Source organism: Chroicocephalus ridibundus, chromosome 1, assembly GCF_963924245.1.
Source record: "Chroicocephalus ridibundus chromosome 1, bChrRid1.1, whole genome shotgun sequence".
In the NCBI taxonomy this organism is placed as follows: domain Eukaryota; kingdom Metazoa; phylum Chordata; class Aves; order Charadriiformes; family Laridae; genus Chroicocephalus; species Chroicocephalus ridibundus.
This window is the reverse complement of record NC_086284.1, coordinates 179,068,383-179,356,740: the sequence shown is the minus strand read 5'-3', so window position 1 is coordinate 179,356,740 and position 288,358 is coordinate 179,068,383. Positions and strand designations below refer to the sequence as shown.

General features: G+C 40.1%; 5 protein-coding genes across 24 annotated transcripts in view; 2 read left to right on the top strand and 3 right to left on the bottom strand.

The window, feature by feature from the left end:
* Positions 1-109,963: 109,963 nt before the first annotated feature.
* Positions 109,964-214,868, bottom strand: KCNC2 (potassium voltage-gated channel subfamily C member 2). 7 transcript variants are annotated; one of them, XM_063322928.1, is made up of 6 exons: positions 214,416-214,865; positions 212,918-213,673; positions 119,611-120,541; positions 117,035-117,202; positions 112,155-112,249; positions 110,976-111,109 (listed from the first exon to the last, which is right to left on the bottom strand). In XM_063322928.1, the coding sequence occupies exons 2-5, from the start codon at positions 213,551-213,553 to the stop codon at positions 112,188-112,190; spliced, it is 1,797 nt and encodes a 598-aa protein (XP_063178998.1). In that variant the 5' UTR covers positions 213,554-213,673; positions 214,416-214,865; the 3' UTR covers positions 110,976-111,109; positions 112,155-112,187. The 7 variants fall into 7 exon arrangements, with proteins under 7 accessions (XP_063178994.1, XP_063178996.1, XP_063178997.1 ...); XM_063322924.1 differs by having other exon boundaries at positions 109,964-113,089; positions 214,416-214,866; XM_063322926.1 differs by having other exon boundaries at positions 109,964-113,089; positions 212,918-213,669; positions 214,416-214,866.
* Positions 214,869-231,635: 16,767 nt separating this feature from the next.
* CAPS2 (calcyphosine 2) lies at positions 231,636-262,961 on the bottom strand. Of its 14 annotated transcripts, none has more exons than XM_063322910.1 (19): positions 261,636-261,816; positions 260,614-260,974; positions 260,290-260,396; positions 257,903-257,949; positions 256,630-256,675; positions 256,368-256,487; positions 253,073-253,228; positions 250,608-250,730; positions 246,930-246,997; positions 245,781-245,900; positions 244,578-244,652; positions 243,605-243,700; positions 243,404-243,497; positions 241,388-241,503; positions 238,510-238,586; positions 236,756-236,910; positions 236,106-236,225; positions 234,939-235,035; positions 231,636-233,647 (listed from the first exon to the last, which is right to left on the bottom strand). In XM_063322910.1, the coding sequence occupies exons 3-19, from the start codon at positions 260,365-260,367 to the stop codon at positions 233,472-233,474; spliced, it is 1,764 nt and encodes a 587-aa protein (XP_063178980.1). In that variant the 5' UTR covers positions 260,368-260,396; positions 260,614-260,974; positions 261,636-261,816; the 3' UTR covers positions 231,636-233,471. The 14 variants fall into 14 exon arrangements, with proteins under 14 accessions (XP_063178980.1, XP_063178981.1, XP_063178986.1 ...); XM_063322911.1 differs by having other exon boundaries at positions 261,516-261,656; XM_063322916.1 differs by lacking the exons at positions 260,614-260,974; positions 261,636-261,816 and adding an exon at positions 262,941-262,961.
* Positions 262,962-263,054: 93 nt separating this feature from the next.
* Positions 263,055-272,435, bottom strand: CCDC107 (coiled-coil domain containing 107). Its single transcript, XM_063322923.1, has 6 exons — positions 272,199-272,435; positions 269,071-269,276; positions 267,765-267,831; positions 266,344-266,434; positions 265,072-265,181; positions 263,055-264,473 (listed from the first exon to the last, which is right to left on the bottom strand). Exons 1-6 carry the CDS (start codon positions 272,386-272,388, stop codon positions 264,199-264,201), a joined length of 939 nt encoding a protein of 312 aa, XP_063178993.1. The 5' UTR covers positions 272,389-272,435; the 3' UTR covers positions 263,055-264,198.
* A 144-nt stretch (positions 272,436-272,579) lies between these two features.
* Positions 272,580-280,278, top strand: LOC134511649 (GLIPR1-like protein 2). The gene is given in 6 exon segments (XM_063325978.1): positions 272,580-272,742; positions 272,924-272,931; positions 274,607-274,759; positions 275,008-275,111; positions 278,332-278,417; positions 279,588-280,278. Coding segments are annotated over 6 exon segments (669 nt in total). The 3' UTR covers positions 279,743-280,278.
* Positions 280,279-286,055: 5,777 nt separating this feature from the next.
* LOC134510764 (glioma pathogenesis-related protein 1-like) overlaps positions 286,056-288,358 on the top strand; it is a 6,716-nt gene continuing 4,413 nt past the window's right edge. Inside the window, exon 1 of the mRNA XM_063324003.1 lies at positions 286,056-286,332. Within this exon, the coding sequence (XP_063180073.1) occupies positions 286,153-286,332 (180 nt within the window). The 5' untranslated portion in view covers positions 286,056-286,152. The remainder of the gene's footprint in view (positions 286,333-288,358) is intronic.

The following is a 288,358-nucleotide window of genomic DNA, read 5'->3' as shown; positions in this document are numbered from 1 at the left end:
ATTTTCCCAGAGCTTTCTAATGGCTCCAGTGGGCATGCCTAAATTGTCCCTTTGAGGCATTTCTCAAGATCAGCTTTTTTTTTTTTTTGAACAGACAGCAAATCTGAAAACAAGTCCCAGTTGGGGAACTCCAGGGCACCATCTGGAAGAGAAGGGTCCCCAAGTGCTCAAGTGTTTAATGGGGTGTTTATATACCAGTAGGCATATCTGGACCAGTCATAGGCTCCCAAGGCTCTCCTTGGGCTGCCTGCAGCAGCTCCGTGAGTCCCAGTCTGGGTAAAGGGTTGGTGGATGCAGGAGCATGCTGTGCTCCTCCCTGTTCCTGACATTATTTTACAGAAGCAGTGTTGGCAGAGGTAAGACTTACCCACCTGTCCTGGTTCATGACTTAGTGAGAGTTGTCTCCAATTGGGCTGGATTCATGACTTTCCTGAAGCCTGAGCAGCAGCTGCAGCCCTGGCGGTGACCCCTGCCCAAGCATATCCTGGCCAGTCTGAAGGGTGTTCCTTTATGGCTGACATGAACCTGTAAGAAATTGCCAGGTACCTGGAGCAAAGGACAAGCTTTGTTTTTGTGTAAGGCAAGACAAAAGGTGCTCTGCAACCAACACACCACGGGCTGCTGAAAAACATGAGGCTTTAGCTCAGAGTGAATATGTAATGCTGACTGAATCTATCACAAGGCAAAAAAGCGTTTTCCTTACTTAAATTTTGCTAGGTCGAAAGACTCAGAGAGAGTCAGCTACAAAACAACAACAGCTGGGCAGGTCTTACTTTTAATAGGAGGAAAACTAGCCACTCCAAAAATGCAGTGATGAAGGCCAGGCTGACATCTGTATCAGCTTCCTCTGTAATTAATTAATTGCTTTTTGTCTTAATCAAAATTGTGATGGATACATTGCACTGTAAATGTATTTCATATCATTCCTATCCTAAAGTACATCCAATGTAATTACAATCCCAATTAGTTCATCAAAATAGATCATCACACTATATGTGAAAAAAGCCATCTTTGTCCGTATTGTACTCGTAGCTCTAGTTCACCTTATTCCTGGGAAAAGCAAGATTTTTTTTAAATAGTGGAGTTGAGTATCTGTGCAAAAGTAGCTGAGAATTCTCAGATATTTGAAGAGCTGAAATTGCTAACTCAAATATTCTGAGTGCAAATATTAACTATAATTCTCCAGTGAATTCTCTGATTTTGTTAGCTGCACAAAACAGATGTGTGAACAGATACAGTATCCAGATAATCCTTTTATTAAGGAGTAGAAAATATTTCACTTTTTATCTCAGATTTTTTTCTATCTCATTACCAAAACTTCTGCCCCATACGAAGCATATTTAACATCCCCAAATCCAATTTGCCTTTTTCCGAATTCAATCCCATAAAATGTATTTTGCATAGGATTTAGCTAATTTGCTAACAATTAATCAACTTGACTGAAAAATCAGAACCACTTTGCATGTCTGGCTGTGATATATTTGTTTGGAGCCCTTTCAAATATGTAAATCACTGAACTTTTAATCAAGGCTTAGAGAATTAAACGTGTTTCTCAAGCATTTTATTTCTCTGTGTTTGCCACATACACACACACAAGCACAGACTCACATAATGCACATTCTTATTCTTTCTATTTACAGCTCCCTTTTGTATGTCCTTTTCTTCTCTTCTGTCATGATTACTAGTGGCCTCGTTGAAATGAAGGTCTATCATTGCGTGTATCAGTCAATATGCTACCTGACATCATTTACATCCACAGCGCTTTGTTGGAGAGCAGAAACCTTCATAACGGTACTTTAAAATAAAAATTGCAACATTTTCGTGAATTACACATATGAAGAAATATGCAGCTGAATGGTCCCATCAGCAAATTGGAAAGAGATTGAGTCATAAGTCACTGTCTGCCTCCGGGTTTCTCTTACACTCAGCATGTGTGGATGCAGTACATATTTCCCAGTTATCCTCCAACACTTTGTAGAAAAAAAGATTTCCTGGGACAGCGGATTGCCTCAATTCTAGACCCCCTGCACAAGGAACAGGATGGTTGTATGGGTTTGCCTTTAGCCAATTGCTCATGGGTTGATAAGATACATGTGCCCTTCACAGGCACCCAGAATCTCTCTCCCAGGTTTCCCTTAGAAAAACATAAAGGATCCGCTTTGTTGTCTTTAGCAAATATTTCCTCCTGTGCACAAAGCTACGTGGCAGGGGCTGCTGTTCAAGAAGAGGCAGAACTTAGATATATAATTTATGAAGCACTTTTGGCACAGAGATTATAAATATTTAGTGGTTTGGGTGCACGCTGTATGTTATGTGACCTGCATCCACATGAGGAAAAGCAGCCCAGCCTTTGGACTTCAGGAGCTGAAAGTCTCAGCGCCTTCTGGGCTGAACTACTGTCAGAAAGACTTTGTGCAAGGTACCTTCCTTTCTCAACTTGACTCCCTAAACTATTAGGCGTTTAATTTATCTTTTTATTCATTCATTTATTTATTTATTTATTAAGCACTTTGAGACCCAGGAATGAGACGATTCACTAACCAGTAGATAATATCATCCCTATGAGATAAAGAATCCAGGATTGCAAAGTAATCTTATGCGCTATTTATTTATTTATTTATACTCCGTAGAGCTGAATCTGCCTGATAGAGTTAATTACTGCACTCTCCGCTGTGACATCTTCCTCATCTGTGTCTTGCCGGCCTGATGTGGATGAGCTCAGAAATCCAAGCAATGACCTGAAACACCCTGACCAACAAGCTGCTGGTGCTAAAATACGGAAACGTGTTCTGGCACACACTCAGGCTATTGCAACAAACAGGACAATGGCCACTGCCGCAGGAGAAAGGGCTGGAAACCGGCTTTCCAGAAGATACTTTGAAATCACCCATTTATGCCGCAAGTTCAAACACCTTGAGGAACATCACATGTTACAGGGGGAGTGAATGCCCTGGTAGGTATGGGGGTACCTTGCTACAAAAGCACCCTGCATCTTCCCTCCCCACATCAGCATGTGGCAAAGCAGAAAGAGGCCACCTGGTTCTTTGTAATGGTGATGCTTTAAGAGGAGCAGCTGATGTAGAAGAAAAGCAAACACAACACAGGAGATCCAATGGAAGAGGGATCAAAGCTTTCCAGGGCTTTGATCGGCTTCCTGCTGCTGGCCTTCTGAGTATCAGGTTGATCCTTTCACAATTCCACCTTCCCAAAAGGCCTCAGCAAATGCATTAGTAACAATTTTATGTAACTCACAGGAAGATCGTGCAAGTTATATACATGCATGAATTTTATATACCTTGATAGCTCTGTAAATAACTTATCATTCCCATTTGAAAAGTGTGGCATCTGGTAACAGTCTTAAGTAAAAAATAAACCGTTTGTTGACAAAATATGAAAACACTCTACACGGTATTTCGTGCTCTGAAGTGAATTTATTCTTCGGGAGAAAGTCATTGATGGTTTTCAAAGCTGGGAATGCCAGGGCAGGCTGTTGTTTTTTAAACACAAAAAGAAGGTGTAACACTGCATTCATAATTCACACTCCCACTGCAGCAGCCCTACAAAAACAACAGCATTCTTCCTTCACCATCAGCACAAGTGAATGAAGATGTTTGACAACTTGTTTGGCAAGCATTTGGACGGTAAGGCTGCTCAAAACTAGTGAGAGGTCTGACTCATTTATTTCTGTACTTTTCCAATTTGCTTCTTTTTCAAAAGACAACAAAAGCAATAAAAGCACAAACTACTTTACTGTAAATAAATGGTTCCTTGTGGTGCATTCCTGAAATATTCTTTTCAAAAAGTCTTTGCCACCCCCAGGAAATCTTGTGCTGGCTCCCTTGTGCCAGAAAGGCAGATGTCTCATGAAGGACGTCAGGACTAAGATTTCAGTGCAGCAGTTCATTTACATATCAGTCCCTGAAATATTAATACGGGAGCTTTTCTACAGAATTGCTCCCCAGCAACACTGTGAAAGCTTGTTCATTAAGCCCACCTTCTCTGTCACAGTGAGGTGTTTTAGTCAAGATGCTTTTCAATAAAGCAGACATTTGTTTCCCTCTGAAACGGGAGTATCATCAGGAGTAAACTGAGAGTATTGATCAGCAGTACTATAAGGTGAGGACAAAAAAATACTTCTGATTTCTTATATAAATGTTATTTCTAAGATATCACCTGTAGACATTGTCTCTCACACTGGAGAGCAATTCACTTCTTACCAATATAAGCAAGGACTGAAGGCAAAGGCTCAACCTTGAGGAGGATCCTAGCAATAGAAAATAATAACGATCTGATAAGGGCTTCCTCTCAGATGATTTTGACACCTGGTTTTTCTGCAAGTGATCCTTGTTTTCTTTTTTGGGCATTTAGTTTTGAAAGCCATGGTCAACTGCTGTTTTAAATTCTGATCCAACTCTCATGAAAATGAAACTGAAGTCTTGCTTTCAGACTACTGGTTTAGGGTTCATTAAGTGTTGAAGTTGGAATGCATAATCTTCATTTTACAGAGAGTACCAGTATGTTAAGAATGCTCAGGTCCTGACTTTATGAACTACTGTTTTCCATAAATGACATTTTAAATAACTGACATGTGAAATATTCATATACTTAATTTATAATAATAATCCTTTACAAGTTATTGTGATTGAAATCTGGTTTATGATAATCCCATCATATAACAACAATACACAAGTGTTTCATTCATGTGGTTGTTCTAATAATAATACAAAACAGGGTGAAACAACATAAAATGGAGGACAGAGAAGTATTAACATTCATTTCATTTATAAATGCATTTCAAAAATGAAATAATACGTTAAATATTGAAATCACTAGAATGACTAAAGTATACAAAATGCTGCATACTGATTTGATAAAACCTGGTCTACACAGCCAATTCATACTCATTTTGAATAGTTTTAGTAATCTAAATAATAACACTGTAAATGTTGGCAGGAATCTACTCTTGGACTGGAGCTTCTCAGTAGTTCTCTTTCCATGTAGGAAACTACTACAGTAGTTCTCTTTCCATGTAGGTTGCCCCCACAGTCTTAAATGGCTTTGCTTCAATTTGTGAATTAAAACCAACCTGCCCCCATGATGAATCCAAACTAAGCTGTGTATCAATGGGTATTTCTAGTTTGTTCCTCTTTATTTTTCTCCTCTTGTTGCTGCCTCTAAATATACAGGGGGATATTTGGAGTACTTAGTGCTTCTTTGCTGACACAACCACACAACACTAGCAAAAGGAATAGTAGAGGAGAGCATTAACTATCAGGAACGGGATCATAGAAAAAATGCAAGGAGGCCAAGACTTTGCCTCGCCCTTCCCCAGATGTTTTTTTTTGCACGGAGAGTATAATAATCGTCAACTTTCCATGACCCAGTAGCCGTAAGCTTTTCCAAACATGTGTCTGTTGCGGTTGTTTTAATTTGTTGTATCTGTCAGGGAGCTGATGTCACTGACATCATTTTATGAAACTAAGAGAAATATGTAACTGTTCTGCTTAAAAGTTACTGACAACGCATGACCTTGGCATGGAGCTAGGTTTATGTTGTTGATTTACTGTAACGAGTTCCTTCTGTGTTTGGTAATTAATATCTCCTGAGTTAAGTGCCTCATGGCATTGCACTAATAAATCTCATCTGTGCAGAAACAAGTTGAATTTTCAGAGGTGAGCATGCTACTGAATTTATATGTACAAAAAGCAATACCCCTCTATTCCCTTCAGGTAATTAAATCATTCAGTGACATATTCTGTCTTTTCTAAGGCTTATGTGACAGCTCTCTTTAGATTGCCAGGATCTGGTTTAAATTCCATGGGGCCAAAACCTGCATGTTTTCATGGAAATACATTCTTCCTCTGTCACTTAAATCCAAATATGAAATGCTTTCCAGACATTTTAAGCATTTTGACTCTTGATATCAGTCTTATTTGAAATCCAGTCTGTTTTCAAACATCACCTGACAATACATTATCTGAGAACACAGACGGTTGCTGTGTATACATAACCACTAGAAATTTGGAAGTAATTTCTAAAGGGAAACTGCTAATTCTGCCCTCTCACTCCATGGCTGTGGAATTATATTGTTACCATCGATTACCGCATCAACAACATGGCAATTTGCAGTAGGTCAAAAGGCTGCTAAAAATAGCTTCCTGCCGCTCTCGGTGGGAAGGACTTGGAAATTCTGCAGTAGCATTGCTCTTGCTCTTGCTCCAGCAGGATGAGGATGAGGATGAGGATGAGGATGACTGTCTTCTCCACTCTTTCACACACGTGGCTTCACACTCTGCTCTTTTAGCTCAGTGAAGCAGCAGTGGTGCAAGGCACCATTGGTTTGCATTGCTTTGTAAAAACACACATGGCTGAAGGATAACCTAAAGCCTTCTGAAACTTTTTCATTCTTTCTTTCTTTTCCTTCCTATGTTCATCAGTCTTATATTGTAAGTGGTAATCCTTGTTTATTTTTTGTTATTTACTTCCTCCTATTTGATATCATACACTTTGAATATTTAAAAAGTTGTACCATGAATATCCTTTATTTGTCCACAGCAAAGTAGCTATACAAATCAGCGTAACTATATAAATCAGGATAAACATAATTATGATCAGTATAAGGGGAAAAAGGGTCTTGCAGGACCCAGTGGCACTGCAGCTGCCATATATGCAGTAGGGCATATATACATCCATAGGTGAAGTAGGGTTTATGTGATGCCAAAAGGCACTAATCATAGAATCATAGAATCTTCATGGTTGGAAAAGACCTTTGAGATCATCAAGTCCAACCATACACACACAAAAACCACCCCTACAATCTCTGCCACTAGAGCATCCCCTGAAGTGCCAAATCTAGGCGTTTCTTAAATACCTCTAGCGATGGTGACTCAACCACCTCCCTGGGCAAGCCGTTCCAGTGCCTGACCACTCTTTCAGTAAAGTAATTCTTCCTAATATCCAATCTGAACCTCCCCTGTCGCAACTTCAGACCATTTCCTCTGGTCCTGTCATTGTTCACTTGGGAGAAGAGGCCAACACCCACCTCTCTCCAACCTCCTTTCAGGTAGCTGTAGAGGGCAATGAGGTCTCCCCTCAGCCTCCTCTTCTCCAAGCTAAACATGCCCAGCTCCCTCAGCCTCTCCACATATGACCTGGTCTCCAGACCCCTCACCAGCCTGGTAGCTCTCCTCTGGACATGCTCCAGCGCTTCAATGTCCTTCTTGTGATGGGTAAGAAGAGCCAGGGAGTTTTGCTCAGTGCCCTTAACTGTCTCATCCATAGCCCCACTTCAAGGAATATCTGCTCTATATGAGGACCTGAATATTCAGATGAGGTCCTTTGCTGCTTCTGCTTTGTGTACCCCCACCGACCACAGCACGGTGTACTGGGGAAGCAAAGCCCCTGTATGGGAGCATCAGGAGGATTTCAAAGGTTTGGTCTGCTTTCTTAGAGACATGAGCACTTAACTATTTTCCTGAAACCATAAACATACAGTATTTATATTAAATGTTATTATTTAACGTCCTCCAGTTTAGATGTCAAACTACTTTCCTTTTGCATATGTGTCTAAAAGCTAGAATCCAGAGCAAAGGGAGATATTTTAATCTTTGGAAAACAATGTTCAAGTTTTTTTTCATTAATCTTCTTTTAAAAATGTATTTAATTCAATCAAAATTTGCCAACAAAGCTTTTCCATTCAAAAACATTGATCAGTTCTACCTACAATAAAATATTGAAAAGCAACTAGATTACCAAATTTAATTTCAGTTAAAAACAGGAGCGGCTGAAAGTCTTTTCCTGCCAGTGCTAAAATGCCCTTGATATGTCAAGAAATCTTTTTGACAATTTTCAGATCTAACTTGAGGGAGTCCTATGTTACGTCTCGTCTCACTAGCTAAAGAGGACCTGATCACAGAATGAAGCTATCCTTTCTGAGCTAAGTGATCATGATTTTATTATACTTGTCATCTGCAAGCAGAATGAACCCTCAGCAAGAAATTTTTGTGCTTCAGAGGACTCAGTTTCACCAAACTGGAAGTAATCATAAGCAAAGTCAGTTGGGAAAGATAATTTTAATAGGAAAACAAAACCAGTGATAATTGGAATGAGGTTAAAAATGCTTAATAAATGTTTAAAATCTCACAAGGAGACAAGGCTACGGCATTTAATAATCCAGCCTCATCTAGCAAGAGAGTAAAAATAATAAAGGTTAAGAAGCACATCAGATGGTGAAAATAAATAATAGAAGTTAAGTGGAATCAGGAAAAACAGATAGAGGAAGAAAAGAGCAGGTCAAAGCCTATAGAATGTTGAGAAACAAGGAGTTTAGGAGCCAGGAGCAGAAGGAGCCTGATCGCCAGCTGTGGTCAACTCTTGGACAGAAATGACAGAAGGTCAATAATGCAGAAAGACGATGTTGGACAAATGTTCTTGATCTGCAGGTGAGGGAACTGTTGTGTGATACAGCCCCCACCAACAACAACCAAGAATGTAAAACAGAAGGCAATATTGTTAAACATTTTAAAATTAAGCATGCCTGAAAAACTTTTGTGCATGAGTCTTAAAAGAACAGGCCCAGGAGATGTGTCAACATCAGTGCTGAATTTTAATACTCTTAGATAACAGGAAATTTATGACTGATACAAAAAACCCCCACTGTTAACAATTTTTAGAGTATTTGTAGTTTAATCATCTTGGTATAAGCCCAGACAAATAACGAAGAGCTGATATAGCATTCTGTTAATGCAGAATTAAGGAAATGAACAAATCAAATTAGCTTTGATTTAAGGAAAAAATCTCTAAGTATATTGATGTGGGTTCTTTTTTTCTGAGAACCTAAGGCTTAGCTGAGAATGACATTGTTGTTAATTTAATACAGTTAGTGTCTTTTTAATGCTGTTCAGAAAGGTTTTGGCTTTGCTCCATACGGTGTTTTCACTGAAATGAAAAGACAAAAAAATCAACATTGCTTACTTTCGAAGGATTCAAAACTAGTTAACTGAATTTGTATCAGAGTAATTGTAAACAGTTTTCACCATCATCGAACAGATGTGCTTCTAATAAGGACCCTCGGGGATCATTTGTATTGAACATTTTTTCACAATGAGCTTGAAAAAAATGTAAAATGTAAAAAGGAAAAGGCTAGAAGCTGAAGCCAGCTGAATTCATACTGATTCCCCTGGCCTAAAACATGAACTCACATTTAAGCTTTAACGAGCCAAACTGGAATCATAAAACATTGAAAACCTTCACTATAAGCAGGGAGTGCTAGTTTTAATCAGTTTATCCTGGTTTAAATCACATAAAGAAACAAGACTACGTGTTATTTTTACTTTGATCAAAATTATTAGAATCCCTTTAGTTCATCCAGTGAAAATTCTGTGTCAGAGCAGCTTCTGCTTAGCTCTGCCCCTTACGTATCCCAGTCACGGTGTCTAAACAAGAGGAAATATTATGTCCAACTTCTCATTTACAACTATCAGATATGGGCATGATTTTGCATCAATGCTTGCATTTTGTAGTGATGGCTCTGCTTTCTGAGCAAGATTTAATGTTAGCCACACTTTACAGAACTGAGTGAAGTTGACCACACTCCTCCAGCCCAACATTTGTTCATGCTGATCAAAAGCCGAAGAGGGGAGACTTTGTGTTCTCTCATGAACCTAATCCAATGCTTATATAAAAGAAAAGAAAAAAATAAAAAAATCATACCTGTTTTGTGACAGATTTCTGATAGTCATACTGAAAAAAAAACGCAAATAGGTTATGAAAATTATCACACTTTGCTCTGTTTGCATTAGGCAGGATACGTTTTCTATTAAATTGAGAATCCTTAAATGTCACTATGGCTCATGGATACTAACAAAAGCAGAAGAAAGAATCAAAATAACACAGAGGTATTAATTCCTGTTTTGTCATGAAAAACAAACAGTCAGCTACGAATTTCCCAGGAAAAATCTAGGTGACTTTATTCTGTCTCTTAAATCTATCTTTTTCCTTCATGAATGCCATTTCTTTTTCTGTTCTAGCCTTTGGCCTATAACCATCTGCAGGGTGTACAGTGATGCTATTAGACAGCTCAGCAGGAACTGGTCACACCTTCTGTGGGGGCATCTCCTGCGAAGTATCAATTCGTTCCACCAACAAAATGGTTCATTTCTTGCTGTGTCCTATTTTTACCTTGTTTTGTCTTTCTCTGTTGTCATTTATTTCCTGATGGGTTTAGAGGTTTTAGAAAGCCACTGACTCTTACTAAAATGTAATATATAATGTACATATGCTAGCAATGTTTGCATCAACACAGTATATCTCCAGATGTATTTGATGTATTTACCCCTTCCATTTGAGGATGAAAGCTCGAACAGTGATTGTTATGCCTCTGGGAAGTTCTGTATGTCGTCTTCTTCTAACAACAATAGTTTATTCAGGTGCAATGCATACATATTGCTTATTTAGCAGTCATCTATAATTCCATGTGAGACAGGTCAGGTTTTGGATAAATAGGCCAGTCATAAAAATAAACAGCTGAGATTTTCTTTTCTACCACTTGTTGTCAGCAATAACAAATTTACAACAACAATATCCGTGCTGTGCCATGCAACATATTCATTTGGAACATTTTAACACTGAGTGCTGTCATACTTTCCTCTCTTCCTATTCCTCAACAAAAACAACTTCATAAAAGCCCTGGCCCAGATCCAGAGAAACTCAGACCCAGCTTTGAGTGTGCTTCATTTTTAAGCTCCTATGTTTGGGAAAAGAAGAGGACTGAATGAGTTTTCTAAACTGTTTTCTATTGTGTCCTTTAAAGTGGAGAGAGGTGGGTGCTTCTAAAGGACTCCGGGAAGTCCAATCTGCTTTTAGGGCCTGCTGGTACTTTATTGCTTTGTAAACTATCCCACTAGTACAAGAAAAAAGAACCAGTAGAAGTACCCGTGTGTTCACAGCATCACAGTAGTCTGAGCACCGGTCTTCTGAAGCTGGCTTTCCTTGGTTTTATACAATGTTAAAAAAAATACAGAAAATACAGCAAATACAATTATGCAGTCTAACCACTTCTGTAGAGAACGCACTGGGAGGTGTGAAAGGGAAGGTAAAGATAGCCTTTCCAGAAAACACTCTTTCTAAGAGGTCTGGCACTAAACCAAAGCTCTAAGAGGAGACAAATAAATAATTACACTTCGTCTAATGGATCTGGAACAGGGACCCCTTTGAAATTGGAATGAAATTTTGGATGATACGCTGACATTTTGCTTACTTTACTTGAATAAGCATCACCAACTTCAAAATTATATAAATTTGACTCTTCAGACTCTACTTTATGTATAGAAATCTTTATCTTCTAGGCCACAAATAGTAAGTCCCTGGCATGCCCCATACATACAGTTTTTAAATACTTTATCCAATAAAGTTGAACACATGTCTACAGGTGAATTATGAAGTACAGAAAAGGTAACTTCAAGCAAAACAGGAAAAAGAGGAAGAGGTTAACGAAGAAATTAAAAACGTTAAGTTATTCTCACTGTGAACCACTCATTGCCTCTGAAGAATGCAAACATATCCTCATGTTATTTATAAATCACACCAGCCCAGAGAGCTCTGTCTGATCTAGATCAAATCAATCTGCCTTTTCTTTAGCCACAAGGATAACCATTTACAGACTAGTTAAAACCTGTGTTACTGGAGATTTTTGTGACTGTTAGCGATTAGTCGTTAGAATAAAAGTTCTCAGCAGGGTCTGTGGTTCTCACAGAACAGCCACACTGACTCAGGCAATATACTCCTCCACCGGTAGCCATAAATCATAGAATTATAGAACAGTTGGGGTTAGAAGGGACCATTAAAGTTCATCTAGTTCAACCTCCCCTGCAATAAGCAGGAACATCTTCAACCAGATCAGACATGCTTACAGACGAATAAAGAACAAGGCAAGTGTGTATGCTGATTCTCCCTAGCAGTCTTCCAGCCTCTTCCAAATATTGTTAGCCTGTTGGGTTTTTTTTCCTGTATGTAGTCATTCTGAATGGATTTCTCTTCTAGTAACTTCTGTCTTCTCAAACTCCCATCCCCTTTTCTTTTATCAACCATAGCACCCTTCAAGAGGGGTCTGTTTGCTTGCAAGGACCCTGGTCATTCTTCTGAGGACTGTGTCACTAAAATCATACCTCTCCTTATCCATTTTCAAGCTAGCAATTATTTCCTCAGAAGGCACACACCCATGTATGGCAATATTGTCCTTAAGCAGACAGTAATCTCTGACTGTTCATTCTGCACTCATTTGTCACTTTAATACATATCTGTGTTGTCTGCCTTACACTTTTTAAGTCAAGGTGTTGTTTGTCAGTCGTCAGTGAGACCCCAGTAATAAGGCTTTTAGCATCTGGTTGTGTCTGACAGTGACTACTGTTAGCTGGAGGCACTCTACTCTGGAGCAGTAAAAATGCATTTTTTGCAAAGGGAATTTTTAAAGCTGCTTCCAAATTACTAATGTAAGAAAAGCAACACCACTACTTACGAAACCAGTGAGGAATTTAACACATGGAAATCTGTATGAAGAAGAAGAAAAAATTAAAAAGACAGAGAGTTCCAGAGCCTTAATTGTATACAGGATATATATATAGATATATATATATTCTTTATATATTCTTGCTTATATATAGGAGCCTGCCTATAATACAGTCATATTGTCCAATTTGAGAATGGCCAGCCCTGTGTATAACAGTCAAAGGAGGGAGATTCAAGAGAAAGCCAATGTGATAAAAAACTGTCCTTGATCCATCTCTGTATCTGTATTTCTCAATAAATCTTCCCGTGAAAGCTGCTGGGCGTTGAACAGGTCCTTAATGCCAGTCAGGACACAGTGGGACAAGTTATTTTGGTATCTAAAGTGTGATAAAGAATTGCCTAGTAGATTAAGACATTTAAATTCAAAGAATTATACAGGAGCTAAAGCCAAAACAAATAGACTCAGTTTTTGGTAAGTCTTACTTTAACTGCCTTTGTCCAAAATTATGCTCCTGAAACCTTCCGCTTGTTCCTGAAGAGGTTTAATTCTTTAAGTATTCTCTGAGCAGGTTCAGCACTGCCTGAGTGGATTATGGCTCTCGGCAAAGGTCGCTGCCGCCCCTGCTGCTCATATTCCGTCCTGGCAGCAGCTGGCTCAGTCACGATTTGAGAAAGCCAGGTTCATTTTCCTCCTTTGCCTGAGAATTTTCAGACCCACATCCCCTGCATCCCGGCAAAGTACCCTAACCTTCCAGTTCACCTAACTGAGAACTGGGAGTTTAACAGAGTCTGTGCCACTGCTAATCAGGGTATGAAAGGAAATGTGTCTTCTGTGTCCATTTTTTAGGGTATTCCCCTGGGTGGGAGGAGACCTCAGGTGCAATCTCTTCTCCAAGGACTGTTTACGCACTGCAGCTTATGACTGGTGCATGTGAAATGCATAAACAGACCGTGGAAGAACGTCAAGAGCCTGGGTCTTTGCTTGTCCCCAGGGAGTGCTCTAACTGCATAATCATGCTCACAGGTAAACTCTTTCCAGGATTTTCATGCTTTCGTGCATAAAGCAGCAGGCACCATGGGGAATGTCCCTGAGGAGCCCAGTGTTTTTTCAGAGCAGGTACAAATCTCTGACTGATAGAGGTGATCCCTGTTCTCTTACACCACGGATAAACAAGCTAAGAATTAGCCTATTGCAAGGAGAGAAATGGTACTAACATTATTATGCCTATGTTAATTAAAAAAAATAAATAGGTGTGAGCCATGCTCATCTTTAAAAGAATGCAGTGGGGACTCAATGAGAGGAGGAGGAGAGAGGGCTGGGCTGCTGCAGAGCTGCCCCTGAGGCAGTCCCGAGGACAGGGTTAGGCTGGAGACATCCCTGACCTACCTCCCTCTCCTTTACTAGCTCTCGACAGCAGCTCCCAGACCCACTGCTCTGGGGCAGCATCCCGTTTACCAGGGAAGGATCCTGGGTCATCAACCTGCACCAGACCCAGAAGCTGTCCTACAAGCCAGATGTGTGCAGGTGACAGCTGAAATACCCCTCATGGCTGCACCACAGACATGGTATCCACGTAGCAGGCTGGCTTACACCACTGCTCTGATGAGCACTTCTCCAGAGTACTTCAGATACGGAATTCAGCGGGGCTTTTACCCACAGAGGTCAGTGCCTTTAACACAGGTCATTTCTGGTGTTACAGCTGGATGTCTCATAAGAGTATGACATGCTATATTACAAAACGTAGCATGATATTTGTTCTTTTTTTCTCCCTAAGAAATAAAAGTCATTCTAACTGCAAAGGGACAGCATGTAGCTGCTATCGAAAACAGCTGTAAGCCTTCTGGGTTTGATTCGTGGTGGTAGAATCTGCAATTTATAAAGGCATGGGTGAAATGAAAGGATCTCCATATTAAAATAATATGCTGTCATTGTTCTTAAAATGGATCAGGATGACAGGACTATTAAATAGTATATAATGTACAACACAGACAAAAGTATTGCATGATGCAAATCAGCTACTACTTTCTCATTATGTAAGGTCCTGAATTTTACATTCCTTTCAGTGTCTTCAAATGTGCGGTCCTTGATGAACCCTCCCAGAGGAAAAGTTACTACTAAGCAGCACAGAAGCAAAAACTTTTGAAGAAGAATTAGTTATTTGATTCCCAGTAGGGCTCAAAGGTGTCAGAATTTGTACAACAAACAAGGATGAAATTACGGAAATTTCCTGTAGTATCATTAAGCTGATATTGTATTTATCTAAAATACCATACAGATTAGTGAGCGGCAGCTGTGGAGTTCATGCATGTATGGTAGGCAGATGGAAATGATCAACTGTAACATCTCCAAAGGGGCTTTTGCGGTGCATCAGACCAGTGAGTCATGAAATGAGAAATGTTTGCGTGACAGAACCCAGGAGCTCCATACGAGCTGAAAGCAAACATCATCAAGTGAGTATTCTCCAGCCTAAGACACAGTGAGAGACATGCTGTAGTCACTTGACTGATAGTTTTTTAAAAGGTAGTTCCAAAGTGCTTGGTAGCTTATTTATCCACAGCCTACAATTTTCCATGCAAAACTGTCTCCAAGGAGTTTCAATTACTGCAGGGGCAATATTAGATCTAAGTGAAAATACTGAAATGTTATGGCTGTTATTACATATAATATAAACAAATTCATGCAGGGTTTTTTTGCCATTTGCTTTTGAGCTGCAAAAAGATTCTATATAATAGGCTCAAAGTGAATGTTAGTCTGAGAACCATCAGACATATATATTCTGGTTTTGAACAAAACAGGGCATGAGAGTTACATCTTGTTTCGCTCTTAAAAGTAAGTCTTTTCTGCGCATTTATTTTGTACTTTAAATGTTACTGATTTTGTATTGTAGATCTAAATATCTAAGTATCTCTCTCTCATTTAATATCTCCCGAGGTCTTCAAGTCCCTCCTTTACTTGGAAAGCACTTTGCTGCGGTACTGATATTGCAACAAACTGTTAGCTCACCAGGCGCAGAATAAACACAAGGTCTCAGAACCGCTTTCCCTTTTTGTCAGCTAGTGGCCACAAACATACCCGTTTTAGTGTATTTTTTTAATTGTTACAGCATTATTTTCGTTCTCCAAGAGGGGGTGACCAATTCATGGTGGTCATGAGCCGTTTTTAATTTTCAGGTTAAACTCTGACGATTACTGGTTTGAGTTTTGCTTACTTGCTTGGTTATGTACATGGTGAGCAACAGCTGGGCTGGCACTGGGGTAGAGCCCATTTTTGGCTGTCTAGAGGAAGATCTTATGAGCCACGCTGAGCTAATTTGACTTACCCATAGCAAAGTGTTCTTGATTCATTGGGTTGAAATGGGCAGAAACTAACACTGGGATGCATGCATGTGGGATGCACACCCTCACTGCATGGATAGCTTTGACATCTGTTGTCTCCTGAGGTAGCATGTGTTGGGTCAATGAAGTAGTGCAACTTTAGTAGTTAGCCCTTGTGCTTGGCTGAGGCATGCTTCACCATCGGCAGGACGACTGTGAATAAATCTGCAGAGCAGCTGGTCCCCAGTGATGGTTTTTCTGCTGAAGGAAACTTACAGATCAGTGGTCATGAACCTACGCTATCAATTAAGCATTTCTAAGGTCTAAAAGGTAAGCAGAGAGGAACTGTGCTTCGCTCCACATCCTTTAATGAAGGTCACTTAGCAACAGAAATACATGAAACAGTCATCTGGGTATCAGTCTTTAAATTCAGAGATTAGGGGATTTTTGCATCATGAAGAGTTAGTGTTTTGATGTTCTACCTATACAGAGACAATGTTTCTACTCAAACCCACAAGTTTTAGCGATGCTAAAATGAGAAAGATTATGGATGAATGCTTGTTTTCTCGTAAGCCATGAAAAACCAGGAAGCCCTTAATTTTTCACATCCACTGTCATTGTAATTGTTAATATGTTGTGCTCTCAAGCAAATACCAAAGTGGTAATGGGACTTTGTTATAGATCTAAAAACCCTGTTACAGGCAAAGGAACATACCTTATATGCAAAGCCAAGAATCTCTTGTTAATGTCATTCAAATTTTGTCTATCAACAATTCATAAAATTTATATAATTACTACCCAAAGAGAGAAAGAACACTATTACAGAAAAAGTCTCTATAATAGTGCAATGACAAGCGTTATACACACTTCCTAGTACCTACACTTTTCTCTGCTTTTACACTCAACCTCCACTGCCCCCCAGGTCCCAAGGCCCCCAGGTGCTATGGTGAGTCATCAGTGTCCCCAGTCCTTTGACATGAGTACGATGTTGATGGTGTCTTCCTCTTCAGTCCTGAGGCCACTCGGTGCTTCTTTTATATGCTTTCTAACAAAATATGCACGTTGCTTTTTCTTCATTGATCTGTAATTCCACATTATATCTGCATTTGCTATCTACGTTGTGTTTTACATATGTTAGCTGCCTGGTTCTGGTTGTTAGCTCTGAAACTGCTTTTACCAGTGTGCCCCCTCCATTATCATCCCCTTCTTCTCTGCTCCTCTACACAGCATCCCGTGTCCCCAGTTTCAAGGTCGCAGCTACCACCCCATTGCTGTACTCCTCCACACCACACCATTATGCTGGGGTCATAAATGCTTCATTCTACACAGCACACTTACTTGTCACTAATTCTATATTAAGAATAATGGTTATACCACATAACAGTACAAGGCTACGTAAAAGTAAAACAAACCAGACACAGTCACGTGGCTATTAGAAAATTGCTTGTTTAACTAAAACAAAGCGCAAGGCATTCATGGCAAGTTCAGAAATAGTCATTCTGATGAAGTAAGCCTCCGTCCTGAGCACCTGCAGGGGCAGTACAAAGTCCACGGCTGTTACTAGTAAAGTCAATGTTATTTACACTGGGCTACCAGTCTGCAGTAGACAGAACAGAATAGAAAACCCTCCACAAGGTAGGATGAAAGACATAGGCTAAATATTGAAGAGGCTTTAGAAAGCTGACATGTCTGTAACGACCTTTTGGAAAAGTATTGATTTATGAAACTTATGCCATGTTATATGCCAAAACAGGATAATCCTTTCTGTAGGGCTCCTTAATGTTGGAAGCAGGTAAGCTAAGGTCTGGAGTTGTGCATCATCCCGCATGTCAAGCTGAGTGTCAGGTCTCCAGCCACAGTGTTAGTTAGGAGGTCAGAGGATACAGACTGGTCTGACTGCACATCCCTACCAACCTCAGAGCAAACTAAGTCCCCAGGATTTGTTACGAATTTCAATAAAAGTTTTCTGCTTTATACCACTCATATTTTATTTTTGCTAACCCTTTAGGTTAAGTTTGTCAGAACAATTTGTAGGTGTCATAGACCTTAAGTTTTATGTTATCTTTCATACTATGCCCCTGTATCCCAAATCAAGATAATGCTTGTTCAAGCAGTTTGTGGCAATTCAGTCATTTCAGTTTTCTTTAATATTTTTTTTTCTATTTGAGATTTTTTTGTTTAAATTCCATTTCATAAGAAAAGAAACAATGGGATTTCTTACTAAATTGTAAACTGTAATTTTCAGTCTCAACTAAGTAGAAGAAGAGTAAGATAAGGGTTCACCAGCTGCTTCTGTCGATGATGATGGTAAGACTGCTCTTGGGGAAAAGACACATTCATATCAAAAAGGAAAATTAAAGCCTTGATATGAGAGATAAGAGTTTTCCTCTTGCCAGCACTAATTCTTACATTTTACTTGAATCTTTGCACAACAGTTAGAGATGGTTTTTTGTTGGTCCAGCAGTGACTTGTGTGTGTTCTGTAGACAGAAGAAATCCATGTCAGACTCAAATACCTTCCCACTAAGAGAACAATTTGTCATAAACTGATATCACTGGAAGAAACTGCTTGGGTTTGGATGACAAAATGTTATCTAAAAAACAGATCAAAATTTTGTAGGAAATCAAGTACAATTGGCAAGAAGTACTTGCCAAGTACTTGCCAATTACAACTATGCAAGAAATTTATAGACCATATAATTTTCTTCTATAATCTAGTTCTTTCTGTCCTTTCATAAGCTTTATTTCTCCTCTTTCTCTTTCCTTCATTGTTCAGGGCGTAGACAGGAGTAATCTGCTTCCCTTCTTTCTTCTGGATGTTTCCACTAGATAGTTAATGTTCATGCCACCTAATCTACATTTTTGATATCTAAAGAACTCTCCCAGTCTCTCACAGCAGAAAAGAAAGAGGTAATCTTCCCATCTGCAGCAATGCAACTGGGAGAGGCTCTACTGAAGTCACTACTTTTTTACAGCTGAGCACTTTCAACCCTTACATTACGCTGAGTTCCCTTGATGTCAAGAAATTCAGGATTTGTAGGGGAGCTTGATATAAGATCAGCTTTATTACGTTTTTGAGATCCAAGGTAATAGGTGAGCTGATTGTGTATTTTACAAAACTGCCATTTTGTAGATGTCCAAAATATTTCCTAACTTCTCGCTTCTAATCTTGGTATTTCAGAAACATAATTGAGGAAGCCACTGTACAGGGGGGAAAAGATTCAAATTAACCAGTGCAAAGAGCAGATTAGCACCATCTGCAATTGATTCCTGTCTGTTCAGTACAGCTTCTGCACTGTGACTGGATGCCCTTACTTGAGCCCTCCAGAAGATGTAACTCACTGTCGTGCTTATTTGAAACCTAATTAATCATAATAGTCTTGGGGCAGTTGCCAGTCAGTTGATGGTTGTTTGAGTTCAGTTTGGATATTTTTCCCTGTGAATTTGCAAAAACAACAGAATCTTTCAGAACTCTGATACTTTGGTGCCTCAAGCAGCAATCACAGGCACAGTAAAATTCATTTCCTCTAATCCAGCTGGTTACTTCATTTTGCTTAGAGAAAGGCCTTTTGCGAGCACTCATCATTTTCTTTCGGTGTAATACCCATTATTATTGTTTCACTGTTATTGGAAGCAAGATACCACAAGCTATCGAGTTATGGGTGTTCGAGGCTTACCCTTTTTATCTCCAAAGAAATGTAGGATCGTTTCTCCATTTGATAAAAGCACGTAACTCCTATTACAGTAATGGATGGTTCTAAGTATGCATATTATTAACCCCTTCATTTTATGTGTCAGCTAATATTCTTTAAGTGAAAAGTGTTCCATTACTTAAAATCCCCAAACTATTTTTCATCCGTTGTCACATTTGTGGACTCCATTTGCCTGCTCATCACTCTTCACACAGTATCATATCTAATTTGTTCCAACACTACTCTTAATAAGAAAAATGAAGCCAAAGTTATTTAAGTTGATACAATAAAAGATTTTGCTAAAGGCCAACTGCTTCATGAACAAATCCTTTTGTAGTAAGAAGAAAAAAAAAGCCAACAGCTTACATCAAGCTTCTTGGATTATGCTATTTGGAATTTGTCGGCCTACATTTTTATACAAGCATCTTTGAAAATCTTCTCCTTCTGTCACGGTGTTCTAAAGATAGATGCATTAGTAATAAAACCTTATTTGATTAAATAATTAAGTTCTTGTCAGCCATAATTAAACACTAGTGCTTAACAGAACTCTAATTATTTCTGCTTAGATTTCTCAGGTCACATAAACTACTCTTGCTTCTAAAAAATGCAAGGAGTATTAATCTAATTTAGTCTTGTGTTTTGTTTACTCCATTTATTCTAAACCAATTCTTCATAGTCAGTGGAGCTGAGGACCGTAAATGCCAAGCGTCCCATTCCTGCATCATTTTGGGGCCCTTCCCTCCCACCACAGAAATCTCACAGAACAATGGCACAGATTCAAAACACATGTCCCCCTGCTTTTTAACAGGTGCAGTGTCCATGACAGAAGATAAGTTTAGTCTCCCAATACCATCCCAACTTCTTTCCTTCATAATATTTTTCATGCAGATATTTTACAGTGAGTATTCATCAGATTCTGAGCCCAATTAAAGGTGAAAACTTTGAACAACATTTTGTTTATGACAACGCAGAAGAATACCAGTTCAATCCACAGAACCTGTGTAAAAGAGTAGAAATCTATATTTCAGTTCAGCTAAGCAGAAAATATTTAAAATAAAATTGAACTTACAACAAAGCTTCACCAAGAAATCAGAGATTGGCTGATAATTTATCTTCATAGCTCTGGGTTCTCCATGCCTACAAACTTTCTTAATGTCGACGAAATAGAATCATAGAAATAACCCTATAAATGCGATGGGTAGGATTCACTGTTGCAATCCAGGTTTAGGCTTAGGCAAGCCAGCTTCTGCCATTTTGTGCAGCACTTTCAGACAGAGCCTTTAGCCAGAAGTCAGGAGATGAGCTTGGATTTTCCATAGAAGTTTTTCTACCTGTAACGGGATCTCGTGGGTGAGGACATCTTTCCAAGGGAAACCTGGCAGCTGCAAAGCCGCCCGTGAAGGAGGGTCATGGGCTGATAAGAGGGAGACTGTTTCCTGCCTTGTGGATTTGGCATTCAGCCAAGCTGGGCAGAATGTGTTCCCCATACCCAGTCATATGGAATCTATAGCTATCAGCTATCAGCTATAGCTATCATCAGCTTCAGGGGGTAAGAACAGAGACCAGGCTTTCTCTCCTCACATTCTTAAGTCTTTTGGGCAGTATGATATATGTAAATTAGGTGGCTTTATGTTCACACATGTAATAGACTCATTTCTGTCTCCCTGCTTTCAGACTCTCTGATAATGTCAGACACGGGTGTAAATCTGAAAAAAAAAAAGATAAGGAAATTACTAACATTTCATCTACCATTTGGAAAAAAAAAAACCCATATTTTTTTTTTCCCCCAGAGACAGTTTGGAACATAATCTCTAAAGAAACCAAAGAACACCTCCAAAATGAAACCAAGGTCCTGTTTCATCTTAGCCCGGAAATTACTCAGATCCAAAATGACGCCAAAAGTAATCATTGGTCACTGAAAGAAAATTTGTCTTTGGGTAAAAATTGTGTCTTAATTAATGAAGATTGTACAGCCTGTATAATGTCCTAAAGCCTACAAAGTGAATCTAATGTGTTTTTCCACTTCTGTGTCTTATTCATGTATCCCATCAAAAAGGACCATCACAAGACAGAAAGCGGTTTTATGTTATTTATTTTGGACAGCCTTTCATGGCTCAAAGGAGGACTTCGGGAACTTTCAAGACCATAGAAAATCAAAGCAATGTAATGTTACTCATGATTGCATGGCCTTTTATTTAAATAATGACATAGCAGTGGCTTACTTCATCAGATTTCTTCTGTTCATCCTTCAATATAAAAAAAAGAAATGAATGTAAGAAAGTTGAAAGGAAAAGTTTTTATGCAAGCTACACTGTTTATTTCTGCACAGCATTGCCCTGATAAACTATTTCAAGAAGTTCTTTCAATCAGTTTTAAAAGTCAAATAGGATAAAGTGCACAGTTTCATGGATCATACCCCCAGATAAAAAGAAGTACATAGAGGCTAGTATCTCTATCTGATCACATTTTATCAGCTTGAACAGCAAGGAGATTTTGGATGTAAAGGGACCTTGATAAAGGTGACTGACTAATTCATACTTTTAAAACAAGACTCTTTTCCAAGCATGAGTCTTTTAGTACACAACCAATATTCCAACAAACTGTTGTTATAATAACTCTTCTCCGGGAAAAGCCAGATTCCTTGAGATTTTCAACATCGCAAGAAATATTGGCTTAAATGGATTAAATAGATGGAATATAAAACCAGGAAGCAGAAGCAGAAAGAATCCTATAGTTAAAGCACAGATAATGATTTATGGGTAGAGGTGCCAAAATGCTGTTCCCTCAACTATGAAACCTCTGTTTTCTTGACTGTGTTAAAATTACAATGAATCATGACACAATCCCAGGAAGCAAGTTGAGCACACATGGGTTTAAAGTTGGATTTCAAACTCTCCTGTAGCTAAAAAGGTGCACGTTGCAAATCTTCACACTCTTCCTGCTGCATTTTATTCTGACTGGCTTGTGAACCTGTCGGCCAGGAGCATCTACATCTTGGAGACATCTGTCCATCCAAGACTGGGCATTTTTCTTGACAGGGTGCTATTGTGAGCTAAACAGCAAGTAAAACAGATGACCATAATAACAAGACCAGATTCATTCCATGTGCTATTTCCTCAGCTGCACTCATAAGCTTAATAAATCATGGTGTTTTTTACTTACGAACATTAAATGAATATTACACTAGAAATACAGTTCAGGCTGCTGAATATCCATCTTCAGCATGTAACAAAGGAATTTAAAGCCCAATATGCTTAGACTTTCAGTCCAGATGGCACAGATTAAATCACCTGCTCTTACATGACACATTAATCACAGGACCATGATATACAGAGTATATGGCGAAAATCTAGTCTCTAGGGGTAAGAAATGGCCATCAAAGAGATGACAAAGAAATGAGGACAAAATTCCCTAAGATAAAGTGATGGGCTTCTCCTAAAGTTTGACTTACAAGAAGATAATTTCTTTTTGTACAGTATGATTTTACAGTAGTTATTCTTCTAATTTGAGCATGAATGCTGATCCAGCCATTAAGAAAGAAGTGTAGAAATAATTACTTAATTCAGTAAGTATTTGTCTCCCATCACGTACAGGTGGCTAGGACTGAAGCTTTGCTGAGCTCCTCTTGCAGGCTCTAATGCTCGCTGGCATGACCCTGAGAGCTCCTGAATGGCAGGACAGTGAGTCAGGTGAGCTCCTACCCACCATGAGCTAGACCCGCGATGAAAAAACCTGGCACAAGACCAGCGAGCAGCCGATGTGTCGCAAAAGTTTCAGAAAAGCTTGATTAGCTGGACCAGAGCACGCACTTACCTTTATGAAAGAAAACTAGCATTTTAATTCATGTGTACAGGCTTGGGAGGACTTTGCTTGTATTGATTGAATCAGATAAGCAAAATAAGATTTAGACAAGAACCACCATTTATATTTCGAAGACATTGATTTGCTGACTTCAATTGCCTTTGCTCCCCCTTTCCTCTCCCACTCTTTATAAATGTTGAGTGATTTTCCATCCATTTTGCTAAGATTAAGATGTGTCTGGTTAGGTTGCCAAGTTTTTCATTATTCTCCTCTGTCTTCTTTTTATCTGAATATATCTAAACATGACACTTGACTACAGGAAGAATTGTCATTTGGGGAGAGAAAGCTCATACAGTGGATAGAAGAAAATACACTCTGTTCTATTTTATTTTGTCCTTCCCCTTCATTTTTATCTTTTTTCTCTCTTCTTTTCCTGTGGAGATACAAGCAAAGTTTCAGGGGCCACATCCAGCCCAGCAGTCAGGGCTTGCCCAGCACCAGGAGGCAGAGAAAGATGTGAAGGACGCCAGAGGGCAGAGCCAAGGCAGGAGCCACTCAGGAAGAGAAAGGTCCAAGTTTCTGTCAGAACCATAGCCTGGATCATGGATTCATCTTGCTGGAGAAACACCTGGTAGGCTTGGTTATTCTTTGTGGAAGAGCATGCCTGTGTCAAAAATGAAAATGAAAAGGGCATGGGTGGAGGCTTTTCACTAAATTGATCGAAGGCCAAAGCCTCCATTAGACAGTCAAGGGAAGAGTGCTCGCATCCTTTCTGCTTGCTTCTTAGTTTACTCATCCTACCAGTTTTGCGACAGCTACATCATGTGGAAATAGCTGCTGTTTCCTATCCAGAGGGGTCCTTTGGAGCTCTGCCAATGTTATATACTGTGTTGTAATGGAATTTGAGACAGTTAAAGCTGACTGAGGGGAATTTTCCACTAATTCATAACATCCTACAAATAATTTGGTGAAATCTGCTGAGTTTTGCTAACAGTAGTAATTTCGATGTGTGATGTTTTTTTGTTTTTTTTTTTAAATAAGAGGTATTGTCTGATCCCTGCCATTTTAAATGATTAGGTATTGAGGGGAAACAGGAATAATTACTTGAAAAATGAAATATAGATATACGTATGCAGCTACAATTTCTTAAATGATACCACTGTAAATGCTTTTATTTTAAACACTCTCATTTGAGTTGGTTTCCTGCAAGCCAATAGCAAAAGATTCCAGCTTTCATTGCTTAATAAAAATGAAAATATGCAAGTCAATGCCAGTAGTGAATATGTTACTGAAAATACTAAAGGCAGGTGGAAGCAAATTGATAATATAAAACCAAGACAATAACAACAAGAAAGCACTTCCAAGCCCTACAAAAAATTCATGCACTTGTGCCTTCATTATCTAAAGGAGTCCCACCGAAATATGCAGGGTCCAGTGACGTCACCAATGACATAAGGGTAAGGCAGCTCAATACTTCGGAGGACTGGATCAAGGATTTTTGTATTGTCAGATTTCTGTGATGCTAGTTAGCACTCTGACAAAAGGACTGTTTTGGAGAATTGATGCTTAAACTCCTGCTAGTTTCTTATTTTGCATCCAAGATTACAGAGCTGATAAATATTAAAGAGCTTCTTAACAATGTTTTGTTCCAGCCCTAATTTTCTGCACCCCTTTTTTCCTGTCAGGATGTCACATACACAAGGCAGCGCGTGATCAGTGAAAGGGAAGGGTTAGTTCTGTGAATCTCTAAACAACTTCTGAAAAAAATTATACTTCTGGAAAGGGTCATTAGGTCATATGTACACTAAATTCAAACACTGTTTGTATCTTCAAGCACAAACTCAACTCCTTTCCATCCTGCTTCAGCACAAGAACTTCTCACAGGCAGGATTTGGATAAGTCATGTCGTCTCTCATCAGTGCAGCATGGCACGCCGACTTGCAGCAGGGATATTGATTTACCCATTTAGCCTGGCCAGCCCAGCATTGCCTTTTGTCTCGGTGCATGGCATGGCCAGCTTCAGTCAGACTGATTTACTGGGCTCCCAGCAATGCCAGGTTCAGCAACTCAAGCTCAGGGATGCTTACAGCAGAAAAACCCAAAGGGTCTGAGCTGAGAAATGCTGGGCTCCTGCAGTGCCAGCAGGAGCTAGTTCCCATGCCACTACCAGATAAATGGCAGTAAAGTTTCTCCTTCCGTGGCACATCTCAGTCTCCTGAGAGATGTGGCTTATCCCTAGGTTCATTTCAACGACATTGCTGAAGCGTTCAAAACCTCTCTCAGGAATGACTTGGTTCAGGTTTTTTTTCTTCACAGAGGCGGCTTGTTTACAAATACAATACACAGCATAGCAGAAATCAGAAACAATTCCCTGTAACTCCTGTATCCATTCCTTCAACAATGAGTTTTCAATCCTGGCGTAACTCTAACACATACATTTCTTTCTCCTGCCTCCAGTCCCTAGTCCAGTTAAAAGACAGACTTTGTGCAGTCTGCTTAGCAGTTTTTCTTTGCTCTAGAGTCCGGTTTGTATTATTTGAGGGAACTGACCAACAGCAATACCCTGAACACTCTGGGATCTCCAGATTCTCAGGGACTATCAATGCTTTGAGTTCACAGACCTTCCTGTAAAACGTAAAGTTTTAAATTTTCTCTTGGATGTTAGCTATGCATCTTCTCTTTTTCATTCCTTCTTTTTGTCTCTGAAAAGCGAATACACTGGAAAACATCTTATCTCATTTTAGTCCTTTAATCTGGATGCTCAGGTTAAGGTTTTTGTTGTCACAGGCTTCCATGTACAGATCATGGGGAGGGACAAGCCTTTCTAGAGGGAGAGTCAGTGGCTCATCACTGGGCTAAATTGCCTAATTGCTCCACTGTCTATCAAGGAAGTAGCATCACCAAGGCATCAGTGATGAACCCATTTCTAAAGGACTTCAAGCAGTGCAACTGAAAACTGTGATGTTTGGTTGGAATTTATAAGAGGGGGGATTATAACTTCTACGTCATTTTCATCAGTCATATGGGCAAGGTAACACTTACCTGCCAAAACATCTTTTTAGACAACTGCCATTGAAAATACACTGGGAAGACACATCTTCCCAAGGGTATCATACAGGCATAATGTCTTCGGCTCTCAGAGGCACCAACTCCACACTTGCATGTCTACCACAGAGACTGTGTTGTCCCGTATCCCTTCAGCATTTGCCCAGTTCAGATGATATTCAAAAGGGGAATGTCATAACAGGAACTGCTAGTTATAAATTTTTTCACCCCTGCCTCCTAATCAGTAGAGATTTAGGTCAATAAATGCATCAATAAATGGATCTATGATTTTCAAGCATGTCTATCTGTCAGGTTTTGACCAGGAAATATACTGCAGCCACTGCAACATTTCAGCTTTGACGAGCCTGCTCTGCTTATGGAAAGATTAAATGGTCGACCAGACAGGCCTGGAAAAGAATGGACTGAAATCTTTGCCTTAGAGCACCAAAGTACATGCATGCAGTTGACAAGTTTTCCTGATGTTTTAAAACTGCCATACGAGTCCCTGCCTCATTAGATGGTGTGGCAAGAACAGCCCTGGGAGTGTTTGCACATGGTCTCTGATGAGTTCAGCTGTGCTTCCCCAGTGCCACATTATTTTTCTGTTCCTAGGGAAAAACTGTGTTCTAGGAGAAAAATTTCCAGACAAGATGCCTAAATTGACAGAAGAGAAAATGGGTGCATTGAAGGTGCTTTTGAGCACTGGGATGCTACCAGGACTGAAGGACTATAAGGACACAATACGGTAGGACTTAATGTTTGAGTGACTAGACTGCAAAAAGGGGTGCGCAGCACCTAGAGCTGTGTGAGATGAACGCCATGATCACAGGCTACTCCCTGTCCAAACCAACAGAGATTCATGGGACAGACAGCTGTCACTCAACCTGGGGACAGCACTGAACAACTCACTGCAGCAGCGCCAAAGCTGTTTAGAGACTATCTTCTCAAAGGAACTCAAGGGATAGCTGCACAAATTTCTTGTTGGTGGTATCATCAGGAACCAAGGAGGTTGTCAAAGTCCAAGAAACTCTCCTCCCATTCCTCTTCCACAGGCTTTTTGGTCAGATGTCATGGCAGAGGAGATACCTTGGAAAGGCACGGTGGGCATAAATATCCTTTCCTGACCAATTGACCCAGCCTTGTGGTACAAAGCTGTGGCATGTATTTGCGCTGACAAATATGCCATATGAATTATTTTATGAACAGTTTCCTGGACAAGAGTAGCTTAGAATGTAATAAACAACTTTTCTGTGAGTTACACAGAAAAAAAAGGCACTAGCAATTTATTTTTTTCATAGATATATATTTCTCCCAGGCAACACAGCTCCCCAGCCATTCCCCAGCTATCTACTTGGTATCCCTGTAAGTGTTATATCACCAAAATAAGAGAAAGCAAAGACATCAGTATCACGTACTTAGAAGCCGCAATCTATTTTTGGTGTTACATTGAGGTAAATTAGGAGTCAACCCAGTGAAGAAAATTGCTCTCAGATACACCGGTATTAACCTGAAAGCACAGTCCTTGAAATGCAGTTATATAACGTCTGGAGAGGAGATGCTGGTGGAACAGATGATCTCTGAAATGCCACCAGATAATTAAGCTGAAGTCAAAGCCCAAACCTAGATCTCATTGCTGCATATTAATTTAGTAAAACAGATTATTCATGCTTCAGTCGTTACCTTTTCGTTTGGGAAAAGCAGGTATGTCCTTAAGGAAATGTTGACTGGATTTCACTTGCTTATTTTAAATTTAAAATCCTCATAATGCTGATAAACATTTGAGGGAAGGGGAAAACATAGCAACGTATCACCAATATTTTTAGTTCCCCATGAATGATTTACATTCCCCTCCACTATCAAATATCTTCAAAAGAACATGTCAAAAGAAGAGAGCAGTGCACTTGGTTCATGTAAAGTTAAATTTGCTGTGAAAAGTCCTAAGAATTCAAAGCTCTGAGCCCCAGTTCTCATCTCTGATTTTGGGCACACACTTGCAGCCAGGTTTTAAAAAGTTTCTGGGGTTTTGGGGAGTTTTCAAGGCTCTGCGATGGCATGCCTCTGGGAAAGTCCCCATTGAGCTGTCTTGTAGAGCACAAAGACAGAGCCCAGGTCTCTGGGGGGGACACTGACACAAATGTCTGTTGTTCTTAAATCCCCTTGACCTTAGCTCAGGGCAGCTCATCCGCTGGCATCGGAGGGCTGGCGCACTACCCCAAACCTAAAGGACGGTTAGCACCCAAAGGAAGCTGGGACCATATGTTTCCAGGTCAGTCTGGGCAATCTCTGTTACTGAATTTTACAAGCAATAGTAATAGGGTTATACGTTTTTTTTCCTTTTGGTTTTTTTTGGTGTAACTTTCCGTACTGGAGCAAACTAAGAATACTGAGTGGCAAAGTTTTATCTTTTTATAGCCAAATCTATTCTTAGCTGTTCAGTGAGAGGACAATTGAGATTCAATAATATGCCCAAAATCACCGGGTATGTTGCAGAGATTCAGTCCAAGGAAGATCTCAGTAAACAGCACACTGATGCCTTGCCCTTGACATGTCCTTCCTCATTGCAGTGCAGCCTGGGACAAGGCTATTTTCACCAGTGAATTGTCATTCCTCATTATAGTCACTGCAAAGTTGTAGATCTGCAACCCACCAGGGAATATTCAAATACACCAGGAATACGTAGTGAAGAAGGCGTGAGCGTGCTATGTTTTACAGAAACCATGCAGCAAGAGCACTTGAATACAAAAGTGTTTTGACATTACGTAGTATTTAAGGGGTTTTTTTTTGTTTGTGTTCTCCTTTTACCCAGTCTTGATTCAATTACTGAAGAGCTGCAGGTAACTTATCATTGTGCATTTAAATTAAAAAAATAACAGGCACCATCATCTTTTCTGTCCTCCTGTGAGCTCAGAGATCTCCTGCTTCCACAGATGGCCCGCCAGGGGTGAGTGAGTTCTCTCAGCCCAGGTCTGGAAGTAAGAGCTTTCCTTCTGCCCACTACGGTGGGTCTATGGAACATTTTCTGTGTTTGTACGTACCTATCTGTGTGTGTACGTAAAATACCCAATGTAAGTAGCACAATACCTTATAAACCTCAGCCCTTGCCCATTGTTGCAGGAATTTAGCAAATAACTGGTGAAAATGGAAGGAAAATGTGACAATCATCTGAAAGCAAATAAAATATTTATTATTTAAAAATGTAGTGAAAAATAGTTTTAATATTCAGCACAGCTCAATGAATTGAAGACACTTTTCTTTTCAGTTCTTACCAAGATGGATCAGTTTTTTTCTTTGCAGTAAAATGAAAGTCCTTCATTCTCTTTAGAAAGCTGTTGCATAAAATGACAAGACAACATCAATATGAGTTATGGTGACTTTTGTCATAGTCTGGCTCTCATTCCAGAAGGCCTTAGTTTCTGTGACATTTAACATGTTAAATTTACTGTCTATAGAAAGAATTCTGGTTAGAGCATATTCAGCAAGGAAGAACTCACAAATGATGCCCCTTTTAATTAAAAGGTAAAATGTTGCCAGGTCAGACTGATCTTAACGTTGCTGTGTCACTAGAGAAAATCACTCCGGTTATTTTTAAAGAGACTCATGGAGATATTTTCTTCCTATTTACGTCTGTTTCAGGAAATTTTTAAGAAAGAAAATATTTTCAGAAAATTCAGGAAATACGATTAATAGACCTAGGGATTTTTCTCTGGTTCTTATCTCCTCTTACAGCTATAACTACTGCTGCAACAGCACACTGTTCTGCATCGCACTCCACCATTAGGTTTAACCTTCACTGGAGTTACCAGTGAAAGTGACACCAGGACCAGGACTGCAGATCTGGATCACCATCCCAAGATTCAACTTTCAGCCTCTTTGTGGTGACTATCAATAAAAGGCAGGAACTGACCCAAGTCTACAGCAGCAGTTTAGATGATGCAAATCCCTCAGTACAGGCATATCCTGAACACACCAGCATGACCACTCGGTTATGGAAACAAGTAAAAGACATTTAGATTAGTGACACTAGTGGGTTTTTTTAAATAAATGATGAATGTTATTTTTTTTCTCTCAGTGTTTGGCCAATTTCTCATGATGCAATTCAAGGCTGATGCACCTTCTAAATTAATCTATGTCATGACGTATTACATTGCCTTAACAAAAGATCTCACTGCTTTTGGGAAAGAGGGTAATTTGTCTCCCTGATGTTCCAGAGCCGCAGTCAGGCAGCAAACTCTGAATCTTGCTGTAAGCCCGAGACTTACTTTTATGAATGCTCTTGAGGAAATCTACAGTATGCTTTTATTAAACTGCAATCCCTTCCAGAATTTGGCATTTGCTCCAGCTAGGGCTTGCCACCGTGTTCCATCAGGTACTTTCTGCTCCTGTAAAAAATGAATTCCTACATGTTCACTTATCTTCAATCGCTATAAATTGGTCATATACTTAATTGGTTCTACAAACTTAGATCTCTTGCCGAAAAATAAACTACCATCCAGAAGGACAGTATCAACAATACACCAAGGAATTTGCAAACTACGGCTCTCAACTGTTTTGTTAAGGGCATAAATTCTTAGCATGGGAAGAGAGAAAATTGACTAGAACTATAAAATGATGTTTGCTTCTATTAATGCAATTGGAAAAGCAAACAAGGTCTTTACATCGGTAAGTTAGGGTTGAGACTTCCTAGCATAACAAGTTCAGTCCAGTTTTTCTTAATGGTGGTTGCAGAATTTTGTTTCAGAAACAACACTGAGACATGATATTTCTCTAAGCCTTTAATTTTGCCAGATTCTGACTGGGCAAACAATAATCCCTGTCAACTGCAAAGTAAGAAAGTAATGTTGAATTTCCAGTTGACTGATTCAGTACTGTGCAGAGAGTGGAGACCACAGTAATGTCACACATTAACACCTACAGGGAACTTGACTACAGTAATTTGTTTCACTTTTTTGCCAAGGACAGTTTGGGACAGTTAGATTTATGAAGCCATAATAACATATTGACCATATCGGCAATAGAATTACATTCATTTCACTCGCTTGCTCTTTCTCCCTTACTTGTTTTTAGAGCTGTTCAAAATGCCTTCCAATGTATTTGCGCACAGCTGTAAAAGAAACATATTGACTTAAATGGATGATTTATAATGTAATTTATAATACAAAATTTGAAATTATAATTTCAAATTATAATAACACGTCTCCTCGGAGACTTTACTCAAATCTCCGGATAAATAAAAATTACATTATATTTTCCCTCTCCTTCCAGAAATTTTTAAGTATCTCACTTCCAAAAGCCCAGCTTTGGCATCCTGTGAAATGTTCATACCATAGTGGTCCCTTCCCTCCCTGGATTCCTTTCCCTGTTGTTTTGCTTCTCTGTTTGTTGCAATGCCCACCACAAGCAGAGCAATGCAGTGGTCTTTCTGCAGGAAGGTGTTGTCCCTGCCAGCGCCCTACAAAAATGGCAGTCCTGACTTCTGCATTAAAGAGCTGCACGCGCTTCCAATTCTCTTCCACGACGGAAGGGAAAAGATTGGCTGTGCCCCACAGCAATGGATGAAGTGTGTATCCTGATGTGGAATAGCTGTTTCCTGACTGTCTGCTTTCTGTACCGTACAACCTGTGGTGGCAGATCCACCCGACACTAATATAAACCTCAAGGGTAATAAGTGTTTTAACTTGCTGACCTCGGTGCCTGACCATGAGCTCTCCTCCAAACAGAGGAGCAGCAATGATGCATGGCCCGATCAAAGTGAAGGGACCCCTTTGGCCCACAGCTGTGCTGCTGTGTATACCACCTCCACCCGAGGGTGAAGAAATTGTCCCTGCTTCTTCTCACCTGGTGCCGAGTCCTGTGTGCCTCTTTATTCAGGCTCTTGACCTCTCCCATGCCGTGGGGCATTGGCCGGCTGCAGGGCTGACTCATTTGCCCCACAGGTACCATTGTCTTCTCTCCTGGGCTGTGAGAAAAGCTGGAGATGATGGAGGTGGCTCTTCTAGCCATGGGGTGCACCTGACTGGAAGAAATCTCAGATGCATGTGAATATCTGAGCCTGATATTAGAGGTGCAAGAGCGGGTAATTTTCACATGATGGGAGCTCATGACACACAGTGAAATCCACTGCTCCGGGGGCTGTCCTGGTGCATCCTCCTAACCAACCTGTCAGCAAGCCGTATTTTTTGTCACATTCAGGATGGGAAAGGATGCTCCAGCCCCAAATACAGAAGTATTTGTTTCATAAAAGAAGAAAGGCTGAAGGGGTTCGTCATGGAAGACAGAAGCCTGACTTGTTTCTGGTGAGACAGAAGACATTTTTTGCACAAAGAAAAATTGAACGGGTCTGTCTGTGTTCAGAATGAATTAGAAGAGAGATACAAGAACGCAGAGAATTTCTCAAATGTCTTCAGTAGTTTAGAAGACAAATGCACAGTTTGCCCATGTTGTCTCAGGCTATTAGTCCAGCCCTGCTGGTGGACTGTGGTTAGAGAAATGTATAAGCACTACTTTACAAAGTGCAAATATCAAGAAAATGAGGTTATCTGCTTTCTATTTCTGCTGTGTAAGAGAGTGACATTTTTTGTATCTCTGTAATAATATAACTAGTTTCATTCATCTTTTCAATTTATGCCAGTTGCTTATCAGATATGTTTGGGGAGACATTATTCGCTTCATCATCGTCATCCTGGATAGCAATTTCTTAGTTGCTTCTGAATATCTTTCTTTGGAGGAGAGAGAAGACTCCTGTTTGTTCTGTGCAAACCCTTCAGTTTGAAGAAGAGCAGTCTCGGCCTGCATCACTTTGTATTTATTCGATCTGTCTGTGAACCAATCACAGCATATCCTAATTTTGTTCATATCTTTTAACTTTTCTGTGACTATTTGCTTTCACTGTACTTTTTGTCACTTTGCCTCACAACATGCATGTCAAGTTCAAACCTGTGGAGCAGTCTGAGGGGCCAAGACAGCCACGGACACTCACGCATCTCCTCAGCTGAAGGAAGTTTCAGTTCTGCTCACCAGAAGCCTTTCTCACCTTATTGAAATATCTATCGCAGCAGAGTTGAGCAATGAAGAGAGTTCAGGAGAAAAAAAGTGGTGTCAAGGCTTTATAGAATTGCTGGGATGAGAAATATCCATCACCGTTAACAAACCAGCTGGGAACGACACAGCCTTGGGCTTCTGCCATGTCCCGTCCCTGCTCTTGAGAGACCCTTGCCCTCAGCTGTGGGGGACACACAGAGCAGGGCAACTTGCTGGGGACTCCCCCGTCACTGGACTGCTATGAGTCTGCCCCTCTCCTTAGAGCTGGTCCACACTTTGAAACAAACAAATCCCATGTGTTACCTCTTGAAATGCTTCACATGCTGTTAGGTAAGTTCCTCTAAAAATATAGAGATGAATCCTGGCCGTGAGGCGAAGATTTGATCGAGTAGGAATACATTGCTTCATCTAACCGCAAAAATTATATATCAAATTTTAAATGCAAGATACAGAAAATCAATTTGTCACAGAAACAGGAAAGCCAGAAAGGAACGGCAAATGTCGTGAGCTACAATCTCACCCACAAAGCGAGGTTTGGCTTTCTTCGAAATCAAGTGTCCTGCTCTGGAAAACCATATCCAGGCAGCATGCATGCTTAGACATGAAGCTATTTTATTTTGTGGTATTTCTGGGCATAATTCTCTTTACACATATGTCACCTGAATTTTCACTATTTTCATCTCTGATCAGCTTTTAGAAATATCTATCATGATGTCATGTTCTGAAGGCTTGAAAAGGTCTCTTCAAATTACACCTGACAGGTTTTAGGCATCCAAGTAAGGACACTCCAATCCTGTGGATTCAGAGAGCTGCACAGCCCTGTCCCTCCAGGCAGGTGTTTCTGTTCTTTCCAGCTGAACTGCAGACAGATGGAATTTGACAGTGTTTCCCCTTCAGTTGCACCCTAAGGAAAATTAGCTAGCTTTGTCTTTTAGTTGATGCAGGCACAAATGACAAACAATTGACAGCCAGGGGTATTTTCCCACGCTAAATCCACAGATCTGACAGCAAACACTTCTGAAACAACGGCAATAATACAGAAGTAAATTCTCCTAAGCCTGTGAAATTAGAATGTTTTGTGAGAATGCCTGCATTTTTTATCTGTGTTATTAATGGCAGTTGCAAAGTTAATCATGGTATTGGTACAAAAGATGAAGTTAATAACAGGGAGCCCATAGGGCCTTTTTGCTAATATTGCTGTGCCTCAGCTACATTTGAGCTAGACAAGAGAAGAGCTTAATTGCAACTGTACAAACGGTGAGTTCACAAAGCTGTAGCATGTGGATGAAATGAGAGAGTTATTCAAAGACCTTCATAGAGGAGTCCAGCTTTCTTAAGGATTCTGTGGATTTAGAGTAAGAAGGCCACAGGGGAAGAAAATGGGACAGAAACGAATCTGGCAAACCGAGGGAACAAAGGTTGTCAGTAATACTTCTGTGCCTAAAAAATCCACTACTTGGAATACCTATATTAAATAGTCTTAGCATATAGTAGTGTACTGTAATGGAGAATGAATATTCAGACTGGCTTAAGAGACCGTGAATATAACCCTCATGCCAGCCCTTTCTCTGCCAAGGTACCCACTAGTACCATTTCTGCCATCTGCACTTATGAAATAACATACCTCCTGCAAAGTTTCTCTCCTGACCTGCAAGAGTGGAGAAAGGAAAGTTTACATTCTCTTGAGTTGGGGAGCATTTGTCTCATATCTATTTGCTTTTACTGTCATCTCAATGTATTTCTCTCTCTTGCTCCGATTTCTTTAGCCCACGTCAACGGAAGATAGCAGTTCAGCCTTACAATCACAAGTGTCTATTGATATAAGGTCCTTAGGGACAAGCTTTGCAAGCACAATGATGCTACCTCTTAGAATTTTGTTTTCTGACACCTAAGGGTAGATCTCAGATTCAGGATAGCATGCAGCTTTCCAAAAGTATTTCAATGTGAGAGTACCTCACCACTATTAAGAAGAAAAGAGTCTAAAAATTACACCCAAGAAAATAAAAGCGCTTAAGGCTATCTGGTTTTTTTGCCAGTCCAACTTGACATATATTTTTCTTTAAGTTTGAAACAGGTACATTTCTGAAGCGCAGTTTATGATGTGCTAATCAGTACCTCAGAAGGTATACATTAAAAAATCGACTTGGAACAGGACTGATAGTTCATTGTTTGTGTCACTTCATGGGTTTCAGAAACTCCACTGAATCTCCTGAAGTCATAGCAGCTTTTCCAAGCCTTCAGCAAAGAAAACTAACCCACACCCACAGTTGCACAGGTCTTCCCCTTCGTTAGAAACTGAAGGGTTAATAAGCTGCAAGTTAATAAGGTGCAAGATCAGCTTTCTGCAGATGTAAATTTCATTAGAAATCCATTGGATGGATGGTTTCTTGATGGATTGCATAAAAATCATTCTTTTAAGAAAGACTTTCCACTTGCCCTCCCCTTCCATACACTTTCAGTGCAATACGTACTGGAGCCATTGGTTATGGAGTAAGATCATTACAAAGGTAATTTCTTTCTGCAGCATGACTCAAAGCTATAATAAAACTTTTATTGGATCGATATCTGTTCAAGTATTGAAAGTAGTTGTAAATTTTCATGGCATTAACAGAATTCAGTAATTTGTCACTCAAATCGGTCCAGATGAACAGGGTCTGTGAAACTCTGTTTGACAGTTCCTAAAGCTACTGAAATAATGCAGGTAATTTGGAAAAAATGGCTGGGTAGTTATGTCTTGAACTATAATTTGTACATCAATAAGATCAGAGGATAACTTTCTGCAAAGGACTGACAGGCTTGGTTCCTGGCTGCCACATTGCCCTGTGGCATTTTCCTCTGTGAGCTGAGTTCTGGCAAATATGCTCCACTACTGAACGAGATACAATTTCTCTGCTTCCTTTGAAACACTGATGTTCCTTAGCCTTGCAAAAACTGACCATCAAGTAGATTAGCGCTCTTTCTCGGGAAAAAGCTAAGGGAGAGAAAATAAAATACCCAGCAGTTTTTCCCTCATATTGCTTCATGAGTGTTATTGCGGGTTACCCATTAACTTAGCCATTTTTGTCTTAGGCTTTTAAATGGATTAATGATTTACCAACTAACCGTGAAACAGTGTAAGACCAGGTATGTTTTATTTATTTTAAATCACTTACCTTTAGCCCCACAACATTTTCCGTTAAGGTGCTTTGTTCCTTTTTTTTTCGGTTGTTTTTTTTTTTTTGTTGTTTTTTTTTTTTTTGTAATAAGAAAATCTGTATGCTGACATGGAAGGAAGAACAGCTGAAAAAAAAAACCACCAGAATCTAATTAAGTTTTTTAAGTAAAATTTGTTGTTTGTTTTGTTGGTTTTTTTCTCTACCTAATTGAAAATATTTCTTTGGTAGAAGACAATTATAACATTTGCTTATCTTTAAAAAAGCAGCTAATTATTTACGGATTATTTGTTATCATTTTTGTTAAGATTTTGGAAACAGTCCTATTTTTTAAAATGATGATAGCCCTTCAGGCCTCTGCTGCACTTAAAGCCTTTTGTTTCTCTGACGGAAAAGACACCAGAAGGAAACATGACTGAACACATAATCTGTTACCGGGAGGTTTCATGATACCGTCATTTGTCTTCATGTCACAGCAGGGAGACCAGTGCCAGACCCCATTTTGGATTCTATTAGCATCGTTGGTGTCAGTGCGACCAAGAACCAAATTTGTCCCTGAACACACACAAACAAAAAAGAAGACAATTTGACCTTGGGTGTCCATCTTAACAAGCCTGATCCATACTAGCCCTTCAGAGCATTACATTGAAATCATGCATCACATCACACAAGCTCCTACGTGAGCTCACGCATCCCCTGATGCTGGTCTGTCACCAATTCTCCTCACCCTCGGTATCCACAGAGCAGGGGGTTAATCAAGGCATGTCTCTGTCCTGGTCACCCCATCCGCCAAAACAGCCCTGGAAGCCGTCGATCCATCTTTTTGCGCTGGACCAATGTCCATTTGGCACAGCACTGCCGAGCTCTATAGAGAGTTTATGCCACCGTGACATGACTCTTATGCCTCAGGCGTGTGTATGAAGGCCAGGCTCCAGTGCTGTCCCACAGAAAGCACAAAGGCTTTCAGTCCTCGTGACAGAAGTATAATGTGCCAACTTCATCACGTTGCCTTTCTAATCATTTTCTACTGTAAAACACATGCAGATGAAAACAAAATTTGGAAACGCATGCTTCGAAATGTCAGGAAGACACTGACATGATCAGCATAAGCTTTGTCCTGTTACTTACACACTGATATCAGAACTACAAAGCAAAGGATGTTCTCTAATTTTGTATCAGGTTATCTGAGCCCAAAGCCTCCTGGTTGATCTCAAAGGTCTTTCTGTACAGATTAGATTGAAACGATAGGCTAAATCTTACACATGACATCAGATGAATGTGAAATTAGCAGTGAAAGGCAATCCATTTACTCTAGTATCTCTTGCTATTTATAGAAATAAAAAGTCATAGAAGAATCAGTTTTCTTGATTTACTAAGCAGCTCTGCATGAACTAAAGTTACTCTGCGGGTAATATTGAGTAAAGAAGTTCAGTTAAAAAGAATGACCACCTTTCCTCCACTGGCATAAGAAATAACCTCCAGAATATAAGGGACAAAGTTTTGTCTCGTCTTTTCAGAAAACCATTTTCCTTTGAATTTTTATCCCTCTATTCTCAAAAGTACATTGCTACTGCTGTTGAAAGTGTAACTCAATTACCATGAATCAATTTACTTGTTGAAACGATACTTGTGTAAGGTTTTGTGTATTTCACTACATCTCATGTTTTTAAGCATCAATTTATTAAACTGGTTACTTCTACAGATAAAATTAAATTGAAAGCGTGGAAAATCAATATTTAAAAAGCTTCTGAAATCCATTCTAATCTGTGTACTGAGGTAAAATATTCTTCTCAGCTGCATCTGAGTGGGGTATCTTTAAATCGTTCCAATATATTTCATGATTTTTAATTAATTGCGAAGACACTAATTTAAAGACAGAACATTAGGCTAATTCCTAATACAATGCACTGAAGCATATGAAAAGAAATATGCTGTACTGAATCTTGCATTACATAACATACCTCATACAAAAAGTCATGTCTAGCCCTTTGTGAAGTTCAGTAATACTCGTTATTTTCTGAAACTCAGAGAAATGGCTGAGTCAGGTTAAAATCATTTTCTTCATTGAAGTCAAATGTAAAGCCATATATAGGAGACTTAAATGTCAAGTAATGAATGAGATGCCTTCCCACTTTTTCTGTTTTATTATGATGCTTTCTCTAGACAAGCACTAAATTTATTATAAAAAAGGTATTTTTATATAGTTTATCATTTAACCAATGCATTCTGTTAGAAGCTTCAGCACAGATTGCTCTAATCTTAAGAAAGCAATATAAAAGAACAGCTCTTGGCAAATAGGAATATAAGCAATATTCAGTCACTAAGAGTATCTCTCCTTCATCCCCATTTCTGCTATCTTTAAAAGAACAACAAAAGAGATATTTATGGAGCACCAGGAGTTTAACTGAGATTGGGAAACTTATATGCCATAAAACCTGTATCCCTATTAATCCCATGACACCCAGGATCCAACAGAGTTGCTAATTCTGTTTCCCAGGAATAACTTTTGAAGGTGTTTTGTATCTCTTCGCTATCAGGAGTCAGAGGACAATGACCTTTTTGTGGAAATTGTTTCCCCATTTGGCCAGCTATTCTGTCCTGTGTAAGCTCACATGTTTCTGTGCTGGTGGTTTGGTCCCCTTCACATCATCTCTGAGGTGGTCCCTAACACACAACCTCTTCCTCAGCCAGATACGGAAAGATATATTACAAATAATATGCACTACTAAGTCTGCAGTAGAAATCTAAGACAGATCAAACACCTCCATCTTCCACAGCATTATCCCAATGATTTCCACCACAGATGTGGCAACCACCACTCCTCCATCAGACTATCTCTACTACCCCACCATTGCTCAGCCAGTTACCAACAGTATCATAAAAAATACACCTTCAAACAACCATATACAGATCCATATAGATACAGAACCATATAGATAAACACAAGTCTCAGTAAAATTAGCAATTATTTAATGTGTGAGAAGAACCAGAATCCTGCATGTCATGTCATTTCCCATGAGAACAAAGAAGATACCAAAACAGTATCTCCAAGTTACCATAATATTTCTCTAGCAAAAAGAGATCAGATTCTCAAATTAATCTCTTCATTCCTCATATTCAAAGGAGACACAAAGTATCTTCCAAAGATAAGTCTAGGAGCTAAGATTCCCAGCAATTGTGCTCTAAGAATCAATGACAAGGGAGGGGGGGAAGGGGGGGAAGGAAATATTACAATTATTTTCTTTTTCTCCATATTCCCAGCTTTAAAACACACAATATGTAGCATGCCTACAAGATCACTCACATGTATAGGGGATTGTACTATAAAAAACAGGAGTGGTTCCCTGCCTCCAGGCTAACACCTGCTCTTCAGAAGTAGAAGATAGTGCATCAGTGAAGTATAAAGGGATATTTCTGGGCATTGTGTATGATTTATAACTTGTCCTGAATGATTTTAGTACTGTTTCAGTTCCATAGCAAGCTGTCAAGGAAAAGTAGTTATTCATGTGTGTGTTTGTTTTCCTTTTCACAGATGGTGATTGCTCAATGTGATCAACTTCCTCCCAACGCAAAGTGTTTTTGTAACAGATTCTTATCCTGAACATTCACTGAAAGGTGCATAAATGCTGCTGAAGAGGTCCCTGTAGCTTTTGGTTTTGAGAAGGCTTACATTTAATCTTTGTTTTCTTGCAGTGAAATAAATTAGACCCACGGGACTGTGACTATCAGGGCGCTGCCTAGCAGGGTATCAGCCCCTGAAGGCAGAACTTACTCCACAGCTCTCCCCCAAGCACAGGATCCTCCTCCATATCCCCGTGGGCTGCCATCCCGCGGGCTGTGCCAGACACCGGCTAGCTGAGAATGCTTTGTCACAGTCCAAAACCATTTCAGGGAGCATGATAACTATTAAACAGTACGGACAAACGTGGGCCAGTGCTGGTCCATGTTTTATCTGTTTCATTACAATAGAAGTAGCCTATGAATCATCCAAACCCACAGAAGAAAACCAGCTGTCTGTACTGGTTAATAATCTTTCCCATCTACCAAATGATGGTGCACAGAGCTGCTTTACTTCCTACAGACCAGTACAAGAATTTCCTTCTAATTGCAGGATGTTTGGAGGACTGGGTGACAAGATGCAGCAAGGCTGTGGAGACACACAACGACTTGGTTAGAAGTGAGCAGATTATGACTGACAAGCAAAAGAAGGAAGAAAGTGGGACAGTGCCTGAGAGGAAGGGTTGAGATGAGTGTGAAAAAAGCAAAAGGTCAAAGCGAGGAAAGGAATAAAGTGAAAAAGAAAGCAAAGAAAACCAATAAGAATAAAAAACACAGGGGAGAAGGCAGCTCAAGGGGAATGAGTTATAAACAAGGCAAGCCTTGAAGCAGGACAGGATGAAAACATTGCATTCAAAAGAGCCGGACCTGCAGAACTTCACTGAGCTGAATTTAGTCCTTCCAGTCCCTGAGGTAGGAATATCCCAGGTTAAGAAGGGAAGGCAGCCATGGCGAGTTTGTCTGTGCTGCTATTCAGATAGCTACTGCTGGAAACATCACTCTATCCTCCATTTTAGAATTATTCCTGAGCCCTTCATTCATAGAATCATAGAATCATAAAATCATTTACGTTGGGTAAGACCCTTAAGATGATTGAGTCCAACCATATTCAGTCCCATCCTTTTCATCAATAGCCATAAAAGGCCAACAGCAATGTAAGCAGTATGCATTGCTGCATGCAGGCACCATCCAAAAATAGTGGTCCTGTGCTTAGTGGGGAGACATTACAGCATGACCACATAAAAGGTCCAGTCCTCTTCAATATATTCATCAATGACCTGGATGAGGGGATAGAGTGCACCCTCAGCAAGTTTGCCAATGACACAAAGCTGGGGGGGGTGGCCGACACACCGGAAGGCTGTGCCGCCATACAGAGAGACCTGGAGAGGCTGGAGAGTTGGGCTGAGAGCAACCTTATGAAATTCAATAAGGGCAAGTGTAGGGTGCTGCACCTGGGGAGGAATAACCCCATGCACCAGTACAGGTTGGGGGCTGACCTGCTGGAGAACAGCTCAGCTGAAAGAGACCTGGGAGTCCTGGTGGACAACAGGATGGCCATGAGCCAGCAATGTGCCCTCATGGCCAAGAAGGCCAGTGGCATCCTGGGGTGCATCAAGAAGAGTGTGGCCAGCAGGTCGAGGGAGGTCATCCTCCCCCTCTACTCTGCCTTGGTGAGGCCGCACCTGGAGTACCGTGTCCAGCTCTGGGCTCCCCGGTTCAAGAAGGACAGGGAACTGCTGGAGAGAGTGCAGCAAAGGGCTACCAAGATGATCAGGGGACTCAAACACCTCTCTTATGAAGAAAGGCTGAGGGATTTGGGTCTCTTCAGTCTGGGAAAAAGGACGGCTGAGGGGGGACCTTATCAATACTTATAAATACTTAAAGGGTGGGTGTGAGGAGGATGGGGCCAGGCTCTTTTCAGTGGTGCCCGGGGACAGGACAAGAGGTAATGGGCACAAACTTGAGCATAGGAAGTTCCACGTAAACATGAGGAGGAATTTCTTTACTTTGAGGGTGGCAGAGCACTGGAACAGGCTGCCCAGAAAGGTGGTGGAGTCTCCAACTCTGGAGACATTCAAAACCTACCTGGATACGTTCCTGTGTAACCTGCTCTAGGTGACCCTGCTGTGGCAGGGGGGTTGGACTAGATGATCTCCAGAGGTCCCTTCCAACCCTATGATTCTATGATTCTATGAAAAGCTACTTAGGAGCAGGATTTAACATCTGTACTTCTTCCCTGGCCAACCTCATCCTTCCAGAGTGGTGTCCCTGGTGCACAAACTGCAAGGACTGTGGCCCCCCAGTTCTCATAGGACCACATAATCTCTACATGAAATTATGTATTACTTACTCTTTCCTGAACTGCAAGAAGTAGGTGGTGATGCAAGGTGAGGCTTTCCTTCTGCCTCACCACACGCAGAGTTTCAGTCCATGCAAACTCACAGGTAAATCTTACATATTAGGACTAAAACAAGGATTCATTGCTGTTATGCCCTTATCTGGTGCTTTCCCTTCCTGCATTGCTCACTTGAGTTTCTGACTAATTATGAAAATTGGCTGCAGGCATGAGTCATGTGCTTTAACACAACCTGATTAACCAGTCAAAAAGGATATAGTGATTTTTCAATAAAGCAAATTTTTTCTAATTGGGTCATAGTCTTTTTTCTCTACAAGATGTGTCATGAAAAAATGTCCAATCAGTTTAAAACCCTCCATCCTTGAAAAGTGGTCTACCTCCTACACCGATTTTCATACAGGAAAAAAAAAAGCAAATCACAGTGATGATACAGAAATTTTTTGCATAAGTTTGTCTTAAATGCAGATGTGCTTTTCGGCACTCCTGCATGTGGCGTCACCTTTAAGCCTCACATAGGCCCTTGCCATTGTGTAACATGGTCTGTAGTCCTGACCTCCTATGAAGAGCAGCTTCTCTTAATTCTTTGCTTTTTGAATAACTTACATATTATATTACGACATATACAACTGAAGATTTTGCTGCAGCTATGGGACTAGTGAAAATCAGAAGCTGTAGGTCAGAGAGACATGAGAAGGTCTGGAATTCAGAGTCACATCTGAAGCTCTCTTCAAAAGTGAATTATGCCCAAGTGTCAGCTCTGGATTAAAAGCAAGTGTGCTACCAACTGGAAAACACGCATCCTCCCATTTATGAAGGGCAGGTGTATATGATAAAAGGAAGCATCTCTTCACCATAGGGTTAATTGGAGATGCTTCCAAATGGGCTGCATCAGCACAATGCCACCACACCAGCTAGGGTTCCAGAAGCAGGAAAGTAGCTAGCTGGCTTACAGAACCCTTTGTCAGAGGAGCTATACTGATCCTGACCCCAGTGCTAAAATATTTGGAGTTACTCCAGGTGCCTGTGTGAGGTGGATGCAGTTGTAATACCAGGTAGAGGTCTGGCAGCACAGTTTGACTTGGAACACTCATGGCATACAGCCACCCAGCCAACTCGCCACTCTAAGGAAGGTTCACTGTAGAACTGGTCAGCATAAACCTACCCTTAAGGATCACCTCCTGTGAAAGCCGAGTCCAAACCACAGGATTTCAGACTGAATAACCTCAGAAAGACCTTCATCTGAATGTTTTAATTCACCACAATGAGATCATTTAAGACCCTGCTGGAAAACAGTTTCCCCGTATTTCTGAGACAGAGTGTTCAACAGTTGTAGGAATTAGAACAGTTTTTTCATCCTGCTCCTACTTGCACATTAGCTGAGGCAACAGCTCCCTTTTTGGTACTGGTTACTTACTGCACCATAGTTAAGTTGTGTTAATGAATTATTTCATAGAAGGATTTCTGGTGGAAGGAGCCAGACTAGACCTTTACTTGTTGAATACCTTGTTTTTAGGTAGATTTTTGCCCTTTCCTGAAGTACTGGAGATGGTCACGGAGACAGGATAGAGAAAACGAAGTGCACAGATGCTCCTCACGGTATTAAGGTCTCAGAAGTATTTGCCCAGTGTGTCTTGTTTATTACCATTGTCAGATTTGGGGTCAGGAGAGAATTTTTTCCCCAGTCGGGATTGTCAGGGTCTATTTTTGCCTTTCTCTAAAGACAAGGGCATGGCCTATTTCTAAAGCATACTTGATTTCACTCCAGAAATGCCACGTGATCTTCCCTTTATTTTTTTTTCCCCTGTAACACAAAATAGCTGTAGCTTTTAACCTTATACTTTAGGTCTAAGTTGGCTACGGGCTACCGGGAGTGTTTTGTGGCCTCTGCTGAACAGGCGTATGAGGAAGAGATGTTCTGCAGGCAGGGCTTTTGGACTGAACATCTGCTGCATGGTTGCTTGTGACAGGAGGGGAAATTCAGGGCTTGTATATGATGGTTTGCGGTAAACTGTCTTCCTTCAAGTGCCTTGTGTGTTGCACTTCCATCATAAGGTAAGGAGGGACACAGGTCACCACATCCATATTTGGCCAGGAATAATTATTTTAACAAAAAAACTTGAGTGAGGTCTAGCTCATCAGAAGTCGCACCTTTGGAATACACTTGAAGCTCTTTTGTCATAAAAGAGCAAAATACAACCCAGATATCCAGCAGAGCTGACGGTACCACACCTACACGAAAGCTGTGACTCATAAACCATCTATTTTCCTGGTCTCTGTGACCCTGAGGCAGGTTCAGGCAGGGCTCTTTTCTTCGAGTGCCTGAAACGTGCGTTCCCCCGCTCTCGGTGCTGCCTTCGCGCCTCTGCAGCAGGAGCCGGCGGCAGCAGGCAGAGCTGCTGGGCAGCTGCCTGAGACCTGCAGAGGAGGCAGATGAAGGAAGGGCTGAGGCAGCCCTTGTCGTGCTCAGAAAGCAGCAGGTTAACAGTAATGTGGCTGTTGCCACAGGATATTATTTTCTCTCCTTTTCTTCCCATTTTCTCGGTGCCACTTATTTCTTCTTGCTTCAGAAAGGGCTTTTCTCCCCACTCACTTTTTCTTTAGAGAGAGGATAAGAGCAAGTGGGAGGGGAGGCAGAGGAAGACAGCCAGAAGATGCCAGTGAACCGTGGGAGGGCTGGGAGGAGTCGCACCAAATCCTGCTCCCGTGGTCTGTGTGAATTCAACAGTCCATCAGGCCTGCATTGTTTTTTCTGGGCACTTAGTATTCATATAAGGTTGAAATTTGAACCTGAAATGATCACGAGCAAGTTGATCAGGAAAGGCTCCATAATTACATCAAAAACATAACCGCAAAGGAGAATAAAACAGAGCATCTTTTATTAAATGATATCCTGAGGCTACTGCCTCCCTCTAAGACAATATGTGAACCAGTGGAATAAGCCACAATGAGCACAACAGAGAGATTCATTATCCAGGGAAACAGTCATTATCAAGCTACTGGAAAGTTGTCCTGCCACTGAATCTTGAAGTGTTCAAACTTTTAAATTAATTGAAAAGAAAAAGTAATGAAGGGAGCAAGCAGTCTGCCAACTTCCTGAAAGGCAAATTCTTAAAAGCGCACACGTGAACATAAAATACATTATTTCTCCACCTTTCATCTTTCCTTTGCCGCTTCATCTTTCTTCTGCCTTCTTTGTGATGTCCTCCTCCCACCGGCTCCAACCCGTGTCACGGTGATGCAGAGGCTCTCATTTCGAAGGGCTGTTGATGGGTGTCCCATGACTCCCAGGGACTCGTGTACCCCACGGGATTACAGGGGCCAGGCTGCACGCCCTGCAAGCCAGGCACACGAGGAATGGGAGCACAGAGTTACACACGGATCGGAAAACCATCGTGCCACGCTTCGGCGCCCGTCCTCTGACTGAAACTGCCCCATTTCGGAGTTACATGTTCTAAGAGTGTGAATAAAACAATAACTTAATCCTTCCCTCAGGAGAATTACCGAAGTACATTCAGCAGCAATTTGCCCTTAGGCAAAAAAGATGATAGCACTGAAAAAAAAAAAAATTAAAATCAATGTGAACAAACCTGAGTAACATTTAGTCTCTTATGAGAAGTTTAACACAAACAACAGAATCGCTACAAATAATTTAATTATAATTTAGGCCATTAAGGAAACATGTACTGTATTAAAGCACATCAGTGTGCTTACACCAACGTGCTTCTGGTTTTCCTGTTTCTGTAGGGAATGTTACCTTTACCCACCCCTTGCATAACACCTGCTGCCAGAGCTTATGCAAGGGCAGCCAGAGGCCTGAGCGGACTTCAGCTGATGGTATCTTTGTCCCTAATGGAGATGTGAGAAGCACGCTGTTCCAGTTTGCTGCTGGCAGGAAAAAGGGCATACCTCGATTTAGATATACATCTTCCTGTCAGCAGAACACAAGCTCCCCTCTTGCGAAAAGAAAACTTTCTTTCCTACGCAAGTATTATTTAGTTTTCTGCCAGTCTATAGCGCTGCGGAAAATGTTTCATTAAGACAGACTGCGAATCGTTACTCTCTCTGTGTCAATATGAAGAGGGTTATGCAGCCTGATTCCACACAGCCCAGATGTGAGCTAAGCATGGATAATGCCGATACGGATACTATAGGCAAGCTTGAATTATTTGAGAAAGGAATTTAAAACACAAGGCTGGTTGCCAGCGTGGCTAGCAGACACAAGGGCCCGGAGCACTCGCAGGACAATGATTACTGTGTGAGAGTGCAGGGCACCAGCAAGCTGTGTCACCACTGGGCAAATGTGAGCTATAATGTATGGGGCACCGCCGTTCATGAAGGCAGCTTTGATGCCTTTGAACTCAGGACACGGAACAGATAACAGGAATGAGCCTGATCTCAATACGCTGATGCTCTGTTCCCTTGGTATACCACCGGAGCAAAGCAAGCTGGAGGACTATTTTTAGTGCTAGTTCACCTCTGTGGCTGAGTGGTTGTGCTCCCTGGACTGTAAAAGAGGCAGACCTTGAAAACAAAGAGCAAATAGGTAATTTGACAACTGGATAAATCACTTTTACCCAGCCATGTTTTTGACAGGACTAATAAGAAAATACTAATCTCATTTGATGCCTAAAGTTGGCTGGTAATCAAGAAATATCTGATTTCTTCTACTGGCCAAAAAAATTGTAATAGGTTTTTGACTTTGTTGAAACAGCTCCTCTGATGGATTTTGCTTCATTGTCTAGGGATCTCCTCATCACTGGTATCAAGAAAATGTATCCCCTTATCCAGTCTAGCACTAGGGAAAAAACCTGTCAGTTTCAGGAAAACTCCAGATTGCTAATGACCGCCTAACTCTAGTTTGCTTTACCAAGTGGTTATGATTTGGCCTTCCTTATTATTTCTCTAACCAAATACCTTGTGTTCTCGGGCCTGTAAAGTGAGTCTTCTTCAAGAAGTCCAGGTCGGCAATAGAAGCACCTCCAGATGGGCAACCAAGCGAGAATTACATGTTCAGCAGACGCAGAACCAAAAAAAAGTATGAAGAAACTGCTGGAAGAAAAGAGGATAGCAAACCTGAAGTTGTGTCTGGCTCAGAAACTGAGCCTCATTTACATACCCTCATTTACATACCCTCATAGCAATGTGAAGAAACAACGAGGATCCTTCCTATTGTCCAGAGAGACTCAGGACAGCCTTAAGTGAAACTCCAATTGCATAACACAGTGGCACGTGATGGGTCCTGACACGATTGCTGGCCAGCTAGAAGGAACCCTTAGGTCCTGAGTCTGGCACACAGCAGTGTGAGACCGGGCACTTAATGGACTGTTAACCCACTTATCACACATATTGACAGCATTGACTTCATCAGAGTTCACTTTATGTATGGGTTTCTTTTGCACAAGGCATTAGGATGCATGGGACTTGGGGTTTAACTAGTTATGAATTTCTTCGTAGCAGCGATTTTGGCTCTAACTAACTATTATCTCTTCAGCTTTGAAGCTGGCACCATTTTTGGATCTACGATTTTCTTTAGAAAAACATGTTTTGTTGGCATCACCATAGCATTTTCAGTAGTTCTGCTTTTGTGAGGAGTAGAATATACCATAACTCACATCTGGGTGTATTCAGGCAGTGTCTTTTGGTTGAAGCACAAAAAGAATTTAAACCATTATCAGTTTTGCTTCAGAGAAAGCAAGCCTCTGACAAGTATTTTATTCCACACTCAATTTAGAGCATTAGCACAACAAATGAATGACTGATAAAAATAAGCAATTCTCCAAACTGATACAGTGTCATGTTTACTCATTCTGAGCAGTTTCTTTTTTAACAGGAATACAGTGATAGTCTCTCTCAACTGCTTTTCCAGATTAGGCAGGTCACCACTGTATTATTTAAAAATAAAACCTTGCTCAGCATTCTATTTCTTTTTTATTTCTAATTTTTGCTGAGTAGAACTGTAGTAATTGGATTCCTTCATTCTTCCTCCTACATCATCCTGGGTCAAAAAAATTCAGGTGATTAAAATGAAATGGAGCAAGTAATGGATAAAGCATTAGTATCAGCACAAACGTACTGATTTCAACGCCTTCACTGTACAGTGTATCCCTCCCACCATTGCAGGAGGGTTTGATGTCTGCTGTTGTACAGAACAGCTATGAAATTCGGCTCCTGAGACAACAGGGCTTCAAGCACTGTGTGTTTATAATTTATCCACAATAGGCAATAGCATCCACAAGGCAAGCTAAGGGCCTTTCCAGCCAAGAAATTAGGTGAGTTGCAATGTCCAAGGCACTCTCTTTGACAAAGTCTTAAACGTACCCAAAAGGCCTTCTCAACTGACTCTTTACTAAAATGGTGGATTGTTTCTCCCTATGGTGGTGTTCAGTCTCTTGATGTAAAGAGCTCACGCAGACTAGGGCACTGGAGAAGTTCTCTTGCACAGGTTTGTATTCCTACATTTCAGACAGAGCTTGCCTTCACAAATGCTTTGTAAGAGGTTCACTTACAACAATATATAAGAAAATGTAAAAATAATGGGTTCAGGTTGTCCTATGGAGATTTTGCAGGTTCCCGACTACTTGTATTGGACACTTTAGAGAAAAGCAGGCTGCACCATCACCAGCTGGAGCAGACACCACCACCTTCAGAGGCTCTCCAGGGTGCTCCAGCTGCTGCTCCCCAGCAGTCACAGCCATCAGTCAGTGAATTAGGAAGTTTCCATAGTAGCAAGCTGGGAGTGACACAAATGTCACAGGTCCTGCCCTTCTTTCTCTGTATACAAATAGTTCTTGGCATGATCCCTTGTGTTATGTACAGCTGCTCTGGTCCCAGAGCTGGCCAAGAGAAGTATCAGATCTGAAGATATGAGGATGGGGCGGGAATCAAAACATAGGAATACTTTGACACAAGTCTGCTTTTCTGCTATTTCTTTCTCATTCTTCCATCTCCATGCATCTCCGCTGGACACACAGGATAGTATCTCTATCTCCGTATTTATTGCTGTCTCACCTCTTCCATAAAAAAAAAAAAAAAAAAAAGTTTACCAAAAGCTCAAGTCTCAATTTACCCCTAGTTTCTGAACCGTAGGAAATGACTGCTTAGGGATTTAGTCTGTTCTTTTGATCCACTAACAGGATCTTTCCAGGACACATGCCAGCTCCTCTTTATCTGCATTCTCCTATTTGTGAGAGCCCTGTGACCTTGGATGCTACGGGACTGAGAGTACTTCTGTGAAAGCTTCACCTTTTTCAAGTACTTTACCAACTCTGGATATCAAATAACATAACATAGCACCAAAAATAGCACATGTTCCAAATCAGAGCCAGCATTTACTAAGGGCTGAAAACAACTAAGCATTTTGGTGACTTCCTCTGATAAATAACCATTTTCTTTTGATCTAGTACCCATAAAATACAATGAATGACAGTGTCATAAGGGGAGTCTTCGCTGCTCAAAAGGTTATTTTGTCTGTATTTTACCTATTTGGTTTTCTCCCACAGGAAAAGGTATAAACACTAGTGAGCGTGGATTGTCAGCTGCAAGAAATCCAAGTTCTATTTTTGGATGAACAGGTCAAAGCTCATCTCCAAAAGCTCAAAACACTGCACGTTATAAATTTATTTCTCACCCAAAAGGTACTTGGGAGCTCTAGATTTCTCTCTTTTCCAAAGGAGAAATACTTAGATGCGGAAAGGTCTAAGCATGCCCAGAAGCACCTCAGTGCTGAATGATTTTGTCTTTAAAGCACTGGAAAAAATACATTTATTCAGTGATCACTAAATATATAAAGCTCATAAACATTAATAGGAGCAGGCACTGAAGCCCAGGTCTCATCACTTCCAAATGAGTGCCCAAAAACCACCAGGAAAAAGAACTGTGCCCCTTGCTTTTCCTCCCCTGTGCATCCACACATGTGATGTATGGTAATGCACTGCACATGAAGCAATTAAGCCGGGGGGGTGCTCCGAGAGAGGCCTGTAATGCTGCTGTTACAGAGTGCTTTTGGAAGGCAGTAAACATGAGATTAAATCCTAATGCACAAAAAAAACTAATGGAAATTGAGTCTCCCACGTCCCACTGTCATGCCTGACCTATTAGCTCATAAAGACGCATCACCAGTTTGGAGGAAAAGCCCTAGGAACCTGATTGCGTGATGTCTTATGAATCTCGAGTGATGGGAATTGTCAGAATAAAGGCTCACATATTGTACTAAGATCCACTTCTCTCCACACATTTCCTCCTAATGCAGGTCCCCCGGGCTCCTGCCTGGCTTTGGGGGTGCTGCAGGGGGCAGGCACCCCGGCTCAGCGGGGATGGTGGGTGCTGATGCAGGGCCAAATACCTAAAATAAGAGATGCAGCAACACAACGTACTGCCAGCTCCATTCTGCGTAATGGATGGAGCTCTCCGGTGCGGACCCTGAATCCCCAGATATCTCAGCACCTTAATGATTTAAGGAGTACTTCTGAGCATTGGCACTAGTCCTGCAATTTTAAAGGAATTTCTCCTCAGGGAAAGAGATAAGTTACCTCACATTTATCTGGGGTGCCACGTAAAAGGGGTGAGGGTACAATAGGTGTTAGTGGGAGCTTGTTACTGTAGAGTAGCTGGTTTGTATCTCAAAGCCTTGATTTTAGGGTTTTCAATAGAGATCAAAAAGGCTTAGTCACAGCATTATTTATAATAAATAAATATTTTTATTTATTTATTATTCCTTATTTATTATATAGGGAAAACACCCAAAGTGAGAACCTTCAGCGCTGCTACCCCTGCAGCCTAAGACTTCAATCTTAAGAATAAATGACTTTCCAAATTTATTATTGCACAGAGAGTTTTCACATTACTGGTTCCAATGAATCTGGAGTTTCTTGGAAAACTCATTGATATTTATCAGCTTTCATCACAAGATAAAGCAAAGGAAATAAAGACTTTGAGACAATTTTTTATTTAATATCACTATGGAATGAAAAAATTCTATTTGCTTTCCATAAGCTGAATTGTCCATCACTTTTGTACTATATTCATCTTTTTATTATTGTTTATAATATGGTTTTAGGGGAAAATATCTGAAAAAGCATGTAAGATAAGAAAATCATTTAAGCAAGCATTTGCTTTTTCCTGTCTTAAGTAAATTTGTCCCTGAAGAGATATAAAGATGTACGCTTATATCTATTTCGTATATTTGTATGCATAGCTATACCATTAATGTTCCGTTAATAAATGCATACAATCACATTGAGTATTATATATCAGTCAGTATTCAGAAGCATAAGAAATTACGTTTGAACTTGGCAACATTCTCTGTGCATCCAGATAAGAATGAAGGTTGTGTGCCAGGTTAAGCAAATCAACCACATGTTTCCTTAGACTACTTTGCTCTCCAGACTTCATTAAAATTGGGCTACTAAACATATGCGAGAACAGTGTCCCTTCTTCAGATCAGCAGAGAGTATGAGCATTGCCAGATAAGTGGCATGGAGACTCAGTTTTTTGCAAGCACCCAGCCTTGCCGTTCCCACCACGGTGGAGGTCCCAGCACGCCCATGGATCTTCCAGCTTATTCAACCCTCCAGACCAGCTCTGGACAGGGACATCAAGCTGCCAAGTGTCTGCACATGGGTCCTACCCAGCAGCCAAGTCAAACGAAGGGCTGAGCCTGTAATTCAAATAAATGCACAATCACAGCAAAGACATCTCACTGGCAGCAAGCCCAACTTTGCTCACCCTGCAGCAAGAGGGATGTTTCCAGGGCAGCTTCAATCCCAGCCTCAATGGGGTGAAGTGTGGCACTGGACCACTGCCTCCTGTGGGCTGTTGTGACACTCCAGGAAAGGGGACAAGAAAGGAAAAGACGGTTTGATTTTCCTTTCTTTCATCTCAGATCTGCGTCTCATTTTTCCCTCTCTTCTTTTTACTTCCCAAATTAAACTTCTCTGACGTGCAAGGTGGGCAGCTTTTATTGCTATATAACTGAAAAGTTGCTGGTTCAGGTTCCTGAACCAAGTCTGTGTCTCTTTCTGGGAGGGGTATTACTAGCCCTTGTGACAACTGAAGGATAAAGCTTCACAAGGAAAGGAATATAAAGTATTTCCAATAGTGTGCTCTTTTTTTGCCTCAAAAATTAATGAAACTAATGACTTTTAGTCACTCAGCATTCATAGCCATACTGATGGAGGTGAATTAATACTTCTTTTAGTGCCTAGCTTCCATCTGTTACATCTGTTCCCATATTTTCTGCAGAGGGTTGTTAGAGTCTATGTTATTACACCTAATTTTACTTTGTTTTCCCTCCAGTTCTTTATTGTCTGGAGCAAGTGAGCCTAAGAACCGTCAAAAGAGAAATAACCAAGAAGGTTTATCTTTGTCTGATAATCCCCCACTAGAACACGAGTGCAGCTCTATGAAATTCAATTGAGTTTTACTGAACTTTGTGAATGGAATCCTCAGTGTTGTCTTTGTCCCTAAGTTCACAAAACATTCCAGAGTGTCTCTGTCGTGATCATCGTGTCTTACATCACGTCACCAAGGGATCTCCCTTCTTCCACTCCTCATCTGTGTACTGTCAGATTTTAGTTAACGATCATGCGTTTAAAAGAAAAGAGCTCAAAAATGTTCACGGTCTTGAAGTCAGCTGAACCTAGTGATACTACAATGGCATTTTTAAGGAGTGAATTATGGTTTACACTCTTCAGTTGTATTAATAAACTATTTTTTTTCTGTGGTTGATATGAGATGATACAGAGGCAGGAAACAATCTAGATAAACAAATGGTATTATGCATTTTAAATTATTAAAAGGAAAATGTAGCTATTGACATCACTTAAAATGTTATCTCTTACTATGTTTCATCTCTATGAGAGGAAGATATTTTTATGCTCTACTGACGCAAGCTAGCATAGCTTTCCATTCCCCTAAAATGTAAAGAGGCTCCAAAATGTGGCGATCAACCACTGTACGTGAATAACTATTAAAGCAATGAGCATTTTTTATTTCCATGCTTGTACAGAATGTCATTTCCAACCAGTTATGAAGTCAAAGATAAAACACTCAAACTAAACTTATACTAGTAAGCTTAGAGGTAGGATACTGTAAAGGTTCAGATTCACCGTTAGCCTCTGTGTACAACATTGCAAAGAGCGAGCACTGGAAGGCAATACTGCAGATGTTCTACCTCCTGAAACCCAACTGAGAAAATCAGGCCCCTACTGCATGTACAAATGTACCGAGCGCAATAATTATTCTACGCTTTTGCTCTGTTTTAGGTGTCCTTCCAAAATTATTTACAGGCCATTTACCATTCAAATGCAAAACTAAGAAACATAAAATACTGTCAGACACAATGCAAAGGATAACACCTGTGAGCTGAATCCAAACAAGGGACCTTGGCTCACTGACCTTAGTCATCTAAACACAGAACTCAGATCTTTATAGCACTTCTGACAGCTTCTGACAAGGAGGAAGCACAAGTGTTCACCAGGGAGTTGTTAGGGAAAACACCAGTCCCTTGGTATTGCTAGTGTCTTAATGATCCTCCCAGCCAGCTTTAGGAAGAAAAACTAATTCCTTGTCAATTTTTTAAAATAGAGGACTTTAATTTGTCTTTTTTTAACTCCATCAAACTGTTCAACACTGTTATTCCCAAAGGAAAGGAGGAGAGGAGATAATTTTCTGCAAGTGCTTGTGACTTGAAAGGCAAAAGAGCTGGGAAAGAACGCAAATGCTCTGACATTCCCTAAGCACTTCCCATTTGCTGTATCCAGCAGATGGATTTTGTGAATCCCAGTTCACGGACGCTTACAGTCAGGTTTCCAGGCACTGTGTTATGAGTCCTGCTAGGTGGCTACAAAGCTAAAAGATACTGTGGTATGAGACATTGCAACACCCAGGTCTTCTCTGTGGATCCTCTGCAGCCTGTGTTGCAGACTTCAAGTGGTTCAACAGTTTTACCTGTGCAACACAAAACCCCAAAGGTAGGAATGTATTTCTCTCCGTGCTCACTGGTGGAGTTCCTTCCATCAGTCTCTGTTCTCTGTGTCAAGCTGCTCCCATGTCCTCTGCAGTCTGGGCACTGCCTACGCACAGTTAGGCTTATTAGCAACCTTAAAATGTGCTTCTTGTGAAGCAGTCATGTATGACATTGTCATATTAGTTCAGCTTAGGAGTCTATCTAACTGGAGAATCACAGCAGGGTTGAGAAGGCCATAGTATGTCTTGTTAAAATAAGGGAAAGTTTCTTGTTGATGGAGAGAGAATAATGAACGTGGGAATTACTCTTAATTTCTCCTTGTATTTTTGTGAACTAATTTGTGCTGACTGGTCCAACATGGATTTAGCAAGAAGTTTCTTCTCAGCCCCTTCTTGGAAGAAGCCACCGTTAGGGGAGCAATGCTAGGGCTGTAAGAGCACAAGTACAACCTGCTTAGCCGCTATGATGTCCCTTCCATAAAGAAGTAAAACGCATAAAGGTTATTCCCCACGGAGGAATACAGCTGTCACAGAAGAGTAGGGAATGTACAGGAGCAATTTGAAAGGGCACCATGAGAACTAAGGAAAGAAAACTGAGGCAGGCCTGCATTCAGAATACTTTTCATCATTCAAGGACAAGCCAAGAGCCCAAACAGATCTTTGGATCTGGGCCCTAGAGTACTGAAAACGAAGGTGAGGAAGTAGATAGGATTGTAAGTGGGCAAGTTGAATGCAGAAGCCTTATTTTGATGGAGAATATGCAAGAGTGTGCTCGCCGGCAGTGGGACAGGAGCCAGCAGAGTTGAAGGTGAGGCTGAGATAATAAGAACAGGAGTAAAGGAAGAAAGGAAGCTTGAGATAGCAGGGACAGAGGGAGTAAGAGGCAGACAATAGTCCTCAGACCTCAGAACTGGAGACAGGCTGTGACAGGGAAGGGGAAATTAATGGTGGGGCAACAAGAGGATGGAGAGGGTAGAAACCCTGGGCGGACCTGTTTTTGTAAGAGATGGTGAAGAAGTATGAATGAGGGCAATACAGTCTAGCAGCAATGATGTGAATATTGTCAAAGAAAACAATAGAGTGACTCTTGTCAGACAAGATATTCTCTTATAACTTAAAGTATCAAAATATAATCTCTATCATCATCATCATTAGAAATAACAGAGGAAAAAAATTTACCTCTCAGTATCTGATAATCGAGTCCATTCTTCAAGAATATATGCCCAAAAACATTTACCTACACAATGAATTGCAAAGTCTTCCTGCCATTTGGAAAGAACGAAATTATCTGAAATACAAAAATTACTGCCTGACTGCCAACACTTGCAGCTTTTTTCCAAATGTTACACATTTTTATGCCATTTCAGCATTAGATTTTAATTCCAAGAAGGGGAAGGGGCAGCTGCAATCAGAAAATGGGAAGGGATCATACAGACAGTATAGGTCATTATGGCCTGCACATCAGACTGGATTGTGATAAAGGAGGAGCAGAAGAAAGACTAATGTGTTTTTTTCCTTCCATAAGTAAAAACTATGTCTGAAAGTCCATTAAATTAAACTATTTTTTTAAAGTCTTAAGGAAAAATAGGTTGAAGGTATTCATAGCCAAATTCCGAAGCCAAAATTTTCAAAATAGCTACTAATTATTTGGGAAAAGGGTAAATTTTCTCTTAAAGAAGAAGGCGTATTTTCAGGCAGCACTGTGTAATCAATTCTGGAAAGGAAGAGCAGAAAAAATAAACACCTTTCTGGAGTTATCACGTCCATGGAAATATCACAAATCATGCCCTATGGTCCCATGTCAAAGCTATGGCCTCAAAGGAGGATGTGCTGTGGGCTGCACTCAGTCAGCCACACACCGGGGTACTGAGAAGCAGCCTGGGAAAGCATGTCCCTGCCGGGGTGACAGCACTGCCCAAGTAATGGACTTTCCACTGGGGATGGAGCCTGGTTCCCATTGCTCCCTGCTCCTGGGGCTTCTTCCCCAGCAAAACAAACCTCCTGAAACACAGAAACCTACTTCAAGTCTTCTCAGCACTCTGCAGGACCTTGGCTTCCTGGGCATGGACATATCATCTACCAGGCTAAATTGTCACACATACAGCTGCGTTATTTTCTGAGTGATCCTCCTCTGCTTTGAAGCACCTCTAGGTGTGGAGAAATTCTCTGACTATGGTAAAACACCAGCAGGCTGGATTAACTTTGTTGTAGATGTTTTATTGGTGGGAACAAGTAACATGACCCTATTCATTGCCCATACACAAGTCCAGTTGTGGTTCAGTAGGATTTCAGAAATGAGGACATGCAGCGGTGCAGGCAATTTACTGTATATACCCCTTCCCACATTTTAAGGGAGAGGCTTCAGTCTGCCTCAGATTTCAGGACAGTAGTAAAGCCATTACTGTTTATTTCCACGAAGGAAATGAACCCACACAGGCCTGCAAGATCTACCTGATATTTACATGGAGAGTTTTCAGAAAACAGCCTCTCTCATCACGCATCAAGGTTTATTTCTCATTCAGAAATTGATACAGGCAGCTCTCTGCAATTGTAGGCCACCATGACAAAATGATTGTGCTTAGGTATGATTTGAGCGGGAATCTCTTTTAGGTTGTATTCTGTGATCAGAGATGAGCTGAAGACATGTATGCCCACCCACTCAAAGTAGGGAGCCCAAGGGCTTCTTTATGTCTTTGGAATTACATGCTGCAAAAAAGCAGTCTCCATGTAAAGTGCGACATCGCTTGCCATCACTATCCCTGTCAGTTTTCTCAGGCTCAAGTTTTTCTCACCAAAATTTATGCAAACTTTAATTTTTTACTATTGCTATAGACTTTCTATTGGTTCCTCTTTTATCAACTTCCTATTATCTTCCTTCCAGAACTTTCTTCTCTCTAAGTATCTCATGAAACACTTTCAAAGGTAGCCCCTCCTTTACTCTCACCAATCCCTGTTACTCCATTCAGTGTTGCTTTTCTGTAGCAGAATCCCCCCAGAACACCCTAGGACCAACTGTGAAGAACTCTGGGATATATTAGGATGCTAGTAGATGGCTGGGTGATTTTGATAATCCCATAACCTTCTTGTCTGCATTTAGTCTGACTGTCTGATTACAAACCCAGGAACGCATGGGCATGTCTGTCCTGAGAAATTCACTGTGGCATGGAGCCATGCCACCCTTACCAAGATGAAGTTGATTTGATAAGTTCATTCCTAACAAGGCAGCTCCCTTCAGGGGAATGACCTCAGGCCCTGGGGACGGTATCATCCCCAGAACATGTCACTGCACCAGGGCTCAGTGCAGCCTCCTGCCCAAGACACTCCTCCTGATGCTCGCTCAGGAGTGACTGCCCGGAGCTGCCTCACACCGGGCAGTCTTCCCAAATCATTACTCAAATTCAGTGTCGCTCAGGGTTATAATTCACTCATGCACTTCAGAAAACCTAATGTCCTCTTCTTCGCCCATCAATATTCACATTGTGATGCTTGTAAATGCTTTTGAAAACATTGCACCCTCTTTTCTTCATATTTGATATTTTAAGGGCAGTAATTTGTCCACTGGCTTCAGGTACAAACTTCACTTCCTTCAAACACGGACGATTACATCAATACAAAACAGAGGGGTCTCTCTTCTCCTCACCCCACTTGCCCCAAGAACTGCCTGCCTCCAGGTATGGAAGCGTTTAAACTTCTCAGTTTAATGGATGCCAATTTAATTTATTTTTTTTTAACATGACAAAACCAAATATTTTTTGCCCTTTCTTCTCTCATGAAATATTAACCGTGCTTCTCTGATCTTTTACCAAAAAGGATAAGTAATAATAATTAAAAAAAAAACAACAAAAGAGCGAACACTTTACATGGACGATTTGAACACAAACTGCTGAAGTCTGGTGAAATTACAAACCATCAAAAAGAACATCAGCAGCTTAAAGCATAAATTAGATTTTGCCAGATCCAGAGTCATGGCCCCAAATGAGACCATGACAGCTAAATGAGCTTCCAGGAGCCAAACAGAAATATAACTCTTGGAGGTCACAAGCCTGATGAAAGCAAGTCTTACATGCAGAAGATCCATCTTACTCCCAGGAAAGATGGGAAACTATGTTAAAAAGCGGAGTTCCTATGGCTGTGAAAATCATGTGGAATGAGAGGAAAAAAAACCCAAACATGTGAGGAAAGTAGCAGTTTTGACATAAACCAGGGATTAAGACACTGGAGGTGAAATCCTGCCTCCTGTCAGGTTGGATATTGACTTCAGTGACATGAGGCTTCATTCTGCATCTGCACCACAAGGTAGGGAAAAAAAGCATCTGCTCGATTCCTTGAACTGTTCTCTTTCAAGCTGTGTTTTGTTTGCTTCTGCTTTGATCTTTGCATCAATTGCGTGTTCAATGGAAGCTGCTTCTCTTTTGTTTCATTTCATAATCAGCGGTACCCAGTCGCTGCGGGGCTCGGCGGAGAGGGAGAGCGCAAGTCCGGCAGCTGGGTGCCTGCTCCTTCTGGGCGCTGTGGAGAGCTCAGAAAAGCTTTTGAGGCTGCCGTAGCCATGTGGAGTAAAGATAAATGTTAGGCAACTGTTATCGGAGAGAAAGAGCCTTGAGGAGATTATGGAGAACAAACAACATAACACAGCGCTACTTCAAAAAATACAAACCAAAAGCGCGGCTCCCAGTACAAGAAAGCCTCTTGTACTGGCAGCGCGGGAGCTGTGCTATCATCTCATACCACCTTGCATGGAAGAAATGCAAAGCTGTGAGTCCCAGCTACCCTTACACGGAGCCGCGGAGTACGTGGGGGCTCCCCGGGAGGGAGGTCACTACAGCCAGAAGGTGCTTAGAGCCACATGCTGGCTCTTCCCAGGGCTGTCAACATGCAAGAGGTGGGCAGCACCCATGGCCAGGGTGTGCTGGAGGTCTGCACCTCCCAGAACCCCAGCAGCGGCTGGGGTGAGGTGCTGGTGTCCACACACAGGTGGACGGTGCTGTTTGAGGTCAAGCCTATACATCAGGAAAAGCCTGTAGACAACAATTGATTGGTGCAATGATTTTTCTAGGACAGCAATTGCAGCCCAGTCACTAGAGACCATTCAAAAGTGGCATGTGGCCACTTTCTTATGGTCTAAGGTAATGGCCAAGATGACTCAGGAAGGGTTTGTGCCTATCTGGATGGTGGCCCAGGTGAACTCTGGCCTCTGAAAGTCACTGAGAGTTTGCTATGCTCTGCTGCAGATCCCAGTCCTACCACAATAACGTTTATTAGTAACACTGGCTAAAATGTCCCAATCCCTATTTAGTCTTTACATGATAATGAGCCGAAATAGGCAATCTGGTATTTACCCAAAGCTCCCACTGATTTTAGTGGCAGCTGGGATTGCTCAGCAGCTCTGAAAATCAGGCTACTTATATTTAGCTATTTAAATATGGAGTTGGGAACCTAATTTTAGATGCTCAAATTTGAAAATTTTGGCCCTAATATTCTATATCAATTCTTTTTCCACCACTTTCAGCAAAATTTTGAGGAAAATAAGAATATCATGAGTAAATGGTGAGATTCTATGTTTATTCTCAAAAGATTGCATTCAAATATCTCTTTGATGGCTTCTTAAAATAGCTGTAACTTCCAAACCAGTGTATTAAACTTTAACCATGTACAGCTGGTTATATTTAAAAAAAAAAAAAAAAAATCCAGCATGCAACGGTTTTATTTCTTCAGGTTTAATTTAAGAAAGTTTTACTTTATTTTCTGGACAATAAAGTTTGCCGAGGACTCCAGGCAACGGAACCACATCCATTGGCTTTCCAAAAGGAAATGTAGCACTATGATATTTTTCCAGAAGATACCAGTTGTGCTGTGATGCGTGTGATATATCTGATCGTCCTTTTATACTTTCCTCTGATAACTTAATTGTATTATGCTTTGGAGAATATTTTTAATAGAATAATTCATCTGAATTGTTGAGGCCCCCTGCAGCTTCAGAGAGATTTCATATAAGGACCTTGAAAGAGGGATGCCCTTCAGTAAAGGAATCAGCTATGCTGCAGTACAATTTTCATTTGATTCTTCCGTGCTTCACAAACAAAGGATAAAAATCCACGCTTTTTCTTGATTTTTTCAAGTATGACGACTTCCTAAAAAGCAGTCCCAGTGAAGAAACACCTTATTTATTTGGCTGGAACACCTCACTTAACCAAACAGACATGAGACCCTCAAAAACCTCTGAGCTGTTGTGGCTTTTGGAAGGGAGCTGTGACGATGCAAAAACACTTTACCACCTCTCAGTACTCTGCTGGAGGTTCTCAGTAGGGCAGCTGATGGGACTGTGTACATGGACCCTATCTGCTGGACCCACAGCCTGAGTGACTGTGCCTCGACACCATCTGCTTTACTGATCATGTGCATGGACAACTTGCTTTAGTTACTGTGTACGTGGACCCTACCTATCTGCTTTAGCGAGAAGGCAGGCCACTCAGCTTAAGCTTATCATCACCAGCAGTCAAACCCAGGCTGCCCGACGGCCAAAGGGGAGAGGAGTGTCCACTGCTCTGCTCTGCTGGGGGCAGCTGGGGACAGCTGTTCTTCTCCTACCGAAGACAGTGACAAGCAGCCTCCAGGCAGTAAGGGTTTAAACCACCACAGCTGCTTGGTAAGTAAACATACTGTACTGATGCCTTTAATAAAAGAACAACCACCACCAACAGAGCAATCGGAAGCCTTGTACCTTTTTCCTTTGGTCTTTCTTCCTCTTTCAAATTTGCTATTCCTTCTACAGGGACTGTTGCTTCTTTTTGCCTTTCTTCTTTTTTTCTTTTTCCTGTTTTTCTCCCGTCGTGGCTGATGAATCAGCAATTCTTTTCCTCTAGAACCTTCACTTTCTTCCTCTCTTTGAAATAGATTTCCATTTCTTCATATAAGACTGATCTCCATTTCATCCTCCCTCTTACTCATCTAAGTCTAAGATTACTGTAGGGCTTCCTTATGCAATTAGCATGAAAGACACCCTCCCTGCCTGACTTTCTTTAAAAGTCATAAATTTGCAGGTAGAGACTACCCTGGCTGCAAACCCCTGGGTATCTTTGTAAACTGAATTCTGATCAGAGCTTTCACGGAGCCCTGGATATGTGCTCGGTCACGCAGTAGCACTAGTGCAAGTGGTGCACGTTTCCAGAAGTGAAGCACGGCACATAGGCAGGGATGAGCTGGGAATGGAGGGAGGGAGGGAGGTGGTCTGTATGTTAAGAGTCTTGGTTACCCATTCAAAGGAGCAGGATAGACCGAAGGCTGTCTTGTGAGATGGAAAGGAAGAAAAGCACAGGTGGGATGAATCAGGCAAATACACCTTTCAGCTGTGTATCCGAACACGCATGGATCTTTACCCAAACTAAACAGAGGTCAAGGATCCTAATAGTTCCCCAGTTACTCCAGTTACCAAGTTCACATTTCCAAAGTCACATTTTAAAGAAATAGCTAATGTATTTTCTGTGGTGGGGCAGTCAGAGAGGAGTTTACATTTCAACTTTAACCATAGTTAATTCCTCGACGTGGAATTTTTCAGGGAAGCTAAGCTTGTTACTAGCAGCTCAATGATTTTTGACATATAAAATACTTCTCATTGTGTTCTTCTAACTGCTTCTCTCCTTCACTCTCTTTCTTGTGTTTTCTGCCTTGGAATTGTTCAGGATCTCTGACCCTAATTTGTTTAACAAATAGAGAGAGCTCTGACCTCTCTGCTTAGCATATTTAAGAGGCAATCTCCATACAAATTTGGCACTGGAAATAGTTATACAAAAATAGTTTATGCTGAAATCAAACTGGAAGAGGTACAGATATCATGCTCATGCTTTGCACTGAGAGCACACAGAATAATTAGGAAGGGGCATGCAACTGTTTCCCAGACATTGAATACGGGATTACCAGTGGCAGAAAAGAGATCCCAGTATGAGTATTTCTTCTGTGATTCCTTTTCTTATGGAAAGAGTTGGTTTTTTATTTTTGATGACTGTTGGTTTTTGTTCAAATATATATTTAGTGAATATGTATGATCTTGTAGTTCTTAATGAAACAAGTAGAATCCATGTGAAGCTGCTCTACTTTGATGGGTGTAAATGCTCTTTTTTATGGCATAGACAAAGTGCTCATGCAGTATGAGATGGTTTGCACTGTAGGTCCATATGACCACAATACCGTTGAAGAGGGAATATAACAGGATAAGACTTCTGGCAGACCACAAGAATGAAATCGGCAGCAGACCTGCAGATTCCTTATACTGGAGCTATAGGACTGCTTAAAGACCTCATTTTTATCTTTTCTATTTACAGAGAGTCAAAAGTCATCCACTTATCTATTCCCTACAGTGTTTTCTGCCATCTCCAAGCGGCCAGACAGCAGTAAACTGCCAGTAGGGTAAGTGACAAGAGCATTCATTTTCTCAACCTTAGGCCAAGATTACAAACTCAGCCTATGAGTTCCCCAGATGTGCTGGTTACAGTCACAAAGCTTCAGTTGTTTTCGACTCACAAAGCGCTGTAAGTGGAGCAAGCGCTGCTCTGCCCCTCGTCCACCTCTGCATCCCCACCGACACCGATCAAGGTTTTATTCCTACCCATATCCAACATAAAGACGAATGAATGGGAGACCACAAAACAGCTCCGTTTGGTGTTGCTATGCCAGGCAGGTGTGTGAAGCTGTAGTCTCATCTCTCCAGCGTTGTCTGTAGAGGTACTCAGTAAGCGATGCTGGATTCGGTGAGCTGGTCATTAACTCAGGCACAGCCTCTGGTCTCTCGCAGTTCAAATCTGATCAGGTCCTGAATGAGCAAACGTGAGGAAAATAATAACCTGGCATGGTATCTGAAAGTGCAGAAGCATCTCTTGCTAAACATTAGCCCTACAGCCCAGAGGGTTTATCTTAGTAAAAAAAAAATTACTAGGTATATAGGGAGATACATGTGTGCAGAGATGACCAAAATTTAATTGGGGACAGGATTAGCAGAAAAGTTTAGCTCAAGCTCTGCTTCTTAAACAACCTGTAAACCTGCCTGTTTGCAGAGAAGGCTCTTAAAATGAGAGAGCAGAAATGCTAACTGCCACCACCAGACCTCCAAAAATAATTTTCTCAATGACAAATCACTTGAGACCATTTCCCCGTTTGTCGCCCAGCAAGCAATACACAGAAAAATTCAAACTGTAGCCCTTGATGCCAGAGCAGCAGAAGGGTTAGTATCCTGCCTTCCTTTGCTGCCTAACCAAGCAGAGCTTCCAACGAGTCCCTTAAAACATTTCAGAGGCGTTTTGGCACAGGCAGTGTTTTTAGGGGAGAAGATGAGAGCAGGGCTGGGGCAGCACCATCCTTTCAGAGGTTTCTAGCCAGCAGCAAAGTTTCATCCCATCAGCTGTTCCTCCTTGGAACGAAAAGGGGATGGTTTGCTGACAAGCCAAATGACGGCTGCGGTGGCTGCTGCCTGAAGCCCGTACAATGGGATTGATTGTGTGTGGTGAAAAGGGTTTGAATGTGAGCAGATCAGAGTGAAGAAGCATAAGAATGCTAGTTTTAGGCTTTCTGCTATTGAAACAGCAGCTAGTGAGGAGCAGCTGTGGTTATCTAAAAACACTCGTGCATGGAAGAACAATTTTTCTTCCAAAATCTGAAAGAAACTCTAATGATGAATCATAGGCTGGGCTATAAATAAAACATGACTATGGATTTGCAGACCCAGAAACATTCTCATTAGAGAATGTTGTTTTTAGGGCCAAATTGCCTCATTTTTTATTTTTTTAATCTATCAGAATCAGTTTGGAATAATTACTTCCATGATGTCAAATCCTTTGTAATGCACAGCGGAGTTTGTTGCATGACATGTGACAAGCATTAAGGTTAAGCAAATGAGCCTGGCTAAATATCTGCTAATCAGCATGACTCACCAGCCTGATATACATTCACAAGTTTACATCCTCTTTCTATAGATAATAAATGAGGGAAGGGAAGAACTGCCAGTCCTCAGCCTTCCTTGTGCTGAAGAGCTGAACGGTTTCCTGAGCCTCATCTTCCAGAGCGAAAGGTCAAAGATGCTTTCAGTGTCTGGTGAACAATAAAGATTAGGGAAAAAGTTAGCAATACACTGATGACAGCTAGTAATAATTATTGGTAGTTATAGCTAGCGATAGCACATATTCTAGCTACAGAACATAAAATGATCCCCCAAAACCTCATAAATATTTGTGAAGAATTATAAAAATCAGGATGGATGGAACCTGAAAGTCAGCAGACTCTGTGGGATTTGGTACCTAGATGGTAAATGGTTGAAATCTCATCCACTGCATGCATGCTAGTCTTGTATGGGACTCAGAAACACAGAAACTCAGAAACAGTTTAATAATGTTTTGAAGGCAGGCCTTGATTATTTTGTTGCACCACAATTTGCATGGAGATCTTATTGCCCTCAAGGTGTCACTGAATTCCGCAAGACAGCATATAGGTAGAGCTATCTGTGGTTTTAGGTCTTACTGCAGCACAAGATGGTTGCAAATGATGAGAAATGTGTTCAGACACCGCATTTCACTCGAAAGTATAAATTTTAGCCTGAAAATAAAGTTCAGTTGGTTCTCAATTTTTTTGGTATTCCAGTCTTCAACTGGTTCAATCAATTTTGGCATGTAGCAGTAAAAGCACAACGTTTTATCAAATCATTCCTGTGTTTATGCAGGTAAGCACAGGTACATTTTTTTCCTGAGAAGCTTCTTAATGTCATACTCAACCCTTCATCTTTTACCAGTTCCAAAGATGACATTATCTTATAATCAATACGGGATTGTTAAACTGAATTGAAAAGTGGATTTCCACAGAAGCGTTAACATATAAACTATTTGTATTCAGTTGGCCATTCCATCAAATGTGCAGATACGCATGTTGATCTGGCTAAGAAACATTTAGACTGGGCTTTTTTTATTAACACATTTTATTCGCTTCTGTTGTGTTTAAAAACTGTGAAACATTTTTCAACACTTCACATGTCAACAAGTACATGAGATTGACTGAGCTTGTCAGCATCCTCTTGCAATTAAACTTCCATTAAAATGAAGATATTTCGTGTTGATATATTCACTTTCTTCCTTTTCAAACATCGTAGCCTCACTATGCTTCATTTCAAAGGGCGTGGAGATTTTCTGGTCTGAAATTAACGTTGGAATTATCTTTTGAGTTTTCTTCATAGCTAAAAGTGGCTTCTTCCCAGATCTCCCGTACCATAAGACTGCCGGGCAGGCTTCCTCCTGCTCAGGCAGCGTAATCCCTGTGCCACGGCAGGTAATACATTCTCAGCTACAACCTTTCCTTTATGCCTGGAATATCTCCGTTGAGAAGAGCTTGCAGCTCAGGAGCAGTAACCAGCGCATGAGCTGAATGTTTAAGCTCTTCTGAGGGATGAAAAGGCGAGGGATGTGCTTATTCTGATTCAGAAATCTTCTGTACCTGGATGGTCTTCCTACCGTATTAGAGAAATTTCATGTCCTCAGCATCCTTCCCCCAGACTGACACAAACTTTTTGGTATTGCAGGACTCCTGTTGCCCATCAGTGCTAAAACAGGACAGAGAGGAAAATGAACAGGTCTTTTCAGTGAACAAGTTATTGCTGGGTAGTTGAGCAGCTGCAGTAATTGCAATTTTCTCTTAATCAGCTATTAAATTTGGGTGTTTATGAAAGCTCTTTTACTGGGAGTTGGATGTCTCTTTTTTTCTCCTTTTCTATTTATTCAAACCCTCACTCAGCGAGTTTCCTAACTCCCTGATAGGTTGACGTTTCTTCATTTCTCTCTCTCTCTTTCTGATTATTTGCACCTACTAGCAGAAGCTGATGGCATAAAACTGCTTATGTTGTCATCAGAAACATAAGTGAGATATATAGCATACACTCTCTGAGTCAAAAAATCCGGGTTTTGCTCCACTGGGATCTTATACAGCGTTCAGATTCAATCTACTAGCTCGCCATATGGATAAGCCCTGCTTAAAGAGATGCCATCTGTCCAGCTATATGCAGACATGTGTTCATACTTTCTATTTTAAGCGTTTTCTCCTGATTTTTAATGTTGTTTCTCTTTCGCCATTGGATCAGTCACCTGATCAGTTATAGTAGGTCTTATGAATTAGTCAGGCACCGCGTGTGTTTTGCCAACAAAGTCCTGCTGCACACTGGTGGCAGAAACCCTTCTCTGAAGGGGCAGCCAGCTATCACCCCTCCGTCTCCTAAACCACCAGGGGATCCCCAGCCCCAGGGGATCGGAGCAGAGTGGCGGGACAGGCGGCTACTGTGTTCGGCTCCCAGCAATCCTGGGAGGGCTGCGGGGTCTCCCCACGCTGGGGTATCCCCGGGAGGCAGGTCCCCACGGTCACGTACTGCCTGCTGGTACTCACACACCTCGGACACTGGGACTCCACGGGGCCAGGACGGCGACCAGCTCTCCTGATTTAGGTGAGTCAGGAGTCAGCTCTCACTTAGGAGAAAAGCAGACTAATGGTTTAGGTTGAGAATTCATGTTGCAAGAGCGAAAGCGAATATTTTCTAGGTGGAAAGGAGGCAGCCTCTGTCTCCCGCAGTTGTGAGAATTAATTGATTTTAATAAATAAATGTATTAATTCATTCCCCATTTTTTTACAAAATGTATTAGGGGTTTGGGGTTTTTTTTGTTAGGTTTTGGTTTTAGGTAGGTTAGGTAGTAAATTACTTTCAAATCGCCGAAATGAATAAAGTGACCGTGAGTGGTCAGTTCAGTGGTCAGTGACCACAGCGTGGATCAGTTCGAAGTCCTGAAGACACAAAGCACACCTCTTGGTATGGAGTTTTCCCTTGAATGAAATCCCGGGCGCACTGACCTCTATTGTGAAACTCCCAGTGATTTCTCAAAAGGAGCCAGCATTTTACCTACTATTTCATCACAACTTACCAGACAAAATACTGGCATTTTTTATAAGTATCATTTCACTCAGTTTCCACATGTCCCATGACAGAATTTCTATTAAACTGCAGGCAGAGCAGGACTTCTTAACAGGGTTTAGGACAAGCCTTTCACGCTTTTTCATGTTGTTATTTTTAGAGAATTGACTGTGAACCAGGACGTTTCATTTTCTCAGTCAGTCTTGGAGGAGGCAGTCAATGGAAGAATTGATGATCAGGACACAAATTCAAAGATAATTAAATGGTAAAGGACAGCATTTGGCTTGACAGACGTGTTTCGCTGCCATCAGCAGAAAGACGAAAGGCAGGATATCTATTGTAAAGAGCAAAAGCTAGGTTGAAGGGACACAGATAGCAGCACTACAAAGATCGCCAGGAACAAACACATACACTGAGCAAGAATGGCAACTTGTTCAAAAAATTCTGGTCAGGTTCTTTCAGTGAGAAAATAAAAATAAAAACACATGTATAATTGTCTCTTAATAACTACATAGCCAAACCTAAAAATTTGGAAATTGTCTGAAAATTGCCATATTGCATGGAATTTTAAGTCAGTCAGTTCTGAATATGTTCAGATACTCTGGAGGACAGCAGTGCTGCTAGGATAATGGTGGGTAAGTAACAGGATATCAGTTGTCTTTTTGGGATGAACACGGGTTTGGTGATGGAGTAGCTGAGATCTTCAGGAACAGAACATGGAACAGAAAGAAAATATCCACAGGAAAGCTTAAATGTCAAAATGCATTTTAGATCTTTTTAATAAAAAGATGACTTTCTGACCCACCTAAACTGAGTGAAATCTTTAGGTGATCTATCAGCTTGAATATTACTTGAAGAAGAAAGTCAGCAAACTGTTCTTTATTTTGAATTTTGGGTATTTGTGTTGATCTTTTTCACCCAAAATGTTTGAATTTTACAACCATGAGTCTATAATTTTAAAATAATTTAAGGAATTAAAAATGTTCTAAAAAATTCTAGGTTTTAGCTGTAATTTAGGGGTAAAAAAAAATAAATTGTGGACAAGTGTATATATTGTCTTTGTTTCCATCCTTTGGAACTATTGTGTTTGCAGCGTCTTGTTAAATCTTTCAGAAGCAGATAAACTAGAGATCTAGCACTTTGGTGTTCAGATGTTTTGAGCAATACATCTCATAATCTTTATACAAAAAATTCCAAGAGTGATCATTAATGTTAATAAAAAGCATAGAGACTTTGTGATTAATTCTGATGTGCAATATGGTATCAAAATATTATCAAGAAATAAGACTGTTGTGTCATATTTCTGAGAGTAAAAAGTAGCAAGACACTGACAAATGTTATGCACAGCTCCATAAGTTAAAACATGATAATTTTGCCTTGCTACAATAATGATGGTGATGAGTGGAATTAAGTGCATGATTAAGAATCGATTTCCTTACACTTGAGAAATCTCAGGCAGGCACTTAAAGCTTCCACCCCGTGGCAACTGCTCCTGAAGTCATTTACAGTGCAGAGAAACCAGCCTGCGCACAAACTGTGTGACCGTGCCGTGGGTGACCAGATCCCAGAGGATTCTGAATTCTGATTTCAGGGACAGATATGGCATTCTTATGATTTACCAGACTTGAATTTTGTACAGCACATTTGAGGCACGGTCGTCCTACCCGCGCATCTTCAGCTCGATGCAGTTATACCATGGAGATACCTGGCTCACAATTATGCATCTGAAATATTTCAAAGAAATTAACACATTCCTAAAACGTTCCACAGTGTGAAATCTTGCAGATTGCAAAAAGACAATTCCCCAGACCACAGGGAGTTCATAGAGAAGAGATTAATATATTTTAGCCTTAACCCATGCTACTGGATTTCCTACTCTTTTGATATGCACCCATCACCCACCTGTTGCCATGGTTTCCAGTGCCAGTTGCATCTTTGTCTTGTATTTGTCTTTCTCAGATGTATCTTATGTATAATAGGGTTCTGGCTCCTTTGTCTGGGCAGAGCTGTGGGGTCCAGAGAGTTTCTTGGACTCCTCCCCAGCCACGCTTGGCCAACTAAATTTGTCCCTAACAAGCTTTCTGCGCACGACAGTGGCTATATTTTTAGCACTGTTGTCAATGCTGAAATACATTGCTGAAATGGCAAATTTCACATCAGGACAGTTCTGTCTGAAGCAGAACGTAAAATTCATTGTTCCTTGCCAAAAATACGCACCTTGCCTGGTGCCACCATGCTACTTCATTCCTTCGTCACAGGATCCCTGAAAAAGAGGATAGAGCAGAATGACTTGTGTCTCCTGAATTACCTCATCCTATTATCACTTATTAAAAACTTACACTGAGTCAAACCATCATTTTTGCCTTAAGAATTTTCTGCATTGGGTTCAAAGAGAATTAGGCAAGACAAACGTCAAGATTTATGGGCAGAGAGATCTCAGCCTATGAATTCTCACTGAACAGATCATAAATCTTCCTGCTCACCAGGAAGAGCTCAGATTCCCTATAGTTACAAAAATTCAGTGTAAGCAAGGTCAAAACCTAACTGACTCCCTTTTCTAGTTGCTTTTTTGAAACATCATTATAAATTAGAAATTGGATTATAAGTCTCATAAATAGTTATTTACCTGCTGACAGGTAGCCTAGTCAGGGTTTGCTATATTGCATTAGGGTATTTCTAATTCAGGAATTCACGCTACAGAAATTTCACAGGCTAGAAACTCACAACATTATCAGGTGGAATTTTTCTCCTATTTTAAAAATATATGAGAGAAAGATTAAAATTGAACTATATTGAAGAAGTAAAAGTCTTGTAAAAAACCTAAACTGCTGTTGGACCAGGTAATATGTATTTCCACATCAGTTTCCCATTCAGGACACAGAAGTCTAATGTCCATGAAGGACAGGCTCGTTCACAACCTCAGATGGGTTTTTTTACATAAGCTACAAATAGAACAGGATTGTTAAAAAGAAGAGGGGAAAAGGAAAGTAGGAAAAAAGGCGGGGGGCAGTCAGAATTTGCTGAGACGACTACATCTTGTCAAGTTTCATTAAAAAAAAGAGGATTTACTAAAACAAGAGTTTGATATTAAACCTTCAGAAATGCCAATGCTGAACAAGCACGAGTTAGTCAAAGCAATATGCAAGTGGGTACAGGTAATAATCCAAGAAGCATCGATAAATCTGATCTCACCTTCAGCATAACCTGATCTTACTTTTCAGAGAAGGTACAAATTTCTAAGAGACAGTTCAACACCTGTACCTATCTGATATGGTCATACTTGAAACAAAGCTGATTCAGTACATACATAGCGATCTCTTGTGCAGCTGAAATTACTCATTTACATGCCAAGATTGCAAAGTTCTACGGGTGTGCTCAAAACTTTCTCTGAATTCATCATCGGAGTCGATGAAGAAGGCTGTAGTCTTCTGAACAAACAGACGTGTGGATAGGCCAAAGGAACAGAGATTAAAAAAGAGAAAAAAAAATGTCACACCATGTTCTGAATGCCTGTCAAAACCAGGCATTCTTCCAGGGCATGTTAACTTATCTGGTGGAGTGGATATTTTTGATTGACAGAACTGAAATAAAAAGGCTGAAGTGTTGTTGATACTTTTTGCAGTAAAACAGCTGTATTAAATTACGTGTTTCCCTCTTTTTGTCAACAAGTTGGCAGGGTGTACGCAATGTGTCAGCTCTGTAATGACAGCACCGCTTTAAACCGCGGTTGGAGGAGCCTAGTATGAATGCTTGTTTTTGTGAATAGGTGTCTCTAACAAAAATATAACCAGTCGTGAAAAGCATCGGTGGGTAATGTGTTAAAATGATACTTCAGCCTTATAATATTCAATTTCTGTCTCTGTCCATATATTAATTGGCAAGAAAGAATACCCACAGTCTGAGTCATAATCTCCTGCACTTCAAGTTAGAGAAATCCCGTTCCCGCAATGTTTTCAAGCAGGCGCTCTGTTCCCTGCCGCCTGGGTAGTTAATGATGGAAACAGCACACGCACCATATGCCTGCTGAGGCACTTCAGAACAGCTCTGTTGGTCCCGGCCCAAAACAAGGAGTGAAAAGCCACGGCAGAAATGCAAAAGCGCTAGCTTGTTTTAAAAAAGGCCTGACTTCGGTTTGATTTACCTTTGAAGCAAGCTAGTGAGCTGGGTCTTATGGAATCATTTTGTGTATCCTCTTCATATGGTTCTGTCCATTTTACTCTACCCTAATGCCTACAGAGATGCTTTCTGCTTCCAAGAGTACCCGGCTACAGCTGTACCTAACCTAATGAATCTGAGGCTTTGAAAATTATGTTCTCAGACACCATTTGCAAGACTCCATTATTAAGCTGCGGTCTCACACACTAAATACATCCTTCGCACCTGATGGCTATTAATGAACACTCTCTGCAAGATGTTGTTGTTCTCAGAACCATGTACCAGGGTTAAGAGAAAGGCAGAGCAAGGGATTTTGCTCATTCCCAGTGAGAAAGGATGAGGGAGCTCGCAAGCAATGCAGCCCTGCAGGTATGGGGAACGCAGTCCTGGTGGAAAGTGGAATAGGGACAGCTGAATAGCGAGCACGAAGGATGAACGCTGCTTTTGCCATGTAACCATAGTGACTACCGAGGAGGTGACTGCTGTGACAGCAACCCAGAAGGCTATCGCGTCTGCTTCCGAACAGAAAACCTGCTCCAACATCAATGGCAAAGAGGAGTTGAAGAAAAGGATGGCCTGAGATAAATGGTCTGCCAGTCGGAATATTTTAGTCAGAATTTTTTTCCTGGGTAAGTAGTATTCACACCCACAATGAAATGTTTTTAGTACGTGTCAGTATTGACAGCCTCTTATTTAGGAAAAAAAATGCTGTGATACAGAAAAGCCCGGTTTTAACATTTTAGAAAAACAATATTGAAAATCTGTTTTAAAATAAAAATTATTACAATGATACTTTCACGAAAAGGTGAAATTTCAAATGAAATATTTTGTCTGCCCAAATCAAAACTAAACAATCCAGCTAATTCAATACAGTTTTTGGAATGGTTGTTGCTCTTTCCTACTTCAGAGCAAGTGAAACATTCAGAAAATTAGAATTTTGAATGGAAAATATATTCCCAGTTCAATTATTCAGTTTACAATGCAAAGCTGACAGCCACATGGGTTTGTGCATACATTAGCATAGGTTTGCACATATTCTGTATGTATATCTGGAAATATTTTGATATTGCCAAAGTCATTTCATCTTCTGATAGACTATTCTAATCTTCCCTCATGAATTATCTGGGAAAAGGAAATATCTGAAAAGTCATTATCTGAATTTTCTCATTAACTGCACCTCCCATATATTAGATACCACATATGGAATTTTGCTGCACTTTCCAAAACAACTGTGTACACTCAGGATCTCTTTTTTTTCCTAGAAAAGGTGTGTGAAGTTAATTTTTAATAATAGAGTGTAAATATGGTGGGTGAGCCTTGACTAACATCCAAACACCCACCCAGCTGCTTGCTCACTCCATCCTGTTAGTGAAATGGGGGAGAAAATGGAAAGAACAGGAGCAACAAAGTGAAGACAGGGAGATCACTAACCAATTATTGTTGCCAGCAAAACAGACTCAAACTGGGGAAAATTACCTTAACTTGTTCCCCTCGCGAAAAAAAAAACAACCAAAAAAATCCAAACCAAACACCAATGTAATTACCAATTCAGGTAACGGGAAACAAAACCACAAACATTAAAAAAAAAATATCTTTCCTTCCCCCTTTTTCACACTTTCACTCTACCCTCCTCTCCCCTGCTGGAATCAGCTCAAGGCTGGGTATTTTGTTCAGTACACAGCAGTTTCTCTCTGCTGCTCCTTCCTTCTCATACTTTCCCTGCGCTCCAGGAAAAGCTCCCTCTGTGGGCTGCAGGGGATATCTGCTATGGTACCTGGAGCACCTCCTCCTCCTGTGACCTTGGTGTTCCCTCTGCCTTTTCTCACAATTTTTGTTCCCTCCTCCTCTCTCTGTGGCATTCTGCCCCTTCTTAAATGTGTTTTCCCAGAGGCACCACTAGCTTGGCTGATAGGTTCAGCCATGTCCTGCCAGCTGGTCCACTGGAGCCAGCTGGTACCGTCTGTGTCTGGCATGGGATAGCCTCTAGACTCCTCTCACAGAGCCACCCCTGCAGCCCCCTGGTGCCAACACTTTGACACCCACACCCAATAAAGTGCCTCATGTCAATCTGAGCTTTTATATTGGCGAAATTCAGCTCACCTAACTTTCACCATTTAGAAGTTTTCTTAAGAAGATGTTTTCCTCTACGATGAGGAAAACATCTTCAGAGAATAATCCACTCCATCTCTCCAAAGTGTCTCAGGATGGTACAGCCCACCCCTTGGAGCTCTCTGTCTCTTGACATTAAGAAACCACAGAGGTCACACCTTTTTTCAGTATAGGTTGAGAAGAGTCCCCTCCCTCATCAAAGCTGGTTGTCCAGGCTCTCCAGGAGAGAACACATGAAGAGCAGTTCTGGCCCCCAAATGTGGGAATTGTCTCATTTCAGCTGGGGAATTATCTAATTTTTAGCTATCAAAAGCTCAAACATATAATGCAAGCTTGTCATAAGATCTCTTCTACTGTTGATGGAGGAGAGTCAGGCATCTTGAAGGGCAATTCAGCCTCCCCACTTTAAACCCTTGTTTTTAGAGGGAAGGCATCACCCTTCTGAAGTATGAACTCTTTCCCTTGTCTGTAGAGGGGGTCTTGGTGATTGACATGACTAAACACCTCTTCTCATCCTTAACCTTCAAGCCCATATGATGAAATTAATGCACAGCTCTCTTTCTATATCAGCCTTTGTAATTGCACCCGAATGCTGTTATTTATGGAAGTCTGACAGGCAAATAAGAAAAGTATTTAATAGAAAAAAAAATAGGAAAGGAAAGCCAGCTAAATAGCCTGTAGTCTGCAGGCTATAGACTCACAGCAAGCCATCCTGCCCTCCTGCAAGTCCCTGCCACCAGGCAAGAAATACGGATGAGAGCAGCCACTCTTCTCCTTCAAACATGAGGTTTAGTGCTGAATGCAAAACCTCAGCCTGGAGAACCTGAATAATTTACAAATTGTAGCTCTGTGTTTCCTTAATCTCTAGTCCTTATATGTAACAGTTAAATTTATTTGGCAGCCTAGAATTTATATATTCTATCATTCTCTTGCAGTTAGGTGAATATGCTTGACGGATGTTGGAATGATACACAATCCCTAAACAAAACTACCAACGTGTATCAGTGACAACAAGAGCATCTGGGAGACCTTTGCAAGGGATGCACTACTTAAAAAGATTTAAAATCTATGGCTGAGGCTCTTTCTCCCCTTATATACATATTCTACTGTCATATTTAATAACCTAGAGTTTTGATGAGGGAGGGCGTTAAATACTCCAAAGCTTTCTTGTCAGTGAACATTAAGGCCCTCTGTTGTGTTAGCCCAATACCTGATGACACAGCTTTCACACTTTCCGAGCAAAGTGTTAAGCTGCCCCAATTTCAATTACAGTTGATAATGATAAATGGCAATGTACTTGTTTCCAAATGCTCCATTCTTTCTGAAGAGATAAATTCACAAAGCCTGTCAGCCCAACTGCTGCTCAGTTAACTTTCACTCTTTTCTGTATTTCAAGGCAAGTTCACATAAATTGGTTTTCAAGCTGTTTACTTACAATGCATCTTGAAAAATTTATTATTTTTTTAGTAAATTTCCTGTTATTCCCATAAGATTTTGTATGGGAATATATTTTATAACTTCTGTCTCTTATAATTAGCAAGAACTGTAATTTTTACAGGTCAAATTGTATTGCATTTCTCTACACCTAAATATTCTCCCACCTGTAAGATACCAGCAGTAGTTTCTCTATTGTTCCACAGAAATCTCTCCCACTATACATCTGAGGTAATCAAACACATTTGAACTATAATAAGCTTTTCTCACCTCGCAGCCCCAGATAATAATGTTTTGATGTTTCTCTTGTGCTGTTATCTTAATCAAACCCAGGCAAGAATATTGATCAGACCATTTTAAACAATAAAAAATGAAAACCGCTTCAGCAGGTGAGTAAATTCTACAGGCCTGTGCAATTTATCTCCTGCAATTTATCCTCTGCACCCTCCTGTTGGTTATCACTGGCTGCCCCAAGCGGTGAAATCAGTGTTCCCTCCTAGGTATCTGCTTTTGAAAGAAAAAACCCACAGGCTCTACCCCCTTTAAAAATGCCTTCTACTCAGCAGCCAAAGAATGTGTCACTTCTTGAAATCTTGGCTTACGCATTTGTGGTTTCAGGTTATGTAAAATACTGTTCCTCACAGAGATTGCCCAGGGTGGTTCCTGTGCCTTGGTGCACCATGCGTGCTGGAGGCCAGCAGGACTTTATAAATCACGGGTGGAAACTTAGTGACTTTTTTCCCATCTCATTCTATGTCTACTGATGACCCACAGGACTGTAGAAATGAAGGGTGGAAGCCCAGTGACTGCTTCTTTTCCTTTTTTTTTTTTTTTCTCCTGATGGTGTTCCTTCTTGATTCACTCTGTGGTTTCAGTGAGATGCACAATCTCTTTTTATTTCTTCTTACACAGCATTTCTGTAGGCTGATAAACAGCTGCTGGATATTTTCTATGCCAAAGAAGATCATAGCAGTGATGGGGAGAGTGTAATTCTTACAAAATAAATGAGACATTATGTAAATAAAACACTTTTAAAGCCTCCAGGCTGCAAGGTGCTATCCAAATAAGACAGTATCGCCCACAGCCTCATGGGCTGCTCAAAAAAAATCAGGGTTAAGTGTCAGTTTAGATGTGCATTTCAATTAGGGTTAATAGTTCCACAGTCTGTGACTCATGCCAAAGCATTTGTTTGGGGGCGAGGCAAGACACACGTGAACGTGTTGGGGGAGCATTTTGCATATGAGCCTAATGCTCAAACAAAAGAGCTTGCAAATTCTCTGCACGTTTGAATAACTTACCCCAGCAGCTAAAAGCTATTTTTCAGAGTTCTTCCAAAATAGGGTGGTAGAGGTGGTAAAAAAAAGTGGTAAAAAACTATAGCTCTTCTTAGATGAGGCATAGGATCCACCATTTTTCCTTTGAACCCACATGTTGTTCTGTGTTCTTTCTTAAATCCTTCAGGTTTCTTTTTTGTTTGTTTGTTTGTTCTCACTGAATGGCTTTCTCATTCTCATGTAAGGATTTTACTCCGATGCGTGTAAATTCTCTGACTACTGTAGTTCAATAGCAAGTGATCAGGGAGGCAGAACTGCCCAAGAATGGGGCATCAGGATGGGCAACAGCACTTGCCTCCCTTTGAAAAGGGTTTTCTAGTATAGGGATTAAAGGTGCCGTGTAAGAATTTAGTGACAGATCGTGGAAACACAGGCTGAGTGCTTAAATATATTTAAATACGTGGATCCTGGTACTGTTTGTTAGGTGCCAACCACACACATTGTTCTAAATGTTGGAAGCATACTGAAGAAATCCTGTGCTCTGAAGGATTGGTGAGAGGAGATACCTTCAGGAGGAGGTTCTGAGTGCTAGGAGTCAGGTGAGTAACAGTTGCAACTAAAGCCTTTATTTCCTTGCCTTTTCTGACTGATACAAACAGGTTGTCATGATGATGGATGACTTAAATATATCTAACATTTTACAAATAAATGTCCGTAGTAATGATAACCTTCAAAGGGGGTTGATATTTCTATCTTCAAAGGAATCTAAAGCAAAATAACATTCATTTCTATGAGTTACACAGAGTGTAACCATGAAGTACGGTGAAAATTAAAGTATATGGATAAGCAAAAGAGCACAGGGGTTGTGCTAAGGAAAGAGATTATTATTAAAGCAGTAATGAGCTAGAAGCAAAAGCGAGCTTGTGCTCAGCCTGATCTGAGGGCTGCTACCGATCAAAGAAGAGGCCAGCAGAAACCCTCACTCAATAGAAAAAGCTTGCAACAATTAATCAGCAGGCAAATCTTTTGTTATTGATCTTGTTGTGGAGGAAATGTATTGGACAGAGACCTGAAAGGGCTCTCTGTGTCACCCTGCCCTGCTGTTGCAGACAACTGCGTGTCTCTGTTTCCAGGAGGTCATTCTCATTGAGAGCAGACAGTAGTGGGGCAGCTCTCATTTCCCCTTGGCAGCATATAAGCCAGCCAAGTCTTTTTGCTAAGGAAGTGTTTGGATTTCTGCAAAATGTGCTTCTTTCCACCCAGCTGTAAAGCAGTTTTGCAGAAAAGTATGTGGGGTTCCTGGTGGACACCAAATTGAAGATGAGCCAGCAATGTGTCCTTCCGGCAGAGGTGGTTAATGGTGTCCTGGGCTTCATTAAGAGGAGAGGTGCCAGCAAATTGAAAGATGTGATCCTTCCCTTTTACTAAGCACTTGTGAGGCCAAACTTGAAGTACTGGGTCCAGTTCTGGGCTCCTCAGTACATGAGAGACATGGAGCCACTGGACGTAGTCCAACAAAGGGCCACAAAGATGATTAAAGAACTGAAGCGTCTCTCCTCTGAGGAAAGGCTAAGAGAGCTGGGACTGTTCAGCCTGAAGACAAGAAGGCTCAAGGGGATCTTATCAACATATAAAAATAGCTGAGGGAAGGGTGCAAAGAAGGCAGAGCCAGGATTTTTCAGTTTTGCCCAGTGACACCAGAAGCAATGGGCACAAACTGAAACACAGGACGTCCCCTCTGAACATCAGAAACACTTTTTACTGTGAGAGTGACTAAGCACTGGAACAGGTTGCCCAAAGAGGTTGTGGTGTCTTGGAGATAGTAAAAATCTGGAGATGGTCCTAGTCAACCAGCTCTAGGTGACCCTGCTTGAGCAGCGGATTTGACAAGATGCCCTCCAGAGATCCTTTCCAAACTCAACCATTCTGTGATTCCATGAAAATGTAATGTAAAAAGACTTCAAAGAACTGATTACTTCATTTTATAAAAGAGGAAAATTGTTTTGTGTCCAGCAGTGGCAATTACATTGTGATTTTTACCTTCTGCACATAATCTCCACAGGACTTCAGCACAACATACCTGCCTCCTCCCTCCACCTGCACGCAACACTTTCTCTTGCAAACAAACCATAAGACAACACTTAAACAACCCTGGAATGACAAACAACTGACAATTAAATAGCTTCACCCAAACCCCATGTACTTCATAATACTGCCACTGCAATTTTGGCGATAGTTAAAAATACCCTTTTCCTTAACATGTTATGCACAAAAATAGAATTGTCTGACTGAAAAGCCTCCAGATTTCCATGGAAAGACAGGGGGAGCTAAAGGAGGCAGGTGTGATTATCTGAAGGAGTCAATCGTTTTGGTAAGGATATAAAAGATGGAGAAGCTTTGAAACACAAAAGAGAAGTTGGGCCCCAGGGTGCATTAGGGCAGCATTTTTAGTGTACCAGTCTGGGCTCTGGTACACTGGCTCCCTGGTGTTGCTACCTCAGCCCAAGGTCTCAAAGAAAAAAAACACACATAATTTTCCAGGTTGCTTGTAGAAGCACAGATGCTTCAAATGAAACTTTTAATCTGTTCTGATGTTCACTACTCCTGGGAGAAGAAAGCACTTCATTCAGAGTTAGAAAATACGGCTGGAACCAAGCAGCCTCACTCTGCAGTTCTCCAGAACAATTACTATTGCAGCTTGTTAGACAGTGACCTTAATTTCCAGGAGAAGGAACAACTGTGTAGAAGATTCACACAGCACTGTATTGATCTGCCTTGCAAATTTGAATTTTCCTTCTCATCACTTCATTTACATTGCCAATGTCTGCTGGTGCCTTCATTCATTAAAGCTCCGTTACCGTCCTGTCCATCTTTAAGGAAAACTGACACTACAGACTGGATTTTTTTTCACTCAGTGAAGACAGAAAGAAGTCATAAATCCTTTATAACAGGCTTCTTCCCACACTTTTAACTCTATTATAGCACTGCAAATAATTAATGCAAGCATCAACTAAGGGATTTTTTCTTATTGGATCTTAGTAAGAAACTTGCAATTCAAAGAGGTTCATGAGCATTTAGAAATGTACACAAATCACATACACAAATTTAACCACCTCTCCTTTGGCATTCCAGCTTGGGCTTGTAAACTGGAACCAACAACCTGCTTCAAACAGTTCATCAGTACTTGATTGCCTCCTTCCTTCCAGTAAATGTACTAAGCCTAAAGTTTTTAATAACATTAGCTTCGTCTAGACATCACATTTTTTTATGTTGCATTTTATCTGCTTAAAACCACTTAAAATTAACCTACCAAAGACTTTTGGCAGTAGAATTTTAACGAGCAATACCAACTCCTTCCATGTCAAGTATAATTAAACTTATGGGTTATTTTATTTCATTTAAAAGCTTGGTTAGGTGGCAAGTTCATTTAATAACATTTCAAATCAAAGCACTTTATTTCAGTTAGAGTTAATTACATTCAAGACAACATATATAACGTTATAGAGGGAAAAAACCCAGACACAGCAATTAAACGACATTTTTTCGTTAAAACAAAATAATTCCATTCCATTCTCTGTCAAAAAGGAAAGATTTTCCCCGTTTACTCTAGGGTGCTTTCATCTGGTATAGTTAAAGAAAAAAAGTGAGTTCATATCTTGCTGTTACTACCTGGAGCAATGTAAAGCTTGATATCGTCTGCCTGTAAAGAGGCAATGCAATTTTGTGCAAGGTTCTCTTTTTGGAAATGAAAGATATTTCTGACAATGTTGCAAAATATCAAAAGATACATGCCCAATCTAATTTAATGATACGATACCGTACTGCCACCAGCCAGGTTGTTGAACAGCAGTGCAAACTATGTCAAAGTTCTGGTTGCATTGCCTGATTTTGCCATGAGAATTGTTTTCTTTTTTGAAGCATTTATCCTCAGCATAGTTAGAGTCTGACAACACTGATGGTTACAGTAAGCATAACCTTTCACTGATTAAAGCACCTACCGTGTCTGAACCAACAGTATGGAATTTGGGAGGCATTTCTTCGGTTAAAACCTTTTGGCCAAGAGAGCCATGGAGACCATTCTCCAGCCAACATCATGGCCCCTCTCCCAGCACCAGACCAGACGTGCATTTGTGGGCTGGATGAACACAGATATCCCCCATTACACAGGCAGAGTATTCTTGCTCTGAATGGGGCAAACGAAACACAAATCAGAAATTCATTTTTACCAATTTAAATGATCGTGCACCCTGTGGGTCTGTTTTCCCACTCTGTGTATGGTTTGGGAAGTGCCAAGAATTTTTGTAGCCAACTTCAAATCTCAAACCTGGGGCAAGAGTCTGTCAACGTTGCCCGGGACAAAAGTTTTGTGACCTCAAAGGGTTCAGGATTCAAAAGCTGTTGAAAGATGCAAGTAGTCAAGAAGTAGGAGGATATTTCGAGCCTGCTTACTGCCTTCTCCTACCACACCAGCTGTACTGAAGAATCAGTCAATTCTCTGCTAATGGGACTCTTTTTCTGGCAAGTCTAACCGTATTTGCAGGTAGCAGAAATCAGTAGCCTCCTGGAAGGAAGCCAGCTGGCGGTGGGAATTGGTGGGTAGGTTTGATGACAACCTATTCTAACTATCCAGTCAATTAAGTGGATTAAGAAAGATCACTATAGATTATCAGACTTCACAGATTTTGTTGCAGAGAATAGCCATGGAATAAATAAAATACATTTTTATGTTTTATTTAAAATTCTTTCTGACTTGGGCATTGCCATTCTACCTGACATTAAAATCCATTCTGCATAAACTCGTCCACAGAGATCACATTTTAATTACAGCAATGCATTTGATACCCATAGAGAAAATGATATAATAGTGTTTTATTAGCTGACAAGCAACATTAAATTCCACAGAAGAATAATCCATTCTATATAAGAACAGGGCACAATGACAAAATATCAAAGGTCTGACACATCTCATCATGCATATAACAATATGGTCCTTGAGCTGCACTGCATCAAGTGATTTATTAATTAAAGTGCAGAAATGTTACATCTGCTACAGCTCATCTTTATTATCCTTCAGTTTCTACAAGTGCTGTCCTACAGAGATTGCAGAATCAACCACTCCCTTATCAGTATTATTAAGAATAATTATTGTTATTATTATTGATACTGTATTGATAAAGAATTCTAGACACTTCTCAGGTCATTTTGATTTCCTTTTACAGAGGAACAGAAATCTCACAAGAACTGACAATTGTGAAAAGCAGTAAAATAAAAGGGTATTTTCTCTATGTATTCTCTTCAATTTTGCTGCTAACATAAAAATTTGAAATTGAGAACTCTTGAGCCCTCAGGCATAACCACCTGTTTGGTAGTATTCAGAAGAAGTTTTCCTTTCAGTTTTGAAAACACAGGCTCTTACATATGAATACTGGATTTCAGTAGAAAGCCAATGCCAATTCTTTCCTGACACTGTCTTGCTTTTTTGCCCGTGTAGACTTTGTTTCTCTTAATTATCTCAGTCTTTTGATTTTATTTATTTTGAAGCTATTGTCCTTTCATCTTCAAGACTGTTGTCCTCCATGTCTGTCTCTAGGAAAACCCATCTACTCTCATCAAAATCCACAGGAGCTTTACCACGCTTCCATATCATTTTGAGCATTTCTTTTTGCTTTATTCTTCCTTTTTTGTCTTAGATTATTTCCTTTTCCCTCACCAAGGCTCATTTACTCTGTAGGTAAGTCTTCCCAACAGCTTGTCATTGTTTAGCAAAAGCTATATTAGTGCGCTTTATTTTTTATATTACTGATTCTCTAGGTTTCGTTTCCCTCCTGCAGTTGTGGATAACAGTGAATCCATAAGGAGAGCTCTCTCTGATCCACTTTCTGAGATGAGGGCTATACCACCCTCGTACAGCCTAGGGTTTGCTCTTCAGAAAGAGACTTGAAAATACAATTTGGTCAAGAGAAAAAAAGTGGGTGATCTGATGAAGTTGCTCCTTCCTCAATTAGACTGATCTTCTAGGATCCAAAATAAGCATTTGCATTTAGAAGCCCTACAGCCTGCGGCTTTACTTTGGACAAATAAAGGCTGCTTCTGCCATTTGTTTCCACACTAGAAAGTGCTTTACTACTCAAAAAATGCAAGAGTATTAATCTGTGCCATTCTACAAGGGCGGCCTGCAGTCAATTTCCATTCATTGGTTAACACAAGTTCTGTCATTCACTGGGGAATGCACATTTCCAGCTTGTCAGCCAAGGGTGAAAAGAAAATAGTGGGAAAATTATAGCGGCAAAACAGAAAATGATGATGCATGATCTGAAGAAAAATATAGACTAAAATTGAAAAATCCTTTCAAAGTAGTTTCAATTAACTGAACGTAATTGCTGCATATGAACACCAGACATCAGTCTTGTGTTAATAATATTGGCTTAAAGTCACCATCAGGAAGGGCATTTTAACTTATTATTTTCATCAAATGTATGAATGGTGCAGATTAACCCTTTACATTTTGTTTTATGACATTAATATTAGTATTCAAATAATGTCTTCATTAGCCTGTTACTTGTTGTCTATTCTTCTGCTTGAATACTGAAAAACCTGGAGCACTATATGGATTCAAGGTGCTTCAGAATTAAACGCTCATTTGTTCTCCGTTTTACCAGTACATATGTCGCTCAGAAACAAAAAAATAAATAATTTGGGGTTATCCCTGCATTTGAAAACTGTGTGCCTAAGTCTGTTTTTTTACACCACTCAAAAGACCTACACTACCAAGATGCCTTTGTACATCCCAATGACAATCTTTTCTCAAGTGGTGGTACTGCCAGTACAGAAGCGTTTTGAGTTAAAAGAGTAAGAAAAGAAGTTGTATTTATAAGAAGGAGGCTTCAGTTATGAACATAGGAAAAAAAGTAACTTAAATATCATGGATCAATACTTAATGAATATGTATGTTAGAGTTAAAAACAGATTCAATGATGGCTTTTGGAGTTGTTCCTTTAGAGACTACTGCTGTGGTTGTCACTCATCTTGTTTCTGGCAGATGAGGCGTATCAGAAACCTCTTGTGTTGTTAGAAATTGTTTTGATGATGGCAGGGAAGAGAGCTAACTTTGTGGAGAGCACTCTGGTTGGACACGTTGGTTCCAGAGGAGAGAAAGAAGATGGAAGCTGAACCCTAGGGTGATGACACTCTTGCACTTCAAAAAGCTGCACAACATGAGACAAACTTCTCAAATCACTTTTTGAGGAAGAAGGACTTACCTAGAAATGTTCTTCCATGATCTCAGGATTTCAGACCGTCTCAAAGAAAAGAGAAATTTCACCAAAGAGTGTCAGAAGCACCTTCAACAAAAGACCAGGCAACCATCAGTTAAATATTTGCAGATCACCCTGGAACATAATGAACTTCAGGAAAAATACATACATCCCTGATGAGTTTTTCTGATTGGCACATTAAAGATGTGAGAAAATGCTATATTTCAGGAATCCAAATTTAAAATACTGTCTTGCAAGGAAACACACTTCAGCTCACAATATAAAAAGCTCTGACATGTCATCAATTACCATTTATCAACCTAAACATACAGGTAAATATACAGAACCTCTCTCTTTGTTGTAGCATAATACTGCATCTTAATATTTTGGCTGTTTTCTGCTTACTCTGGCTTCTGAAATCATGCAAACAAGCACAATCTCCACTTTATCATCTAGCCTTCCTAGTTGCAAAGAAAACCTGGAAAATCTGAGTGCTTAAATAGCTAGGGAACAATTAGAAATTAACACATCTAATATTTTTAAGTCCTCATTTTTAAGACATCCTTAAAATGGTTGGGATTCTGATCATTGAATTCTGAATATCTGGTAGAGTCAACCCCAGGGCTTGGACATACGTTCACATAGCAATAGACAACGATGATTTAAGATGTTATCGCTCCTCTCCGCCATATGTTTTATTCCACTAGGACAGTAGGCAGTAGAAAAGATATATGATCATTCCTTTAGCAAAGTCAAACACCTCAGAGGACAGCTCAGGCCACCAGACTTCGCACAGAAATGATTGACAAATGCTCACGTGACCACGGACCATGTGGTGCAGGCACAAAAAGCACCATCAGTGGGACAGGAACAAGCAGCTGTAGGGTGCAAGTGTCAGAAAGCACCTCTTCCCTTTGCTGTGTTGATGTTGTCGTAAGCCCAAAGAGAAGAATGAAAGCATGCACAGAAATAAAAGCAGGGTACCAGAATTTGCATGAGGTTTGTTTATCCTGGTGCTGACCTGCTCATCATTAGCTTGCTTAAGGGTACAGAAAACAATATTCAGAAGGCGGCTCATTTCTGAGAATAACGTGGTTATAGATGCTCCTCCAGCTAATGAGATTCCTGTTTAATGCTATGTACTGTACCATCATAACTACATGGAGGTAAACAAGTCTGCATCTCTGAATGCTGATAAAGGAAGCAGTGGAAATGTTAGTGTCTGAACCTGCGCTGAGCAATTTCACTGCTCCAAGCTCCCCTTCGGTGCTGGACAACAAAGCTATTTCTGCTACCATAAAGGCATCTTTCTCTTCTTGTTCCAAACAAACATTGACCGAATGATTCAAAAAAGTTTATTAGAAAATATTTAATCCCTCCTTAGGTATTTATATTGTTGTTTTGAGTCAGCTTGGTAAGACTGATCTCCCAGTGCAGCAGGACAAGAGACGTTTTGCTCCAATCAGCTCTCTGTGGGAGCTGAAAATAAGACACAGAAAGGTATCAAGAGCTCATCAATACGGATAGATTGACATCCATGATTGATAGGATCAAATAGTTGCATGTAGTGGGCATGAGAAACTCTTTGCCAATATCTGCATGTCTTCAGCATCACTGCCATAAGCAGTCAGTGGCTGACTCTGCTTTGAAGTGTTTCCCACAAATGTAATTAACTGTAATGATGGTTGATAAGGTTGGACACCTAACTGTCACCATCTGAAAGTCAGGCATCTGGTCTAAGGTATGCATTTCTGCTCTCTAAATTCAATACAATGACATCTGAAAGCAGGTCATTGCATTTCGATTAGACTCTTATCTTAGGGATGGCATGAATTTCTCACAGGAGGTGCATATCTCTCTCCGTTGCCTCTAAGGAAAGTCTTCAAAAGTGGGCTAGACATTACACTTTCTTTCTTATTCTTCTAGTATTATTTAATTCATAATTATGAATTGGTTTACTTGCTTGCTTTTCAAAGTTCAAGTTTGGTGACATGTTTGGGTTTTTTTTTTTTTTTTTTTTTTTTGAAAGCAACATATTTATGGTGCCCTTTACTTTAGAAATGCACACTAAAATTTTGCTGAAATTGAATGTAATGATGTCCTTCAATAATGGGAATCACTTTCTCTAATAGATACCAATAAAATGCAACTTAAGCGGCTGCTGAAAATACACGAACTGAAAAATGGCTGTAATTAGTAGAATTTCATTGCTGTGTGAACGCTATTATTATCATGTATTATTATTATTTTGATTTTAGATAGAGGCTAAGTAAAACTTACTAATGGAATGAGGAAACAGGTGAAAGGAATGCTTAACTATAACAATCAGCATAATAGTGAGATGAAAAGTAATACAAAAATTAGGGTTAGAAAGTTCAGCGTAAGAACTGGAAACTCTCTTATATTCTGTCATACAGAAGAACAGTTCTGCAACACTGTCACATTTCAAGAACCACAACGCAGCCACCAGAAACCTGCCCAAGTCTGACACAGGTTTAAAATGCAGAGGTATAATTTCACAGCATGACTTGAAATTTGGTAAACTGCAGAAGCAATCTGTCATATTCCTTCTTGTCATAGACTTTTTGCTGGGAGTTCATAAGCATGATGAATGCTTGAAGAGTAAGGAAGGGAAAGATTTACTTTGTAGCCACTCCAATTTAGACTTAGTACGTTCTCAAAGCCAGTGCATTTTCAGTAGGTTGCAACTATAAGCTGTACAAGAAACACCCCCAACTCCCTCCCCACTTTCTCTTCAGCCCTCATAAATGCTTCTTTTCACTCGAGCAAACTTGGGATTTCCTCTCACAGACAAATTGCTACAGCTTATGTATGTGTTTACCAAAGCCGGCAAAAAGGTCAGCAGCTGGATAACAGACTGGCCTTAACGTAAGGGGCTATGCAAAAAGGAGTGTAAGTACAGAAGTACAAGTGAAGAACTTCAACTCTGCCCTCTCTGCAATAGGAAGGAGGCTGTGAGAGGGGAGCCCTGCACACCCCAAACAGAGAACAGCCCTCTGGCCAGGACAGTTGGCCAGCGCGGTGACCACCACAGTGACTACGGCTCTGCTTGCCGACATCTCATGGGTGTTCCACCCTACAAACCTTAGCCCAGACAGGCTGTGGCTTGGCTTCTCTTCATGCTGAAACAGCTCCCAGTTGTGGATAATGGTACCTAGTTTAAAACTGGGCCATATAGTTGGAGGCAGATGCAAGAGAACAAATTCTCCCAATTGGAATTTCACTGGACAGATAAGCTTGATGGAAAGACAACCTCCTGAAATATTAATATATCCATTGCATCCTCGTGTTCCCTAATAGTGTAACCAAAATGTATAGGAATCACATATTCATATGGTTTGTGACCCCTCCAACAGCGCTTTCTATGATGTGTGCTTGGAAACCGATAGTGGCCGTCAGCTACAAAAACCTTATTGAGTTTTTCAGAAGTTAAAAGTCATTCATTTTACTAAGCCTAGTTTTTCACTTTTTTTATATAGTTATGATTCCCTCTTGAAAGATATAAACTCTGAGAAGTTCCACTGATTTGTTTTCAACCAGATAACATAATTTTTCTTTTGAAACCTGCTGGCTTGCTGTGACTTGCCAATGAAATAATGTGTGATACTCCTCCTTCATAACATAAAATTTTAACATGGACTGTTTATCGTTACAGTCTGTCTTCTCCCTTATGGCACCCAGATGAGTGAGGGCTCCCCATCTAGACACGAAAAAAATGAGTTTTTTCTGTGACTTTGCTTCTTTAAGTGGTCCCAATAGTCTTGCTGTGAAATTAGAAACTATAGATCTAGTAAGAAGCTCAATTTTAAGTCCAACTTCTCACACTTGTAAAGAAATTCAAATAACATTAGTTTATGGTTTCCTAAATCAAATGGCTACAGAAGTTATGCTATTATCTAATGCATCCCCATGCTGACATCTGGAAGACAGTGAAGCTGAGGATTCCTGGCAGTGCTCTCACGAGGTAGTAGCCCAACAATTTTTTGCAGGTTTTTTGTAATTTTGCATTTTACCTAGCGCAAACTGGTATTAGCTCTTCTCTTCCCCCTGAATTTTACATAAAACTTTTCCTCATGACACCTTAAAGCAATTTACTAAGGATACCAGGATCAATATCTCTATTTTTACAGACATAGAAAATGAAGGCATAAGTTACCTGGGCTGTGTAACTGAGCAGCCCAAGGATGACCCAGGCTACTGAGCATCCCAGATTTGGTTAGCCAAACGTGAAAAAGAGAGTTAGCAATGTTACAAATTACCACCCCTTGGCTGGAAATCCACACCCGTCACCTGAGACACTGTATCTGTCCATGCTCTGCCCACTGCCTGTTGCCATCCCTGACAAAACAGCTTAACTAGCTGGCACTGAGGATTGCCAGGGCTGGGAGAGTCATAACTTCCAGCTGAGGAGGCAGAAGCTTGATTAAAAGCAGTAACTCCATGACTTGGGCCTTTTTGCTCTTCCTGTGCCCCAGGTGCCCCATGGTTTTGGCATACACACAAAGTACCGCCTGCCCCACATGCTCTGCCCCCAGCTCTGCCCTGGCATGGGCAGCACAGTGCACCTCCAGCTCCCTGAGTTTTTTTTTTGTTTTTTTTGTTTTTTTTCTATTAACACTGCAAATTCTGGTGCATATTTTAGGTTGTAGGCAGCCTCTTGGGTAAGGACAAATCCCTTCCCTTTCCCACACAGGCTTTTCTGGCAAGATGCAGCACCGGGCACATAAGTGCAAGTGCCTATATGTCAGTTGGGTGCCTTAGCTCCCAAGGTAGCCAGTGAAGAAAAGACAGTCAGTGGAGCCTAGGCTGCAGGCCACCTTTTCAGATGGATTTAATTGCTTCAGCTTAGCCTTCTGGTGCCATCTGAGATGCCCTTGGGTATCTGCCTTGCCTCGCGCAGCCACTACAGGAGACCAGAGGCCCCCTGGTAGATCCTGTGATATATCTGACAGCCCCATGGAGATGTCTAGGTTCCTCAAAGGTATTGTAAATGACATCTGAATCATACCCTTAGTTTCCTTTTGAAAGTACAGAATCATTCTCTAGGCTACACTAACTGCCGACTAGCTCTCAATGAAGTGTCATGGGAGTCCCAGCACCCTGCTCACATACAAATGTCACATGGAACCCAGCTTTCTTCTGCCTTGACTAACTCTTGCTGCCCTTTTGTCTTTACTGAACCACATACTTGGACTTTGTTTAATCTATTCTCCTGATTTGCTAGCTAACAGTCAAATATGGCTGCTGTATTTTGAGAGAAATTTCAAGCTTCTTGCAAATACTTCTTCCAAAGGTTAATAGGACCTCTTAGAAGCTATTAGAAGCTGTGCCAATAGCTTGCTAGGACTTCACTTACAAAGTCTCCCCATTTTCTTCTCAGATAAAGGCTCTCTCTCCTGGTCTTTTGGTTCAAGAGGTCTATACCTTCTGCTGAGCTATAGAAGTCTGCTTTTCAAGCCTAATGCTTTTAACTCCCACTTTTTCTTTTTCAAATGAAAAGATAAAAATCTCTGTAGTGTCTGTAGGAGGTTGGGTTTTTTCTGTTCCACATTCGATAAGTTGATGTGGCTCCTTTCCATCCCCTGTTCCTGAGTCAGCATGCCACTGCCTACCCCCGTGCCTAAGTCTTTGAAACACTGGAAGAAATGCAGCATAGGACCTATATTACCATTTTTGCCCATCCTGACATGAAGGCTTAGCTCCATGGCAGAGTACTGAACACAGGAACTAGGGCTGTTTCACCTGCAGTTGGACAACCAGGGCTGAGGCAGAGCCAAAAGATGTTGATACTGATGGTGTCCCCCAGCTCTAGGTTGAGTGGTTTTCTCCTGAAAAACTCTGCAAAGGTTCAGCACATTTTTTGGTTTGGTTTTCAGATAACTCACTCACTTTCCTTAATTTGGAAGTGATGTTTTCTTCCCTGACTGTCCTTACTGTCTGTTAGCAGTAGAAGACCTGGAAATAGATAACCATGAAAGCAGGGCATGTTATTGGCATATATGCTATGTCCCAGACCCTCTAAGAATTTATGCACTAAAGCACATCTGAAAATCCAGGACTCATGCTCAGTCCTTGATCTCTGATTCTGAATCCTGAGATTTCATCAGGATCACAGCTTTCATTAAAAAAAAAAAAAAAAAAAAAAAAAAGCAAATATACAAAACATGTTTTAGTCAATGCAGGTTCAAGGAAAAGAGTTTGGACACATAATCCCCATGTAATCAATGCAGGAATCCAAGCAAGGACAAAGGCAGGTCAAACCTCCAGCTAGAGAGAGCACCAAATGGAGGAGAAGGCATCATCCTGCCTCTAGTCCTGCATTCAGCTCCTGCATATGGGGACCATTTATGAAAATAAAAATTCATCCTTATAATTGGGCCAGACAGAGCCCGTTAAATCACCTCTGTCACTCTGTAACAGGAAAGGGGTTGTATGGAGGGTTTTGAACAGAGGGAGATTTGAAGGGTCAGAGGGGATCAGGACACGTGCTGTTGTGACTGTGTCCCTGTTCTACCTCTCCCTGCCTTCTCATGGAGGAGGGAGGGATTTTGAGAAATCCCTCTGGATATGACTTGCAACCCATCATTCTTAAGCTCATTTATGAGTATTCAGAAAGCTTCCATTATTTCGTGCATTTTTTATAAGATGAGTGGGTTGGGTTTCTGGGAACAATGTGACTTCAGTTAGAGGTCTTTAATTCCGGCATCAATAGATTTTCCTTTAAAATCTTTGGGCATAATCCTTGTGATTTTTTGGACCTGTAACCTGAAGCTTATTTTTTATTCTTCCCTCGCCAAAGAGATTGGTAAGGTCTGACTCTGTGGCCGGAGGTGGGAATGCAGAGTTTAACAGTAGGTTGAGTTTCCTGTGATATACACCGTGTGAGGCCTGTCATTGTTCATAATTATTGCTCAACACAATTTACAAGAGAAATGACAGTAATCTACATTTCCTCTAAAACTATTATCATTCTGCCGTGGCACTAAAATTCAGCTGCCCTCAAGAAATGTTTCAAGAGGAACCTCCATATATAATACATGTGTTCAATTTATTATTAATGCACTTCAATCTGAATCGCAAATTCAACATGATGTCTGAATTTTTTCATACTCAGTCTATTCTGTGTCAGCTTTTATAACATGTTCATCATCATAGCATCTGAGCAACAGACCCATAGTGCATTGAGCAACAGACCTAAAAATCAGTCACACACTGTTTAGCTTCTCAGCTTTGCCCCAGAGGTAGAAGTCTGGACCATGTGGAACATTCAGTTTTGAAAGGGTTTTCATTTAGTTTGGTCTAATGCAGGTTTTCTTTTAACATATTTGTATTTGAGCCAGTCCAAGCAATGACTTTTACCATCAGAGTATGTGATGGTGAAATTACTGCAAGTCCACAGTTCCTGCACAATTAGTTTCATGGGTTTGGCTCACCCATCAAAAAAGGTCCATGCTCATGACAGACAAACCTCATCTCTGCAACAGAGAAAGTGCCAGTTGTCACTTGGCATTTATGAGCTTTGGTCTTGATCCCAGCAAGTCAGGACATTTTGTGGATATCCTGGGCCCAGGTTCAAAACAAAGATTAAAGTCTAGCAATTAGCTACAAGTCCTATGGCCTAATCTCATCTGCATGCTGAGCTGTGGCAGCGGTACCCTGTGACTGGCTGCAGTGCAGGACTGATGGAGCGGCGAGTCGACCACGTGCTGCTCACATGTTGGGGTTTAGCCTTAGGTTACCCAACGGCCATGGGATAATGGGAAAAATACACAGGAGAGGGATCCTGCAGTGAGGACACAGTGTCCCCAGATTGATCATTCCGTATGCGACCCCAGAAAAGATGCAGGGCATTGTTAGCACCTTGCCTGCATCCCTCTTTCAGACAGGAGAGGATCACCCTATGGGGACACAGCAACTGCCAGAATGCATCAAGCTAATACCAGTCCTCAACTATCTTCCATCTGATGAGCCAGCAACAGACAGTTTTGGCTGGAAAGTTAAACTTTCTCACCAGGCAAAACTCTTTCTAAAGCTCCTTGGGTTCCTTCCCTGCAGAGAGGAGTTTTAATAACCCTGTTACCACCTGGTGAGGATAACGACTGTGCCACTGGGCTTGCAGAGCCAGCGAGACTGTTAAGCTCAGATCCATATGCTGATCACTGGGATTTCAACAAGCCTCTTTGGGAAGCTGAGAAACAGGGGACAATGAAGGCAGAAGCAACTCAGATGCCACACACTGTCATTTCTCTTTGCAGAAATCTAAAGAGGAGCTACAGGGAAGTGTAGATTTTAGAAGTGGTTAGCACTTTCCAGGAGCACAGAGTATTTTGCCGTTGATGTAAATATTTCATTTATGACTGTCATCTTGTTATCCAGCTCCTGTATGTCGTTCAAAAGGCACCCCTCAGTATACTTCCTCAGGCAGTCAGTAAAATACTAAAAATCCCAGAAGTCAAGTTATGATTTGCTGCAAAAGCACAGACACTATGTGCTATACACCAGCTGGAAGAAGTCCATAAGTACATCAAAGCATCCCTTTTGAAGTTCTTTGAGAACATGAATAGCAAGCTAGGAATGCAATGATACTACTGAACAACTTCGCATCCAGCCATGGCAAATGTGAGATTGCTTTACTTGAAAGGAACAATCTAGCCAAATTATCTTTCAAACCTCTGAAAAGAGAAAAAAAAATTTTTCATGTGAGTAAGCATTTCAGAAGAATGCGGCTGAGCCAAATAATCATCATTCTGACATTCATAAAACTCACTTTAATAAAGACCTCAGCGCATATTACAATATTAATGCAGCTATAAAAACTGGGGAACAGGCTCAGCCTAACCTCTGCCAGCAAGTCAGAAGCAAACCTGGGAAGACAATTCGAGTACTCTGACTTGCAGGCTTCCTGTGCATCAGGCCACATCTCCCCTCCTAAAGACCTGTGTTGCCATCTCCGCGGTGTATCCTGGGGTGTCACAAAGCATGCGGCAAGCCCCAAAAAACAGAGAAGAGAACAGGAGTTTGCACCCTAAGAGCCTGATCCTGCAAACAAGACGCCTGTATTTCCTTCTGCGTGGGGGAGCCCACCGAAAGGCAGCCAGGTTGTACCTGCCTGCAGGACACAAACATCCCAGGACGAAGACCTCCCCTGCACAACTCGAGCCAAGATCTCACCTGAGGCAAGGCATCATGAACAGATAGGAAGTCAAACTGAGAAGGGAGGAAAGAAGGAGAAGATGCTATCAGCAAGGTGATCACATGTTCTTTGCTGCAGTGGACTGAGAAGAGATATACAGGAAAGCAGGTCTTGGTCAACAGATGTTTGATAAATGCTGGAAGAAGACTAAATTTTAAGAGACCATATTCCATGAACAGGGTTTAATTCAGAAGGGCAGTCTGCTCAAGGTGGAGAAAGCACAGCAGCAGCTCTTACACGCTGTAAAAATGAAGTTTATCAGGAAAGAGATGGATCAGTGATCACAGCGGCAAACCTGAGACACTGTGAGTTTCCCTTATGGCTCTCTGCGAGTGACATGCTTTCCATGCCTGTGAATCCCCTGTGCCAGACCGCCAGCCATTCCCCAAAATAGGCCAGCCTGCTGATCACTTCTTTTCTCCAAGCTGAATTTCTGTTCATGAAAGCCAGCTGTCACTCAGGTGTTCCTGTTAAATTTGTAGTTCAGAGTGGCCTGAGTGTTTTAAAAATTTACCAATGCTCCATTTGTGTGAAATAGCTCTGCGATATTCTAAGGAATTATATTGTAGTTTATAAATATTTGATTAATGTTGTTGCTAAAATATTACCTTATCAGCTTTTCTCTATGCTACACCTATGTCAAGGGTTTAAGATCAAAGTATACGGAGGTTGCGAGGCCATGCTTTAGAAAGCATAATCTGGAGACAAGGAATCTTAGGGAAAGCTGAGGGAATGGGGGCTCAAGGACATGGGTGACCCACTTCCACGTGCACAGAGACATCTTATTGTCCTCAAAATTTGATAACTGTACCTCCATCCCCAAACCTAAGCATATGAAGCCATTGTTGCAAAATTGGGGAAGGGCTGCAACCTCCCGGCTGTTGATCCACCCGAGACAGGGAAAGCTGCTGGCATTCCTGAGGCAGCTGTGAGGATTTACTGCTGGTGCTGGAAAATTAGATCCCTTTGGAGTTAGGCACCAGTAAGAAGTGTCTTGGAGGCTCTGGGGATTGCATGTAGGAGCTAATGGCGGAGGGGGAAAGTCAGGTCAGTACCCAAGTCCTTTTGTACAGTGAGCTAAAGGGGAGACCAGAAAGGGGTATGGAACAACACCACAGAGTGGTGGGTTTTATAATCCATGGATAAAGGTATGAGATTCCCCAAGGAAAAGTCTTGTTGGACATGACAGTACATATACTTACATTAATGAATAACCCGAAGATGTGCAGGCTTCGGAGCCATTAAACATTTAATGCTGCTATTTCCAGGTTAATTTATGCTTGGCTTTTTCTTTTCTTTTTTCTGATGTCTGATTATTAGTAAGCAGAAGCGACAGTCGCCCTTGGAAGAGAGATTCAGTTTGAAGCTGCCAGAATTTTCCTGAACTGATTAAACATTTCCAGCACATTTTTGTGAATGATCAGAAGGAGCTGAGTCACCTTATTGAAGAATTAGAAAAGGAAGCAATCTTTAAGCAATATCTCACAGAAATACCTTACAAGATCTTTATCTGCTCAAAGGGCATTATTTTCCAGACCAGATTTTCATCATAATGGTGATTCACTAAGACACTTAAAGACGTGTTTTAAATGCATCTAAAGTCAATGGGTCTTGCATAAGTGCCTGCATTCAAGTGTACCTAACTACTCTGCTGGAAAGGGATCATGTCTCAGAATGAAGATTTTAGATATTAGCCCTGACATTCATCTAGGGGGTTTGCAATCATGACAGAGCGTTTCTGGCAGAAACATGCGCTGTGTAAAGGACTTACACACTCACTCTCAGAAACAGGTTGCCTCAAGTCAGAGCCAGTTAAATGATGGACATGCCAAAATTTTAAGATAAAGGATGAAGCAGACAACTTCCAGATGCCTCGGCTGTGAGTAACTGATGAACAACATAGTGTCAGGACTGGTGTGGACAAAGATAAAATTGTTAGTGGAAAAACTTAGAGGTTAAAATTACCCTAAAAGATAAAATCTCTGGTGCCTTCACTCAAGTGGGCATTGTCCAGGTAAGGAAGGATTTCAAAGACTCTAAATAGAGAACCGAGCCTTTTGGGGCTGACCTTCTTGCCTTGATCGCCAGCATAAGAGCAATTGCCAGGCAGAGGCTTTCCGTGGACTTGAGATGAAAATCCAACCAAACCTCAAGAAACTGAAAGAGTCCTGAAGTTTTGTAACAGCAGAAGACAATGATGATGGCACAAGAAGTGATAGTAAGAGGCTGTAAAAATTGTATCAGGTGACGGAGGAAATGTAACCGCATTATGCAGGTCCCCCGGACATGCTGATCAAACCATGCTGGCTGATTTTATTAGATCTCGTGAGTGTCAGACAGTCCCTTTAACACCAACATGTGCTTTGTGCATATACTCCATGCTCCCCATGGAGAAGTGGGCAACTTTCACAACACTGTGAGTAAAACTGGATCAGCATCCTCCCAGGTTCTTAAGCATACAGATAATGAAGGCCTTTGCTGATTATATTAAAAATGCTGAGGCACTTTCTAGGAGACCGGTATTACCAGAAAATGACTGAAGCATTGCAGCTTCCGAAGTGTAGAACCAACTTCTGCACCGCCAGACAGATGTGAGTGGGAAGCCCGAGAGGGGCTCAGTGGTCAGACACCCACACTTCAAGTGCAGCAAGCAAGGACCAGCGCAACTCTGCCTGTAATGTCCGATTAAAAGGGTGCCAGAGCTCAGACAACAAGTGAGGATGAGGCCTGGAAGAAGGAAATTAAAGCAATTATCACCCCCATTAAATGCTACCATGGGCATATTCTCAGCCCCTTGCATCTGTGAGAGGCAGAGACCTCAGCGGTGGATTTTTTAATTTTTTTTTTTCTTAGAAACAGAATGGTGCATCATTCCTAAATTCTTACAGAAAAATGCATTCAAAAGGCTGTGTGAGGGTCATTCAGGGATTGAAAAATTTCAGAAGGGAACCAGAGACATTTTAGAATGACCTCAGACGAACTGTGGCATTACGGAAAGTCTAAAGTTTTGTCACATGTGCCAAAATACAAGACAATTCAAGTGAAACTGCCCTTGTTGGTGGCACAGAAAAGTGAAAAACTTGCTGCCTGGAGCAAAGTAAGCATTGGTTTATTTAACCTGGTGAAAAAAAAATACTTCTGTTTAGATATATTTTTAAAAACTATCAGAATCTCCTTTCTAGATCTGGATGTCTGCTGTCAAATATTATACACGAGTCATCACTTATTTTTTAATGCATTTATTAGAGTCATACCCATAAGAGTTTTTTGGATTTGCTTTAAACAAACACTTCTGTCATTGAATCTTACTGGCACCTCAGTTTAATTTGAGTGAAATCCATTTTTGTGCAGACTATAATGTGAATTCAATGCGCTATTTCAATCATCACAATAAGAACAAGCAAGTTTTAGGACAGTGAGTATTTCCTGCACTGACCTTTGAAACAAAATGCAAAGTTGAAGATGCACATGACTGTAGATAAAAGAACTTTTAATTCACACATAGTAATATTTATTCAGGAAATGCCAGTTAGCTGAAGGATGTGGTTGTTATAATCAATCACAGATAACCAGAGACAGATTAAACATGACCCCATGGGCTCCACACTCAAAATAACCCACATTCGGATCTGTTTTCTTATGTTAGATAGTATTCACAAATGTTATCAATATGAAAATTTCTGGAGCAGGAAGAGGAGAATAAGAATTTGTTCCAGAATGTATGCCTAAGATTTCATCCATAGATGTTAAATACATTTTTTTATATTTATATTTATATTTTTTTATATATATATATCAATTTTCCCCCCAGATCTATTCAGGGAAATAATTTTCTGTATCTGTTTATATCCTCAAAAGCAGTAAGAAATGCTAAACTTTCAAGCTGAATTTTTAGTCCCGAATTATTTTCTTTTCATTTACTCCTTTACTGTTTTTCACTTTCAGAGCTGTACAGGTAATGTAGATTTCTTTGATAGTTACATTTCTAGGACATTAATCTTTTCAGGGGCAGAGGCAGACTTTGGATGAGTGGTTTACAGTAAAACTCTAAAACTCAGCATGTTATCTTTCTCTTGCATCTTTGCTGTTTTTTTTCTGTTCTGCACAAAGTTACGTTCATTCTTCAAAGATGCCTGGGCTTGGCATACTGTATATTAACCAGTGGCTTCTGATGTCTGCACATGACAGTACCCACTAATGCTTTTTCCTGCAATTCTATTTTTCTTAATCTTCAGCTCCGGTCTTCTATTACAAGTAATAGCTATTTACTTCACCTTGCATTAGTCCTCTTCATGTCTTTCCAAAGTCGAAAGAAAATTTCACTGGGCCACTCCAGTTTGAAAATGTGAGAGCAGCTGCCATGCCATTTTGATGCTGTTTTGAGGAAAAGAACAAAAATGTGCTTGAGGCCAATCTGCAAGCCAGTGCGCACTTCCATGTGAGTCTTCCGGAAAAGTCACATACCTAAACTGCCTTGCTGCTGCTGAGGAATAATTGAAATGTGGGCAGAAACTCAAAGACCGTGTATAAAGCAATAGGCAGCATTTGCAGCCCCTCAGTCTGATTCAGTCAAAGCCATTTACAGCCGCCTTCTGATGGCCAAGAGAGTTACAGTTGTACAAGGTGAGAGGCAGAGTGAGACATAAAAATCCACAAACTGTAGAAGTGTTATTGTCCTTGTATTTTATTTCTTAGTTGTAGCTCCTGCAACTTTGCTCTGACCATGAGTATGACAGCAGCAATCTGGATCTTCTCACATCCACAGTTAGAGGCTGAAGAGGGAAGTGAACCACGGGCATCCCACTTCAAAGGCAAGGATGCTGTATGGGTGGAGCTGGAACTGATGCATGTTATCCCATTCCCAAGTTTTGTAGTCGATGGGCCAGTGTCAACTCTCCACACTGGCCATGAGCCATCAGGTTTTCTTTCCTTCAAACTGTAAATGAACTTTTAATGTAGCCAATATGTATGACATACTGTTTATAAATTTCCGAGAACAAGCTGCACTGGGCTTTGGGCAAGCTTGACAAGAAAATTGAATCCTTCTCATCTCTTTCATGGATGGAGGGGTGAGTTTTTTTGTTTTTTGTTTTTTCCCAGTGTATAGAGGCAGGTTTGTTGACACCACTCCATAATGTCCTGACTGGGGAGCAGCCCCACGTACAGCTGCTTTGAGCTCTTTGTCTTGCCCTGCTGAGCATCCCCCGCATCTTTCATCCCTCCTGTCGGTTTGCGGTGGGCAAGCACTGTCTGCTCTCGTAGTGCGCATACCCCTTTCACCAGCACATTTCAAATCCTTTTTTGAAACTGTGCTACATAGCAGGAAGAAATGTCTTTCCTGAAAAAGGCTGGCTATGCTGTGAATAGAGGAACAAATGAGACATTCAGTATTTGTGTCAGTTTGGAGTGTTCGAATAGTGTTTATACCAGTTAGCGTTGTTTGAATATTTTAATGACTACTGGGGGGGTGAGGGGGGTTATTGCAAAAATATATGTGTGTGTCATACATTTGCAGCAGAAGAGCTCTGCTCTCTGCAGCACTCCTTGTCTACGCCGGCTCGGGCTCTGCAGAGAGTTGGCGTGACAAGCAGGAGCGTGTTAACATCTGCATGGTTGAAACAGGACCAATGTCTGGGGCACTGAGATGTTCCTCTTCATGGAACATGAATGGTGCATATCTCCTGAACGATGAATCAAAGCTACCATGTTGCAAACAGCTTGCCCAGAATATTTAGAGATATTAATGATACCTGAACACAATCTCAATGAAAAGGGCTAATAAATATGGCATCTGAAAATGACTTTGTTGAAATGGAAGTTCATTGGAGACTTTTTATGCAGCGTACTACTTTCAGCTTGCTATCACAGTGCGTTAAAAATAGTTTGTGTTAATACCAACTTATAATGGCTTTCACTAAGTGTTTGATACACTAGGGAGGAAAGCAAAAAGGTTGAGAACCCTTAACTCTGGACACCACCCACACAACACAGTGCTGCCAGAGGCTCTTTCATTATTGCCCAGTAATACATTACGTTATCATTTCTTTACATGCTGGCAGTTAAAAATTAGTGTTGGGGAAATCTGTGTCTCTCCAGTGTATAGCAGTCTCTGTATTCCACAAAAGAAAGACATATATTTTGATATTGTCAAATATTAAAAGAAATTAAAACTGAATTATCTTTCTAGTTTTCATTTGGATGGGAAACCAATGAACTCGGTGTGATCAAGATCACAAAAACACAATATCAGGCATTTAGGATGATTATTGAAAAGGGTTATTTTTGTTCTTATTGCATTTTGATTGTTTAGAAACAGTAAATAGGAATCTTTGTGATTAAAGACTCAGGAGATGAAAACTAAGGAAGTGCACTAATGGGCATCCATTAGATTACATGAATTCTGCTTCCTTAAGTTATTTTTTTTCTCAGATTTCCTTGTCAACATAATTTTTGGACAACCATTATGATGAACAGTGTTCAAAGCTATGCAGTACTATTTTGCAAGTATAGCTTTTCTTTGTCCTTGTTCCTTTTTCCCCAGGAAAAAAAAAAAAAAAAGAAAGTGCTGGTAAATCCATTTGAATTCACTGAGGAGGGCTTCCAAAGGCAGAATGAGTTTGTCCAAATTAAAGCTTGTGGCAGATTGTGAAGTGCCCATATGCCAAGGGACTGGAGTCTGTGGGGATGCTGCCCAAGAGCCAGCGCCTTGAGAGCGCACATCCTGAACTGCAAACGCCTGTCCCCAGAGGGAGGGGATGTCCCCTGCCATGGCTTTGCTGGCGTGGGGCACCGAGCAGCATGATTTGGTGGTGCCTGCTGCCAGGCAGGGTTGTGGCTTCCTTCTGCTTTCCGGGCAGCCGTGTACGATGCAATGGAAATCCATGGCACACCACACTAGCCCAGATAGCTCTAAAAATTCAGTGCTAAGCTCTGAAATGTTCGGTTCATTTGCATATGCATTGCTTACTGCACTCACACTTACAAGCACTACTTGATGCATTATCTGATGAGATGGAAAAAATTTTCTTTTTGGGGCAATGGAGTGCTATTTTATTGCGTGCTAGTGCAGCACGACAGAGGAATTAGTGGTGCCTGGAGCTCCTGAGTCCTGGCAGTGCCTCAGTGCTCACAGCCCCGCTGCAGCCTTCTACTCCACAGCTCGGCGTGTGGCAATGTCGGAGAGGTTATCAGCCACCCTCCCGAGTCACCTGCCACCAAAGAGAATAGCAGCTTCTTCACAGCAGTTGTGTTTGGTGTGCATACAAGGAAGGGCTTTTTCCAACAGCATCTTACCCTCTTTACCCCCAGGGTCAATGTGAGGCTGAGAATTGGATGAGCAATATTATCCCATTTAAAAAAAAAAAAAAAAAAAAAAAAAAAAACAGAAGGAAGGAAGGGAGGGAGGGAGGAAGGAAGGAAAGAAGGAAGGAAAGAAGGAAGGAAGGAAGGAAGGAAGGAAGGAAGGAAGGAAGGAAGGAAGGAAGGAAGGAAGGAAGGGAGAAAAAGAAAGAGAGAAAGAAAGAAAGAAAAAGAAAGAGAGAAAGAGAGAAAGAGAGAAAGAAAGAGAGAAAGAAAGAAAGAGAGAAAGAGAGAAAGAGAGAAAGAAGAGAAAGAAAGAAAGAAAGAAAGAAAGAAAGAAAGAAAGAAAGAAAGAAAGAAAGAAAGAAAGAAAGAAAGAAAGAAAGAAAGAAAGAAAGAAAGAAAGAAAGAAAGAAAGAAAGAAAGAAAGAAAGAAAGAAAGAAAGAAAGAAAAGGAAAGAAAGAAAGAAAAGGAAAGAAAGAACACTCAGCATTTAAGCTAAGACAATGTAACAATTTAATGGTTGGACTAACAGAGCTCTGTTTCCCATGTCCAGAGCAGATCCATTCAATCTGCCAGATCCAGAAGTATTTAGGAGCTTAAACCCCACTGATTTCAGTGAATCCCAGGGTCCTAATCGCTAGGCTCTCAGCTTTTATCCATTGCTCTGTGCTGTTTCTTTTTCCCCAGCTAAAGAACAGAATAGCCTGACCTTTTCACCCGAGTGAGCTTGTGTGGACCTGCAGCAGGGCAAAAGCTTGTAGAACCAGAGCGCCCACGCCCAAAACCCCTGCTATAGCCAGGCACTGCTTTTCTCTGGGGAGAGGGGACTTCTGAAGCAAAAGAAACATGAAGGCAAACCCTGGTAGGAGGGAGAGCTCCTGAGCTCTTTCCTCGCACGTTTGACAATCAGTCTGTTGTCCACAAAACCCGTTACCTGAGATCCACAGTGCAAACGAAAGGACAGAATTCCTCCCTTGTTTATTTTTTGTCTGAATCCTTCGAGGGGGGAAGGTGGTTCCTTGTATTATTTCAGTATGCTTTTTAACAGAAACCCATTTGAAGCTACGTAAAATTAATTCGGAAACACTGGTGGCCTTGTAATCCTGATGAGGCTAAAGACCACATGCAGCTGTGTAACTGTGAGCTGGCACTCGCATTTCAACTACAGCTGCCATCTTTTGATGTCTCCTTGAAATTGCCTCAAGTTGGTCTTGAAAGAGAAAATGATGTTGCAAAAAAAAAAAGGAAAAAAAATATGTAGAACCTAAACTGGATGTTCAAGCCTGACTAATTGGAGGCAGAAACATCCAAGGAAACAAACAAGACTTGCTATCACCTCAAACACAACCAAAAGCAGGTTCTGAGAGATCATGTAAAAGTGGGAAATCTCATGGGTTGAGACAGGTTAATAAGTAAAATAATAATTAAAAAAAAAAAAAAAGCAAAATCAAGAAAAGCAAATGGTACAAAACCCCCCAAAAAAATTGCTCACCACCAGACCACTGATGCCCAGCCAGTCCCTGAGCAACGGCAGCCCCAGCAACCTCTCCCTGCAAACTTTTTCTGCTGAGCACAACATCATATGGTCTGGAACATCCCTTTGGTCAGTTGGCGTTGGGTGTCCTGGCTGTGTCCTCTCCCAATTTCTTGACCACCCCTAGCCTGCTCACTGGCAGGGCAGCGCGAGAAACAGAAAAGGACTTGACCCTGTGTAAGCGCTGCTCAGCAATAGCTCAAATATTTTTATCATCAACACTGTTTTGGTCACAAATCCAAAAAATAGCCCATATGAGCTGTTATGAAGAAAATTAACTCTATCCCAGCCAAAACCAGTACAATCCCTTGTGCAAAATGCATAATAACTGCATCTCTATGGATCTATAGTCCAGATCTGGCCCACGGAGCCATTTAACAAACCTTGCCTTATGCTTGACCACACTGTTTTGGGCTGGTTGTGGTGACAAATGTACTTGATGTCACCTTCACAGTGACACTGCATTATTACATAGAGCATCAGGGAAGGAAGAAAAATCCTCACCAGGGCCAGAAATGCACAGCGGTTTCTCATTTTCCAGCTGCTAGGGATGCATGGGCTGGGGGGTGGGGGGGGAAGATGGGGCAAGAAGGAGAGGAGCTGGCGGCTGCATGGTGCCCAAGAGAGGGGGATCTCCCCATACCCAGCGTACCCAAGGAGTAAATCTTTCTCTGTGCCCCCACCCTGGGGGATGCTCTCTGCTTTCCCTTGGTCTGTAGAAGCCTGACCAAGCCCTAAAAGAGAAAACGTGGGGAGCGCGGAGAAGCGAGGTACAGCTTTGTGGCAAAGGGCCTGATGCCTCTGGCTGTGAGCCGGAGGGGACATGCGGGCAGCGGGGATGCTGCACCCCTCTGGAGCATCCCATACCTGTGCCCCGGATGAGGACCAGCAGGATTTGGTCACTGAGACTGATTTAGACCACTCACAGTGTGGTCCACGTCCAACAGGTCCCTTGGATTGTGGCACAGGCAGGCCAGTGCATGGACACTGGGACTACTCGGTGCACATTTGTCCCCTATCCCACCTCTCAGGGACAGGTGCGACCCTCCTGTTCCTACAGTCCACCCACCTAGCCGATGGGCAAAACCACAAAGTCCTGTTCTGTCTCTGAAAAAAAAAAAATAATCTGTGTCATTATCACTTACAGCTGAGCTCCTGAAGGCGCACTCCTGCAGAGAGATTTGGAGAAGATCCCCTGCCTTGCCGCCTTGTGCCACACGGTACAATTTATAGTTTATATTGAGCACACGATATTGTAAAACACAGATGTGGCATTATTCAAACATTTTTGGGACAATGCGACTGTCCTGCAAAGCCGCGGAGGTGGAGGGGAAGGAGGAGAGGGCTGCGATGTGTTTGGCACTCACCGTGCATCTCTGCTTCGCTGCCGGCAGCTCTGCGAGTGAAGCCCACCACCGCACAGGAGAAAAAAACCCTCATTGAATCCTCAGAAGAGGATACAGACGCGTGCTGCAGCAGCGCCGTGGCTGTCGCATAACACCGCTTCTTGGGCAGGCAGCACTTTCCAGCTGACTCCCTAAAACTTCTCTCAGGGATTGCACAGTTTAGTGCTAAGGTTTGAATGTTCTTGCGCTTACCCCACGCAATGCCGCTGGGTCCCAAACAACACATCCAGCTGCAGGGGTGAAATCACATCCAAGACCCAAAAGGGTGTCAGCGATGCAGGTGTAACACCGGAGACGTGCCCTGCAAGGAATGTCCATGCTGCTGAGCAGGCCGGGACGGGCTTTTTAGGGAAGCAGGGAATTAAATCCCAGTGCCAGCCATAGACAGATGCTGAGCCTCTCTCAGCTGTGCATGATGAAACTTTATGGAGAGGCAAAGCCAGCCCCAAAGATCACCTCGAGGACCTGCTGTGAACTACAGACCATTAACCTGGAGCATCTCTGGCACTAAGCATACATCTACCTGCCCTGCCAGTTGGTACAAAACATCTCACCTGAAAACTTAGGGAAAGCACCTAACATGGTTCTTCTAGTATTTTTAAATAGACAAAGGCAGCACAGGAATGACTGAATCAAAAACTTACCAGTTACTGCCCAAAGATTCAAATACCGATAAATACAACAGGCTTCCCAGTAATAGGCGGCAGAAGTCTAGAAATTATTCCATATTTGAAGGGTACTAAGGACTATGAATAAAACTTAATGAACAGCTTTTGTCTAGGACTAGCACATAAAAACATTTCTTAAAGTAAATTCTTATAGTTATCTTTAAGGGATGTTTATTCCCTGACATTAATTTAGCTAATGCACCTATTTTCATTGTATTTATCTTCAGGTCGGAAGGAAATTTGGTATTACAGTAAGCCTTAAAAAAGGGCAGAAAAAATCACATCAGTATTTGTCATTTTTGATAAATTATGATATATTCAGCACTCCAATCATTCTCCTCAGTACTATTATATTGATTGGTAAATCAATAGTTCAGTGAATATGTGGTTGGAAAATCTAATTTCTGAATTTGATTTCTAAGCAATCATCTCTGTCCGGTTTTTGGCATGTCCCTCTGCGGTGTCCCTGGCACTGGCCATATTCCAGTTGCAAACTGCTCTTCACTGACAGCTGTGCTGCTTTCAGACAGCACTTTGTGGCTCCAAAATTTAATGTTCCCAACTGTGGTGGCCATACAAAAGGAGCTGCAGAGAATTGCAAATTCATTCCAAGCTGGGCTGGACCCAACTGCATAAGGCAACATCTCCAACAAGTTTTAGTCAGCTTCATGAGGAGATTCAGTCCTGTACTCCTCTACCCTTGTGACTGAGGTCCAAATTCACTTACCTTTCCCCTTCCCAGCAGCTCTTGTGCAGGCTCCAGCTTTGCTGTAATGAAAAGGCAGACAAAGGAGGCATGTGGGTAAGTCCTGAATACAGGATGGGCAGGACTGAAGCTAGGAAAGCTGCAGAACGCAGAGAGCAGTGAAGGTATGTGCAAAGAAAACAAGGGGTATAATCCACATAGTGGATTCAGGAATTGCAGAAGGATAAAAAAAAACCAAACACATAACATGAACTCTGCTTACAGCTTCTCAGATAGCCAAATGCTCTTCCAAGAAGTGTTTTTGAAGTACACCTGATGGTTTCAGGATGGTTTCAGTCAGAGATGTATTTCTTGCAACAAAAAAAAAGAGAAGGAATCTTGGGCGTCAGTGTGGGGACATGTCAGTCCCACGTACACCTGAGCATGAGCCACCTCCCACCCAGGCAGGCTCTGACTGCACACTCCGTCCTCTTCCGAGAAAAGTGCTGAAAAAGAAACTACTTCTGGGGCAGTGGAGGGGAAATGTTCATGAAGTAGCCTTGGCACTGCACATCTGCAAGAGCGAGTAAAGCACCAGGAGAAGCAGGTGCTGGAGCAGGGACATGTTGCCTCTGCACTGAGCCTCTGCTCCCATGCCAGGAAGGAGACGGGTCCTTTTTCTGTCTACAGGCTCTCACAGAGATACTCGATCCATACTGAAAGAGGTATATCTAAGATATGGGTAAAATCACTTTGTGTAGTGGCTCTGGAGAAAGAGAAGTGGTTTGCTTGGAGAAGGCACCAGGCACGCATGGGACAGAGGCGTCACCGCGCACCCTGTGGGTGAGTTGGGTGCGGAGGTGACAATCGCCTTCTACTCCTCACCCCTGCACCGGTGGGGAGGCTGGACCTTCCAGTTTCAATGTGAAGCCCCCGGCACTTGCACGGGCCCTTCTGCTGCAGCTGCGACAGCCGGTGGAGGATGGAGAAAAGGGGAATGGGGCACAGATAAAAGCTGCAGCTGCATATCCTTATGGATACTTGTACTCAAACCAGAATCAGTGACCACCGCAATAAATCACATCATCATCATCACTATTACTATTATTATTACTACTACTGTTATTATTTCAGCTGAAATATGTTTGAATACTAAGATGTTGGTGATAAATGTCCTGGAAATGTCCAGTTGCCTCCCGAGACCCTGTCTTGCTTAAGTAAGCCAAGGACAGTTTTGCCATTCATTTCGGTGAGGCCATTTCACACTGGGATCTTGTTCAGGTAATGTCCTCTACCGAGAAAACTCTTCAATAATTACAGATGGACCTATTAAGTTCACACGTAAGTTCTTCTCTGAGCTCAGTCCTAGTGCTGTTAAGCTCTATAATTGCTCCATTATTTAATTGCTCCATTATTCACAGATTTTAAGCAAACTTACCAAGGGTTAAGCAGTGGATATAAACAGCAGTAACTAAATAAATTTTATTGCTGTCATTTCCAACCAAAACTATGAAGAGGAGTTTCAGAACTGGAAAAGTTACAGTCAATGTCAAGACACTGACATAGGGAAAGCTGCCTATTTTTATTTCTGTGTGGTCGCAGTTACATGCAGCGGATTCCCTCAAGAGTTCAAGAAAACCGTGTCCTTCAGTGCTCCCTCTACTCCCCTCTCCACTGTTTCAGTTCAGAAGAAACCTGATTTTTCATGCCGGCAAAATGCAAAAAGCACTACTAAAAAATGGCATCGTTTTAAGACTTTCAGTGCGCCAAACACTGCATTGTACTAACAGTCATAAGCATGAAGAAAATAAGATTTTCACAAAACCCTGGTGCTGCATTTAGTCACAAAGCAAGGAAATCCCTGTAAGAAACTGAAAATCCATTCTATATTTAGCATCAGCCTAATAGGATAATGTGGCTACGGTTTACTATTCTTCAGATTGATGGAGTTTTGCATTGTCTCACTGCAAAGGCGAAGCTTCTTAAATAAATCTGATCTTGCTGCTTTTGCAAATAAGCTATCTTAAGGTCAAAGGAAACACCTTCCACTTTCTTATTTTGGTAGTTCATTATCTTATGCAGGTCTGAGGAGGCTGTCATGAAATCGTCTGCTTTCCATGTTTTAAAGAAAGGGTGCCTGTACCATTCTGCAAGACAAAGATGGATTACAGCCATCTATTACAGCCTCAGTATTTCCTAAGCAGTAGCTTTTTCTTCATATTACAATTCATATTTACAGTCCTATAGGAGGCACAACCATTCTACAGAGAAAGCATTTAACTTAAAATAGTACTCTCTGACTTGCCCTAGCATCTTATCTCCAAATCCCATCTGCAGCGAAAACGGAGAGCCTCATGTGATAGTAAAATGCAGTGATGCTCTAACCAGATACAGAATATAAAATGAAGACATCCTGAAAGCTTCGGTATGACCTAGCTGTGGCCCTGGTTTTAAACTGATCTCTAGTCTTCCACGTGAAAATAATACAGGAGATGTTAAATGAAAGGCATAACATTTTGGTGCCAAATTTTCAAAAAGTGTCCACCTCCGATTTCTTTTTTTTAAATATGCTAGAATATTGCCATCTGTGAATGCAAAGCTGTGAAAGTATGAATCTGAAATCTGTCAGCTGTTCATCAACATGCTCATGAGAGAAAAATGCAAGCGACAGAAGGCTGGGTTTTGGGGAGGAGGTTGCAGAGGGTGGAAGAAGCACGAGTATTTTGGCAGAAGGCAATGAGAAGGCACATATTGACCGCAGCTCGGGGTGCTTCCACAGGCTGTGCCGTGGAGCCAGGAGCTCTGCACTGCTCACACCTGGCTGGAGCCCACCTCGGAGCTCCCATGGAGCCGGCGTGTGACAGACCTGCATCTCTAGGACCAGGAATCAGACACCTCTGCCATTTCAACATGTCCCAGGGATATTCAGGCTGCCCAGGGAGGTTGTGGAGTCTCCTTCTCTGGAGATATTCAAAACACATCTAGATGCATTCCTGTCCAGCCTGCTCTAGGTGAACCTACTTTGGCAGGGGGTTGGACTAGATGATCTCCGAAGGTCCCTTCCAACCCCTACAATTCTATGATTCAGTTCAGAGGGAAATGCTGGTTATGGCACACCAGCTAGGTACCCAACACCCAACACTAAGATCTCAGTATCTGCTCATGAGCCAAGTTTTGACTTTAAAAACCAACATTATTTAAAATAACTTGTCTCTTTAGAAATTAAATAAATGACAAGTATTTCCTAGGGGAAAATAATGTATTATGAAAATATTAATATTTCCTATAACTTTAACTTGATAGAAACCTTTGCAGTTTTTTTGGTAATTTCTTCTCACTTGGTTAGTATTCAAAGGCTCTATTATGGAATTGTTCAAGCCACTGCTTGTAATACAGCATATTAATATATTCATTTTCTCTATCTAGTAGCAGTTTTCCATTCCAATTTCCTTTATCTGACTTCGGCGTGATTTATTCTGATGATAAAATGCCCTCCTCTTTCATATAGTTTAATTCATTCATGACTCTTAAAATTCATCTCTTCACATTAAATATGTTGGCAAGTTTGCTCATGTCAGATTGGTCCCTTCCCCCTCTAGTTTTCTGTAACCCATCTGAACAGAGGCTTCCACAGTTTTTAGCAGTTTTAATTTAATCTGGATCTTTTGTAAGAGAAATTTTAGGAACGGTAATTGTTTCACACATGAAAAAGCCCCCAACACACAGCATAATATTAATTATCATTAGCTGCATGCTTCTCAGCAATTCTGGAACCAGTTTACAGTACGCACCTATAACACTCGTAATACAGTGTCTCAATGTTTGCTGGAATGCAATGTTTTCTCCGTGCTGAATGAGGCCCCATAAGAACAATAACTGTGTTCAAAATCTGAAGGTCCCATAATCTGCTCATCTGCAAAATACGTCACAGCTTTTGACCTCTGCACCAACCCTGCTGTTGCACTGGCTTATCTTTCAAAAAGATGCTAATTTTGGACATTTTGATTTTACAACTTTAAAAGTCAAACAAGCAACAGCTTGTAAATTATCTTAATGGGTGCATTACTTCTAAACCCATTGCTTGTTTAACTCTACCTAGTTTTGACTTCTAACCCTCAAGTCTTACTTATACAAGGATTAAATGAGTTTTTGGACTCCTAAAGCAGGCCCAGAAATTCCCTCAGCTGCCCCTTGGTGAGTATTTGATCCACTGGATACCCATACACACACAACATCCTCCTGCTTGACCTAGAACTCCTTTCTCCAGCAAAAGTCTTCCTCCTGCAGGGCTGAAGGCCTCTGGAGGCCTGGATAGATCTGCTCTGCATCAGCACATCACATTGAGGACTCCCTTTACAAAAGATCATTGTACCTACTTATTTTTGAAGGAAGGCCAAAAGAAGTGAATGCAAATGTGCTGTCCATCCTTTACATAGTATCTGAGACATAAGAACTGCATTACACTGAAGAGCAAAGTCTAGGTTCAAAGCCTTCCTCAGTGTGAGAAAGACAAACGTTGGTGGCCTACATCCCACTCACTCCTCCTTGAGCCCAGAAGCAGGGGATGAACGGGGGGCAGTCTTTGAGGGCTGCTGGTTGAGCCAACACTTCCTCTTAGAACAGTCAGATTTGGGTTGTAGTCCCAAGACACACGAATAGTCAGCGGACTCACCATCAGCTTGTCTTCCAGGTGTGTTTTAAAAGAAAACATTTAAACATGGGCTTGCTTCTCTAGGGGAAAACCAAGTAGCTGCAGTCAGGATATTCTGGACTCAAGGTCCTGTGTCAGTGGAGGTCCATCCAGGTTTAAGCTCCTTATCATCCAGAGACAGTAGAAGATGTCAGGCACCATCTGGCTGTCAGTGTTTTCTACGGTCTTGCCCAACACAATTCACCACCTTGTCTGCATCCCACCTGGGGCTCCTCACTGGTGCCTGGGGGCAGACATCAGAGCTGCCTGACTGGAGCTGGCTGTGAGCCTTGTCCTGGCTAACCACCACACCTCTTCCTCACGTGGGTACTGCTCACAGGTCACAGTCCAGTCAATTCTTAACCTTTGGGCAAACTCAGCACATTGAGCTTTCGTGGTATGTCTCTATAACACATTTTCCAAAACTTGAACACCTCTTGATCCTGTTTTCTGGAATCTTTCTTACATTCCAGCACCTTTTCCAAAATACTGCGGTAATAGTCTCTCAGATCATGTGTACAGCTGTACTAGCTCCCTCACCCCTCTCAGACACTCTGTTCGTATTCAGGGATTTCACTGGTTGCCTCAAATACAGTATTGGATTAGAAGTTTTAAGTAACCATTTATCACCTCCTTTTTAGGGTGACTTCACATGAGGATGCAATAAAACTGCCTTGACTCTGATAATATCTAGCCCAATCACAACTTCCACACAAGGCGTGGGGTCATTAACAAGAAGGAAGATTTTAAATTTCTTTGGAACCCAGCTCATGCTACTCTTTGAATTAGCTCCTCAAGAACCCCAGGAAACTGGTTTGAGAATTGGGATGGCCAGTGGCAGGCAGGGGACCGATACAGCTAAAGAAAGCGCATGAGCCACTTCAGAAGATATGTTCCAAGTTCCTCCCCAGGTCTTTTGCCTTTTATTCTCCAATTCAGGTATTACATTTCCACTGGTTTTCACCAGGATTGTGCATGCACCTTGACATGTTCACAGAAGTTCCACGATACAGAGTTTCACAACTGGGACAGGTCCCTACAATCGGGACACCAGGGTGACAAAACAGACTCTGGAGAATTTCCCACTGAATAGGATGGAGAGAACATAATTACCACATCGTAGCACTACAATGCCTCATAAACATAGAATAGACTAGATCCATTTACCACAAAAATCACAGAAAGTAACTGATCAAAGAATATCTCTTTTATGTAAAATATACATTTGTAGGATATAATTTTAATACAACTTTTATACTTATTTATGTTGGGTTTGCAACACTGAATTAAAAAAAAAAAAAACAAAAAACACAAAACAAACCCAAAATAGTCTTGCTGCCAGAATTTTATTTTTCATAATACTTATACTTTGAGGTAACAATGAAAGAAGACTGTGTGCTGTGAACAAAGTCAGTGATGTTTGTCTGCAGTCATATTTCTATTATCAAAGTGAAAAGTAAATTTAAGACTTGGCATGTACACTAGAATTCATACAAATATAGGTCATGGCAAACTGAGAAAGCAAGGACTTATGCAAACCTACTCTGTTCGTATTGGTGACCTTTGCAAAATATACCATTATTATGACAGAAGTCAAGACAGATGCAGTTTACATCACTATCATTATTAAGTGTGTGTCTTTGTATGATCCACAGCACAATTTACTGCAGGAACCAGGAATAATACACACAGGGGTGTGGGTCTTTGCATGGAGCCTTAGCAATGATGACTTGAATTCAGCTTTCCTTGATATAGATAAAAACTGATATTCCATGCACACATGTTTTATTTACAGCTGACTCATCAACAGTGACTAGTCACCCCTTCCTCTGGCAGCAGTAATTACAAGCAGTCTTTAATCTTCTTTAACAAGCTCTACTTCCCGTGTAAAGTCTCAGTGACCTCCTCAAGGCGTGAGTTGTTTATCAGGGCCCATTCAGCAGCAGCAGTCTCTTTCCAGTACAGTCCTTGGTATGGCTAAATTCCATTGTCCCTTTTTCAGCAGTCAAAAATCCATGATAAATTCTGTACAACACTGTAGTTAATATAACAGCAGCACCAGATATAATATTAATTCCTTTGCTAAAAGCTGTTTGCAGTTAATCTCTCTATTGACAATATTTTACCAAAACTAAATCAATGTACATCTCTAAATATCAGAAATGTATACTTTGATAAATACATTATTGTACAAGAATTCTGACATGCAGGTCATGCTATTGGGCTAGGCTGTATACAGAAGAACATGTCACATGATCAACAATAAGTTCTATTTCTTTTCCTAACAAAAAATAAAACATGACAATCAGGGATTATTCAACAATCTCAAGGATCCCTTAAGATTTGGGTTGTTACGGTCTTCCCCGTGTAGTCCTAAAACTCTGCAGTTTAGGGTAACTTTTCCTCACCAGCCCAGAACATAAAATCTGCCATTGCATTTGTCCTGTTGCATAAACAGAGGTTAATATTGAATGAAAAAGCCACTAGAGGAGATACAGTTTCAAAACTGTAATGAACGCTGGTTGCTAGGAGGAAGATTGATGCAATAGGCAACCGGTCAGTACTGTAAAGCCCCTACTAAACCCCACTCAAAAAATCTTCAGAGTGCTCATGTGAGTTAGTCTAGATGATACTAACTTGCACTTGAAAAATATATATATTTGTATCTATACACATCAGTATAGTCCATATGAAAAAAAGAGAAAAGGAGAAAAACGTCCTTAGTTAACCTTAAAAGAGGGGGGCATTTTAACAGTATCTCTGTGCTTTATGGAGACAGATGGAGAATACAGTAGACAGGTTGCAAAACAGACAGACAAACAACATATAGGACAAAGCACCTCAGAAAACATTGACTGAGGAAATTTTTGAAGCTCATGAGCCAGAGGTATAAGGCTGGTCAAAAACCCAACTTGAAAACCACTACCCTCTTACAGTGGTACAAAAAAGCCCCCAATAATGGTCTCAATTTTACTTGGTACTCAGCCTCTGAAAATGTTGAAGAACCCTGGAGTAGAGAAATGACTACAGTACCAAGCAGCACTTGCTAGCTTAAAATTGCAAGTCTGGATGGCGTTTACCTTTCTTGCATGTTTTGTGCCTTCCCCAAGCCATTAAGAAAGAGATCTGGCTTCTGCTTGCGTGTAACCAGTAATGACAACCTCTTTGCAGTTATCTGTGTGCAAACAACCGGAGACATTCAGAACTCTGATACAGCAATCCAGTACCAAAGTAAGTTAATCACAAAGTAAAGCCATTTATAAACAAGTAGATCATTAAAAAATAAAGGAAAATGTTAAACAAAGAAAAACAATCCCACATGCAGACCGGTTTATCAGTGCTTTCATTTCAGCAGGATGGTACAATGCGAGAACACACATCCAGAGCCTTCTGTGGTCTCCACAATCGGCAACACTGCTTGTCAGGTGATGGAGACAGGATGGTCCATGCAAATGAGCAGACCCAAGTCACATTGTGCGCAACCAAGACACGATTCCAGACATCTTCAGAATGGATTAGAGTCACAAGAAATGGAGGTTCAATGGAGTGACTGATAATTAGTTGGAAGCACGTTATTTTAAGTAGATCTCCCTGAAAATACACTTATTTATTGAATATACTGGCCAACGGCATCCACTACCTGTCCTTTTATTGCCACAGGAAAGTAGGACAATATCGTAGATAAAAGGAGAAGCGCTACCTTAGGTAACCAAGACAGAAATCTTCAGCTACCCAAGGGGCATTTCTTACTACTGACAGTTATATCATGCAGGAGTTATACCATATTTGTGGAGCCTATGGTTAATGCTACATTTATTTCCCATATGTGGTAAACAGTATTTGAATTAATACTATGTAGCCGATTGATGCCATCTGGTTTACAAGATGGAAGGGATGGGAGACCGAGAGCGCCTTAGAGGACAAGGTGAGCTGTAGGGTGATGTTACTGGAGACAGTCGCAGAGCATTGCCTGTCAAGCCAGCTATGTTGTTTAAGCTTCGAGATTTTTCGTAGCCTTGTATGAGAAAATGCACAGACATCAGTTGAATTCAGCCAAGAAAATAGACAAAGACAAACAATACAATGTAATGTAATCCAAGGAGCTATCTGGGACTCAGAGGGAATCTGCCTGCAAAAGAACTCAATGCTGAGACACATTACTAACAAAATATATTAATAAATAAAATTAGTTACAAATTAATGCAGCTATTCTTCCCCAGAAAATTAAACAGACCATCACACAAGAGGTCTGATCTGCTCTTCCACGTCCCATCTCGTGCTCAGTGCCGCTCTTCTGGCTTCAGCAGGGTTGCACAGTGTGCAAGATAAAGGACCCCAACAGGGTTACTGGTTGAGCTACCTGGCTAACCATAATTAAAACCCCATTAAGACAGACTATAAAACCTGGTAGAATTATATAATCTCTGCTAAACCCAATTAATAATAAAGGATGATTTTTCTTTAAAAATAAATAAATAATACAAAACACAAATAAAACTGTACACAGTATCTGTAAATCACTTCTGCAGAGGACTGAATGATACTGTGGGAAAGAAGTTCCATCTTCAGAAATATTAACCCTAAGACTTTGTGTCTAATATTAAAGTATAATAAGAGAGCAGAGTTTGATGTATTTGCAAATGCCTTCCGATTGGCAGATTTAAAACAGCATATTTGTGCTCATTCTCCAGCTGACTCAAATGAAATAAACGGTATTAATCCACATAAGCAAATAGTAAATAATTAATCATTAAACAAGGCAACCACATAATGCTTCACAATTTGGAGGGAACATTGCACTTGCAGACATTTTTGTTCACATACACTGTGGGCTCTAGCTACTGACTTTTTGCTACATCTAGATTGTTCTCACCGTGTAGAGGCTACGCTGTAAAATGTCGGGAAAGCCTTGCCGTTCACTGCCTCACTATCTTTATGCTCAAGTATTTTCAATACCACCTGAATAATCCCACTTATGAAGAAAAAGATCAGCCCATCGGTCTGGAGAGAGGTATCGGAAAGGAAATACAACAAAGATGAAGCCAGACTGGACCTCGCTCCTCAAGTACATAGATACGTGCTTCACCGCAAGCACGAGAAGCCCCATTCATTTCAATGGCACTACCTATCTTCTTGAAGACAAGTATGTGTCTAAGCATTTGGCAGGTTAAGACACTCAGGTATAAATTGCTTACAGGGAAATACTGAGACTTTTCCCATAGAAACTATAAAATGTCAACGACAATACAGCTAAACATTACACAGGATGTCACCAGACATTTTTGTTTCTTATTGAAACAGTTAGTGGCTCAAATTCCAGATCTCCAGATAACAGACAGCTAACAGACGGTTGTTAACATCTTCAGGAAAAATCGTATCTTAGGTTGTCCCCTAACAACAATTAACATATTTCTTACCTACTGAGAATTGCATACTGTAAAACTGTACTTAACAGCAAATGTATAACCTCACGTCTGCTAAAAGTTTGTACAATGTTATCTCCAGATTGCAAGGGCAGGGTAGACTGTGATGCGTCACAGACTTCTGATACATTTCAAAAACAGCCTCCAGTTTCTGAGTTTCTATCAGTATTTACAAAGATTAGAAAGAATCATGTTTGAGAGGGGAATAGAAGGGAAGCACACTGCTAGTGTGAATATTTAACCTCCCCTGTAAACATAAAGCTTACCAAAAAAAATCAAAAGAATCAGAATCAGGTAGCTTTTTTTTTTTTTTTTTTTTTTTTTTTTTACACAGAAACTAGGAAACTATTTCTTAAAAATATTTTTCCTGATACTTTTCTAATGATAAAAGCAAAGAACTGATAGAGGAAGATAGTAAAGATGATAAAGAAAACAGGAACTCCTCAAAAATGAAAACCACACAAGATGAATAGAGATAGAAGCATGATCCACAATCAGTGCTTTCTGCGTATTTCAGTGGGGTTTGGATCAGCTCTGAATCGGTATCACCTTAGAGATGGAGATAAGATGCTAATGGAAAAAAGCTCAGAATAAACAATCATTGAACGCAACCAAGAACCAACGCAGGAACGAACCAAACAAGAAGGATGTACCAAAAGAAAGAAAGGGAAAAAATAAAATGAAAAAGCAATAGACTTGATGTGTGAATTAAATCCAAGTATTCAAAACCATTTGGATGCTACTTGAGGATGTTTTCTGCTTATGAGCTAACTTCCCTGCTCTATACAAAATAAAGTTCAAAGCCAGTGGCCAAAACATTTCAGCCTAGACTAAGGTTATCATCAGAACCAATCAAAGGGCAGAACTGTCAGTTCTGAACTCAAGCCCCATTTTCTAGCAAAAACTATGGAAAAATTTTCTCTTGAATCTGGATTTTGAAATGAAAATATTCATGCGGTCTCACTACAAAATATGTTTTACTGTTATATGAATACATCTTTAGTAGCTAATGGGTAACTTCTTTTATTATTTCTGATCTGTTCCAATTACAGTTGCTGACAAATGAACAGCACTCAAATGTTTATACTAACATTTCTAAAAGTCAAGAACCTTATCTTGCAAGATGCCATGGCAATCTGCCTTATTCAGGTGTTCCTGACCTCCTCTAAAGACTGGACCCTTACCATGAGAGATATTGTAAATAATCCCAGTTGTTGAGAAGACAGTGAGAAATATACACACAGTGGAAAATGCCCTAAATCCATGCAAAAACATGTTTGCAATGAAGTCCCATTTAGTCTAAACATTATATATAGGAATATGTAAAACACAGAGACAATCGTACTCTTTACAAATACCATACACATCAAACTCTGGTTGCATATCTGCCTTCACAGGTTCAACCTACTGATCTCATCCTTTTGAAATGTAAAACAAGCATTTGCAGAATAATCCAAGAGAAGTTCTTTAGCATCTATGGCTTGCTGGAATAGCCACGTTTGCTGTGCACAAAGCAAGTTTAAAAAAAAAACAAACACAAGAACCAGAAAAATCTCAGCCAAAAATGTTTGTCCAGTGCCATATGGCTACTGCAGATGAACTCTGAGGTGAACAACTGCACATCAGCACTCAGGAACATGAAACCTGTTGGAATGATAACAATTTGCCAAGAAACCAAAGCAATTCTAATCTAAGGAAACAGCAAGACTACCGCTGGCATTGCTGATTTGGGGTCTATACCCTGAGGCTAGGCTTCTAGCCATAGCCAGCTGTGGCCTGATGGGACAGCCCCACCTTTAGTCACCTGGGTGATACAGAAAATGACAGAAGGTTTTGCAAACTCTGCCTGGGGAACCCCATCCTACCGAACAGTGAGTAATCAGATTTGAAGAGGCTGAATAACTAGAAAGGCATTTTTAGCACCTTGCAAGATCAAACATTGTTTATTGTGTTATTTAGTTGAATTCTGGTTGGGGTAGACAGTCACCTTTTAGTATAAGCGGTGTGCTTCAAAGAGGAAGCACTTTGTGGCATTATGAACTCAAATTTTCCTTGAAATAAAATCTAAATAGCATCTCATATGATGTGCTTTGTTGTGTTCAGAACAAAGATGCTGCTTACTTCTGACATTTCAACCTTTTAAGTGTAATTTATTTAGCTGTAATTTTTGCTAAGTTATTAAGTGCAGATGAAAGTTATTAAATAATTAATTTGTCTTTTAGAATGACAAATGGTATTGAGTGATGAGTGGTTGGATGAGCGAGGTCTGACTTGCAGGCTTTTCCATTAAAGGTAACAGACAAATGAAGACAAAAGTGAAATGAGGGTCCAACATCAAGCACATTTTGTGAAGATTAAAGGAGATGAGTGTTTCTAAAAGGAAAACAAGAAAAGAATGACTAGGAATAAAGAAAAAAGATACATTGTGAGTACAGTCTTTCCTCTTAGAGCATTGTGCACAACATTTTACTCTAAGCTTGCTTTTCACAACCACATTGCTGAGTAAACTTTTATGATCTAATGAAAGAAGTCCATACCTTTCCTGATCCCTCCATCAGTAGCACACGTGTAATCACCTGTTGTCAGTAGGAAACATGTTCCCCCTCTTCTGTTTTTGTCTCTGGTACTAGAGCGTCTGATGGGAGGGAGCCTTTCACCAGGTGAGAGTGGCTGCTCACTTCCTGCACTGTCTTCACCTGATAACACTGGTTAAAGCACCATGCCCATTTACAGACAATAATGAATGAGGAAATGAGACATCACAAAGAGCTTATGCTGAATGCCGGATATTCCCATCACTCAAAAATAGTTATAAGGTAAATCATTAGAAGAAAACAAGAATGCAATTCACCATTAATGAGTACAAAATGGCCAAAAGCGATTGGTTTTTTTTTTATTTTATTCGAGAACAAATGATCTTTTGACTTTTCCTGTTCTTCTTTAAAATCCCGTATAAAGTTCTACTAAACTAACACGAAATAAGAAATAATCAAATCAAGGCTCAGCCTATTATAGATTTTAACTTTTCAGAGTACAGTCAGCCTTGGATATTTCAAACAAGCATTTACTACTGTGGCTATTCTTTTTGGTAAAGAAGAAGTTGTGTTAGTCATTTTTGCTTAGAATATGTTGTTTAGCATATTTTTAGTGCAACCCCTCCCCCAGAAGGGTTAAATTTCCAATATTTGGCACTCAAATCTGTTTAGTAACACAGAGCTTTCATTTCTATACTCATCACACTTGCACTGCCCGTCATCATAAGTACCCAACATTAAATGCTGTCTTTGGTCTGTGTAGTTTATTTTGTCAAACAGAAAAACTCACCTCTCCTGATTTGGCACTCCCAAAGGACTCTCTTTTAAAATTACCTACTATTTCAGATTCACGCCACACTTCAAGAAAAAAAAATCTCTGCTCAATACAGTACATAACAGGTAACGGCATGTTACTGACTTGCATTTAAACCTGAGCATGGGTTTTTCTGAATGGGTAGTGCAAAGGGCTATATTCCAGCCTTGAAGTTTCGCACAGAATTCCTAGTGACTCTAATAGCATTCTCTACCAGAAATAAAGCTACAGTGCACAATGTGAGCGGTGGCACTACTGAAGAGAAAGTTAATACTTTAAAATGTGTCCTTTTTGCATATCCGCTTTCTCTCTAACTTCAAGGACTATAGCACCTTGTAAATAAAGCTGCAGACACAGAGAAGTGTCTCTTTGCTCTGATCACACTGAGCGTCCTCCATTCCAGAATACCTTTAGTAGGCCCTGATGGCACGAAAAAGCTGTTATCATTAACACTTTAAAGATGTTGTCTGAAAGCGGGTATCAGTCAAAGCACTGTAAAACTAACTATATTCCACCCTCAGTGTGAGTCCTTTCAAGGGTTTCCATCCTCTTAAATATATTTCGGATGTTCAAAAAGCTGTGTTAACTTTTTCTGTGAACACTTACTCGGAGACTGAAACCGAGTTTCTTTGAACATAAATGCCATTCAGTAACAGAGCAACAGACCAAAGATGGATATTGTTCAGAGACCGATTTTCCAGACTCTTCTTTTTAAATACTAAATTTCAACTACTAAGTGACACCAGTCATGAGTGGTTTTGCTCTTACTATTCTTTAGCAGCTGTCAAACAGGCCTCTAATGACTGGTATGTGAGCTTCGTAATCGGATTGTGCTTGGTTTAAGAATAAAAACATTCAAAAAACAACCGAAAAAATCCTTGCTGCTAAAAAAGTTGTGTTAATTATACTGAGAGATATATATTTACTCTTTAATTTGAAGAGATACGGAATATGGGGCAGTGGTTTGGAGGGGCAGAGGCTGTCATTTGATATGCATTTTCACAGAGATTAGCACAGAATACTCTTTATCCATCATTTGGAACTCTAACAAGTGAGGTAATATAAATCATAAAAATCAACACTATAATGACGATGTAGCTAAGGGCTGTCATTTTCATTTTTCTTGACAAACTTTACATCAGCTATACTACTAGCATTCAATTAATAGTAAATATCATGCAATGTCTCATCTAACACAGACAAAGGAGGTTCTTCTAGCCAGGGAAGCAGAATGCCAAATGGAAAGAAAGCTAGAAAGAGAGTTTCTTCTTATTTCCTTTGAGTGCTGGGCTTTTGATGTAAAGCACCTGCTCCTTTTAAATGACTACTTCTTTGTAGGATCTTGCTTAACAGGCCACGATGTGGCACAGGCAAAGCTGACACAAGAGACAGACACTGAGGCAAAACACCATGGAGTCCAACAGGGTGGGACACGGTGGCTGCTCAAATAGTCACAGTCATGCAGAAAAACAAGAAACATCCATACGACGCAACAAACAACAGGCAAAAGAAAAGGTTGATATCATCAGCAGGAAAGCATTCTCAACAGAGCAAGCAAAACTGTATAGACCAGCTACATAGAGGTTTGGGAACATCGCTATAACTATTTTGTCCTCTATGAGACTGACACACGCAAACACTGGAGGGGAGAAGGGTGGGAGCTATGTCTTCTCCTGGCAGAAAGACTGGCTGCTTTCTGACCCCTACCAAACATACTGGTCTATAAAGTGTTTTCAGAGGACATGCATTTCTATTGGGGTCCTACCTGATGATCTATTGTGCTCCATCAGCTGGTTGTCCTTGCCCAGGCAGATGTCCCCCTGTGTGCTATTGCAGGCCATGTTCAAGTCTGTCTTGCAGAAGGTGGGTGAGCTGGCTTGAGGAGCAGGAGGGATGTGCTTCTTCCGTTTCCTCGGCAGTTTCTGCTTTGCCATGGCCAGGGAATAGTACATCCCAAAATTGTTAACAATCACAGGCACGGGCATGGCTATGGTGAGCACCCCCGCCAGGGCACACAGGGCTCCCACCAGCATGCCTGACCAAGTTCGTGGATACATATCCCCATATCCCAGGGTGGTCATGGTGACTACAGCCCACCAGAAGCCAATAGGGATATTTTTGAACTGCGTGTGCTCACTCGCTGATGGGTCATTAGGCTGGGCTCCCACCCTCTCTGCGTAGTAGATCATGGTGGCAAATATCAAAACACCGAGTGCCAGGAATATTATCAGCAGCAAAAATTCGTTGGTGCTGGCTCGCAGAGTGTGGCCCAGCACGCGGAGTCCCACAAAGTGCCGGGTGAGCTTGAAGATTCGCAGGATCCTCACGAACCTTACCACCCTGAGGAAACCAAGCACGTCCTTAGCAGCTTTGGAGGAGAGCCCGCTCAGGCCCACTTCCAGGTAAAACGGCAGAATGGCCACAAAGTCAATGATATTCAAGAGGTTTTTGATGAATTCGAGTTTGTTGGGGGAAAAAACAACACGTACTAAAAATTCAAATGTAAACCACACCACGCAGACTCCTTCCACATATGTCAGGGCAGGATCTGTCTCAATTTCATACTGTAGCACAGTTTCTGTCCCATTGACAACCTGCTCAGTTTTGTTTATAATAGTATTGAAAGCCTCATGCGTTTCCAGGCAAAAGGTTGTGATTGAAACTAGGATGAAGAATAAAGAGGCAAAGGCGATGAACTGAAACAAAAAGAGGGAAAAGAGACATCAGAACCACACAGCTCCTCATGCTAATACTAACAGCGTCAGTGATCATTATACATCTTTTACTGATCATCCCCAAATGATTCACAAATTTGTATGGATAAAACTTTGCATCTAGGCCACAGGAGAGCAGCAGACAGCTCTCACATGTAGGCCAGGAGTCTGGGAGCAGGAAAAGCCTTGGTGATGGACACCATGACAGGGTACAACTCATCCAGAAAGTGGCAATGAATTCTTAAATCCTCGCTAAATCATCTGAATTCCATTTGGTTGTGAAGGGACCCTAAAAACAGCCCCCATACCCAACCACAGCAAAATTTAAGGCTGTCCACCTCTCACATAGTGGAAAACAAGGCTGACCCTAATGGTCTTGAGATTATGGTTCACATCTGGCCTGAAGGGCACCTCAGATGGTCCTAGGAACAGATCCAAACATCAGGTTTCCTTTGGATTTTCAATGGCTGACAAACACAGGATATTCACGGGCAGAAAATGCCTTCCGTGTTACAGGTGGAGTTGGTTGAACCACCTCTTTAGTTTGCAGTCATCAATCACTCGTACTCTCAGGGAGGACTCAGAGTAAACCTAGCTGAACCTCTCTCACTGCAGTGGCAGAGCTTGGCCAGTGTGTTAGGATCCACAATCCTGCTATCAAAGTTACAAATCCAGGACAATATGAACAAATAAGGAAACACAAATCCAGTTCTGGTAGGGGCACATGAACAGATAAAATACAGCTAAATAACGTGGAGACAGCCCTCACGGAGGATTCTTAAAGACATAAAAAACATTTACTGCCTGATCTGCGACTCATTCATCACTGTCAAGCATTGAATAAAACAGAACGTCCAGGACACGATCTCATAAAAATTAACACCAAGCCAAAGAGCTGGAAGGGGTAATAAACTTTCTTACGCTCAGTAAAACATGCCAAGTGAAAAGGTGTTTTGAGGGTAGTTGCTCCTTTGCTACAATGGTTAGCTACTTTTAAGCGACCATACATTACCACCATGATAGCACTCCAACGGCAACGGCATAGTACATGAATAGATGATGTGTTTAAATGCCTCCCTGAGCTAGGGTTTGTAACATGTTATCAATGTGTTTGTTATTCTGGATTTTCAGCTTAATAGACATTTTATAGCCAGTATTATCCCGAAAAAAACTCTCTGAAGACTTGAAAATTTTCTAAGGTGCTAGAGGCCCAAAGAGGCAAAAAGATGTCTAAGGAGGTTTTTGAAAATATCTAGTGCCTATGTAGTTCCTTACATAACTAACAGCTTGAAATTGTACCATTGCGTAATATCAAGAAAGAAACATATTTCTTTCAAAACGGCAGCAAATTACTAACTCTTTTTGCCTTTCGATTTTTATAATTTTAAACTGTCACTTGCTAGTAAACCAAATAGCAAGAGGAATGCTCTTCATCCTTTTTAATATTATTTATTTCAGTAAATAAACCTAATATATTTTATGTTTCCCTAAATACTACTTACAAGTCACTCAGGGAATGGCTCTTTTTATGTTAATCCCCAACCTGAAACTGAATACCTTGAAGCAGCCCAGCAAGAAGAAAAAAATATCATATCCTCTACAACCAGCCTACTGGAAAAGGCAGCTTACAGTCCGGGTCCCAGTGGAACAGGCAAGAGAAAACGTGGCAGCAGGATGCTGATACGTTGCAACACCAAAACCTTGAATCTCACTGAAAAAATCTAGTTACAAGGGAGACAGAACAGCAGCCGTAAGCAAGAATTCCTCCCTTCTGACACTTTAATCCAAGCTGCAACATTGCAGCAAAACTGATTTTGTGTACTTTGGGTATGATCGAGTTTAGTATTATCACACCGACTGAGTATTGTGTGCCACTGGAGATCATTTGGGCTGGTACAATACTGAATGGTTGCATTTTTCTAACCAAGAACATTAGTTAGACAACAAAACGTTGTCTCTACAACCAGTAGAGAGAATTGCGCTTTTTTCTGAGAAACAAGTATAAATTTGCAATGCAGGCCTGGCAAATTTATTATATTCAGACTCACAAGATATATCTGTCTATCAAAAAAACCCCATATATCTACCTATATCTGATATATGCATCTTGTTTATGGCTTCCTTTCTTCAATCAATGAAACAAAGTTATTACACCAAGCCCCACAATTACAAATGTTCTAAATCTGTTATCTTTCAGAAAGGACTGACTCAGGGACTGCACTGAACACTTATCATCCGGTCTGAACTTCTGGTCATGAGCTAAGCAAACAATCTTACACTGGCTGGCTGATTTTTACCGAACAGGCTTTTCTGCTTTTGCCTTAACTACAAAATTGCTGCTAGACGTTCATAGCTCATTTCTTCCTGGCACCTGACACCAACATACACCAAAAAGCCTCGGCCTTGTGTGAGACACCTGAAGTCAGCAAATCCGACCAGATTTATATTACCTAAGTGAATTAATCTCAGCAAATCTTTGGAAAACCTCTCTGTAACATGGACAGAGAATTTATCAGACTCTAAGCCACCAGTGGGCTAAGAATGACCCTTGGGATGCTCCTAGAATGTCCTAGAGCATCCTCCAGCATCTTTCTACACAGTGAAGGAGGGAAAAAAACAAACAAATCTGTGGAGGCCGAGGATCACTGGAGCTAAATCAGCACTGCATTTTGCAATCTGGATGAGAACTTTTAATAGATAAAATATTGGGCAGCCTCTTTAATAGCAACACTTTGGTGATTTCAGGCAACTGTGAATATTTTCTGCCTGAAAAGAACAGAAAATTACATTCAACCTAGCCAAACTAAAATTCACCAACAACTTAGATGTAATAAGGATTAAATGTGCATTCCGCAGTGCACTGAATCTAATATTACGTAAATAATTAGCACCTGTTTCTGGGCTGTATTTCAGAAAGGGAATCCATTCTGGTTCAGATCCTTTCTAAAAAAATGGCAAATACCAAGGGATTAACTAGAAGTAGAATGGCCTGACAAGCTATTTATTACTGTTTTGTTCCACTCTGACACTGTGAAAGGCCACAGTGCACTTGGCACTCGGCAAAGCAGATCTAAATTTTTAACTGTGCACCTACATTCAACAGCGCTTTATTACCCTTAAAGGAAAAAAAACATTCAGTCATTTCCAAAATTCCCTGAGTATCCTACTCTGTTATCCTAAAGAAATCATCTTTCGGAGGTTAGAGCAAACAAAGGCAAGAAAAAAACATTAATCTGGTGACAAATTTCTTGATAATCCTGCAATTTCCATTCATAGCAATGTAAAACAATGAGATATACACATTTTGCCGTGCACACAATAGCATATACATCACTGATTTTGAGCAAAGACACTCATTCCTTTTATCTCTTGTTGAGTTTTGTTTTAAACTGTAAACTCATTGGATCAGGACATTCTGGACAGAGCTTGCACATCACCTAGCATGATGAAACCTCATACATAAGAAGACCTACAACGTTACTGTAATAGTCAGAGGGTTCAGAGAACATGCAAGAAGAAAATACAATGGCCCATGCAAGAAGGAACATTTTATCAGTCAAAGAAAAATGCTTAGGGATTTACTTTACATTAAGAAAGATACTTCCTTAATATTATATTACATAATACTAGGCAATGGATTGACCAGACTCTAGCACGTTTTTCACAAACGGTTGTCATGATAGAGATGAAATTAAGTCATGTGCTACCCTCACTTTATGCTATCCTTCTGCTTCATCACAATTCCATCTTGTCTCATTTTGAAGGCAATGACCACCTAAAAACACATCCATTTTTGTTCATGTGGGCAAGCACCATGTTTCAGACAAAGTCGGTACAGATCCAAACTCCCAGATTCTCCAGTGGATGGGATCAACAAAGTTCTCTTCCTTAGTCCTGCTACTGTCCACAATAATTGGGCATTAACTGGGCCAAGCTTTTTGGGGTTTGGTTGGGGTTTTTTTATGAAACACATAAATCTAAAAGGAGTTAGCCTTATGATCATTTTAGGAAGGTCACATGAAGAGACAATTTTTTGTTTGAAACATTAGCAACCTTTCACTGTAAGAAGTTATGAAAACTTAGGTTTTGACTAGCTGCAAGACAAATTCAGCCTTGTTACACAGCTGAACAGCTTCACTGACCCCCTTTTTTAAACCAAAGATTGTGGCCCAAGCACATGGCTTGAAATTCTTTGGGAAAACATTGAAGAAAAATCTTCAAATAAGACCAAAATTATCAGGATCCTTTTCTCATTTCTCAAAAGTTTAAAAAAAAAATAGTTGTTTCTTGTTTGTTTCAATGGACCAGATAAAGCTATCTTTCTTCATTTAGGTTTTCTCTTTTCCCCCTGAGGGACAACACTTAGTTCTACATGACAGAATGGTTGTATAGACACTCCAGGGCCACCAAACCAGCCTTCTTCAGAATTGAAATTAATACAAGTTGAATGAATAAAAAGTTAAGTCCATTTTTGCCAGAAGAGAGCAGTTAAAAGTTACGAAAATGTTCAGTATGTAACACACAGCATGCAGAACATTCCTCATTAAGTAGTTAAAGCTCTCAGTAGGCTGCTGATTCCCTCTGCTCACATTTTGAAGGCAGTGTGCACCCAATTTTGTTCATGTGCGTCGGCATCACATTTCAGGCAATGTTGGTACAGATTCCAGCTCCCAGCTTCTGCAGTTGATGGGATCACCAGCCAAGCACTGTTGCTGAGTCCTACTAATGTTCACAGTAAGTGGATTAATCATCTACAACTTGATTTTTGATGAAGCACATAAATCTAAAGTGAATATCAGATGCCTGCAGATAACTTGTTGGAAATAGAAAATTTAATGATTCCTATTTTGAATTCAGTGTCCCATGGGGAACTGAGTTGCTCAGAGTTTAAAGCAATTTCAAAAAGTACAACCAATTCTAGAACTGCAAATTGAGCAGTCTGTGAATTATCAGAACTTATGTGCATCCAATGCCATGTTTTACCTCGCATATAGCTCCTAAAGCACCTTGAAGAAATTAAGGTCACTTTAAAAACCTGCAAATGACCTGACAACAGTCTCGTAGGCCATGTCTGGATTTCACAGTAGGAAAAGGCACTTGGTAAGAGGATGCTTTGGCTCAAGCCTGCCCAAGCTTCCTCTCCAACACAAACCCAGGCGTGGGACTGGTTGCACAACTTGATGTTGTCCTGTGATGGAGCCAAGGCCTGACTTCAGTCATTCTCAGGTTTATCAGCTTAGACACAGCCCAAATAAAACAGCAACAGAAACTGATCCTCACACTCAGGTGTGCTATTCATATTCATAAAATCAGACTCGTACTACTCCATATTCAAGATATGCTTTGTCTGTCCATCCCGCACCCTTGTAACTGGCTATTTCTACATATTATTTAGTATTCCAAGAGGGACGGATCATAGTCAGTGAAGAAGTTAATGCACGGTTAATTGTGGGTAGTCACAGTCACCCTTACTTATTGTTTCAAAGTTGTTTTGAATAAAATCTCTCACAACATTTCAGTATTTTCCCAGGAAGAGTCTGTATCCTATCTAGATACAACTTGTTCTGGGGCTGAATCTCAACACCTCCTCCTTCAACTCCCCCCACTGTGTAATGTATATTTTCTAACATGAGTATTCAATAGCAGCTTTTAAGGTTCCGTTAGTTCATTAGCGTTTCATTCCAGGACTTAGAAGGCTTGCCCTTGACACACTTGACTACAGAAAAAGAAAACTAATGAATATTTGATAAGCCCTTGGAAATACAACATTTAATATTCTCTGATGCAGGTACAGAATTGCCTTTAAAGAAAAAAGTCGACAATGTTACTTTAAACAAATATCTTCACAGGCACATTATGAAACTTGATACCTGCATGTTGCTGGAATTTAAAACAATTTTTAAAAAACCCAATAATCCTTCCCATCACACTTAGAATAAAAATACAACTACAGGGAGATGGGCACAGAAATGAGATTGCGTTTTATTTCTTAAACCAGCTTTGACAGCTTGTCTGCTATTCAAACTAAAATCCTACTTTCATTACAAAAGAGAAGAGTTTACTGAATGACTCTTAACTTTTCCTGACCAAAACATGAGTGGGGGAGTTTCCAAAGTCATCAGTTCTTTGCTTTCCCACCAGAGCATTTGTGCTAAACAGAACCCTCAAAACAGCGTCACTTTTCTGTTGGATAACAAAATACTTGAAAGGGAAGCAGTATTTTTTTTTCCTAATATCATACTCATTTTGAAAAATCAAAAATAAACTTCCATACTTGGAGATTTACAGATTATTTCCATTGTTCACATTTCTTAGTTCAAGCTTCATCTTTTCATAGTTCAGAATATGATACAAAGAATTTGAAAAAATAACTGATTCAGTTTCCTCCTTCTACTAACCCTCTGACCACATAAATGAGCTAATCTATGCATTAAATGTATACAATATCATTGACTGCAAAAATTTAGTCAGATATATTCATTAAAAAATTGTATTTTACAGTTTTTCTTCATATGCACTCTAAGACTCATTGATCAACACTATTTCTTAGAATAATACAGTTATAAGTGATTATAGCAAAATTAAATATTCCCATCATAAACATTATAATCTGATACTGACTTTTTTTTCTGTCAAGGTTCAGGAAAGTAGGGGTTTTGTTCCTGTAAATCTTCCATAAATTTGCCCCGTAATATTCTCCACAAGACTTTTTTATTCTTCCAGGAATTCAAACACCTAGTTACTTTATGGAATCCCTCTGGTTCTGCAAGACTGAGACTCAATCAAACAGGGAATAAAGCCAATGTCACGTAGTGTTTCCAGTCAGTCACAATTAACTTGCAATGCTGATTTTTTAATCTAGTTTTATAACTGCTTAGTCATATAAAACCAAAGTCTGAAAAAAAAATCCCATAAAAATTGCAATAAATTTGAGGGATTTGGGCATTCAATGAAACTATGACTCGACTTAAGGAGAAAAAGAAACTGTATTTGTAAAGTACATGGCATGCTTCACTCTAATGAGTAGCAACTAACGTTGGAATGAAATCACAGAATTAGATACCACTTCCAGCTTTAAAGAGAGTTGTCTCAGGATTTAGATTTGACAGGTTGTCCTCATTTCTTGTTTTAACATGATAGATTTCTTTTTTCCTCTGTTTAATTTTGTCATGCTATCAATCAGGAGACTGCTAAAATCATAATGTGATTTCAGAATGAGCTCTTGTGATGACCTTACCTCTCTGTATGGTTTAATGTTCTCTGGGGTGAAATTTAAACATTAACGTTCATTTTACACAAACCCAAATATCTCACCAAACAGATCACGAGTCTCTTTATGAGTCTGTTCCTCAAAGTTGCTATTCTTCCTTAGCTATAAGCTCCCTTGGAAAATAATCATTTCACAGGAAAAAAAAAAAAAAAAAAGAAGAAGAAAAAAAAAGGAAAAGTCACATATGTTTTTGTGCTTTTTTTATGCATTTTCGGTGCATTGCATCTGGGTATACTGAGTGAGAAACCAAATACCACCAGAAGCTACTAACCAAACTACTGGCATTTGAAATATAAACTCAAGGCAAATACGCTATCAGTTTGCTTCAACACTCATAAATCATAATCTCTCATTATCATTCTCCAAAGATTAAGGAATGGATACACACACATAATTTTAAATAAATCTTCAAGGGAAAACCAAAAGTATGATATATGAAGTATCAGGCACTAAAAGAAGACCAATATATTGTCTCTAAGAGTCTGTAACTCATCCTCCTTTTGGGAGATAAGGTGGAATGTCAGCATTAAACTCTTTTCTAAATGTCTACAGAAAGATTTAATAGCCCAACCATGGCATCCTAACTGAGAAGCTATAGCCATTATAACTTCTCAAACATCAAGCCACAGTAGGTAGAGTTCTGGCCAGTATTTTAGTTTTCATCCTGTGAAAAATAAGTCTCCTGTTTTCAAATACCCAGCACAGTTCCTCCTCATTTGTACTCTCTCCTGCTAACGTTGTTTCACATTCAGTTTAATGGTTAACATTCTGCTGCTATGATTCTGTGCATAGTCATATTCGAATGAAAAAATCTATATATCAATATACTTTCATTGATATACTGTTTAAGAACAGCCTATAAGTAATATGCTATGCATAGATTTATAGTGCTGGAGTATTCACAGTTCAGACTGGCTACCATCTGTACGTAGTAGTGGGAACACAAATGTTCTCTTGCTTGCTCATTCTTTTCCCATTTGTTATAGTTTTACAAAGCAGTTGTCTTTCTGTACCAGCTGGAGCACAAATAAAAAGGTTATGAATGCCTCTTTTCATATTCAGAAATCCAGGTCCACAATTAAGTCGCTCTAACTCAGCTGTCAGGTAAATCAGCAGTCTGACACCAGCTTAACCAGTTTAACATATCTGACTCAACAAATCTTAGGCACATCTACATTTTAAAGCAGACCATAAAGAAAACCAGAGTTACAAATTTTGCTGCATTTTAATTGCATTTAAGTGACGTATATCTTCCCAAAGGATTCAAAACTGATTTACAAACCTACTCTGATATAGACACATGTTCTGCTGCTCAGCATGGAAAATTTTGCCTCTGCTGAGCAACTGGAAAGATCATAGAATCATTTAGGTTGGAAAAGACCTTTCAGACCACCATGTCCAACTATTAACCTAGCACTGGCAAGTCCTCCACTAAACCATGTCCCTCAGCACTACATCTACATGTTTTTTAAATACCTTCAGGGATGGTTACTCAACCGCTTCCCTGGGCAGCCTGTTCCACTGTTTGATAACCCCTTCCGTGAAGAAATTATTCCTAATATCCATCCTAAACCTCCCCTGGCAGAACTTGAGGCCATTTCCTCTCATCCTATCACTTGTTACCTGGGAGAAGAGACCAACCCCCACCTCGCTACAACCTCCTTTCAGGTAGTTGTAGAGAGTGATAAGGTCTCCCCTCAGCCTCCTTTTCTCCAGGCTAAACAACCCCAGCTCCCTCAGCTGCTCCTCATAAGACTTGTGCTCGATACCCTTCACCAGCTTCGTTGCCCTTCTCTGGACCCACTCCAGCACCTCAATGTCTTTCTTGTAGTAAGGAAGGGGCCCAAAACTGGACACAGTACTCGAGGTGGGGCCTCACCAGTGCCGAGTACAGGGGGACGACCACTTCCCTAGTCCTGCTGGCCACGCTATTCCTGATACAGGCCAGATGTGATATTGTGTTTCTGTGGCAGTGCTACACTTCATGCAGTGGGGGTTCCCAGGACAGAACGGATCTGCTGCCATTCCCTTGTACTCATCCCTGGTTGCCTTATGTCCAAGAAAGATTTATTTCCTAAATGACCAGCATGGTTTCCCACTAGGGAAATCAAAATCATCTGACTTTGTTGTCCCATTGAGTGGCTGTCACACATGTCACACTGGCACACAACATACATCCCACCACCTGTTTTTCACTCCTGAAGACTCAGCAGAACTGCCTGAAAAGCAATTAAGCTGCCTCCAAAAGCTTCCTTTTCCCATCCACTTGAATTTATCAAGCTTGTTTTACTTGTGATCTTTCTGAGCTGTGACTATCCCAGCAATGTTTTAGGTTTTACAGCCAGCTGTGCTGATTTTTTTTTTTTCACTAGACTTCACATTTATATTCTAGCTATCAGTTTTTAAAAAAGCATCAGCAAGGTTCACTTTGACCTGGCTTTACTGTAAAGGTCTACATGGTTACACAGCCTGATAAGCAAACCACAGCTGCTCATTCATTAAACATCGGTATAAATCTATGCACTGAAACAGGCAAAATATTTCTGGAGGCTGCAAGAATGCAAAGGATGTTCTTCCTGGAGTCAAGGCAAAGGTGAGGAAAACAGTGAGAATTCTCAGTACATATTCTGGGTCTTGTATCAGACATTTAGAGGCTTCCTATTGCTACGAACATCTTCCAAAAAGAAACTAAAATCTTTGGAGGGTTGAAGAAGGCAGATTTTTGAAGCACCCATTTTAGCCAATCCCAAATCTCCATGCTGAGTCGAATTAGCCTCTCTGCACGCTTTGTTTCCCTTCCCTAGGCTACCTGCCATTCACACCATTACAGCAGAGATTAGGCTCTGGGACCTGGCAAGTACAACACCAGCCGTATCTTTCTGCACTTGATTTATCATGAAAAGATTTCACTTGGCTCAATGGGTCAAAACTGGAAAAAAAAATCTTCAGTATAATATTATTTATTATTAATAGACTTTCGTACCCATACAGACAAATGGAGAAAAGAGACAAATTCTTAAGAAGACAAATTCATGAAAATTCTATTATACTGTAGTTTGCCTAGTACATAAATCCATTAAAATTACAGAAACATTTTCATCCCTATCATCTCTGTCTCACTTAAGCACTCAGGCTCACTTGTCTACTTTTTCTCTCACTCAAAACAAATCTGGTGGTCTAATTCAGAATTACACTTGGGTGAATTTAGAAAACTTTAATACTTTGAGGCTTGACATCCATTAAGATACGTAATAGAGCCCATCTTAGCTTTCACCAGAGAAGCCTTATAACCAAACCATCTAACGTTGTTTTGCCATCCCAAACCTAACCAAAACATACTGGAATTACTTATAACTTTTCCAGGCCTGTGTCTTTCCTGTACAACATAATAAAACTTCTACTGCAAGAGCTAGAATAGAAATTGCCAAACTACTTCTTAAAAATTGAAGGGACAGAGCCATCTCCAAGATATTCAAAAGTGTAGGCAGAGCCTTCAAACAACTGATTACCAGGTCTCTTTTAACTGGAAGCTCTTTCTTCCTTATACTAATTAAGCAGCACTGGTTTAATTTTTCATACCTACACCACAGTAATACAACACGGTTGATATTAACTGGTACCCTTGTTTCATGATTGCAAATCAGTTACAGGAAAGCAAAACCACAATGAATAGGCTACCTAAACTATGGTATTGTCTAAATCTCAGTTGCTTGGTATGGTGGTCTTAATGATGAGCTTCCAATGCAGCAGATTCTGTGGAGTAATCTAGATTTAATAAAAGCAAATTATGAACCCAGAAACTTCATCGTATGGCTTCTTACAGGCACTGTCACAACTGCAATCCAGTGGACAAAACTCCTCTGCCATTTGCACTTGCAGGGTAGCCAACAACGGGAGTAGTTTATGACTCATGTAGAGCACACAGTGACGAGACTTGGCGATCTCAAGCTCCCTGGTTCTGACATGAAAAGCTTCTAGGGAGCACAGATCTTTTTTTCACCCATGTGCCCATAGCTTGCTCCATTCTCCTTTTCAGACTCCAGTGTGCCCCTGCCATGGTATTGTCTCTTCCCTGTCCTTCACTCCTTTTCTGAACCTCATCACTACTCCTCAGGTTTACACTTGGATCCCAGACTTTCCTCCTCTCTTCTTCCGAGCAACCTGTTCTTAACTTGATTTTTATATCCGTGTCCTGTATCTCCAATCACTCCTTGTTTTCATACGCAGCTCTCTCTCCAGAGCTGATGTGCCTCCCCTCTTTCAGGGTCCTCCTCCAGCCTCAGCCTTCACTTTACACGCTGTCCCTGGCTCTTTGTCCCAGCCCATTTGCTCAGCCAACCCTATTTTGCTCCTAGTCTCAATCTCTGTATCTTTCTACCTCCCTCCACATTTCTGGAGGATCTTCAAGCCCTTCTTCTCTGACATAAACCACAACCACCTCCCTGTTTCCCCTCTCCAAAAGCACCTTTGCCTTCCTTCTGCTCCAATGCTGATACCAGGAACCATGGTTACTTGGTCCAGCCACTGTGAAGTATCTTTTCCACTTCCACTCATCACCTTATCAGGATTTTTATGCCAGTATGCTCTCCCTGTGTGGTTTCTATGACTTTTATATTTGAATATGAAGGACACACATGCCTGCAAACTCATCTGCTTTTTCAAACCAAATTAATGGTCTAATGAAAGATATTATTTCTTCCTCGAAACCTGGCCTCATTTTGAGGCTGAAGGCTTCCTCCCCCACATCAGCTAGATGCCAGCAAAGTGGTAGAGAGCATAGGATAAATGCTGACCTTAATTAAACAAATCTACCATCTAATAAAATTAAAACAGTTCCTCTTTAGAGAAAAGCTTATGCTTCTCCATAGGCAAATCACTGGATAGTCTATACAATAAAATCACTATCTCCGCTTTAACCTCTTCCTAGGTCAGACAAGGCGGTGTCCTTGGAATTCCTCCATGATCTCACAGAAGCCTCTGAAAAGTCTGTAAAGGTCTTAAAAAAGTCTTTGAGGTACCTAAATTTATGAACTCTGCACCCTAACACTGGTACAGCTGAAAGAGTGATGCACTTAAGAGAACAGTTTGAGGTCAGAAGGGCGTTTTTATGAAAGGAGGAAGGGGAAGGCGGTTAAAGCTCCTGTGCATGATGTATGTGAATATGTTTCAAGCTCACAACACAATCACATAGATCAAAGCTAAATTTAGAGACAGTGAATTATTCATTGCAACAGTAGTCGGCTAGGCTTATCCGGACTCTCAGGAACTGAGCACGTCACTCCAGACGACACTAGTTCATACAGACACATTGTTTTTTCAGATACATCTTTTGACTCCATGGTGCAAAAAAAAATTGCATTGGTCAACAAGTTGCCCAGAATCTTGTTGAAGGTTTTCCTAAAGATAGGTAAAAAACTATATGTAGCTTACTTGCAGTTTTTGATAGATCAAAATTCCCTGTCTCCAGGGATGCAGAAATGACAGTTCAATAGAACTGAGAAAGGGAACATAAGAAAGAGAAAAGCCACCAGTACGACAGTTATTAGGATACTCAGACAACTGAGACATTCAGATTTCATCCCTGCCCTGTTCAAAGCAGACACTTGAACTGAGATGAAAGATAGTTCAAGTCCCTCCTCTAGATCCTGAGAGACGCATGTTTAAGCATATGAAAAAGATTACGCAAGTTTCTGAGAGGGATTATATGATATAGGGCCTGTGATAACAGAGAATTGGACTGAAAGACCCAAGAGCCTCCTCCAGCCCTCTGTCCCCATGAATATTTCCAAATCCAATTTACACATTTATTTAATACACAGATTATGTTCTAAGCTATTGCCATTTCAAGCATTAGCATTGAAGCCGCATACAGCACCATTTCAAATGCATTCCTATTATTTAAAAGCATCTGCATTGCCAACATTACTTAGCTTAAACATTCCTTAGAGATTTATCACCAGTTTGCCCTAGGGACTGACACTAATCGTTATACTCAGGGTAGGACTAATTAGCACAATGACAAATACCAGGGATGTTGTGCACAGACCATCATCCTGCTGAAGATTTCTTTATCCAAGAGCTTGTTACCAACAAGCGGGAGGCTGCGAGCAGCAGAGGGGAATCATGTGGGACTTGCCTTGTGACCTCAGGAGAACTGAGGAATGAATTCCTGTGTCAAACCTGTTGGTTCACCATAGCCAATATATCTTCAGAACCAGGTGCTGAGATGGACAAGAGTGTTCATCCCAACCCAGCAGGCTTCAGAAGCAGCCTTCCCAACTTGCCAGGGAAAGCTACCATCTGTCTGCTGCACTTTTGCTTTGTAGAAAAACTACCTCTCTTTCAGAGGTATAACAGTTAGTCAGAAAATAAATATCCTTTCCCTTGTGATTCTAAACCCCATTTATTTATTTTTTAACTTACACTAATAGCTTACTTACGAAAAATCAACAGTAGAATATACACAGTGGACCCATTCCAGGATCTTTTTGATTAAATTCTCCGCACAAAGGGGTGTGGGAAGAAACATAATCTTAGCATAAACATTTGGATGTCTTGGATGGCTAAAATTCATCTGCAGTAAAGCAGCCAGCAATATCAACATTTATATTATCACTTATATGTCAGAGTCAAAGTGCCATTGAGTTTACAGAGGCTGTTCTTGCCCCTGCAACTAGGATTTCAGGCTACCTGAAGGAAAGTAATTCTAGACTGGTTACAATTTGGGCTGGTATCTTTATAATGATCCTCAAAGCAATGAAAGGCAACGTTTGTAGCATGCAGAGGAAACTTTGCATCAAGGGAACACGATTCTCTAGAGGGAGTTTCTGTGGTGAAGACCAGAGTCAGGAAATCACGCAGTAAAGGGGTTCTTCGACATGACTTGAGATCTTGCTGGTGATTACGCATAGAGTGGGAACTCCAGGGGAATGAATTGCCACTGCTGCAGCTACCAGGAGGACTATGCTTATTAGAGACTGTTTGTGAATGGAATCTGCAAAAGGAGTGGCATGCTGTCCTGATTTGGGCTGGGTTGGCCAATGACGAGACGACAGATGCTCTCCTCCACCCGTCGGTCCAAGGAGAGGAAGAAGAGAGATAAAGAGATTTGTGAGTTTAGAAAAAAAACTAAACTAGTTTAATGACATACTAATAATAAAATGAAAAGGAAATAATGAAATAGATACAATATATAAAAATATGTACAAATCCGGATCAAGTTCCTAGGAAGATGTCACCGGCAGGCACTGGAAAAGTTCCAGACTGGACTCAGTGACAAATGGGAACTGGAACACGCTGACCGGGATCCAAGGTAGACAAACTGACAGGGTCCTTCTCAGATGTCAGTCACTGAAGAAAGAGACAATGAAGAAGCAACCATCGGAGTAGAGCTGAAGAAGAGGAACCATCCTGACTCCTTTAATCCCTCAGCTTTTGTACTCCTTTTATATACTCCTATAAAACTTTTATACAGTTCCATCCCAGCGTGGCAGATGGGATGGAACACCCTGCTGGTCATTTTGGGTCACCTGACCTGTCCCCTCCTCCCCACTGGGGTGACCCCTCCATGGGGTAAACGACAGGGTCAGCTGTCCCTGGTTGCCACAGCAACAAGTAAGAGAAGGTTCCTCTCTCACCGAAAAGGAAGGTGGCTCCGCTCAACCCCAAACCAGGGCACACGCAATGCTGCACGGGGGCACATTTTGCAGTTTCCATTTCCAGTTTAAGGTCCACATGGGATATTTACTGCTGGTGCATTCCTTTCAAGACTGGTTATGTCTGTCTGCATACTTCTCTTAAACAAGGACCTTGTACACGGATTTACAAGTGTTGTCGCTGCTGAAATATGCATGTGACACACCAACAGACATTGGTCACTGGTGGCATTTATGAAGTAGCAAACTGGGCTTTGGGGAACTCTGTGTTTTTGTATTTAGGGCTTTGCAGTCCTGATTTGAAGGGTAATAAATTCTCTTTGTTTACATATCACTGACAGTCATACAACATCGACAAAATGATGCATGCCAAGAAAAACAACTTTATTTAACAGCATACAAGCAGAGAAGTCTAGTGTCAGGCTCAGCCTTCATTTTCACCTTTTTTCTTCAGCTCTTTTTCATCAGTTCACCTACTCACCCTTCTCTTACCATTCTGCAGTTCAAGATGTAGAATATGAAGATAAGCCATTTCATCACGAATTTTATAGATGGTTTGCTTCTTCAGGATTTGAATGAAAGCCCATTTCCTTGGTGTCTAATGAAATCTGCCCTGGTAACTCTTGGGGAAACTGAAAACAAAACCAAAAAATTACCAGGATGCTAGTGGTGACTGTGTTCTCTACAGCCTCCTAATTCCTAACAAAATCACTGTTACTCACAAATGATTCTTAACCATTGAGACTCTCTGTCCCTTAAGATGTTCAGAATTATAACAACTGCATTAAAACATCAACCTTTATTCAAACAGGGGTCAGTCGTTTGGGGTTTTTTTGAGGGGGGGTGTTGTTGGACTGAAGTTTCTAGGAGAGATGCTGATCACTAAAACAGTCTAATATAAAGTTATCCCTTGCAGTGTGTAGGATTGCTTTGCCAAGCAAGAGCAGAGACACATTAAGAGACTGACAAACCTGAAAGGCTGGGGGAAACAGAAGCTAACTTAAATGCACCAGAGAATTCTTTCTGGTTTGCAGGACATGGCAGAGAGAGGTCTTCTTCCTGTCCCATTTCAGGAATAAAAGGCTGCTTCTTCCTTTAGTAAAGGATATGCACCACTACAATGCTATGTTTATAATATATGCTATTTTCAGTTCAAATACAGATTGCTTATACTTCATAGAGTCATAGAATACCAGGTTGGAAGGGACCTCAAGGATCTGGTCCAACTTTTCTTGGCAAAAACACGGTCTAGACAAGATGGCCCAGCACCCTGTCCAGCTGAATCTTAAAAGTGTCCAATATTGGGGAATCTACCACTTCCCTGGGGAGTTTATTCCAATGGCTGATTGTTCGCACTGTGAAAATTTTTTCTATTGTGTCCAATCGGAATCTCCCCAGGAATAACTTGTACCCATTACCTCTCGTCGTTTCCATGTGACTCCTTGTAAAAAGGGAGTCTCCTTCTTTTCTGTAGCCAATCTTTAAATACTGGAACATAGTGATAAGGTGTCCCCTAAGCCTTCTTTTCTGAAGGCTGAACAAACCCAATTCTCTGAAAACCCAGTTCTGTCAAGCCTGCCTATGGCAGGCTTCCCAGACCTTTGGTGCATATCTCACAGTGCACTTATGAGTTTGGTCCCTAGGGAAAGACAGGGAATGTGGGATGGGTGTGCTGCAGGACTCAAGGTAGCAAGGTTGGGAGCAGCGTGTCCACTCAACAAGTGGAAGAATATTGCTACACAGGGGATTTTTAGCATTGCAAGAAACTTCAGTCATCTTATTTCACAACTGCGGTAGAGACTACTGTCTACAAATCCAGTTCACCTTTTCTCTAGAGGAAAACAATGAAAAGAGATATTACTTGCTAAATTAAAATTAATAATAAACTCACCTGTACAGTGTATTTTTCATCCAGCCAGCTCAAGTACTCCAGGATGATCCATGATACCATCTATATTGTGTGCTCTGGGATTTTGGATCCCAGGTGCCTGTAGCGCTTCCTGATACTGAGCTCAATTCCATCTCACCATGGCAAGGGTGGGCAGCTTCCAGGCCACAACACTGCCCTAGATGTCCCAGTGCCAAAAAAAAGGACTGTTTCTAGCTTGTCATATACAACAGAGATGAAAGTCATGGAAGTTCAGATAGAAATAACCTGTCTCCTACATGTTGCAGGGAGTCTGGTTGCTGCCCAGACCTTCAGACCTCATTTCTCTGTCATTGCTAGATGGAATGAAAAACTCCTATACAGTAATTGACATCCAGTTATAAGTTAGGGTGTTTGGGTAAGTCCATTGGGCTTTGGTTTTGGTTTTTTTTTTCCCTTGGTCCAAATATGCCCACATTCACTTGCTGCATTCATGTGAAGCCGAACCCTCGATGCCAGGGCACACTTTCTGCGCTGCTACCACATACAGCAGTACACCAAAGCAGTGACCAATAACAGTCATTAGCAATTCCGGAACATTTGCACATTACTGAGAGCATTTGGAAGGACCACATGGCACTTTCATTGGCAAATTCCTGCATGGAGACAAAGCTCATGTCTCAGGCCATATGACAGATGCCCTCCAAACCTACACACTTGCATATGAATAACACATTTCTAATAATATCTTCCTATATGCAGAATGAGGACATTGATATGTTACTCTGTTTATCCAAGATAGTCTTGATACATGAATATGGCACTTATGTCTTTTAAAACTTTCTGTGGCAGTGGCTCTTCCAAGAACACTGAAAACTGTCAAACTTCTTCATCCCGTAAGTCTCAATATATTTCTGGGTGGGAGGACATAAAGAGGTGTTATACAACCTCTGGAAATGTTCCAGTTTGAAAAATCATAATGTCTGGTCAACTCCCTTAGTTCTAGCACATCATTTGCATGCTGCTACTTTAATTTCTAAAAGAATGCAATCCAAGAGGTGAAAAGCTGCAGTTATTCACAGAAAAACTGTTCGCGAAATTTTCATTAGAAATCCCAGTATCTCCAGGAGATAATTTAATTTCTGCTCTCCCCTGTCTCCCTCCCATTAAAGAGGCTTCCCACCAAAACAGCCGGTAGCTGGGGGTTAGGATGCTGACAGAGGAGGTGAATAGACCATGTTAAAGTCTCTAAGGAGTCAGTGTGTGCCCTAAAATACAGCCTTGGACTGATGTGGAGTCCACCTTTCTTTGCCTTCCAAAGGGCTATGCAACAGACTTACAACCCCCACATTTTCAAGAAAACAAATTTTTTGTTTTCCAGTCAGCCATACCCACGATTTTATCCCAGTTCCTAGTGGATAACATTTTCTAACTGTAACACCCCAACATACTCTCTCTTTCTTTTCCTCTCCATCTCTTCTTTCTGCATCAAGCGCCATCTGAAGTGACGGACGGGCAGACAATGCACCAGTCTTTACAGACCCTACTGGGAAACGCACTTTAAGGAAAAGTATCAAAAACCATCCAAAACCACACACAAAATATAATGGCATGCAATTAATTAACCTGTCAAGAGAGAAGCAGACATTATTGTTCTGATGAGCTTTTTAGATTGTGGGTTGCTTCCTCTTGCCAGGTGCAGCTGCAGTGATAGCAGGGGGGGAAGCTTACAAAAATACTACACTGCCAACCCAGAACAAAAACTGGCCTTCAGACAAATGGCCTGGCCACGCACTCAGTGAATACAAGAGCTTCTCTACAGAAGAAATCAGACACACAACGAGACAAAGCAAGGGTGGGTTGGTTTTTTTTCATTTTGCACAGCCGGCACCAATACTATTTCTATCAAAAAAAAAAAAAAAGTAATAAAAAGAGTGGCTGGAGCTCAACCAGAGCCAAATATATGGAGTTTTTCAGGCTCAATCCTGTGAAATACTAAGCGCCTCCTGCAGTGGGAACTGAGAATACTTGATAGAAGGAGAGATAAGCAGAACATAGGGCTAGTCCGGCAAGGGCTGTTTGCCTAGGCTCCCTGTAGGAAACATGAATGTGGGAATCTGACAAAGCTCTTTAGCTTTATGGAAAATAAAACCAGTAGAAATCTCAGTTTGTACACACTGTTTCATCTGACACTCCTGGGCTTTTATCTCCGTTTCTGTATGGGATATATAGCAAACTTTATGCTAGTGCTTCCACAACTCATGCCTTGCTGTCATAGCTTTCTGGAAATTTTTTCACTTGATTAACATTTAATTACTGGGGGTTTTTTATTATTATATAATGTCCTGGTGCAGTTCTTACAGTTACCCGCACTGCCAGTTATATCTTCCTTTTTTGGCCCAACCGTTAAAAATTTTCTGGGGTTCAGAAAATTCTCTGTGTTACATGGGGTTAAATCAATACCAATATTAAGAGGGCTTTTTGAACAGCTGCTATTATGTTAGTCTCCTTATCCTGGGGCCTTTCTTGTTCATAAGTTCACTGTAGGTTATTCATAAGGTAAACGAGTAGGAAACAGGTAATCCTTCAGGTACAGATAGTTGGAGTGCTAAGATGGGAGGGTCTCTGAAATAAAAATAGTAATTTATCTATTCACTTTTTTCAGATTTCAGTCATAAAATTTCAGTAGAATCTCAACAGGCATTTTGGGGTACAGATACACACTATAGCCTGGGAACATGTAGAATCACAGAATTGCCGAGGTTGGAAGGGACCTTTCAGAGCACCTAGTCCAACCATCAACCTACTTCTGACAAAAAACATCACTAAACTATATCTCTAAGCACTATGTCTACCCGTCTTTTAAATACCTCCAGGGATGGTGCCTCAACCACTTCCCTGGGCAGCCTGTTCCAATGCTTAATAACCCTTTCAGTGTAAAAAATTCTCCTAATATCCAATCTAAACCACCCCTGACACAACTTGAGGCCATTTCCTCTTGTCCTATCACCTGTTACTTGGGAGAAGAGACCAATCCCCACCTCTCTACAACCTTCTTTCACGTAGTTGTAGAGAGCAATAAGGTCTCCCCTCAGCCTCCTTTTCTCTAGGTTCTGAGTGAGCGGCTGCGTGGTGCTTGGTTGCCAGCTGGGGTTAAACCACAACAGGACACTTATGTCCCCAACTGAAGTATGTGTCAGGCCAGCGGAGATGCAGTTTTGCTCACTGGGTAGAGGCCTATGTTTAAAAGACAAAAAAGTTTTATTCCTCATGTCTCCTGTAGGGATTTCATTAAACACTTTGACTACTAGCAGGCTAGCAAGTGAAATAATGCTTGAGATATGAAGTGATGAGCAACACTATGAAAATCTAAGTTTCACAGCTTCATATTCATTAACAGTTTATTTCAAATGTATGAAAAATTATGTTGGATATGACCAGAAAAAGTAATCGAATGACTATTATTAAATCCCTTTTTATCTACCATTGACTAATGATCCAAATCCTCAGATGTTAGAAACTGAGGATGAAAAAAGCTAGTGACAGAAAGTCACTACCTGTACTGGTTGAGTTAAAGTATTTTTCATATTTTATTTTACTTATCTGATAGAAGTACTATGTGAAAACATGACTATATTTGCTTTCCGCAGTTCTGTGCTATTGAAATACACACATTGCAAGAGGCTAAAAAAGGCCACAATGTGACATTGCCATAACTGGTTTGGCACATGAGGTTCTTGTACTTTCCAAGAAGAGATTACAGGGTAGGTAAAAAAATTCCCTTATGAAAGCAAAATAAGCCAAAATTATGTGTAAATAGAGCCAAATATTAAATCATTTGGGGTTTTTTTGGCTGCAGAAATGACAATGCATAAAATTGGGTCATGCAAAATATGGTCATATAAGACTTACATATATCAACAGATGCACAAGGAGATCAGAAGCAGACCATCTGAAAATTTAGGCCCATTAAATATAATAGAAGGCAATAAGGCAAGCAACATGCAAAAGCAGAAGAAGAATATTTATCAGTCGAATGCGCATTTACAAGATGCACTAGGGAGGCCATTAGATAAGACTTAGTGTGGCACTCATGGACCCACCTATGTGACAGAGCAGTAACAGCCTGCGCAGGCGAAGACCTCTTTCCCTCGCTTCATTCAGATCCAGGCTGCCTGCAGTGCTAGCTGGTTTTAGCAACACTCTTCCAAAAATATAAGCGGCTTGTACTCCTTCAGCGGCTGATCATTGCCAAACAAGACTTGATTATGAATGCAGCTGCGCTGGTATAATAACAGAATAACTTCGTACGACTCCATGGAGTTTCATGCTATTAGACTTGAGACCATAAACAAACCCAATGTCATAGAACTGGCGAAATGGAAGAGCAAGCCAAAAAAAGTAACCTAGACAAAGCCTGGCAATGTCAGACCGTCGGAGACAGTGACTGTGCGATTCTTTTGAAGTCAATGTGACGACACAGAGGTTTCAATGGGGCACGTGTTTCAGAATCTTGCTGACCCAGGAACAAACACATCGATTTTGGTAATCTAATGCTGACTCCGCGTGTGTGTAAGCTCACTCAATGTGCACAGACTGCTGCTGTATTGTTCTGCAGCTACTCGGTGTAGTAAATTTATGGAGAAAGAATAAAACAAACTCTTAAATCCATTATTACATGATCCAAGATTTGGCTCGTGACAGGGACCTTAAGATCTTCCTTTTATTCACAGTAAATCTGGAAAGGTTCGTGTAATTTATAGGTGCCCAACAAATGTATCCAGTGCAGGCTTGTAAGACACGCAGACGTGCAGCAAGACGCTGGTCTGGAATCATTAATTAATATTCTCTTACATGCTCACCTCAGAAGTAAGCTTGAAAAGAAGTTCAAAACATCGACAGTGTACATGAGAGTGTACATTTATTTGATGTGTGCCCTGCTAAATGGCACATGTGGACAGGTTGGTGTAACGGAGAAGGCTGGTAAAATAAAATTTACCCGGCTCTCCTCAAAGCACTCTAAGGCTATGGCACTGTCATTTATAAGATTACCAGCTGGAATGACCTATAGGAGACTGAAAACAGTTGTTGCTATTTCCAACCTTGAGTTTCATAAAGGGACTCCTAATTTCTAAGAATAGTACTAATAATTACACCAAATAATGTAGCTGAGTACAAGAGAAAAAGTAAACACAGCCTTATTCAACCTCTGATAATATTCTTATCCTAGATGCAACCCAAGTCGATGAAATGCCAGCAGAAATTTTTTGAATTAATGGCATTCATCTGATTAGAAGCTTCATTTTGATCTTCAGCATGAATTTACTTTAAACCTCAGGCTAGATTTGAGAGCTGCTTATCGTACGTGCGCTAACTAGCTCACAGAGGAGACAGGAGGAATTCCCAGGTTAGAAGGGAGGGAAAGGAAGGCTCACATACTTGATACAGAAAAACTAATCATTTTTTTCAATTCACCATCCTGTTAATTTTTTTTTTCAAATAAGCTACCTACAAATAGGGCAGTTTGATTTAGTTCAGAGTCTTGCTGCCACCATGCAGTACTGAAAGAGCACTTCAGATTTCCTATTTCTCTGAGACATGTAATTTGGACAAGGCTAGATATTGGAATGAAACAGAAAAATAGGATTCAGTCTACCTGAGGGAACATGTCTACAAGTGGGAGCTGCAGTGCACCTTTAAATGGACTAGCCTGGGTGTCACCAGCAGTCCATGAGCTCTGGCCCTCAAGTCAAACTGAGCTGTTCTTAGCACAGCAGCATAGAAACACCACAAATAACTGTAATTCATTTTCTTAGAGCTGACCTTCAGTCAGATGATTATTTACGGTGCTTCCTCTAGGAGGAGCATCCTGATTCCTCAGGTAGACAGCCTGGTTTGGGAAAAATGGGGCACGGGCAGAACATTTACTGGGATCATCAGCACCAGTTTAACATAATACCACTCACATGTTTTGGCAGTCACTCATGCCACAGTCAAAACACAGATTTCCATAACATCTACCCCACCTCCCACAGAAAGACTAGGATGCGATGTGTAGTTTAGACTCAGGCCACTAACTGCCCATAGATTAGATCAGAGGCTTGTTCCATTGCATAGGCATGTCCACAGGTGGTGAGTTAATATGGAAAATTTGTGAGGAAGGAGCTTATCGCAATTACCATAGCTGGAAAACATGAAATGAAACAAGTGTTTCCTTCTGTCAGGGCAACAGCTTTGGGAATTGTTCTTGTACACTCGGCAACAAAGGACAGAGAGAAAGAGCTGCTGTTTAGAAGACAGGATCCCTCCCTGGCAAGTATACATAGCTGAAAATATGACATTGCTACTGGCTCCTTTGCAACTTCCAAAGCATGATAGTTCCTCTATTTAGGACGTTTTAAGAATACATCTAGAGAGAGACCATATTTTCACTAGGAACCATAAAAAACCACATCATCTTATCTTTAACCTGACCATGCCATAGGCAATTAATTTGTTTGCATTCCTAATGAAAAGGTAAATAAACATGACATAAATATTTAATCTGCGATCTTTCCCTCTTGCCAATGTGTGGTCGGTTTCTCATAGCAACAACAGCCATGCCATTGTCAACAACAGGCCACTTGAGTAACTGCAAGCCTGGACTAATTCCACCGAACATAACAGTCCTACATCTGTCCTTCATCTTAGCTGTTCCCCTGGTGCCAGCTGGAAGGCTTGCTTATGGTGGTTCTGCAAGCCAAGGGTCAGGAAACAGTCCTAGTCACAATCCCTCCCACCTCCCCTGGCTCATCTCCCTTGGATGCTTCTCCTACAGGGATGCAGGAACAAGTGGTGATAAACACACAGATAGCTACGTGCCCTCCAGAAAGCGTTGAGCAGAAACAGCTCCGCGGCAGTGAAAAACATGGGGAACAGAAACCCAAGCTGGTTCAGCAATTTCAGAAGTTAGCCCAGATTCAAAATGGTGTGTCAGGAGTGGCATTTGACCCACCACCATCTTACTGTGATGACATTAAATCTTTTATCTTGTAGCCCCTACTGCGTTCTCGCTTTTGGCAATCAGTCATGCAAAGCCCCTGATTTCATTCTGCAGATGATCATGCCATTTGTCAGTGAACCAATTTTCTGCACATGACCTTATCCTTAATATCTAGTTGGCTTGGTCAAACTCCCAATTAAAGATTCTTTCTTCATCAGTAAACTGTTTATATACCACTTTTTTAGCATAATAGCACACCAGTCAAGATGCCAGCAGCCACTAAAAGTAGGTTTCACGCTCCATACTAGGTAGTTGTTTGTGACTCTAGCTGACTATAAATTTCACAGCTCAACTAATAATGCCTGAGAGCAGCTAAATGTGAGGAAAATTACAACAAACTGAACTATAATAGCTTTTTATTGCAGTTTATGTTGCCAGTGTCTGAAATCCTGGCAATATTACTGATCAAATCACTACTACTGCTAATAATTGCACGTAACAGTGAATTATTCTCTCTTAATATTTGACTGCAAAAGAAACTGTCTATATAAATTATCTGGAGCATTCCAGAAGACAAGGACTTAATCAGAAATCAATCAGTATATATGCACTTTGAATTTAATAAGAAGAAACTGTCAGTGCAGGTAGAAAATTTCCCAAGCTAGATTTCACCACAGTTACTATCCTGTTAAAAGAATATGAAATATGATCTTAAAAATCCCTGTGACCAATTGACTACATATGTCAACCTGCCTTGAAAGATTAACTTAATTATGTAGAAAGAAGGAAACAGAGCTGGTAGGATTGGTAGGATTTAAAACTCTTTGATGTATATTTCTTAAGTGCTGAGATAGGGCAGTTGAAACCACATATAATACTATGAAAATGTGCTGTTTAATGTAAATGTCATGCACACATCATCTTTGAATGGGAAGTGTTACGAAATCCTTGACCAAGCTGGACGTTATCTCAAAGAGGTCTTATTAAAAGATGTTTTCTTACATCTTGTTATTGTAGGACTAAAAAAATCTCATCAAAGTTGGTGGGAAATAAGCTTGTGGTGAAAATTGCTCATTTTTCTGAACTGGTACCTTTGCATTTTCTATTTCTTCTTAGCTAGTAGACTCCACTTTTTTTTGGTTCCCAGGTTCACGAGGCCAAATTCAGAGGTCTTAGACACCACATGTGACAGTCCCCAAACCCACCAAAAACATGGTCGAAAAAAGCCGCCTCATATGTCACCAGAGCTTGGGGGTGCCCAAAATTACCAGCTGACACCCTAGTCTTTATAATTTTCTGGGCATCAGGAGATGAGCATATTCTCCTTACCCAGAACAGCCCCATTTGGGGAATTTTAAGGGCTCGGTTCTGTTCAAGCTGACTGGGGCTCCAGAAAATAGTCACATTCTTACATTTATAGCATGTCCTCACAGAATTCCTACCTTCTAGCTTCTTTTTATAGTCATTGGAGAGAGTCAGGCAATTTTAAGGTTGCGCTCATCTGACCCATAAAGATGTCTCCTTTAGAACTGAACCACAGGACGTGAAAGCGGGCATTTGCCTGCGCTGATTATGAAAGGAGACCAGCGTGACTGAACTCCTGTGTGGACACCAACATTTGAGTAGATGCCTCCCATCTTCATACCTAATGCACTCAGAATACTAATACCATCGAAACAACTTGCAGATACTTCACACACAGAGAGTTGACTTCATAAGGCAGTAGATTTGATAGTGACAGCAATGCTGGTTAGATCTATTAGGCTTAATTGACCCTAATTTTGAGGAGAGGAGGAGGAGAAGTACAGATATAAAATTCACATCATGTGAGGAAAGTCTGAAATGTTGAATATGACATTTTACATTTAAGAGAAAATTCAGAATTTTTGAACATTTACAGCATTCTAAAATATCACTGAAAAAAAAAAGAAAATCCCAAGTGAGATTATTTCCCCCCTGAAATATTTCATTATGACTAGACTGTATCACATTCTTTAGATGTCCTTGAATGTCCATTACATTTTTTTTACTTTCAAATCAAAATGTTTGTCTCAGAACCCAAAGCACAACAGAATAGTTTCTGTTTGTTGCATCTCAGGCCATTTGTAGCTGTAAAATTATGTCAAAAGAAAGGATTTTGCCAAGTCAGGCATTAAAGGGAATGGTAATATAAGGGTAGGTTTTAAAATAATTTTTTTCCGATGTATTGTTTAAGCCGGATCAGAAGAAATTTTTATCAAAAGAATAACACTGCAATTTTATCAGGTCATGAAACAAATGTGCCATCTTAATTTGACCTTCAGATACAATCTATTTGGTTGAATGACTGGCTGCTTATTTCTTTCTATTTAAAACACAGATATACAACCTGGGGTAGAAAAACAATCAGTTAATAGAAAACCTACAAACAAACTTCTGTACTAGAGTGACAAAGTACTGTAATGAACAAAACCTCGTATTTTAAATACAAATTAAGAAATATTTTCCTCTAGAGAAACAGTGCAAAGAAAAGTTTAAGAGAAAACCATCTTTTATGTAGTATGTTTTAAAGAGTGCTTATAACCCCAGGGACAGGTGATATTTCCCGTTACACTAGCACAGTTTTATTTAACGGAGGCAAACCTGGATTTGCTTGCTACTGTTCAAAACCAGACATCATGATTCAGAGAACATGAGTTTTGAAGGTCTCCCCAGAGACTCACCGACAGAAAGACTGGCTTTTCAGGCAACAATTCCTTCATTAGAAACGTGGAAGGTGTCTTAATGTGCACACTCATGTGTGAAGCCTTTCAGAAGACCTCAGGGCTGAGAGTGGGAGCTTCAGAGGGGACAACCCGCTGCAGACACCCAGCAAGGGTGACTGCAACATAACAAACTTTCTTCTTGGGCCACACTGCAATTTTTGCAAACATTAGCAAATCATCACAGCACACCTCTTCATCTTTGCATGTTTTAAAAACTAAGAAACAGATACCTTATGTGGTCAAATGAGTTTACTTGGAGGAGGTCAGTGTGGTAGTTTCCCTCCCTTCCCACGCTCTGGCTCCACAGCTAGGTGTAGTTTCCTCGCTAGTCATTTATGTCACTTTTCAGAAGAACGTCTCTAACTAACTTACTAATACTGCCACCACATTTTCTGGTTTACTCAAACCCAGTTTAATCTGGTTACTCCTCACTTTGACTACTGGGCTACTAAGAGAGCTTAATCCTCCCCTGTGTTCCCCAGGTTAAATGCCACTGAATTCAAACATAAGAAAAGGACTTATAGACCATTAAATTACTTTTATGAGGAAAAAGAAAAAAGCTAAAAATATTCCCCTTTTCAAAGAGCTTCTTCGTGTTTTCTCCATTATATCAACTCTTTGAAAATACACAGCGCTACATAGCTGCTATTACAATTACTGTATCTGAAACCAAGCTATTCAGGTTTTCATAGAAAAACTCATTCAGAGAAAAACATAAAGCTCAATACCCTAGTCCCATAAAAAACACACTTTCGAATGTTTTTATGAACAGGGTTCTCAAAATATATACACATACTTGTGATACACTGAGACCAACTAAGGTAGCATGTTAATATTTCCCTTCACAATATTTGATAAATGAGTCAATAATAATAGTCACAATCAACCTCCGATTTCCTTGATGTGCTGTCATTGCTACATTTTCCTAAGCTAGATATATTTAACTGTGATGTATTTTGCATTTCTTATTTCAGTTAAGTAGGACTTTATATGGAACTAACAATGGCAAAAAAATCCCACACAAATGGAAAACTTTTTTAATATACCCGCAATAGATGGATTATTATTGTATTGCTTGGTGAACTCTTCCTATGTAAGAAATAGCAGACCAATATAAACTAACATGAGCAGATTTATAACCATCAGGTATAGGCATTAGGTGAAATATTGTCCCTACGGATTGAAAAAATTATTTTTCAAAATACTGACCTTCAGAATTGCTGATAACTACATCTATTTATACCTCTATGTTTACAGCATACGAAAGAGAATTTTGACTTGTTACCTGGCACGTGCACCTTTTGACTCCACAGTCTCTTTTTTATTCTGGAACAAATTAAAGAAAATGACGATAATGAAAGTTCAAAAGAAACCAACGTTGTATGGTAGATAACTATTTAAATCTTCAAAGCTAAGAAATTATTAGCGATTAGGAATTAGGAGAATTCAAATAATAAAATTCGAGTAAAAATAATATATTTTTGCCAGCCTTTAAAGGCATTAGTTAACTGCTCTAATATTTAGATGTTTTTCATACAATTAAAAAGGATTTGTGATACTTTCTGCCTTACTGTACACATACACAAACTGCATCTTTCTGTGGAGTTATCAATCCAAGAAAAAGCAAAGCAACGCAAAACAAAACCACAATAAATACTTCTTGCCTTGAAAGAGGAAAATCGAAGCAAAATTCAGTACCTGATGAAGTCCTTTTCTTATTGTTTCAAAAGTATGAGTACACCATGGAAGAAAGCACTCTGTTTTCTCATTTAATTCAGTCGGTAAGCCTCCCAAGGGGAAAGGATGTCTGACTTACAAACTAATGCCTCGGGAGTTCTCAGAATTCTTTAAGTATTTAGTTCCTTTACTCTTCTTGTCCTTCATCCCTGATCTTCACATAATAAGGTTAAAAAACAGCCTGAGTCTTGACAGCCAGGTTTACTTGTGAGTTAAACTGCTATGGCTTTCATTTCTTGCTCCTCACGTGACAAATGGGGATTAATTATCTATATCTTTAATGGTGCTAAAATGTGCTTAGAAATAATATTGGAAAAAAAGCAGGCAGAAGATAACAGCAAGAGTGCTTCTGTTCAGTGCTTTTTATTTTGCAACGCAATAATGCTGCCTGGCTGTAGAGAACTCGAAGCAAATTCATTTTGGGAGCATATTTTTGCAGTGCAGTGGTGCACCATTGGTTGGTATGACTTTTAATTTTGCTTTCAGATGTTGAAAAGTTCATAAGTTCAGTGGCATTAATTTTCATGTTAACTTTAAAATAAAATTCCCATAGATTTACCATAATTCCATGACATTTCTTTCTCTTTCTAGGGAGGCTTTTCTTTACCTCCCTTGTACAGATTGTCTCTACCTGCTAACAAATATTTAACAGTAATCAATAGACATTAGAAGGCTAGGTGCCTTCCTCTCGGCAGAACAGAAAATATGCCAAACATGTTCTTGTCCTTTGAGACACTATACACCAAGAAGGCTTTTTGAGCATGCTAAATGAACTAAGATCAAAAATTTCCCATGAAGAGCTACTACATTTTAAGACCCTTTACTATCCTATTCCCACCTTTCTCAGGGTTTGTGGGGTTGAAGGTGGCTGACTGACTGACCATCGAAACCAGCAGGGAGACAATGGAAAGGAAGAAATCCATTACACCTCTTATACTCATCACGTAATGCTAAACCAGCATTCCTTCCCTTGTTTCATCTGCCACCACTCAATAAGAGGGCTGAGGAGTCTCTGTACTTCACTGTTCAAAGCTAAGAAGATGATCAAGAGAAAGAGCCCCCTGAACCTCCTCAGTCCTTTTCACCTCTGCAGAGCAAAAGGGCAAATTTATTTGTTGTCAGACAGGCCATTTCTCCTGACCTTCAGGCACCTCCTTCTTAAAATACGGGGCGGGGAGGGAGGGGAAGGAAAAGTAACTGTTCCCCTGACATTCAGCAAATCCCTGGTTTTTACACAGTCCTCTCCAGAACCATGCTCTCCTTGCAGGTCTTCTCAATGAAACAGGGATGGTTGGTAGGTCGGGGAGCTGCAAAGAGTAAAAGAAGGTCAGAGAAACCAGGAACAAGGAAAATTGCAGCAAAAGGGGCACTCTCATGGAGCAGTAACATCTAACTAACAGGACAAGCCATCCATGAGTGACTCTCACTTAGAAAGTTCAAGCAATGAGCAGTCTGGAGGCACGGGGAGTGAAAAGCATGTCCCATGAAAAAGGTACACAGGATGTGGGGCGCACTTCAGCCCATAAAACGCCTACACGAATGCCCATGACGTGCTACCGTCTGGCCCTCAGATTGGTTGAGTTGAGTACTATAATTCAGCAGTAAGGTTTATACTCCACATTGGATGCTTTACAGCATAGACATGACATGGGCACGATACCATGACAGTAACCAGAATCCCTTACACAGACCACGGAGACAGAGAAGTCACCGTTCTGGGAACATACATTTCAGTAAGGGACTGAAACTGAAGAAGTTAGATGAACAACATAAATGAAAAAAAAAAAAATCAAAAGGAGGCAAGGAAATGTTTCTGCCATTGACTATGAAGGTTACATACAAGATACCATTTAGAGAGAGCTTCAAATGACAACAGATGGTGTTTACACGATTTCAATCCTACTTGACTCTTTTATGGATATATCACTTATCTATTGCTCCATTTGCCATATAAACAAAGAATAAAGGAAGAAGTTTAAATACTTGCTTTGATTGTGCATTTTCTTTTTGGTATTGCATTGGTTGCTTTTCATAATTTCATACTTCAGTTGACTCACTGAGATACTCATTATGAAATAATAAAACTATGAAATAATGAAATAATGAGTTATACAAAACATACATTTCTATAATGCACCTTAAGACTCATGTTTGAGGCTAGACATAAAATAAAATCACCTTTTTGTTTAGAAGGATTTGGTAGAATTATATTTAAAGTTGAATAATTTCTTCTAAATTGTTTGTTAATGCATCGATACACACAAAACCACAGGGGTTAAAACAGGAACACAGCATACCATTGTGAGCATTCAGAAGTGCTGGTATGCCTCTATTCTTTCCTCATATCCTCTCTGTAGAACATTCTATAACATGCATTTGAAGTGACCGCGTGTACACCATCATATCCTAAATCATTTCAAATCACCAATATGTACATAGACATGTGTATATGCATATTCTGCACTTCCAAGAAAAATTGTCATATATGTTCTGGTATACTTGTAATCCTAAATCAGTTACCTTTTCTATGTGAAACAGTTTTCTCTCTCTGCCTCTACTATATTAGGACAGATCCCAAGGTTAAGAGAAAGGAAAGACAGAAGAAATGTTACTGTCTGATTTGAAGTTACTGATGAACGTTGACCAGGATGGACCCATAATTTCACCTACTAGGGAGATCCTACGTACCCTCTGCAATGCATACAGTCAAAAGCAGTCTTCCCTCCTAGCAACTGATGTCATAATATGTCAAAAAGTCTGATAATTGATTATGGGGAAGAAAAGAGACAGGAAACCACTCAGTTTTCTTCACCCACTTCTGACAACGTGGGAAGAGCTGAATCCGTGGGCTCTCCGCTGTGCTTCCATCAGGGAAAGGCGTCGTCACCATCCCCTCACCTTGGACAGCGGCTCAGAGCCACGGTTTATTTTTAAACACTTTAATAATAGAAGGCTGAAATAACCTTCTGAGGTTTGAACGGGTCGGATCCAGCCTGCACATCTGACAGCAGGATAACTAACACCGCCCGCACAGCTAGAAACAGCCAGAGATACTTTGAGGTAAACTCGATTGAAGTACACCAGTCAAGCGCTAGGTGCGTTTTGAAGGCAACCCCTCAGGCTGCGGCTTCTCACTGCTCCTCTGCCCAAAGCTCCGGCTCAGTGAGGAAATTCCGAAGCAGCTGCAGCCAAAGCACAGTGACTATTTATTGTGGATAGAAAAAGCCATTACAAGTGCCAAGGGAAGAGGAAAATCTCAGAAGTCTCAGGCATGGGGAGCTGCTAAAGGAGAAACACAAAATAGCTCTAAGCCGCAGTACTTCCTCTCATAAGCCTCTCATAAAGCACAAAGACAGCAGGCACCAGTGAATGTAAAATGGGTAACTGCAAGAAAAAAAATCCAATTTGCATTTGTGCCATTGATAATAACTTGGTTTGCACAAAATACATGACCCTACATACTCTGTGAGCATAGGAAGACTTGTTAAAACAAAATCCATATTTAAATCTACAAAGAAGGGCAATTCAGAGTCAGGCCTCCTCCAAAAATGTCATTCTACAAGGTACGTTAACACCAGTCAACTTCCAGCCAGTTCCCTCCGTTGCGAAAGGAGCACTATCAAGGAACCACTCTCTTCACTTACTACATAAGGTTCCTCAGGAGACTATTCTCTGAATTTGGCTGTGCTTTCATAAGAAGCACTGCCGTTCTGGCTTAAATTTTCCTAGCTCACATGCTTTTGAAGTCATCCATTTCCAAATCCAATTCACAGCACGGTTGCACAAGGCTTTGTGGCAAAACAGCAAAGGCAGAAACGCAGGAGGGGAAATGACTGGTTCGTGACAAAGCAGGCCGGTATCACACCTATGGCTTTGTCTGATAAAATCTTGGCTGTGGTCGGTTAATGAAATGTCTGAATTTGGGTGACGAAATCTCCTCTCAAAACCACGACACCACCCCACACCTTAGCGGTCAGGGGTGGCAAATAACACAGCAAGCCTCGGGGCCACCAGGAGTCGCTGCATGGGGAGCCTGCCCCTTTCTCACTGCAGCCAACCTGCACAATCCCTACGGCTTTCCACAGCAACGCACATCCTGAAACACACAGTGAACAACAGAAAAACAAACAGTCATATTTATGTATTATTCCAGTAAACAAGGTAATGTTTACTGGAATAATCAATCTGCCATAGAATTATTAGTACTCCCTGTACAAAATATTGAGCACGTTACTTTCTCTGTACTGACAAGAGATGCTAAACAGTGTTTGCCCCTACAACAAGCACCTACAGCCAGTGAGAAATGATGACTGTCAAAAGTGATACGAGAGAGGAGGGTGCATGAACAAACAAATGTAATCAGACTCTTCTCTCCAGGATGAACCACATATGATTTTGATCAAGAGTCACAGAGGTCTTAGTCCTGATTTAGTACAGTGAAAGCACCACCACCATCATACTGCCAGGCTCTAAGTGGCATAGATGGAAGGACAGAAAGCCACAAACTAAACCTCTCTGAAAATCACACAGGGCATCACGTGGTGATTTACAAAAGACAGTTATCTTCCCAGTGCATCATGCAAGGCATCTTTCCTTAGGTCTAGATGTGGGGAGAGAACGAGCACTCACACAGCTCCTTTGGGTTTCCGTGCTAGCTGCCAGCACTCAACACATTCAAATTGGAAGCCTTCAAATTGGAAATGGTCAGCTAAAGCGGCACCTTTTCCACTTTACTTCATACCACTTCCCAGCATCTACAGTATCACTTTAGAGGTTGTTGACTTCCCTTAGCTGTACAACTGGAGATGGGACAGAAGAAAGAAAGACTATATTTTTCCTTGCTAATCAAATTCAGTAAGGCCTTAATTTGCATCAAAACAACTTTTCCTTGATGAATAAAGAGGGAAGATTTAAACACAGAAACAATCCAGCTCAAACAGCTTATTCCAGCAATGGAAAGTGACAGCATATGCACACATATAATCACATGGGAAATAATAATAGTACGTCCCAGTGCACTGCATAGCATAAGAAATCCAACTGCCCAAGGGATATGTCAAGAATGATTTATTTGTATACAGGGCTCCCTTTCCATGTGTCACCGCCTGATTTCTTCAATAGAATTACCAAAACCTCAGTGGAAAAATAGCTATAGCTTCTTTCCCCTACTCTATCTCTTGTCATTTGAAAATAACTTAAATAGTCCTTTAAAAGAAATACAGGATCTTTCTCAGTAGTTGAAAAATTGGAGGAAGGTGTTTAAAAATACTTTGCTTCTAACTTAACATTCACACACAAGTAAGCAGAAAAAACGCTTAGATTCTAATGAAAGTATCAGTATTTTGATCTGAAAAATACATTGCTAATTCAGAAACTGATTGATGGCTTTTCTTGTTTCTTCCTGTAGATGTTATCTCGTATAACCTTCTGTCTCTGTATTGTCCAGCTTTTGCAATGTGATTGGTTTGCTTCTCTATACCCTTTATATTATTTCAAAACAGTCAAATGTATAGATAATGCATCCAGAGATAGTAGTCACAAAGCTACTATTTTCTTCTCCTCACAAGACTACTCTCTTCTTACTATCTATCTCCTTTTACCTCTTCTTTTCCCACATCTTCTACCACAACTTCCCTGGAAAGTTCAGAGGAATCAGTATCTACCAGATAAGGAACTGAAAAACAGACAACATAAGCGACTAGTGGCATCATGGGCCTTTCCCTGTAAGAATTACTTCTGGAAGAGGATGGTTAGTCAGAACTTTGCCAAAGATTCAGCAACACCATCTGCAGTATGAGTTTTATCCAGTGCACAGGAGCAAGTGGAGTATGAAACAACGCTGCCTCATCCAGTGGCCTGACAGTTGAATGGCTATTGTGTTTATCTCCAGTACTGTTAAAGCTTAAGAAATCAGAAACCTTCCAAAGGCAAAGGCAGTGCTCCTGAAAAGGATCCTAACTGTTCCCGTTACCGTGGGACTTCAACAGTCAGTCCACCCTCCCTTTCATCTTCTTGTGTTCTGCCCGTCACCAAAGCCCTTAATGACACAATCTTATTTCTCACGCTAGACTTACTGAAAATTTGAACAAGTGCAAGTTCTTAAAAGATTTTGAAGATCAGGGAGCTTCAACTATGGCCTGGTGAGGTTTTGGACAAATTAACGTAAACATTAGGAAGCAAGACCACCTATTACATAAAAATGAGATGGGAGACCATCATGGGTGGAACAGAACAGTTTGCAAGAAGATGAAGTTGATCTCAGCACAGCCAGTTAAAGTGCATCTGTATGATACACATCGATCAGTAGCACCGAATAGCATACATGACAAATGCATTAAACAGCTTTATTTTCACTGATTTTCTTGTTACTGTCAAGGGAAGTGAGGACAGAAATTATACACAGACTCTTTATAAAATGACATAACATTGACCACATTTCAACCCAGTTGTTACTCTAGATGGATAGAAATGGTCAATACTTGATACAACACAGCTTTTTTAAACAGGATGCGTTTGGCATTCCTGTTGATGATCTGCCTATATTGTCCCAGAGATACAAGCACACCGTTGCTGTTGTTTGCTTGACAGCATCAAAAATTGTCACCAAGGGAGTCCTTGATCAACAGGCAACAGCAAATCTGGTGAAAGACCCTGCAGGTGGTAAGCGTGTGTCCACATCAAAGGACAGAAGCAAGAGCACCGCCCTGTGAAGTGAGACAGACAGGCACAGAAGTTACAGTCCAAGTGCCACACAGCGAGCGCAGGAGGCACGCACCACAGCACGTAGCATAGCTTAGCCACATGGGAGCTGGAGAGCTTCCTGATTCCCAGCACTTCCCAGAATTTAAAGGCTTGTTCAGCAAGGGAGGAGGTGGGATGTACCAGAAAATATAAAGGCAGAAGAAACCCAGCAAACCGAGGAAGACACTGTCGTGGCATTATTCAGAGAGGCAGTGCAGAGACAGAGCTCCTTGGATGTGAAACGTACTGAAAGGTAGAGGGGGGAATTTCTACCTAAGCACCCACATCCACAGTAGTTCTAACATAACTTTAACAGTATATTTGACGCGGTATGACTAGGTAGTGACAGATTTATTTCAGCAGTAACAATTACTGCCATTCTCCACGCTAAAACTGCAGAAAAGAAACCAAAGTTATAAACATTCATCCAGGTTTACTGAGGAGCTAGAGTTATGCAGGGTAGAGGATTTCATGTCTTGTATGTTTTCAGTTTGCCTACAGAAAAAAATACTGCATTCATTTATCATCAGCCAATTTGCATAAAGGAGAACAAAAGCATAAACAATCATCAAGCATTTTTATTTTCAAAATGTTGCGGTCACAAGCCTCTCTTGCAAATTTCATAACCTGAGTTATTTTCCACCCGTATTAGATAAGCGAGACAGGGATGATTATGCATTATACAAATTGCATTAGACAAACCTCTAGAACAAACTATACGTTCTGAGCTAATGCCTTTTAATCACAGGCCTGCATCAGCAGCTGGGAAAAGTCACCCAGCCGGAGAGAATGACTGGGGTATGTGTCAGGAGACTCAGTCCCCAAAAGTCACCTTGCCTCCTGGACCGTAGAGGCCGAGCTGAAGAGGGTGGGAAAACCTTCCCCGAGTCCCTTAAAAAACGTGTGAGTTGCTGAGGCCAGCAGCAATTCATTTCTGCAAGGTTCCTGACGCTCTGCAGCCCCACAGCAATCAGTCTGGAGCCAGTTTTGCCTCCCCCTTCCATATCCCCAAATAACCTGAAAAGGTTACCTGGAAGCCTGAAAATAGGAGAGATGCATGCAGCTCTCCAAACCAGGCATACACCGCCAAGATTATGCCAAGGGCCAGCACTATAAATGTACCACAGCCAGGATGCAATCAGGAACGGGTTTGCATATTTATTCCTAACAAGAACCACGTCACCTCACCGTGCAAATGTGAATCTATGCTGAAGAGAGAGGTAGTTTACACAGCATTAGTTGGGCTTAATAAGTCATTTCCCCCTCTTCTTGAGCTCTTTTTAAGAAGCTTGGGATAGACATCTGTTCATTTTGCTATTTGACTGCTGCTGAGCAGACAATAAGGACTTGTAAATACACATAAATACTGCAGTTATCAGTTCCTCTAAATACAGTTATGAATTGCCACCGACTCAGTACGGAAGACTTCAGAACCTACTATTCAACTATCTAAACATCAAATTCTTTTCATAACTACGAGGACTCATTCAAATACAAAGACATGTAAACGTAGATCATTACCTAAATGATTTCTAGACTTTAAGTCATTTTGGTTGGTTGGGTTTTTTTATTATATACTCTCCTTGCATTTAAAAGGGTTTTCTATTTCCCTAATAACTATGAAATGTTTCACACAAGGAAGAAAAATAAGCCTGCATGAAAGTGACGTTTCTTCAGAAACAAGCAAATGTATGAATCTTACAGTTTTTAAACCCCTTCTATCACACAGGAAGATGCAAATTAACATGTCATGTCAGTGAAGTACCTGTGGAAGTAAAAAGAGGAAACTGACAATTTTTGAGAAAGCGCTGATAGTATTTGTCATATTCAGAAGAAACACAGTTGAACCCTCCATACATTATTTAATGCACATCCTAAATATATGCAATTAAAGGTTTCCGATCTTCTGCTATTAACTCAATTGTAGTAGTAACAAAGCCTTCAATTGCAATGAGAGCAGAATTTCGCAAACATTGCAGCGACAAGTCCCTGCCCCAGAGAGTTTCTAACATAATTTGAATCCAAGAAATCAGTAATGGCTTAATTGCTTCAAAATTTTAGATGAAGAATACAACGATTTATTTGATGAAAGCATGTAAGAAATTTCTGAATAAGCTTAGTGAAAAGGCTATTTAATTTATCCATTATAAAAATATAGCTTTGTGTATAGTTATTCCTACTTGCATCAACTTGGATAGCCAACGAGCCTTAATTAGTTGCAATTTTGACAGAGCATGATCTTCAGGGACAGCGGAGTCATTTTACATTACAGCAATTAATCTGTTAAGCCCTGTAGCTGTATGCTTAAAAGGTACATAATATTTATTAGTCATGCAGAATGGCAGTAGATTGCATGGATTATGTGAAAATAAAACAGTTACACAGTAGTTGATTCTCCCTCTAAAAGATACGTACATGAAAAATATATATGAAAGTATATACACATTATGAGTTATGTGTTCTAAATATATGTATTATATAGATTTTTGCATATACATACACACGCACAAGCATTCACTCATTGATAAGGACAATGTTCCCTGCAGTTTCAATCAGCTAACACACACAAAAATGATAATTTGGGTTCTCTGTGCTCATTCTGAAACCAATTCCTAGAACTCATTTACACGAGCATTTAATCAACAGGTCCTGCCAAGCAGTTACTTCCTTTTCACCCTCAGACCTCACCAATCAAATGATACTAGAACAGTAAATCCAGAAAAACTACTCTAACCCTTTATTCTTATGGCTGATACCCCAGTTTCTTTGGATCATTGGGCTAATTTATATGGAAGCCCAAAAGAAGACAACTAGCATATGCAGCATTATGCAGGCATTAACGATAAAACGTAGATGCCTGTACCGTAGGCATCTAAATCTAGGTTCCCTTCATAGACAGCGGAGACAAATAAGCATTCTTAGAGGCATGGCATCTCAGCCCAAAGTGAAGATTTTCTTCAGCTATTGCAGCCCAGATGGGCATGAGATAATGGTCCTGAAACACGTAAACTGTTTGATGTGCTCAGTTCTACAGAGAAAAGCTGGGAAAAGTGGGAAGCTTTGCCGGAGACGTTGTCTTGTGTTTGTGAAAGGTACATAAAGACAAGTGCAAAAAGAAGGAGACGTGAAGGAATAAATTGGAAGTGGCTTCAGGGGAAAAACTCACACCCACAGAAACACTGGAAAGGGCAAAGCGTGATCTAGGTCCAGGGTGGTTTAACTTCATCAGCTGCAGAGGTTCTTCTCTGTCTCCTCAAAGGAAAATGCAATACAAATACCAGTAGCCACCAGGCAATGTACCTACTAGAAGGAACTGAGGATTCTATGGATGATAAAGAAACCAGATGCATTAGCATTTCCTTTCATTTTCAAGTAGATGGACCTTCTGGGGCTTGCTGTGTTCCAGACAGGACCAAACCAACGCAACAATGAGGGCAATTCCACAACTCTCCTGCCACCAAGTAATAAAGACAGGAACTATTTTGCCTTTTATTTTGCCCTCGGGACTACTCTATACAGCCATGACGTCTGAGTGATAGGCACTTGGGGTGCTGATATTAACATTAGCTTCCTTACTTTTATGGACTGTGTTGCTAAGAGACGCTCATGTGCAATTTTTACTCTAAGGTTACAACTTTTTTTTTTTTTTTTTTGCTTTTTTGTGAATTTTCTGCGAGTCCTCACTTGCCATGGGTCCTGTGCCATAAACTTCAGTGCTGATCCTGAACTTCTCCAAAGCCCATGAAGTAACCAGCTTTTGTCTGGAAGCGTCTCTCCTTCATGTGACTTTAAAGAAAAAAAAAATATTCAACAGACATTTTAATAAAGTACCAGTTTGAAGAATTAATTTACTGAAACTTTTAACTTTATTCATTTCGCGTGACCAATGCAGACAGGAACACATGCAGACATTATGCATTACAATTCATGGTGAAACGCTCAAAATCAATAGGTAAGCATGGAATGGTTTCCACATTCATTTATTAGTCTGCAAATAATTGACTGAAGGTCAGTTATTGCTCTCTTATGCCATACTGAAGAGAGGAAATATACGTGGGAGGTCAGAGACCCAACTTAGTTTCTTGTTGGATCAACTGCATGGCTCTGTCAAAAAGAAACAGAAAATACTTGTTAACACATGGAAATGCTCATGGCCCTGTCTTTTTCCACAGCACATGTGTTAGACTGAGGTGAGGGGAGGAAATTATTTGCTAATTCCTGCAGGATTTTGCCTAGGGAGTAGAAACATTGCCGCTAAACTCAGATAAGGTTACTCAGACCCTGTTTATTTTCTTAGTGATTTTTCAACTCCCTGGCCAAAGAACAGTTGGCCATGGAAACCTCATGTTGTTAATGCCTCCTACCAGGAACATCAACACAGCCAAAGCAGACATTTTCACAGGCTGTGAGTAAAACTGTCATTGAAGTATCTTCCCAAATTAATTATATATATATTTCTGCTGCATCAATTCCTGCATCTTTTTAGGCCCTCTGACTGGTACTTGTTTTTGCACTCACACTCTACTCCAAAATGCTGATTATTTTTCAAAAGGCACAAGACTGGATGAGCCTGCAGAGAGAAGGACATAGATGCTAATAAATCCTCAATGAAATAATTCCTAGAAATTTGTCTTTTAAGTGTTGTTTTAGGAAAAAAAGCAGCTGAAATGCAAATAATAAAGCCTGCATTCATACATTTTTAACAGGTCTTCTCAATTCAGTATCAAAGTTTAGATATTTAGATGTGATAAATCCGTGTTGTGGAATTTACATAGTCTATAGCCTTATCTGAGGGTGAACTAAATATTTGGCATGGTAGGCAGCCTCAGAAACATTAAAATAGTTATTCATACGTAACATTTACAGCTCAGTAAAATAAAATCTACAGAAAGAGAGTGAAAGTCACAGCTTCCACGTATAGCCCGAGTCCAAGCCTTGGAGCAGAATTCCTGCTAAAAGTAGCGCTATCCTGCCAGTCCTTGTTTTCTTATTAGGAAGATTTTCTAGCTAGCAGAAATCCCCAACCATCGTGTGTTTTTGCTGTAAGCTCCAATTCTCACAGGCAGCATCTCACTTTGAGTCTAACTTTAGCCAAGGGTTACCTTCCTTGTGTTCTAGTCAATCTTAGGTTTGTTACCATAAGGGTTGCAGGCAGCATCTCCCCTCCAGCACCTATTGTCCTTATCAAGTGTAGACAATTAACTTTTGCTTAAGGGACTTCAAGAGAGCACTCAATTGTCCCCTTTCTCAGTAGACTGCAGTTCAGCTAAATATCAGTCCTCAGAAAAGTTTCATAAAAGTAAATCCTAATTAAAACTTTTTTCAGAAGAAAAAAATAATCTAGTTTGGTTTATAGGATTAATAGTGTATTAAAGAAGAATTCCTCTCCACCTGATTAAAAGGCTCCTGCATATTAAAGCTGTGGCTGAACTTGGAGATGGGAGTTTTTCTGAGCTCATGGGTCCAAGAATTTGTTTTGACTTGTCCTGAAACTGTGCTGTGGTCATGACTCGGATACACAACACTTCCCTCTCTTCCCTCCTCCAGAAGGTTTCCCCAGGAAGGAAAGCCAGGCATGCAAAGCTGGGAGTCCTGGGAGGATGTGGCAGATCCAGGATTTCTTCAGGCAGAAATTGTTCAGCCTTGACATAGCCTGAGGCATCCACCCAGCTCACCAGGAAGAATTATTTAAATCTTCCCCACAGTGTAATTATCATACTCCCAGCATGCAAAACCCCTTTTTTCCTCTGCTGCAGTAACTTCAGCTTCTCCAGGATCCTAATGTTCGTATATTTTAAAAGAGTTTCTTGTTCTCACCAAGAGGAAAAAAAAAGAAAAAAAAAAGTAAACCTGCTGAAAGGCTCTTGATCCAAGAAAAGGCAATAAAAGCAAATAAAATCAAGGATTTTGGTAGTTTTTTTGCAGTACCAGGAAGTGCAGTAGCACTACAGTTACCTTAGGAGCATCCATTATCTGTAAAATATTTGTAATGTACATTATGTAAACAATGTAGTTACAAGAGGAGAAGAGAGCAAATAAATAGCGTTAAACAAAGACGAAGGGGGTTAGCAGAGGCTGGAACGACCCGCAGACAACTAGTGTGGAGAACAGGCTGCTGAGAAGCAACTGGAAAAAGCCTACTTGCTGCGGATAGGCTTCATTTTGAAAGAACAGACTCTACACCTCAGCTGGAAAACATGTCAAGTTCTTCCAGGAGTCGTTCACACACCAGAGTGACTGACCTTCTAGCCTGGATAGGCCTGCAGGTAGGGGTACACTGGGGGACAGGATGGATCTGGGTCAAAGAGCCTGAAGTACCAGAATAACCGAGCTCAAATCAGAACAAAAATAGGGAAGCAGATACACTATGTTTACATTTTTCACAGTATAAATCCAGGTAGGGCTAATATATCCCCTTGGCTGTTTGAATATAGATCTGGTTCAGGAAGTTAGGACAAACACAAATACTTTTGCTGAACACCATTCTTAACTTCAGGAAAGGAATATGCTGGGTGAGAAACCAAAAGTAGAATTACTCTTCTATAGTCTATGGAGAGAGAAGAGCATCTCAGGAGACTGATCTGTCTTATCCTACAGTAACTCCTTCCACTAATTACAACAAGAGTGCAGACACTAGCTAAATGCAGACAAATAATGTTCAGATGGATTAGGCTAGACAAAAAGAATGGTATACTCATTGGCCATTTCCACCACCTTTATGCTAAATCTGTACTACCCTGTCACTCTCATATTTCTGGCTGGGATTGGCATTGCAACCGCCAATGTACAGAGACTAACACATACCAGTGACCCGCACGCAGAATGTTAGACAATTTATATCACTCCAGGAAGCAGTTTTGCATAGTCCCCAGCCACAAGCCATGTAAAACGAGAAATGAGGAGTTAAAAATCTACAAGAGAAATTTCAGCTTTTCTAAATTATGTTTCTACCTGCGTGTATGTGCATCATCATCATTAAAACACACTACCGCCATCACGAAGAGATTTACAAGAGGTTTAGATAAGTGATATTCCAACGAACATACCTGCTTCTGCCAAATAAACAAGTGTAGAGCTTCAGGGATACTTCCTGGAAGTTGAAATGAGGGTAAAACATAAACTATCAAAAGGTCTTACAGACAAAAGTCAGCTTATTTTGCTTTCTAGGAAGCATGACTAAAATCAGTAGGGTTCTTCAGACTTCCGGCTACCTGATGAAATGCTGTTTTCCACTTAAGTACAGACTCTAATACTAAGCCTGTTCATGCTTGGCCTACTGTTTAAGCACAACTAAATCAGGTCCTGTATGGGTCTCCATTGGGACCCTACTCAATGTAAGCAGAGGACTTTCTCGGGGAAGTCCTTTCTGAAAGGTTTTACAGGTTTAATAGTTAATAGAAACACAGTGAAATCACTGGTTCTCCAGCACAGGCAATTCCCCTGTTTATTGAGTTAGGGTCACGGTGTTGTTCAATCCATTAGGAACAAAAACAAAGATAGATAATTGAAAGTGCACTTGTCTTTCAAGCTCAGTGTGAATCTGTTATTATAGTTCTGGATGAGTGGGAGAAAGATGTTTTACAAACCTGACATAAATTGCTAAGAATAATCCCACTCCCATTCATAATAAATTTTTGCATTCTATTTTCAACAGCTGTCACCCAGATACCTGCCTCTCAAATTTTGGTGTTTAAACAGTGGGGGAAAAAAAGAAAAAAAAAAATAAAAAATGAGAAGGCTCAAAATCTTCCCCTGATGGATTACTTCTGAATTTCTCTAGAGATACATCAAAAAATGTGGCTATAGGCAACTGCCTATGAGTTTACATTATCACTCAGCTAACTTTCCGTGCATATTCATACTAGCTGGTGCGTATAGTGTTTCAAATCTTTCTGCCTGGATAGTCTTCTACAGTTCAGTGCAGCACAATATAAAATCAGTGTGGTTTCATGTACACTTCAGAACTATAATTCTAAAGGTCTCTACAAAGCATTTTAACTTGCATGATTTTCCCCTGAAGTAATTGTTTTCAAAAGAAATCCAGTATAAGAAACCATATATTACTAGCTAATAGAAACCGTTCTGGTCAGACAAAGATCTTTATGTGCAAATAATACTCTTTTTTTTTTTTTTTCCAGGAACTACAGCTTTTCAAATTCCCATTTTGAAAAGCCAACTTGAAGTTAACTTGTTTTGATTCTTCTCCAAATTAAATGTCCATGATTTTCAAGTCTCTACTAAACAGGACAGAAATAAACATTTTTAATGCAAGGGTTTACGATAATCAAATTCTTCCAGTATAAACTTTTAAGACATTTCCCTCTTTTGCACAGTTAGCTTTAAAGATGCAAGAGGAAAGTAAATCATTTAGTCCAACTATTTTCTACATAAATTAAACAAATGTCCACAGTTCTAAGAGTTGAAGGAACACAGACAATGAAATATTGCACATTTATTAAGCCAGAGAGCTACACAAACACCATCTTTAGCCTATAACTTACACTGTGAATCATTATTTGATTATGTCTTAGTTGCAGTGAGCAACTTAGCTCTGATAAGACAGCTTTTTGCATCTATTAATCACTTGCTTTATCTGGCCAGTATACTGAAATAGCTTTTGAAATTGCAATGCAAAAACTGTAAGAATCAACACGCAAAGCATGTAAGATGTTAATAAAATAAATGGCTAGGGAAAAGCCTCAGATACACTTGATCATTTTTTTCCCTTTAAGAGTTGACAATGTTGAGATATAGTAAACTATACTCATGTAAGAATGCTTTGTGAAGGACTGAGATTACTGGCTGAAACCCCTACATCTGACATTCAAAGTTACATCTTTTTTTCGCATTTAAAAATAAAAAGATTGGCACAATCTGCTTATCACCATGAGGCTGGGCCAATTCACTGTACTGATTCATTCCTATTCTATACTTTGTAAGGAGTTTGGATCATATAGCCTAAAACTCATTCAAAGTTACTGCCAGGGATGGAGGAGCCTTCCTCTTTTGTATAAAGGCAGATTATCAAAAGGTGTAACCAATTTGGTTACTACGTCTTCTTGAAATCTACATGAAGATTTTGTGTTCAGAAGGCCCGCGCTCTGAAAGGTTGCTCACTCCTCTCTCATATATTACACCTTGCAATCAGGTGCCTCAGGTTCTTGCAGACTTGAAAAGAAACTTTAAAAGAGTTTCCATCTGTATCTCAGATAACTTCATCCTTTTGCCTGCTTTACAGATCTGTATTTCTTAGCATAGCAAAATTAGAAGCTATAAGAAACCATATGTTAGGGATAAAATTTTCAAATATACAGTATTTGCCTAACGCAATAAAAGCTTATCAGTTAATTATAAGAAAGTTAATCCTGATACTTTTAGTATTTTTTCCTAGATGAAAAACCGATTTGGCTCCAGGTTTTCTCCTTTGTATTTGTTTCCTGGGAGGTTACTCATGGCAAAGACAGTATCTTCCTACTGGCTGATTTTCCACATCATCACCAGGAACATACACACAGCATTTCATTTTCTTTTTACTAAGGCAATAAACCCTTAGAGACTGTTTAGCAAGTAACATGCATCTCATTAATTCATTATTCACTTATTTTTAGCTGTTTGTTTCATTTGCACAGACTGGCTCTTATTTCACCATGGGACAATTAATGTTCTAATCCAGAGTAAATAAAAACAATAGTATGCTCAGTTTTAATAGGATGGATATTTTAAAACATAAAGTTCCTTTTCAATAAAACAGTTAATTGAAGACAGTTCTATTGAAGGATATTCACTTTCCACCTCACTCTAATATGAAATTAAAACAGTTTCAAATTTCAAAGCCAAACACTTAATTTCAACCATCTCAACAACAGTACCTCCAAAGAATTTCAGTTCTCTACTCCGCCAAAAAACAGGACTTCTGGGGAACTCTAAAAGCATTTCCAAAATCAAATAGGTAGGATGGCCAGGAAGGGACAGACTATCCGTCAAAAAACCTGTGCAATCTAGTTGAGCTCAGGGGTTTCCCAATACACTTTTTGAGTTCAAGTAATCACTATTTTCAGATTTTGCCTTATTTGAAAAATCTATGATCATTTCTTTTCTTTAGATAATGCCTGAGAATTATTGTCCTTGCACATTCCTAGCAGAAATTCAAAACTATTTCAGAGCTGGAATAAACAAAACTGATTATCAAATTGGTCTCTCTCATATGACATGAGAATGAGATCAATTTCTCTCTTTTCCACCATTTTTCAATAAGATATCATTCTGATACATGTGAGGAATCCAATACTGTGCCTTATGCTCTAGATAAAAAAAATTAATTAGCATGGTAATCAAGTAATTTAAATAAAGTAAATTTTCATGCTGAAGTAAGTTGCAATTGTTTCCATCTGAGAACTCCACAGGTCTCTAAACACTTTGAAGCCTTGACTTAGCTTAGCTTTCCTGTACACCGTTGTCATGCCATTTTACCGACGTGGAAACAAAGACAGGCAAAAAGGTTAAAAAATTTACTAAAGCTTCTGACAGAGCTGGAAATAAAGACCATGCCCGACTAATTTCTTTGCTTGCCATTTCCTCTAAAATACTTCTTCAAAAATATCATTTCCAGCATTTTCAAAATGTTCTGCCTTATCTCTCATTCGCTGTTAACATTATAGTTCATCACTAACTTTATCATTTCTCTGTTTTGGGAGACAGGAAAAAAACAACAATGAATTATCTGATGAAAAAAAAAAAATATGAGCCTGAAAGAGCAGTAGTCTCATCAAAACCTGACAATTCCATGATAAAGGCATTGGAAGTAAATTGGCTCAGTGTGCAGGGGAAAAGAAGAGTTCGTGAACATAAAAAAATTCAAGGATTTTAATATAGCTTGTATTTGCAGATTTGACATTACTGTATGTCTTTACTAACTGGTTAGTCAGCAATAGCTAGTGCTGGAGGCAATTAGTACATGTCAAATCTATCGAATTTCACCTGCCACTTATGCCTAAAATCTATTCAGTCATTATGAATTTGTTTAGACTATTTCACCCTTTTGAAATTCTTTACAGTAATATTTTTAACCAGTTTATTGCCTATCACTTTACGTGAAGTACTCTGCAAGAAATGGAAATGTCCAAAAACCAAAAGCACCTACTTGAAGCAGTTACATTGAAACTACCTGACTCTATATGGATAAAGACAGCGTGGTACATTCCCTCTTTTTGAGGTCACATTTAATAACGGCTAATTTTATTTTGTTAGAGAAAAGCAACCTCAGTCTTCAAATCCAGAACACTTCTGCATGTGGATTGATGGCACTGAAACCAAAGAAAAAGGTTGGTGTATTAAATGAGGCTGGGTGTTCTCACTGAAAACACGGAAACCAGATTATTATTATTTAATAATAACAACAATAACAATGATACAAAGACTTAATTGCAGCCTTGCTAGAGCCTAAGTGAGACAAGGTAAATGACACATTGCATTAGCCATTGCTGGACATAACTGCTATGTGTACCTCAGCCTCCGTAACACAAAGAAAAAGCTGATACTCGTGAACTTAAACCTATAACAGTCCCGATTTCTATATTGCCACCTCACCTCCTACGCTCCAGAGAGGGCTTAAACTACACTGGGTTTAAGTCCGTATGCATCCGCACCACAGCAGAGTCATTTTGTTGGAGTGGAGGACCCCTTGACACGCGGAGTTCAGACTCCATCCCCATCACTTAGCCCTATGTTTTTAAAAAAATATCTTTATTCTCTGTAGGAAATCAAATCTTTTTTATAGATTCTATTTAAATATTGGCAGACAGGCTACTGCTCATATGTAATTTTTCTTTCAGCTATGACAGCATGTAAAAGTGTTACCCATACACCAAAACACCAGTGAATTATGTGACATACAGGCATTTGAGAACAGAGGCTTGTTTTGATAGACAAGAGAGATCTTTAATAGGCAAGGTCATGGTAAAAAGAGACATGGATTTTAAAGGCAAAGCAGCAGCCATAAAACAAAACGCTTGCATTCCTATTTGGCTAAAAAGCTCGCATTTCTATTTGGCTAAAAAGCTCAATACCAATAAAGATTATTTAAGAACTTAATTCATACTTACATCATCAAATCTCTTAACTGCTAAAGGAAACGTCCTGAAGAAATAAAACTGATTGAGCAATTATATGCACTGTAATGAACAAGCAAAAGGGGGGAGGTGAATTTGCGTGGGCTGCTTGAACTTTTGCATGCCCTGACTTCTGAAGTGTGCAAGCCTCACGACTTTCTTCTGCAATCACACACAGCAGTCTGAGCATCCCCCTAGGCTTTGTGCATCCCTTTGAAGCATTATAGACCTTCTTTGCGCAAAGTGCTATTTATAGTTATCTCAGAATGATCTTAGAAATCTCAGTGCATCTCCAACGCTGAGAACTGAAAACAAGTTATGTGGTGCTACGCATAGGCTTTTTTAGAACAACCTGTTGAGCTCCAACAAATTTCCTCATACAGATCACGATGACGACAAGAGGCTACCCTTTCGCAATCTGAGCTTGTTAAGAGTTGCCAGTCGGGTATGTGGTCAGCCTTCCCCTCCAGCTCAACACGTGCACTGTGGAAGCTCTCCTTGAAAAGGACCCTTCTTGCAAGAGGGGTGTAAATCTGAAGTAGAGAGGAGATTTGTTTGGAAAGTGTTCCTCATAGTTGATATCTTTAGCTGTGTAGTATTTTGCAGTGGTTCTTTTGCCCTTTTTCCTTCTGCTAACAAAAAATACATTTAGAAAAAAAAAAAAGTTTAGCACAGGAAAAAAAGGTCATTCCCCTATTTTACCTACACTGCTCGACAATATCCACAAATTTTCACAGTCAAAAGCTCAGAATTAAACCCTCTATATGGATTCAGAAGAGGGGGCTGAAAGTCACCCTTCTCCTCACCTGAAAGGATTTTAGTTCAGCCTACGTGGCTTGTATCAAAGGTTTTCAAACTTAATATGAGATATCACTTATCTGCTCAGGCAGCTCTTACAAGCCACTTTGAAGAGGGTTTCATAACCTGTACTTACATGCATTCCATAGTTGGGAACCCTGACCCGACACTAACAAAGGACATTGAAAATACTATTTGTTCCTTTTCCTATCTAAAAATAACAACCTCTTACCGTCACAAAATTTACATTTCTTAAAAAAAAAAAAAAAAGCTAGATTATTCAAAGATTTATATTTGCATCTTTGCAACTATTGCGTATAGATGACATTTGCTATTCTTCATGCATATAACTTTCTTCTCATTTAAGCATAAACCTTTCAAAAATACAGTTCCCCTTTCCTAGGGAAAGAGATCTGCTTGATAAACTTCCCCTTCTGTGCACTGTAAATTAAATGAGTACATGCTGGTATGAAGTGATTTCGACAAAGATATAAGCAACTGGAGAAAGGGATTTGTAATGAAAAACAACAGGTGATATAACTGCAGGTTACAGCTATGGGTTTCTTTTATTCTCACTGTGTTTAGAGAAACTATCATCTTTGTTAAATGAAAAGAAGGCTGCCACGAGAAAAGACTAAAATAATTTGAGGTGTTGTTGGCCAGAACAAGGGGAAGAGCTAATTCTGGAACATGTCTGGGTGAATCTTCAAGCCTTCTATTTTATATTTTGTCTGTCTATTATTTTCTAATTGAAAAATATATATTGGTATTTCTAAAAGAGGGACGGAGAAGCTATGATAATTGACACGTAACTGACTTACTAGAACTGACTTGCAAAGGAAAGAAAGAAGACAACAACTCTTCTTTCCAAATATTCCCATGCTGGCAAACTAAACAAAAATGTCTGATCTCATGACTTTGCCAGCTCAATAATACATACCATGGCTGAGATGGGAAAAAATGAGAGCAAGTATGCTCATATTTACTTATATTCTCTTTTTATCTTTCTTTCTTTCCTTTTTTTCCCCTCCAAATTCCCAAATCCGGAAGGTCTCCAGATAGTAGAGTCACAGGTGCAATGTAAGAACTTGAAACCTAGTCTATTGTGTCAATATTATAATTTTTTTCCTGTTTGTTCCCTTTCCATGTCTCCTCTTACAAAAAGAAATCCTTTATCATTACAGAACATCAAATGCATTAATGTCAAAATCCAAACTCCAACTTTCTGACTCTCAAGAGGAAAAGACAGAATTCCACCACATAGGAACATCCATGGAACTAGTATACATGGAGTTTGACACAAAATAGAAGTTTAAAGACAGTTTTCCAAGTTACTTTGTTCAAAAGTTCACAGAGGTCTGAATATATGAAGCAGAAATATGCTATTTTCTCTCTCAGAATTAAGTACAAATTCTCTCCAGAAACTGTCCATTAAGGAGTTTAAATATGATAAATTATTGCAACATTATTTTCAATATGCTATGCACAGCTGAAGAGAAGGGATTTGAATAAAATGTCTGTCTCAGCTTTAATTACAGTGTCATTTCCTCAAAGCTGTAATAAGGTTCATTTCCGCAAAGCAGTCTTCCATTTTTCCCCTTGCTTATTTTATCTCAGCAGCAAATGCACAATTAAAAAAAATTCTTAGAATCAGACCAAATGTGCCATGTTACAGAAAGATTTAACAAATCCTATAAATCAGTTCACAGGTGAAAATTAAGAGGCAAAAGAGTAAGACGAAAAGAAATAAACTCAACGCAAAAGAAGGTGCTGCTTCACTGTTAAGTGTTGGAACAGAATAAACACTATGGATTCATTTTAAATACTGGAAAAGTAGTGGAAATACAATTTTTTTCCTAACTATAAATGCGACAAAAATCACATGGAGTGAAGGTACTTGCATATTTGGCACCCAAGGACAGACAACTACATTAGCAGACCACAAATGGTTCACACTTCTATTTCAGCTGTTTCTTCCACCTTTTTATCTTAAATCCCCTGTGAAGAGCAAGTGAAAAGGGCTTTGAACAGGCTAGAAATACTTTGGACGCTTTATGGAGATCTTACAAAGTCTGAATGCCGTGCTCATGTTTTGGTTGAAGGTTCACCATGAAGCGGACAAACACAGTGCCAACCAGGGAAAAACCACTCGGAGTTTGGCTCTTTTCTCATGTCGAGATAAGAGGACTACATCCCTTGAAACAAACCAAGTAAGCAAAGGTAATACAGCATTTGAGGCTGAGCATGAACTTAAGCCCCCCCCAGGTACAACTAAAGAGACTGCAAAGCATAGGCATTACAGTACAGACACACAACAGCCAAGATTACTTAAAAATGCATCACACCCAATATGATGGCGTAGATCAGTTAGTGTCAGAGTCAAGTCACCAAGAGACAAAAATACAGGTGGCCTTTATGCCTGAAGCTGATTTCTTGAGTTTGGAAAAGAGTAAAAGAGGTCCACAGAAAATGTAGTGAAAGAAAACATAGCTGACTTCTAGCCTTCTGCCTCCTAGTGAAGGCAAAATATGGAAAAATTATATCTTCTAGGTGGGTTAAGAAGAAGCAGAAGAAAGGCTTGGCAACAAAACAGAAACAATGCAGGAGCGAACAGAGAAGACTTCGTGTCACTGTTAAAAACAGAGAGAAGGCTAAGGAGGAGTCCAGGCTTGGGGAAAAACCTGTAGCTGTTTGCTGGCGCATGTACAGAACTGACCACGGCACGCAGATTGGAAGGGCTGTGCATTGATATTGGGAATTACCTGATTGCGTGCACCATAATGAAACTTTCGTTCCGTTCTACTCCAGAGGAGCAACTCTACGGACCTCGCACTGCTGCCCTCGCGCCTCCAAACTCCTTAACGCAAAATCTGCCATCTCAGGTAACTGAGACCAAGAGTAAACTGCAATGAATAACATTTTTCATTCTGGTATTTGATGAAGTAAGGCTAAAAACACACTAAAAATTAAACTTAACTGTTTCCTGCACCTGTCACGTCTGGCCACAAACTGTTCAAATAAATGTTCTTCTACTGTTTCATAAAATTGAAAAGCGTAAATTTTTTTTCTAAAGTACAGCGTGGCACAGTAGCTAATAAACATCACAGAACTGCATGAAACCTCTTAGTGGCTAATTTATTACTCCAGGGGAAAAAATCTCACACAACAAATATTTTTATGTGGATGGTTGTTTTCTATTTATATTTAAGTTTCGGCTAAATGCACTAATCACGTTTTAAGTGGCCTGTGATCAAGAACAGGATCTATCATATTGCGTCACTGCCAACATGGAGAGGTAAACCTCCAGAGTACGCAACCTTTAGTCCTCGCTGCTCTCCTGCCCTCTTCACTCACTGCAGCAGCGTTGCGGCAGGCATCATCACCGTGATGACTCTGATTTACAGGACATGAGGAAATGCATTTTAAAAAAAAATGGAATTTTCAATAACTTTTTTTTTTTTAAATCAAGACTCAAGTTCTATCAATAATTCTGACTGAAAATTTTGAACGTTACAGCAACATAAAGCCTGTGAACAACACAAATCCCTTCTGGTGTAGGAGCTGCCTCAGCTGGAGATCACTACAGTATCAGTGTATACTGGCCAACGTGGCATATTACCCTGCTGGGTTTAAACTACTGCTAACTTAGCTGTAACACAAAAATAAGGAGATAAACTTGCAAAAACGCACCTGAACAGCAAAGAGGTTGTACAGCAATTTGTAACTGTCATTAGGTTTCTTTAATATACCTAACTGGAATTTTCTCAAACATCATCTCTTACTAACTCGATAAAAATACTCTATCTTCAGAGAAACATTTCCAAACAATACTATATTGCAAAGCAGACAACAGTTCTCTTGTCCCATTTCAGATTAGCCATTACTCTTTTCCTTCAATTCTGGCCACAGTAGTCTTTCGTTACTGATTTCCAAGCCTGTTGGCTGCAGAATTTTAGAGCTGTAATGCTGGACAAGCGGATAACCAACCAGGTAGTTCAACTTTTCTCCCAAATATCACGCTGCCGTTCACAGCGAACACAATATAGAAGCCATCCCGGTCAGTGGCAACATTTGAAACAATTCACATCATTTAGTTTAGCTCTTCGCTGATGAATGTTTACCGGGGAGCACAGTACCAGAAGCGGGGCACGCACGTCGCCCAGCCACGGAACACTGATTTCGGCTGAAAGCCAACGGCTGCAACAAATGCAAAAGGAAGACATTGAGTCTACGACGAGACAATCCTTCCAAGCCCCACCATAGCTCAGCCCAGCCCAGCAGTCGATATTCAGCAGAGCTCTTCTGCTTTTTTTATTCGGACGGTGCCCATTTCTGACAGACAGCGGTTTACATAACGGTGACAAACGTGAGTGAGCAGCTGTCACCAGTGCCCATCATCAATGCACCACGCAGCACTGGCAGCCAAACACTCCCCTTTTGAAGGGGGGGGTGGGGATTAAAAAATGTTTTCAAACCACCAAAAATCAAAACCAACACCTAAAAAAAAAAAAAAAAAATCACTCTAACAAGAGGAAACAGTAATCACCAGAAAGTAGTGACCTAAGAGTTAGGGAAGAAATATCCTTGACTATTTTGGAAGCCACCAGAGTGGCTCAGCGTTATCACTCTTCCCCAACAAGCTGCTTGTTACTTGTCCCCCCCTACAGCTTACCAGTCCCACAGGAAAAAAAAAAACAAACATGTAAGAGTCCTTATTTCATTTCAAAGCAAAGCTCTTCATCTTAGCCCTAAATATCTTCCTAAAGCATTTTGTAACACCTGAACGACAAATGGATAAATAATTCTTCTTTGCGGCTCGTATCCTTTGGTCATAACAACCTCCATCCCGGTGATAGCACACAGGTAGCTGTAACGTCGTCTTTGATGTCTGCAGGAACGGGGACCTGCCTTTGCCCTTAGCGGAGAAGGAAACTGTTTGTCATTCAGGCTCCCTCCTCACAGCCACATTTCAGCATTTGTTACAGCTCTGCAATCACGCTGAGGTCAGTGCGCTGGCAGTAGTGTATAGAAGGCATACTTTGGCTCATTTTTTTATTTTTTGACCCTCCCACACCAAGAAGAGGAGCTGTAAAATTAATTAACCGTTGAACATTAATTTGCTAATACGTACTATTCCTATTTCTCTTTACATATTGGTTCTTTTTAGTAAGTCACCTACATGGCCACTAACTCTTCATACTTACAAGAAAACTTTAAGTAATTTAAATGATTAATTTTCCCACCTTAATTATTGCCTTTTTCTACACTACCAGATACCCTGCAATATAGCTGCTTGTGCTTTTGGGCTAGTATTATGAAACTGGGTTGGCGCAGTGTCTTTCAAAACCAAAATGGAATTTGATTGTTTTAAAGAATCTTCCATCAAACTTTGTCCAGCTATAAAAGTAAGATAAGAAGCCCATCTCCACTCTGAATAGTGTAAATAAAGTTCGGCAGTGGCCAAATAACACACCTGTCATCTGCTGCTTCCAATATTTTCCGGTTCATTCCCTTGAAATCAAAAAAGAATCATCGGAGCTTTATAGCCTGTCCCTCGGAACATAAAAAATGGAATTTCAACAAACAAACAGCCATTTCAAGCCAAATCAGGTCCTAATTAAATGTAATCTGCAAAATTTAAAGTGGTGCCAATACACGTCACACATTTCCCTCATTTTCAGCTTTCATCATCCATTAGCACGTAATATGAAACTCTTTACTTTCTAATTATCCTTATATTTCTCAACAAATAGTTGTTTCTTTTATTGACTTCCATAAAAAGGTACATTCTTTTAGCTGAGGCGGGGGGCGGGAAGTGTTCTGACCTAAATTTATAGCCATTCATTTTTTTGTTCAAACCAGATGGCAGATTTTCCAGCTGAAAACCACAATGGAGAACAGGTGTACTTGAAAGCACAGTTAGCGAATTGAAGCAATTGTAGTCCATCTACGGAGCTACACACTGTGTAGTACCCAGCCCACCCACGTAGCCATTAACTCATTTGTCTATTAAAATGCAGGAACTTAATAAACTATAATTTTGCATAATTCATAAGCAAACAAATTCCATCTGCTTTACCTTCAGAGCCGGTGTTGATGAGGGGGCACGAATGTAATGAAGGAGCGAATACCCAGTGGTACTCCACTGGTATAAACATATGCTGAGAGAAAAGCCTAAAGGCTTCGAAGATTCGCAATAGTTTCAAGCTTACGGGCACAAAGAAAAGCCATCAGGACTTGAAAAACTGCAGGAGGACTTGGGGAGTTCCAGCACATCTTGTGATGCTATGCCACAGCGTTTAATCCTCACGACCACCCTTTCAAAAAAAAAGGTACGCACACAAAAAACTGTAAAGGAAAAGCGCAAATGAGAATATGTAGTAACTTTACATCTTCATAAGTGCAATGCTCATCTTTATTGATAGATCTGCAAAGCAAAAGTCCCTTCAAAGGGAGGCAAGCCCAGACCCATTTGTACAGCCTTCTTTTTAGACGCATTTTATTACACACAATTCACAAACTCTCCTGAATTTTTCATAAGCATACAGTAAATAGCATTCCAATCCTCAGTTTCAAATGAGGAGATATGGATATTGTACATGTTTTCTATGTGTTTTGCCTTATCCCTTCTTCTGATTTACAGGGGTAACGCACTTAGAATACTACTGCACATTTCAGGATTTACAGAAATAAAACACAGATTTATGAAAAATCTTCAGCTGGTGTAAACTGACTCTTTTCCATTGGTTTCTGTCCCTTCCCACCAGCCATGAATTGCTCAGGTGCTCTTGGCTGTCCTACTGCATCTGTCTCCTGCTCCAAGGGACCATTTTGGAACTTGATTACCAGTCACTAGCATTCCCATTTTTTAAAAAAAAGAGACAGTTATTCAGTTGCTGGCCCTTCACAGAAGATGTCCTGGCCACCTCAGAAGTACAGCTGCAGAATGATTGCCTGGTTTCAGCATCTGTACTAAATAAATGTTGGCAGCTGCTGAAGGCTTTCCTTTCCGCTGCCTCCAACTACAATGCATAAAGATCATTTCTCCACTTCTGTTCTAGATACCATGCATGTGATGACATCTGGGGAACTTGTACTGGCATGTTCAGTTAACTTTCCTGACGTTTTGCCACAGAAAAGAGAACTCTCTGATTAACACAGAAAAATGAGATTGAGATGTAAGCGAAGCAGATTTAAGGAAGGAGGGAGGGTGGGAGGGAAAGAGGGAGGGAGGGAATGAAAAAAAAAATTAAAAAAACCTTAAAATAATAAATAAAAAAAAAAAAAACAATGAAGGGCAGAGGGCAAAAGCAGTTCTCGAGAGTCCTTGGGGCAGGGGGGAAGCCATAAAACAGTACTTTAAAACTGCATTATAATAATTCGAACAGATGCCTGTCAACAAGCAGTAAAAGAAATTCCAGCATGGTGACAAAATAATTGCCCAGACAAAAATTATCATGCATTCCCCATAACACACCAGTAGACTTGAAGGAAAATCTGTATGTTAGCAAGTTTTACCAGCCTAAGGCTTGCCTCCTCCAGATCAAACAATATAATCCATCACAACAGCATGCTTTGCACCACAGGTAAAAAGAATCCTTTTCTCCAAGTTGTCTAGATGATCTACATAATTACATTCACAGCAACTGCCTTCAACCTGTACTATCTCCGTTTTTTCTGAGCTGAACAAGGGCTTATACAGCCAAAGCCTAGCCCATTTCTCCCATCTATGCCTCCTGATCTAAGAAAAGGTATTATTTCTACCTATAAATCATATTTCTCTTACATCTTTACTCCAGCAGAACTACAACAGCCTCACTACCAGAACTAGGACAAACACGTCACAGAGGATGGCTGATTCCTCTTCAGTTACTTCAGTATGGCTCTGTCAGAAAGCCCATTTGCCAACATCCCAGGTTTCTGTTTTTCTCTTCAGTTTAGAAGGTTACAGAACATTACAGTTCCTAGCAGCAGAAAGGGTTCAAACTGTATTCTAATTTTTACATTAGAATCATAGAATTGCCTGGGTTGGAAGGGACCTTTCAGAGCACCTAGTCCAACCATCAACCTACTTCTGACAAAAAACATCACTAAACCCTATCTCTAAGCACTATGTCCACCCATCTTTTAAATACCTCCAGGGATGGTGCCTCAACCACTTCCCTGGGCAGCCTGTTCCAATGCTTAATAACCCTTTCAGTGTAAAATTTTTTCCTAATACCCAATCTAAACCACCCCTGCTGCAACTTGAGGCCGTTTCCTCTTGTCCTATCACCTGTTACTTGGGAGAAGAGACCAACCCCCACTCTCTACAACCTCCTTTCAGGTAGTTGTAGAGGGTGATAAGGTCTCCCCTCAGCCTCCTCTTCTCCAGGCCAAACAACCCCAGCTCCCTCAGCCACTCCTCATAAGACTTGTGCTCCAGACCCCTCACCAGCTTTGTTGCTCTTCTCTGGACATGCTCCAGCACCTCAATGTCTTTTTTGTGGTGAGTGGCGCAAAACTGGACACAGTACTGGACATTCCGCATTACCATTTCAGAACTAACCCCCCTGCCTTTTTTCCCCCCCCATAAACTGACCCAAGACTAAAGAAACAGTCATGATCTGCTGCTTAGCTCAGTTCTTCACTCAGGGAACCTCCAGCTGATGAGGTCAGCCCTCAGCAATGAGTACTACTAAATTGATGGGAATAATTCTAGAAGGTTTGTGGGAGAGGATAGGATACGCTGACTCACCCATATGAAAACCAAAACAACAACAAAGAAGAAATAAACAATATAAAAAATGTAGGTCTTGTATGTTTGCTACATGGTTACTTTTTATCTCACAGAATAAAATATTCATGAACTTTCCAACCCTAGCTGCCTACCGCTCAGGAAAAACTGTTAAATATGTAGTAGGATGATATGCTGTGTGAGCTTTATACATTTAGACATTCAATTTTTTATACGATGCTTTTAGGATTTTCATGTATTTCACAGTTTTATGCACCCAAGTTCCTTTCCAATGCTTCTCACAAAAGGCATTATATCACATGGAAAACAGGCCAAAAAGGTTGGAGAATTTTCTCTTTTTTCCAATTCAGGCAGAAACAGTGCTAAAAAAAGGCAAAATTTGTGTCAGACAGCAGAGCGAAATGAAACTAAAGAAAGGATCTCTTTAAATGAGAATAAATATTGTAATGTAAAAAAAAATGGGAGGAAATTCAAGCTGAGAAGAAAAGTTTATCAACCCTTTAGACTGCAAAACTTACAGAATTAAATTTCTTCATCTTACTTCTGATGAAAATTTCAATTGTATAAGGAATACAGTCTCACTTTACCATCTATATCTATCCATATATAATATATCAAGATATGGTAAGTACTTTCAATAAACTGGTCATCCTATCAATGTCCAGCCTGGTCTCTGTCCCAAGGAAGGACCAGCCTCAAGACCCTTCTCAAGACATTTGCATGTACAACCCATGCGAATTCAGGTCAGATCTCAGCATGCTTTTTGTTCAGCCCAAGAGCCCGACATCTTTCCCGCTGCCTCCTGTATCTCTGAGAGTGTGAAAGATGTCGGTTTCCAGGAGTTTTACAGTTGGAAGTTAGACAGTATGCTAGGTAATGAGGTAATATTCCAAACTTTCTGAAGACAGCAGAATTTACTTCCTATGGCAAACACAGCCTGGACCAGTGCTCCATTCAGAAAATTTTGAAGCAGTTTTTTCACATCTTTTGAAAAGAGAAAATGTGTTTATATGATAAACACTCTTACAGCTCACAGAAAATTGATAAATACCATTTGGGTAAATGATTCCTTCGCTGATGTACATGAAAAAGCAATCATAAGTCAACTCTTCATAACAGCTGCAGCCTATGTAGTGGCAAGAGAATCACAGAATCATTTAGGTTGGAAAAGACCCTTGGGATCATCGAGTCCAACCATCAACCCCACTCTACAAAGTTCTCCCCTACACCATATCCCCCAACACCACATCTAAATGGCTCTTAAACACATTCAGGGATGGTGACTCCACCACCTCCCTGGGCAGCCTATTCCAGTGTCTGACCACTCTTTCTGTGAAGAATTTTTACCTAATGTCCAGCCTAAACCTACCCTGCTGCAGCTTGAACCCATTCCCTCTTGTTCTATCGCTAATTACCTGGGAGAAGAGACCAGCACCAACCTCTCTACAATGTCCTTTCAAGTAGTTGTAGAGAGTGATGAGGTCTCCCCTCAGCCTCCTCTTCCTCAAACTAAACAGTCCCAGCTCCTTCAATCGCTCCTCATAAGGTTTATTCTGGAGGCCCTTCACCAGCTTCGTTGCCCTCCTCTGCACTCGCTCCAGCACCTCGATATCTCTCTCGTATTGAGGTGCCCAGAACTGGACACAATACTCAAGGTGCGGCCTCACCAGTGCTGAGTACAGGGGGACAATCACCTCCCTACTTCTGCTGGTCACACTGTTTCTAATACAAGCCAGGATGGCATTGGCTTTCTTGGCCACCTGGGCACACTGCTGGCTCACGTTCAGCCGCTTGTCAATTAGAACCCCCAGGTCCTTTTCTGCCAGGCAGCTCTCCGGCCATGCTTCCCCAAGCCTGTAGCGATGCATGGGGCTGTTGTGTCCCAAGTGCAGGACCTGGCACTTGGCCTTGTTGAAGCACATTCCATTAACGTTGGCCCATCGGTCCGATCTATCCAAGTCTCTCTGTAGAGCCTCCCTATCCTCATGTAGATCAACACTCCCGCTTAACTTGGTGTCATCTGCAAACTTGCTGATGATACACTCTATGTCCTTATCAAGGTCATCAATAAAGATGTTAAACAGAAATGGTCCCAACACTGAGCCCTGAGGGACACCACTTGTGACCCGCCGCCAGCTGGATTTAACTCCATTGACCACCACTATTTGGGACCGTCCATCCAGCCAGTGCTTGATCCAGCAGATCGTATGCTCATCCAGTCCATTTCTCATTAAACACAGAAATCTGTTAATGTGTTTGAATAAAAGAGCTATTGAGTGAGAAAGTGCAATATTTGTGCACTACCTTGGCACAAAGTAAATTTGCAAATGTTTAAAAAGGACTGAATATTAAATCAGTTTATTTTATAGAGATTTACCTTCTTGAGAGAGATCCACCTCAGGACTAAAAACATTTTTTGAGGGATATGTTTCATGAGTGACTAGAATGTAGCTGATGAAAAAGCTGTTGAAGCAGGTGCCTGTTGCTTTTATATTTTGTTTTGTTTAAATGCAAGACCGAAGGTAGATATTTCATCTTTCAAAAATTATTACTGCCTGATAAATACATTGAAATAAAAAGGTAAAAGTGCAACAGGAAAAATACAGATAATCCACACTGATGGAAAAAGTACCTGTCGTATCATCTTTGTAGATATTTCCTACAAGTGAAAGCTGCTTTTTTTATAACTAAAAAGAATAATATATTTTTCTATTTGGTATTTTTCAAAAAACACTTTGCATAAAGCAATATTCTGTATTACATACTCTACTCATAAGGAAGTACATTAAAAATGTTAATTAGGTCATAAAAATCAAAATTCAGAAGCTTAAAATGCCAGGGTCACTTGATGAGCCCCCATTCACAGGAACAGAACACGTTACCAATGTCATCAAGCCTAATCCCTCATAGGCCAAGTAGCCAATAGATTTTTATTTTATTTTTTAAAGAAGTGACCCCCAAATTGCAGCTAACAAGCCTCACACCCTATTTAAAACAAAACAAAACATGCCCACCCACAAAGCAAAAAACTTACATTTTTGTCACAGAAGAGAGACCTGAAGCTCCAAGGAAGTGGCCCAGCCCCCATTCTGCAATGGAATTAAAATGATAACCAACCAATCCGCCATCAGTGACACACTGGTACATCTCATAGCATCATCAGATCCCACCAGTGTCTCCTATCTACCTCCTTGCAGCCACTCTTTTATGTTTCAAAAACAAGAAAAAAAAAAAAATTAAAATCTCCTGAGAAAACAGGAGATACAACAGGAGGTCAAGGGACAAACACAGTAAGCTATGGGTTGTGATTCATACAAAAAATGGCACAAATGGATGCTGTCAATGCCAACCACATCTCCTTTGGGGATACCACCAAGCTGGACACCCATGGACTCATACTAGTTGGTTCAATTTCTAACAACTTTGTCACGCGGTTTCATCCATAAATTTACCAAGCTCTACCTTAAATGAGTTTTTCATCTTTGTTGCTAGATAGCATGAGTCCTCCTAGCTCCAGCAAAGCCTGCCTCTATCGACACTGATTTGCCATCAGAGCCCAAAAAAGAGCTAAAATGCATAAAAACAGTGGTCGAGCAAAGGAAGACAAGGATATAAATTTTCTCCTTGCACCCACACTTCCTGAGCATTACGCCCTTGAGCACTCCCACTCTCGCCTGTCCTCTTCATGAAAGATCTTCCAGATGAGCAGATACTCAAGGAGTGCCTAGTTTTGTTTACATTTCTTTGTAAGCAGAAAACTTTCATTCTCCCCTGAGCACATACACACAGGCACATCCAGGCCTGACTGGCCATAAGGGTGCATATCTTGAAGTCTAAGGACAACTTTCAACCTGCTTCTGGTACCTCTGTCCTTAGGAGCGATTTGCTGTAGTCCAAAGTCCTGACAGAGAGGCACAATCAAACGCCGGGCAGTATAAAGGAGGAGATTTTCAGGCTCAGCAATCAGATTGGTTATAATCCAAGGCAGTGCTCCACGATATCTGGTCATATATTCTACAGCTGCTAAAGAGAGGGGATCTTTACTTCCCAAAAGAACTGTACTTATCCTCCACAGGCAAAGCCTGCAGATTTCTCGCAGGATAACCACTGCAGTAGCTAATGTCCTATTGCCTTAACTCTTGGACAGCCCAAGTGTATGTGTTCTTCTCAAGGAGTAATCACCTCAAGGCATGTGTGTCCTACTAGAGGAGCAAAACATTATTTATACAGAGCGCCATACCTCTGCACAAAACTGCAGGCTTAAAATGAGCAGACCACGATACTGGCAACTGATCTTCTACCTAACTTCCTTTTTCCTCTTTAAGTAATAATCAAGCCATGATTTCTATTTATCTGGAAAAAAAAAAAAAGTACAGGAATTTTATTCATGATGCTGTTGGAGTAGAGAAGAGCAATTTCATGAATAAATATTTTTCTTTTAGCAGAGAACATGAACTGGCCAAGTCAGCAAACCTTCTGTTTAAATCTCATAATGACAGAACTGTTTATTTTCCACAAAACTGGATTCAAATTTGGCATTTAGTAGCAATCAAATTAAGGCTGTTGCTCTTAACCTAAGCACTCAGAGGAGAAAAGCCCTCATAGCAGCCTTTTATCCTTTCACCGTAATGCAAAGCCTTCCAAAGGAGAGACGACGCTGGGAAGGCTGAGGCGAGGCAACACAGTGATCCATGAGAAGCACACAGACTTTGAACCCAGGCCAAAGCCACTCTCTCTCATTCTCAAGAGCTTTCCATTAAAAAAAAAATAATTAAAATCAAATCTTGTTGCTAACATACCTTGTCGATCATACTTCAGAGCAGAAAGAACGTATTTAGCATAGTTACATCCTGAAAACCACGACTTACAATGGAAGCACTGAGACATCCTGAATTGTTTGAGGCCACAAGTAGCACTGCGGTAGCTAAATGAGCTTCCAAGCACTGTTTTAGCAGTTTAGGAACAATAAAGTTCCTAAAAGTAAGTTCCTAAAAAAAGTAGTGGTAGAGCTAATAATGTCACACACACACAAAAAAAAAAAAAGCTGTCTGGATGATACGATTTTCCGAAGGTCACAGAGGACACCAAACACAAGACATCAAGAGACATGAGCTTTGGCAACAGCCACTTGCAGTCTCTGAGTTCAGCCTGCTTCAGATTGTTGTTAAAATTGTCTACATAACAGGGAAATGTCTCAGCACTGAAGAAACTATGAACACAAACACTTCTTATTAATCCAAGCCAGGTTTCTATCGCTAGTGTGCTGTGCTCACAGCTCACGGAGATTTATTGAAATGTTTGCCGCTGTGAAACAGGAGATTTCACATGCGATGTTCGGAGAGCAGGCAATTATGAACCCATGAAGGCTACACAAATTTTAAGGGAGAAAAATGGTCTCACCCTTTGGCACAGCAGGCAAGGTTAATAAGTTTCTTCCCCATATTGTGAAGTAAACATCTGGACTTTTTCTTTTCTGTGCTGTATTTCTTCCTTGCTGAAAAGTAAAATACACCACTCTCCCACTGGCTGAAAATAAAACCAGCTGCTTGTCTTGTACGTTTTTAACAGTAAATTTACCTCTAAATGAAAATGCAGTCATTTAGACCCTCATTATTAAAGGGCCATTCTGTGCTATCAGTTTTTTCTGCCAAAAGTGACACTGTAGAAGTACATTGTTTTATAAATGCATATTAATTTTATTTACTGAGCTAAAGACTTCTAGCAGACAACAGAAGAGAATATTTGCAGTAAGAAGGTGCCTTTCCTCTGAACCAGAAATTCATCTTTCTTCCAGTACAGTCAATGTTTGTTTCTTTTTTTAACCAAATGAGTGATAATTTATTTTAAATACTGAAAACTCATCAAAATGTAACAATAATAAACGACAACAAGTGGAATAGTAAGAAACTGTTTTCCCATATAGTCTTAGGAAGATCTGTATCCTAAATGCTTTAAGCCTCTCCATACAAACAGTTGGATGCAGGCACATCATGATGATTCAAACCAAGTTTAGGGGCTGACCCAGCTCAGTCATGCACCAGTGAAAAAGAAAGAAGACAGAGGCCAGACTCTTCTCAGATGTGCCCAGGAACAGGACATGAGGAACTGGCACAAATCGGAATACAGGAAATGATGTTTAAATGCAAGAAAAACATGGTTTACTGCAAGAACGGTCAAGCACTGGCACAGGTTGCCCAGAGAGGTTGTGGAATCTCCATCCTTGGAGATATTCAAAACCCAACTGGAAGCAGTGCTGAGTAACCAGCTCTAGATGGTCTTGCTTGAGCTACACAGTCTCCATAAGCCCATTCCTACCTCTGTCATTCTACTGGAATTTCTTGGTATCACTGATGACCTATTATCTTTTTTATGCATGCCACCACCTCAGCTCTTCTTCTAGCCTAAAAAGCAAAGCCTTTTGGCTTAACTCTGACTTAGAAGCACCTTCATGCTCTTGACTGGGCCAGAACCGTAAATAGGGCTGTGTTATGCAACAGAAATGAAGAGAAATATGGCTTAGACTTCTAACTATAAGTTAGGAGAAAATAATAAATAAGTAGTATGGGAAAAGACTTATTGTATCATCAAATTGTATAAAGAACTATCACAATAAGAAGAAAGACCATGAAATCAAAATCCTAATCAGGTCTAGGAAATACTTCCATCAGCTGTGACAGTGACATTTAACACGAAGTTGATACGAAACCTAGAATTGTTCACAGTCCCATAAACAAGACTACATTTTGGCTTCCATCCCACATTAAATTAATTTCTAAAGCTTTCCAGATATGCCCAGCAGAACCTCATGCCAAACTCTTAATCAACTGTCTCTCATGCACTTTATTTTGGTGTAATATAAAACAATAATTTCATTTTCCCTCCCAGAAATAAAATATTCTCCCAAGCCAATTTTCCACTGAATAGTCAAAAGAAGCATGTACTTGTCAATGTCTGATCCACAAGCAGAAAACTAAGGATGTGAATATTTATTAAAAATACACCCATGGAATTCTCACATACAACGCTGAGGGTACTTAATAAAGCATAATACTACTGAGGGAAAAAAAAAATCCTGAAATAAATCAAGAAATAGTAATAACAGGTTTCTGATGCATCCAGTAATGAAAAGAAGTGAGCTTCTATCGTGGTATAAAGAGAAGTTGCTCCACTGAGCTACACCAGTATTCGTTAAAACCAGTGTACAGCAGTTTACAGGACGGGTGATATATTTGACTATTCACATCTGTCAGCCACGATTCGCAAAGCAGTTTAACAAGTTGAAACATTATTGGCACGCAATACAATTTGGCACATAGTTTTTCTCCTTTGAAAACCACAGCTCTGAGCCATGGAGAACTACAGCAACAAGAAGCCAGAGTATCATTTAATTCTTCTTTTGGAATAAAGGAAGTCTCACGTGACAGCAATTTTATTCATTGCATGTAGGATAAAGACAATCAGTCCACACTTCTCCCAACTCCAGTGCCGTGGATGCAGCTAGATCCACAATTTCACTCCTTAAATGTTTCCTTCTCAAACATTTCGGTGTTGAAAAAAGCAAATTTGTTCTCAGTATATACGTCTGATCCAGAGCTAAAAAATACAACTACCACAAATCAGGAAGGCATGCTGCATTCAGAACACAAAGAAATAAAACATGCGAATCATAGTGTGACCGGTCCTGCAATTTCACTGGGGGTGGTGTTCTTTTGTCATGTTTCGCAAGCCTAAGACTAATTTTAAAATGCCTATCAAGATCATTCACCTCTACGTCAACAGGAGGCCTTCAGTACTCCTCTGTTTGGACCTGATCACACTACTTGCCTGCTAATGGAAACTTAACAGGCTCTAGGCTTGAAGACAGTGATTAATATCGCAAATGTACAAAAAGGGTTTCTCCTACTCTTTTACTCCAGTACTTCCATCGGCTTCAACACATCAGATGTTCTTAATTTGCCTCATCAACCTCTGTGGCATCACATCTGACCAGTGACACATTCAAACGCCACAGTTTTCATTTTCACTTGTGTCCTGAGACACTTGGCACCCTGCATTTAACATTTCCACAAGGAAAAAAGGCTCCGTGTGATTGATCAAATATATCATGTCACAGCAACTTGCATTTCTATCTCTCTCTGTTCCAGTGGCACTTCATCTACTATTAAAAAAAATAATAATTTGGAAATCCCCAAATGCCTGATCTGTTATGGTGGAAGTTTAATTAGACCTAAAACTAATTTGAAAGTGTCAGCAATATCTTTTCTGAAGAGCATTTAGGTATACTCCATTTAATAATAACATGACATGAAGTAAGTAATGAAATTATTACCGTAGGAGTGAAAATTGTTCTAAAAGAAAGACTATTATTCATACTGAATACCACATGTTTAAGTGACTGGCATTGCATTAATAATTATAGTAGTTATCACTCTCCATTGAAGAGAAAATATATTCAGATTACTAGCTCTATTATATTATAGCAAAAAGAAAAAGAAGACAGATTTAACAAATGCTATTGCCGAGCTGGGGTAATCATTTGCCAAATTCCGTTCCCGTTATTAGCAGCCAATTTGTTTTGAAGTCACTGAAAATCTGGGTAAGAAAACTGTTATTCACACAAACATATTTTATTGATAGAAAGCCAAATAGGTATAAACACAGAGTGAATTTTTAAAAATGCATTTTTGCATCTCTCTTTGTTTTCTTCATCTTATTCTATCTGTCTGAAATATAACAGATGTTAAGAAAAATTATTAAAAGCTTATTCTAGTTTCTATTGTTTCATGACAAGTAGTTTTTATGTAGGAGAGACGAACATAAAAAAAAATACTGTTTCAAGTTGTTTTCTATCACAAATAGTTAGATAAGCTAGAAGTGCCTTTACCTTGGCAGGCTTCTTCAAATAACCAATTCCCATGATGACCGCCCTGGTTTCCCTGGGATTGGAAGATTTCTCTAGCGCTTCTACCACTTGCCCATTAGACTGCTTGGTATTCTTTAAATAGTTTTAATGTCAACAGGTCACAATCAAAAGAATGGCCACCTTGGACACATGCTGAAATTACGTATAAAGCAAAACATCATCTCTACTACAAAAAACAAACAAACAAACAAGAGAGCTAATTCATCATCGTACTAGAAATGCTATGAAGCAGATTGAGTCTATTACTCCTAATAAACCTGTCCGGAATTGCTTGTTACTCCTGGGATGGACAGAAGGGAAAACAGAGGTGCCCCACTTTGCCCTTTCAACTACATACATGCATTTTCTAACTATCCTTTGTGCCTCTTTCCTCACCACAGGTACTACAGCCCTTCCTCCACTGAAGAAATAAGTCTCCTTAACATGGAACACAATCAAGAGGTTCTTCTTGCCCTAAAAAGCCCCTCATGATGCATATTTTGAAGAATCAGTTCAAAAGGTCCTTGTGTGGGTCACTCCTCACCTCTCTCACTACTGCACATTCAAATGGATTCAGTGTCCAGATTTACCTGGCCAATTATTAATTTCTAAGGCAGAGGAATCAGTGAAGAAAAGAGGACATAAAGCCCACATTTCAAAGCCCCAGGCAGAAGACCACGAGCTGAATGACTGCACTGAAGCAAAGGTGCCCATTTCTCCACAGCTGTCAAAATAACCTCGGCACTGCTCAAACTCTGGGCTGATATGAGAAATCAGCATATCAAGTCACATAGTCTCCAGGGCAGGTTTGGTATTTTCAAGGTTGGTTTTCTTCCCCCTTTTTTTGATTAAATTATTTGCTGCTTTGATCATTCAAAGAACTTTTTAACCTCAAATATTCAAGATACATGCTTTCATTATTTTTAGCATTTCTTTCTCCCTTTAGCAGCATTGATCTGAAAGGAAATTGTTCTATAACTTTATGAGTGCCAGAGAAACACACTGCTGTGTCTCTCAGATGAAAACCTTCCAGCAGCATCAGGAACTTAGCACTCCTGGTAAAACATCTGCTGGAGACAGTTAACCTTGACAGTCCTGTGAGCAAAAATATTATTAACAAAACCAGCCTACGCTGCGGGCATATGTGCCTGCTGACGTTCCTGCACAAAAGGCCTTCACCTCAGACTCTGTCCATCTTCATTACCACGTCAAACAGATCGCTGAACTGAGTTAACGCATATTTCAACTCACGCTACAGTGATTGGGAAACAGCACTGAGTGTAGTGCACATGAGGACTGCAGAAAAAATTCTGTTAATACTAGAAAAATAATGCATATAATTAGGGAACTTTTTTTGGTGGCTATTTCTTCATACAACACACCCTTTGTGTCATGAGTATGCCAAAGGGCTCCTTGTATATCTGCAGTACAAATTCTTTTTCTCCTCAAAAACTTATTTTCCTGCAGTAACTACTTTTGCAAAAAACAGTCCTGGTCTAAATTTCTGACTAGTTTATAACTTTTTCATCTTGGTCAGCAATTAACATCTAATTGAAACAGCATTTCTCATTTCACTTTGAATTTTCAAAGCAAAACAGTCATTTAAAGCTTGCAAATGGGATTGGGACTGATTAGGTCCATCAACGGAGCCAAGTCAAAACTGAGTGCTGTGCAAAAGCCTTCTTATTACGTGCAGAAAGAGAGAGAGAGTGAGCATGTAGGACATAGTTCCTAATTCTCCCATGTATTGGAAAGTCCCTTCCTTCACGTGAGTAGGTTTACAATGTTCTCTAGAAGACGAGCAATAATCACGCAGGTCTGCAAGTTGACATCACACCAGCCAGGTGGGACTGGACACTGGAGTCTGGTACCACTGGCACTAGGTAACTCAGCCCCCGCAGGACAGCTGATAGTCACAGGGCCAGGGACAAGCCTACGCACTCGTACAACATCTCAACATCACCTGGACAACAACACTTACACGCCCATCTTACTAACATTGTAAAAATGATGCATCACAACACAAATCACAGGACCATAAAAGAAGAAATTTTGAGTAGGCATTCCAAATAGCAGAGCAAAAGCAACTGATTTCCTCGGCAGAGACGCCTTTTAAAGTGTTTTTTTGGTTTTTTCCCAGTGTGCTTCTAAGGATGATACTTCTTTCTTCCTTTAAGAAAAAAGTCCTTCCCTTGCCTGCATGCAGTCACACTCCATTACAGTTCAGAACAGTTGCTGCTACGAAGTTAACCATTGCGATTTCACACATTGAAACATCTATCATTCTTCTCCACTTGCTCTTTTTGTTTCAATAAAATTTAAAAGTAATCTAAATTGGTAATATTTATTTATACCTTGTCTATAAAGAAATTCTGTTCTGTTTCTCCTGGTAATTGGGCCATTTCTGTTACAATTCACTTATTAATTCAGCAGAACAAAGCTCACCTTAGTAAGTTATGCACATTAATAACAGCCTATTACCCATGTCGCCTTCTTATGAATCAATTAAGTCTAATGTTCAAACTTTAAAATGAGCAGAAGAGACATATTTCTGCACAATGAACTCTGTTAAAAAGCCAACAAATGTTCATAAAGACTCACTACCTCTATCTACACAGGTTTTTAATAGAAGATATTCATGTTCGTATTACAAATCTCATCTCCTATATTTTTTTTTAAATTTGCCTCTACTTGAGCCTGAGATTTAATGAACTCATCAAGACCTTCAAGCATAGCAGGTTTTGGTTTCCTTTTTTAACTCTTTGCACATCTTTTATTTCTGCTGAAATGCTGCGCCATGACGTCCATTTTTCCTCTCACAGGACAACTATTATCCTGAAATTAATGAACCTTCCCCAGACAACTGCTGTCAGAGGGCACAGGGCTCGGACGGACCGGGACACGTCTCGGGCAGCCTGAGCATGTGGCACCAGCTTCTCCGACCTGAGCAGTCTGTCAGTTTTGCTTTGGGTGTTTGACATCCAGGGTGTTTCGCCCTTTAATGCTGCTATTGTAAGACTCCTCCAGAGAGCTTCAAATTCTGCCTGTTTTCTTATCACTTCCCCAAAATGCCTTAAATGTCTAACCAGGGACAGCCACTTGAGCGACAAAAATAATGGACTTCTCAGTTTGAGGAACACACTGAAATACTAAATGTTAGTATAGATCAGTCCATAATGGACATTTTCCTGTTTTTTTTCAGGGGAAAGGTTTTGGTTTTTTTTTTGCTCAATATCAAAATATTTAAACCCATCTTATCCTTTTTTCTAATTTTTAATGAGACTTGTACTGAAAATGATGTTTCAGAATTAATAGCTAATAAAAAAAAAAATTCAGCACCTTAAAAATGTTACCCCTTCCCATTATTTCTCCTTCCCACATCTGAATTATCCAACAGCAAAATTTATGAAGAATTTCTATACCGCCTCTAAGCTGCAGTTTGGACAAAATTATTACTGGCCAAGTAATAAATTCTGCCCAGCATTTCAGCTGCTTCTCATGCGTTTGAACGGACTTCCACATATGAAACACACACACTACTGGAAAATATTACAGCCCTGACTCAGCAAAGCATGTAAGCGCATTGAACAGGCACTTATCTGCACAAGCACAAACATGAAAAGGCACATCATCAGCATTCATGACAAATTCAGGAGAAACAGCTGAATGAGTATAAAATATATGGAAGATAAAAACTGGTTGGGTTCAAGGTTTTGGAGAGTATTCCAGAAGTTTTTTATTATTATTTTCAAGTTTTTCAAAACCTATTTTCAGATCTTGTTTCAGGTAAAATCTTGCTGCCATTTTCCATGAGAAAAAGATAGGCCTCTCAATAAAGATTAAGTATTTTTGGCACAAGCACATAGAATGGTAGGGTTTGGACACAGTATGTATGTTTCTATTTTCCCTGTGCTTATTTAGATACCGCATTGGACTATTTATAAACTAGTAGAAGTCTTTCGCATGGAGTGTAGATACAGAGGTACAAATTGTCTGGCATCTTCTCTTATGCAGAAGAGGCTTGTAAATCTTGATTTCTGTGACAGAAAGCATAACTGATGACTCTGGATTTGATGTGGCCATACAGTAGGATCTGGCATCTCCTTAATCACCTTTCAGAGTCTATTTGTGAAAAAAAAAAAAAAAAAACCAAAACAAAACCAAAACTAACGCTTGCTTCACGATCAGAAACTGTGGAGCAGAGATTCATGACTGCAAATAGAGGCTGTAGAGCAAAAATCTTCCAACTTCCCAGCCAACTCTTTCTGGTGGGCTACTGGTCTCTATCATGGCTATTGTTACACGGCGATTTAAGCACGATTGCAAAATAGCTTCAGTCTACATTGCCTGACTTAACAATTCTCTTAGCTCCCAACGCTCCTGTCATAGGGAACTACTTTTGCCACTTGGTGCTTTTAGCTGCTACATACAATGACAACACAGAGTAAGAATGCCTGCAAAAAAAGAATTAAGCAGGACTACAGAAAACCTTAACCTATAATCTGAGACAGGTCTCTTGTTCTACAAGTCTATGTTCACAATCTACTGGCAAATACACATTTCCCAAATTTCTGTGGCTAGAAATATATAATCTCCTGAACCTCCTAAATTTGTACCACTTTTAAAAACTCTTACGAAGTAGTATTGCAATTAAACATAAAACAAGCGTGGATGGGAATAAAGTATGGATGATCTCATCCAAGGCAATTGCTTGTTAATCTATAACTCTCCAGTTACAGAAGTACAATTTGAACTTTAAATCGTAAAGACTGCTTGCAACTCCATAGAATTTGGAAAGATGCAAGGAAACAGGAGCAAAGTAAGGCTTGATGTTTCATGCTTATGGCTGTAGCTCAGTCTCATCAGAATCTGTTCTGGACAAACTAAAGCACTGAACTAAACTAAATCTATGATAAATCTTCCCACCTCCAATTTAATCTTATTAGGTTTTGGTCTCTTTGGTATGGACACTGGAAAAGCTTATTCTTTTCTTTGTAGCAGCCTATTTGAAATCCCCTATATTTTTCTACATTATCCTATTCCCTAACACAAACAACCTTGGGTCCTTTATTCTTTCCCATAGGCCATCATTTCTAAATTTCTGACTACTTTGGTGATCTGGACTGTCTCCATTAGTCCACATCTTTCTGTCTTTGTTCCATAATAAAAACAAATGCACGCTTACAAGAACAGACCTTATAAGGAAACAGCTACACCTGCATACCCAGAAGACTTGATCAAAATAAGTCATTACCTTCTTCCTTATTTTTCCATCTTTCCCCAAACATGTTGTTATCAGTCATCAATTCAGAGCAGTTTAGCAACGCTTGAGAACTTGATCAAGATGACCAATGGGAAGATAATTCTCGACAGGAATTGATGCAGCACATGGAAGATGCAATGAGCCTGGCCCACCCATTCATGCAAATACCCTGGAAAGAAAAGCAGCAGCATCTGTTCTTGTCCCTGGATGACATCCACTGCCTCACCCTGAGGTGGGACTCTGCTGCTGGCCCCACTGGAGAGCCTCTCAGAAAGGGGTGCACCAGGAGGAGGAGAGCAGAAGTGCACTGGCAAAGCTCAAGAGGCAGAGGTTCAGGTAAGACCAGGAGGGAGGAATACTGTGGTGTGTTTAGGGCCCAGGCTAATACAAACAGGTATTTTTTTTATTTTACATTTTCTTCTGTGCTTGTGTCAGGCACTGTTGAAAGACAGTCATTTAGAAATATTTATACAGCTGCTCAACTGCAGTTGAGCATACAGCTTTTGTCCCTGAGACCACATTTTACAGAAAAAAACACAAAACCTTACACACCACAACACAAAAGTCATTTAAGCTCTATAGTACTGTCTTCATAATGTTAGAATTTCACATTTCTAATTAATGAAAAAATTATCTTTTATGATATCAGTCTATTTGAATATTTAGTTTTAGTCTTAGTCCCTAAGCTACAATCTTTTCAAGTTAATGGAGTTGTTTTAGTTTTTTGGGTTTTTTTTGTTGTTGTTTTTTACAAGATTACATAAGTAACCAGAAAAATAAGAAAAAATTTTTTAATGTGTTCATCACGTAATGGGTTAATGATGTTGGCACTCATATGGTCAGAACTTGGCTTCATCAGTCACTGAGGTAAATGAGAAAGTTCATGCTTCTTCACATTATTGTTTACTTTGCCTAGCTCCAGAGGAAACAAAACATTACTTTGGATCCAGATTTAAACCTAAGCTCTGCAACAGCCAAACCTTGGAAGTGTGTATGCCCTCAGAGGTCAAAAATCATGAAACATTAATTTCTCTGCTAAGTCAGATCCTACAGCAGCTACAAACATTTGAAAATGTAATAAATCCTACTACATTTAGGAACAAACTAAATTAAAGAAATCCATCAGTATGAGGTAACACGCCACATAAGCATCCACCAGCCAGTAAAGTGTCAAAACTTCTGGTTCTCACAACTTCTCTCATTTGCTGGAAATTAGAATACAAGTACGAAAAAACCACATTGAAGCGATACCCAGCAGCCTCACATTGCATGACTGGGTTAGAGTCACACTACCAGGACCTATTGCTTTGAAATTTAAAGCAAGGGGTTTTTTTTCTATTTATGACATTTCCAATGACATTTAGTCAAACAATCAATCTCTCTGCAGTGCACTACAAGACAGTTTCCTCTGAAATGGGTGAAGCCAGTTAACTGCAGTTGCGCAAATGGAGTTGGCTTCCAGCTTCTGGAAAAACAAAACAGCAACGGGCAGCTGTCCTTCAGAAGCAGTTTTTTCCATACCACTTTGTTTATTCTGGTAATATTTGGAGGGCAGTTCTTGGGCTTTGAAAGTCTATATTTTCTCTAGCCTCTTTGCCACTGCTGAACCCTACATTGCAGTAAACTGTCCATTCAGACCACGACATGCATACATCAGTCATCCTGAACAAAAAGTCGGCTTGGATGGATACAAATCACAGTGATGCCCACAGCAGCGTTGAGAAGGTAGCTTAGCATGCAATGAAGAAGGCAAGGCGGTCTTTACAGCACCACCATGTTATCCTTCATTGAATCTCTGAATCTGTCTTCTTTCAAACACACCCTATAAAAATAACATCCTCCTCAACGACTTTCAAAGTTACAAGAATATTTTCACTTCCCACAGAGGCAGAATAGATATAATCCAAAGAAAGGGAAACACTCTTAGCACAAAAGAAAATACAGTAGTCCCAAATGAAAGCAATTCACAGTCCACACTGGGATCCTTGCTTTTGATTACACCAGATTGCCTGATCTATAGTTACTGAATTAATTACAAAGTTTTCCAGGAAATATAAGGACATGACAAACTAATAGCTACCTACCAGCAAGTCTAGAGTTGGAGTCTGATGAACAAACTGTGGAGGCAGCAACAGCCCTCACTGACTAGGTGAACGGTGTCACCCAGCACTACGATCTTGCATCTTAAATATACACATAAGGATGATGTTACTGCCAAATGCCGAATTTTAGTATTCCATAATTCTGGGTGCTAACAGATGCCTTTCACTATAATTTCTGCATTCAAAGGCTATATATCGTGTATGAAAATATTTCCGATCCAAGAAAGTATGAGTGTGTTACATAGAATGACAGAAAGATCTTTAGGTTTGGGGTTTCTGTTCCGCGGGCAGACACACACTGATTAAATTATATAAAAGCTGCAACCGTATAACCTCCTACCCTACTCAACACAGAGGGCGGCATTCATTTCCATAAAATGAATAGGGGTGTATAGCAGCAGAAGGAAGATGTTTAACGAAGAGGAGGAAAATAGGCAAAATTCAGTCCAAATAGTTTCTTCTATCAAAAATTAAAATAGCAAAACTAGAATTTAAACTTAGGGAATCTGACCAGCTTCATAAAGTAAAAAGAAACTAAACAGAGCTCCCGTGACGCTGCACAGACACGCAGGACTCCCCTTGAACATCACTGCAGCGCTGCTGAGCAGGCGTGTGCCTGCTGCAGCCCAGCCTGAGCCTTCCTGCTGAGCCCCTCTTACTTTCCCTTTGAAAGGAGACTATTTACATACCTTTTAAAGTGAAAACGTGCTGGCCTCCCTTTTTATTGTGATTGCCGTCTATTGTTTCATGTAGAAAAACAGCTTTTAAGGCTGCTGATGCTCTGGCGTGCCTCTTATTCTATCACCAAAAAAGGCCTGAAAGATAAAAACAAGGCTGCACCTGCATGGACCTCCACAGGTCCATCCATGCAGTTGTCCACCCCCGCTCCTTCAGTTCTACTCTTGCTGCCCCACATGGCAGAGGACAGACAGACTTCACCCTTTGGATCCTTCTGCATGCAACTCGCCGCAAAAAGCACAAGCCCGCTTTGTACTACAAGAATTTCTCCGCCGATTCTGAGGATGTCCCAGCCTCACGTCGATCCTCCGGTGCTATCCCAGCCTCTGCTCCCCAGCTTGGAAGGGCAGAAGCCGGGGTGTGCTGGGGGGAATAGAAATCACTAATGTTGAACTAACAGACTGAGAGGTCTGCCTCACCAGGGCTCATGCAGCCACAGCATGTCCCAAGAGCAAGCAATAGTTCTGTCGTGTGTTTGAGTGGCCTGTCAAAGAAGGAGGCAATTCAGGACAAATGTAAATAATGAAAAAAAAACCATCACTTGGTCGTTATGTGATGTTATAAATTGCAATAAGGTATGCTGGCAGCTGTCACAGTTCTTCTCCATTAACATTAATAAGACACACTAGAATGGAATTAAGATGATTTTACTGACTTTCTAAAAAAAAAAAAAAACCAACCAAAAAACAAACCCAAAAAACACCCCACAACATTCATGCTCTCTAAAACTACGCTTGACTTTGATGAGGTCACAAACTTGACAGCGAATTGCATTGAGAACTCATTACCAGTAACAACTAGGGACGCCCTAACTGATACCAGGGCTCCTGCCGTGCAATCAAAAACGTGCACAAATCAAATACGTGTGTACAGATAGAAACAACAGTCTGTTCTTGTACAGGATTTACCGCTGAAAGAGGCCAAGCCAAGAAGTAGGAGCAGAAAAGTACTAAATGCAGGCAGCGAGTGGCTCGGAAGCAAGTGTCTGAGTAGCTGAGTCTCAGTTCAATCTGATTTCACTCAAATACTTTAATTTCAATAAAAGCATTGCATACTGAAAGCAAGCATATTTCAGACGTATCAAGCATTCAGGAGCAAAACCGATAGCTCTAGGCATACAACAGTGGTTTCCTAGAATACCTCATGAGAATCTGAACACCTTAATACCACAAGTGGCCTGTACAGATATCACATAGAAATTGCACCAGTTTAACGAAACTGGTTTGCAAATTGACTTATTTACATCAGACCTAGCCTCTACTGCATTCTGTTAAGTGTGGGAAAATTGTTTTGGAAGCCAAACTAAGCTAAATGTGTACTAGGCACTCTTAACCTAATCGAGCCATGGCCATACAAGCTTGCTATGCTGATTTAGGTAAATCAGCTTTAGCAAACAACTCAGTTAAATCAGTGCCAAGTCTGTATTTAGGCCATAAATACGATTCACTCTTTTTCCACTTTTCACATTGCTTATTTCTCGGTAGTACAGCTTCTGTGAAAACAAATGTATCACAATGAAATAAGAGAGCACAAAGGCCTATTTCAGTCACACATATAGCAGAATTATGTTTAAAACACTCAAAAGGGGATTTACGCTGTCCAAATGTATGCATATCTCAGCTATTTTTATCATCTAGGCCTATATCTCTAACTATTAAGATGATGGGGAACTTAAATTCCTAATTTTAGGTGCTCTGAATTGCACCTCCTGACTGCCGAGCTGAAAAATTATATATCACAACATCTGAGAACTTTTCAAGCAGAAATTGTGCAGAGGATTTTGTAATAGGGATATAATGGATCTGCAAATAGGACAAAAAAGTAGAGGCAGCTCTCCCTGCAGTTTTAAGTTTGCAAGTCTAACCATGTTTGAGAAGAGAATAATATTGTGCATTATATTCAACAGTGCTGAGCTGTGAGTCGATAGAGATTATATATTTTTTTTTTTAACATTACCCACTAAAAGGGAAAAACAAGAAAGGTATGGACTCTGCCCACGTATTCTGTTTTGCAGGATCAGATATGTAAGCTCATGAGATACACCACTAGCTATACAGATGTAAAGACCCACCCACACTTACGGAATGGTGCCTTGCTGATCAATCTTTCTACAGAGGAGCAATGGGTTACTTAAATTTAGGAAGTCCTCAAGTGCTAAGAAAAAATAAATAGGAAAAAAAATAAAGAGGAAAGACAAGTGAATGATAAAAACAGGAAATAGCCAAAAGAAAATTAGTTTGCTCCAAAAATTAACAAATTTATGAATTAATGTATATATAAAATATGATAATGATTCATATACTTGAATAAAAAAGTTAAGAAAAATCTAAATGTATTGCTGAACTAGAACTGTCTCTGACTGTGTATATCTAGGCACAGTTTTCCTTTCTACACAATTATCAATAAGACATTCCAAAGTGGACCTCTGATGAAAGGTGTTGGTAAAATCAGCATTCACACATAGCAATTTCCCTATGTTTGGTTGTTCCATTTCTTCCTGTTTGTTCCAAAATAATTCCAATTTTCATAAAGCAGTCTGTTTACGAACACAGACAAAGCAGTTTATCAAGACTGTCTGACACTTTAATTTCCATCATTTATAATTCAGGAAAAGGGGTACCACAAATCTCCAAGCTTCATTTTCAGTTTTTATTGCTCTTCCTCTGCCTCTCTGAGTCTTCATCTTAATTGAATGGACACAAAATAAGTCTCCTAAACTCAGTAATAAAAATGTATCCTAGAGGTCAAGCAACACGCTATTTTATGTTTTTTCAAGTCACTTGCTCTTCTGCTCATTTTTGTCTCTTATTCGTCATATCAAACTAGCATTAGCTAATAGCATTAACAGTGCTATCTTTAAAGACAGGAAATTGATGACACAGTCAAGGACAATGATTCCACTTTTTCATGTGTTAATCCATAGCACAAACAGCTCCCTGTGAAATTCCGCTTGAAAATAACGTAAGACTCCTACAGCCACGCAAAGAATTTCCGGTTCTAGATGACTTACAAACATGACATCTTTAACCAGCATGAGAATTACAGAGAGGCACGTTAAGTAAATGATGAAGCAAACCACCTATTCTTCGTTGATGTGAGCATAAAAACACATTACAAATCGTAAACACTACATACCACAAAAACATTTTTAGTGCCATAATATAAGTTTACCACACACACACAAAAAAAATCTAATTAAAAGGACTGTACTACAAAGCTTTGGATAACTTTTAAGACACTGAAAATCAGGAATTAGCTCAAGCCTCGGACTCTCATCACATTCCTGTATTCTAGACAACGGCTGAGAGAGAAATTACTCCTTTCCATTCTACAGAGAAATTTTTTTTAAAAAAGGGGTTTGTTGAACAGTTTCTGCTAGACTTTACCTTTTGACCAAAGAAAAGCATGAGATAAGATCAAAGGAAGAATAAGGGCTTGGGAAACATGTTTATTAAGCTTTTATTTCATTCATATTTTCCTTTATTAAAAGAAAGAGAGTCCCTGCACCAGGAAATGGAGAAAAAAAATTGGCATTGTCTTTTAAAAGTTCCACCCCACCATTTAGAGTTGTCTTCACCCTTTCTCTGCAGAGCGAGATGTTAGCCATCCTTGGCACTGTATGCTGTGGTTCTCTCCCAAAAGAACAGAACCTACTACTAGCTGATCTCACATAAACGTAACCTTTGCAGAAGAGTACCCCACAACGGACTACGGCTCACCTACTTTTCTTAGCCTCCAATAACTTTAAAATATTCTCTTTGTTTAAAAAAAAGTAGAAGAATCACTTGGTATTTGAGGTTCCTCAAAGCCTTATTAGGATACTTTCTTACTGTCACAGTACCTGTGTTCTTCCAACAACAGCCCTAAAGAAGGTTTTGAGGTGGCGAAAAAGCCTCGATTTGAGTATGTCATTTCAGAATGTATAGTATAGCCTCCCTTAGGATAATTCTATTCAAGGCTATTTCGTAAAAAAACTAATGAGCTAGAAATAAAAGGAAAAAAGAAAATCTCTATGCTACTTCATGGTTTTCCTGAATTTCAAATATTAAACACTTATCTTTATAGTCTCTTCTCTTTAACATGACCTATTTTTCACTTTCCTATGAAATAATATATTTTTATATATGTATAATTCCTATATTCATAATATTGGTACATATGGGTATATACTTAACTCTGTTTTGTCTAACACAGTTACACCTCAATGCCATATATGTTACATATTTCCAGGCGCTTAATGTCAAAATCTCCTATCTAAAAAGCTACAAATACTGCTGAACAAGCACCGCTTTTGATAGAGAGGTTACGCACAAGCACAGTGTCAAGATTGTGAACTACAGACTCCAGAAAAATAAAAAGCAAATGCATGTACAGGATCACATTCTGAAGCTTACGGACATACACTGAATTTTTGCCATTCAGACACAGCTCCAGAGAGATTCATGGTAAACTGAAATATTTTATATGTTGCTTTTCAAAAGTAAACAACCAAGTTTATAATTATGCCTAAAAAGACTGGATAGCTCTGTACAAACGGGCATCGAGGCTTCTCCCTGTCCTTCTCCTTTCCCTTCCCCCCACCAATACTTTATTCTAATCAGCTGAAGAATTCCCAAGGACTGTGATAAATGCAAATATTTTCACCATACAAAACTGTTAACATGTATTTTTTCTTCCCTAAGCAGCAGAAAAAAGCAAACCCAGAAGCAACTATAACCAACACAACCTACATTTCAGGGCAACACCAGCCCCTAATTTCCCAAGCCTTACTTTGTGGTCTTCAAACAAAAAAAACCCTCCCCAACAGGCCTTCTATTTTCTCTCCCCTGGCCTTTCTTTTTATTCAATTGCCATTTCAAATGTATCATTTTTCTTCAGCATCTCCCGATTAGATTATTCCTTTGAGATCCTCTCTCCTCAAGGTCTTAATGTATTTTTTTCATATTGGTCTCCTATTTATAGGAGCACTCAAATCCTCTAGCACACTTACCTTATCAATTTGACAGTGCTCAGTTTGTCCGGGATTCCCTGCATATTCTAGGAAATCCTTCCCCGATTCAGAGATTGCCAGACTAATGGCAGGAAGCACAGTGTCCTTCTTTTAAACACAAATACCCTCAATTCGAAAGAACTGCACTATGAACTCCAATCTTTACAAAAAGCAGGGCGAGTATTTAGCTTGGCAAGTCCTGAAAATATTTAAAGATATTAGGGTTTTCACTCTAATAAATGTCATCACAGCGAAGGAGCACCTTCTCAACATCTAGTGCCTAATTCAGTTTAAAAAGCACCACAGCTCATTATCATGGCTACCAGCTCACAGCTTTTTCAGGGCCCAAGTAGTCACCCATGCCAACAATTTGCAATTACCACTAGGAATGCACAGAACTACCTTTTCATGTTAAACTCCTGTAGTGGAAGGTTTGTTTTTTCAAAGTTACATGGTGAATTTGAAGCATGATCTGTCCTACACTCCTGGGTCAGAACTAGCTTTGCCGAATTCAGCACCTTGCACAACACCAGCATGGTATGCAGAACAGAAAGCATATCCAGCAGACTTACAAAGCTATAATTCTATAAATTTTCTCTTGCCAAACACTTTACATTTGGTTTATTGCTTGGGAATGTGCATTCAATTCTAAATAAAATCTCATATGTTGTTTCAAGATCAGACGTTACTCTGTGTGAGGAATCACGCTGAAACCCAGACCTGCCTTATGCAGCTATTAACACACCAGAAAAGAATTTTTCAAACCTCAAAAGCCTCAGAAGAAATGCCAAAAAAGCAGCTTTCTCCTGTCAAGGCTTTAGGCAATGCCCACTTCAGGTAGAAAAAGAAACTGAGCTCACTTGTTTATCCTGCACCTTGTTCCAAAGCAATTAGCTGAATGAAGAAATTGCTTGCCTGTCCACAATCATAGCAGACTTAACACTTGTCAACTGACGTCTTTTGGAATTAATTCAGCCAACATCATCACGTGCTTCAAGCACATCCTCAAATCTTGGCCAGACACAGCTAGATGGTTTGTTTTTTTTCCAGCAGAGAAACACAGCAGTTAAATTATTAATGAATTTCTTGTGATAATACAGCATAGCTTCCCCAATACATAAAAGTAATGTAATGCTGAACCAGGAGGGACTGTCTGTGGGGGAAGAGGGAAGAATCGAACTAACATCGTTGGTGCCCCTCAGGCATCTGTAAAGGCACATCTTCAAAACACTTCAGTGATTTTGATGGCAATGCTCCTGCTCTCCGTGGCTCCCGCCTTACAGAAAAAGTCAGGCATCTGATCAAGTTAGGAAAATGTTTGGCTTCGTTTCACAATAAACTGTTAAACAACATCTTACTCATGAAAATGCATTCACCTATATAGGAAGGATTCACTCATCTCTATAGGGAGAACTCGCAACTAGAGCTCTTGTATGTGAGAAGCAGGACACAAAGGTGGGTCCGGTTATTTCAGACTTAAGGAACAGGTATTACCCATTCCTTTGGAAAAACCTCTTATCAAAATTTGCAGTAACTCAGTTACAAGACTGCTGTGTGCTTAGCCAATACTGATCACCTATACAGATGAGCACAACTAATTAACATATTAAAAAGCAGCAAAGAATAGCAACTAGCTTTCACTAACCAATGCAAAAGTTCCTGAAATACAAAATAAAAAAGTGCTACCATAGTTATTGCTCACACTGGGTATTCCTTTGGGATCTTGACCTTCCCCCCCCCCCTTTTTTTTTTTTTTTAAAGTCTGATAAAATGTATCCCCTAGAAGTAGTACAGCCCACAAACTCAACCATTCCCCCCATATCTGGTGGCTAAGCCTCACCATCAATCTGCACTTCAAAAGCAGCTACAGAACACAACCAAGAATCAATGCGACATCACAGAAAATATTTAACAATCTTTCCAATATACTGCAGATCAAATCAGTAGCAGAGCCAACTGTAAAGATTGACCAATATTTCTCGTTTTAAGACTCTCTACTCTGTTGTGCCAGAATTTAACTGCACAGGCGGAATGCCAAATGTCTTTGCAAACATTCAGCAATTTGTGAGAAAGATGGAAAATTACGTTGTTTCAGGTGTATTAAATTCTGGAAACCTTTTATTTCAGAAATACTAATGTAAGTTTTGGAGGAAAAACTTCGACAAACTGTATCTGTGCCAGACCCCACCTTAATTCAGTCTCCTTGTGTTCATGTCCTGCAAAGCAATTTTTAGTAACGTGACTGAAGAGTCTTCTCCCACAGAGATGCTGCCTCAGTCAATTCACAAAAGGAACGTTTTCTTACTGAATTCAAAGTTTTGTTTTTTCTGTATTGTTCAGGTGTGGGATATACGTCTCCTTCTCCGAATACACTCTTCCAACTCTGCTCTGCCAACAAAGTTATCAATATACTGTGAGGATTTCCTCTCGTACTCATTAGTGCATAAATCCAAATGACTGCACAGTCCCAGTTTACTCCCACCATAGATCCACTGAAATAATTACAGGTTAGGAACACCAATATATACATTTGTTTAGAAACAATGTGTGTGTGTGTGTGTATGTATATGTGTGTGCATATACATACATACATAAATACACACACAAGAATATTTGTATCCATATTTTTATATATATATATATATATGGACAAAAACTCCAGATGACGTTTGAAAGCACTAGGACCACAAACGTTCTCCTCCCTTGCCTCAGAGTCACGTTTCACCCCTGCTTCTGCAGTGCACGCAGTTGTCACACTGTACTTGTCTGAACAGTAGAAATGCAATGAAAAATTTAGGTCACACGTTTTCCTTTAGCCTCCCCTATTGCCACGACTTTCCCACCCAGAGACAAGGCTTGGGTTTCTGGAGGCTGCATTTTATTCCCAGTACGATTAGGAAACTGTAATGATTACCGTGTTGTTTTAAAACTGCAATGCCAGTAAACAAAGTAAGTAGGATTTTCAAAGTTTGTTCATTATAATTACTAATACACACGTCCTGATCTCTATCTTCAAGGAGTACACAAACGGTAGCAGCACAAGACAGGAGTTTAATAATTTTCCTCACGCTATTTTAGAAAGTTAGCTATTGATATTTGAACAAAAGTAGGCGTTATTTCAAAGAGGATTGCCTTCATCTCATGAATCTGTCAGGATTGCAGCAGAACGTAGGTTGCTCTAATGAAATACAAACCCAACGTGAGCTACATCTGCACTTCCCTTGAGACTGATGGGTACATTTCTGCTACTGAATTTAAATGTCTTTAAATTGTTGAGGATACAAAATCATTGAAATTTTGATGGGTTTTCATTTCAGTAAGTGATGCATGCCATCACGCTTTCAAAGAAAAGCTGCTAACACGGCTACTAAAGGTAGTATTAATGGTAGAGAGGCATCTATAGCTATCATTGTACTTCAAACCATAGCAGAATGGTTAATTTTATTACAAAAGCATTGAAAAGGCATTGATTCAGAAGTATTATTACAATAGCCAGTCATTGGCTCAGTGACAGTGCAAGGTACTGAATGCAATGCTGTGGAGCTGAAGAGTGAAGAAACAGATAACTAAGAACCAATTCCGAGAGCCTCCGGAGATAGTTTTGGGAGACACTTGCAGCTGTCACGACTTCTGGACTGAGGTGGAGACCAGCTGCAAAACTGTACCTACCTACAGTAGCTACTTCTGAAACGTGATAAACCTAGTCATTAGAGAAGGCATTTTGAAAACATCAAAGCTCCCTTCTCGCCTTAAGATTAAGGAAGTGGCAACTGCAACAAGAAGGATAAACTGCAGGTCTATCTGCTTAAAGAAAACCAACATCTTACAGCCTTAAAGCAATGAACATCACTCAAAAAAACCCCAAACATGCAACACAAAATGCCTTTGCCAGTTTTAAGGTTTGGCTGGCTATGTTGTGATAAACCAAAATACTGAAAATACATTCTTTGCTTCAGTCCATAACGGCTCATTTTTCACCAAGATGTAATTTTCTCTTTTGTCAAATATTTTCTCCTTTTTAATTCCCCCGACTCATTTGTTCTGCTATCGAGGCACCAACTTTAAACACGCAATGACTAACCGAGGAGACCCTGTAGCTGCAATGCATCAAACCAATTTTGTTGATCATTCATGGGTCACTGCAACACCAGCTTCACATGCCTGTTTTGGAGACAAATGACGAACATGGCCGTTTCTTTCTCCAAGCTGCACGGGTGTATCACCTAGGCAAGCAGAAAAATAACTCCGGCCTGCAGTCAAAAGTCTCAATCCTCAAATTCGAAACTATATGCAAATGGCCTCGAATATAGCCAGTAATAAAACTTACTTACCACAGGGTGAAGATGCCTAAGGTGTTTAAAGCAATTTGTTTAACATAAAGTATTACTAGATAATGAAAAGACAGTGAGTTATACAGCAGAGCTGATATTCAATACCTGTGCCAAAATCCTACTCCACTTGATTCCTACACAAACAAAAGCTGTTGATGTCACTTATTATATGCCATTTACTATATACATTTTAATTTTTAAACCATGAAAATAAGAAGCAACATAATTATTAAGTAAAAGGACTTCATTTTCCATTGTAAGGGAAAAGAAGGTTGAAAGACCAGAACTTATTTATCTAGAACAGAATAGACTGTTTCATTTGGATCATCATAGCGATCATCTAGTCCGACTGCCTGACCACCTCAGGGCTGACCAACAGTTAAACCATGTCATTAAGGGCATTGTCCAAATGCCTCAAACACTGACAGGCTTGGGGCATCGACCACCTCTCTAGGAAGCCTGTTCCGGTGTTTGATCACGCTCTTGGTAAACAAATGCTTCCTAATGTCCAGTCTAAACGTCCCCTGGTGCAGCTTTGAACCATTCCCACATGTCCTATCCCTGCATCCCAGGGAGCAGAGATCAGCACCTCCCTCCTCACTTCCCCTCCTCAGGAAGCTGTAGAGAAACAAAACTCAGTTCCCACTGAGTTTTTTATAATTTGTTTAAATAAATTCCCAGATTAATGCGAGAATGTTCAAGATGAAATCCAGGTGTGCTTGCACAGCAATTATACCCAAAAATTCAAATAGAAAACTGAAGGTGGATATCAGACCTAGAACTGAAGATGCAAGAGAACTCCTTTCCCAAATGGGATCAGAAACCAGGAAGACAAATAAAGTTCTTCTTCAAACCGTATCTGGATTAAACTTGCAAAATTCCTGTCAGAAAGAAAAAAAAGCTGCATAACACTGCATGTCAACTTTTTCAGCTCCTAACAGTCATTATCCTGTGAAAATTAAGATACTCCTGAAACCAATTATTAGAAGTAATTGCCATCCATATGAGTAAAGGATTACAAAGTGCCAATGAAGAAGATAAAACAGACAGCTCGCTTGAAAAGTACAGAGAATTTTCGAACACCTGTGTAAAAATAAGTACTCATGAGGACATCTCCTTTGATATCACCTAAGAACTAAAGAAAGTTTAAACTCAACACATTTGTGTACTTTAAAAACATCCTTTACATTTTCCTGTAATAATTTTTAGCACTGCTTTAAAAAAAAAAAAAAATAGGAATTCTGTTATTGCACGGGCTTTATATAAAATACTAATTACTACATACTTGATTGCCCTCCACCTTATAGTAGACAGCAGATAAAAACCTAATATATTTTGTGAACGTTTATGATCTGAGAAATGAAGTAGGCCAACAGAAATATGATTAGAAGACATCATTCTTCCCTCTACTTAAGAGCGCCTGCCAGCAGGATGCCGCTGGGGGTGGTTAAGCCCTCAGTCCGTGCCCTTGCAAAATCCTGAGGAACTCAGCCTGCACGCCTCGTTCTCGCAACAACGCGTACGCAGCATTTCCCAGCACTGTTCCGCAGCCCCCTCTCTCACCCTACGGAACTTCATCTTCTCCGGTGCAATTCACTGAAAAAGAATTTTCTCAGCCATCAATTGAGTTTCAGCGCTAGATTTCCGTTGCTCTGAAATCCCATGTACTACCCCCTAGAACTGGAGTAGCCTTGTGCTTTTATCAAGGCAAGCATTTTAGTGTGGCAGAAGTAATTCCTAAAGAAGAATTATTTCTCTTAGGATAAGCATTAAACAGTTAAAAGGAAGATTACTGCCGTACAGCTAGTACTCTACAAATCACCAGAACCAAACCCACAAACTTTAAGGGATACTTCCCCTTTTTCAAAGACTAGGCACAGTAAAAAAAATAAAATAATAAATTTGTCTGCTATACACTAATGAAAATGTAAACACTTAAGAAACTGTACTTATTTCAGAAATAAGACTAGACGATATAGTGTGGTATACTTAATGCATATAGACGAACTTTACCACATTATTTAGCACTAGGGTAAGAGATTGTTCTCTGTTTATAGCATTTTGCAGGAGCACATCAAAGACGCGATATCTAAGGTTCAACTAGAAACACTAAGAAACTACAGAAGGCTGTCTGTTATAAGAGAAGACTGAATTATTACACCCCTCTCATAATTAACCTACTGGTAAGAAGACCAAAACCACAGCACCATCTCAGAATCTTCAACTTAAAGGCAAGTGGGGGGGCGGAAACAACACATGGTTATAATATATAATTGGATAATTTGGTCTTTAATCTTCAAGTCACCACTTCAGTCAAAAATTCTGTAAAGCAAATCACAAGAAATTGTGTTTCATGTGATTAGATGGCATTCTATTTTTAACACTACTGATTAACAGATGGAAGTGGAGTTTTGCCTTCAAAAGTGCTTTAGTCATCATAAAGTACCAACAAAGATGTTAATTAAACACATTTGTAGAATTAAAAAAAAAGGTGTGATTTCATGTTCATTCTCTACATCTATTTTTACATCTCTCTCTGACAACGTTACCATTTACTTGTAACAACATATACATGTGTATGGCAGGATAAGGAAGAAAATGTACCAGGTCATCATTACAACTCAAATCCCTTTTATCATGTTAATAAATATTACCAATGCTGAGTTTATATTAGTACGTCTGTACACATTTCCACAACCCCATATTGCATTCACCACTTTGAATTATTTTTGATCTGTGAAGTATCCTCATGTTTCGTCCCTTGCCCCAGGAGAAATAACAGCACACGTAAGTAAGAGTGGACACATCTCCCCTATTTGGTCTCCACATAAAATTCTTGAATAGCCTTGCTTAGCATTGCTTTAAAAACAAATTTGTATTCCTATGCAATTACTAATTTATACTGAAAGGGTGTATGCTTGTGAAAGAATGAGTGTATGTAAAGAAACTGTATCACTATAAGAAATATACTAAGGAGAATGATAATTGATAGTTTGATATTCCAAATATTACCACATATGTATTTTATTTGCCTATTTTAGTCGCAGTAAAAAATAACAATTTAAAAAAAAAAAACACCGGAGAAATCCCCACAAGTTTCTACACTGAATCGATAAGCTTATGTAAATCACATTGCCAAAAGTGAGGTCTAAAGAAGAGTTTAGTAAAGAGAGTTGAAAAGGAACATACTATCCTCATCAGATGCTAAATACAGAGAGCATAAACCCTTTCTTTCCAGTTGAGGCTGAAGGAAACCGTGTTTCCCCAAGATGAGCCAAGAGTCGGAAGCGCAGGACGAGCAGGAAGAGCCTCTGGAGAAATAAATGAACAGCACTTCATAGTGAGATGAACTTGTCTCTCCCATCTTAAAACTACTGGACAGCACTTCATAAGACACTATTAAAATATTAAAAAATTATATAGGGATATCTTTCCTCTTCTCTGATCTCCTTCTACCCCAATTGCAAGGTAACTTCTTAGGAAGAGAACAGTCACTTTCTGCCACTTATCACTGAGGGAGAAAAAGTTTTACACAAACTTCCCTTAAAACACCTTAAAGTTCCTACAGCAAAGGAAACTAATCAAGGGTCTGGGATTAGTCTGAGTTCTGAACTTCTTTGATAATGACTCCACACAAATTCACCAAAACAAGCAAAAATGCTGACTTCTTTGCAGGGTATTTATTGATACATTTACCTTGGACTAAGTACCAGACACTTTAAGAATACAGGGACATCAAAGATATGATTTTTCTCCCGTGGCTTTTTTCGTGTCCTGACTGCTTCATGTGGCAATGGCATGATAACGTGATACCCCACCTGACGGTAGCATTGAAACCTATACAATATTCACCAGAAATTGAGAGCTATTCCTCTCACCACCATCTTAATTGGTTTGAAGATAAGTTCTCACCCCCAAAGTAAACCATTTAAGAATTTTACCACCATAAACAAACGTGACAGATAGTACCTTGCACATTAACTACATAAAGGGAGGGAACGTGGTCTGCCAGATTTCTCAACCAAAAATACTTCTCACACCGTTACTATCTTGGGCTGTGTACGTTAAGCTGATTTCCACTTCCAGTTACACCAAAGCAAATTCAGCCCAAGTCAATTAACCAAATTATTTTAGAGTCGTTGGAAGCCCAATTTGGCTGCGTGCACGTGCACATACGTAGCAGCATCTATTTCTGAAATGATAGGACCGATCATCTCTGTGGCATTTATGTCAGAGCCATGACAAAATGCTTTTCCCAGATGAATAAGTGACAGCGAGAAGGCTGTTTTCAATGGGAAGAGGAAGCCAAGAGCTGGCTTGTTTCCATGGAAACGCTAGCAGCATCAGGCAGAACAGCTGTAGAGGAAAAGGCAGAAGTTCGGGAGGCAGCAATCTTGCTTATTTTACCTCATCGATATGTCAGTACCACCAGAGACTATCTACATTTAAGGTAGATCACGCTAGTTTATATGTTGAATACGTCATGTATTAGACTACAGTTTCCAATTAAGACTTTTAAAAGCCAGCATGCCAGAAGGAAATTACTTACAATGCAATTTAGTCAGCCCATGTACGCATGAAGCTACAGAGCGTATGAATATCTGTACAGTCATGCATTAGGATTTTTGTCATTAGGAACAAACCTTGCTGTTTCTTTAAAAACGACAGCTCCTGTAGGCTAAATGCTTCAAGCAGAATGACTAGTTTTCACCAATTTAATCTAATGGACTTTTTTCCCCACTTAAATTCAGTGCTTCGATTACTAACATGGCAAAAGCAATACCCTCTTTGCAGTTTCTTTATCAACCTTTATTATTTGCTTTGTATCATTTTCAGATAGAATACATCTGCATAACTCAAAAATTATTACATGATGAAGTCTAAAGTATACTTGCTTTCCTTGTTGAATAAAAGACAGAGAGAGTAAAGACACCCCTTATAAATTAAGGGGCCTTTCTATTTGTTAAGAGAGCAAATAAACTTTGCTATTTGCTATTCATCTACAAACCTATATTCTGAGATTAACTGCTTCACCGCTCCATTCACAGTTATCTCAGCCTAACCCAGCAGCATCGCTTCCACCAAAAATAAAAGCTGTCTTGCATCACAAACAGCCAAAGCCCGAAAAATATAACCCGAAAAATATAACCCACTCCAGTCATTCACCAGAGTACACAACACATATCTGGGTACCTGGAGAAAACATAACTTGTGTCTTTATTTGGTGGCTTATCTGTGACACAAATGCTCTCCGATATGATTTCTGTAGCTTTAAGTCTTTCAAGGGGATCTATGAAATCATATTTTCTCCCTCTCCCATCTCACTCATTTCAGCTGATTCGTCCTACAGCCAGCCCCACGACTGTTCGAAGCTGGTGCAGATGTTACGGGACACTGAAAGGAGTCTCTGACAGTGGAACTTCACGTAAAGCAGCAGATGGGAACTTCGTATTTCCATCCAACAACACCGCTCACTGCTCAAATCCAGCTCCTCATGTCATGATGAGGATCAGTATTTTTAAGAACACTTGCAAGGGGCTAAGTATCTTGATGCCTAGACTGCAAGACTTTTGTGGTTTTATTTGCATTTCAGTGAATACTTACAGCAAACTTTACAAGTAGTTGCTAATTAGTTTTTATCCTTCCCTTGTAAACCACATAGTTACGATCTTTGCTACAGCTAAAGACCGTACAGCAAAGGGTTTGTGTAACTTGCCTTCAGCCGCTGAGAATGGCGAGGGTGCCCTGGGCCACTCTGATGCCCGTGCTGCTGAGTGACCCAACGTCGCAGGCACTGTCCCCTGAACCATCAACTGATCTAGTGTCTTCTCGGAAAGTCAAGGATATGTAGCTATGAACTTTGTGAGTCCCAGGGCCATTTCTAAGTTCCTGCACTAAGTACATGAGTCATCCATAATCCTTCGGGGGAAAAAAAAAATCAATGACAAATATTAATTACTTCTTTAAACAGCATCATGTTTCAACTATTATTCAAAAGTAAAAGGCCTTAAAAGCTTAATTAATTTGAAATATAGTATATGAGACTAGCGCTGACATTCTAGGTCCTGCTGGGCATCTGCTAAACTCAGTGCCTAATTACGCCTCTTGCACTTTCTTACAAACTATTGAGACATATCTTTGCACTTTACCAAAGCATAATGAGTATTTTGCACTTACGAGCCGACAAAGGATATCAAAATCATTTACAGGTATTAACTAGCAAAACTCACAATACATGTTTGATTCAGATAAGAGTCAGGTGTCTGTTTCTGAGATGCTTAAACCAACGCACAGAAAGATGTAGTTGCCCAGTGCTTCTCCTCCTATGACAGTATCTCATGCCAGTAGCTTTCCATGTCTACATAATAGCATTCTGTCAAATAACAGTTTGTGAACGATTGCTCTATTAGGCCTGGAGTGAAAGGAGTACCGCTGTACTCTTTAATTTCATTTTACAGTCTATGAAATCCAAAACGGTAAAATGAAAACAGGAATAATATTCAGATGTAACTCTTGAACTTGAGAAACAGAGAAAAGTATTGCAGGTTTCAAAGCAATTGTATGTACATGGATTACATTTTATATTTACAAAAACCGTGTTTAGTAGATGCCGCTATCCTAGTATCAAACTGCATATACTAAAAGTTGAAAATTTTTTTTAGAATCTCAAATAAAGTAAACCTTCTTGTCATCAAACTAGTTCCACTATTTATATAACATCACTGGATGGTCTTGCTAGAATAATCTTGTGCGTGCACTATCCCCCAATAGGTTACCATGGCAACTTATATTTGAATTTCTATAAATTTCTATTTTTAGAGATCACAGTTTAGGATAAAGAAAAATCACAAATATTAAGTACCATTTCATTAATAGAAAATATCCCATTTTTATCATCATCATACTTCCCAGAAAAGACACTGTTGAAGTTAAATCAGGCGGCAAGGCTAAAAAAAATAATTACCACAGCGATTAAGAAAGTTTACCACTAAGCAGCCTCACCGTAATTTAAGTGGTGTGTGAGTCATTAGCTAACACTATAAGGCAAAGATTGATGTTCACAGAGTTTTCTCTTGATTTCAGTAAGGCCAGGATTTCACTCAAATGTTTTTAGAGTTAGTCATCATTTCAGCTGACACAAAACAAAAGTGTATTTGCCAGAAAACTCAGAAAATAATGTCTTTGTTTCAGGTGTGGGAAAATATTGAATTGACAGTAATGTTTCAGTTCCAAACCAAGGCTACCATCACTTAAATTACTGTGTTCAAGAGTGCTTACTAAGTACATGCTAGTCCTTAAATACAAATTTACTTAATGCTTTAAAACTTGCCAGCAATTCTCAAAATTCTCTCCCTAGCTGAAAGAAGCAGCCTTGAAGAAAACGAAAACACTGATTTAGACACTGTTGTTACTGCTCTGACACTGCCTTACTCTGGCTGCCTGGGGTTTAAATCAGGATATAGAGTTCAAAACCAGTTTTTAAGGTATAAAAAGGTAAATACCTTATCTTTGAAGAGATGAATATTGCCGTGTCGCAATTTTCTATTATAGTGTTAATTACGGCATTCATTTTCCAAACTCGAAATATCTTTACCGGAGCCACTGACAGTTCAGGATGGTCTAGCACAGATGGAAAATTTGGAAAGCAAGTGCCTACAGGCTCAGTCGAAGAGTGGACCCAAGTGGACTGAAAACCCAAGTGACAGCTACAATTCCAGGGCGCAATTTGCAATCAGCATGCCCACCTTCCTATTTCTCCTGCTGTCTTCCATTTAGCGTTTACTCCGCACTCCTCAGTTCCCCAGCAAAGTGGAGTGGAAAGATTCCCTATTGTAAAAGCCACAGATTGGACACTATCAGCAACTTTCCACCAAACAGGAGGTGAAAGACAACCTGCAGGGCAATCACAACGCACACGACTGTTTTGTCGGGTGACTGACAGACAAATTTTCTTTAGGATTCAGACAGCTAAGATGCCAGCCACATGGGTATGTCATTGATGAGCAGAGATAGACGCTTCTGGTAGTTTTTCTTCAGAACGGTTCCTTTATTAAAACCATATTTCAAGTATCAGCTGGAGCCAGGTGTCACGGGAAAACCTATTAGTGGGCAACCTTCAAAAACGGAAACAACGCTGTCACTCAGCAAGTGACAGTAATAACTACGAGGACTTTTACTTTCTGTTTAACTTACCTCAGTACGCTCACAGGAGCTGCTAACTTTCACAGAAACTGCATCAGGCCACAGGGTACAATTCAGGAAGTCACTTAACCACACACTTACGATCACATCTATGAGATTGGCAGTGAAATCAGTGGAACTGACCAGGAGATGACACCCACCACAACTGCACTTTCTGTAGGATGAGGCTTAGCTCTGAATACTTCATGGGAACCCCGGTAAATATGCTGGAAAACACCTATTACCATTTTATAATCAAACATTTCCAATGTCTAAATTCTTTTTTCTTGTATTGCAGGGAGGATTTGCTGGTGGCTGCTTTTCTCGTTGTTAAATTTGAGGCAGCACTGTATATTTCTCTCAAAGGAATTACAGACATTTGTTTGCTCCAAAGCCCTGGGTTAGAAAGCCAACCCGCATCGCCGCTGACAACAGCAACTAAAAGACAGAACTAAAATCCAAATCATCAGCGTACCAAGTAGTCAGCATCAAAATCCAGAATCCCTATCTAAATAAGGGAAACCTAGGATGATCGTTTACTGCCTTGTGCCCATACCCTTAGTCACAGAGCCAGCGAGGGTCACCCTGAGAAATCAATGGAGGAAGAGCTAGGGTGACCCCCTGTCACACTTACTTTGTTGAACCCGGATCACCTCCCAGAGCAGACAGAGTGAGGCTGGCAAAGGGCTGAGGTCGCTCTCCTGCATCGCTGTCACCCCCTCACCCCAAACCTGAGACCTCTGACAGATGGGGGAGGGATGACGGCCTCCCAAACACACCTCCATGCAGGTGCTCAGAAAGGTCGAGGACACCTGGGGCTGTCCCTGCCCATACACACGAAGGGTCTCCCGGCGAGCGCACCTCCGCACCCCCACCCAGGCCAGGGGGGCGAGCGTGGCTCCCTCACAGGCTCCTCAGGGCCACCTCACCCCATGTCCCCATGGGGGGATGCCAGCACAGCGGGACCCCCTCACCACCTGATGTTGCCTGCAGAGGGGACAAGCACCACCGCCCCACAGGGGCCGACGTCACCCCACATAGCGGCCCACCACAGCATCGCCCCTGCATGCCCACCCCGAGCAGGGCGAGCTTCCCATGATGCTCCGCACTCCTGCCTCCCAGGTGGGGGACCATGGCGTGTGCCCCCCCAGCAGACCCTCGGCCTCCCCAGCCGCCATCCGGGCGGGCGCGCCGTCTGTCCGTCGGCGCTTACCCTGGCGGCCCGTGAGGAGTAGGGGTCCTCGAAGAGCGCCCAGACGCGGGGCTGCAGCCGCCGCCAGCGCCCGCCCTTGCCCTCGGCGGTCGCCCCCACGTCCTCGATGCCCAGCCTCTTGGCGGCCAGCTCGTCGTCGTCGCCGTCGAGGGGCGGCTCGCCCGTCAGCAGGTCGGGCGCCTCGAAGATGTCGAGGGCCTCCTCGGCGTCGCGGTGCTGGCGGTAGGTCATCCAGCAGCAGGGCTCCACGTCGGTCTCGTCGATGCCCCAGAAGGCCAGCTCCTCCTCGAAGAGCGGCCCGCAGACGTCGGCGGGGCAGTGCAGCTTGCCGGTACGGTAGTAGTTGAGCACATAGGCGAAGACCCCCGGGTGCCGGTCGAAGAAAAATTCGCTGGCGCCGCCGTTGCCCCGGGGGCTGCAGCCGCTGCCGGGCTCCGGGCAGCCGCCCGCCGGCGGCGGCGGCGGGTTGGGGGGCGGCGGCGGCGGCTCCTCGCCGCCCGGGGACTCGCTCTGGGACTCGCAGGCGAGCAGGGCCAGGCGGGTCCCCGGCAGGGTCTTCAGGGTGCTGCGGTAGGTCTCGTGCCGCGTCCCCCCCACGTTGAGGATCACCCTCTCGTTGTCCTCGAGCTTCCCCATCGCTCCGGGTGGGACATGACTGGGGAGGGCGCGGGAGGCGGCAGCGGGGATGGGGATGGTTGGGCGGAGGGGTGGGGGGACAGCCGGTCGCGGGCAGGTCCGTGGGGGACGAGCTTCTGCCTTAAACGCAAACAGAAAGAAGACCTCGAGGAGAAGCCCCCCCACAAGCATCACCGGGGGGAGGTGGTGGTGGGGGGGCTATTCCCCGCCTACCCCAGCCCCCTCCATCCCCCCCTACCTCCCGACACCCCGCACCACCGGGAGAGCCCTCCCGGCCCGCCTCGCCCCCCGCCCCCGGCTCCGCGCCCCTCCGTGGAGGGGTCTCCCGCCTGCCCCTCCCTCCCCTCCGGGCAAAGCCCCGGGCTCTCTCCCCGCTGCCCCCGAAAGCAGGCTACCGAAATGGCACTGCTGCTTCTCCCGCGTACGGATCCGCCGCCGTCCCCACCCCCCTCCTCCCTCGCGGGGCTGCCTGAACCGAGCTGATGGCATAGAAAGTGTGCGGTTAATTATTTAATGGGCATCTATCTTTTATTATCCTAACGTCTTAACGAGAGGGGAAGAAACAGAAGGATCAGAGGCTTGCCTCCCCCTTCGCCTCCCCCCGCCTCTATTTTGGGAGGGAGGGATTGCTTTTTGGGGAAGAAATACCAAGCCCCCCGGCAGCCCAGGCACACCCTTGGAAAAGCTGCCTGTGCGGAGCTCGCCTCGCTACTTTCTCAGGCAGATCGCGAAGCCCAGCGAGCATCTCGGGGAAGCGCCGGCGGTCCCAGCGCCGGGATGCCGTGGGTTCCTCCACGCTCCCCCCGCAACCCCCGGCCCAACCCCGGCAGCCCCCGCTTCCTCCCCGCCGCCCCTCCGCTACCTTTGCCGGAGGAGAGAAAGCGGCTCCGCTCTTCCCCGGCGGGCTCCGGTTGCGCGCGGCGGCGGGCGCCGGTTCCCGGCCGCTCTCGGTGCCTCTCTGCCGGGCGAGAACTACTTGTTGTTGGGGGGGATTTTTGGTTGTTGGTTTGGTTGGGTTTTGGGTGGGTTTTTTTTCGCCTTCAGGTTTTACCTCCTGCCGTGCTCAACTCCCCGAAAGGCGTAAAAGCGGCTCCCGCCGCCCGCTCGGAGATCCCGCTCCCTTCATTTTAGGAGGGAGACGCCGCTTTTCCACAGGGGGGCTGCCAGCCAGCATGGCAGGCGGAGGGCAGAGCCATGGGCGGCGGGTCGGGGCACCTCGGGGAGCGGTGCTGCCGGAATCCCAGCGCCTCGCCGGGAAGACGAACCCAAAGGTGAAAACGCACCTCATTTGGGGCTGAAGCTCCTCCCCGGGGCGGGGGCAGGGGAGCCCTCCCTCCGGACACCCACCCACCCCCCCAGACCCCCAGCTCCCAGCCCTGTGGGGCGGAGGGAGGCGATAGCAAAAACAAATAGCACATCTCCATCTCAAAAAGGCAACGCCACCTCCGCTCCCGCTACGTGTAAATTTGGTTCACTTAAGGAAAAGACGCGGGAAGGGATCGGGGCTGAGAATAGCTATTTTTTCTGCGGAGGAACGCAGGGAAATCAGCCCCGAGCTACAGGTGACTGCGGAGAGGAGCTGCTCAGCCCTCCCCCGCCTCCCGGAGAGGGTCCTTCACCGGGCAGGTCGGTGACTGCAGCACCTGGGTCGTACAGGGTCCGCAGCATCAGCTTGCGCGGTGCTGGAGGGTTCAAGGAGAGGGGGTCCAACTTTGGTGTCAGCTGGAAAAAATAGATATGGTGCCGTAGGTGTCATACTTGGTCCACTTCATGCGTTGGAGGTTGGGGACAGCAGGGGAGGATGGAAGTTGAGAGACCCCAGTAATATATAAGGGAACGCAAAGCTTGTGCCAGAGTCTCTGTCTCCAAGCCAGCTGAGTTATTTTCTAGAGCCTCTTTTACTGATGCCTGGTTTCAGCTGGGTTGGTCAAAGGGAAAGAATCTTCCAGCCCTAAGGAGAAGATACACAAAATGAGAGGTGATCCCTCTTGCCACTTCCTCAAAGGACAAGTCTTCCTCCACACCAAGGGTAGTCCCTGGCATGAAGTAGGGTAAGGAGTGGAATAATGGTATCTGAAGTGTCCCCTCAGAGCCTTCGACTGGGCACTTGCTGGCATCGGGAGGGCAAAGCTCTGCTGGAAGCGATGCTCAGAGGACACTGTGCTTTGACCAGATTGCTTTAACCCAGATCTGTCTGTATGTGGCATCCATGATGTAAACACAGGCTCCCAAAGCAGCAGCAACTTTAAGAAATGGGTTTCAAAAGCTTTCTCCAGATGTACGTTTTGAAGTTCCTTAAAAAAAAAAAAAAAAAGAGAGAGAGAGAGAAAAGAAAGAAAGGCAAAATTTATCCTGCTAAAGCAGATATAGTTAGTTAGTGAAAACTCCCTGGAGCCAAAATTAATATTCAGTTACATAGTTGTAAATCCAGTGGAAAGCACTCACCCACCCTAAACCAAAGCAACGCTGCTCATGCCATACTTGCTTTTCTTTGCAGAGGGTATTTTTCTGAAAAAGGGGACATAGAGAAGGAGGGAGTAAGACAAAATTAATATTCATTGTCTTCTGTCTGACCTATGAGAGGTTGCTGGAGAAATGCAACGTATTAAAGCTCTGCAGCATTCATCCATTATGGAAAACCATGGGGTGGCAGTAGCTGCCAAAACACTAGACAAACGGTATCATCACAGAATACCAGGACTTCCCTCTGAACTGTCACTGTCTGCTCAAGTCACACATCTGTGCCCAAGTCACAGGACAAGCACTCTCCTCCACAAAAAAAAAAAACAAAACCAAAACAAAACAAACCATCATAAACAAAAAAACCCAAACCAAAGCATCAACAAAAACAAACACAACCCCCCCTAAAATCCACCCCCCCCCCCAGAAAAAAAAAAAACGCAGCCCACGCACCAACCTAAGAAGCCTAAGAGTAACAAGGATGGCATCTCATAAACAAAAAAACTTTACAGTCATACCCCATAATACCAGCACCATGAAAAAGGCATGAGAAATCTGTTTACGCTTCAGACTCCTTAAGCACGCAGGGTTTTTTATTGCATGGAAAAAACAAGCCACAGAAATAATTTTTCCAATTAGTAAGAAAAGGAATGGTCTCTTCCAGAATATAACAGTCCTTCAGTCACATCAAAATGTCCATACTCTACAACATGTCTGTTACTAAATATAATGGTATTAATTTCTCTGTGTGTCGCTCTTCCTTGTATTTTCAGCATGTGGCAGACGTCTCAATAAAGGATGAAATTATATTAGACATTGACTTTCCAGAGACAACATTTTCTTGAATGACAATATTCTACGTAGGCAACTGTAGCAACATTTATGAATTAATTTCCCCCCTACAAGAGACTGACCTGAATTTTTTCACTCCTCAGTGCCTCCAATAAAAGTGGAAGCATGAGACATATATAAGAGAGAGAAATGCACTTCCTCAGTGAGTCTCACCATGAAATACATCTGCAAATGGAAAAAAAAAACCACCCAAAATTATTTACACGTACTCTCAAACACATTCATGTAAAAGTTAAGTGGAAACATTTCTGTAGCTCAGGATGTGGAAGTTTCGTTGTGGAACTGAGTGACACTGAGCAATGCACGACCAATCTTCCCTGCTGTTATTACAAAAGGAAAGGTCCTACGTTATTGTTTTAACCAACAAAGCAATAAAATTAGACGTGAAGACCGCTATCAGAAACTCAAGCCAAAGGAACATTTTACTTACCAGCAGCAATCGTTCTTCTTGCAAGCTTGAGGACTGCCATGCAAAGTCATTGGGTTACCAGCTGCCTAACAGTAAAAGACTAAATGAAAGGAAGGACTTGTGGAAAAGAAAAACAAATCTGAGGACAAAAGTAGTGTCCCCAGTTACAGTCATGCTCTAATCACCTTCTGGAGGAACTCGGTCCCTGTTGACTGAGGGGTCCCTGGGAAGGTTAACCTGATCAGCCACCATCTGTCTTCCCGAGGAGGACATGAGAGGCTTCAGAAGCCACCAAGTTTTTCTAGTGCAGGTCACCATTTCATATTTTTCATATGATGTTGTTATTGGGAAAACAAACAAAAAAAAAATCTAAAAAAACATTTTTATAATGGAGAATTATAATTGAAGATAGTGCAACACAGCCAAAACGTCATCAATTTATATCAGCTTAGTTGATGATTAAGTAAATGAACTAATTATTTTAAAAATCCACTGTCGTTAACAACACTTTATTAAGCTTCTACTTGTTTCTTTCACGTATTTTTTCTGTTCTCCCTTATTATTTATAATCATCTCTACTATTTACAGTTACATGTACTAATTCACTATAGATCTTGCAGAACACGACAGCCACATTATACTGAAGTACACTGATGATAAGTCAGAATTTTACTCTGAAATTGAAAAAAAAATTAATAGATTAAGTAAATGCCTGTGAAATATGACTGTAAGGAGCCATGATGTAGTTAAATTGGACAAGGCTGGAAACAAAGCCAGCAGAAAGTTGTAATTATTTTTAAATTCCAAAGCAGGATTGCAGTTTTTGTTAGCGCAGTTGAAATATAAGCTTCGTTTGATCAATAACACAGAATTGTTAAGGAAAGGTCTTACTGTAGAAAAATATAAATAAAACTAAGATTGGACAAGACAGATAGACAAAATGTGAAAGTTCTCATGAAATCAGCCTACTGTTACACTCACAAAGTAGCAGGCAGGAGCATCCTGCATGAGGCGCTGCATCCCCATGCGTGCTTCATCTGCCTTCCCCCACCCCACATCTTCAGTTCTTTGTGAAATTCTGGGGAATGTGGTATCTCCCATCGAAAAAAAATGAAAAACTGGAAAAGTTCCTTGTACGGTATATTTACCAAGGAAAGAAAAACTAGGGAACCCAAGATTGGGATCTCCTGAGAAGACACATGACACAGTAGAAAAAGCAGGTGAGGGCTAATTGCATTGCCTAATTAGTAATCCACAGCACAACCCATGCTACGTGGTTAAGTTATGGCCTTCCATGAGGGTGGGGAGAGGGGGGGTAAAGCGTACAGTTTCATCTACGTTAAATTAGGCTTCAAGTTTCTCTTTTCAAAACAAAGGGGCGTTGAGAAGGGGAATGTGAAGCGACATCACTGTAGAGCTGGGGCTGGACCATTTTACCGTGTGTTAACTCCAGCTGCAGCCCTGTGTCACACACAGCTCCTGTCTCAGCTGAGTCACGCGGTTGCATTTTCCTTCAGAAATCCTTGTGTTTCCCTCTGCTGTAGGTTGAGACTCTTGGAGCACACCAACCTGTATGTTCTTGTCCTCCTCTTGGTTCTCCAGTCCTCCCACAGGTGCTCAAAAGATTGCAAAGCAATGTCCGTCTTCACAAGCATGCGGTATCACAAGCTACACCATTTCTTTGTCTTTTCCAAATTCAGGCAGTTCTAGTGCAAAGTCTGCCAACTCTTTTTGGGGGCTGAGGTGGAGCTGTGCTCCTTCCACAGGGTAGCCCTTCAGATTCCTGCCCCGAGAGCAACTCATGCCTGTCCTGTTCCACATCCCAGGCTCCACTGAAGACATCTTTCCGCATGTCTTTTCTCCTCCTCTCCCAAATTCTTTCCACGTTTCCCCGTTCTCCAAAGCTCTCCTTAGTGCTGGGATGTGCAAGTTCAGCAACCTGCTTAGCATTGCCTCTGTGGCAAACCATATTCCTTCAAATGCAATCATATTCACTAAGAGTATTGGGTGCAAACAGCAGGGTTTGGGCAACAGGACCTGTGGGGAGGCATCCGTGAGCTGCTTCATGCCAGTCCCATCCATTTCCAGCCAGCTCCGACCCGCCATGAGCAGCCTCTTGCCCTCCAAAGGCTCAGCCAGCCGGGAGCCCTGATGCGTGCCTCCAGCGTGGTTAAGGAAGGGGCAGTGGCTGCAAGGGACAGGAGATATGGGAAGAGAAACAGAGGAACGAGAAGACATGTTAAAAGCCGTGTTTAGAAAAGTGGAGGAGACATGGCTGGAGACGCATTCTTGGGAGGAGGGGCTCCATGCCAGAGGAGGTACCTCTGAAGGACTGTGGTTGTGGGCAACCCATGCTGGAGCAGGGACATTCCTGAAGAACCATGGCCATGGGTGACCCACAGTGGGGCAGGGACATCCCAGAGGGAATGCAGCCTGTAGAGGAACAATGCTGGAGCAGTAACACAGAGCAGCTCAAAGGAGGAGAGGAGAGCCCACTCAGAAGTGAAGAGCAGCAGAGAAGCCCTCATGAACTGACCCCAACTTCCTCCATTGCCTCAGGAGAGAAGCTTGGAGGGTCTGAGTGTAAAGGGTGGTGGAAACACGGGAAGCCAAGGCTAGGGAGTGGGAGGAAAGGTGTTCCGGTAAGTGTTTTTTTTAAATTGTCTGTGCTTTCTTTTTCTTAAGATACCAATCCGTGCTTAGAAATTTGTGTTGACAATAAATCAAGGGAAAATTCCCCAACTCAAGAATGCTTTGCCCATGACACTACATGTATAATGTGAGCAGAGCTGCTCCAATCAATCAGCTCCTCCAACCAGCCTCATAAAATCCCAGAAGCACCCGCTCTGACAGGGGGCAATCCCTTAGAAACCGTCACCCTCCACTTTCGATTCCAGAGTGGGCACTGTTCCTTTAAAACAGGAGTGGACCCCACACGCCCTTTGCCCAAACATCATCCATCCCACAGTCTTCTAGCCAACCGCCTTTTTCATTCATGACCCTGGGGTGCTCTTTGCCTCCCCTGATTACTAATGCCAGAGGTATTAGCAATGCAAGATGGTGGAAAGAAAGATTACTCACCTGCTTCTGCTGTAATTCAAGTAGCTTTGTCGGTGCTGATTCACATTTGTGGGATGCACGTTTTCTCAAGAGATACAGAATATTACATTCTGCTTATGAAAGGAGGTATTGCCTCGGGTTCCGTCCATACTTACTTTTTTTCTTTTTTAGTGCCCAATGCTGAAATAGTGGGAATGAATTTTTTATCTACCCTGAAAATTTGTTTCAATTCCAGTTAAAGGTCAGTGATGTGTCTTTCGCATCCATAACTTGCCAGCACACGATGCCGCTTCTGAGGGACTGTCACCTGCCACAAGAGAGTGCCTTTGTAAAGAAGACTAATTAAACAGTGAGAACAGTACCGAGCTCCTCAACAGGTGTTTACTCTTTAGTTCAAGTAGAATGTAAATACATGGACTGAGCTTCTTCCAGGTGCTCCATATATTTACAGAGACTGAAAAAAAAGAAAAAAAAAAGTCTTGGAACAGCAGAATGACCTAGTCAAACATACAGAGTCCTACAGAGTCCCTATGGACAGGGAAATGAATGCATTACCTCCAAACTAGTTTCAGCTCTTGGGTACAAGCATCTATCATTCAAAAGGGGTAAATCTTTCGATTATTACTCAGAAAGCACAGAGAGATGGAAAAATGGGGACATGCCCAAGCCACGTATCTTCTCTTACAGCACGGCTATCTGAGCCAGCAGAGATGAGCCAGGCTCCGCTGACCTTGCTTCTGCTTCCTGGCACAGGAGCGCAAGCCTCGTGAAAATTTTGAGAAATGCTATTCCCAACATTTCTGCAGTTTTCTTATCCATCTCATTCATTTTGCCTGAAGTTTTTGGGCAACACATCAATAATAAAACTTTCTGCCAGCGTAATGAGGGCCTCATCTTGTTGCAGGTCTTAAGCGCTCCCATAACATAAATAATCAACAATCACCCACAAGGTACAGGACAAAGAGTTTTCTTCAGCTACAAAATTACATGCCCTGAAAGAACTCAATCGGTCTAAACAGAAGGCCCACCTTATCTATTTTAGCAGTCTCTTCAGAAAAGAAAAGAAAAAAAACCCCACCACACCAAAACCCCCCAGATCTATAACATAGTTTGCTCTGAAAAATCTGTCATTTTCAATAAAGACTGTGTAAGAAAGAGATCATTTACAGGGGCACTGTACAAGTACCACTAAACAACCTTACAAAGAAACTTTAAGCAATCTTTAGTTTCTCAGTCTCTGAAGTGATTAAATTGAGCTGGACATAATTTGATGCCTAGGGGAAAAAAAAAAAAAAAAGAGAGACCTTTGCATTTTTGTTTTGGTAAATTATATTATTTATCATCCAGCACAAACTATCTACTACTTCAATTGATATTCAAATTGTTACTGAACAGCTAGTCTACATTTTCAAAATAAAACGTCCATTTACTAAAGTTTTCTGGGAGTAGTTTTATGTTTCACTTAATGCTAACTTTTACTGATCTTCTAAAAATCACTTCAAATCTGATGTATGACCCACATATGACGGTGATTTACCTGAGGAAGTCAGCAAACTCTCCCTCACATGCCATCAAAACCAATGAAAACACACTAAAATGACTACAAGCGTTTTCAGATGACTGGCATTGCTCTACCTAGTTTCTGCACTCCACCAAAGTTTACGTGGAAACCTGCCTCATCTACCATTTTCCTCTCTTCCGTGACTAACAACCTCCATTATTTTCAGTAATTTTTAGTAAAAGACCATAATGTATCTACCCCAAAAAGGCAAGGGATCTGCTTTAATACGTTATCTTCTGAAGATGTTTGCACTGACGATCTTCAATGCATCCCTGAAATAACAGCTGTTTAATTGATCAATCTATCAGTGCATAGAAGAGGTTTTGTAACAATAATTCATTCTCTGACACTGATTCAAAGTTTAATAATTACATTTTGCCATGGTTTTGCCTTCCCGCTGTGAGTAGTTATAGGCTACCTGCCAGAAGGGAAACTCCTAGAGAGCAAAGCAGCAGAAGTCTCCCACAGAGTCCCACTGACTGGGGTGGGCAGCTTTTAAATCAGATGCCTCAGCTATGCAGGAAGCAAAGAGGTTTCTTCATAGCGTCTGCAGTCTCATACAGCAGACCCAATCTCAGTCTATGCAAGCTTGATTAATTTTGACTGCCTCCATTCAGCTGCAGTCAAGTTTTTCTCTCCCAATTTTTTTTTTTTCGTGCTACTTTGCAGACAAGATTGCCCAAATCCGGACTGAGCTGTCTACTGCCATGGAAACAGAACGGTATTCTCAAGAGATAAACACTGCATCTCCTCTGCCTGTGCTCCGGTCTTGCTTGCAAAAAAGTTAGAGGCGCTGGCATGGATTCCTGCTACAACCTGTAAACCGGCCCATTACCCTACCTGGCAGGGGAGAGCCAGCTGGGAAATACCAGCTCCATCGTGGGTGGCACCGTCAGCATTTCCTCCTCAGAGGCGAGGTGCCAGCGAGCCTTGAAGAGCCGTGCAAGGTCATGCTTAGGTAGAGAAGCCTTGGCAGGAACAGCCCAGCTAACTCTCAGTTAGCAGCCCATCTCAGTAGAAGGGAAATAAAATAAGGTTGTAAAATTGCAAATTGATTTTTTTGTGTCTCCACGTGTCTTTGAACAAGTCAGCTCACACACTTAAGCGCAGAGTAAAGCCACATTGGTCGTACTTGGGTGTCAAGGAACACGCCACGGCCACGCTAATCGTGTAAACGTTTCAGCAGCGTTTGATACTCTTTAGAGCTTTTCCCAGTTTGTTTTGATCTGCAGTGCTCTGGTTGCTCTATGCCCTCCTTAGAGGGGAGAAAAAAAAAAAGGGATGGTTTAGAGCGGCCGGTGGAAAGTGTGGGCGGAGGGACTGCGGTTGCTGCGGATGCTGCAGAGGGACACCTTTGCTGAGCACACCCCCCGGGCTGGGGAAAGCAGGTACAACACAGCGGCCAAGACATCAGCCCCCGGCCACCACGTACCCATCCTGTGCACGCGAGGTACAGACGGAGCCGTGGAGAGGTGTAGCTGCCCTGGAGGAACCAGGGCTATTGGGGCATCAGCAGTCTTCTCTAAGGCCTTGCGTGTCTCCTGCAGTAGGAACCCAGAATGGAGACAGTTGTTAGGTGCTGGACTGATCCCATCTGCCAAGCCACAGAAACTACAGCACGGAGGAAATTTAACACATGTCCCCTGGGAAGAGCGAAGACCCAACTAACTTTCTCTGGTCAGTTTAGCTATGGTAATTTCCCTCAGCTTTTACATATTCAACAAGACAGATGTCTTTAAAGGTCTGGAAGACCCTGGGGTTTTTTGCAGAATAAGCAGCCAGCCTAAGGAACAGAGGTGCCTAAAGCAGATACCTCAATTTAAGTAGCACAATCCTGCCAGCGACTAACCGAGACCTTGCCACAACCACCCGTGTCTCTGTTTCTTGAGACTGGGCTGCTTTAACACCTTCTTCACCCCCCTACACCTTAAAAGCAGGCAGGATAAAACGAGCTGAGAGTTTTATACCTCTCTTAGGAAGATAATTTCACTTCAAGACGAGGGCGTGCGTGCCACAGGGCGAGTACAAGCTGACTGCCAGTCGCCGGTGGGAATCCAGGGTGTCGGGTTTGTAACCTTCACCCTTCTACTTAGCTTGCAATTCGGCAGAGAGCAGGACTGGCAGAGAGACAGAAGTCAGTCTGCCAGTGCCGTGGCGAGGAAAGCTGCTTCAGTATGCAAGACAGCTAGTGGCGAGGCATGCACGAGGATGTCCCTTACTGCCACTTTGTTCCACTCAGGTTCCCATCTGCTTTTTCCCAAGATGGAGGTTAACAACACCACCACACACACAAAAACAACGACAACAACAAAATCTTTCCTATTCTATTTTTTAGTAAATGTTGACTGTCAAAATGGAAGCGGCACTCCCATATCATGTAGTAATTATTTTTTTAAAAAACCTTCTGTAGTCAAGAAGTATCACTTGGGAGATTCAAAGGACCTTTCTAAAAAAGAATGGATTTGAAAGATCTTCTATTTGGGAGCTGCCTAAACAAAGAAAATCCGTCTAATATTTTAAAGCCCTACCTATCTAGAGCTCTACTTTAGCGTTCCCGCTATCCAACACAGAGATGAAGATTTGCTCTGACTTTTCAATCATCTTTTCATTCTACAAATCATTATCATTGATATTTGTTAAGTAAGAGGCAACCCGAGGTGTTTGTATTACATTAAGTATTAGCTGCTTGTATCATTAACATAATATTGTCTCCTATCCTCATCTCTTCTCATGTACCTTTTTCAACTCATATTTTACATTTTCTGAGGCAAGGACTGTATCCCAAAGTAATCATTTGCACAGTGCCCAGCTCAGCCCACGGCTCAGTTTTTAGCAGCTTCAAAGCGAGAAAACACATTAATGAAACAGTAACTGACGTATGTGCCAGTTCAAAAAGTTTCAGCATCAAAAGGAGAAGCACGGTAGAAATCAAAATGCAAAAAGAGATGGTCTGAGGACAGAGCTGCCATCTTAAATGTACCTTTAAGCTTCTCCCATTGCTGTGACTGAAAGATTGCTACCCCTCCTCCAGAAAAGGAAACTCTAGTTTAAAATCAAGCCGTATCATAATTAATGTGAATATTAGGCTAATCTTGGGGAAAAAAAATGCCACTACTTATCAGGTTAATTTACATTTTTTAATAACTCCTTGGCTGAGACTTTCAATATTAATTCTGAAAATTGCTTAGGAGGTTCCAAGTGTCAGCTCACACCCTACAGCCACCCAGCCCTTCCCTGGGGCAACACGCACTCGAGAATATAGATGGGCAAAAAGGCCTCTGGTCAATCGCATCTCCCAAAGGAAGAGTTTTGCCGCATCCTGTTTTGGCAACAGGACATTCAGCTTCACAGTATAGAGTTGACATGATGCACTTCCAGCAGCACACAGACATGTCACCAGCCTCCACTTACATTTTGTTGTGTTACTAAAGTGATATCTACCATGGCAATTTTTGTTCGATGCTTCGGACCATTTTCTATGGGGATAGATATTAGCAACCGGCAATAAAAACCTCCGTCTAGACTGAGCGTTGCTATGTTGTTATCATTCCGGTTTGCTTTAAGTCTGAGAACCATCTTTTTCCACCTTTAAACTGCCCATCGATATGAGTGATGAATGCACAGTCAACGTTTACTGCTGCCATCAAATATTCTCTAAAGCCCGAGAGCACAAGTCTAACAAGTTATCAAAAAGACTGTCTTTGAAGTAAAAGTGGGAAGGAACAGTTAGAAATCTGTGATTATTTGGAACTACTACAGCTACTATTCTTACTGCTTATTTTATTTTAGTGAGAGAAAATTGCAGTTAAGCCAGAAAGGTAATACTAACAAATGAGTACTCTTGATGTAATCCTGACTAGTGCTTAAAGCAACCTTGCGGTCTGCTCCTTCAGGGTGAGAGGCAGTTCATAATTTTATGTATTATTCATGGTCGTTAATTCACAGGGGAGGAGGGGGAAGGCACTGCAGTAAGTTAAAAAGGAGGCTGAAAAAAAATCTCACCTGGTACCAGTGCTCTTTCACTATGTTTACTGAACAAAACCTTTCAGTTCACCAGGTTAGAGACAGCCTAATTTCAGTAAAAGAAGAAAAAACAGAGGAGCAGGAAATAATAGAAGTCCTACATCTTGAACACTGCTGAAGAGAAGCAGGGTTTGGTTTGGGAATTATAGTAAAATAGATGCAGACTGAAGGTGGGCTACCTGCACTTCTACGCATCAGACGGTAGCAGGGATTAGCACGCATATCAAAATCTAATAAAGATATGTTTCAGCTGAAACAAAAGATTTTCCATATGACATCAAAAATACACACTGATGAAACCTATTCTAGTAAATACCTGCACACATTAATATAGTACATTACATTTATTAATTGCATAAAAGACCATTTACATACAGAGTCTGAAAAGAGCTGCTGTTAAACACCTTTCATTTTGGTTCAGCTTCTCTTTACCCTCCCGACTGCTCTTAAAAAAAAAAAAAAAATCATTGTTTGGTTCTTCTTTATTTTCCATTATACGATTCCATGTTGATGCAATGGATTTCACTGACATATATCCTACGAAGCAAAACTACAAGTGAGAAATAATACTTCTAGTCCCAGGTAAAGCTGATGAGAACACGTTAGCTATCTGAAAAGAAGCGTAAGCACAAGCTCCCAGGCAACTGAGACACTCGAGGCCGGGTTTTCCATCAGGAACATCTCCCCGTATCCCACAGCATGGCAGAACTTCACCGCTCCACAAGCAAAACGATGCAAGAAAAAGCAGCTCTCAATAAGAAAATTTGTGGGTTAAATCTCATCATAATCTCAGCAATACTTAACAACATCAGGTTGTTGCCAAACAGGGGAAAAAAAAAAAAAAAAAAAGGAAGAGAGAAACACACTGACAAATGCAATCTGTAAGACAAGTACCTCGCTGGCCAAACCTTAACCAGAGCATTGTGGCTAGTACATGGCATCACATTCAGCACAATAAAGGCGCCAAGTAGCACTTAAGGGAGAATAATGAGAATGGACTAAACATATCCAGTTAATGTAATTTTCCTACACAGTCATATTTAGCAGACTTCAGATCAAAGGGGGTGCAGTAACAGTTTTCAAAGCCGTCGCATAAGGAAAGGATGGGATAGTGGAAATGGTGATCAGCTTAAACTGTAGCAAGAAAGAGTCAGGTTAATCAGTAGGAAACTTCTGACATGAAGCGCAGTGAAGCAATAGAGCAGATTACCTGGGAATATGGTGGGGCGTCCATCACAGACGAGAAGCCACATGCGCTATTTTTTCCAGATAATAGAGGATAATGGAGTAGGCAACCTCATGAAATCTCTTTCAGACTGATTTCTTCTGGCTGGGTGTAAAGGAAGAGCATTTACACTGGCCTGTACTACTGGGCAGGCTTTTCTCCACGGCTGGCGTTCCAGAGGGAAGAGGCAAAAGTTATGAATCAACAAAAAATATTCATGAGTAGTGATGTCATCACAGCTACTGCTTGCTTTTAGCTGCCCCGTCTCCTATCCTCTCCCCCAGGGATTTTTGTTGCTGGATGTTACTTCACATTTTGATTTATTTCAGAGAAGTCTTTAGCGTTACGGCTGTTACTGAAGAAGCTAATTTCCAAGAAGGATGCTCCCAGAAGAAGAGGGTTTGGAAGTACAGGAACATAAAATTGGAAAGAGAACTTAGAAATCACATAGTCTGAAAGAAGGGGTAAAGTGTCAGAAAAGAAACACAAAGAATATGAGAAGTCAATTATCTGGCACTGACAACCAATTCCCTTCTGTCTTGGTTTTAATAAATAAACAAACTAAATAACTAACTAACTTTTCTGACTGCTTATTTCCCTACGGTTACTTGGATCTATGCAACAATAATATCTAGAACAGATATTTCTCAAAAGCATATTAAACCCATAAAAAGCAGAGTATTATAACTTGGTTTAAACTGTGTTGCTATATTGGGCACTTCCAAAACGCTGTTTTTAAAGAAGAAGAAGAAAAAAAAAAAAAAAGTTAAATTGTAGCATTGGTTTGACCTCTGTTGCTGTTCCCTTTGGTCATGAAACACTGGGAAAGGAGAATTCAAGAATGCCTAATAGATGCAAACAACTCCAGCGTTCACAACTGAAACCTGTAGTTAATCACTAGCATCTGCAAGGCAAATACTATTGTCAAAAGAAATTACTTCAGGGGAATAATTTTACCAGTGTGAGTGCAGGATTTAATTCATGCCAAATCACAGGATCCCAGAATTAGTCACAGGAGTGTGTTCAGTTGTGTTCACTCACAAGTAAGTGTTCAGTTACTTGACAAGAGGTTGTAAGAAAAGGGAATATCGCTTTACGATCCATCCCCGAAGCTGCGATTTTAGCTTCCACTAATTTTAACCTGTGCTTCCCTCTAACAGCCTGGGGTTTCCCCACATGAAGCGTAAAGCAGGAGGTATCACCCCTGGCATGCTCCTCCCAAAGCGAGTTTTGTGAAAGCCTTAGCCAAAATTCTCAAAATTGCCACAGGATAAAAACAGGACACCAGAACACAAGGAGGTATCCTTGGAACAGAGCCCTTTTGAACCTGAATTAATCAGTTCCTGCTGAGTTTCATTCCCAACTCACAACCAAATGTGAGATGTGGCATGAAATACAAATACAGGGGAAAGATAGGGAAGAAGCTCCTCACATCCCTGCTGCAAAGGAGTTCTTTGCCATCCAATGCTTTTTCATCTCCCCCACTGTCCCTAAGTGCTACCATTTTATGTCTTCTGCCTGTCCTTTCTCCATATCTTCTCTCTAGTTCATCTCTGCCCAGCCTCCTCCCTCTCCATGACGCTTGGCTGCAGCTAGACGGTACTAAGGGCTGATGTTTTCAGAAGTCCCTGCCAAGCTAGAACACAGGGACTGTCCCTTTTCTGTGTTCTAGCTTGGCACGTCAGTAAGTAGCTAAACGCCTGCAAGAAGCCTCTTTCCCACAAGCCTCTCCCAACCAGGATTATGAAAGGAGCCCATGGTTGGAGCCCAGCAGCGAGGCAGGCAGACGTCATCTCTGGGACCAAAGCAGTCACCTTCACTGCTCCCAGCCACGAGGTCAAGCCCTTCTCACCCGTGCTTGTGAGGGGCTGCCTGCTGACCTTGGCTGGCTGAGAGGAGAAACCCATCAGTTCTTTGTCAACTTGGAAGGAGTCCACCAAGAAGGTTCTTTGAGACTACTCAAAAGCGCAGTTCTAAAGCAGTATCAAGTTTCTGCAGGGAGAATCCTCATTAATTAGATACCTAGACAGCACACCTAAATACCATTTTTCCTACCTTTTTCAGAGTCTCTCAGGTTCCTCTTTTCTCCTAAAACTGGGAGGGGAAATGACAGCAAAAGGTTAGAAGACACGAGCTAAAAAAATACACAAGCCAGCAAAAGATCCTAAAATATTAAACATCTTTCATGAGAATGCAGCCTGTACTAAAAAAAAAAAATAATAATAAAAAAAAAATCAAACCACAAAGAAATAGCAATTATTTTTCTTATTTTGAAGTTGCTTCTCTGGGGATCCTGGACACACAAAATTCTGCCAGTAGCAACAAACACAGAAGTTGCCATGCACAAATCCAACTAATTCCATCCGAACTATAACACATGAGTGAGGAGAAAAAGAAAAAAGGCAGAAAACAGGTACCCAGATACTATAAATTCCAGGGAAACACAACAGATGCTTTAATAACAATTAAGAAACCTATGATAAATACTTTTTATTTTTTCCTGAAGGGTACTTCCTATCATCTTTAAGCCTCTAGTTCCCCACAATCCAAAAGGGGTGCAACAAAAGTATGGGAGCCACGAAACAAAATATTTCATGGGGTCATCATATAGATACTGTCTTAGCACATTTCTTCCCCAAGTACCTTCCAGTTCGGTTAATATTTTGAAACGTTCTCTGTGGAAAATATAGCCTGAATAGGTCAGGAAGGAAATACTGTTTGCCTCTTTTCATCACTGGAGGTGCCTCACGATTACAGCAGCGTCCTTCTGACTCCGCTTCCCAAAGATGAGATAGTTAACAACATGAAAAGCAAGTACAGAATTCTCTCAGTCTCTAAATTGCTAAGTACGAAGGAGAGGAAGGGTCAATTATTAGAGTAATATCCAGAAAAAAGCATATGATTGTCTCCCTTTTTCTGACACAGAAATTTACCTGCTTCGTTTTTCTATGGACTTAACAGACCAACACATAAGAAATCAGTCCTACACTTTCACTATCTAGAGACAGAATGCTCAAAAAAAGAAATGAACTAACAAACCAAATAACCAAACCCCAAAAAAACACACAAGACCAAAAAACCCCAAACAAACTTCCCCAAACCAAACAGCACCTCCGTACAAACACGCAGTGGTAGATACATTTTTAATCTTTTGGGGTTTTCTGGCCCCAAAGACCCACCAAATTTGATCAGCTGGCAGTGACTTAGGAAAGAGAAATGAGTTTGTCGGCATGAATCAGTAAGAACACCTCCTCTCAGCAGCAAAGCTCTCCCAGGCGAGGATGCCGTATTTCCATTATCTGACAAAGCGAAGCTACTGAAGGTTCACCCATGTGCCTGTGCTTTGCTTTTTAAAAATGCCTTTAAACATCCCAGCTAACATTGGCAGCGCATACTCATTTGATGAAGTGGTCAGAGACATCAGGAAGGAGGAGTTACATCACTTCGTTAATCTCCACTTGTCTTCTGGGAGCGTGCGCATCTAATAGGACAGACATGTTTGTACCATAACACACTCCTGATAGTGTCAATTACGGCAGGCTGCTAGGACTTTTTTGCAGAAGTGTAAATCAGGGTGGCATGAAGACAATTAGTTTTATCAAGCAGTGAGTTTCAGGAAAGAAGCCAGCCAGCTTCTCTGAGAACAACCCTTCTAAGAACACATCCTAATTCAGAAAACATGAGAAATTCTGAGAAAGGTAGCAAATGTAGGAAAAGTGTTGTTTGTTTTAAAGGGCACGAAACCCCAGTAGATACCTCCAGAAAGTTTCAAAGCTCCAAAGCATTGATCAAAGAAAAGGATTCAGGTTCATCAAAAGTTTACTACTAAATAAGAGCAAATCAGAACGCAGTTAATCAGGGCATTGAGAACACTGTTGATGAAAAGAAGCCAGACATGACAGACCCTGGTTTGAACAGTTTCTGTGTTTTTCTACGAAGTGTAAGCACAGTGGGCCAGCACTGGATAGAAGTTGCTTTAAATTCTTTGTAACCATCTAAAAGTTTAGACGACGAAAAACAGCAGGCAGATGGAAAACCACTTTTGTGAACTCCATGAAAAATTCACCATAGACATCATACCTGATGTTTTGAGGCAGCCATTGATGCATAACTGACCTTGTAGTTAATAGAAATCATATACCTGGCAGGTTTATAGAATTACCAAAGTACCTACTTGTATTTTCAGGAAATTTCTGACCTCTAGAATTTATCATAGATTACCCCATTAAGGATCTGTCTTCAGATTAAGACAAAAAAAATAATGCATGACTACCAAGGCTATGGAAATAATGTTCTAAGAACAGCACCTAATTTTAGTGATAAAAGCAAAGTAAATAACACTTAATTTGCCATAGATGTGACCTAGAGAATTTACTGATAAGCAGACCGACTATGGATACAACCAAATGTCATCAGTTTTTCCATTCCATAGGATAATGTGGAACAATCTTCCTAAGAGCATCACAAAAAAATTACGCACTGCAAAAAGAAGTATGTCAATACCTCATTTCACAATCACTTTCACTTTTATTAAATTGAGCTACAATTTTACATGTTGGTACAACTCTCCTAAGTGAACAAGTGTAAACAGAGTAGGTGAAAAACTAATAAAAACGTTACTTGATATTTTTCAGTTATTCGAACAGACAGATTAACAAGCAGATCCCTGTAAAACCAGCTGAAGTTGCTCTTCTCAGAATCACCAATTCCAAGAACACTAATTAACAAAATTGTTCCAGCAAGATAAATTCCAGCAGGAATGGGGAGTAAGAAGATCATAATAAAGCCACATCAGAATTCTCGCTTAGAATAAACATTGAAGAATTTGCCTTTCTCTGTAAACAAATACATACAGACTTTTGCAGCCGCAAAAGAACGCACCCAAATCCCTCATTTGAGGATTTAGAGCAGAAACTGCAATTCTAGTTATGAGTGAGGACAGGGCACAAGCAATGAAAAGATAACAATGCCCAAGCTATTAGAACATGCGAGTGCTATATCTAGAATAAACCAGTCAGCCACACAGGGACCAAAGACCCTCATTTCAGCATTTGTTTCAGCACCACCCTTAAATTCCTACGAAACACAAATTCTATCTCAGAGGAAGGTTCTGTTAACCACAGACTATAAATCTAAAACCAGGCAGACAAGCACAAAGAAAACTAATATATTTTAATTGCATAGGCTTAAGAAATGCAGTTGAACATAAGTTAACTTTGATGACAGGTATCTTGAAACCAGAGGTTCTCTTTCTCTCTCTCTCTCTCTCTATATATATATATAAAATTAATGCATTTTTCATTTCTTAACACAAAGAATTCTACAGAATTAACAAGATGTATTACATTGAAAGGCATATCTGGCTGAATATTTGAAGTAGCAAGGCATATTTTAATTCATGGTTTAATTTTTGTTGTGAGAGAGCAGGGCTGGTTTTGTTTTTTTTTTTTTTACACTTTTCTGTTTTATACTTTTGGAGTAGATAGGAAATGCTACGTATCAGTTTGACAGAGGATATCACTACTAAGTTTTAGTTTAAAAAAATCACAGCAATAGAAAAATACAGAAGCCAGATGTTTAAATATAAACTATTTGTTTTGAAAATCACTTTGCAAAATATAGGAAAGGAAGAAGTGCATTTAAAAAAAAAATATATGTGTGCTTATTAAAACCTTTGTGATTCAATGCTCAGCATCAGATGCCTGATGAAAAAGTAAGATCAGTTGAGATGGTCCACATAGTAGTTTCAAAGGCTAATTGGTGTGAACATCGCTGCACTTTCAGTACTGCAGACATCCTCAGAACTGGAAAAGGATGACCTGCTCTCTTTCAGGCTAAGCACCAGCACAAGAAACCAGAAATGAGACAAAGAATGTTATGAGAACATACGTACTATTGTTACAAGAAAAAAAAACTCCAAAGAAAAGCTACCATTGACGTTTCCACAGTCAAATCTAAAGCTTTTCACAATGTATCATAAAACTAAGTTTTCTCTTGCATATACTCCTTTATGCATTTTAGTATTCTGATTCCCTCTTATTTTTACATAGGCTACTTTATTCTAACATCAAGTAAAGGACATATTTTGGTATGGGGTCCAATGAAAAGGAATGAACAGCATTTCTATTAAAAATGTGGCTAGCATAGCTCAACAGACACTCTTAAGAAATTTGCCATGTATTATTCTAAAAGCATCTAAAATTTTCAGTCCCTGAAAAATCACTTTAAGACACTAATTATGAAGTAATGCACATCAAGACTAAATCCTCCCTTATTTAGCTCACTCCTTGTTTAGAAAATGTCTCTTCCTTATTTTTGTCGTCTTCCACTAAATTCCCCAAGGGTTCCTTAAGATATTAACAAAATCCTCGTCATCCATGATTCCAATACTTAATCCTTCATAGTAATCTTCGAACTCAGAATAGGACACTTCATTGGGGTTGCTGCAGGACTCTCCTAATGTTTCTAGAAATGACGACTTGATATCCTCTTCTGTAGCTCTGCCTGTGAAAGTGTATTTTTTCCAGTAAATACATGATTTCAAGAACTGTGAATATACAGAATTTAATATATTTCAGGCAAGAGACTTTCACATTTTAGCTTGCAAGTAGTTTTTTTCTTGAACAAATTCAATATTCTGATTTCAGAATGAAGTCACTGTCTCACTTAATACCAGCTGCAGAAACCATCCTACTTTAATAGCACATGATAGCATTAAATATCAACAGAAGTATGAAGCCATAGTCAATTTCAACAAACTTTGAGATCAGGACGATTTTTTTTTTCTTCAAATGACTGCAATAAATGAATAATGCATTCATAAACTAAAATTTCGGTAATACAGAAGTTATCTTGTAATAAAGCATATGTTTAATGTAATACAAATTGAAAGCTCTTGGAAAAACTTTAGATGCAAGCTTGCTTTGAAAAGTGCTCTGCAATTGACATGTTTTAGTGACTTAATAAAGATTATACTCCTTATGATTTCATAGCATTGAGGAAAAAAAAATGGAAAAAATATAGTATTGTAACATTGGAAAAAACTGCATATGTAACATCCCTATACCACCACGTGTCTTCATGTGTTACCAATAAAATCACTGGCAATATAAAAAATAGGTAACTCTTCTACAGGTAAAATAGAAAGGGTCAGGGCACTACAGAGACTTCACAATGACTAGTTTGGCACATCGAGATGTTATTTTAGAAACTGACATGCAAATATTTAATTCCTATCTTTAAAATGGTAGAGTCCAAACATTTTTGAGAATCCTGAAAAAATACTGAAGACAACATCCTCCGTAAAGGATGACAATCCTGTCCCAGAAATAAACAAACAATTTATTCAGAAGGAACTTCAAGCGTGGAGTACCTTCAGTGTCAGTTGGAAACCTTGCATAATTTGATGGAAAACAGCAATACGAAAATGAGAGTATCCTCCTAAATGACAATTACTAATATCATATGTGTCACCGATAACTTGCACACCAAAGCTGAGAACTACTTATGTTAATGTAGTCCAACACAGCAGGAGAAGGAACTACTCTGCATATATGCAGTATTTGCAGCTTGATAAGAAGCAACTATTTGTTTATATGAACTCATTTACTATTTATAGTCCTGTTCCAGCTAGACACGTTATAGCTCATCAGAGGAAAAAAGTTCTCCTTAGCAGCTCAAGTCTAAGCCACTATGAAAACAGTTTGTATTTGCAACTAGTTTCTGGATTTGGTATATCTGCTAACAGATGACTTCGGTAGTTACAGATTTTAATTTTTTTGTTCATGTGAATTACCTGCCAATACTAGAGGATGTTTCTTTGCACAATAACATTTTCTGATAACTACCATAGGCACACTCCCAGTTTTGGTGAAATCTAGTTTCATATAAGCCTATAAAGGGAAAAAAAAATAAGCACATAAGCATATAAGAAAAAAGAAAAAAACCAACTAAGTGGAAAGATGTAAAGTTCAAACGTACTTAACTACCTAGCACATATTTTTAGATCTTGTGCAATGGATTATGTCAACTTTCCTATTTTATATAAGGCACCAGATATCAGAAAGTTATTCCAGATTATGGAATTTCATGATTATTTTATCTCAACAGCTTTTACATCAAATGTGGTCCCCTCACCAACTCAAAAAAAAAATACTTGTCTTCTCTCCAAAATCTCTAGCTCATTCTTAGAATCAGAGGTTAAGCTGCTTCCCTTCTGCCTCCTCCAATTACTAAGATTCCTGCGTCATTCTGACAGGCCTCAGCACAGCCTCTTCAGCACTGCTTCCAGCAGCTTCATTTTCATTTCAGTTTACTCAAATACACATGCTCCATACATAAGGCTAAGAGAGATTAAAAATATGATTAAATGATTAAAAATACAAAAGTATGTGTCATTTTTCTTGATCTTGATATCCAGTCACTACTCTGTTGGCTAGTTTGTAATCAGTGTTTAATACTGCTAACAGCTACACATTACATTATAGACATATAAAAAATGGCATTTCAAATATAAGAAGTCTCATAATGACTCTAATTGTAGGTCTCAAATGAGGCAAGTATTTTTGCCTTCATTTCAGACACTGGGGAAAAAAAAAAGTTACACACAGATACAGTGAACTGCCAAAATAAGGAAACAGTCTTCTGGAAGAGATAGTTTCAGGGTAGCAGGCGCTTTATCCACTGGACTGAACTGTAACAATAGCCCACATATGCATAAACTCAAAGTAATAAAGGAATTCATTCTCGAGTTCAAAACTAACTAATTCAACCATGGAACAGCATGCAGTCTTCTAATTTACGATTAATACACTAATCTGAAAGTTTAAAAAGTCAATTACCAGATGCACAATTCAAGAAAAACAACAACAAAAAAACCCCAACAACCAGAGCATGACGAATAACCAACTTCAAAGTTAGACTGCAAAATATCTGCACCTAGAATATCTGCAACAAAACTTACTTTTCTTACAAATGATTTCCGATACTCATTCATTTCTCCAAATACGGCACGAGTAAATTCTCCATAGTCGACCTTATCACTCTTGCTATCATCAAGAATAAGCCATAAGGATTCAAAGTCCTGCAATTTAAAAATATTTTGCCAAAGGTCTTCACTATGTCCTAGAATGGAACAATTGCTATAATAGGAAATTACAGTATTCTCACAAAAAAAGATACCACCAAATCAACACTGACTCAAAGATTCATCAAAATAATGCAAGTCACTGATGACCATAATTCACATTATTTGCATTTTTGATAGCTGTGGGCTGTTTTTAAAACATAATATATAAAACCATGAAAAAAAAAATAAGTAAATAGAATCATACAAATCATTTTTAAAAGGCAAAAAAAGAAGTAAGAAAGATTGCAATCCCACTTGCTTCTTCACGATGTAAAAAGACTGCACATTTGTACTGCATTTTTTTTTATTATTTTTAAGAATTTCACATAGGACTGACTGAATGCAGAAATGCCGATATATCACAAGGGGAAAAAAAATCCTTTGAGATAAACAGTTATTAAACTACAAATTTAAGCAAAGAAAGGAAGTGATTCTATAAATTAAAGTAAGATAATACCCATGATTACAGTTTCAGCTAGACTTACCCCTTCGGGTATTTCCAAATGGAATACTTTCAGAGCTTCTTTAAAGTCTGCCTGAGAGAGAAAACCATTTCTGTTCTTGTCTATGTTTCGGAAATACTTTCCTAAGCCTGTTAGAACCCGAACTCCTCTTTTACTTAGTGTCTCTCCGAGCATACCTGAGGATTTAGAGAAATAAAGGACACAATGTTTACCTGAAATGGGCCACATGCTACAGAGCTGATATAAAAGTAAACCACAACTACCTACGATACTGCTGGTTAAAATGACACACCCATGCATCCAGGCTCCTTTATCTTTGATGAGAGAATGTCAGTTCAAAATGAAACTATCAGTTACTTAACATTTGAGTAGAAATCATATAAAGCAGCAGCCAACATCTAATAAAACATTTAAAGAGATCACAGAAGGAAAGGAAGAACAGGATATCGCCCTTTATGTGCCCAGATTATAAAACTGCTTACTTCTGCTAGAGCTGATTACATACCATGACTCAACATACAAAGAGATTTAAGAACACTACTTTGGCAATACAAACATTCCATTATGGGACATGCAGTTGCCCCTTTATTGTACAATGTGGAAATATATGTGGAAACAAGTAATTCTGCAAAATCGTTCCAAAAGAATATAGAGAGAACTATTTCTATTGTAAAAATGACAGCCTTATCAAAATCTCTAGGTAGCAGGTTTACTTTAAGGATGTCTGAGTTTCTCAGCATACTCTGTTAACAGAAGTCACCTGACATTATAATATTATATCTACAGATTACTTTTATCTACAATTATAAAGCCAAATAGGGTGGATGGTGAAAGAAAGTTTTTTCCAGTAGAGTTCAAATTCAGACACATGTTAAAAGATGTCTTGAAGGATATACACTCAACCATCCTCTAAGCCTAACTAGCAAACCTTAGATGTAGTCAAATAATTGAGAAATCAATTTGTGGCTATTATGCAAGGGAAAACAAGGAATAACTAGAAGATTAAAAAATATCCCTAATCTATTATTCCAAAAATTTTTCTAAACATAAATGTCCAAGCAGATTTTAGTGACCAAAGAGGGCCTACTTAAAACAGGTTCAGCTAATGACAGGAGATTCTAAGAGCTGGAAGCTGTTCAGTCCAACAGTTTTTGTTGACCACAGGTTACAAAGGTAATACACAGCACTGCATAAACAGCTTTCTGTAATTTTAAACACAAAGCTTTGCATTTGTCCTAAGGACTGTAACTAGGAACTTGGTAAAATTCAATTACGTATTCAGGAGTATACTACTCAATTGTACTCAACTATTTTAATAAGCAAAATATTAAAGACAACCAAAAACCAAATTATCAATGTATAGAAATAATGGCCCAAAGAAGTATCTAGGACAAAATTAACTGAATAAATGAAACTGTGTTTGTACATTTTGCCAATAACTTTTTAAATTCAATGCCAGTTTAACATAGGATCAGCATTATGCTTGAGCATTTTTTCAGAGATTATGTCGACACAGAGATTAACATTTTATTGACTGCATTCACAATTATTCTGTATTGTCTCCACGATCTTTAGCCAGACTGTTTATTTAAAGAAAGAGAGAGAAGAAAGTATTCTTATGACTGATTTATTCTGGTATCAGATTCTAATAATATTCTGCTAAATATCTAACTTCTGTTTAATTTAATTTATAATGTTACTATTGTTCTTTGTGTTGAGCTGTAAATACAGAGATAACAGAAATTTAAATTAAATGGGTTCTCGTAGACACAAACCTTGAATCTTCTTGAAAACTTTGCTGTTGTCAACCACTTGCTTGGAACACTCTTGCTTGAATTCCATAGAAGAAGCTCTAAAATAATCAAAATTAATCTTGATTGGTGAAAGTGCATGTAAGTACATGTAATATTACTGAATTCAAAACAGCTATAATTAAAAAAAAAAACATATTGAGCTTTATAATTAATTCTTATACTACCCTTATAAGTACAGTATGCAAATGCTTGAGTTTGAGATGGCACACACAATATTCTTGGCTGAACAGCTGCAGATATGTAGAAATTCCTTTCTGACAACATTGCATTAGCAGCCCATCCCCATCTACTAATGCATTAAGCATGGATAATTCCTCTTGTGCGTAAAATCTCCAGAAATTTATTTCAAGACAGTCCTAATCTTCAGATCAGGCCACTGGAAGAGTTTGTTAACGCAACTACATTTAGTTGCCAATAGGAAAATAACATGAAGTAGCTACAAATCTCTCTTTAGAAGAGAAATAGCAAGGGTTTTGACCAAAATGTGGATAAGTGTATTTTAGGTATGATCTAAGAATTATGGTTACATTTTGTGCTTTGTCTCGCAAGTGATTCCCTTCTGAGAAGAGCTTCCGAGAAACCCACATCAGAAATTATTATAGAGTTTGAAAAAAAAAAAAACTACTATGGAAGAACCTATCAGGAAAGAAAAAAAGAAGTCCAATAGTTATTTTAATCAGAATAGGAAGGCAAAGGCAAAAGTACTACTGTCAGCTTTGAGCTGCTTGCTCACCAGTGCTTTGCCATAGAGTACTCCTCCTCCTGCTTTCTGAGACCAATGACTTACCTCTCTGCTGTCTATTAAGACTCTTATCTCTACTTTGGGTATCTCCCATCATGAAGTCCCTAAGAACTTTATATCAAATCACCTAATCTGTACAGTCAACAACTACATACGGAGGACATTATACTCTATCTAAAACACATGTTAAACAAAAGAATCATGGCTTCTGACAGCAGGGCATAGCTGCTCCTGAAAACCTGCAAATAGACCTTTTGGACTGTACCTGAGTAGGATTCTCTGTGAGTACGGTAATGGAGATAAGAGGACTCAATTCAAGAGTTTTATACTAGAGAACACTGAGTTCAATAACACTCCCATTCAGAACAAAAAGACAGACTTCACAATCTGAAATTTAGTCACTAATGGAAAGGACACAGAGACAGAGTATAAAAAAGAAACAATCTGTTCCACCAGAGGTAGCAGAAAATCCAAAATTATAACCCAGTGAGCAGGTCTTCATTCTGGAGCCTTCAGAGATAATATTGGATCAACTCCAAATTTCACAGGTATAAGATTAGCAATAAATGAAAGAAAAAGCTGTTTACCAGAATGATAGGCTTCTGAGATGTAAAACGTCTTACATAAACTATCTGAAATTAAACTATACTGTTTTTTATTTCATGGAAACCTTGCAGAGAGGGAACAATTAGCACTAAGCATCATACAACTGTATATTTCTATAACCAATTACATTTGAATTTACTGTTTTATGTACTTTTAGCTCACTATGGCTCCTTTGCAAAGCTTTCCCTGTAAAGCTTTAAATACTGTTAAGTGAATATTACCGTAACTGAGAACGAGCTTCATGTGTCTGAACACTTGCGGGGGGGGGAGGAGTATACGATCTCTTTAATTGAGATTCTGTTATTGCTGTTACTAGTCAAGAATGCATTGATGCATCTGATATATGAGGAAAGGCCAGGAATGCTGGAACTGTTTAGCCTGGAGAAGAGAAGGCTTGAGGGACTTTATCAGTATGGATAAATACCTGACAGGAGGGAGTAAAGAAGACTGAGACAGGCTCTGCTCGGTGGAGCCCAGTGACAGGACAAGAGGCCACGAGCACAAACTGAACACAGGAGGTTTGTTCTGAACATCTGGAAACACTTTTGTACTGTGAAGGTGATTGAACACCGGAATAGGTTACCCACAGAAGTTGCAGAGTCTCCATCCTTGGAGATAATAAAAAACCCAACTGATGCAGCCCTGAGCAACCTGCTATAGTAAACCCTGCTCTGAGCTGGGGGACTGGATTAGAGACCCTCTTGAGGTGCCTTTCTATGATTCCATGATTTTATGACAATTTTTACCTTGTAACATCTGCTATCAGCTAACACTGCTCACCAAAACTTGAGTAATCAAACTCTGACTATATTTCCAACATTGTTAAGTAACTTCCATGTTCAGGCAACACATCAGTGCAATAAATTTTATACCGAGATTTTATTTGTGCTAAGAACCACTATACTCACAATAAAAGCAAGAAAACCCAGAGAAAGATGCTTTATTCCCTAGAAAGTTTACTTCTGTATAGATACTGAGATGAGAATCTTACCTTCAAAAATAACTCATGCTCAAAGATTAACCATTCACCTAACCATTTTAAAAAGTTCTAAGAAATTCCCATCTTTCAGCCTACGGAAAAACATAATTTACTAAAACTTATTTTGAAAGAATAAGTGCCAAAGTCCTGTCCCAGGAGTCTTCAACATGTGGCAATATCTGGAAGAATGAAGGGGTAGGAGAAGGAATGAAAAAGAAATGAAAAAGAAAAAACAAAGAGAAAAGCCTCCAATCCGTCCCCTGCCTGCGTTCAAACACTTGCGTTATCACCACTGATATCAGCTTTTAACATAAGCTTCACAAAAGACTTCACTCTAGAAAGTCACTGAATTATAGAATACATACTAATATCTATTACTAAATTCTCCTAACAACAGCCTAAATAGAGATTTTTTTTTTAGTAGTATAAAAGATATTAAGAAGCTCTCACTAAAAAAATCTTTTTTGCTTCAGGAAGGAAAGGTAATTTGAAAACCACTTAGCTGCACTTACTTTAGAAAATCCACAGCTGCTTCATCAATATCAATCACACGAAGGGTGAGAACTGGGTTCTGCTTACAGCTTTCTGGAAGGTTATGATCAACACTTCGGAAAGTTAGGTTAGCTCCCTGTTGGTAAAGCATACAGTGATTTACAAGTATGTGGTATATTTTGTAAAATACATACTGCAAGGCTTTCAAGAAGCATGATTGTTAAAAGCTTTAGTACAAAATGATGAAAAAGCACAGCTGAGGTCAGTTAACCTTCTTAACAGAGCCTTTCTAGTACTGAATAAAAACAGCTGCAGGCTCCAAGATGCCACATTATCCTCTACATAGAGGTTTGTCTAGTAAGAGGGCCTACTGTTGCCTAATCCACAGCTGAGAAACATGAGACTAGAGACTGTAGTCAGGCTCCACTTTTCAGTTCTTCTCCCTTCATCCTTATGGGATCCAAAACTCACTGGATCACAGAAGAGAGTCACAGAAGGTGCCACATTGATTCCATGAGAGCAAAATTCTCACAGACTAGAAGAAACCCTCCGCAGTTATTTTCAAAAATCTAAAAACATACTTGAGATAAACAAACAATTAAAAAGTAGCCTTCCCAAAGTTCAAATCATTCCTGCAACGTTTAAATTTAAAGTTATTCTTTAAAATAACTATACTTCACTAAATAAATATTGAATAAGAACACGTCATTAGTAGCATACAGTTCTTTACCCAGTACAGTCTCTTCTGAGTATTGCAAATTCCCCTTCTCTACAAGTTGGGGACAGAGGACACACCTCATATATTCTGCAAAATTAAAGATGCTTTTTGGGTTGGGGGAAGAGGGAAGGGGAGAGAAAGAAAAGCAGGAAACGAAAGGCAAAGAATGCTGAGAAGAATCAAAAAAAGCAGTAGCTCTAACTGTAGTATCTATGCAGGCTTGGGTTATAAAGCCTCCAAAACTCATAAATTAGGAAGGAGGAAGAGACACCGTTAATGTGCCAGTGTCTCAACCACTTGGACTTTGTGAGAGATTTTTATATCTTAATGTCAGACCAGAAAACTAGTTTGCAGATACAGAGATTCACAGATATGACATCATTCCAAAGAGCTACTGAACTTGGTAGCAGTACATTTTCTGGATGGCTTTAAGACACATTTTAATTCAGAACATATTTCTATCTGCAGACTGCAAAGGTACACATAATCATAAAAAAACCTCTAAAAGGTATCTTCGACCTCCATACCATAAAGAAAGTAATATATTTCATCTTGGGAATCCTTATGTTGTAGACACATGTAAACATTTAGGATTAGGCAGATGATTAGAAAAAAGACTCTAAAACCTAATGTTATTGTCTTTTACTTTCAGTACTTCACTCAAATACTGTTTTTGCTCTAAATTCAAGATCTCCAGATGTGAAAAACTCAGTGAAAACACTCTGTACTTGAAAAATTGCTCAAGTATTTATAAACCAGGAACACTTAACCCAGTACAGAAGTACAGCAATACAGAAGATGCAACATGATTTATAGTCAGTCACTCATCAGATCAGTAGCAGATGAAGTTTACCACTGTTTCAAAAGCTCATTCTAAACAGCTGGTGCTGAACATTTTCAAACTTTAGGTTAAAACTAATTAACTTGAAATTTACTCATGTTTATAAAAATATTTAATCATTGCCTCCTGTCAAAAATGCCAGCAGACCTTGCAAAGCACTTTGGTCTACGTCTTCGGAACATCCTCTGAACTGTGCAGAGCTGTTTGCCTACAAAAAGCTCTGCACTGACTGCAGTCTTGTGCCCTCTAGTGAGAAAATCACAAACTACAGCTTAATCTGAAGCCAAAAATGGAATCTCTAAAATGTGGGACAACAAAATAATCCAGACTCTTGAAAATCTTTAATTCGAAGACATTACTGACGGGAAGGATTTTTGGTCTTCCCTGAAAGCTAGATCACAATTTTCAACTCGAATTATAAATATTACTTCCAAATCACCAACTAAAGTGACTTACATTCAACAGAAGAATACTTACAATATAGAAGTCGCTAAAATCATAAGCTTTTCCCTTCTTTTGTCCACGTTGATGTTGATAAACTCCCTTCTGAATGAAAGGCAAGGCATTTGTTCTGTGAAATAATTCAAAACTTATATTAAAACAACTAAATTTATTTAAGTTTCTTAGATAGAGTGGAAGATGTTTACTAAAACCTTTTTAAAAAGTAATTTATCCTACCGATTTTTTCCAAACTGTCGAAATTCGTACACAGTAAGGGATCTGTCACATGCGAAAAAAAATCCAATCAACTCTCTACAAGCATCACGACCATTTCTAGAAGGAAAATTGAAAAGCACCGTTTATGTTTTTGCATCTATAGAAACCCAATTCAACCCAAACATAAATAATATTTCTATTTTGGAATACGCTTTTTATTTCCAATGTTGCATATTGTACAGCCTTTTTCTTTGAAAGCTGTATCAGACTATTTTCTCTAACCCGCTATGAAATGAGACTTCTGGATTTAGACACATACACAATATTCCATTCTCCATAATGTTACAAATACCTTCCAAGCCTTCATGTATCAGTATACCAATGTAATTTTCACTCATTAACCAAAGGATTACTTACACCAGGACTACTGCATTCATTATGGTATACGAAGCTATGTGGCTGAATCCTCAGCTATGTCTAACAAGTATACAGCTCACTGCTTCAGAAAAGCGCCACTTTCAGAGCTGAAGAATACGATTATATCACCACTACTCAGTTCAGAAAAGTTTCAAAAGTGCCCTAAACCTGCAAGTTTTATACTTAATACATAAGGAGCTACAAACAAGACACAAAGCTATCCTTTCCATCCACAGTGGTTGCCACCTACTAAGACAAGGCTAAAATAATTTTTAATCAACTGACGTGCAATGGCTAAGAGCAATATTTTACACCGCCCCTGTGCTAACTGGCCTGCACAGAGCTAAGGGTATGATGGTAACATAACATTACTTATGCATCTTAACATTGTACAATGAGACAGTAAAGCCAGTATCCATCAGACATGTCAAAATTTATATTATATGCACATATATATCCACACAGCACATACTTTTTTCTAAACATAGGGAACAGAAACGTTCACTGCAATTTATTATTTCAAGATCATCATTGATAAATTCATAGAATTTAAAAGCTTTACAAAATTTGTGATTACCTTGATATAATCCTACTATCAAAGCGTAGCTTGTTAGAAAGCATGTTTTCAGTTAATCCTGATTTGGTCCTTATTCTGTGAAAATAATGCAGCATGGTAATGATACCTATATGCTCACAGAGAAATGTTACATAAAAATCAACTGTTTCAAAACAGCAAAAAAATGTGAAATACGGTATCCTTGGCAACTGGCTGAGGAGATGATCCCTCGTAGTTGAATTAGAAAGCAACTCAGAGTTGTAATGTGGAAGGTCTTCTGGGATTATATAATATCACAGTACATTCACAGAAGGCACAGATATGAATGGAATATTTTGTTTACATACACTTATATCAACAACTAAACCTCTATCACTCATCATACAACCACCAATCAATGTGTTTTCTTGCAAAAATACCCAGGTTGGAGCTTCTTTACCCACCTACATATTTTATATTGGCCATACTACTAGTTCCAGGAATGAAGATTTGTCCATGTGACAGGTGTAAGAGATTGAGACTGGTTTTGTTGACTTTTTTTTTTTTTGAGAATACAAAGATTACATTTGTTGAGAAAGACTTTAAAGCAGGATGTTAAAACGCACAAAGCAGAGATGTTTGCCTGCATGTTGAGAAAGATTAACAGAACAAAACTTGGACCTACAGAGTCATTTAATTTTATGGGTCACAGTGTTTTCTCAGTTTTTCTTAAGCCCTTGGAGTTACTATTTCAATGCTCACAGGCCAGGAATGACACTTAAATGCAAATATGGTTAATGATTGCAGCAGAAATCAAAACATGAAAGAAAAGTATGATTATATTGTGAAGATCTACATTAGCATTTACGGATGCATATTTATGTAATTTTATGCACCTCAGGATAGGAATCTCTAAAAGGATGTGACAAGATTGCGTGCATTCAACAGCTCAGAAAAGGATGGCAAAACCCTGTGATGAACAATATCAATATAAGCTTAAGAATATTCTCCCAGGTTTTATAAATTCTATGAATCAATCACTATACATAGAGAATCCACTTAAGAAGGTCCCACTAGGCAATTATAGGCATGGGGAGGCTACAAAAAAGGCCTCGCATGAAGCTGGTGGATCCAAGCCAGTAATAAAACATCTGGAAAGGCAAACAGACTTCACAGAGCTCAAAATAATAAAAAATACAGCAGAAAATGTATTTCTAAAAAAAATGACCACTACAGAAAACTTACTTTGTTTCATGCAGCGTTCTTTTTCTACAACGCATTGGTGCTGTCCCAAATCCCAGAAGTCCATGAGCTTCCTTGTAAATATCAGCACGCGTGGATTGCTCGGGGTCACTTATAACGGCTCTGACCAGAAAGAGCAGGGAGAAGCCCTCTGACTGTTAATAAGTTTGAATTTCAGATCTTACATATTCTTACTCAGGAAAGAAAACACCCAAGAATAAACATGGCAATAAAAAGTTATCCATTAAGCTTGCATAAATGTGTCTGCTCTTTGTTTGTTTGTTTTTAAAAATTCTGGAGTCGATTACTCAAAATCAAATCTATGCAATAATATTCTGGCAGTGCATTACTATGTAGTAACTTAACAAGTATATATGTATTATTTAAATTACATTTTATATATGTATGTTTTATATATATATATGTCAGTTTAACAAGTAAACAAAAGAAGAGTCCCTTTAAAAGTACATTAGATTCTTTTTATGCTATTGAAATGGTCCATAATCAGAAGGAAAAAATAATTATGCACAGCTAATATAGTTTCATAAACTTGCTCTCTGATCCGTGCAGATCTATCTTTGCACGCATCAGTTACACTGATTTACCTGCAAAATCAGCTCTACTAAAAAAATAAAAATTTAAAAAAAAAAATCAAAACACCTTTGTGTTTCCTTTAATAGATTTTTTTTTTTAATGCAACAGTTTTGAACAAATCTTCCCCAGTTAACATCCTGCTCTCTGATACCAATTTGTTTGGCAGTACTGGCACAGTTATATTTGGAACATAAATAGAGTTTTTAAATTAAAAGTTCATTATGATGCAGCTACTGGATATTGTTTTGACTTTGTCCACAGAAGGGTCCAGAGTAGGAGGAGGAATACATGGAAAAATCAAAGCAAAGCAGGTTAAGCACAGAATGAACATCCGTGATCCAAGACACACAAGCCTGTGCATTAAAAAGACTTTTATTTACTGATCTTTAAACTTAAGTTAAAAAGACTTTCCCTTTAAACAATTTTTGCAAATAGTAACACTACATAAGACTTGGAATGAGATGATCAAAACACCTTCTGGGCAAGAAAAACCACGCACTCAGAGATCTAAATTCTTCTGTAGGGAAAACTGAAATTTTACATTATAAATTCACTTACCTGGATAACTGATCCACCATCACTTGTTCTACAACAGCCTGTTTTCTCCTCTCTGCAGCAACATCCTCCTGCAACGCAAAACTGACTGAGAGAAAATGAAATATATAACACCAGACACTTCAAATAATAAATTACCCTTTAAGATAGCATTCAGAGGTCACAATCTTACCAATGTTACAATTAATATTTTTTTCCATCTTTTTGATTAGAGTTCTATTTGTATTAACAAATAGACAAATAATATTCTCTGCTACACACTCAAATTGTCTATGCATATTAGCTGTCAATAAATATAAGAATTCTAGTATTTCTGTTGACAGACGGCATCCTTATCTCCATATTCTTTCCAATAAATTCTGTAAATACAATAGAGCCTGAGGAAACTCACACTCTTCCAGGTTTCATGGTTGACACAGATTCCAACTCGGGGAATGAAACTTTACCTCCAGCAATATTTAGTCAAAGAAATTCTTTGAAGACAGTCTCAAGGCACAATTTTTATTTGCTGCATGCCACAAGAATTTTCTGCTGAGACAGGCCAATCTGAAAAACCTTTCAGGAAAGATCATCCTAAGGGGAAGGGGATTTAACATGATCTTATTATTATTTTTATTAGACTAACACTGAACCGTAACCTTGTGCCATTCACTGTAAAGTGCTCAGGCGCTGATCATCGTTTGTTTCATAGAAAGAGAAACCAAAGCACAAGAGGATGCCCCAGGACAACACGGAGGCTACTGGCAACAACCAGGCCCCAGCGGCTCTCTTTATTTTCCAGATCTCTGAACTTTTTCACAGCACTCAAATTTGCCTTTTATCCACAAAAAATAATTTTTATGTATGAGAAAACAGAGATTATTATTACTGAGGGGGTTAATGCAGCCTTTTTGACAACTCTGTAGGTATTGTGAAACTGAAGAATTAAGATATTTTTCTGATTTGTTATTTTTTCCACTCAATTCTTGTGTGCAAACCAAATTCTAGATAGATAAAGCATTCCCATGGCTGAAAAAGAACCAAAAATTGGTTCTTTGACACCATGTAACTGTAAGGGATAATCCCTAATTCCACAGATATGCTGTGGGTATCATTCACAACATTTGAGTAAATACTGACTGGCATTAGCCATAAAAATAACCAAACCCCCAAAAAACCCACTAACCATAAAAATCCAAACAAATAACGTAACATCAGACCACCTGGTGTTTATTCAGAACTGATTTTAAGCCTTAAAAGATTTCTGAATTATAGGAGGTAGGGGACTTTTTCGTTTGCTTTCATATTTCATTTTTCCACCTATCAGAACTACAGGTGCTTTATTCCGAGTTACTGAATCTTTGCCCATTAACTGTCACAACAGATGTATTAAAAAGCATTACGCAATGGAGGACACAGTGATGATACAGAGCAGTGTTTGTTAAAACACGACATATTCCGTCAGCCCTGGCTTACAGAGCCAAATCAGGTATAACACTGAGACAAGAAATCTTACACCTTGAACTTCAATTGAATACTAGGTCACTAAATGTACTCTTCCGTGGAATATCTTCCATTCACCTCTTAGACAAAAGCTCTACTATGAATTTACAAAACTGCCGAGGCAAACATTGAACTTACAGCAGGTCTCACTATTTAAAAAGCAGTAACTCTTGTTCACAAAATATGATTATTCAGAGAAAAGCAACCTTCTTCCAAAAAGCCCTGATTTTATTGTATGGAGCATCTATTGGCAATCACACATGTTCTATAATCTGTCTTGAATATGGGAACTTTCATCCCAGACTACAGAAAAATTACAAGAAATTCTACTGTAGAGTTTTGGGTAATGATTACAGTAAAAGGTAATTTTAGCACTGTGTATTCCTAAAACAAGCGTCTACAATTGAGGCAGCATGTACCCAATGGAATTAGGATGTAGGCAGTTACTACTGCCAGGTTTTTTCCATTATTCCTACCACTATCAGAAGCTCGAACCTGAGAGAACCTAAGAGATATTCCTAGAAAGAGACAGCCAGCCTGTGCAACCATCAGCGTTAATCAATAGCAAAAGTGCTTCTACAGGTCCCCGTAACACCTTACTCAGATGCCTGGTGGCTTCCTTTCAAAGCATACCAGCTGCAGTGTACCTCTTATTTTGTAGTCCTGCATTGCTCCCTTTCTCAGTATTTTTAGCTTATTTGATTTAGCATTAAGTAGTTATTCTAACGATACTTCAAATTTTTCCATTATCCTCATCCTGTAGTATAGATTTTTAAATTTCTTCTAAAAATAACGAACAGAAGTTCTTCAAATTCTTCATAAAAGTACTTTCTGAAAAGATTTTCTTATCCTGAAAATTAATAGTGACCTCAGCAGTGCAACATCCACATTCACTTTGACGAGACTAGAATGTTTGCAAAGATGAAAAATGCAGTGCATAGTCATGATTAAACAAAATAAATTAAAATTATTTACTTTTACAATCTCATAAAATTTCTCATGGCTTAGTATTCCATGAGAAAGTTAGAATGCTAACTCTGTTCAACAATACCTTCAAAAACCAGTTTTGAAAACCATCACTCTGCACACGCAAATATTGAATTATGCACTACCAAATCTCAAGGATCTTCATCATTGTAAATAATCTTAAATTCAAAGCTTAGCCTTAGATAGGCAAGACTCCTATTGTTCAGTTCTTAAGAGTCAAAATCTTGTCTATGTAAGAAGAAACATATTGGGTACATCCATATAAGAAAATTTTCAATTCCCTTCTACACATGCTAGATGCTTTACTTGTTGCCAGTTTTCAGGGCTCCCTCCTTCCCAAGATCAATAGGGACGAGAGGAATCAGAAAAGGATCTAACAGAGGACTGGAGTCAAAGCAACTGAAAGGAGAGGCTAAGGGAGCTTAGGTTTGTTTAGTTTGCAGAAGCAGCAGCTATGAGGCATTCTGTAAAATCCTACAATGAAAGGGATGTTACTAAGAAGACAGAAGCAAACATTTTTGACAGTGGCCAACGGTATAACAAGAGGCCAGCGTTACAAACTGAGCCTTGGGAGGCTTGGTGTGGATAATAGGAAGAACTTCTTCACAAGAAGACTAGTGTATTACAGGAAGATGTTGCCTAGAGGTGCTGTAGAAACTCCATTCTTGGAGCTTGAAAATTCAGACAACCGTGGCTGACCCGATCTAATACCTGCAGCAGAGCCCACAGAGCTTACAAAGCCAGTTCTTATCACATATTCCATCTCAGGAGTAAATGAGGGAAAACAGCCTATTTACTACAGGAACAAGTCAGAGTAAGTGCTGATGGAATCATGGAATCCATGGATCATGGAATACAGGCTCAGGTATGAGCTACAGACCAGAGGAAATGTTAACACTATACTCAGGTTCACACAAGTCACTCAGTTAATCTTAGTTGTATGTATATATTTGTATTTATTATTCATAATTTGCATTCTTATTTATATACATTGTTGCATAAAATACAAGCATTGCAGATACTATTAAAAAAATGCTCACTGGATTGCTCAGGTCAGATCTCCTTGAAACAAATGTTTAATCTCTCAGGACTTCAATGGGTGCAGCTACATGCTAGGACCACATCATCAAAGGCCTAACTTCTGTTGAACATCTGGGAAGTCATTCTACAAGTCTAGTCAGTTAACAGCATAATATCAGCCAAAACACTTACAGCTTCTGATTTCCTTATACTATGCCGCATATTATAGGGCTTGCTTATGTAGCATTGTTGCAGGAGAGCTTTCTCATCAAGAGCTGTAAGATCATCATTATGTCCATCTTGAAGCTGTGTACCCTATGCAAAAATACATTGTTTTCATAAATCAAATTTAATTAATTGTAAGAAAAAACAAACCAACCACACACATTTTCCTCAACAATTTAACGTATTTTCCTTTTTTTCTTCTTTCTTTTTTAAAGTGCCTGCTTCTTCCACTTCGTGCTAATTAGAAAACAAATTTTTTAAGCCTAGCTTTCTACAGAAACTGAACTTAAAAATCTTGTTCTCTAGTATTGCCTTATAGCTTTTGAATACTTACCAGCTTTTGACCATATTGAAATTAAAAAAAAATAAATTTCAAAAATACTGTGTTCCTACAAGCTTTGTGAAATATCAGCAGCAACTCAGAGAAGGCAGACTGTTAGTACCTCTCTGAAGACAAGAGCTCATCCTTTCTCTGTTCTGCTCCAGAACAGCCAAGAGAAAGAGGCGGATTTGCCATTATGAATACAGCTCAAGTTCACCATTGCAGAGATGCTGCTTTTTGACCAGTAAAGAAGTTAAATAGAATCATAGAATGGTTTGGGTTAGAAGGGATCTTAAAGATCATCTAGACAGGGAAATGCCAAAGCACACCGCTGAACTGGGTCTAACAGACTTGTAAATAAGTCTGAGGCTATTACCTCCTCTAGGAGCAGCTTCTTTTCAGAGAAGAAAAGTTATTACAAGTTCCACTAATCAGATAAAATAATAAGTACCCTGAAATCTAAAGAGGTTTTGATTTATTAATTTAATCAGGTAGTGATAATATCTAACATAGAAAATTGTTCTGCTAGACTTTATATTAATATCTATCATAAGAACTGACCCACATGGCTTCTAGTGCTTAGCAAGTATCTTTCTGGAACCCAAAATCACCAGAATAAGCCAGTCCTGCTTTTTCTCTCCCTGTGTACACTTGCCACATATTTCTTCAGTTTCGGATTAACTTGGCTGCTCCTGTAAATACCCTTTTGATGGGCTTGCAGTACAGGACATAAAGGAGTCACTCCTTGGGAAACAGATGATGTGATGCTGTCAGCCTGGTACGTAAGAATCGAATCATTAAAAAAAAAACAAACCAAAACCACCACATAACAACAAACCAACACAAAAAAAGTAATACTACAACAAAACCCCAGAACTGACAATTTTAACTACCAACAAACATAAAACTAAACAAAATCAACTCTAACTCACAGAATGTTTACTTAGAACTACTTGCAGGTTCTCCAAGTTTTATCTGAATGCTAGAAGAATGACTATAAGAGGAGAAAGCCCCTTTAGAACTATCAACAATGTGTGAAACAATAACAACAATATGTGAAACATGATCTCTGTCTTATGCAAGACCTTCCCTTTTCATTGTACTGAACATTAAGGAAATAAAATCAGTAAACTCTTTGTTATTCATCACAAACCTTTTCTCTGAAAAGCCATGAGCACAATATGTTCCCTCAACATCTGCATACTTAACTTTTCATTAAGATTCTTAATCGGTCATCTAACCTCTGCACAATCTAGCATTCCACCAGTCCTCACAGCTGTTGCTTACTTTGTGTCCTGTTTCCTTATGCCTACAATGATGTGTCTTGCTCTGTGCAACCACCCTTCTCCACTCTTTCTTCCAGAACAAGAAGTTAGTTGGGTTTGTTCACCCCTTTGTTTTACAGTTTCTCTCCACTGATCTTCCCTTGTTTGCATCTTAGTTTTAATTTAAAAACACAAAAGAAACCTGGTAAAATTAATACAGCTTGCATTCTAACTTTACAGTCCAACTATACTGGATCTTATACAAAGACAAAACAAAAAGTACAGATGAAATCTTTCATTATTTTAACCTCATATTCCCTTCCATTTTCAGAGTTAATAGTTCTCTAGGGTACAGATTACATCTTTCACTTCTTTTTTAAGTCCCATATACAGTCATAATTGACTAGAAGAATAATTACTATACTTCTATATTTAAAAAAGAAAAAAGCTTGAATGCATTTCTATATTTGGAAATAACATTCTAACAAGATCTTCCCGCTGTCTCTTTGCTTCTTAGGCTGCAAACTCTTCCGTATCAATCGTGCTAATCTTCATGCTCAGACTAGAGGAGCACCATGAGGGCAAACGTTACATTTCTTCCCAGAGAATACAAGCATACTTAGATTCTCAGAGCATCTCAGTTTCTTGCTCTGGTACAACTGCAACAAGCTTCTACATTTTATTTCCTACTCAACATCAGATGCTGAAATTACATGTTTTTATTTCTTTACAATAAAAACATGGAAGAAATTAATTACACACGCATGCAAACCTCTCCAAACACTGTAATGAAATACCAGCACACGTTTGCTATTTAAAAATTCAATAACATCTTTGCCAGCTACCTTTACTGAAGCTTCTGGACACTGGAAGTGGTCTTTTTTCTTTTCTGCAATTCTCTGAGAATACTGCTTGTATTCTTCCCTCGTATCTGCTTCATACTGACGATACTTCAGTTTATATCTGTCTGTTGGGGATGGAAGATTTTCTGGTATGGTCTTCTGCTCCAAAACAGAAAAGCAAAGAATAATCAATATAAAAGCCTCTGGTCAATCTATTGAATGATAACAGCATTACTATAATTCCCATCCAGTATAGCTTCTGAAACTTCTTGACACTATGCCTCACATTAAGAAAAAATGCAAATATGACTGCATATTCAGGCTTAATTTTCATTGAATTCTTCATATTCTGCCTTTGTTTAGTCTAAAAAATACACAGCCAAATGGTTTTACATCACTTTTAAAGAGAGAAGCCAAGATTCAGTGGTTCTGTCCTGTAAGATAATGTTACAAATCACTAAAATGGGAATTCTGACATTTGATTTTGGATGGCTGAAAATGGCCTGGTGGATTTTTCTCAGTCAGAAGTTCTAATATTCTTGAATGGCAGGCAAGTATTAGTACTGGGACTTCCTTCCCTAGAATAACATCAGCTGAAAAGGCTGTGAAGCCAGCTAAGTACTTTCCCATCTTTACGTTCATTTTAGTGCTCTACACAATGGAGGCTGGATCAGTAAAAACAGCAGCAATGACAGAAGGCCAAGACTCCATTCTTCTTTCTCTTCCCGAATAGCTAACACCTTCAATGTTTAAGTGACATGCCTTCAACATTAACAAAACTAAGATGGCATTATCTAGCATCTTTACTTGACACATCTCCTCTTGCAACGCAGGTGCAGTCCTGTTCTAGTAAAGCATTTCTCAAAACCCCGTAACATTTATGTTCTTGAAAGGGCAGCTTTCTCTTTCAAAAGAGGATACACATCCCTTGACTGGTTAATTCCTGAATCATAAGACTATGTTTAAATTATTCTTCCAGAAGTGACCTATTTTGGGAAGATTTACTTACACAGTCTGTTACTGAAGAAGCTGGAATATATCTTGCTAAAGGAATGCTCAGTCAGGGCCCCAGAAGCAAGCAATGCAGAAATAAAGGCCGCCCAGAGGAATACATTAAAATATTTTAGAGCTGCTTGAAAATCCTCTCCACAAAAAACGAGAAAAAAAAAAAATCAGGCAAAAAGAGAGAGAGAGGGGAAGGGCAAAAGAAGGTAAGTGAACAGAAGATACATTCCTGCACATTCAGCATTTTAGTATTTAAGACATAATGAAGGCAGAAAGGATGCAACAAGAGATAAAGGAAAGCAGAGATGGGGAAAGACCCTAAGAAACAGACAAAGCCATTCCAACCTTCCATTAGCCTTTCTTCAGCTAGACAGAATTATATGTGTGAACTTTAGATTTTTTAAAAAATAGTAAAGCAAGCAGTGAAATTATAGGCATCTAGACCTAAAAAGAGTATAGCAACTCAAGGATGTTTGCACTGCACACTTACAATGCAGTACAGAGGAAAATAACCTATCCATAGTTACATGTTTACAGTTATATCTTAAGACATGCATAAATACCTACGTTGGGCACATAGATATTCTGAGTCGTGCACTCTTAGACCATCATTTAAAAAAAAAAAACAAAACAAAACAACTGCTTTTATTTTAATTTAAATGCAGATTTTTTTTCCAAGTTGAGAAAACACTTGGTTATATAGGAAAACATATAAAATTATGATCTTGGCAGATTCACCTTGCGCTCCAGCCAATTTGGAGTCCTGCCACAGAAGTCGCTATATTCTTTGTTTCAAGGGGCATTGGTTATATACAAATTAATTAATAATTGTTTTTCCCTCAAGCTATACTTCTGTTTGAAACACACTCATTAGAGTCTTTCTTAGGTTTACATAAGTAAAATATTTTTAAAATAATAGATTTTTAAATAATATCTTTTCCAATTCTTCCAAAAAAAGAGAACATTGCTAAATTAGGATGCTGCACCCTAATCAAATAAAAACATACTACTAGTAGTAAGACTTTTACCATGGTTATGTATGGTGCATGATTATGACAGAAAATAATCATGTAGGTAGCATTCTTTAATTAGTTTAAAGCTCTAGATAGCTAATCTCTTGAATATATAGAGACTACAAAGAGAAGACTACTGTATGCAGTACTTCAGCATTTTCCCTTTAATTGTCACATTTGAAAAACGGAAAATATTGGTGGAATGACACCAGATCAAAAATAGTGTCTCCAATAAGCTAGTTCCTACCACACAAAAGTTAAAACATATTAGATTTTCAGACCATATACTATAGTACTCTATACTGAGTTGCTAATGTTAGTTAGTCAGTGTATATCTTTTTGGCTGCTTTTCCTTTAGCTTAAACAGGTGTCTAGAAAATCTTGTCAGAAGAAAATAGAGGTAAAGAGAAATTAAATATGTACCAATGATCAAATAAAAAATTGACACATTCATTTCTTCAAATTTAATGCAGCTGGAAGAGTTCAAAGGAAAATTTTCCTGCATTCAGGGAACTGTAAGAATTAATTTAATTACTCAGTTATTAAACTTGTTATAGTGGATATTGATCCTGAAAAGTGATGTACTGAACTATAAACCAGAATGTTAGCATCCAGACTACTGATTTTCATAATAAAACACCTAGGATTAGTGGTGATTAAGTTTCTTAGTCACCCAGGAGAAAAAAAAAAAAAGCTGATATGATGAGGAAATTTTACAATAGAAGTGCTCTGACAAATTGAACATAATTCCACAGCTAACATCACAGTTCTGTTTTAAAGACAAGAGACTTAGGAAAAGCCCTATGAAATGGCTGCACATAACTCCAAAAGCCTCCTTTTCACCAAAAGTAACTGTTCTTCCATACAAATAATACTTACTGTTTGGAAACTTGGGTCTTTTCTTCAATTACTTACTGACTACTACTGATGTTTTCTATTTTGGTAAGTACAACTTTGTTTAGAAAGGTAAACCAAAGTTACATGCTACCTCAAAAGTTTTTTGGTTGCTTTACAAATTGTTAATAAAGCTACCTATTAATGTGTCTCTTCAAAAATAAGTACAATGAAATGGATGAATGTTATCAACCAACAAAGAGCTAAGAAAATAGGATTTTTAAAATATTCTAGATATTTTTTAATAAAAAGTATTTTGGACCAATAGCACTGTCAGATATGAGTTTAAACAAAAGAAATAGAACTTCTATAATAAAGCTAAGCATGCTTTCCTAAATTACTGCTAAAGGGGCATATTTTAAAGATATTTGTAGCGACAGACTGACCTGTTGAGCCTGATGATGCTGTGCATATGGTGTTTGTAATGATGTTCTCCAATCTGAAGATGAATCTAGATGGCATGTATGAGGATAACTTCCACTGTATGGCATGTAAGAGTCCCCATCCTAAAATTACAGGAAAAAAACAAAAAAACAAAAAAAAAAGACAAGCAATCGTAACTGTTTTATATTCAGAGTGATATTTTTATAAACTCCTGTAACACATGAATTCTAAAAAGTATTCAGGACAGAATTAATTTATAATTACCTCTTCATCAGAATCTCCCAGCCTCCCTAGATCTAGGCATGGCACCCTGCAGGAAGTTAAAATTATTTTAATAGCAATATGTTCTCTTATTTTTCAATTACAGTAAAAGCAAATTGCCTGTTAGTTATTATTATCAGCTCCTTCACAAAAATTTCCCTGCTGTGAACAGTTTCTCTACAAATGGAGATGGCCTATTGGAAAATCCCTATTAGCCCCTCTTGGCTTCAGTTCTGGAACTGGCCAGTGAGCTTTTCCTCTTCCCCAGTTGCAGAGTAACCTGGCAGCCAAAGAGGGCCCCTGCAAGGCCCTTCTTCACTCCCAGCACAGCCATCCTGGCTTCTTTTCACTCCCCAACAGGAGCTGCTGCAACAAGACCATAAATCAGGGATTCTTTATTCCTGTCTTCCACAGCAGGTCTGTGGCAATAGCCCTCTATAATCAGTCACCAGAGAGGCAACAGGGAAGCAATAGCTCCTTGAGATGCAAGCCTTCTAAACTTTTTGGAAGATTTTAAGCAGAATGACATACTGAAGTATAGTTGGCTTCCACTGTGCTAAAGAAATGAAAACATCTACCCATTCATAAAAGCACCTCCATGTCTTCTGCCTTTACCCGAGATATACTCTGGAATTATAATAAGATTACTGCTTGGAATAAGACAGTTCCTTAATTCACAGTCTTTTTTTATTACAGGATCGCTGACAGTACACATAAATTGAGGTTTTTTGACTTCAATATGAACAATCCAAGGACACGGTCACATATACCTATAAAATAATGTAGATACATATGTTGGCTGTTAGGCATTTCAGTAAACAAAACCCCATAAATTATCAAACACAATCCTTGGAATAGCAGATGTTGCTTATCTGACAAAGTCACTATGAAGTTTTAAATTTATAGGCACGGTACGAAATTTCCCTTTGCTTGTAAAAACCCTTCACAACAGTTTCTTTGTAATTTTTACTGTAATACCTGCAAAGAAAGCCGATAGTTAAAAAAAAGTTTTTTCTCTTTTTTTCAAACTATTATATTAAAAATACTCAAGAAATTTTCATAAATATGAAAGCTCTGAGCACAGCTCTGCCATTAAGCTCAACGACATGTAAATCAACTTAATTCCAATGTAAACAATGCATCAAAAATTCTACTCTAAATATAAATCATAGAAAACAAACCTGTGATGATAAATTTCATGGAACACCGATTTGCATACCAGTACAAATGCAAATGCACAATTACACAAACTGATCAGAAATACAAGCAGACTTACTCTGGTGGGCGAGGACTGTGGCTTGCCCGTGTATCTGGTCTCCAGCCCTAAAAGAATGACACATTATTACATATCTACAGGGATCAGGATTAAAATACTCAGTTCTCTCTTTCAAGTTCCCCTGGCACTTTTTAAATCAATGCCTCAGAGTATCTGTCTGATGTATTTGACTGAGATGCTACTAACAAAAGGACAAAACAAAACCTTTTCATTGAAAGTTGATTCTTACAGATTACAAGACTAAATGACAGGAAGATTTCCAGCCATTAAGAATCCAGAATCCTGGCAATATCCATGTCAGCTATTAATAACGCATTATAAGTAATCCATGTTCCTGAGACTTTGTACAATCACTGCTCACAGGGTTTAGGTCACATAGTCCATGTTTGTCGAGAACCAACCCCTCAGCCAACCCTTAAGCCAAAACCACAATACTGACAGCCAGCTGGCCCACATGGAGCTAGCTCAGACCCCAAAAAAGCCCTGATATTTGGTGTAAGTGTATCACCTCAGCTTTAGTATAGCAGCACATGATTAGGCAGCTTGTGTACTCATACTGTTCATTTTGCGTGGCTGCGTACCACACAGATCTCCAAACTCAACTGATCGACAACATACCAAGAAAAGACTCAGGTCAAAGCTTTCTGAAAACAGCCAACAACAAATCCCTAGGGAAGATGGTTTGACTGGGGCAAGCACATAGTAACAGTTTCCCTCAACTATCCTTCCAATCTGGAAAAAAACGTGGTTCAGGGATGTTCTGAACCAGGGCCAGCATCTTTGTTTTCACACTGTTCAGCTCAGAGATGTCAGCATCACAGTCTGAACTGAGCAGACATCCGATTTCAGTGCTGCTCTAACACCTTTCATGATCTGAGAGCAGTCACAAAACTGTAATTCCCTTCCTGTCATACACCCTTGTAGCCTGCTCCTGAAAAAGAAGTTTACAGTTCAGCAACACTACCCTCTAGTGCCTTCAAAAAAAGGCATTCCGGTTTAGAAAAGGAAAAAAACCTTTCGCTCCAGCAAGGTTGCACATAATCAACACCACCACCTTGTGGTCAAATATGTAAAAAAAAGTTAAGAAATCTAACACAATTTAGTCTTATTCTAAAGACTAAATGTAATGCATTTTAAATTACAAGTATGTATTTTTTCTGTACTATTTCAACTGTGATAAGATAAAGAACATACTACACGCTAAATGTTAAAGTCATAATGTAATTCCTTTACCAGAAGTCATCAAGTCAGGAAGAAAGCAAATAAAAATCATCCTGAAGACTGTCCACATTTACGGGGTGAAGCACAGTTTCAACCTGATTTTAATCTGCGTTTTATTTTTGCAAACTACCAAGAATCCGACAGACTATGGAGTCTAAATTTAGACACTGAGGGGCATGAGAAAGAGAAGAAAAAAGGGGTAATGGTTAGAGAAAAAATGGACATTTCTTTTCTTTTACAACCTACACTACATGCCCCAGTTGCTCTTGTTGTAAACAGATATTTCATTCTCAAAAGCCTGGCTAAATGGTAACATAAAATTGATGTGGTATCATTTACAAAAGGTCCTTTTTCACTCCAAATCAAACAAAAAAGGAAAACAGCAACTTGTCAGTCAAACTCCAAGAATTCCTCACGTCATCCAACAAACAAGGAAGTTCAATGGGTGCCCGGGGCTGAGGGAAGATTACCAATTAACTTTACTTCATGGGAATAAAGTACATACTATCTGTGAGAAAAATCAACTGTTACAAAAAATATTAATATTTACCTTGGGTATAATAAAAACAACGGCCCTCAGAATCCATGATGTTATTTTTACTAATTAGGCTTTCAAAGGTTACCCTGAAAGTTTCTGCTACAGTGATCTTGTGAGAGTTGCACACCTAACATCTCAAAACGTAGACTATTAGGAATATCTGGAAAACAAAATTCCCCTTCATAATCAATGCAGAGCACTGAGATTCATTTTACACATCAATCTGAAATCATGCCTTTTGAAATTATGTTTCTTGCCGTCTTGCAAAACAAAAACACAGACACACCTGTTACCAGTTTCACCAAGAACCTGAGACAGCACACAGAACAGGTTCAAGCCTCTGCTGCACTTAATTGCAAGCACTAGTTTGTTCCCTGAGTTCTCCACATCCTAGCTAAGTACCCAGAACATCAGTTATTTTAGGGCAGATGGTTTTTATTGGAAATTTTCTCCTTTATTTGAGAAGCTGATGTACTAAACTATCACTTTCTGACAAATTAGTTTAAGTTTCCTTCTCTACAGAACGTTTTATAACCTCAAACTAAAACCCTTCTGAAGCATGATTAAAATACTTGTAAAAAAATCAAAATAAGGAAGGAAAACAACCACAAGCCATCCATGAACAAACCTGAAGTTTCTTCCCCATTGATGACAGCTGAGTCTGCCTTCGAGGGGACACAGCAACTCCTTTAACTTCCAAATCCATGCAAATTCAATGACAGCCTTCAGAATAAACTGAAAAACAGAAAAAGATATTAAGAAAATAATGGGGTTTTTTATATAAGTATTTCCGTAAATAAACAGTATTGCATTAGAAAGAATGTGTCTTATCACCAATAATCTGGGTATTGTCTTCACCGATCTATGAAATGCTGCTGGGTGCCATTTTTCACCGCCTCTTAATTTCAATATTCCCTTACTAATGCTTAACCAGATTCCTCTTCAAATTTACCTCTTTGCCTCAAGTTTAACTCTCTCTTTCCCTCATGCTTCTCTTGATACCTTCTCATACCAGGATTACTGATTTGCTATCCTTTGGTAACAACATCCAACGTTTTTTACTCTTCAGTTACCGCTGATGCCTGGCTCTCACATGCACCATGCCCTAGGACAAAATATTTTCAGGAAGACGTAAGGGCCCCCCTGGCACACAGCTGGCCTCCGAGGGCTCCAGAGCAGCATTTTATCAGTATGCTACCCCCTGCTTTGCTGGTTCCTCCTTCCACCCAGCCAGTTTTGAACCAAAAGCCTGTCATTTAGTTCCCAGAAATCAGACACTCCATCTTCAAATCGCCATCCACAAAAGCTGCTTCCTAAAAAAAAAAAAAAATCCCATTTTTACCTACTGAGCAGGTTTTAACTCCCAAGTGCCCTTGCCTTTACCGAGCAGAAGCACCGCCGCAGGGCCTCCTTGGTGATGGCCACAGGGCTGCTGGACAAGCGGCCAGCTTTCCAACCATTCCCCCTTTCCAGAGCACTGAAAACATGGAACCACCACCCCAAGGCTGACACCGAAATGCCGCATGCCCCCAGCTGAAGGCACGGGGGGAAGCATTGTTGCATTTAATGGTTAACGTGCCCGGAATAACATTATCGTGTTACATCGTGGGCCACGGAAAAAGTTCGGTTTTCCCGGGGGCGGCCTTCCGCAGAGGCCCGGGGCCCCGGCAGGTCAGGGCCGGGGCCCGGAGGGGTCTCAGCGGAGGCGGGCGACGGGCCGCGCACGGCTGATGGAACGGGCCAGCTCCCCTGCGTCTGTCTCCATGGCAACCGCGCCCCGCCGCCGCCCCCCTCGTCACTGCTCCCTCCCGCCCGCCGCCTGACGGGCGGCAGCCGCTGCGGCCCGCACCGCACCTGCCTGAGGGGCGGCAACGGCTCCCGCCCGTCTCGTACCCGCCGCCTCAGAGGCGGTAGCCGCTGCCGACCTCACAGCACCCGCCTCAGGCGTGGCGGCGTCTCCCGACCGCGCCGTACCTGCCCGCCGCCTCCGCCCGCCTCGGGGCCGCGCCGGGTACAGCTGCGCGGAGGGGCCAATCCGAGACAGGCTTCGCAGAGAAGTTTGGCAAGATTCCGCCTCGGCTGAGCGGGGAAGGCGAACTCCCGGTTGCTCCCGAGGGAATTCTCCGCTCGGGGTACGGCTGCGCGCCCGAACGCCCCTCCCTGCGCTCGCTCACCCGCCTGCCGCGGCCAGCGCCTATAGGGGCCTCGCAGCCCCGTGCTTGCGAGGAAGGCCGGGCGGTGGGGCGCTGCGCTGATCCCTGACCTTACAAAAACCCGACGGATGGAATCAGGGACTTCAAAACAGCCGTAAAAGGTCTCAGGGTGATTGGTTGTAGCCCCGGCTCAGCAATACAGCAATTACCCCAGAGTAGCTCAAAGCCTGATGATGGACAAAGGCTTCGAGTAGCAGCAGCATCCAAACACTAGTGACCGGGAAAGCCACGGCGCTGGCGATTCAAAGGAAGGCCACCAGCAGTAGGGGCAGCACGACTGGCCTGCATCCACACAGCTCCAGCAACCGAGCGAACCACGGAGCCACAAACAGCCACCGCCATGGCAGGGCAGCATGCTTGGTTCCCACTCCTTCATTCTGTTCAATCGAAGGTTTTGAAATTAGAGTCATAGAGTCATAGAATTGTCTAAGTTGAAAGGGACCTTTAAGATCAAGTCCAATCATCAATGTAACACTGCCAAAACCACCACTAAACCATAACTCTAAGCACCATGTCTACCCCTCTTTTAAATACCTCCAGGTATTTAAGACAGGTGAGGCACCTCCAGGTGCCTCAACCACTTCCCTGGGCAGCCTGTTCCACTGCTTGACAACCCTGTTGGTGAAGAAATTTTTCCTAATACACAATCTAAACCTCCCCTGCCACAACTTGAGGCCATTTCCTCTTGTCCTGTTACTTAGAAGAGACTGACCCCCACCACGCTACAACCTCTTTTCAGGTAGTTATAGAGAGCAATAAGGTCTCCCCTCAGTCTCCTTTTCTCCAGTTCCCTCAGCTGCTCCTCATAAGGCTTGTTCTCTAGACTCAGTTCACTTTAATTAGCCTTATGAGTCATCTCAGAGGATAGCCTGTATGCAATTAAGATTTTCTTTTAAACAGTTCGTAGTTTTCCTGACTGACCAGACCTACATCAGTTACATTTAAAAAAAAAATCATGTCCAAGTACCAGTTCCGATTCATCCATTCTGTCTTGGGGAAAAATGTGTCACCTCTTGAGGAATCCTGTGGGTTTTTTTCAGTTCTCCCAAGTTAGGCAAAATCTTACCTTTGCAATGCTACTACTTCCAAGCCTCTGCGATCCATTTTTAGAACCCAAAGATGTACCACGTTTCTACACAAGAAAGATCAATTTATTCCCTTTGGTCCCTTTAACCCAGTACATTTCTTCCAGAAAAACAAATCCACATGTTATTTTCCTGTAAGAATAAAGATGGCAAAACAGTTCAGGCATTATAACTGGCCTACTTAAAACCTATGCAATTATAAACCAGAAAATTTAACAGCACTGTACTGTCAGACCTACTTCTAATGTAATTCCTGTCCTTAAAGGGTGCCGGTTCCATAAGCATGTGCATTAAGTGGACAAAAATTTAGTAGAAAATAAAGGTTTGGATAAAAATTATTTGGCAAAGGAAAAAATTCTTAACACTGACTTAAAAAAGCCACTATCAAGTTGGCAGAATGTATTGAAAAAAAAAAAAACCAAAGCCAAGCCACACAGTTCTTGAACAATATGTAGCAATATATCTGTTAATAGTGATGTAAAAAAAAGTGTATTACAATGAATCAAAAGGCAGATTCTAGTGTGTTAAAATAAATATGAAATGGGGATATAGTACTAATGGATATCAATCATTAGGCAGCTGCTGAGTTTAACCAGTGACAGGTGGGGAAGAAATTAAGTGATCCAGCATAATATATTATGGTTCAAATTGACATACAAAACAATACATCATTCCTGAGCAGACAGCAAACTCAGACATAATTATTTTTAAAAAGTGTCTATGGCTATATTTCTCTCACCAAATAAAGAAACGTGACTATAAATGCATCTCTAAGACTTAACCCATACTGCTTTTCATTCCCCCTCTAGAGAAAAGTTTTCCACAAAGAACTAAAACATCAGTGCATGCTGTTTAATGAAGTCAAGAAAGTCACAGTTCAAGTGGCACCATGCTTACTAGTTACAAAACATTTATGAAACATCTATCCTTTATAGTCTTAATTACAAGAAATTCTAATATTTTAGTCAAGCATCAGATATAATTACAGTGCATTATATACAGAATACAGAAATATTTTTATAGGACAAAAATAAATAGAAAAAAATATGTAAACATCCTGAGTGAAATTCTGCTGCCACTCAAGTCAGTTACAGAACCGTCAGATACAAGCACAGACAGTATTTCGTTCCTCTTTTTAAAGCATATAGCAGCGCACATAACTTAATTCAAAGAGTTTAAAGTGCATACATTATAAAAAAAATAATTCATAAGCTTTTGAGAGTTTTACATATGCAGATTTCATTCATATCTATTACGTCTCCTCAATCCTCCCTCTTCTGATTCAACGGCATCTTTGTTTATCATTTCTTGGTCTTCTACCACATCTGACTCAAACTGGTGTACTTCACATTCATCACATATTTCATGTTCTTCTATTTTGTAATCATTATCAACATCCTCAGGCAAATCTTCATTACTGTCATCTTCTCTGTCATCTATGTCTTCCTCTTGAGAATGTTCAGCAAATGACTGAATGAGATCTTCAAGTTTCTCATTACAAATGTGGCTGACACCTTATAATTCACACAAAAAAAATCAAAATGAAAATTTAAATAAGTAGGAAGGGTCCAAATGTCGGGGTCCATTTAGAAGCAGAACATTTATTTTCTCTCTTTTATTAAGATTCAATTAATGCAAAAATTACCCAAATTTCTAGTGAACCATTCTTAGCATTTAAGATTTCTCTTGGATTTCTCTTAGTCTCCAGTTTAAACTAATATGCAATGTGCTGTTTTGTATATCATGCAAACATTGGCCACAGCTTCAGAGGTCCCCATCTGGGAATCCTCAGACTAATGTTAGTCTAATACGAACAGACTGCTCAGGAACTCATATTCAAGAAGCCCGTTTCAACAGAGCAGAATGTGACTGTGTGGTCTATGCTATTTCAGTGTCTTTTAGCACCTATTCTTAAAAAAAAAATAATCATGATGTATCAAAAGTCTGAAAGAAGGTACACCTCAAACAAGAAGAATGGTACTCCTCCAGAATAAAATTAATTCCACACACATTACCCAAGATGCAAGAGCTGAACGTTATTATAGTAGAGATCTGTTTATTATTTTAAAATATAAACCTCTTAGTTATCTATCCTGCTGGAAATCAAAGTACCTTTCATCTTGTTTTCTGATTTATCCAATCCACTTTCTTTCATCAGTCGTCTAATTGATTGGAGCTGTGTCATTATTTCATCCTTCTGCTCACAAGCTAGCGCATTAACACTAGAAAAAACGACAGATGTCAACAGCGGAAAGATTACCTTGGAAGTGAGTGCTTAATAATAATGCACAAGATCGGTATTTATCCAAGGAAGGAAATACTGCATAGTTGAGTTAGCAACACGTTTAGGTCAAGCTTTTCTTTGAGGACTGTTTCTTGGTAGTGAATAATCTAGTCACTGAATTCTAACATTGGAGCCCCAATGGCCAACAGTGAGTAATGACTACTGAAAGAAACAATTATCTAAAGTAATTTTATTTTTAGTACAACAATGCCTAATACAGAACTCTGCAGTTCAGAGGCTTTTCTCATTTATTTCAGATTTTGTTCACTCTCTCTCCTCCCCAGCGTTATTAGAAATTTGTTACCCAAATTGGTCAGTGAATTTGTGGCTTAATAGTTTCAGCACATATAAAGTTCAGAAGTACACTAAAGGAACAATCATAAAATTCTGCATTTTTTAAACTAGACTTCATGAAGGATGTCAGTCCTTCATAGATTGACATGATGGATTGCATCCATGCATGTCATGTCATGTCATGCATCCATTCATCCATGATGCATTGGATGGAAATCCAATGGATTGCATGGATATTTTTATTTCCAGCAGATGGGTACGGCACTAGCTTCTTAAGAAAAGAACATCTCTAAAACTACAAGGTTATTCCCTTGTTACACTACAATAGAGAAATTGTATTTCCTGAAACACACACAATCACCTAACAAGTTCATTTCAAAACACAAAAATAAGCAGCTATACCTTGATAAATAGTTTTGTCTTCTAATTATATACAAAGGAAGAAACTCTGCTACCAGAAGTGGAATTCCCACAAAGGCAAATGCTACTGAGCTTAAGTATTTTTTCAGTATGAATCTCCTCAGTCAATATTTAACTTGTTAAGCCACAGCAACGTGATCATAAGTCTGAGCTTTTGCATTTATGTTTGGTGAACAAGAGATGGGAGGTGTCTGGGGAAAAGACTGCAAATAGCAGAAGAGGTATTACCTGCAAAAGACTACAGAGACAATAAGTGATTAAAGAAGGTTCCTGAACGCTGTTCCCTGCCTATATATAAAGAACGTTTTAATAATTCTTTGCTACCATTTTGGAGAACTTCAATTCACAGAAAACAATCCTAACTGAGATATTTTAGAAACACTCACCAGTTTGACAGTGGATCCAACTGAGTCAATAAAGAATTTAACATTTTCTCTGTCTGTGCTAGATGCTGCTCCAGTTCTAAAAGCTGGTGCTCTAACAAAAAACAAAAGCAAAAAAAAAAAAACGAGGGAGGGAGAGGGAGGAGAGAGAACATTGTAAAAAATGTATTTACAATACCAAAAGGATATTAATTTGTATTTTTGGTTAGGCAGATTCAAAACCAGGTTTTTTTCCCCTCTATAAAATTCTAGAATATGAAAAGGGAGTGGTGGGGGTAAGAACAGAAGCCTTACTACGTATGACCGGAAGTCCTTCTCACCCAATAACCTGTCTCCAATAGTGCCCAAACAGAGGACACCTTAGTAGAAACTGAGCAAGAAATGTGGTGCTCACCTTCCCAGCCTCAAAAACTATGTAGTTCCAAGATTTCCTGAGGTATAAGCAATGTATTTATACTTAATATACTGTCGTGAACTTGCCCACTCACACCTCACAAATATATTCAACACTTAATGCACTAGAGTTGAGAGGAGTAACTCCTCCTAAAATACTATTAAACTTTGAAGAAGAATGCAACACACAAGGATGGTGAGTAGGTAGGGTACCAAATCATTGCTGAACCTGATTACGGATCTGGTGTACAGAGACACGAAAAGACACTACTAGTTGTTTAATTAACTAAAAATGTCCATACAAGGGGAAAAAAAGAAGTATGAAAACATCTCAACTTTGATGTGCCATAACTTTTTCTCCAAAGGGAAGCCCACTCCTTGGCACGTGCAGCATAGACTGAATCAGACAGTCCAGAGTACTCTGTATCATGAAGAAAAAGATGGTATCATTTATTCTGTCTCTTCTGTAAACAGGTAATGTTTTTGACAGGTCTCTAATTTGGCCCAGAAATTCAACAGTCTCTATAATTGTTTATCCGTACTGTTCCACTATCAATACAGTTCAATTCTAAAGCAGATCATTATATCCTTTTTAAATACCCTATTAATTCTAAGGAGTATTATATCCTATTTAAACATTCTCTCCTTGGAGAGAGAGATGGGAGAGAGCATTTGTCATTTGTCTCAGTGGCCAGTCTGGCCCAAACCACGACACGTCCTATTGTACTGAAGAAAACTGAGCAGGTCTTCAGTGAGAAAAACATGGAAAATTAAAAGGCAGAGAACCATAATATATTACTATAGCTGTTTTAAAGAATATTACCATCTGGAGTTTGCAAACAAACCCCTAATAAGTGTTTCCAATATACAGAATAATGAAGTGGTTTTTTGTAGGTTCCTAATTGCACATAAGTAACTTAAATGATTGTTCTCATTTAGCTAGACTGCATCAACAAAAATACGTAACTTGTTCCAGCAGGAAATATGCATCTGTGGTGAACATATGCATTCTGAATGGGTATCTGTCTTACCTGTTTCCTTTGCCTTGTCTTCTGTACTTTTTTCCTGTTTGGAGAGACTTTCTTCATGTGACTTCATCTTTGAAAAATACAAGCATGTTAAAAGACTTCATCACTATTTGGATACTAAAAATAAAAATGCATTTAGAAATTTAATGAAATTAAATAGCAACCACAAAAATGTGCTCCATTAACAAAACCTTTTTTTTCTGCCTTACCTTCTTCCTAACATTTCTGATTTTAAGCCACGACAACAAGACTGACAAAAGTTGTCAAAGAAAGCAGTTGCTATTTCAACTCTGGTTTTCAAAAATGAACAGAAGGAACCTTCTTGGTTATTGGATCCAGTCTTCTATCATTAACTAGGAAGTAAAACTTCTTTTATAAAGTAATAAAGATGCTATTATACAAATATATATATTTCAATTCCACAAGCACAAGCGTAAAGAATTATAACACCCAAAATACTGTTTTTATGATGTTTAAATCTTATTTACAACCTAATTAAATTTATTTTTAAAATCTAACTGGTCAGCCTCTATATTCGTCTTGCTAATCTCTTCTATTTTTCTCACATAGGAGATGATATGAAACTGACTACAGAAATAAAGATGCTGCCTCCGGCTCCGTTCAGGTTTAAGGTTGGGTTTTTTTTCCCTGAATGCAAGCAAAAATGCTCCAGGTGCACTCTCAGCAGTGCAATTGCTGTAATATCTCTTACTATAATTTATATCAAGGCTGATATTTAACAAAAAATTAAACAGCTGATCATGTGTTCTTCTTTCTTAATTTACTAATGGTAAAAAAGGTATCACATTTCATGGACAAAAATCTATGTTGCAGCTGCATGAACAAATAAGAAGTCCAAATAAAAGGTCTAGACTACTTGCTGTTCTATCTAATTGCTAATCTAAGACTTTTACTCTGCAAGAGTCATCCATCTCCTTCCCATACTCAATCTCATTGTGATGAATGAAAAGAAAGTGAAATACTGATAAGGCTTAAGTTACAGCCTCAGGTAACAGCACTGTTTAGGGTCTCAGATTCTTATCTGAGGTCAGGGTGGGGAGCAGGCGGTGTGTATGTGTGTGTAAGATTCTCACTTCTTTAAGCATCTAAAAAAAGATAAATCGAAGCCTTTGTAAGGAAGAATCAGATGTGCTTTCATTTTAACTTTGGATCTCACATTCAAAGTCAAACCAAGCAAGAAATGGCTTTTGGACAATCACATACATAGGCTCAGAAATGGGGAGAAAAACCCCAAACCGGTTACATTTCCTTCTAATTTCAATAATTTAATGTTTTAATTATGGCTTACCTTAAGAAATTTGTATGCTGCAAACACTCCCACTCCAAGAGCATACAACGGCATAAGGGTGAATGCTAACTCTCTACCATTTCCTCTTGTTCTCTTGCTCTTTATCTCTTTTTCCATTGCATTTCTCATCTGCTGAAAACTCTGGTAAGTATTACTGTCAGAATTTCCTGGATTCAGGTGAACTTGATGAACTGTCTGAGGACTACCTTAAAAAAATAAATTGAGAGAAAAAAGACAAAGTTAGAAAGGAAATTAAGAGTCCAATTAGTTTCACAACTGGAATTAAATTGTCTTCTTGTGTGATCAGCTTTGTTCATCACTCTTCCAAGATGAAGATGGTGTGGTCAGCCCTGCCTCCAAATAAAGTTACCAAAAAAAAAAAAAAAATTAAAAATCACGCTTTCATGAATGGAATAATAAATCTAGGTAGCAAAGATAAATCTAGGTAGCAAAGACTCTCAGACTAAGTTTCTATGTTGCTTTAAGATAAAAGTTTTAAGTTTCTTCCTTCACAGCAACATGGCAAACCCACAGCAAATCACAGATAGGTAGATGTAACAAGAAACAACTCAAAACTGGAAATTAAGGCATACTCAGAGAAACTACTGATAATGCTGAGAACAGTTATAAATTAACATTTTTCCTCTGTAACAAAGAAAGGAGTTAAGCAGAAACCAAATCCTCTAGTCCCAGAAAAAAAAGTTTTGTTGAAATACACATGCTGTGTTGCTTTTGTTATTTTGACAGTAAATTCAGTGTTATGTGGATATTACCAAAGGCTTAGAAGTGCTGTAGCTCTGCAAATCAAATATTTAGCAGGAGAAGATTACACAATAGCAAAGAGATGCAACCTTGGAGTCTGAAGTATTTTTGCATGTAATTTGCCTGCCAGAACAGGGAGCAGCTGAAAGAACAGCCAGCGTCATTGCTCGACTTAGGAATTAGGTTATTTGGTAGTTAAATCTGGGGTTCATGGACATGCACATGAAAAACAGTGCTATCAGCTAAAGAATGCAGGTGCTTGCAAAGACAGACAGCAGGTGACTGGGGAGTGTGAAGTTCTACACTGATGTCTCAACTGATTGCCAAGACTTATACTTTGAAAATTTAGCCCGTCATAATGTAACGTGTCAGGACTGAGTGTGGGTAAAAACAAGAGTCACATTCTATAAAAATTCCCAAACCAAAGACAATTATGCAACTCACTCCTTGTGAATTGATATGAAACAGTGGCATTTCAAAAATTTAAAGTAACATAACTCGAGTGTGCAAGTGACACCCACAATCAGGTCAAGAAAACAAGTAACATAAGTTACGACTCCCAGTTAAACAACTGTTTGGCTACAGCTTCTTCCAAATACAAGAGAAAAGGGAATCTAATTCTGCTAACCTAAGCTGATGCTTTGTGATAAGAGATCTTGAACGGTGTTTTAGAATTGCCTAAAATGAGTTGGGCAGAAAAGTTTTTCAAGCTGTCAGAGATGACCCTGACCCTATCAGCTGTGCAGTCAAGTCGTGCCAGGCATTACTGCAAGTTTTTCCGCATGTCATTGATCAGTTTGCAACATGTGCATTTGGAGTAGACCTTTTATCTTTATGTTTGCTTATTGGAACTTGAAATAGAAAAATTAAACACCCTAGCTGATACAGGCAGAACTCAAGCTACCTTAATCACTTAACGCAAATTCAGACAGACATTTTCCTTTCAACACAACCAGGTTTAGACTTACTAAAACAGCACTAACTAATCTGGAAATCATGTTTTAGCTCACATATAGTTTGCCCTCCTTTCAGAACGTTTCCCATTGATTACTAATTTTAAGTTTGCACTCTTTTTTCCCTTAACTTTCAGTTCTGTTTATTTTTAATATAAATAAGGAGATTGACTAAAATATCTAACAGCACAGATGAAAAAATTCCACAGGTTACACAAATAAGAATGTATTCAAGGGAAGCACCACTTTCCTGGCACAAAGGAATCCTAACAGAGTCCAGTGTCCTGCACCAAGTATATCCCACAGAAGAAACATCAGAGTGCGCTACTGGCCAAACAGGAGAAAAGAAGAACCAACAGGTGAGAACAGCAGATTTGCCTGAAATTTATTTTACATAGTACTTAGCCACTACATCAGTAGAATCAGAGATGCGTGAACTGTTTCTTTTTTCAAGGTTTGGTTTTAAAGTAATTTATCTATAGGAAATGACAGCTACCATAAAAATTAAAAGTAATCAAGCAAAACAGGCCACGCTAGAGCTTATGAAGCACAGTAAGTTCGACATCAGCTGGGAAGAACACAGTAGCAGCTCAAGCCTCACTTTTTCTGCCTTTGAAAGCTACTCCTGGGGACAAGCACAGACACGTAATTTGGAAGATTACAGCAACTACCTACCCCTTGGTTTACAATGCCTTGGAAGGCATCATCTACGAGTCACAGAGCTACCTCAATAAAGCAGGCTTTTTGTTAGTTACCAAAACTAAAGCGGACCTTTGGACCTTGAGCTAAATCCTCAGCTGATGTACACTAGCATTGCTTAACATATGTTTACACCACTCAAGCTTTCACAAGCAGTAGGCTCTCTAGCCCATTCAGCAGCATCTTTTCTAAAAAAGCACCCTGGACTCTTTCCAATAGACTACCTGACAAATCTCATACGATTCTGGGCTAATGTTTACTAACGGTAATACTTGGCTTCCTTATTGCAATTCACGTTAGTAGTGAGTTTTCTTCTCTGACACCCCACAGCTATTCATCTGTTGGAGTAACTAACTGTGCCCCTGCAGGCATTATTAATTAAACTGCCCCGATAAGATACGCTTCCAATAACAGGGTGCTACCTACATTCAAAAGCAATTTTCCTAAGACAGCACAGACAAAAATCAAGACAGTAATAAACCAGAAAAGCAGAACTTAAAGGAAGTGTGTGTGGCAGGTTGAGGCGAGCAGCTCAGCGCACAGACGCCAGCTCGGAGCTGTGTGACGAGGCCTCCCCCGCTCCGCAGCCCACACGGAACACCCAGCGCCCCCGGCAGACCAAGCACAGCCCTCTCCGGCCCTCGGGGCTCCCTTCGAGGTCCCCCCTCGGAGACAGGGGCCGGCTCCGGCCTCGGGCACCGCGGCGGCTCCTACCTCTGCCGTGCTGACGGGGATCGTAACGGCCGGGGACGGCCCTGCCGCCCCGCGGAGAGCGGCCGGCCCGGCCGCCCCCTCCTCCTCCCCCACCTCCTCCTCCTCCCCCGAACATCCTGGGCATGACGAGGAAGAGGCAGAACACCAGCACCACCGAGACCACCGCCTGCTGCACCGCCGACAGCACCATGGCGGCCGCCGCCCTCCTGCCAACGAGCCGCCCGCCCGGCGCGAAGGAGAGGCGCCCGCGCGGCCGCCGCTCTCCCCTCCCGGCCGCACAGCGCCCCCTTCTGCGGGGGCGGGCGCCCCGGGCGGTTCCCTGAGGGAGAACGTTCTGGAAGAGGCGGGGGTTCCTCAGGCGAGGCCCCGGCGGCCGCGGGCATGAGGCCGTGGGTGGCCGTGGTGGCCTTGTGGCTGGTGCTGAGGGCGGTAGCCCGGCAGTTGCCCGCCTTACCCAGCATCACGGATAAGGCGTTCATCGAGGACTGTGTGCGTGTACACAACGGCCTCCGCAGCAAAGTCCAGCCGCCTGCCCGCAACATGCGTAGGGACAGGCCTGGGGGTGGCTCCTGAGGCCTGCCAGGGGGAAAGGGACAGCAGGACGAGGGGGGTTATTGTGGTGGGTGATCCCAAGGTGGTCCCTGGGTGAGGCGACCAGGGTGGCATCACTGGTTTGTGTTAAAATACCATCACGTCTGTTTGATAGGAAATACTGACCGGACCAGAGGAAATGGTCTGAAGTTGCAGCAGGGGAGGTTTAGATTGGATATTAGGAAGAATTACTTTACTGAAAGAGGGGTCAGGCACTGGAAGAGCCTGCCCAGGGAGGTGGTTGAGTCACCATCCCTAGAGGTGTTTAAGAAACGTCTAGATGTGGCACTTCAGGGTATGCTCTGAAGGGCAGAGATTGTAGGTTGGTTGGTTGGATTCGATGATCTTAAGGCTCCTTTCCAACCATGAAGATTCTGTGATTCTGTGAGTTCAGTTAATTGTAGACAGATGAGTCTAGAAACAACCAGATGCAGTGACACAGGCCAGGCTGAAGGTGTTCATGTTTCACCCAAAGAAACTTTTCCTTCGGAAGAAACAATGGTCCAACAGCAGGACTGACCCAGAAGAGTCAGGCTCCACATCAAAAGCAAGGGTATGAGCTGCAGTACTGGGACTGAAGGGGATTTCTGGTGTTAAGGAAGAGTCTTTGCTTGCCATAACCAAAACAAATTGCACTCAAAAATTTGTGCTGGAAAGGGTTAAACAAAACCAAAGAAGATGCAGAAAAAGTGGACATTTATGTTTAGTCTGCTTCATAGCACAAGTGGAAAATAATGTGAGCAATGAGCAGCCCTGAGGAAGGCTTGGGAACATGCACGTAGTTGGATACTGATGGCAAAGAATGCTGTTTGCTTGGGTGGGTTTGAGGCCAGAACTGCAGTTAAGGTGGGGTCTAACCTCGGAAGTGAAGAAGCTTGTGAAAGACACCACACTTGGTTTTAGTACTCAGGAATAGGAAAAGCAGGAAAAATTATGGATAAAGGTATGAATGTAGAAATACAGTTAGAAAAAACTAAAGGCCTTAGGGAGAAAACAGTATTGGCAGCCAGTGGAGTTATTGTAAGATCGACATAGAGACTGAGAGTGAACTGAAATGTACAGACACCAATAAACCTAGGCAATAAAACACAGGATCTTTTACGTAAGGCATAAAACTAGGTACTTTAATGGTAGAACAAACTTACTAAAGAACAGTCATGACTGGAAGACAAATACCAAAGATTGTTCATGTTCAGGAACCAGAGGTTTTGGTAACGGTGGCAGACTGCAAAGAAGTAAGAGGTAGCAGAATGAGTTATGGGCCAAACATTGGCATGTTTACTTCATGAATTTGTCTCTGTAAAATGCTCCAATGTGTATTTAAATCTTTACCGTAGGAGTAGTATTTTTTTCTGGAGGCTCTCTTAAAAATACTTCAAATATTTATACACCTGAATCTACAGTAGCTGTGAATTTCTATTTAAATTAATTTTTATGTACCAAACAGAAATCCTTAATTACCTGTTCTACCAAAAAAAAAGTTTCATGTGTAATTAATTTTTTTACGTAATTTCTTATCTGAAGATAAAAGTGCATTTCAGACATCTTTTCAGTTGCTAGCAAGTGCTTTTACAAAGTTAATTTTCAACAGTGAAGGCAGAAAAACTAGCCTAATTAAATTAGTTTGTATTCTGTGCTGCAAGAGTAATGAAAATAAAACATGTAGGTACTTGCCTAAATAAGGGAAAGTATTTATTTGTGAAAGTTCAGCATATGGTATCTGTCTGTACTTTATTGCCCGACTGTTTTTATCTGATTGTTTAAGATCCAGTTGTAACTTAATATTGTGCAACTATTTCACCTTTTATGTTTTGCAGACTTGGGATGCAGCTTTGTCAAGGACTGCAAGGGCATGGGCAAATAAATGCATTTTTGAACATAACATATACTTAAGTAAGAAACATCAGTGCCATCCTAATTTCGCATCTGTTGGAGAGAATATTTGGTTTGGAAGTTGTCAAGCATTCTATGTTGCTTGAGATTCTATGTTGCTTGAGAAACGTACAGCATAGGCCACTTCACCTTGAGGGGTGAATATTTAGAAGTTGATCTTAAAAAGCTCACTTACCAGCAATTTCTTTCAATGTGTAAAAAGATCAGATGTTGCAAAATGAAAAAAATATGTAGGATCTCTGAAAATAATGGAAACTTTCTACATAGTAGACTAAGTCACTGTTGAGTATAGTTTTTAATGTATTTTAAAATCTTTTTTTTTTAGGTTGTTTGGGACTATTCATATAAAATAGGCTGTGCAGTTACTCTGTGTAAGGAAGTTGCAGGAATACGAAATGCAGCAAATTTTATTTGCAACTATTCACCAAGGTAAGTTGCTGCTTAATGTTAAAAAAAAAAAAAGGCAAGCAATCAGAATGACGTTTAGTTTGGAATTGGAATGAACCCTTTAGTAAATTGGGTTCTTTATTTACTGGTAGTCTTGTAAATGCAATCAGAGAAAATGATGGTTGTCTAATTCAGTTATCAAGAGAGCCATGAGTATTATAATGCTTAGTTTTTTAATCTGTTAACTCTACTGATAAATCTCATTCTGTGCCAATCTTAAGCAAACAAATCCCAAACTTAGCTCATGCTCCACTTCATTGTTTTTTTTTTTCGTAAGAAACAGAAGAAATGAGAAAGTTGCTGCAGGCAACTCCTGTCAGAGCTGAAATTACCTTTTACAGTTTTATATATTTTTTTAATCGCCATTTAGCCTTTTACACCGTATTTCTTTTTCTTTTTCCCTTAGGAATGATACAAATAATAGCAGGAGTTAGATCAGTTGCTTTTCCTTTTGTGTAACTGAGCAAAAAAAACCCCCTACATTATAATTTCTTGCCTACTTAATAGCTGTGATTACACCAAATGTTATTTAAGCATTAGAAAACGGTGAATGATCAATGCAAGAAAAAGCTAACTGCAACATGGGATTTTACATTTAAATTGATATTCTGAAAAAGCACAAGCCCCAGCCGGCACTGTTCTTAAAGCAGGAGGGGTTTAAAAACACAGATGCAGATAATTTTAAAATAATATAGTTTGTCTTATAGTAATGTATAGTCCATAATCAAGTACATGCATATGCAATCTGTTTGTCATTTTTAAAACATACAAGGTCAGCTCAATACTCCTCAGTACTCGCTAGCTGTCAGAAACAAATGAAACAGTAGTGATTAATTAAATTAAATGATTACTCTTAAAGAGGAAAACATAAAACACATAATGTCACTTTTTATGGAGACAGTCTTTTAGCTTCTGTGGCCTAAACCAGCAAGACAAGTGAAATTGAAGCCCATATGATAGTCCCCCATATATTTTATTTCATTTAAGTAGTATAGTCTTCAGAAGCCATCTGAAGTTCCTTGGGAGAGTGACTTTTTTTTTCTCACTCCAGAAGTTAATTTGTGCCTTTTTTTCCCATTCCTTACACCTTCTCAATGAGGTAGTGCTCTGCAACCTAGGTGTTAAGCCATCTGTAGATAGACGGATAGATGGATTTACTTATTTGTAATGACTAGATAGGGCTTTTTGGAGAAAAAGGCAAGGCCTTTTATCTCTCTGGATCTGTGATTGAGAGTTCTATCAGTCTTCTCAAAGAGGATTTCACAGTGGATTATGAACTGTGTGAAGTAATAGCGTATTATCACTTACAGCAGAAGCCTTTGATACCAAGAAAGACTTGCTGAATTGCAGCTCAGGCAACATATGTATCTTCTTTGTATTGCATTCCTGCAATTGAAATGTGCATAGTCACCAAGTGGGCCTGCTTTCACACCCTTATGCGGCGTTATGTTCTTGCCAGAACTTCTAGGAGCAATGCTTTGTTCTTCAGTCTTTCTTATTCTGGATTCTGAGACCTTTTTTAAGATAACTGTGTGGGCTACCGTTTGGAATCACCCATGCTGTGAATGCATATATGGACAGTCACCCACAATATATGTTACTTAACCTGTACCTTTTTATTTTTGAGATAATTGTATGTACATATATATATAGAATCATAGAATGGCTAGAGTTGGAAGGGACCTTAAAGGTCATTTAGTTCCAACCCCCTGCCATGGGCAGGGACACCTCCCACTAGACCAGGCTGCTCAAAGCCCCATCCAACCTGGCCTTGAACACCTACAGGGAAGGGGCATCTGTAACTTCTCCGAGCAACCTGTTCCAGTGTCTCACCACCCTCACAGTAGAGAATTTCTTTCTAATATTTAATCTAAATCTGTCCTCTTTCAGTTTAAAACCATTACCCCTCGTTCTATTGCTACATTGCCTGATAAAGAGTCCCTCCCCATCTGCCCCCTTTAGGTACTGGAAGGCTTATTATTAAGGCTATTAACAACTCTCCTGCTCTTCTCTGACAAGTTCAAAACTTACGTTCGATTCTTGGGATCAGAAGATCCCCATTCAATTTTATTACTGCCTGGACTGCATGTCAGGGCATGTGGTTGCAATATGCCATTGGAGATGCTGCTGGAATAAAACTCAGGCCAACAGTATACCTGTAGGTGAATGTATGGAAAAGACGTTTCAAAGAATAGTAGCAAGTAAGTCGCAGATAATCTTTTAGTGTGTTCTTCTCCCTCCATCTTGCACAACAACATTATATCAGCCCTTACATCTATATGTCTGGTGGGTATCTCTTTTTTATAAATACAGATGATGCAGGGTGTAAATACAGACTTGGAATCCTGAAAAAATTATGCCAGGTCTTGGTGCGTATTATCTCCTTTGAGGAGTGCCAGCAGTGCCCACTATGGAGGTGAGTAGAGTGACAAACAAAGCTAACTTTGCCCCACAGTCCTTTGAGGGGATTAAATCTGCCCCTGTGTTCCCAGGATTAGGCTATGAAACACAGCATTGCTTCATCTTCTTGAATGGATGCAGCATAGACTGAATGCTGTGTTTCCCATTGCCCAGCAGAATAGTATATGTGCCAGGATGATGGTGTCATTTTCAGCAGGTACATGTATAAGGAGCCTTTCTGAGAATGTGCAGTGTTAAGTACTGCAGGCTGATCTTAAACACTTCAGCTCCACTTGGGTGAAGTACTTAAGCATGTAAGGACACCACTGTCATCACGAAGACTGCATACTTACTCTTGGACATTTGCATTTTGTGGAATAGAAGTCTTGTTTCTCAAGAATTCCACAGTAAGTAGTTCACAGGATTCTTTTTTTGCTAAATAGTTTGTTTTAAGCTACTTGGGAGTGTGTCAGCTTTGAAATTTTCCACTCTAAAATACTCATTTTTCCTCAGTTAAAACGAAGCTCCATCCAGAGCATTCTGTTTTATTAGTTCATATACCAATGTAAAATTTGAGTAAAAAGCCTGAGTACTTTCCCATAAGAAAAATAGTAGCTTTTTAAGATTCTTCTCTTTCACAGGAACAGAACAATGAAAATGAAAAGACGGAAAATTATTCTCATGTTTTTAATGAAATGGCAGCAATTCATTGTACTTGCCATGTATTTACTTCAACAAATGATTTAAGATATTTAAGAAATCATTTAAAATTATGTGTGAAACTTTTCTTTTTCCTTTGTAGTGGTAATCTTCCAAGGAGACCATATATAGAAGGAAAATCATGCAGTAATTGTGCAAAAGGGGACACCTGTGGAAATAAACTGTGTAGTAAGTAAAAGCAAATGTAAAATGCAATATGTAAAATGAAAAAATGCAACCACCTAGACAATAAAGAATGTTGCAAGCTTTGTTTTACTCTCTCAGGTCCAGTTCTCAACTAATTTAAAACTACTCTTAAAGCCATTTACGTTCAGGAAACAAATAGTTCATATTTTACTGACTCTGGGTCTCAGTGACCATTATGAAGTCTTTGTTTGATTATAGACAGGTATAATTCAAGATAATTCTTTTAACTCTGTTCTTGTCAAGAAAATGAATTAGAGTAATGAATTGCTAATTATGCTTCATATTTTGATGGAGTGAAACGTAAGAGACAGTAGGTCATCTCTCTTCAGAAAGCTCTACACCTGACAGCTTCCCCCTGCTGGGAAGTCACAAGCTTGAAGCTTCCTGTGGGCAAAGTTGGGACGTATGTTTTTAAGTTTCATTTAATAAACTGGGAGTAAGGCTTGTGTTTTCCACTTAATGGTTAGTTATTATATTTGCTCAGTATATATGTTAGTATAGCTTTAAAAACATTGAGCAGTCATGTTGGTCTTCAGTTTTAGGTAGCAGACACCTCTGAAAAACAGACAGAAGGAGTACCAGGTTGTGTCTGATCCCAGGATTAGGCCCCATTTACTTAGGGAACAGTTTGTCCTCCGTTCTCATCCATAAAATTGTATTTGATAGTATTTACTAGGTCATGAATATATTCTGAATATTAAAAAGTATTTAATATTTTAAGAAAGACAAAGGAGAGGGGGTTCAAACTGAAAATAAAGGGGCTGTATAATATGTCCCTCTCCCCCATCCATGTCATTGTTACAAACAATAATAGCTTTATGGAAACATAATATTATGAAGTATTGTTTTTAGGTTTTATCAAAACACTTCAGCTTTTGTTTTATTTTTAAGGTTTATCAATGGGAATTCTCAGAGTTTCAAATCTATTGATTATAAATCTGATGAGTGTGTTTTAGCTAGCTAGTAAGGATTTAAGGAGAGAGAAATCATGGCTGGCTGGTAAAACTCTTTATTTTTTCCCCTTTTCCAGGAAATCCAGAACATGATGAAATTATCTGTACGTATTACAATTTTACACTTCTACTTACATTCCTCAGTTACTTTACATGTATGTACTCCCAGTGAATCTTATATTCATATGCTTATTTATAGATTACTCAGGATGACACCCCCGTTGGGAGTTCAGAATTGTGTGCAATGAAGCGTGCATCGCAGTTGCAGTTTTGAGACCATTGCTGATGTTTCTTGCCTTTGTAGCTGTTTATTTTATAAAAAAACGCTTTACAAACATGCATATGTCCACCTAATTTGATTTGAAATACATACTATCTTCTGAAGATACTTGATAATGAATTAAGCAAAAAGGTAATACTGACATGACTTTAAAGACAACTTTTGTTGACAATGATTCTGTTGCTATTATTTTGTCCTCCTTAGAGAAAGCTAACATGCCAAAGAGAGTGAAATTATATGTGGGTAAAACCCATATTGAGAAAATACTAAGCTAAAGATAGTATCCGGTAAGGTTTGGAGCCTTATTTTTAAATACCAAATTTCTCAAAACAGTGACATACTCTATTCCTGGAATTCAAGGAGAGAAGTATGTCTTAATTAAACAACTGTTACAATTCATACTAAACCAATATTTGAAATAACAATTGCTTAGTTTTGATGCTGAGAGAAAGCTAGCGTATTATGTACTCAGTCCGGTTTCCTAGAGTGATAGAATGTTCTGAATAAAATGTATAAAGTAAGGAAGATTTTATAGAAAGATGATTCTTCAGTAGTCTGCATGTTGGTGAAGTTAGTGCAACTTGGTATTTATAAGCTAATGCATTTATTGTTCCCCATTCAAAATGTGAAGCTTTAGATTTATTATTAAGTATTTTGTTCCTAGCTCCCTGTAAACCTTGTGCTTAATTTTATTTTTTTTGTTCCTTGTTTTAACATGTACCGTTACTTACACATAGCATATTTCCTGTTTTGTAAGTGTTATGAAGTTTTAATAATAAATTTTCGTTATTTTATCTTGAAACTTGTTCAGGTCCATTTAATCAACACAGATTTTAGTCTTCTATGTCCAAGACTTGAAGTCTTTCTTTAATATGCTTTAATTTCACTTTCTCCAAAAGACAGATTAAATTTATACAAGAATCTGAAGCTTTTTTACCAGTATAGCAAACTAGGTTTTTTCCTGATTGTATCTTAGTCTTTTCTAGTGAATGCCAATATGACTGTATGAAAGTTCATTATTATTAGGTAATGTTTTACCGTTATTGTAAAATGAACAAATAAAAATACCCCACAAATTCTGCTATTTTTTTAATGTTCAGAACTCCAGTTGAGCTTAAAGGAAGCTTCTGTGAATTCAACTTTAGGAACTAATTTGTCTTATACTTTTCATTCTTGATGTGTGACTGACAATTTAGATCTAAAACATTCCAATTTATTATCTAAATCTATACTGATAATGCCATTGATTATATAAAACCCCCTTATTGTAAATCTCAATGAAAATAGATAAAATTAGGCATGTGCTAGCTATTTCTTCTGTTTTCTAATCTAAAATTACTAAAATATAGAACAGATTTTTCAAATACAAGTTTTATTATTTAAAACTTGGATTACATTCTAAAATCTAGAAGCCTAATATTATATATCTAAAATCTAGAAGCCTAATATTATATACCTAAAATCATAAATAGGTGGCTCCTTACATAGTAAATTGTGCACTATGAAAGTTCCTGAGCAGGAGCCTTTCCCATTGGTTTACCGGGAAGTTGCTGATATTCACTGTCTCTGAAGATAAAATCATTATTTAGGTGCCTTGTTAGGGTTGGAAAGCTTACCTCAGAGCTAAATTTCAGACATCTGTAAGGAATATAAGTTTCCTTAGTACCTGAAATGCAAAATTTGGTACTACAATAAATCTCTTCCGAGTTTTAAAGTGTTAATATTGCATAGGATGCTGCTTTTTTTACAACCAAACCCCCCCATTTATGTTCAGTTATTAAAACGTAAGTTTTCCTACTTGTATCTGTGATATAGCCCAGAAGAAGTTCATATCTAACACAGTAATTCCTATCCCTGAGAATAACTGCTGTGACTTTTAGTATCTCCGTTACAGTTAGGACTGTAACAATTTGAGTATGCCTTGGAGAGAAGGCAAAGTTGGAAAAGAGCTCTGCAGTCTCCCAGAACTTCAGAAAAGCCTCAGTTCCTCCTGGCCATATTTATGCCAAGCTGATAATAGGCCTTTCATCTGAGATACAGTTCGAGTGTTTTTCCTGAGCTAAGCAGCGTGGAATTTGCAGCACTGAATGATGTGCAGATAGTGGTGCCATCAGATCCTGTTTCAATAATGGAAGTAGTTTTCCATCCATGAAAATATTTTTTCATTCTGCTTTCCTGAACTCATGATATTAGGTTTCTGTCCTCAGTACTGGTTCTTGTGGTCTTCACACAAAATACATATGGTTTGCCCCGTTCCCCAATTTGGTGTCTTTGTGAGGAAATCTAGCTGAGAAGATAGTTCATTCCAAGATCCCCTTTTTAAAAACAGCATGAATGTGAACTAGTGGCTTGCTGTATCTTCTCTCAGGAGATTTCCCAGTACTATTCCATAATATTCCAGTAGTATTGTAGCAGTTCTTGAATTTTCCCACATCCGTAGGGCTGCCATACACCAACCATTTCTGGCGTTATCCTGTGAAAAGAAGCTTAGGATGGACAGCAGAAAAGCTGCCTCATTTTTCAAACGCCTTGAATTTAAAAAGAGAACAGGTATGACACATGACAGTAATTTAAGTTCAAGAAATTTAAATCATGCATGAAGTGCAAGGAAGATAAGCAGAGATCCAGTCCAGCTAGGCATATACTTGTACTCTGCAAGCTTCCTGTATCTATGTTGTTGAGATCATGCTAAATACTTCATCCTGCATAGCCTGCTGAAGCTTTGGCTCCATCAAGGAATCACAGAATCACAGAGGGCTGAGGCTGGAATAGACCTCTGGAGGTCATCTGGTCTAACACCCCTGCTCAAGCAGGGCCACTTAGACCTCATTGCAGCAGCCCATGTCCAGACGGCTTCTGAATATCTTCAAGGATGGAGACTCTGCAACCTTCCTGGGAAACCTGTGCCAGTGCTTGGTCACCCTCACGAAAAAAAGTGTTTCCTGATGTTCAGAGGGAACGTCCCGTGTTGTGGTTTGTGCCTGTTGGCTCTTGTCATGTCACTGGGCACCACTGAAGAGAGCCTGGTTCTTGTCTTCTGTGCACCCTCTTTTCAGATATTTATATGGTTCAAGAGACTGCTGTCCTCCAGAGCACCATCACTGCCTGTCCATCTTCCCCTCACTATCTTTAGCAGAGCTGTCGCCAAAGGGAGGAGCCAGCCGTTGGTGAGTTCATGCTTCGCTTACCCTTTGGCTGAGGGAAGGGAGTGAAACAGGCTGTCCTTGAGGGGCAAAGTAGATGTGATAAAGGGCCACCTTGACTGGTGGGAGGTGGACACCACATGGGAGAGAAGACCTACCAACCTCTGGTGCTTTGGTCCCTATGACATCCTGGTACTTTGTTGGGAGAACGCAGCAAGCTCAGGCTGAGGGGCATAGTTGCAGTAAGCAGCACGGTACAAATCCCCCTAACCAAAACTGCAATCCAACCATGTACTGATGACCGCCCCTGTTAATTGTGAGGCTGTTTACAGCCTCATTATTACAAAATATTTGCAAGATGTTTTTAGCTTTTAATAAATACAAAATAGTTTATTGTAAAATAATTCTTGTGGAAATCCAGCACCACCACCATCCTTTCATTTAACCTGTTTTCTGCCCTGAGGTGAGACCGTGTAATAGAAGAAGCAATGCGTGTCAGAATATGAGTTTATTCACAGGTCTGGAAGGCCAAGAGATCTTGCAGCTGCCTGAAACCTGGGGACAGAACAAGAAAACCCAGCAGGTCCACCCCTGTTTGCTCAGCTGAACCTAGTAAGTCAAGGACAAATGGACTCTCTCTCCAACACAAGTAACAGTACTCTGTGGGGAAGCTGATGATTTGAGGACAAAATTAAATGTAATTTTACAGATTCCCAGGCATCTTGGATACCTGTAATAGTCTGTAATCCACCAGCCTTTATTCGTCTGACTGAATCATACATTAAGGAAAAACTAAAAATCTGAGGTCTTACTTTTCCAGCCCTTTTAAACTGAAGGCAAGTGAGAAATGAGAAAGGGGGATGTAACCATGGGGATTTTTTCAAAACCATTGGGCTGTACAGCTTCCTGCCCGTACTCAGCTCATTGTGCTAAATTTCACTTGAGATCCATGCCATGACAGGCAATGCTTATATTGCCCAGACAAACAGAATGTGATATCCGAATCCCAAAGCTTAATTTTCATCTGGTTTACAAGATCCACTGATTAATGGTGGCAAAGGTTTATAACTCTCTTTTTGTTAAAATGTCCTTCATCGATGCTTGAGGGCAGGCTGGGCTTCTGCTTTAATTACAGATAGAGTCACCAGATGGAGCCAGAGTCATCTCTGCAGGAAAGCATCTTATGACTTGGACTATCCTGCATATATCAAAATTTCCTACTTCGTAAAGCTCTCAGTTCAGTCTCCAAGCACAGAATTTCAACTGCCTGCATATAAAACTGCAAGATCACTGCATTGCTAAATTAATGGTGCAGTTTTAGTGCGATGATAATTTTTGTGCAGATTGCATGTAGTTGTAATATAATCATGGGTTTACATTGTCTAGCTGGTCAATGGCTTTAGATTCTCATAGATTGCACGGGCATTGTTAGAAAAGAAAAAGAGAAAACGTACTTACTTTCTAGGTTTGAGGTAATATTCAGCTGGAGAAAGAATAACTGTCAGTAAACTGAACTCAGGTGGCCCTGGTTTAGAAAAGGGGCGAGATGACTTTCAAAGGAGCAAAGCAGTGGACAGGCCTTCTATGTTCAGTTTAGAGGCAGGGGAGAGGGAATTCACCATAATGATCTACACTGTCATGATTTGACCTAAGGATCTCTCCGTTACCTGGTGCTACACCCACACACACCCCATGTGTGTGAAAATGTCCAGTCCTCCCACGACCAATTCAGCTTGGTCTTTTTTTAAACATAAATATTCTTTTTTAGAGAAAAAAAAAAAAAAAAAGGTGATCTTACTGTGAGAGTTTCAAAGCACAGGAAACTATTCTAAAAAAAAAAAAAAAAAGTGGAATAAAAGATAATATTTGTTCAGTTCCTTCTCTGTCCAGGTCTTTTGTGCCTCTGAGGGCAGGTTATTGGTAGGGGCTGTGTAAGTCCTCTTTTTGTTTCTTTCCCAAAAGATGTCAAACACCAGAAGGTCCCCCCTAATTTGCCTCCTACAGCTGCGCCTGCCTTCATGAAATTGGTCAAGAAATCACGGCAGGGCTAAGAGGAGGGTGTGGAGAGTTACAAATGCACAGACGTCCATACACAGAGAAATATTTCATTATATGCGTCCCATTGATGGCATAGATAGGTATAGCCCTGATGGCGTTGGGAAGGCTACAGCTCCTTCAGACGATCTGAATTAGGTGTACAGATCATTACAAGACTCTCTGAAGCAAATCCAAGGTATTAAGAGGGAAAAGCCATCATGCAAAGAGAGAAGGCAACACCAGAATGATCATTTCCATGAGTGTCTAGCAGGATAAGGCCTGACCTGCAAAACTAAGCAGGGAATCAGACCCATGGATGTTGTTTTAAATCTACAACATATTTTCTCTGTAAACCTACCTAAATCTGAGTTACAAGACCTTAGCTCTTAAAACTGTACGGTTGTTCTTAATGCTCTTGGATGGTTATACAATTTGGTTTAGGTTTGGAAAAAATCCAAGCAGCTTGTAGAAGAGTTGGTGAGACAATACAAATCCCAACCCAATCTCCCCTCCCCAAGAAGTGATCAGACTTGGAATGTTGCACCAGGAGTGCTAATTGTGTTGCCGCTCTCCTTCCAGGAGCACAGGAAGTTCCTCCAGTGATTTCGGGCTATCAGATAGTGGCAAATGGCTAAGGAAGGAGAGAATTAACACATACTCAGGCTTGGGATTTCCAGACTGGACTTTTGTTATACACCAAATCAGGTCAGAAGGTCTGTTCTGCAGCAAGGTGCTGTTCAGGAACTTGTTTTTTTCTTGTGTTGAGGTCAGTTTTCAATATGTGCCGTTTCCCTAATTCTGTTTATTCCTAGAGTAATTCTGAAATAGAAGCAAGGTCCTGCAAAATGATTGTAACCGAGCTGCTATGACTAAGCTATACTGTAGGAAGATCAGCTGAACAGCAGATTTGTATTTTGTCAAAGCTGTGGTTTTTATGGCTGATGCAGGTTTTGGGAAAGCTGTTCTGCAGCGTCTCTTCAGATAAGACCTACAGTCACAGAATGGTTTGGCAGTCAACCAGGATGGAGCACACTCAAGGAAAAGGCAGAAGTATTCCTGGTGTGTTGCTCCTTGCCAACGTGCGTGGCAGATGCCTGTTCCCCACTTCACCCTTTGTCGGCAGCTCTGATGTCAGATAGAGCTACACCTTATGAAGCAATTTCACTTCCTGTTACTTTGACACTGTCAAGTGCTTCCACACCCGGAGAACAACTTCTGAAGAAACTGTTTGCCAGTATTATCTCCACCTAAGAGACTTCTCTTGTAAAAACTTAAAAGAAAAATACTGAAATCATTGAAGAATTATGAAAATCACGTTTTTCTTTGCTGCATTGTTCTTGCTGGATCTCTTCACTTGTGGTCATGCTTATCCACAATATCCCTTGCCTGACATAGAAGATCCAAAGTTCATTGAAGACTGTTTGAGAACTCACAACAAGTTTCGATCCAAAGTGAATCCACCAGCCAGCAATATGTTTCGCATGGTAAGGACACATTTGTGATCTATTTGAAAATTAATATAGATTGTGCTGCTGATTTAGCCTGTCTTATTCTTCATTTTCCTTGTGATTTTCTTTTCCATTCTGCCAGTGATTTTTGTACTATATATGTTAGTTCTTTGTATGAAATAGAAAATATATTAATTTTCACAGTATTCTTCAGTTTTAATAATTTGAAGGGAAAGCCTTGTTTAGGGATGGACTACAACTCTAAACTTCAGCCAGAACAGAGGGCCATATTGCAAAAAATAGTGTTCAGTTCTCAGCATTTCATTTAACTCTTCGTAAGAAAGATAGTAATCTGTTTTATGTTAGTGCGGTTTCATATGGGGAAGCTGCTTGGTATTAAAAAGCTCCTGAAAAGGCATTCTGCACAACAGGATTTGTTGAAAATCTATCATCTCTCCTTATTTCTTCCAGTCTAGAACATGTGTTGAAGAAAGGGGGATTTGCCAGGACATCCATTTAGATACCTGATCTTCCTTTGCTGTAGCAGGGTTTGGGGAGCAGGGATACTAATACCTGGGCTGGAAAGCAGAGCTTCATATAAATATAGTGGGTATCATAACAGGCCATGGATAGGTCTTGGCTTGCTTGGTGGAATACGTGAGGAAAAAGGTAGAGAGACAGCTGAGGGAGGTAACCCCAGTCAGTTGATGTCAGTACTCTGAGTCCTCCAGCAGTGTGGCGTGGCTGGAATGGAAGTTAAATGAATAACCGCAGCTACAATATGAATCATTTCTATGAAAGGAAGTTCACTGTAAAGGGGTAAAATTCGCACTAATTTTGATTTTAATTTCTTGCCATTTTAAAAAAGCAGTGTTTAATTTAACATGCTAGCACACAAGAGCAAACTCAGCTGCTGAGGCCAAAGATCCAGCAAACCTGGAATAAGAGTAGGACAAATATACAGAAACCTCTTGAATCAAAGGTGTTGCATTGTATTTAAAAGCTCTATGATTTTTTTTTCAGCCGTGAGCTCATGCAAGTTTTTGTCATCACTAGCATCATGTAGCAAAGAGCTTCACAGCCTAACCACAAGTTGTGTGAAGATACCTCCTTGCATTTGATTTGGACATGTTAATTCCTACCTTTGTTTCATAATCTCTGGTCTTTGTATTGGAAGGAGCAAGTAATTGTTATTTATTTACTTCCTTCACACAAGACGTCCAGCTGTTTCTGACCAAAGCTGCAGATCGTTCTCTGTTGCTTTATGAAAGCCCTCCATGCTTGAGGATGATCATCCTCCTCCATGTTCTTTCTGCCCTTTCCAGTTCTAGTGTCCCCTTCTTAAGGTGAGGTGCTGCACACAGCATTTAACAGGACTTCTACAGTGGTGTAATTATATTCTCCGTTCCTTCTCAAGGAATTTCTAACACATTATTTGCTTTTTAGAGTACTTCTAAGCATGGATTTACAAGTGGTAATAGCCAGCTCCAAACCTGTCATTATGAACACAAAGTCAAAATTGTTGGGTTTATTTTTTTTAACACATCTCTTTTAACTTACATTTCTCTGTATGGAATTTTACCTGCCATTTTATTGCCTGGTTATTCAGTGGCGTAAAATCCTTCTACGAGTCTTGCAGGCCGGTTTCTCAAATTATCATTTGTGCCACATGGGATGGGAATAGTTCCTCCTCAGCCCAGCAGAGATGAGCGAGCCTTTTATCTGCTTGGGCCACACGCTGAGGAGGGAGAAGAGCAAAGAGGCAGAAGGGGCTGGGTAAGGGAACAACTGTGACTCTTCTCCTCTTCTCCAGCGTGGCCAGCAGAACAGAATTCCTGTCTGGTCTAGAGATAATTGCAAAGTGTAAATTTGGACAGCCAACAGCTCCTAGGCATAAAGTCCCCCAAGCCCCTCTAAGGCTGGGGGTTTCACCCAGTTGCCTCCTCTCAGGCCAGGCAGCTTAAAGACCGCAGTCCGGCTCTAAATATTTTAAGAAGTTAGATACCACAGGACAGTGGATAGATACTACATGTCCTGCAATATCTAAGGGAGAAAGAAGAAA

What these genes read in the sequence shown, in the direction of transcription:
- KCNC2 (XM_063322924.1), bottom strand. Translation starts at nt 213,553, where the DNA reads ATGGGGAAGCTCGAGGACAACGAGAGGGTGATCCTCAACGTGGGGGGG. An exon ending in ACTCCTCACGGGCCGCCAGG is followed by an intron (nt 120,542 to 212,917) that starts GTAAGCGCCGAC and finishes TTTTTGTTTCAG; the next exon opens with TTCATCGCCTTTGCCTCTTT. An exon ending in TGATGGAGGGATCAGGAAAG is followed by an intron (nt 113,090 to 117,034) that starts GTATGGACTTCT and finishes TTCTCATACAAG; the next exon opens with GCTACGAAAAATCTCGAAGC.
- CAPS2 (XM_063322916.1), bottom strand. Translation starts at nt 260,367, where the DNA reads ATGGATTTGGAAGTTAAAGGAGTTGCTGTGTCCCCTCGAAGGCAGACT. An exon ending in CAATGGGGAAGAAACTTCAG is followed by an intron (nt 257,950 to 260,289) that starts GTTTGTTCATGG and finishes TCATTCTTTTAG; the next exon opens with GGCTGGAGACCAGATACACG. An exon ending in ATGGTGGATCAGTTATCCAG is followed by an intron (nt 245,901 to 246,929) that starts GTAAGTGAATTT and finishes CTTTCTGGTCAG; the next exon opens with AGCCGTTATAAGTGACCCCG.
- CCDC107 (XM_063322923.1), bottom strand. Translation starts at nt 272,388, where the DNA reads ATGGTGCTGTCGGCGGTGCAGCAGGCGGTGGTCTCGGTGGTGCTGGTG. An exon ending in AGACAAGGCAAAGGAAACAG is followed by an intron (nt 266,435 to 267,764) that starts GTAAGACAGATA and finishes GTTTTTTGTTAG; the next exon opens with AGCACCAGCTTTTAGAACTG. An exon ending in ATCAGAAAACAAGATGAAAG is followed by an intron (nt 264,474 to 265,071) that starts GTACTTTGATTT and finishes GTGAATTATAAG; the next exon opens with GTGTCAGCCACATTTGTAAT.